Source organism: Lagenorhynchus albirostris, chromosome X (assembly GCF_949774975.1).
Source record: "Lagenorhynchus albirostris chromosome X, mLagAlb1.1, whole genome shotgun sequence".
NCBI classification, from domain to species: Eukaryota; Metazoa; Chordata; class Mammalia; order Artiodactyla; family Delphinidae; genus Lagenorhynchus; species Lagenorhynchus albirostris.
Window position 1 is genome coordinate 68,477,718 of NC_083116.1, and position 287,849 is coordinate 68,765,566.

Below are 287,849 nucleotides of genomic sequence, written 5' to 3' on the forward strand. Positions count from 1 at the left end.
CTTAATATTAAAAACTTTTAATCTTTGACATTCTGATAGGCAAAAAAGAGATATCACTGTTTTTATTTTTATTTCTGATTATGAGTGAGGTTGATTACTCTGATTAATATTATCATATGCTTATCAGCCAAATATTTTCTCCTTCTTTGAATTGTCTATTCATGCCCTTTGCACGTTTAATTGGGATATTTATCTTTAAAAAAAATTTATAATAGCACTTTTAGACTACAGATCTTCCTCAATTTACGATGGGGTTACGTCCCGAGAAATCCATCCTAAGTTGAAAATATCCTAAGTGGAAAATGCATTTAATACACATAACATATCAAACATCATAGTTTAGCCTAGCCTACCTTAAACATGCTCAGAAGACTTAAATTAGCCTACAGTTGAGCAAAAACATCTAACACAAAGCCTATTTTATAATAAAGTGATGAATATCTCATGTAATTTATTGAATACTGTACTGAAATACGGAATGGTTGTGTGGGTACAGAATTGCTATCAGTGTCTGGGTTGTTTACCCTCATGATGTGGCTGACTGGGAACTGCAGCTTGCTGCTGCTGCCCAGCATCACCAGAAAGTATCATACTGCATATCGCTAGCCCAGAGAAAGATCAAAATTCAAATCTGAAGTACAGTTTCTACTGAATGAGTATCTCTTTTGCACCATAGTAAAGTCAAAAAATCGTAAGTCGAACCACGTAAATTGGGGACTGTCTGTAGTGATACTAGCCATACATGCTTATCATATGTTTATCATATGTAGCATTTTTGCCAATTTCTCATTTCTCTTTTAATTTTATTATAAATCAGTACTACCCCTTAGCTGTCATATGAAAATTATTTTTCTCAGTTTGTCATTTAACTTTATTAACCTTGTGTTTTGACATTCAGAAGCTTTACTTTCATTTATGAAGTTGTATTTAACAGTAATTCCTTTTATGGACTTTTTGTCATGTTTAGAAAGTCCTTCCACCTCCCCAAGGCTATAGACATATTCACCTACATTTTCCACTTCTTTTGTGATTTTATATTTTACATTAAGCCACGTTTGCCTCAAGAATATGTCAAGGAGTGGCTAATGTTATTGCCATAATCTCAATATCTGGCTTAATAGCAATTGCAGGCCACTGAAGAACTCATTTTACACATTCTAGGTAAAAGTTCTAGTATATGACATGTAATATAAGACAAAAGCTGAGTAGAGACACAATACCAAACTCATATTCCCATACTGTCAAAAATGACAATATCAAGCCTGTTGGAAAGTTGAACAGGGAAGTATGAGGGATATTGTTGTAACTGCTTGGAGTGAAATATATTTCTGGCTGATGAAATGGCCGTCATGCCGAGGCCGGCACTCTATCAAAAAATATTTGAGGGCCTACTATGAGCTCGCTGCGGATATAACAGTGAACAAAACAAAAAGGTTTACTGTTCTTAAGGGGGTGGGGTAAACAAATAAATAATATATTTTCAGATGAAGTGCTCTAAAGAAAATTAAGCAGGTAAGGGGACGGGTAAGACGTTATTTCAGATAGGGTGGTTAGGGAAGTCTTCTCTGGGGAGGTGACAGTTGAGAAAAGGTAAAGTTGTAGAGGTGAGAACAAGTTTAGTTCGCTGGAATAATACTAAGAAAGCCAGTGTAGCTGGAGTGTTACCTGAAAACACAGAAAACAGAAAAATGGGGAAAAAAAAAAACAGGGACACACCCTAAAACCGTGGTTGTTTTTCTTTAACTGTGAAAACGGCAGTTGGATGCTGGGTAGCTCATTCTCTACCTTCCTTCACACATAACCATCTAAGAAAGGCCTTCCTTAACCGCCCTTAAATTCCAACCTTATCAGATTTTCCCACCGTTTTACAGTCACCGCCCTCTTCCAAGGATTTCAGAATTACCATCTCAGAGAGGCCGCCTCTGACCACTCTTTTTAAAACTGCAATTCCCGTTTGCCCCCACTGGGCGTTCTCCCGCCCACCTCCCCCCGCTTTATTTTTCTCCCTAGCATTTATCATCAACTATATATATGTTATACATATATATACACATATATATAGTAATTATTGTCCCTCCCCCAAGGAGAATATGAAGACCCACGAGAACTGGGATTTTGGTCCGCTTTAATTTCCGCTGTATCCCCAACATCTATAATAGTGCTTGACACTACAGCTGGCGCTCGATAGATGTCGAATAAAGGTAGGATGCTGTATTAACCGGTCCGGACTAACTGTGTGAATCGACGTCAGGTTAGACTAGTATCGCATTTCTCACTCTGAAAAGGGTTTCCAGCAGTCAGACGATGACATCCTCCAGCTTTCAAAACTGGAAAGCCAACTTTCCCACAATTCTCAGAACACGAAATTTCTCGCCACAATTCAAAATGGCGGAGGAGGGTGGGGCCTGTCACATGGTGGGCGTCACAGCGGTTTTCCTTTTCCAGGCCGCGGCCCGCCTTGCCGCGTCGTCAGCCGGCAGCCTTCTCCTCCCACTGAGCCTTTTCAAGCAATCGCCTGGGATTGGCTACTCGGCTGGGAGTCGGGCTGCGGGGCCCGGACGCGGCATCATCACTTCCTGTTGTGGGCAAGCGTTTCCTGTCGCTGCTTGGTAACAATGGGGAAGATAATGGCTGCCTGAGCAACGTCTCCGAGCAGGCGCTGGGCTAGAGGCGGGTCTCAACCAGCGACTCATCGGAGGCGGGCTTGAAGAGCGGCGGTAGGGGAGGCGCGCAGGAGCCCCGGCGGCGGCGGCGGCGGCGGCGGCGGCGGCGGCCGGACCGACCGAGTCGGATCCCGACACTAAAACCGAGTAAGTGAAGCCTTGGGAATCCTGAGAAATGGATGGAGAGCGAGAGGAAGACAGCGGAGCCGCGGTTACTGCGTTCTCTCAAAATGGCCTGAGTGGCGCATCGTGGCGGAGGCTCAGCGCCGCCTCCGGACCCCAGGCGCAGGTTGCTGCGGGGGGCTCCGTGGCGTAGTCGCCGCTGCCATTTTAGTTGGGTGTATGGCCGACAGGCTCTTTGAAGAAGGGGAAGGAGGTGGGAAGTACTTCCTCTTCGTGGCCGCTCGAGCCGCGGCCGGGGCCCTCCAGAACCTTAAGAATTTTGGGCAGGCGATTTTCGAGTGTTGGCTTCAGGCGTGAGAATCTTTGACCGTCTCAGGTTTTTCTCTCCTCGGTTCTCTGGAGACTTCCCTCGCGTCCTCCTCCCCCCCTCCCTTTTACATGGCGGGCTTGGGTTTAGGAAATGGGGGAAAAATCAGGCTGCTCTAAGTTAGATGCTGAGAACTTGCGGGCCTTTATATTTCCCAGGATTTGCAAAACCCCATTTTGAGCCCTTCTGCAGGGCACTATCAATTAGGCGCCCCCTGGGGCCACGATGACATCTTCCCTGAGGATCTGAGGCAAATGTGGTTTACTCCCTTGCTCGAATAACCCTGGCATATCCTTTGGCAGATATCACTGCAAGGATCCCCCCAAAAGGGAGGGAAAAGCTGTTGCGTGTTTGTTGTTTTTCCCTGGGTGAGGGTGGGAATTGGGCCAAATGATTTTGAAGTTAATTTCCGTTCAATCCGTGAGCAACCCAACCCCTCCCCCCTCAAAAAAATGCCTAAGGGTCTCGGCTTCTGCGGGCGGTACCTGCCACGTACGCCATAGCTTTAGTAACTAGTATTAACCGGTTGGGCTTCTGCTTCCTGAATACTCAGTCCCTTTTTCCCTTATGCTGATTAATTTCAAGATGGAGGAGACAGCCACGTTCCTTCCCTAGACAGTTTCACCATACTTATTCCACAGGTTAGTCCGGGATTCTGAGGACTAGGAGGCTTGTTATTTAGGTCATTCTTTAGTTTGGGGGCAAGAGGAAGCATTTATATCAGGTTGTCATCCACTGTTTGCAAGGTCCCAGAATAATTTTTTGCTGGAAATAAGGAGCCCGCATTTCCTGAATCAGAATTAACCGCAGTGGCTTTGGATGATTGAAGGAAGAAATAGACATACTATTACTAATCATTTTTTGATTCTTCTCCTTATTAAAGACAGAATACTTATATCACCCCATCAGGTACATTATGTCCGTCCTGGATGACTTGAGAGCAGGCAGGCACAGTTATCGCTCCCCCAAAATCGGTTTTCTAAGTTGTAAAAATAAAGTACCCAGGAAGACCAATCTAAATATCTTTTAGTTGGATTTTAGTATACTCTTACTGAAAAAATGTTTTTCTTTAGCCTAAGATGTCCTGATGATCTTTCATACTTTAATTACTGCCTTAGGCTAGTGTAATGTGCCAAATAAGTTTTTGGAAGTAACTGAGAATCTGAAAATAATTAATGGTCTCATGAGAAAAGGCCTATTTTAAGTAACTTTATATTAAAAGGTAGATTGGCTCTCGGCCTTTAAAGGCTATCTTATATATAACATATAAGATTCCTGGTTCCCTCTGACCTTCTCAGTCTCCCCAAATATCCTAATACTAATGTTGAGTTACGTTGGGTTGTGGTGAGTGTGTGTGTGTATGTATGTGTGTGTATCTGTATCTAAAATATATAGGATATGTATTTTTTTAGGATGTGTCTGTTTCAAAGAAAATGTCTATCTTATAAAAGAGGAAGAATAATGGATTCTTTTTTTTTCTAGAGCAGAGAGTGAAGAAAACTAAAATCCAGTTTATTGTATTACAATACTATGTCATATAACAGTCAGGTAATTTATTTTTTGTTGCGTCTCCTGATGATTTTTGTGTAGAATGCATGTTTAAAAATATTTATTCTGTTTTGCAGGCCCTGTAATTGGATGGGCTTATTTGATATATGTTAGTTGGTCTTGGGTATTCTTCATGATCAGAATGGGTGTTTTTCACTGGGAATTCAAAAGGTAGTGTTCCTGAGTAGCTGGAACCTCATTAGTGCTGTACCTGTCAATTTTTTTCCTTTAAAATAACGTTTGAAATTTACCAGTACCTGTATGGAACAGAAAAAACAATACAGAAATTTGCTGCCTTAAATTACTGTTGGAATGAGATGGGTATAAATAAATAGTGTTTAAATGTTTATTGAATAACAAAATGAATTATCAGTAGACTGTATTACAGGAATATAATCTCATTATTTTGTGTGACATTCGATTTTTTTCCTTCAAGGTCCAAAAAGTCATAAATGATATATAATACTCTAATTGGTTTTAACTCCTTTCACCATCATTGTTAAGGTAGCCACATAATTTATTGCCCTAGCCAGGATGCTTTTAAGAGCAAAAGGGACATTATTAATAATGCATCCAGGTGCAAACCTGCATTGTCCCAGGCAAACTGCGATGGGTAGTTAGCCTAAATTCATAACTAATTTGTATTGAATACTTATGTGCTAGGTCCTGTGCTTCACATGCATCATTTTGTACTCCTTACAGCAAAGCTTCATGAGGATGTTACCTATTTTACAGAGGTAACTGAGACTCAAAGGAGAGATTAGGTAATTTGTCCTCAATTACATAGCTAATAAGTGGTAGAGCCCCCATTTTAACTCAGGTCTGTCTGATGCCAAAGTCACTAAGGTTTTATGTCTTTAGACTTAATTGCTATCTAATTAGATTGGAAATGCAAAGAAAATGAAAGGTTGTAATTTTTAAAATCTGTAGGTTATTTGCATCAAAAACTTTTGTTAAAGGAAATTTGCTTTATGAAGCAGGTGAGACTTATTTAGCAATTACACCCTCTTTTTTGGTCTGTCAAGGTTCCTGTTTCAGCTGTTAACTGCTTGTGAAAAAGTTTGATAAACAATTTAAAATCAGAAGTGGCTTTAAGAAATAGCTTAATAATGAAGTCATCTAGAACTGTTAGGCTGATTGGATATATTCTTTCAGATTAGTGAACATGTAGTGGGGCCTTAAATAATACAGTAGATCAAATGCATTTATGGAATTATAATGTGTATATTACTTTTCCCAAAGCTCTAGCGGTTTGGGAAATAGAGCAAACCACTCACCAACCTCCTGTTCCCTTGATTTACTGTAAAGTAGATAACAAATTAGAAAGTAAAAAGTCCTCTGTCAAACCCAGACCAATCAGGTGCTAGAATTTTGGGCCACTGACTAGGGCTGGGACATTTTTTTCTTTTGTAAGTCTAATTCCTTAACATTTCTGTATAACACAGACATTTCCAAAACTTTATGGCCCATTGATTTTAAAAAGTATCCAACTTACGTGATCCTTTGACATTTTGATACCCAGTGTAAGAAAGCAGTAACACTTCTGTGTCTATTTTTCCTTCATTATTTTTTTTTCCAACCTGGAATATGGAAGTTTCCCAGATAATCAAGCAGTTCATTTTACATGTAAAAATCTTGACAATCTTGAACAATTTGGGAATATATTTGTGAACTTGTGGTTTTGCTCTTGAAATATATACTTGATATTTTTGCTGTAGATATTCTTGTATTTTAGTGCTTCAACCCAAGGTTTTAATTTCATTAGTCATAATATCACCAACATATGTGGGAGACAAATATCTGTAGACAGTGCATGGTATATGTATGTAGATTTGTGGACCTCTTGCAATAATTTCACTACTACAGGTTTGGCTGCTATTACAGCGTTTACATGGTGATGAACGTGATACTTTCTGTGGGGGAGAGGAGATATTTGTGTTCAGTGTTTTCAGTTTTTTCTGGAATGAAAAATGATCTCTTTCCTCTTGTTCTTCACTTGAGTGTATGAAGAAAGGATTTAACTCTAATTACAATTTTCATTTTTTATTGACCAAAGTTCCTGTTAGTGTCAGTTACATCTAAGATGACCATATAATTTATCCAAACTGGGACACTTAGGCGTGAAAGAGGGCCATATTAATAATTACTACAGGACAACAGTTGTAGACTGCTACTCTTCTGGACAGACCGTGGATATATGGTCAACTTTGTCACCATTTCTGTGTAGGAGCACTGGTTCAGGGATCACAGTTGTCAACGTGTTTGGTTCTGTAACACAGTATTGTTTTCCTCAAACAATATAGCAGTCATTTGTATTTGTGTAGATAATATTTTCTTTTTTGGTCAAGTGATTTTAATTTTAAAAATTGACTTCACTCTTTTAAATAGTTCACTTTGGTGGAAAACTTATTTCTTAAAAAGTAGTACTTTACCATGAGATATCATCTCACACCAGTCAGAATGGCCATCATCAAAAAATCTAGAAACAATAAATGCTGGAGAGGGTGTGGAGAAAAGGGAACACTTGCACTGCTGGTGGGAATATGAATTGGTTCAGCCACTATGGAGAACAGTATGGAGGTTCCTTCAAACACTACAAATAGAACTACCATATGACCCAGCAATCCCACTACTGGGCATATACCCTGAGAAAACCAAAATTCAAAAAGAGTCATGTACCAAAATGGTCATTGCAGCTCTATTTACAATAGCCCGGAGATGGAAACAACCTAAGTGCCCATCATCAGATGAATGGATAAAGAAGATGTGGCACATATATACAATGGAATATTACTCAGCCATAAAAAGAAACGAAATTGAGCTATTTGTAATGAGGTGGATAGACCTAGAGTCTGTCATACAGAGTAAAGTAAGTCAGAAAGAAAAAGACAAATACCATATGCTAACACATATATATGGAATTTAAGAAAAAAAAAAGTCATGAAGAACCTAGGGGTAAGACAGGAATAAAGACGCAGACCTACTGGAGAACGGAGTTGAGGATATGGGGAGGGGGAAGGGTGAGCTGTGACAGGACGAGAGAGAGTCATGGACATATACACACTACCAAACGTAAGGTAGATAGCTAGTGGGAAGCAGCCGCATGGCACAGGGATATTGGCTTGGTGCTTTGTGACCGCCTGGAGGGGTGGGATAGGGAGGGTGGGAGGGAGGGAGACGCAAGAGGGAAGACATATGGGAACATATGTATATGTATAACTGATTCACTTTGTTATAAAGCAGAAACTAACACACCATTGTAAAGCAATTATACCCCAATAAAGATGTTTAAAAAAAAAGTAGTACTTTACCAATTAACACCAAAATTGCCAGTAATCAGTGACTTTTACATTAATAACTTAAAAATAAACACATGAATCTTTTGGGTTTTTGAGTCATTTTTTGACTTCTTGAGAATAATGAGAAGTCAGAATTGAGTTAGTGTGAATCAGACCAAATTCTAATTTAGTGGCGTAGCTTGATAATAAAAGAGCATGAACTGGGTTGAACTGGGTAATTGAAGATTAAATTCACTGTCTAAAGTACTTGAGTGAATTGAAATGTCATTATAATGGTTTCTTTTTTTAACTAACTTGATCCTGTGAATTGGCAGCATTTGGCTTGGTCTCCATCCTTTGATTTGTTGACATTGTTAATATTCTTCGGTTTAACTGTTTTAGAGGGTTGTTGTAAATCAGAATTATTTGTGAGCTGCAGACTTCCTGCCAAGAGATTAGACACATGCTGAATCCTTTTTTTCCTGCTGTCCTTTTCAAGTGGTAGAGGTAGAAGAATATAAACCAGGCTAAGCTAACATTGCCATGCAGATATTTTATAATCCCATTTTGCTCTAGTAGTATCAGCAGTGGTGGAGGCCTTAGTAGCATCCTCTGATAGGCCAGTAATGGAAGTGATCAGCAAATTGTGTGGGTGGTGAGAGGTACCGTGCAATAAGTAAGGGCAGTGAAATATAAACCCTGCCCTGTTTTTTAAAGAGGAATGCTTTATATTTCTTTAAAAAAAAATAAGATAGTCATAAAAAGAGACAGAAGTGTATGAGTGAAATAGCAGTAAGAAAAGCACAGCTTCTAAGCTTACATCCTAGTTATGCATGTTTTTTCTTAAGCTTTATTTTTCTGACTTAGTATTGTAATGTGATGCAGGTTATATCTTATTCATAGTCACAGATTCATAGAATTGGAAAGGTATCTTGTAGATAGCTTAATCCAGTACTCTAATATTGATGGAGATCCTGAGACACAAAAGGTTAAATAAATTGGCCAAATTTACAGTTACTGTTACAGCCAAGAGTAGAATCTAGTATCCTGTCTTTTTCCATTTTCACAGAGCTAAATTCCACCCTGCTACTCATAGAATAAAAAAGCTATCTGGTAATCAACCTTTGATTTGCTACAAATGCTGTAAAATTTTAATGAAACATTCTATATAGGAACAATTCCCAACACTTTTGTATATAACTACATATACGATGGTATTTTATTTTCATGACCTCAGATTCAGCAGTTCTTTGTGATTTGACCTTTTTTTGTTTTTAACTATATTGAGTATTTTTCATTTTGGTGATGATATTATTGAGCTGACATTTTCATTATTCACAAGGCTTGCATGTCATTAATTCTCATCTACTCTGAGGTTCTTAATGAAGAAGCTCTGTTGCAAACACAATAATGTTTGCCCTTCTCTTTTCAGTATGACACATTTTTATGTTGGTACCTATGTTTTTTTTAATTGGCATGTTGTGCTTTAGAACACTATCGAGTTTTGGAGCTTGTATGAACACATCCAAAAGGTGACGATGCTCAAGGTATAATACTTTAGTAGTTGGTTGGTATTAGGTTACCTTGATTCCTCCCTCACACCATACCTTTTTGGTTTTTTGTTGTTGTTTTTGTTTTTCTTGTTTTTTTTGTTGTTGTTTGTTTGTTTGGGTTTTTTTTTGGCAGTACGCGGGCCTCTCACTGTTGTGGCCTCTCTCGTTGTGGAGCACAGGCTCCGGACACGCAGGTTCAGTGGCCATGGCTCACGGGCCTAGCCGCTCCACAGCATGTGGGATCTTCCCAGACCAGGGCATGAACCCGTGTCCCCTGCATCGGCAGGCAGACTCTCAACCACTGCGCCACCAGGGAAGCCCTACCTTTTTGTTTTTGTTTTTGTTTTTGTTTTTTTACCTTTTTGTTTTTAAAAAGAGGTTATTTCTTCCAGACTTAATAGATGTGGCTTATTTTAAAACTGATATTCACACAGGCATTTGAATTCCAGAATTCAGTTTTTTAAGTCTGTTGTTTTGTTAACCATATATTTTAGTGCCTTAAATCTTCTTAATTGATGCAGTATGTCCATTGAATATAGTATGCATGTACTTATACTTAGCACCAGGTCTTCTGACCCATTAGTACTGAGCAGTATGTTTTCTATGTTGTTTTTTGTTTTTTGTTTTTTGGTTTTTTTTGCGGTACAGGGGCCTCTCACTGTTGTGGCCTCTCCTGTTGCAGAGCACAGGCTCCGGACGCGCAGGCTCAGTGGCCATGGCTCACGGGCCCAGCCGCTCCGCGGCATGTGGAATCTTCCCGGACCGGGGCATGAACCCATGTCCCCTGCATTGGCAGGCGGACTCCCAACGACTGCGCCACCAGGGAAGCCCGCTTGCTGTTATTTTTGATATTATACATTCGTCCCTATTCTATAATATATAGTCAATTCTCATTATTCTTGTAGATATTTTCTATAAACTCACCATAAGCACTGAATTAATGAGTACTGAATCCCAGCCCCTAGGGGAAATATGCACACACACACACACACACACACACACACACACACACACAGTGGTAAGTAAACAGATATGTATGTATACAAATATCTCAGATTATGATCTTAAATTATAAAATCAATTCTTGGTAGTTTCCATTTTCTTTACAGTATTTTCTTTTTTTTTGCGGTACACGGGCCTCTCACTGTTGTGGCCTCTCCTGTTGTGGAGCACAGGCTCCGGATGCGCAGGCTCAGCGGCCATGGCTCACGGGCCCAGCTGCTCTGCGGCATGTGGGATCTTCCCGGACCGGGGCACGAACCCGTGTCCCCTGCATTGGCAGGCGGACTCTCAGCCACTGCGCCACCAGGGAAGCCCCTGAACAGTATGTTTTAAGTGACTTTTTGCCCTAACGTTATAACAAAATTACATTTTTTAAAGATTGGCGTACGTGGATTAGGAGAATTAAATGAAATACTTTTAGCAGTGGTTAGAAACATAGTAATCTGCATAATTTTTATTAATATATGATAATGACTGTAGGAGAATTGGAGATCACTAAAAATGCTTTAAAATTCTCAAGGTGAATAAAATCTGCTTTAAACTCCCTAGTTACAGAATAAATCTCAGGTTTGGTTTTCTTGCTGGCTTTTCCTCCCCGGAATTAAATTTACCTGACACAGTCATACATTTATTGACCAAATGAGTAGTTTTTGAAATGACTGGGCAAATTTTCTAATTTGACTGCTTGTGTTCCAGGAATGGATTTGGATATATTGGCACACAGTATTCTGAAAGAAATAAGGGTAATAAAACATATTATTTATCCGAGGGGCAACTCTATTTAAAACAAAAATACTAAAAGTTTACTTATTAAAAAATAAGCCCTGCTGGGTTCAGACTGCTTATAAAAGCTGTTTTGTCATTTTGGAAGTTTTCATACCGGAAATGAACATGGTCTGAAAAGCTCACAGTGAGGTTGAATACGTTGGACATGCCTATTGGGACTGAAGGAATGTATTTAGTTTATAGTCTTGTATACTACAAAGCTACAGTAATCAAGACAGTATGGTACTGGCACAAAAACAGAAAAATAGATCAATGGAGCAGGGTAGAAAGTCCAGAGATAAACCCAAACACATACGGTCAGCTTATCTTTGATAAAGGAGGCAGGAATGTACAGTGGAGAAAGGACAGCCTCTTCAATAAGTGGTGCTTGGAAAACTGGACAGGTACATGTAAAAGGATGAGATTAGATCACTCCCTAACACCATACACAAAAATAAGCTCAAAATGGATTAAAGACCTAAATGTAAGGCCAGAAACTATCAAACTCTTAGAGGAAAACATAGGCAGAACACTCTATGACATAAAACACAGCAAGATCCTTTTTGATCCACCTCCCAGAGAAATGGAAATAAAAACAAAAATAAATGGGACCTAATGAAACTTCAAAGCTTTTGCACAGCAAAGGAAACCATAAACAAGACCAAAAGACAACCCTCAGAATGGGAGAAGATATTTGCAAATGAAGCAACTGACAAAGGATTAATCTCCAAAATTTACAAGCAGCTCATGCAGCTCAATAACAAACAACCCAATCCAAAAATGGGCAGAAGACCCAAATTTCTCCAAAGAAGACATTTCTCCAAAGAAGATATACAGACTGCCAACAAACACATGAAAGAATGCTCAACATCATTAATCATTAGAGAAATGCAAATCAAAACTACAATGAGATATCATCTCACACCAGTCAGCATGGCCATCACCAAAAAATCTAGAAACAATAAATGCTGGAGAGGGTGTGGACAAAAGGGAACACTCTTGCACTGCTGGTGGGAATGTGAATTGGTACAGCCACTATGGAGAACAGTATGGAGGTTCCTTAAAAAACTACAAATAGAACTACCATATGACCCAGCAATCCCACTACTGGGCATATACCCTGAGAAAACCGTAATTCAAAAAGAGTCATGTACCAAAATGTTCATTGCAGCTCTATTTATAATAGCCAGGAGATGGAAACAACCTAAGTGTCCATCATCGGATGAATGGATAAAGAAGATGTGGCACATATATACAATGGAATATTACTCAGCCATAAAAAGAAATGAAATTGAGCTATTTGTAATGAGGTGGATAGACCTAGAGTCTGTCATACAGAGTGAAGTAAGTCAGAGAAAGACAAACACCGTATGCTAACAGATATATATGGAATTTAAGGGAAAAAATGTCATGAAGAACCTAGGGGTAAGACAGGAATAAAGACACAGAACTACTAGAGAACGTACTTGAGTATATGGGGAGGGGGAAGAGTAAGCTGTGACAAAGCGAGAGAGAGATATGGACATATATACACTACCAAATGTAAGGTAGAGAGCTAGTGGGAAGCAGCCGCATAGCACAGGGAGATCAGCTCCGTGCTTTGTGACCACTTGGAGGGGTGGGATAGGGAGGGTGGGAGGGAGGGGGACGCAAGAGGGAAGAGATAAGGGAGCATATGTATATGTATAACTGATTCACTTTGTTATAAAGCAGAAACTAACACACCATTGTAAAGCAATTATACTCTAATAAAGATGTAAAAATAAATAAATAAAATAAAAAAAATAAGCCCTGCTGGGTTAAGCCTGCTTATAAAAGGTGTTTTGTCATTTTGGAAGTTTTCATACGGGAAATGAACATGGTCTAAATAGCTCATAGTGAGGTTGAATACATTGGACATGCCTATTGGGACTGAAGGAATGTATTTATTTAAAGTTTATAATCTTGTACACTACAAAGCTACAGTAATCAAGACAGTATGGTACTGGCACAAAAACAGAAAGATAGATCAATGGAACAGGATAAAAAGCCCAGAGATAAACCCACACACATATGGTCACCTTATCTTTGATAAAGGAGGCAGGAATGTATAGTGGAGAAAGGACAGCCTCTTCATTAAGTTGTGCTGGGACAACTGGACAGGTACATGTAAAAGGATGAGATTAGATCACTCCCTAACACCATACACAAAAATAAGCTCAAAATGGATTAAAGACCTAAATGTAAGGCCAGAAACTATCAAACTCTTAGAGGAAAACATAGGCAAAACACTGACATAAATCACAGCAAGATCCTTTTTGACCCACCTCCTAGAGAAATGGAAATAAAAACAAAAATAAACAAATGGGACCTAATAAACTTCAAAGCTTTTGCACAGCAAAGGAAACCATAAACAAGACCAAAAGACAACCCTCAGAATGGGAGAAGATATTTGCAAATGAAGCAATTGACAAAGGATTAATCTCCAAAATTTACAAGCAGCTCATGCAGCTCAATAACAAACAACCCAATCCAAAAATGGGCAGAAGACCCAAATTTCTCCAAAGAAGATATACAGACTGCCAACAAACACATGAAAGAATGCTCAACATCATTAATCATTAGAGAAATGCAAATCAAAACTACAATGAGATATCATCTCACACCAGTCAGCATGGCCATCACCAAAAAATCTAGAAACAATAAATGCTGGAGAGGGTGTGGACAAAAGGGAACACTCTTGCACTGCTGGTGGGAATGTGAATTGGTACAGCCACTATGGAGAACAGTATGGAGGTTCCTTAAAAAAGTACAAATAGAACTACCATATGACCCAGCAATCCCACTACTGGGCATATACCCTGAGAAAACCATAATTCAAAAAGAGTCATGTATCAAAATGTCTATTGCAGCTCTGTTTACAGTAGCCAGGACATGGAAGCAACCTAAGTGTCCAACAACAGATGAATGGATAAAGAAGATGTGGCACATATATACAATGGAATATTACTCAGCCATAAAAAGAAACGAAATTGAGCTATTTGTAATGAGGTGGATAGACCTAGAGTCTGTCATACAGAGTGAAGTAAGTCAGAAAGAGAAAGACAAATACCGTATGCTAACACATATATATGGAATTTAAGGAAAAAAATGTCATGAAGAACCTAGGGGTAAGACAGGAATAAAGACACAGACCTACTGGAGAATGGAGTTGAGGATATGGGGAGGGGGAAGGGTGAGCTGTGACAAAGCAAGAGAGAGGCATGGACATACATACACTACCAAACTTAAGGTAGATAGCTAGTGGGAAGCAGCCGCATAGCACAGGGAGATCAGCTCCATGCTTTGTGACAGCCTGGAGGGGTGGGATAGGGAGGGTGGAGGGTGGGAGACACAGGAGGGAAGAGATGTGGGAGCATGTGTGTATGTGTAACTGATTCACTTTGTTGTAGAGCAGGAGCTAACACCATTGTAAAGCAACTGTACTCCAATAAAGATGTGGAAAAAAATAAAAGCAAACAAAATGAAAAAAAAAATAAAGTTTATAGTCTTGGCATATATTGGGAGGCAGTTGTCCATTTAGTGAAAAGTTGACTGGATTTGGAATCAGGAGGCCTGGCTTTAATTACTGGCTCTTTCCACTTAGTAAGCACATGGCCTTTGGTAAATCACTTTGTCTGTGCTTCTGTTTTTTATCTGTAAAATAGATTTGGTGGTTCCTACTTCATAGGATTGTTGTAAGGCTTCATTGAAATATAGGTGAAAGGGCTGTATGAATAGGATGGTAAGTATTGCTTATAACTAGGAAGAGACCTAAGTGATTTAAGAACAATTACACATTTGTTCTCTTGTTTTATTGGTAAGCTTTCCCAGAAATATTTAAGTTTAAAAATGGCTGATGCTAACCATATACTCAATCCAAAATTTCTGACTTGTGCACATGAATATTATAACTGAGTATAAGGTAACTAAATAAAAAGATTTAAAATCTTCTCTTTTATGATGATAGAAGGAGCCCAGGGGAGGGGGATGGTGGGGATTCTTTTTTTCTCTTACATAAGTTAAACTGGAAATGTACCACAATGTTTTTCACCACAGAGTAGAATCTACAGACCCATTTTATTAACATAATTCTTAACTGATCTTTTCACACCAAAATGGAGAGAGATCTGTATTTCATCATTTGGACTGCAGTCTCCTGACATCTTTGGCATACTTTAACCTTTAAAATGTTAGTTTTCACTTACCAAACAATAGTGACATTACATCTGTCGGGCTGAACTGAACTTGGCGGTTTAGAATTATTACATTTTTTTCATTTTTATACCACTTAGGTAGTGAAGGGACTGCCTAAAATGAGACCAGGTTCATTTGGGTGTATGTTAGTAAGATGATTTTACAAGGCATTTGAGGGTATTGCTTACATTCAGGATTTTCTTTTCTTTGAAGATGTATTGATAATTACTTCTAGTCCGGGGGACCTCGGCAGGTGTTACAGCCGTAACTCACCCCTTAAATGTCCATACAGGGTAGAGATGTCTTGCCAGTGCTGGAATCTCTTGACCACCACTCCCAACCTAGGGGAAGTGCAGAATGAGGCAGAAAGAATGAAGGCTTTGGGCAAAAGTAGGGGAGCAAATTGGCTTTTTCTCTCCCTGTGCCCTAATCAACTACAAGAAACAGACTGCATTTTAAATGGAAATCTATACCTTAGCAAAAACATTGTGTTCTGTTTAATGAAGCCTTGCCAGTTTGGTTGCAATTTTGAAATAAATGAGTGCGTTGCAGGGATGCCATGTGGGGAAAATATTTTCCTTTATTTTCTCTGGTGTAGGCAGGGGGAAAGGAGAGCGGCGTGTTATTATGGAAGTAATAGTAATTTGGATTTGTTCACATGTTGCTTTGTGAGTGTGTCTCGTTGCTAAAACTTTGAATTAAAAAGTAAAATTAAACCAAAATAAAAATCCTTCTTGAATAGAATAAAGCAACCTCTAAACTCATCAGGTGGGAGCTATTTAGGATTTAACAGTCTGTAAAATCACAGTGTTTGGGAGGGTTTTGAATGGAGGTATGACTTTTTTGTCTCTAGTTTCCATGTAGGAAATGTTAGAAATTCTAGAATGTCAAGAGTGAACTTGAAGATCGGTGAGTGTAGGAAAGAATCATCTATCCCGTGTGTTTTTGTAGAGTATTATTTTATTTTTGGAAAATATAAAGGAGATGCATAAATAGTGGGTTTATAGAGCATAAACTATACATTGAGAACACTTTAAAGCTTTTTCCATATGTGGGGTTGCTGTCTTACAAACAGATTCTTTAAAGCTGCACTGTCCAATATGGTAACCTCTAAGCACATGTGGCTACTGGACACTTGAAATGTCACTAATTAACTGGAACTGAACTTTTAAGTTTCTTTAATTTTAATTAAGCTAAATAAAAAACAAAGTGTAAATTTTTTCCATTAAACACCACTTTGTTGTTTCATTAGGACTACATTTCACTTTAATGAAGGTTTAGCATCCAACTTGAGATGTGCTGTAAGTGTAAATTACACACCAGATTTCTGAGACTTAGAATTTTTAAAAAATATAAAACATCTCGCTAATTTTTGTATTGATAACATGTTGAAATGATATTTTGGTTATGTTGGGTAAATAAGATATTAATAAAATTAATATTTCAAAAATATAAAAAGACCATGTAAGGCAGGAAGTGACACTAGTGGTACAGACAAATGCTGTGTGCAGAGATGGATGAAAAAATTGATAGCTGAGATAGTAATAGCTTCTTAGGTGATAAGATTTCATTAAACCTTGAGGCGTGAGGGAAATGGGGAAAGACTAAGCGGGGGCTGAAGGAACAGCATTAGTAGAAATGTGAAGGTAGTAAAGCGCAAAGTGTGTTGGAGGGAGGGGATGGGGCAATATAAGTGGACTGGTCTTACCAAGAAAACATTATAACAAAATTGTGCCACTGGGAATATGTGGCTTAGTATGACCCTAGGCCCAGAATAGAAAACCAAGGGGCTCTCCATCCTTAATGACATTTTAGTCCAAAGGGTCTTTTGAAATCAGTCTGTTCAAACTCCCACCTAATAAGGACAAACTCCCATCTAATATCTAGCCTCTGCTTGAATATTTCCAGAGATTGGTAATAGCTTGCTTCGAGAGACTGGTTACATCTCCACTTTTAGACAATCTTATTTGTTAGACTATTAAAAGACAGAATTATCTGCTTCCATGTTTCTTCAACTCTTGGCCCTAGTTTGACCCTATGGTTCTGCTCTCTTTCATGTTATAACTCCAAATATTTGAAGGTGGTAATCATGTCCATTTTTAGTCTTGTCTTCAGGCTAGACATCTCCAAGTAATTCAACCATTTCTTTTTTTTTTTTAAGTTATTTTCTTTGGCTGCGTCAGGTCTTAGTTGCAGCATGCAGGGTCTTCGTCACAGCATGCAGGATCTTCCTTGCGGTGAGGGCTCTTTGTTGTGGCACGCGGGTTCTAGAGCACGTGGGCTCTCTCGCTGAGGCGCATGAGCTCAGTAGTCGTGGCATGTGGCATTAGTTGCCCTGCGGCATGTGGGATCTTAGTTCCTTGGCCAGGGATCGAGCCCACTTTCCCTGCATTGGAAGGCGGATTCTTTACCACTGGATCACCGGGAAGTCCCTCAACCGTTTCTTTTATGGTATTCCCTGGCTTCTCACCATCTTGGTCACTCTAGATACTTTCTTGTGTTTGTCGATGTCTTTTTGGAGGTATTTTAAATGTTTCAAATACTCTGCATATAGTCTGAAGTGCAAGTTGCATTGGCACTTTTACCTACTTTTATCTGAACACTATGGCCTGGGAAAACAACATGTGACTCTTAGGTTTCTTAGCAGCCAGGTCAAACGGTCTTTTTATTGAGCTTTTGTTAACTAAAAACTTCAGGTCTTCATGTGAACTCACCAAGACAGGTTTTTTTCCCCTATTCTGTAATCTTTTTTTTTTAATTTATTTATTTTTGGCTGTGTTGGGTCTTCGTTGCTGCATGCAGTCTTTCTCTAGTTGTGGCAAACGGGGCAGGGGGCTACTCTTCATTGCGGTGCACGGGCTTCTCATTGCAGTGGCTTCTCTTGTTGTGGAGCACGGGCTCTAGGTGCAAGGGCTTCAGTAGTTGCGTCACGCGGGCTCAGTAGTTGTGGCACGCGGGCTTAGTTGCTCTGCGGCATGTGGGATCTTCCCGGACCAGGGATTGAACCTGTGTCCTCTGCATTGGCAGGTGGATTCTTAACCACTGCACCACAGGGAAGCCCCCCCTATTCTGTACTCTTACTATGGATTACTTCAGCTTGCTAACCCTTAAAGTGTTTAAGGTAGCACATTTATCATCATTTTGTTGATTTCAGCTCATCTTCATAGCCCAGAGAATTCAGAATATTTTTTGTCGTATACATCTTCATTACTAGCTCCCAGCTTTGAGTTGTCTGTAGATTTGTTTAGCATGTCTTTGACATGGTTCTTTTAAAAATGCTAAAGACAGGGCTGTTTGCAGGTTAACATTGCTCCATAATCTTTGAGAGTGTTATTTAACAACTGTGAATCTGTTAAATTGTATTGTCATCAAGCTCCTTGCTACTCAGACTGATCAGCAGCATCAGCATCACTTGGAGGCTTATTTAAAATGCATGCTCTCAGGCCTCACCCCCAACCTACTGAATCAGAATCTGTATTTTTACAAGATTTCCATATGATTCGTTTGTATGCTGAAGTTTGAGAAGCACTGATCTAGTCCACATTTCTCCATAACGATAGGATGCAAAACCTTTTCAGACTCTACAGAAACCAAGCTAGACTAGTCGGCAGTATTATCCTGATGCCCCTATCAAAGAGTTTCTCATCCCTGACTGCACAATGGAATTACCTGTGGAATTTTTAAAACATCACTGTCTAGTTCGCCCCAGAGAAAGCTCCCCCAGGTGATTTTAATGTGAGAATCTTGTAAAGCAAGTTGTATGTGAAAGAAAACTATGTAAAGCAAATGAGGTTAATTTGGCAGTGAATTCCACTTCTGGTAAACATATTTCTTCTACGTGTTTGCAATGTATCTGATAGTCTATTGCAGAATTTCCCCCTAGGTTTCTCATCAGATTTTGCTGTGCTATAGCTTATAGATGTCACTTTCTTTGAAGATTACATCATCTAGCATCTTTCCTGTTCTCTGTGATTTCTCAAAGATTATCATTGGAAATATTGCAGTTTTGGCTCTTGATTCTCTCTGAGAAATTTGGTTTTTTCCACTACTTCCAGTTGGAAGATGATTCTCCGTGTTGAATAAAACAGAAGTTGAGTGACTCTACCTACCATCTTCTGTTAATATACCAACGCCCCCACACACACATGTTTAGTACAAGACTCCATTCTTCTTTCAGATTTTGTTTTTCAAAGCCATTTTAAAAAATCTTTCCTGTACTTCTGAAAGTTTCTGTTTCTTGTGGGCTTTAATCTCCCTGGCACTATTCTTAAGACTTTGTGCCATACTTGTAACAGTCCTTGGTATGTGAGTTTTCTGTTATCTTTGGTTCATGTCCTGCAAATGTCAGAACTTATCAGATGTTTTTCCCTTCTTTGAAAGCTTTACATTTTTAAAGCCTTTCAGCCCTACTGAGTTGTATATTTTTTTTGAATTTTATTCATTTTTTTATACGGCAGGTTCTTATTAGTTATCCATTTTATACATATTACTGTATATATATCAATCCCAATCTCCCAGTTCATCACACCACCACCACTCCCCGCCACTTTCCCCCCTTGGTGTCCATACGTTTGTTCTCTGCATCTGTGTCTCTATTTCTGCCCTTGCAAACCGGTTCATCTGTACCATTTTTCTAGGTTCCACATATATGCATTAATATACGATATTTGTTTTTCTCTTTCTGATTTTGCTCTGTGTGACAGTCTCTAGATCCATCAACGTCTCTACAAATAACCCAATTTTATTCCTTTTTAGGGCTGAGTAATGTTGCATTGTATATATGTACCACATCTTTATGCATTTGTCTGTCGATGGGCATTTACGTTGCTTCCATGACCTGGCTATTGTAAATAGTGCTGCGGTGAACATTGGGGTGCATGTATCTTTTAGAATTATGGTTTTCTCTGGGTATATGCCCAGTAGTGGGATTGTTGGGTCATATGGTAATGCTATTTTTAGTTTTTTAAGGCACGTCCATACTGTTCTCCATAGTGGCTGTATCAATTTACATTCCCACCAACAGTGTAAGAGGGTTCCATTTCCTCCCCACCCTCTGCAGCATTTGTTGTTTGTAGATTTTCTCATCATGCCCATTCTAACTGGTGTGAGGTGATACCTCATTGTAGTTTTGACTTGCATTTCTCTAATTAGTGATGTTGAGCAGCTTTTCATGTGCTTCTTGGCCATCTGTATGTCTTCTTTGGAGAAATGTCTATTTAGGTCTTCTGCCCATATTTTGATTGGGTTGTTTGTTTTTTTAATATTGAGCTACATGAGCTGTTTATACGTTTCAGAGATTAATCCTTTGTCCATTGATTCATTTGCAAATATTTTCTCCCATTCCGAGGGTTGTCTTTTCATCTTGTTTGTAGCTTTCTTTGATGTGCAAAAACTTTTAAGTTTCATTAGGTCCCATTTGTTTATTTCTGTTTTTATTTCCATTAGGAGGTGGATCATAAATGACCTTGCTATGATTTATGTCAAAGAGTGTTCTATCCTGTGTTTTCCTCTAACATTTATGTCTCGAATCCATTTTGAGTTTATTTTTGTGTATGGTGTGTTAGGGAGTGTTCTAATTTCATTCTTTTACATGTAGCTGTCCAGTTTTCCCAGCACCACTTTTTGAAGAGACTGTCTTCTCCATTGTATATCCTTGCCTCCTTTGTCATAGCTTAGCTGGCCATAGGTGCATGGGTTTATCTCTGGGCTTTCTATCCTGTTCCATTGATCTATATTTCTGGTTTTGTGCCAGTACCATATTATCTTGATTACTGTAGCTTTGTAGTATAGTCTAAAGTCAGGGAGTCTGATTTCCCCAAGCTCTGTTTTTTTCCCTCAAGACTGCTTTGGCTCTTCGGGGTCTTCTGTGTCTCCATACAAATTTTAAGATTTTTTGTTCTAGTTCTGTCAAAAATGCCATTGGTAGTTTGATAGGGTTTACATTGAATCTGTAGATTGCTTTGGGTAGTATATTCATTTTCACAATATTGATTCTTCCAATCCAAGAACATGGTATATTTCTCCATCTGTTTGTATCATCTTTAATTTCTTGCATCAGTGTCTTATAGTTTTCTGCATACAGGTCTTTTGTCTCCCTAGGTAGGTTATTTCTAGATATTTTATTCTTTTTGTTGCAATGGTAAATGGGAGTGTTTCCTTAATTTCTCTTTCAGATTTTTCATCATTAGTGTATAGGAATGCAAGAGATTTCTGTGCATTAATTTTGTATCCTGCAACTTTACAAAATTCATTGATTAGCTCTAGTAGTTTCTGGTGGCATCTTTAGGATTCTCTATGTTTAGTATCACATCATCTTCAAACAGCGACAGCTTTACTTCTTCTTTTCCAATTTGGATTCCTTTTATTTCTTTTTCTTCACTGATTGCTGTGGCTAAAACTTCCAAAACTATGTTGAATAATAGTGGTGAGAGCGGACATCCTTGTCTTGTTCCTGATCTTAGAGGAAATGCTTTCAGTTTTTCAGCATTGAGAATGATGTTTGCTGTGGGTTTGTCATATATGGCCTTTATTATGTTGAGGTAGGTTCCCTCTTTGCCCACTTTCTGGAGCGTTTTTATCATAAATGGGTGTTAAGTTTTGTCAAAAGCTTTTTCTGCATCTATTGAGATGATCATATGGTTTTTCTCCTTCAATTTGTTAATATGGTGTATCACATTGATTGATTTATGTATATTGAAGAATCCTTGCCTCCCTGGGATAAATCCCACTTGATCATGGTGTATGATCCTTTTATTGTGTTGTTGTATTCTGTTTGCTCGTATTTTGTTGAGGATTTTTGCATCTATATTCATCAGTGATATTGGTCTGTAATTTTCCTTTTTTGTAGTATCTGTGTCTGGTTTTGCTAACAGGGTGACGGTGGCCTTATAGAATGAGTTTGGGAGTGTCCTTCCTCTGCAATTGTTTGGAAGAGTTTGAGACAGATGGGTGTTATCTCTCCTCTAAATGTTTGATAGAATTCACCTGTGAAGCCATCTGGTCCTGGACTTTTGTTTGTTGGAAGGTTTTTTGTTGTTGTTGTTGGAAGGTTTTTAATCAGTTTCAATTTCGTTACTTGTGATTGGTCTGTTCATTATTTCTGTTTCTTCCTGGTTCCGTCTTGGAAGGTTATATCTTTCTAAGAATTTGTTCATTTCTTCTAGGTTGTCCATTTTATTGGCATAGAGTTGCTTGTGGCAGTCTCTTAGGTTGCTTTGTATTTCTGCGGTGTCTGTTGTAACTTCTCCTTTTTCGTTTCTAATTTTATTGATTTGAGTCCTCTCTGTCTTTTTCTTGGTGAGTCTGGCTAATGGTTTATCAGTTTTGTTTATCTTCTCAAAGAACCAGCTTCAGTTTTATTGATCTTTGCTGTTTTCTTTGTTTCTGTTTCATTTATTTCTGCTCTGATCTTTATGATATCTTTTGTTCTGCTAACTTAGGGTTTTGTTTGTTCTTCTTCCTCTATTTCCTTTAGGTGTAAGGTTGGATTGTTTATTTGAGATTTTTCTTGTTTCTTGAGGTAGGCTTGTATTGCTATAAACTTTCCTCTTAGAATTGCTTTTGCTGCATCCCATAGGTTTTGGATCGTCGTGTTTTCATTGTCATTTGTCTCTAGGTATTTTTTGATTTCCTCTTTGGTAGCTTCAGTGAGCTCTTGGTTATTGAGTAACGTATTGTTTAGCCTCCATGTGTTTGTGTTTTTTACGTTTTTTTCCTGTAATTGATTTCTAATCTTATAGCGTTGTAGTCAGAAAAGATGCTTGATATGATTTCAGTTTTCTTAAATTTACTGAGGCTTGATGTGACCTTAGATGTGGTCTATTGTGGGGAATGTTCCATGCGCACTTGAGAAGAAAGTGTTGTAATCTCCTGTTTTTGGATGGAATGTCCTATAAATATCAATTTAATCTATCACGTCTGTTGTGTCATTTAGACCTTGTGTTTCCTTATTAATTTTCTGTTTGAATGATCTCTCTATTGGTGTGAGGTGTTAAAATCCTGTACTATTATTGTGTTACTGTCGATTTCCTCTTTTATAACTGTTAGCAGTTGCCTTATGTATTGAGATGCTCCTTTGTTGGGCACATATATATTTATAATTGTTATATCTTCTTCTTGGATTGATTTCTTGATCATTATGTAGTGTCCTTCCTTGTCTCTTGTAACATTCTTCATTTTATCTGATATGAGTGTTGCTACTCCAGCTTTCTTTTGATTTCCAGTTGCATGGGATATCTTTTTCCCTCCCCTCACTTTCATTCTGTATATGTCCCAGGTCTGAAGTGGGTCTCTTGTAGACAGCATGTGTATGGGTCTTGTTTTTGTGTCCATTCAGCAAGCCTGTGCCTTTTGGTTGGAGCATTTAATCCATTCACATTTAAGGTAATTATCGATATGTTATCCCTCCCTTCCCTCCCTCCTCTTTTTTCACTAACTTGAGTCTTTCCTTGACCTCCCAGGCGAAGCTTATAGCTTCTTTCTCTGTTTAGGAGGTTGGACTAGACCTCTAATGTCCCTTCCTACCCAGAGATGCTATCCTCTTTAGTGTCTTTTGTGTGTATGTGCTGAAAACAGCTTCATTGACTCAGGCATCCTTAATCACTGTGCTCCTTGGATCTGGCTCTATTTTCTTAATTGTTATGGGTTTGTTTTTTTGGGTACTTTTCTTCTCATGTGTTTCCCATTTAGAGAAGTTCCTTTAGCATTTGTTGTGGAGCTGGTTTGCTGGTGCTGAATTCACTTAGCTTTTGCTTGTCTGTAAAGGTTTTGATTTCTCTGTTGAATCTGAATGAGATCCTTGCCGGGTAGAGTAATCTTGGTTGAAGGTTCTTCCCTTTCATCACATAGCCACTCCCTTGTGGCTTGTAGAGTTTCTGCTGAGAAAGCAACTGTTAACCTTATGGAAGTTCCCTTGTATGTTTTTTGTCGTTTTTCCTTTGTTGCTTTTAATAATTTTTCTTTGTCTTTAATTTTTGTCAGCTTGATTACTATGTGTCTCGGCATGTTTCTCCTTCTGTTTATCCTGCCTGGGACTCTCTGTGGTTCCTGGACTTGGGTGGCTATTTCCTGTCCCATGTTAGGGAAGTTTTCAACTGTAATCTCTTTAAGTATTTTCTCGGGTCCTTTCTCTCTTCTCCTTCTGGGACCCCTATAATGCGAATGTTGTTGCGTTCAATGTTGTCCCAGAGGTCTGTTAGGCTGTCTTCATTTCTTTTCATTCTTTTTTCGTCATTCTGTTCCGCACCAGTGAATTACACCATTCTGTCTTCCAGGTCACTTATCCATTCTTTTGCCTCAGTTATTCTGCTATTGATTCCTTCTAGTGTATTTTTCATTTCAGTTATTGTATTGTTCATCTCTGTTTGTTTGTTCTTGAATTCTTCTAGGTGTTTGTTCTTTAATTCTTCTAGGTCTTTTTTAAGCATTTCTTGCGTCTTCTCGTTCTTTGCCTCCATTCTTTTTCCGAGGTCCTGGATCATCTTCACTATCATTATTCTGAATTCTTTTTCTGGAAGGTTATCTATGTCCACTTCTTTTAATTGTTTTTCTGGGGTTTTATCTTGTTCCTTCCTCTGGTACATAGCACTCTGCCTTTTCATCCTGTCTATCTGTGAATGTGGTTTTTGTTCCACAGGCTGCAGGATTATAGTTCTCCTTGCTTCTGCTCCTGAGTTGTATTTTTTATAAATTACTTTCAGGATTATTTATTGATCCTTCACAAGTGGACTTTGTCATGTTGTTAGTGTTCAGAATATTAACTGCTTAATGTTAGCCAAATGTGGTTTTCTTTGGTTTGAGAAATTATGGATGAACTTTTTCCTTTGTGCTTTTCTGTAGTTTTAAAAATTAGCTGTGTGCTATTACCAATACTAAGTTGTTACTTAGGTACATATGGGAAATTTTGTCTTCCTCTTGTTTGTTTCTTTGATTGCCTGACCCATATAACTTTTATGAGTGTTTTATTTAAGCTCTTGACTTGTAGTCTTCTTAAAGTTTCAGGTTATTATGAAAACAGTATATTTGAGAAATTTATATAGCTTACTCTTACCAAAAGTAAGGAATCTTGGTTATGAGGTTAGGAAACTCCAAAAATATTGCATCTCCCTCCCCTTCCTTGACATTTTTATCTTATTTGTTTAAACAATGATAGAGTAGTTCTAAAAACAATGATCTAAGAGAGACAATGGGGAGAGCTAGGTGTGCCCATGTACAGCCTGAAATTTGTTTAGACTCATCAGACAGGTAGAGAGGCTTCTTTATTTTTATATCTGAAAGACAGTTTGTTTTTATTTTTCTCTAGTACTGACTTGTAAACATCCAGGTACTTCATGTGTTGTGTGTGGGATTAAATCCTAGTACCAATATAGATTACCTCTTTTCTACAAATCGGATTTTCATATGTTTATGGAATTAGCTTTTATTTTGTCAATATGAAGTTCAATAAGGTCAATCTGAGGTTGGAAGGAAAAGAGTTAGAGAATGAAATTTTTTGTTTGGATTCTTCTCTTAGTTTAGATTGTTTACCACCATTGTTTATTCATTAGAGTGGTTAATGAGTGTGTGGAGGTCTGCCAATACAGTAATTATCTAATGCTGTACAAGTAGTGAATGACAATTAAGAGGTTTTGGCTAAACAGACACGTGAAAGGATGCTCAGTATCACTAATCATTAGAGAAATGCAAATCAAAACTACAATGAGGTATTACCTCACACCAGCCAGAATGGCCATCATCAAAAAATCTAGAAACAATAAATGCTGGAGAGGATGTGGAGAAAAGGCAACCCTCTTGCACTGTTGGTGGGAATGTAAATTGATACAGCCACTACGGAAAACAGTATGGAGGTTCCTTAGAAAACTAAAAATAGAACTACCATATGACTCAGCAATCCCACTACTGGGCATATACCCTGAGAAAACCATAATTCAAAAAGAGTCATGTACCATAATGTTCACTGCAGCTCTATTTACAGTAGCCAGGACATGGAAGCAACCTAAGTGTCCATCAGGAGATGAATGGATAAGGAAGATGTGGCACATATATACAGTGGAATATTACTCAGCCAGAAAAAGAAACGAAATTGAGTTATATGTAGTGAGGTGGATGGACCTAGAGTCTGTCATAACAGAGTGAAGTAAGTCAGAAAGAGAAAAACAAATACCGTATGCTAACACATATATATGGAATCATAAAAAAAATGGTTGTGAAGAACCTAGGGGCAGGACAGGAATAAAGACACAGACATAGAGAATGGACTTGAGGACACAGGGAGGGGGAAGGGTAAGCTGGGACTAAGTGAGAGAGTGGCATGGATATATATACACTACCAAATGTAAAATAGATAGCTAGTAGGAAGCAGCCGCATAGCACAGGCAGATCAGCTCTGTGCTTTGTGTCCGCCTAGAGGGGTGGGATAGGGAGGGTGGGAGGGAGACGCAAGAGGGAGGGGATATGGGGATATATGTATACGTATAGCTGATTCACTTTGTTATACAGCAGAAACTAACACACCATTGTAAAGCAATTATACTCTAATAAAGTTGTTTAAAAAAAAGAAAAAAGGAAGTTTTGGCTAGTTTCATGTCCTATCCCAGAGCAGGGGTTGGCAAACTTTCTGTAGAAGTCCAGATAGTAAATTTTTTTCACTTTTCTAATCAAAATTGAGCATATTACATAGTTATTTATTTAAAAACAAAGAAACCAAATTTCCACAAAGTTTTTCTTGATAAAACTCACAATGTAATAATAATTGAGTACAATATTTTGTAATATAGGTCTACTAACGAGAAGAATGGTATTCTTTTGCTGACGGAGGGGTAACATTTTGCTTAATTGGGGCTAAACATCCTCCTTATCAAAATCATTTGCAGATGTTCATTTAGTGTTTTCTGACTTGAAGTGAGATTTTACATATTTCATCTTTGAAAATGTCTATTCACACATATAGGTAGGTCTTGCTCTCTAATCAGTACACAAGCATATAATTTTAATGAAGTATATTCACCCCTTAGAAGGTGTTTATAGAATTTTTCATTAGATTCTTCTCTTGATATTTACCTTTTTAGCAGGCATATCATTAGACGGCAGAGTCATCACTTTCAATTGTAGGGTAGGTGGAAGCTCCTCAGTTACACAGTTAAGTGGATTTTGAAATAAGGAAATTTCCTTTGTACTTGCATTGAGGTCCAAAAAACACTTCTGGAATTGTAGTTTGTGCTTAGAAAATATATCTGCTACAATTTCTATAGGAATGGAGCTCTCATTTCTTTGATAGCACAAGAAGTGCATAAAGCAGCTTGACATTGTGATTCCAGTGTTAGTTATTGTTGAAATGACTTTACTGTAGTATAAGATTTACATATTATAAGCACTGTAATTTTAGGTTGAGTTCATTCAGAAACATTATGAAGTCTTCAGAAAAAGCTAATTTCCCAAGCCATTCCTTGTTTGGTAATAGTAATTGAGAGTAGTTCCTTTCATTCAGAAACAAATCTAATCTTGGACCTGGGTACAACAAATCACAGTAAAACTTTATCAGTGCTAAGCCATCAAAATGAGCACCTGGTAGAGCAAGTCAGGATATTCAGCTTCTATTTCTGACAAAAATTCATGGAACTCACTATGTTTAAGTCCACCATAGTGAAGTTCACCATTGACATCACTGGTTCAGTAATGATAGATACAAATATTTTCTACAGACTACCTATAACTACTATATAATGAATAACCATAGACTTTAAACACCTTACATATTCATAGGCATTGTAAATTTGTCCAAGTAGGTCTACACTTTTTTTTTAACCACTGTTTTAGTTGTAACACATCTTAGCAGATTCCACTTCATGTTGTGCTGAATTAGTGTTTCTCAGCTTCTTTGAAAATATTATCACCTGTAGTTAGTTGTTCCATGCAAACTCTTTATAGAGGTCACTTCTTTAGTTACTTCAAACTCCTCAAATAATCAATGTTTGCCTCCTTGAATAAACAGCTGAATAGTATCAGTTATATTTGTCAGCTCATCAAGAACCAAGGAAAACCACTCAAAATCATTTGCTCCCTTGTTTTTCACTTGATTATTGACATATCCCAATATCCTCAACTTTCTGAGCAACTGTTCTCATCAAAAGGCTAATAATCTTAAATTTATTTTCTGTGGACAAATTTCTTTAGCTTCTGCAGTCAAACACAGTTTAACTAACACATCATCAACAAATGGCTTTGCTTGCTTAGCCAACAAATGAGCCACTTGGAAACTTACTCTGGTTGAAGCCTCATTTTTTACTTTTGTGGGGAAATATTTTGTGATGAGATACTTTGTTTTAAATTTTTTAATTTTTCAGACTGTAGCTTTCCTGTGAATTGGGAATATCGTGATGAATGCTTATTTAGTCTGATAATATTAATGTATATTTTATTATTTTAGCACAGTTTTAGCGCTGTTGCATTATAAATATAACCTTTGCCATCTAATAACAAAATAATCCATACTCCACTGCACCTTTAGGCATTTGAAGTCCATTTTCTCTTCATTTAATATGATGAGTGTGCATTGGTAATTAAAAAAATATCACAGTTTGGTGATAAGCATGGCACTTGAAATGCTGTCAAGTTATAATTGCATCACTGCAACTTACAATGCACAGATCGCCAGTGCAAAGCAGTGAGAGTGCTACATACAGTCTTGGTCACAACTACTCAGCTCTGCCATTATAGCATGAAGCAGCCATAGAAAATAAGTGAATGTGTATGGCTGTATTCCAATAAAACTTAAACACTGAAATTTGGATTTCATATAATTTTCACACATCACAGAATATTCTCTTAAAAAAACATTTAAAGGTGTAAAAATCATTCTTAGATCTCAAGGAGAAAAAAATAGGCACCAGGGCTAAATTTGGCCCATGGGCCATAGTTTGCCAACCCCTGACCTAGTCTTTTCGTAGTATAACAGTGCTTTTCAGGAGTTTTTCTGTTAAGAAATTTCATTCATATGAGGTCTTAAAATCCACGTCTGGACCTGCATTCTGGATTTTCCCATAACTAAAACTGTTCTATAGAATACATACTGACTTCTGTTTTCAAGATTGATCTCCTTTCTCCTTTTAGATAATTTTCCACTTGTTCATCAAGATGGAAAGCTCAGATTCTAACGATAAAGGAAGCGGTGATCAGTCTGCAGCACAGCGCAGAAGTCAGATGGACCGATTGGATCGGGAAGAAGCTTTCTATCAATTTGTAAATAACCTCAGTGAAGAAGATTATAGGCTTATGAGGGATAACAATTTGCTAGGCACCCCAGGTATGCAATGTGTAGTTTAAGGATTTATATATGTAAATTGCTGGTCTTAAAAAAAAAGGAAACCTGTATTTTAAAAAAATGTTTCTTTAGCCATTATGAAGTATGATTTTAATACAAAGGATGTAGAGTGACATTAACTGCTGTACTTATTACATGATTTTGTTCACTCATATTTGGAATAATCCTATGTCAGGTTTTTTAGTTAGGAATTATATTATGAATTTATAATGAGCTAAATTCAAGAGAGTGGACCTGAAAAATCTTTTTGTTATTTATCTTTATATAACTTACTAGACATTAGTAGTCTTGAGGAGCTAATGGGAACTTCAGTTCTTAGGAGAGACTTACTCTGTCATAATCAATGAAAGCTAGCCTTGGGTAAAATAGTCAATTATTCAGAACTTTGTGCTTGGTTATTCTCCTTTGCCTGATTAGGGCCCATTTGAATCTAGTTAAAATTCATTATCTCCCTCCTCGTTTCTTGTTAATTCTATTAACTTTGAGTGATTCCTTAAATTTTAAAAGGTAAGGTGTTAGTTAGCATGGCTCTTATAAGAGAGAGTGCATTTTGAGGCAACAGTACCAGACTTGAGTAAGAATGCCAAAGTTGGCATTCTCGCCCTGCCATATATTAATTAACACATCAGTCTCTCACTCAGTCTGTTTCATTGTTTTAAAATGCAGATAATATCTACCTCCCAGAGTTGCAGTTTTAAACAATGAGATACTGTATGCAAAAGCATTTTGTAAACTGGAAAGAAATGTGAATAAATATAAGTTGTAATGTCATGCTCTCAAATAGGTGAATTTTACCCAGGTTTCCTACTCACTCTCTGGTTGTCATCTCAGATGGATAAGTCATTGTTTTTTATTCATAATTTGGCAAACATTTTAAACTATTTTAGGTGAAAGTACTGAGGAAGAGTTGCTGAGAAGACTACAACAAATTAAAGAGGGCCCACCACCACAAAACTCAGATGAAAATAGAGGTAAATTTTGCTTGGGGGTGGAGGATGGAATGGATAAGGAGCTTCCTAACGATAAATGTCAGCCAAAGATAATCTAGCAATGACACAAATTAATTTGGTGCTAAGTAACTGCTCATAAAAACAACTGGCATTTTCTTGATATTTGGTGAGAATGTTAACTTTTTTTTTCTGCTTCACCTTTGGGTTTTTTGTGTTAATTGGAGCATAGTGAGGAATGGCCTATTTTAAATGTGATTTTTTTTCTTGATTTTCCACCTCCATTGAAATTTCCCCCTACCTACTGTATTATTCCTTCCTTATAAACATGAGTTCCTCACCAGCAGAAAGACATGTTGCATTCTCTAATCTGATGGTTCTCAATGGGGTATAATTTTGCCCCCTAGGGGACATTGCCAATGCCTGGAGACATTTTTGGTTGTCATGACTGGGGGTTTGCTATTGGTATCTAGTGGGTGGAGGTCAGGGATGCTGCTAAACATCCTAAAATGCACAGCACAGCCCCCACAACAAAGAATTATCTGGCTCAAAATATAAATAGTCCCACTGTTGAGAAATCTTGCTCTTACCTGGGGTCTGGTGTTTCTCCCTCAATGTGAAATAGGGAATTTGACTAACATAAGAAACCATGATAACAGTTAGGTTCTCGAATGTGCCATTATATGTATTGTGCTAGGTTCAGACTGTTTACTTGGTCTGATCTCCAATTTCATGTTAATTTAAAATCTTGGTAATGTGAAGAAGTATTCAAATACTTTTAAACCTGTAAATCTCGTTTATATTTTTGCAGTGACTAAAGCAGTCTTGTATTTTTAAATGTCCCATATTATTAAAGGCACTTAAGTCAAGAGCCTAAAGAAATGTAGGCTAATGAAAATTGGACAAAAAAATGTAATTTGAACTAAAATATTAGCCCTGTACCTTAACTGGTGTTTACCTTGTTTGATTACATTAGTGTTGGCAGTGGACTGAAAAAATGTTGTCAGCCCACAGTGGTATGTTAGGCTCTGTATATGATGAAGTGCTAAAAATAGACTTCTTCCCAATTCCCTTTTTTTAAAAAAAAAATTCCCTAAATTTCTCTACGATTAGCTTGCTCTTTTAAAATGGAATTGAAACTTTCCTGCTTTTACTGCAAATCAATGCAGTATGGTTTACAAAAATCTGTAAATGTGAAATCTGTTCAGAATCTTTGTTCTTTTTTTCTAATATGAAGTTTCTGAGTACTCTTACATAATTTCCTAATTTTAATAGTTCCTTTTTCTCCCTCTCTCCCCTCCCTTTTTTAAAAACAGGTGGAGACTCTTCAGATGATGTGTCTAATGGTGACTCTATAATAGACTGGCTTAACTCCGTCAGACAAACTGGAAATACGACAAGAAGTGGGCAAAGAGGAAACCAATCTTGGAGAGCAGTGAGCCGGACTAATCCAAACAGTGGTGATTTCAGATTCAGTTTAGAGATCAATGTTAACCGTAATAATGGGAGCCAAAATCCAGAGAATGAAAATGAGCTATCTGCAAGACGTTCTAGTGGAGAAAGTATGGACAACAACAGCCAAAGGCAAGTGGAAAATCCACGATCTGAATCAACATCTGCAAGGCCACCCAGATCAGAACGAAATTCAACTGAATCATTAACAGGAGAAGCCCCACCTACCAGAGGTCAGAGAAGGGCAAGAAGTAGGAGCCCAGACCATCGGAGGACCCGAGCAAGAGCTGAAAGAAGTAGATCACCTCTGCATCCAATGAGTGAAATTCCACGAAGATCTCATCATAGTATCTCATCTCAGACTTTTGAGCATCCTTTGGTAAATGAGACTGAGGGAAGTTCTAGAACCCGGCACCACGTGACATTGAGACAGCAAATAAGTGGACCTGACTTGCTAAGTAGAGGTCTCTTTGCAGCTTCTGGAACCAGAAATGCCTCACAAGGAGCAGGGTCTTCAGATACAACTGGCAATGGTGAATCTACAGGATCAGGCCAGAGACCTCCAACCATAGTTCTTGATCTTCAAGTAAGAAGAGTTCGTCCTGGAGAATATCGGCAGAGAGATAGCATAGCTAGCAGAACTCGGTCAAGGTCTCAGACGCCAAACAACACTGTCACTTATGAAAGTGAACGAGGAGGTTTTAGGCGTACGTTTTCACGTTCTGAGCGAGCAGGTGTGAGAACCTATGTCAGTACCATCAGAATTCCGATTCGTAGAATCTTAAATACTGGTTTAAGTGAGACTACATCTGTTGCAATTCAGACCATGTTAAGGCAGATAATGACAGGTTTTGGTGAGTTAAGCTACTTTATGTACAGTGATAGTGATTCAGAGCCTAGTGGCTCAGTCTCAAGTCGAAATATGGAAAGGTCAGAGTCACGGAATGGAAGAGGGGGTTCTGGTGGTAGTAGCAGTTCTGGTTCGAGTTCCAGTTCAAGTTCCAGTTCTAGTTCCAGTTCTAGTTCCAGTTCCAGTCCTAGTTCCAGTTCCAGTGGTGAAAGTTCAGAGACTAGCTCAGAGGTATTTGAAGGCAGTAATGAAGGAAGCTCATCATCAGGCTCATCAGGTGCCAGGCGAGAGGGTCGACACAGGGCCCCAGTAACATTTGATGAAAGTGGTTCTTTGCCCTTCCTTAGTCTGGCTCAGTTTTTCCTCTTAAATGAGGATGATGATGACCAACCTAGAGGACTCACCAAAGAACAGATTGACAACTTGGCAATGAGAAGTTTTGGTGAAAACGATGCATTAAAAACCTGTAGTGTTTGCATTACAGAATACACAGAAGGCAACAAACTTCGTAAACTACCTTGTTCCCATGAGTACCATGTCCACTGCATCGATCGCTGGTTATCTGAGAATTCTACTTGTCCTATATGTCGCAGAGCAGTCTTAGCTTCTGGTAACAGAGAAAGCGTTGTGTGATTAAGGTCTGAACTCTCAGCTATGTAGCTGGTATAGTGATGGGCAAATAGGAATCACTTGCTTTATGTCCACTTTTTGAGTGGTGCTTAAATGTAAAGTAGCAACCTGAATTGAGTCATTGCTTTCTGAATGAATCATTGTCCTTCCTCTAATTTCTGTTCCAGAATAAAAGGAAATATTTAAAAAGCAACGTTTTAGGACATAAAAATCTGATTTCAGTATCAGTAATTGTTATTACTGATGATTTATCATATATAGTTGTCAGTTTCTCCTTTGTTATCTTAAAAGATCTGCCTTAGCAATGGCTCTTATCTGTTTCATGTTGATCTTTAAAGTTTCCTATGCCATAGGAAAGAGGGATGAAGGAAATTCCAAGTTTAGACTAAGTTACAGTACATGTTTCCTAAGTGATTGCTTAAAGCTATACTGTTCCCAGTTATTAGTTGGCACAAATTCACCTACATTCTGAATATCATTTGTTCACCTTTCAGACAAGGTGATATTATTGGACATGTCAGTGTAAATAACACTAAGGTTAGGATCTTCTAAGTGTATAACTGTCTCCTAAGCCCATCACTGTGGCACACTGTAGAGTGAGCTTATAGTTTAATTGAGATATTTATCTTGTGGAAATATTAAAAAAAAAGCCTATGCTTGTGTAAGTGAAAAAAAAATCACATTCATTTGTTTAAAAATGTAAAGCTATTTTGTAGAGGCTCAGTACTTTTCCAATGCACTGTTGTATTAATGCATTAAAAATTGTAAAGTACCATGCTTAGAAATGAAAAAACTGCTTTTTGTGAGCCAACATAGTAAAAAACACACCAAACAAAGTACAAAGCTGCTTTTGTAAGTGTGTAGATGTAAGAGCAGAACATATCTATGATATTTAATGTATGTGAACAGCTACTGTGACATGCAAAGAGGAAAGGACAGAGTGCAGAATTGAACTGCATTGAAGATCAGTGGAAAGTGTTTATTTTAACTTGGATTTAGGCAGGAAATGAAAGACAGGAGGAGTAAAGAAAACTGCTTGGAAGAACTTAAACTTTTCATGAAGACAGTAGTCATACAGATGTGAGTGAACTGGTTTCATATGGTGAGATCCTGGACACAGTATTCTACTTGAGCAGATGATGCAAATTTGGCAGAGCTTTGGTTTAAGGAAAACAAACCACTATCCCTTAGCACAAGTAACACTGCTGTTTTTTACAAGTCTGCTCCTCAAAAAAAAAAAACCCAAAAAGCAAAAGATGGAGGAAAGAGACTATAAACCACTTTTAGCATAGGAATTGAAGTTGGTGCAGATGTGTGTACTAATAGGAAAGTCTCAAATTTGCATCGTTTTCGAGATTTGTCATTCAAGGTACCAATGGCCACTTGTTTAATGTTTTGTTACTATCTCTCTAACACAGACCTAACATCTCACATTTAAAGACAAGGTGAAGAATTAAGGGATTTTTATTCTTTGTGGAAAGTGAGTCGTGTTGGGTTATTTGAAATTGAAATTTTTAAATGTGCTGCCCATATCTGAAGATGAGAATGCTGACTCACAAATCTATGGGATATGCACTTTATGTTGTTTCCTTAGTAAGCTTTGTGAAGAACCCCAGTACTCTTGCCAGCTTTCTCTTGAGGCTCATTGGGGTTAGGATTAGTCTGACTGTGGAGGACTGTCTTTGTTTTTCTGGGAAAAGATAATGGGCCCAAAGAGAGATTGAACACATCCTTGGTCTTTAACAAAGTGAGCTAATTACCCAGGCCTAGTCAGATACTCTACAAAATAAACAAGTCTGCTTTAGAAATTATCTGGCCACCTTAACTGTTATCAACTCAGCTGTAAAGATTATTTCAAAGCTCATTCTTTCGTATTTTCCTCTGGCTTTCAATCCTACCTAAGTATCAAGGAAATTAACTTGTAAATATGGTAGTTGTTTACTAAGGATATGTACTGCTCTTGCAAGGAAATAATGTCCAAACAAAGCTTCACTTATTTTTTTTTAATATAAGCAGATTTTACTGTTTATGGCGCTTATGTAATACATTTTATCTTTTTAAAAAAATTGTCCATGTAAAAGTCAGGATTCCTTTATATTTGTGAGCCATGTCTCCTTTCCTAAGGGTGTATTCTTTGGTTTTCAGATCTGCAGGGTAGTCCTGATTGGCTAAAAACAAACCCAGTTTCCTCTTGGTATAAAATGTCCCATTCTTATATAGGGGTGTTCATTTTAAATAGTTTAAAAACAACTGCATCACATTCTAAGCATAAAAGAAAGTTATTAACAGGTACCTTCCTAACCTCCCAAGATGTATTTTACTCATTTGTGAAGTATTAAAGAGGTAACTCATGCAGAATGCTGGTTATGAATGTAGATATTGAAGCTATTCATAAACACTGGAAATAGAATTTTAAGTTTTTAGCCTTCAGTAGGATGCACATATTGGACATGTGCATGTGGAAACCTTTTTCAGTAGCACTCATTAATTTCCATTGGATTGTGTAGAATGGATGCAAATATTTTAGTGGAATTTGCTACTTGATTTTTTTTTTTGCAAGGTCCATGACCAATATGTACTTACTAGTATGGACATTGAAGACAAGGTCATTTGTAGGTGTCAGATGTACATTGGAGAACAAAAATCTTTTTTCCCACCAGCATCCAAACACCTGTTCTCTTGAGGAAGCATTTTCTTGCAAAAGACTTTACATTTCATTTTGTATCTTTGCACTTTTTCTTTATTACAGAAAGGTTCTGTCTTGAGGACCTAGTTTGAACTTCATGCAGTAATAGGAACAAGAAAAACAATGTTGGAATTACATTGTTCAAGGCATAGGGAAAAGTACTAAAAACGGAATTTCCTTGAATATTTCAGATTATTTTTTAAAATTCACTTACTAGTCTGAAACGTTTGAGGTGTTATGTTTAACTCCAAGCAGTTGACATGATTGAGATTTATTAATACTAAACAAAATTGAACAAGTTAGCTTTAAAGTTTGCAGACTTTATCTGTAGCAACACTAGAAGATGAGCCATATTCTTAATTTGGAATATTTGCTCTAAAAAGAACACATTAGTTATACCTCAGTGGTGTTGATGGAGGTGGGGATTGAGAAAAGTGTTCACATTAGTGTTGGAGTATAGGTAATCAGTTGTACAGTTAACAACGACAAAAAACGTTTAGCACCAGGATTTTATATATATATGTATGTGTGTGTGTATATATATATATATGTATAAAATCTCTAAAAACATGATTGTTGGAGTTCATCCAAACTTTAAGATTAGGAAACTATTAGCTATAAGTGTTACCTCAAGTAATTTTTTTTCCCTGGGAAAACACGTTCATTCCGTGCCAAGTATTATCTCCTAGTGTCCGTGTCTCAAATTATATTTATGAAGGGTTATCACTTAATATACTTTGTATTTAATCACCTGCTTCCCAGATGTCCACGACATAAAACGGGTCAAGCATCAGCCATAATTTTTGGCAGTTCGCAAAATACCCATGTGATAGGGAGGTGAGTGGCCATTTTTACAGCTTGCTAGAATACAGTGGCACCTTGTGGTTGTTGTTGATACTTTTAAAGATGGAAGATATTTTTATTCCTCCCTTTACTCCACCCCATTTCTTTGTTCTTTTGTGAACGAAAAATACTTGTAATCTGCCTTATTTGAGTTTTTAAGTTTTACCTTACTGGCTTCCCTGTCAAATGTATTACCAATATTAAATACGTAGAAGCCACGTGTGCAGGGCACTTTTGTTGTCTTATAAGACTATGCTGATTGCTACTTTCTAAAGTATTCTGTACCTTAGTAATGCAAGAGACTGATAAGGCACATGTTAAAGTGTCAGGCGTTTTTTTCCCCTTAGTATAATTCTTCAGTATGTGTAATATTCAGTAACAGTGTTGTAATTCATTGAGTTAACGAGTAAATTGTGCGCTTTTGAAAAAACATTTGAAAATGTAAGTCAACTTATAACATGCTTCATTTGGAAAATTAAAGTGCAAGATCCAAGTAACTAGTATTTCAGTTATTTTTAAATCAGATTTTTAATAAGCAACTAAGAAATAGCTGTGAGTTACGTACCTGCCCTTTACAATTTTTAGCATTCTGAAATGAGTTCCTAACTGGAACATTTCTAAAATACTAATATTCCCAACAAGTAAGCAATCTCACTTGATTTAAGTAACTCCATTTTGTATCTAAAATACAGTATAGAATTGAGCTGTTACTGAGCTGTTGGACTCTCAAGGAATAACAAGTTTGTATCAGTTTTACGATTATTTTCATGTCTACATAGGTATTTTAATTCAAATTTGAAGAAAATAGGCACACCCTTCAACACTCAGAGATACTTATTTTTGATTAGGATTTGTTTACTCAAGACCCCCAAGCTGCTTTATAGTTACTTAGATTGAGTGATATCTTAAAGACATGCAGTGAAAGTGAACCCCGTCATACCACTGTGCCTAGTTATTTCAGGGTTCCTCTATCAGTTCCTCATCTTGCAGATTTATCCTAATACCAAGGTATGGCTGAACCAGCTGTCCAGCCTTAACTCCTTTGAGTGCCCCTTTGCTAACGTTCTTTTAACTGAGTGATTTGTGTTTTAACTGTCCAATGTTTGGATTTTACCTCTTGATGGCTCCGTTTGTCCCTGGTGCTGCTTTTAAGATGTAGGGCCATGTGATCAGGTATCAAGTTGAGTAGGTACGCAATTGGCCTGGTTATGTATCTGTGCCTGTTTTATCTTCTCCCAGGAAGAGCTGCTTTGGTATAGATGTTTACTTAGATTCAGATAAAGAACTGGGCAGCAATTTTGGAAAGCTTTCTGAAGCCTATAATAACCTGAGGGGATTTGGAGGGGGAACAATAACAAAGGCTGCCTTTATGTCTTTGAACATGAAGCACATAAATGTATGTTCTGTAAAGACTAAAGTGATTGTTATACCAGGGCTTCCTGACCTCTGGGAGAGACTTTCAAAAAAGCAGAAAGGAGCACAAAGTGAAGTGAATTTGGTTGGTTTGCTTTATCTGGTTTCTCATTTTCTTTCAATTTAAACCTGAACATAACACCCTTCTCCAATATCTATCCAGCAGACTCCTGGTTGGGAAGCCCTGTGTTAAATTTTGAGAATGTACCCAGTTTCCTTTTTCTTTTCTTTTTTTTTTTTTTGTACAGTGCTTTACACCTGCTAAAAGTTAACTTGTTTAATGCAAAACAAGACCTTGAAAGGTCAGTCATACTAAAGCTGGTTTGATTATTAATAGTTATCTTTTAGGAAGAAGCTTTTTCCCTATGTAAGATGTCATACTGCAGATTTAAAATATAGACTATCAATAAAATGCATGAAGTGATCATTTGTGCTTGATCATCTCTCCTTGGGTTTTTCTTTTAAAAGGGGGATCTGATAAAGGTTCTGTTGCTTCACACCAATGTCAGATGTGGTTTTTAGAGTCAAGTAGAATTACAGTGCAACCTTGATTTTGATTCCCCTCACTGAGTGTGGGCAGGTACTGGTTTATGGAATATAACTTCCGTATCATGTAATTTAATGGCTTAATCTTTCAGTGGTAAAATAAAAGATTAAACTCTTTCTATATAAGAATCCGGGAAAGATTTATGTAAACGACATTTTAAGTAGGTGCATCTTTGCTGTTTCTTGTATTCTCACCATTGCCCTGACCACTCCCTTGCTTGATCTCTGTAAATACAAAAACTTGTCTAGGTGTGCATGTGTGCTCACACAGCTTTTGTCTTCCATCCCTACTTCCAATCTCTTAAACATGTTGCCTAAGCCACTAAGAGTCTTTGTTTCTAAGTAGGTCATCACATTCTGATACCTGGATGTGAGTTCCCCTTGCTACTGGTATTCATTTAGCTGATGGTGAATTTTATTACCATTTCATTTCCTCTAGTGCCTACAGAGCCCTATCATTGGCATAGGAACACAGTTCCTCGGGATTTTTGGTGTGGTCAGCTCTTCTTTTCCCCATGACCTTCCCAGGGTTTTACTTTTAGTGTCGTTCATGATTCTATTCTTTGAAACTCAAGAACACCAACACCACTGAATAGTTCACATTCTAGACAACAAAGTAAGCCAATACACAGGCATCATGTTGAGGGAAATTTAGTGAAAAGGACCATTACCTAGAACAGAGGATTTGATAAATCAGAGTGGATTATAGCTATACTCTTAATGGTCATTTAAAAAACAGGAAATGAAAGCTAGGGTCCAGTTTCTTTGAATTCAGGCAATATTTAAGTTTAAGACCTTGCAAATGGATTACTAATGGCTATATTAAAAACAGCTAATTTTTTTCTCGTTGCTGTCAGGTGTTTTATTAAGTACTATAAGTTAATCCTCAGTTATTCTGAGGTTTATTATTACCACCCTGTTTTATAAATGATGTGACTGAGATACTGGCATTTGGTAATTTGCCCAAGGTCACATAATGAGTGGCAGAGTATTTCCAAGTCTGATCTCTGATTCCAGAGCTTATTTTCGTTGTGCTTTTAATCCTGCTGCCATAATATGGGCCCTAATTTGTTTTTTAAAATATTTATCTCAAGTCCTAGAGTAATTACTTATGAGGTATGATTTCTTAGAATAAACATTGGTTTTGGGTAGTTTGCCAAGGAAAACTCAAAGGGCAAGTCTGAGAAGGATGAAAGATCATATATTGTAAATTCTGTAAATCACTTTGGGCATTACTAAATACACATTAGCGCTATGTGTAGCAAGGTGTTTCACTTCCAAAAATTTGGAAGGAGGCTGGAATGTGTTGTAGAAATCTTTAATGTTAATGGTCATCTCAGCCTCATTAAATGTGCTCTTGGCCCCAGTTATGACTTGATTTGAAATATGAAATGACTAGAAAAAAATTGTAGCTTTTTTTCTTAGTATGCTAGCCAGTTTTATTGGCATCCAAGTTAATGCCCTTGAAAGTTGCCTTGGGCAACATAGGCATTCCAAGAATGTCATGCTTGCTCAGAAGATACTTGGAACTTGTGAGCAACTGAGAGAAGCAGCCCTCTTCAGTTTGTTCATGTTGTCATCCTTGAGATGAGTCTTGACTATTTCAAAGAATTATCTTTTTCTCAGTGGATGGAGATTGCCACCCTTAAGCATATTCAGAAAAATACTGTGTTCTGAAAGCAATCACAAACAAGGCAGTTCAAGTAATAGATTTAGGATAAGTAAATGGCTGCCTAGGTGAGTGCTTTGATTATCACGCCTCATTCAACATTTAAACACAGGGAGAAATAGAATCCCTACTCACAAGGAGCAGGCGTTCAGTGGGGAGACAAGTAAAGTATTACAAAAACCTTAAAAGATACACATAGCATAATTATCCATTCCCATGCAAATGATATTTGAGGGGAGCAGTGAGGAGTAACAGAGTGAACAAGGGCTCATCTGAATTTAGAGTTTGTTTCCTCAGCTAATAGGTAAATATGTATTGTGCTTGCACTATGTACTAGGCATTGTGGTGGTCCGAGGTTTCTCTTCCCCTTGTTTTTGGCAGGATGGGGACCCGAAGCCTCTGAAAATATTGCTGAATTTCTCAGTGGACAGTGTTGCTGACTGTGATGTACCTACTTTTAAAAAAATTCAGTTTCCCCTATCTGTACCAGATGTTCTAGAATAGTGCTGTCCAGTGGGAATATAATGCAAGTCACGTGTAATTTAAAAATCTCTAGCAGCTACATTACAAAAGGAATAAAGATAAGAGTTGCAATTAATTTTAATATGTTTATTTAACCCAATAAAGTAAAACTCTTTTAACATGTGATCAATATAAAAATTATTAGAGATATTTACATTGTTTTTTTTTCATATTGAGTCTTCAAAATCTGCTATTTTACACGTATACTATGTCTCATTTTGGACACCAAATGCTCAGCAACAAGTGGCTAGTGGCTACCATATTGAACAGTACAGTTCTAGAACAGTATGGGAGAGAGTGATTAAAGTGGGTGGGATGCAAATGGTGATATGTTTTAAAAGTTCACCTGTAGATATGCACACCCTATCTGCTCACACTACCCTAGAACTAAATAGGCATCACGCTTTTACTTGCATGTCAAAGCTGTGGCTTAGAGTGTCTATCCAAGCTTACAAAACTACCATCTTTCTCCTCCCCTTTAGAGGTTAAAAGAATACACTCCCTACCAAAGCTTGAAGTCTAACCATTAACAATAGCAAAAGACCTTACTTAGCTGGTTGAGGGCTTTTATGATTAAGGTTAGGGAAGCCCATCACAACTCCAGCATTATTTAGCAGCTAATAAATAGCAATTGTTACATTTACTTATTGCAGGAACCAGCACCCAAAGTTTAATGTGGATTCTCTTAGTTATGTTAAAATAATACAAATAATTTTCAAGCAGTCGCTCTATAATCTGAAAGCTGCGTTTGAATACTCCTGGCATAGGTTAGAAACTGCTAACCTGGATTTACAATCTGTTTCTACTTTGTGGTGATAATATATATGCTTAAATGAGTTTCTTGGAATGGAAGGGGGAAGTTAACATGAGAACAGAGGCTACCAGATCAAACTTCAGCCTCAGTGAAAGTATTTCCCTACACCAAGTCTCTCTGATGCCATTGCTGAAAGTTTGTTTTGTTTGGCAACATGAAGCGAAATATTAACTCCTGTGAAGAAAGAGCTTTTGGAGTTGAGGTTTTAAAAACTGATTCATTTGGCTTGGCTTTACTTACATTTTCTGTGTGAATATAATGTAATATTTTCTGTGGCCTTTTTATTTAAGAATCTGAAAACCCACTTAGTAGTACAGGATGGATGTTGGTTTCTAGCATGGGTGACAAACCTATCTCTAGCACGTGAGTCAGACTGCTTACTTGGAAGAAGCCAGAGGAGCACATCACCCAGCTTCTTTCAGAATCTTCGGTGTAGCCCCTCTAGATTAAAGGTGAAAATTACGGAAGAGTCATTCTGGTCATTCTGTTTTGTCTTGGCCCTGCCCTTTCCTGGGAGAAGGAAAAGAATGGAACAGTATCTGAGGCTCTGTTAACACGAAGGTACAGGATTGTTCCTAAGGAGAGCCCAACTTGGCAACTAAGCCCAAATTCTGCCCTATTGCTCAAATTAAAAAGAACACTTCCCTAATAATTAATACTATCTTCTCTGGCATCCAAGGTAATCCCTTTTCTCCACATGTGGGGACCAGTAACATCTACATTTTTAAATAGGAAAATCATTCAGCCTAAATCTACTAAATAGAAATATATTCCAAACTTCATTTTAGTGATGTTATCTAACAGCCCTTGTACAAATATGGGCACTGACTGGGCCCTTTCTCCGTTATTTATTTTTTTAAGTCTGAAGTCAAAATCACTTGGAAAAGAAAAAGCTGGAGAAGCCATTCTTCTTTTTTTTTTACCATCTTTATTGGAGTATAATTACTTTACAATGGCGTGTTAGTTTCTGCTGTATAACAAAGTGAATCAGTTATACATATGTCCCCATATCTCTTCCCTCTTGCATCTCCCTCCCACCCTCCCTATCCCACCCCTCTAGGTGGGCACAAAGCACAGAGCTGATCTGCCTGTGCTATGCAGCTGCTTCCCACTAGCTATCTATTTTATATTTGGTAGTGTATATATGTCCATGCCACTCTCTCACTTCGTCCCAACTTACCCTTCCCCCTCCCCGTGTCCTCAAGTCCATTCTCTATGTCTGTGTCTTTATTCCTGTCCTGCCCCTAGGTTCTTCACAACCATTTTTTTTTATGATTCCATATATATGTGTTAGCATACGGTATTTGTTTTTCTTTTTCTGACTTACTTCACTCTGTATGACAGATTCTAGGTCCATCCACCTCACTACAAATAGCTCAATTTCGTTTTTTTTTCTGGCTGAGTAATATTCCATTGTATATATGTGCCACATCTTCTTTATCCATTCATCTATCAACAGACACTTAGGTTGCTTCCAGGTCCTTGCTATTGTAAATAGAGCTGCAATGAACATTGTGGTACATGTCTCTTTTTGAAGTATGGTTTTCTCAGGGTGTATGCACAGTAGTGGGATTGCTGGGTCGTATGGTAGTTCTATTTGTAGTTTTTTAAGGAACCTCCAAACTGTTCTCCATAGTGACTGTATCAATTTACATTTCCACCAACAGTGCAAGAGGGTTCCCTTTTCTCCACACCCTCTCCAGCATGTATTGTTTGTAGATTTTTTGATGATGGCCATTCTGACCGGTGTGAGGTGATACGACATTGTATCACATTGTCTTAATTTGCATCTCTCTAATGATTAATGATGTTGAGCATCCTTTCATGTGTTTGTTGGCAATCTTCTTTGGAGAAATGTCTATTTAGGTCTTCTGCCCATTTTTGGATTGAGTTGTTTGTTTTTTTGATATTGAGCTTCATGAGCTGCTTGTGTATTTTGGAGATTAATCCTTTGTCAGTTACTTCATTTGCAAATATTTTCTCCCATTCTGAGGGTTGTCTTTCCGTCTTGTTTATGGTTTCCTTTGCTGTGCAAAAGCTTTGAAGTTTCATTCGGTCCCATTTGTTTATTTTTGTTTTTATTTCCATTTCTCTAGCGGGTGGGTCAGAAAGGATCTTGCTGTGATTTATGTCATAGAGTGTTCTGCCTATGTTTTCCTCTAAGAGTTTGATAGTTTCTGGCCTTACATTTAGGTCTTTAATCCATTTTGAGCTTATTTTTGTGTATGGTGTTAGGGAGTGTTCTAATTTCATTCTTTTACATGTAGCTGTCCAGTTTTCCCAGCACCACTTACTGAAGAGCCTGTCATTTGCAGAAGCCATTCTTGTTCTTTCCCCCACCCCACTCCAAAGTGTTCCCTTCAGTTCACGCTATTGGTGCATTTGATTTTGAATTCCTTATAAGTTAACTGTCCAGCATATATTAACTATGCCTGGCTTAGGCCTTACTTTCTCTTTAAAATGCCCGTTTATAAATCAGCCTAGAAACTCGAGTGGGCAAGATTCCTAACCCTGACATCTTTGTGGATGACTAAAATATCTACTTACAACTGTTTCAGAGAGGTACTGTGGGACCCAGTTGAAAGCACGCTGTGATTTACAGCATCCACCCTCCAATCACCAGTACTGTATACACACTTTGATTGCACTGAAAGGTTAATGTGAACTGTCAGCATGGCCCTGAAAGGAAAAGGGAAGGAGAGATGGCTATGGATTGATGAATAGACCAATAGGTGTCTTGAATATCTATCTGTTTATGGGTCACTGGACTAGGCTTTTTTTTCCCCACGTTTTTCTTCTTATTTGATACTCATAACAACTGGGGAGCAATTGGATATTTGAATTTTATCCCTGAAATAAAATCAGAAGTTAAATGATATGCTCCAGGTCCCACTGCTAGTACTGGTCATCAAAATATTTTTTCATTGGAATATATGTCCCAAGTACCATTCCAGGTGTAGAGGATACAATGGTGAACAAGACAAAGGCCCTTGCCTTCATGGAGCTTACATTCTAGTAGAGAGAGGCAGATACATTTGTAAATATAAATGAAGATGGTGACCAAATGCTGGGAAAAAAAATAAAATGGTGTGATGTGATTGTGACTGAGATGGAATAGGGTGGTTATAGAAGACCTTTCTGAGGAGGTGACACAAGCTGAGAACTGAATGAAGAGGAAGCAGAACATTCCAGTCCCAGAAAATGAGCTCTGCTTATTATTTAGAGGGAGGAAAAGGAGCAATGTTGGAGGGGGGAAGCTGTAAGAGATAAGTAAGGGCCAGTTCATGAGGGTTTTATAGTCCAGGGAAGGGAGATAGGATTTTATTCCAAGATGAGAAGCTGTTGGGGTCTTGATCATGGGAGTGAAGTGCTGACTTTAACTCCTAAGTGGCAAAATCAAAGACAGATATGACTCTAGGGTGGCTGCTGCAAGTTCCATGATACCAGAGAAGACTCTCTCTTCCCTGCCCCTCTCCTTCCAAGTGTAAGTGCTGGGAAGCTGAGTCCACAGTACCCTGGAGATGGCTCTGCAGTGCTCTAATCTTTTCACTTATCTTTTCTTGTTTTCCTAACAATTTGGCTCTTTGTGTTATTTTATTCTAATCTGATTCGAATGACCCTTTTCTGCCATCACTGAGAAATCCTCAGGTAATGGAACCCAATGTCACAAATGAAGTGGAACAAGCTCTTCTCACTGAAAACTGTGCCAGCATTGCTCTGTTTTTCGTTGCTAATACCTGTAGGGGGCAGTGTTGTCCATAAAATGAACCAAAGAGACAACCGGGTTAATTTTTTCAAGAGCTGACTGTTCAGATCCTTTTCATTGGATGCCTCTTGGTGACTTCTTTACTTGTCAGTGATTTTACTGATGTGTAGGCTAAATTCAGCAAACTCAGATGAATCTAGGAAAGTTAACATACATTTATGGATTAGCTATTATTCCCTGGCATTTTATGAGTGACAGTCACCCAGTTCAGCTGCCTGCATCTAGGCAGGTCTACATTCAAACCATCCCAAGAGCTGAAAAACTGGAGACTCTGGATTGAAAGAATCCATTTATTGATTGGATATAGGGCCCTAACCTAACCATGGGAAAAGGGGTCCCAACCTCAGTGTCCAAGTTACTAGTTCATCTTCTGGGTTTCAGATATAGAAGCAAAGGGCCAAAGGAAATAGGGTCAAAGGAAAGGCAGTTCTGGGCTACCGCATGGGAATTGGGCCAAGCTACATGGGAACTGGCTCCTTTTCTGCTTGTTATGGTGGCATACATTGCTTCCCTAGTCTAGTAGGTCCTACTACCTCATCTCTCTGCCATGCCACCACTAACTGTTGGGATGGGTCTAATGGTGACTTCGTAGCCACAATCCCCCTGGACCCAGCCAAGTCCAGAGATGTTCAGGGCTGTAGGTGAGTGCACATGGAGCCTGGCTCATTTGCAGAAGTATCTCCTCAGGCTAAGCAACAAGTTTTGGGAAAAGGCCCTAGTTCAATTGCTGATTCTAACCTTGCCCTAAGATGATGAGACAAAGTGTCCTGCAAATAGCATATTTGACGTGGACCCTAGTCCTGTGCAAGAAAGACACTTGCCTAGGAAGATTACCTCCTCACAGCTTTTCCCCCACTGAAACTTCCCTCTGTCTTTGTTCCTTCAGAAGAATCTATTCACCTGGAGATCCACCTGAATAGTTAGAATTGTGTCTGGATAAGGACACACAGCCCTAGGAACTTTAAGAGGCAGTATAAGGATAAATATATTCATGCATAAAAACAGGCAATATAAGCGTTCAGGATCTTACCAGTAATGAGCAGCAACGATCCTATTGAGCAAATGGCCCATGGGAGAGGTGATTTGGGGACCTAAAGGTGCAGTGAAAAGACTACAGGTTTAAGAGCCAGTTAGATTCATATGCGTCTTACAAGCTGTGTGGTTTTAGATGACACATCTTCTCTGAGTCTCAATTTTCCTTTCTGCAAAGCGGGACTAATGATGCCTACTTTGTTGGGAAGCTTAGCGATCACGTAGGGAAATTCCCTAGCACTTTATTGGGAGGGACATTCTATTGAGATATTAATAAGATAGGAAAGTAGCATTTCCTAGCGTGGGAGAGGTGGCTGAGCCAACCTCCAATGGCTGTGAAATCTGTACATCTAATTTTTAAAATTAATAAATTTTGAGCTGTGTTGGGTCTTTGTTGCTGCATGCAGGCTTTCTCTAGTTGCGGCAAGCGGGGGCTACTCTTCGTTGCGCTATGCGGGCTTCTCATTGCGGTGGCTTCTCTTGTTGCAGAGCACGGGCTCTAGGTGCGCGGGCTTCAGTAGTTGTGGCACGCGGGCTCAGTAGTTGTGGCTTGCAGGCTCTAGAGTGCAGGCTCAGTAGTTGTGACACACAGGCTTAGTTGCTCTGCGGCATATGAGATCTTCCCGGACCAGGGCTCGAACCCGTGTCCCCTGCATTGGCAGGCAGATTCTTAACCACTGCACCACCAGGGAAGTCCCTGTACGTCTAATTTTGAGATGTTTAAAAAGCATTGAGCTTGTGGTCTGGGAAACCAGCTTCAGTAAAGAGGAATGCATCTTCCCAATGTTCTTTGGATACTCAAAGAAGTCTACTAGGTGTATGAAGGAGACAGGCAGGGTACAGACACAGTTTTTCTAGAATAAGATGGGACCTGTCCATTATGAGACAGCAAGAAAACAAAAACCCAAAAAGCCCATGTAATAGGCACCTGCTTTACCAGGTAAACTAGGATTACACCTAATTGCCTGTGAAGCAACAAATCAATGGCTAAAGATTTGTTGCTATGGCAACTTTTTTTTTTTTTTTTGCTTATTCAGCATCTAGCCGCTATTTAGAGGCTACAGCAGGGCCTGGATAGGCAAGTAACTAGATATACCAGGTGCAAAACAAATGAAAAAAAACCCACAATCTAGAAAACAACCCTCCAGGGAATTCCCTGGTGGTCCAGTGGTTAAGACTCTGCACTTTCATTGCCATGGGCGTGGGTTCAATCCCTGGTCAGGGAACCAAGATTCTGCAAGTCGTGCAGAGCAGCCAAAACAAAAACAAAAACAAAACAAGAAAAACCCCAAAATCTGCTGGTAAAATAGGATAAGTGGCAAAACTTGCATGCTTCTTTTAAAACTTGCATGTGGCTCAACAAAGATTCCACATATGCTGAGTGACGCTTAAAAAAGAAATCTTTGCTACAGTTGAAAAAGTTTGAAAAAGAAAAGAAATGTGGAAAGTGTCAATTGCTAAGGGCCCAGCAAAAGCTTTTGTCAGAAACCAGTGACTCCCAAAATCTTACCTAGAATTTCTTCTGTTTCCGCTCTCCTATAATTTAGGGGTCCTCTTCACTAGGAGCAGCAGCCCTCAGGTATATTTTAGCAACATTTTAGACACTGTATTTAGCAGCTTTATGTTTGTAATCAGCATGCCCAGGTCTGAGATGAACTGCGATTTTCCTTTGTTCTTCTAAAAGGAGTGAAGGTACTTCTAGGTAAGAGACAACCAGCAAAAAAACAAAAACAGGGCTTCCCTGGTGGCACAGTGGTTGAGAGTCCACCTGCCGATGCAGAGGACGCGGGTTCGTACCTCGGTCTGGGAGGATCCCGCATGCTGTGGAGTGGCTGGGCCCATGAGCCATGGCTGCTGGGCCTGTGCATCCGGAGCCTGTGCTCCGCAACGGGAGGGGCCACAGCAGTGAGAGACCCGTGTACCGCAAAAAAAAAAACAAACAAAAAAAAACAAAAATACAAAAACAAACAAAACAAAACAAAAACAAAAAAATGCTGAAACAATTCATCCAGAGGGAACCCCTCCTCTCATTACCGCCCCATCACACAAAGGCCTGCTACTTTTCCTCAACGTGCTTGGGAACAGTTCAAGGCTTCAACCATCAGAGATCATAGTTCAAAGAAAAAAGCACTGTTAGACCCTTTGTTCTTCTCTAGTTAACACTGTTTGACTTTACTAACCCCCGTGGTATTTTTCCTTTATGTAAGAATTGTTTACCTTATTACAGAAGAAATTTCCCCATGGTTTTAACTATTCTCCATACCCTGATGACTCATCAACCTATATCTCTAAGGTCTGATCTCTCCTTAGAAATTTAGACACTCTTTCCCCCTCCCCCCACCCCAGTTGTTTGTGGGGCATCTCAGTCTGAATATTTTATAGGCACTTGTTTTACGTGGAATATCCTCCTTTATTTCTTTAGGTGGTACCATATAGTGATCAACAGTGGATTTGAACTACTAGGCCCAGTTAATGAGTGGGCCATTTCTCAACAGAGGAGATCGTAAAATAGGCAAGAAGCTTCTAAGAAATCTTGAACATGACTAAGCCAGATCCTAAGGCTTAGTGTGAAGAGTTAGGAGTAAGGGTTAAAAAATCCACCTTAGCAATAAATATTTAAGTATATGGCTGCTAAAAAAGGTTAAGCCATCTAGAGGGGGGAAAGCCAGTAAGGAGGAACACTCTTAAGGGAAATCTGACCTGCAAGAAAAACTAGAACTTTGATATAAGAGAATGCAATGGAACTGTGGGCGTTGGAAGTCAACGTTGGAAAGTACACTGGTGAAAGTTGAGTTTTGAGAGTCCCAAAGAAAGATAGATCTCAGGACAGTAATAAAGGTTGCAAGGTCTCACTGCTGCACCAACTAATTGTGAAACATTGGGCAGTCACCCGCCCTTTTGGCATCTTAGTTTCCCTATTTGTAAAACAAGGGATTTGGATAAGTTTTTTCCAGCTAACTCAAGTTTTAAATTTTTTACTTTTGAAATAATTATAAATTCACAGGAAATTGGAAAGATAGTAGAGAGAGGTAATATATGCCCTTCACCCAGTTTCCCTCATTAACTGCATCTTAGGTAACTGTAGCACAAAACCAGGTATCAGAACCAGGAAATTGATACTGGTACAATGTACATGTGTAATTTTAAGCCATTTTATCACATATGTAGATTCATATAACCAACACAACTATCAAGATATAGAACAATTCTATCACCCCAAAGATCTCCCTTGTACTACCAATTTATATTCAGAATCACACCTGCTTCCCACCACCACCTTTAAACCCCTGGCAATCACTAATCTCTTTTCCATCTCTATAATTTTGTCATTCCAAGAATGTTATATAAATGGAATCATACAGCATGTGACCTTTTAATTGGCTTTTTGTCATTCACCATAATACCCTTGAGATCCATCCAAGTTGTTGCATGTATCAGTAATTTGTTCCTTTTTATTACTGAGTAGTATTTCATTGTGTAGATGTACTACCCTTTAAATACTCATCTATTTTAGGACATTTTGGTTGTGTCCAGATTTTGGCTATTACAAATAATACTATGAACAATTGTGTAGAGGTTTTATGTGGACCTTTATAAGTTGTATGTAGAAACTTTATAAGTTTTCATTTCTCAGGAGTGCAATTGCTGAGTCTCATGGTAAATGTATAATTAGCTTTTTAAGAAAGTGCCAACTTATTTTCTAGAGTGGCTGTAACATTTTACATTCCCACAGCAATATGAGAGATTCAGTTTCTCCACATCCCAGCCAGCATTTGGTATTGTCACCATTTATTATTTTAGCTGTTCTAATAAATATATAATGGTATCTCATCATAATCTTAGTTTGTATTTCCCTAATGCAAGAAATGTTAAACATCTTTTCATGTGACTATTTACCAAACATATATCCACTTTGGTAAAATGTCTCTTCATATCTTTTGCCTATTTCCTAACAGAATTGTTTGTGGGGGTTTTTTTCTGTTGAGTTTTATTTATATATTCTGGATATGAGTCTTTGTTAGCTACGCAGTTTGTAAATATTTTCTCCCAGTGTGTAGCTTGTCTTTTCATCCTCTTAACAGAATCTTCTGCAGAGCAAGATTTTACTTTTCATGAAGTCCAATTTATCAATTTTTTTTCCTATGGATTGTACTCTCCTTTTTTGCTTTGTACCTGATATTTGTTTTTTTGGTTTTTTAAAAACATTTTTATTGGAGTATAATTGCTGTACAATGGTGTGTTAGTTTCTGCTTTATAACAAAGTGAATCAGTTATACATATACATATATCCCCATATCTCTTCCCTCTTGCGTCTCCTTCCCTCCCACCCTCCCTATCCCACCCTTTTAGCTGGTCACAAAGCACCGAGATGATCTCCCTGTGCTATGCGGCTGCTTCCCACTAGCTATCTATTTTACATTTGGTAGTGTATATATGTACAGATATACACTACGACTCTCACTTTGTCCCAGCTTACACTTCCCCCTCCCCGTGTCCTCAAGTCCATTCTCTAGTAGGTCTGCATCTTTATTCCCGTCTTGCCCTTAGGTTCTTCTGACCTTTTCTTTTCTTTTTTTCTTTTAGATTCCATATATATGTGTTAGCATACGGTATTTGTTTTTCTCTTTCTGACTTACTTCACGATGTATGACAGACTCTAGGTCCATCCACCTCACTACAAATAACTCAGTTTCATTCATTTTTATGGCTGAGTAATATTCCATTGTATATATGTGCCACATCTTCTTTATCCATTCATCTGTTGATAGAAACTTAGGTTGCTTCCATGTCCTGGCTATTGTAAATAGAGCTGCAATTAACATTTTGGTACATGACTCTTTTTGAATTACGGTTTTCTCAGGGTATATGCTCAGTAGGGGGATTGCTGAGTTGTATGGTAATGCTTTTGCACAGCAAAGGAAACCATAAACAAGATGAAAAGACAACCCTCGGAATGGATTGTACTTTTGATGTCATGTCTAAAACACTCCTCTCCAAGCCCTAGGTCCTGAAGATTTTCTCCTATGTTTTCTTCTAAAAGTGTTATAGTTTTGCATTTTACATTTAAATCTATGATCCATTTTGAGTTTATGTTTGTATAAGGCATGATATTTAGTAGGTTGAGATTCTTTTTGCCTATGGATATCCAATTGCTCTGGCATCATTTGTTAAAAAGGTTATAAATTTCTTTTGTACCTTTGTCAAAAATCAGTTGATCATACTTGTGTGGGGCTATGTCAAGGTTTTCTATTCTGTTGCATTGCTTTATTGGGTTGGCCAAAAATTTCGTTCTTTTATTCCCATAAGATCTTATCTGAACAAACTTTTTGGCCAACCCAATATATATCTAGCCCTCTACCAATACCACACAGTCATGATTACTATAGCTATATAATGTCTTGAAATCAGATGGAGTGATTCTTCTCACTTTATTATTGCTTTTCAAAGAAGTTATTCTATTCCTTTATCTTTCCATATAAATTTTAGAATAATCTTGTCCATTTTTACAAAAAAAAATCTTGCTAGGATTTTGAAAGGAATTGAGTTAAAACTATCAGTTTGGGGAAAATTGACATCTTTACTATGTTGAGTCTTCCAATCCATGAACAGAGTATGCCTTTTGATTTATTTAGCTCTTCTTTGACTTCTTTCATTAGCATTTTGAAATTTTTAGCATACAGATTCAGCACATGTTTTGTTAAGTGTATACCTAAGTATTTCATTTTCTCTCTAATGATTGTAAATATTACTGTGCTTTCAACTTCAGTGTCTGCATGTTCATTGATAGTATATAGAAATGTGATTGATTTTTGTATGTTGATCTTGTCTACTGTGATGTTGCTAAACTTATTAGTTCTGTAAGGTTTTTGTAGATTCCTTGGGATTTTCTATATAGACAATCCTGTTATCTGCAAATACAGTTTTATTTCTTCCTTTCCAATCTGTATACATTTTAGGTATTTTTCCTTGTCTTATTGCAGTGGCTAGAATTTCCAGTACTATGTTAAATAACAGTGGTGAGAACGGGCATCTTTGTCTTGTTCCTGGTATTAGCAGGAAAGGATAGAATATTTCCTAATAAGTATGATGTTGGCTGTAGATGCTCTTCATCAAATTGAAGTAGTTTCCTTCCATTCTCAACTTTCTGAGAGCTTGTAATCATAAATTAGTGTTGTATTTTGTCAAATGCTTTTTCTGCACCAATTGATAGTATCATATGATTTTTCATCTTTAATTTATTGATATGGTACATTATATTGATTGAATTTCAAATATGGAAACAGCATTATATACATGGAATAAATCCCATTTAGGCATGGTGCACAATTCTTTATATTATTGGATTTGGCTTGATAATATTTTGTGGAGGAATTTTGCATCTATATTCATAAGGGATATTGGTGTATAGTTTTCATTTTTTTGTATTGTCTGGTTTTAGTATCAGGGTAATGCTGTCCTCATAAAATCAGTTGGGAAGTTTTTTTTTTAATTTTTATTTATTTATTTATTTATTTTGGCTGCATTGGGTCTTCATTGCTGCATGCGGGATTTCTAGTTGCAGCGAGCAGGGGCTACTCTTCGTTGTGGTGTGCAGGCTTCTCATTAGGTGGCTTCTCTTTTGGCAGAGCATGGGCCCTAGTTGCGTGGGCTTCAGTAGTTGTGGCTCGTGGGCTCTAGAGTGCAGGCTCAGTAGTTGTGGTGCACGGGCTTAGTTTCTCCACGGCATGCGGCACCTTCCTGGCCCAGGGCTCGAACCCTTGTCCCCTGCATTGGCAGGCGGATTCTTAACCACTGTGCCGCCAGGGAAGCCCGGGAAGTGTTTTTTTGTCTTAAGTTTTCTAGAATAGAATGTGTAAAATTGCTGTTAATTCTTCTTCGGATGTTTGGTAAAATTTTCCAATGAATCCATATAGGCTTTTCTTTTAGAGGAGATTTTAAATTACAAATTCTATTTCTTTAATGGTTATAGGATTATTCAGGTAATCTATTTCCTTTTGGTTGAGTTCTTGTGGGGTTTGAGGAGTTTGTCCAATTTTCTAGTTATTGAAGTTTTAAGTGAAAAGTTGTTCATAGTATTCTCTTATTATCTTTTTAATAGCTACAGGATCTGTAATATAATCCTGTTTCATTTCAGATATTGGTGATTTGGATCTTCTCTCTGTATTCACTCTTACTAGAGGTTTATAAATATTATTGATTTTTTTCAAAGAGCTAAATTTTGTTTTATTGATTTCCTCTATTGCTTTCCTATTTTCAATTTTATTGATTTCTGCCTTTTATTTCCTTCCTTCTTCTTGCTTTGAGTTTATTTTGCACTTCTTTTTCTAGTTTCTTGAGGTAGGAACTTAGATTATTGATTTGAAACCATTCCTAATTTATACAATAAGCAATCAGTGCTATAAACTTCCCTCTCAGTACTGCTTTAGCTCTGTCCCATGTATTGTGATATGTTGTATTTTAATTTTCATTCAGTTGTCTATATTTTTAAAAATTTCCTTTGAGAGTTCCTCTTTGATCTATGCATTGTTAAGAAGTATATTGCTTAATATCTACTTGTTTAGAGATTTTCCTGTTGTCTTTCTGATTTTGATTTCTACTTTGATTCCATTATTCTGAGAAAACAGATTATGTATGATTTCAATTATTTTAAATTTGTTGAAGTTGGTTTTAGGCTCGGGATATGGTCTATTTTGGTATATGTTGCATGGGTGCTTGAAAAGAATGTGTATTCTGCTGTTGTGAGGCAGAGTGCTTCTTTTTTAAAATTAAATACATTGTTTATTTAGTTATCTATTTTTTTACATATTAGTGTATATATGTCAATCCCAGTCTCCCAATTCATCCCACCACCCCCTCCCCTGCTTCCCCACTTGGTGTCCATATGTTTGTTCTCTACATCTGTGTCTCTATTTCAGGCAGAATGCTTCTTAAATTTGGTTAGATCTCCCTGGTTGATAGTGTTTTTAGTTCTTCTATGTCCTTACTGATTTTTCTGTCTAGTTTTTCTATCAGTTTTTGAGACACAGTGTAGGAGTTACCAACTATATTATCTATTTCCCTTTTATTTTCTCAGTTTTTGCTTCAACTGTTTTGTAACACTGTTTAGGATTGCTATATCTTTTGGTAGTCTAACCCTTTTATCACTATGTTTTGTCTTTTTCTCTCTTGGTAATTTTATTTGCTCTGACATCTACTGGCATACCTTTTCCCATCCTTTTACTTTCAACCTACCTATCATTATATAATTGAGGTGAATTTCCTGCATACAACATATAGTTGTGTCATTTAAAAAATCCACTCTGGGGTTTTCAAGATGGTGGAGGAGTAGGAGGACATGGAGTTCATCTCTCTACACAAATGCATCTACAGATGGAACAATTCTCACAGAACACCAGCTGAACAATAGCAGAAGACCTTGGACACCGGAAAGGACAATAAAGGACCTTGCATAACCAGGTAGGACAAAAGAAAGAAGGGAGAAAGAAGAGGAGAGGAAGTGGGATGGGACGTGCACCCCTGGGGGGGGAACTGAAGCAGAGGAGAGGGTCCCACATCTGGGGAAACCCCTCACTGATGGGGAAATCGGTTGGGACAGAAAGGAAGCATCTGATGCTGTCAGAGGAGGGTGAAACAGCTGGTCTATGGCAGACAGGATAGAGTGAGAGCTACACAGATGGTCTGTGCCACGGCCCTGCATGCCCCGGACTGGGACATGTGTCCACTGGTGCACATGGGGGCTGGGAGCTGGAATGTGGGGATTGGAGAGCAAAACCCAGGGGGAGGACTGCTGTTGGCTGTGAGGAGACAACTTGAGGGGACAGGAGGGAGGAAATCCACAACTGGGAATGCCTGTGGAGGAAACCCAGACTGCCATGGAAGAAAGGCGCCACTGTTGAGTGATGCGCAGAGGGTGGAGCCACCATTGCAGCCTCTCTCTCCCATGTGCTGGCCCCTGCCCCACCCCCAGCACTAGGAAAGGGCCTTGCTAGTGCTGGCCCTCATGAGCCTGCCTCCAGGCACTAGAAAATGCTCCCACTAGGGCCGAATCTCTCTCACCCATGGCTGCCAGCTTCTGTGCACCTGTCGCCACTGGGGCTTCTATGACCCAGGCAGCTGTGTCACATCCGCGGCCTGTTCTCACCAAGGCGGACCCAAGTGCTCTAGGACAGCCTTGGGAGCAGACTCCTGTGGGTGGCCCACACCCAGAGGTAGGGCTAAAACCACGGCTGAGCCCCAGGGGAGGGACAACTAAGGAAGAGGAACAAAAATCTTTCTGTCACCCACACAAGCTGCAGATTAAATCCCCGTAATTGGCTTAGTAGACCCTGAGTCTGTGGAATATCTGAATGGATGAGTGTTCCCACAAATGAAACCAGTCTAACTCTGACAGCTCTGGACTCTGGGGGCAAGAACACGTGGGAGTTGGGCCAGATCACAATCTGAGCTGTCCCCAAAGAGCCCACAGCAGGTCCAGAGACCAACCTAGAGACATTGGAGGGCCTCCTGGGGAGGTGGAGGTGGGCTGTGGCTCACAGCAGGGGCAAGGACACTGACAGCTGAGACCCCATGAAAATGTTATTATTACTATTATTTTTCTTATGTTTTGATTAGTTCTGTTGTTTGGTTTTTTAAATTATTATTTTTATTCATTTTTATATATTTTGGGGGGGTTGTTTGTTTTTTTCTTTTTAATTTTTAAAATTCTTTTTAATATATTTTTTATTTTTATATTTCTATTTTTACTTTGCTTCTTCATTGTTCTGTGTTTTTTCCTTTTTTAAAATCGTTTTTGTCTGTTTACTTTTCTTTGCTTTATTCTTCAGTTTGCATTCTGCTTTGTTTTGGTTTGTGTTTTTGTTAGTTTTGTTTTTAATTGTTTGATTTCATTTTTGGTTCTTTTGTTTGGTTGTTCTCCTGTTTTCTTTGTTTTTGATTTTGTGTGTGTGTGTTTGTTTTTCTTTGGTTTTGCTTTTACCGTTAGTCTGTTTTTTTTTATTATTGCTGTTGTTGCTGTTTGTTTTTTGGTCTTTGCTATTTTCTTGGATTTTGTTTCTCTTTTTATTTTTGTTTGTTTTCTTCCCCCACTTCTTTTCCCTTTATTGCCATGACATGCGGCTTGCAGGGGTCGAGCCTGAGCCTCCAGGGTGGGCACGCTAAGTACAGGATGCTGGACCACCAGAGAATTCCCGGCCTCGGGGAATATTAATCAGCGAGAGCTCTCCCAGAGCTCTCCATCTCAAATCCAAGACCAGCTACACCCAACTGCCTGCAGGCTCCAGTGCTGGATGCCTCATGCCAGACAACAAGCAAGACAGGAACACAAACCCACCCATTAACAGACAGGCTGCCTAAAGTTGTACTAAGCTCACAGACATCCCCAAACACACCACCTGAAATGGCCCTGCCCATCAGAGGGACAAGGTCCAGCTCCACCCACCAGAACGCAGGCACCAGTCCCTCCCACCAGGAAGCCTACACAAGCCACTGGACCAACCTCACTCACCAGGGGCAGACAAAACCAAGAGGAACTATGACCCTGCAGCCTGTGGAAAGGAGACCTCAAACACAGTAAGTTAGACAACATGAGAAGATGGAGAAATATGTTGCAAATGAAGGAGCAAGGTAAAAACTCACAAGATCAAATAAATGGAGAGGAAATAGGCAGTCTACCTAAAAAAGAATTCAGAGTAATTATAGGAAAGATAATCCAAGATCTTGGAAGTAGAATGGAGGCACTGATCGAGAAGATAGAAGAAATGTTTAACAAGGACTTGGAAGAACTAAAGAACAAACAAACAGTGATGAACAACACAATAACTGAAATTAAAAATACTCTAGAAGGAATCAATAGCAGAATAACTGAGCCAGAAGAACGGATAAGTGACCTGGAAGATAGAATGGTGGAATTCACTGCTGTGGAGCAGAATAAAGAAAAAAGAATGAAAAGAAATGAAAATGGTCTCAGAGACCTCTGAGACAACATTAAATGCATCAACATATGAATTATAGTGGTCCCAGAAGAAGGAAAGAAAGAGAAAGGGTCTGAGAATATATCTGAAGAAATTATAGTTGAAAATTTCCCTAACATGGGAAAGGAAATAGTCAAACAAGTCCAGGAAGCACAGAGAGTCCCATACAGGATAAACCCAAGGAGAAACACAGTGAGACACATATTAATCAGACAAACAACAATTAAATACAAAGAAAAAATATTAAAAGCAGAAAGGGAAAAGCAACAAATAACATACAAGGGAATCCTCATAACATTATCAGCTGATTTTTCAGCAGAAATTCTGCAGGCCAGAAGGGAGTGGCAAAATATATTTAAAATGATGAAAGGGAAAAACCTACAATCAAGATTACTCTACCAAGCAAGGATCTCATTCAGATTCAACAGAGAAATGAAAAGCCTTAGAGACAAGCAAAAGCTAAGAGAATTCAGCACCACCAAACCAGCTTTGCCGCAAATGCTAAAGGAACTTCTCTAGGCAGGAAACACAAGAAAAGAAAGAGACCTACAAGAACAAACCCAAAACAGTTAAGAAAATGGTAATAGGAACCTTAAATGTAAATAGATTAAATGTTCCAACAAAAAGACTCAGACTGGCTGAATGGATACAAAAGCAAGACCCATATATACACTGTCGACAAGAGACCCACTTCAGACCTAGGGACACATACAGACTGAAAGTGAGGGGATGGAAAAAGAGATTCCATGCAAATGGAAATCAAGAGAAAGCTGGAGTAGCAATACTCATATCAGACAAAATAGACTTTAAAATAAAGACAGTTACAAGAGACAAGGAAGGCCACTACCTAATGATCAAAGGATCAATACAAGAAGAAGAAATAACAATAGTAAATATTTATGCACCCAGTATAGGAGCACTTCAGTACTTAAGGCAAATGCCAACAGACATAAAAGGGGAAATTGACAGTAACACAATAACAGTGGGGGACTTAAATATTCCACTTACACCAATGGATAGATCATCCAGACAGAAAATTAATAAGAAAACAAAAGTCTTAAATGACACATTAGATGAGATAGACTTAATTGATATTTATAGGACATTCCATCCCAAAGCAGAAGAATACACTTTCTTCTCAGGTGCACACGGAACATTCTCCAGCATAGATCACATCTTGGGTCACAAATCAAGCCTCAGTAAATTTAAGAAAGTCGAAATTGTATTGAGCATCTTTTCCAACTACAACACTATGCGATTAGAAATCAATTACAGGGGAAAAAAACCTGTAAAAACAAAAACACATGGAAGCTAAACAGTATGCTACTAAATAACCAAGAGATCACTGAAAAAAATCAAAGAGGAAATCGAAAAATACCTAGAAACAAATGACAACGAAAACACAACCCGGAACCTATGGGATGCAGCAAACAGTTCTAAAAGGGAAGTTTATAGCAATACAATCTTACGTCAAGAAACAAGAAAAATCTCAAATAAACAGCTTAACCTTACACCTAAAGCAACTAGAGAAAGAACAAACAAAACCCAAAGTTATTAGAAGGAAAGAAATCATAAAGACCAGAGCAGAAATAAATGTAATAGAGATGAAGAAAACAATTCAAAAGATCAATGACACTAAAAGTTGGTTCTCTGAGAAGATAAATAAAATTGATAAACCTTTAGCCAGACTCATCAAGAAAAAAAGGGAGAGGACTCAAATCAATAAAATTAGAAACAAAAAAGAAGAAGTTTCAACTGACACCACAGAAATACAAAGGATCATAAGAGACTCTTACAGGCAACTATATGCCAATAAAATGGACAACCTGGGAGAAATGGAGAAATTCTTAGAAAAGTACAACCTTCCAATACTGAACCAGGAATAAATAGAAAATATGAACAGACCAATCACAAGTACTGAAGTTGAAACTGTGATTAAAACTCTTCCAGCAAACAAAAGTCCAGGACCAGATGGCTTCACCAGCAGATTTTATCAAACGTTTAGAGAAGAGCTAACACCGATCCTTCTCAAGCTCTTCCAAAAAATTGCAGAGAGAGAAACACTCCCAAACTCATTCTATAAGGCCACCATCACCCTGATAACAAAAACAGACAAAGATATTGCAAAAAAAGAAAATTACAGGCCAATTTCACTGATGAATGTAGACGCAAAAATCCTCAACATAACACTACCCAAGAGAATCCAACAACACATTAAAAGGATCATACACCATGGTCAAGTAGTATTTATCCCAGGGATGCAAGAAATTTTCAATATTTTCAAATCAATCAGTGTGATACACCACATCAACAAATTGAAGAAAAAAAACCATATGATCATCTCAATAGATGCAGAAAAGGCTTTCGACAAAATTCAACACCCATTCATGATAAAAAAAAAAAAAAAAAAAAAAAACCTCTCCAGAAAGTGGGCATAGAGGGAACCTACCTCAACATAATAAAGGCCATATATGACAAACCCACAGCAAATATCATTCTCAATGGTGAAAAACTGAAAGCATTTCCTCTAAGATCTGGGAAAAGACAAGGGTGCCCACTCTCACCACTCTTATTCAACATAGTTTTGGAAGTCCTAGCCATGGCAATCAGAGAAAGAAAAGAAATAAAAGGAATCCAAATTGGAAAAGAAGTAAAACTGTCACTGTTTGCAGATGACATGATACTCTACATAGAAAATGCTAAAGATGCCACCAGAAAACAGCTAGAACTTATCAATGAATTTAGTCGAGTTGCAGGATACAAAATTAATGCACAGAAATCTCTTGCATTCCTATACACTAACAATGAAAGACCAGAAAGAGAAATTAAGGAAACAATCCCATTCACCATTGCAACAAAAAGAATAAGATACCTAGGAATAAATCTGCCTAAGGAGAAAAAGTCCTGTATGCAGAAAACTGTAAGACACTGATGAAGAATATCAAAAATGGCACAAACAGATGGAGAGATATACCATTTTCCTGGATTGGAAAAATCAATATTTTGAAAATGACTATACTACCCAAAGCAAGCTACAGATTCAATGCAATACCTATCAAATTACCAGTAGCATTTTTCACAGAACTAGAACAAAAAATTTTACAATTTGTATAGAAACTCAAAGGACCATGAATAGCCAAAGTGATCTTGAGAAAGAAAAATGGAGCTGGAGGAATCGGGCTCCCTGACTTCAGACTATACTACAAAGCTACAGTCATCAAACCAGTATGGTACTGGTACAAAAATAGAAATACAGATCAATGGAACAGGATAGAAAGCCCAGTGATAAACCCACTCACCTCTGGTCACCTAATCTATGACACAGGAGGCAAGAATATGCAATGGAGAAAAGACAGCCTATTTAATAAGTAGTGCTGGGAAAAGTGGACAACTACATGTAAAAGAATGAAATTAGAACACTCCCTAACACCATACACAAAAATACACTCAAAATGGATTAAAGACCTAAATGTAAAGCCAGATACAATAAAACTCTTAGAAGAAAACATAGGCAGAACACTCTTTGACATAAATTGCAGCAAGATCTTTTTTGACCTACCTCCTAGAATAATGAGATTAAAAACAAAAGTAAACAAATGGCACCTAATTAAACTTAAAAGCTTTTGCACAGCAAATGAAACCATAAACAAGATGAAAAGACAACCCTCAGAATGGGAGAAAATATTTGTAAACAAAGCAACTGACAAAGGATTAATCTCCAAAATATACAAGCAGCTCATGCAGCTCAATTGCAAAAAAAACAAACAACCCAATCCAAAAATGGGCTGAAGACCTAAATAGACATTTTTCCAAAGAGACATACAGATGGCCAAGAGGCTCATGAAAAGATGTTCAACATCACTAATTATTAGAGAAATGAAAATCAAAACTACAATGAGGTATCACCTCACACCAATCAGAATGGTCATCATCAAAAAATCTACAAACAATAAATGCTAGAGAGGGTATGGAGAAAAGGGAGCCTTCTTGCACTGTTGGCGGGAATGTAAGTTGATACAACCACTATGGAGAACAGTATGGAGGTTCCTTAAAATACTAAAATTAGAACTGCCATATGACCTGGCAATCCCACTACTGGGCATATACCCAACAAAAACCGTAATTCAAAAAGGTACATGCACCCCAATGTTCATTGCAGCGCTATTTACAATAGCCAGGATATGGAAGCAACCTAAATGTCCAACAACAGAGCAATGGATAAAGAAGATATGGTACATATATACAATGGAATATTACTCAGCCATAAAATGGAAAATAATTGAGTCATTTGTAGAGACGTGTATCGACCTATAAAGTGTCATACAGAGTGAAGTAAGTCAGAAAGAGAAAAACAAATATCATATATTAACGCATATATATGGAATCTAAAAAAATGGTATAGTTGATCTTATTTGCAAAACAGAAGTAGAGACACATATGTAGAAAACCAATGTATGGATTCCAAGGGGGAAGCAGGGGTGGGATGAATTGGGAGATGGGGATTGACATATATACACTATTGATACTATGTATAAAATAGATAACTAATGAGAACTTACTGTATAACACAGGGAACTCTACTCAGTGCTCTACGGTGATCTAGATGGGAAGGAAGTCCAAAAAAGTGGGGGTATATGTGTACGTATAGCTGATTCACGTTGCTGTACAGTAGAAACTAACACAACATTGCAAAGCAACTATACTCCAATAAAAATAAATTTTAAAAGGAATGTAGGATTAAGTAGATGACCAGGAAAGTTTAAGTATTTAGGGTTAATTATTAGGTTTATTAAATAACCATATTTCTTTCAAAAAAAGTCCACTCTGCAAATCTCTATAGTTAATGTATTTACACCATTTATACTTAATGTAATTATTGATATATTATGGTCTAGTTCTGACATTTATTGTTTGTTTTCTGTTTGTTCCCTCTGTCTTTCATTTATGAATTTTATTCCTGCCTTCCTGTGGGTTAGAATTCTATTTGATTTTCGAGGGTATCTATTTGCATGGCTTCTTTAGTGGTTGATCTAAGTATTACATTATATGTACATAACTTATCACAGTCTATCAGAGTCGGTATTTTACCAGTTTTAGTGAAGTGTAGAAACCTTACCTCCTTTTTTGTCTTTTCACCGTCCCCCATTTATAGTATTGTCTTAGTTTCTCTACATACATTGAGCGCTACATCAGATATTGTTATAGTTTTTGCTTCAATTGTTAAACATAATTTAGAAAGCTCAAGATGATAAGAAAAACCTGTTGTATTTTTGCTCTTTTCATTGTACTTTCTTCCTTCCTGACATTTCAAGATTTCTTCTTTTGTCACTTCTTTTCTGTTGGAAGAGCTTCCTTTAGCCATTCTTTTAGGGTAATTCTGCTGGTAACAAATTTTCTTAGTTCTCTGTCATCTGAGAATTTCTTGATTTCCTCTTAATTCCTCAAGGATTTTTTGCTGGATATACAATTCTGGGTTGATAGTTCTTTTCTTTTAGTACTTGAAAAACTTACGACTTCTTCTAGCTCCCGTCCATGGTTTCTGATGAGAAATCTACTGTCGTTCTAATTGTTTTTTCTCCTATAAATAAGGTGTCATTTTTCTCTCACTGCTTTCAAGATCTTTGTTTGTTTGTGTTTAGTTTTCACATTTGACATGATGATTTTTTGCATAGATTTCTTTGAGTTCCTCCTGTTTGGGTTTTGCTCAGTTTTTTGAACATACAAGAATATGTCTTTTACCCAGTTTGAGGAGTTTTCTGCCATTAAATAATGACTTTGAATACTTTTTCAGCCCAACTTACTTTCTCCTCTCTTTCTGGGACTCTGATGACATGAATATTAGATCTTTGTTGTAGTTTCAGCAGGCCTCCTCTAACAGTGTGCCACTGAGAGAAAGTGTGCACTACCTCATTACTGTCAAGTTGAGGTAGAAGTCTGGGATTCCCACTGGGCCTTCATTGACACCCAGGTGTTGAGGGGCTCCTCATTACTGCTTTGCAGGGGTTGGAGTTCAGGTACCCACTAGGCTTCCTCTGATACCCACAAGGATGCAAGGGACTGGGATGCCTCATTACTATTTCCTACATTTTTCTGCATGGCTGGGATGAAACTCTGGGCTCCATATTTGGCTTTCTGTGACACCACCATGGTGATGGCGGGGAAAGGTGCTTTGTTATAGCATGATGAAGGTGGAATCTAGGCTCTCCACTTTGCCTTTGCTGCTTGGGGTGGGGGTGGGGCCACAATTTGTCCATGGTGTTTGACTGGAGTAGAACTGTAATTGTGTAAAAGTTTTCTGTTTTTCTAGACTGTCCCTTTCCTGATTCTTTGACTAGAGAGAAAAAAATTTCCTTGGGCTTTTTACGTCAGTGCCCATTGCCATTTCTGGGTTTCTGGCTTCTCCATCACCAAGTCTGGGATATGTAAGGCAAAAAGGAAACCTACAGCACTCACCTCAAGTGAATCACTCCTCAGGTTCTGCCTCAGGTCTTCACTCCTACCTGGTCTGCCTTCTTCTCTCCAACTTTCAGAGTCATCTTAGGTTTGTTTTATATATAATATCCAGCATTAAACTGTTCTTCATTGGAGGAATAAGGAAAACCAGTCCCAGAAATTTTAGCCGTCTTTGAGGTACCTCTGTGAATCCCCCAAAGAGTCACAGAGTACAGTATGAAAATTACTGGATCTGAAGCTCTCCACCATTTCACCTCTGACCTCCTTTGGGTCTTTGATTTCCTCCTGGTAGAGAACAGCCCTTAACTGTGTTGACCAAGGATTGTGAAGAAAGTACTTAGTTAACCAGAAAAACTGAATTAAGGTAAGTTTCTTTGTAGCCCCTGTGTTCTATCATTATAATGTTTAAAGTGCTCCTGAAGTTCACTAGTTACAACTATGTACACAGCTACTGAACTGGAACTAGCTTTGCCTAGAACTTGACTTTTCTTGAAACTTGCCTCTTCCTGCTTTCCGGGCCCAGCCATTGTGGTTGACAGGTGAGTCCTAACCTTGGAGGGACCTGGCTTGGATGCTTGAAGCTATTTACCCTGAAGGAAAGGCTTAGGCTAGGATTTACTGGGATCTGGGAATTTAGAGCCCACCAAAAAAATGTGGTACTGAAGGGTGGGGGCTGCTAGATGACAACAAGCTCCCCTGCAGATATAGGGAATCTCTCAGCTGGGGGCAGGGTAGATGAGGAGGAGGGTAATGGCCACAGTTGCTGAGAGGCATATACAGGACAAGTCCACCTCAGTGAGGTGTGTGGTCAGGGGTTTAGGCATGTTCTCCACTTTTCCTTTCCCCAGGTGCTATCTTGGGCACTCCCCTACCCTTAATTGCATGATATTTGCTACTCCCCCCTCCCCACTGAATCCCCTCTCCATAGCTTGGCAAAGTGCTAGAAGTCTAGATGAGAGGGAGCCTCTGAGCTAGCTGTGTTGACCACTTAGACACACGAATCCTTTCCCAAGAAAGCAAGGCCTCCCAGGAACTGTTCCTCATGTCCTCTCCCCTCATAAATAGACCAGACAAAGTGTCCTTTGGGGGATCTATGGGCAGTTAGCAAGGCCCTGGAAATTAGCCCTCAGTGCTGATAGTTTTATTGAATAATAAGAGAAGGACTGAGGGAGTAAGGAATAGGAGAGCTCAGTTTGGAGTTTTATACCCATTTTGAGGCAGAGAGGAACCCAGAAAACAGTGTTGTATACCCCCAGGGAAAGGCAGATCAGAGACTCCTAATTCCTCTTCCACATTCCCCTCCCTGTCCCATTCCCTCCAAGAGAGAGGCTGGGGTGGGTGGGTAGGGGGTGCACAAGGACTCTGGCTCAGCTTTTTCTCCTTTCCATGCCTCCATCTTGGGGCTGTGGTGCCACTCACTACCCAGAGCCTTCCTTGGCTGGGCCTGGGGAACCACAGGTACTATCTCCAGGAGGAGCAAGCAGGCTTTCTGAGAAGTCAAGGGAAAAGAGAGATTTGCTTACTTCCCTACTTTCTGTGAGGTGGGGTGGAAACAGCCTTGGAGAAGGAGTTTGAAAACTGGCATTCAGTTCCCCTCTGGGGCTTACTTTCCCTATCTGTAAAATAGGCACAGGAACAGCTGCCTTCCAGGGTTGGGGAGAGGGTCAAGCATGACGAGAGATATGTGAGCACCTATGAACTGTAAATTGAGCGCCCCCCTCCCCCACAGATGAAGGTGTCCTGTTATCATTGAAGGGGGTCTCTGTGTCCAAATATGCTGGGGGAAGGCCCTTGTGTTCTTGGAGCTGAAGGATGATGGGAGCGTGTCTGTGCACATGTATGGGGGAGGGGAGACAAATGAGGAGGCAAGGTAGCTGGAAGGTCTTGGACTGACAGGAGGAAACTCTGGCCTTTGCAGGCTTTAAGGCAGAAGGATCTGCAAGGCTGGGATCCTCAGAAGACTCCACCTTGTGGGAGGAAGGATGTATGTGGATGAGTGTGGGAGGGCAGTGGAGGTGGTTACCCTGGCTCCCTCCCACACCACCACTTAGGCAAGTGGCTGAAGGAAGCAGTTTGATGGAGAGTAGGGTGGAAGAGTGTTCAGTAGGGAGCAAATTGAGGAGGGCAGGTCTTAGAGTTAATCTGGTCCATTCCTGGGGCTCTGTCCAGGTTTGGAGGAGGGTTCTCAAGCCTAGGAAATCCCACTAGTTCACCTCTGTGAACATAGGGCAGCTGGTGGGGGCTCACCTTCACCTTGGGTAGGATCTGGGGACCTTGTAGTGGGAGAGCAGGCCTGAGCTGAGAGCTCCCACCAGCAAGCATGGTTGCCCCCGGGAGTTCTGGGACAGATTTTATGGGGACAGCCGGCCCGGGGTTGGAGGATGGAGAGGAGGGTGAGGAGGATGGCTGCTCAGGACCAGAGCGGAGCGTTTCCTGGAGGCGGTTCTCGCTCCTAGCCCCCTCATCCTGGCAGGCCTCCTGCCTGGAATCACTTAGGTCCTTGGTAGTTGCAGGTCGACCCCGCCCTCGGGACCTCGGGGACAGATCTGGTAGGGGGCCGCTGGTGGGAGGGGGTTGTTGGACTGCGCAGCCCGAATCACCTCCAGGGCTCTGGACCCAACGCTCGATGGGGGCGGCGATGCTGCAATCCCTGGTGGCGGTGGCCCGGGCAGGGTAGTGGGGGTGGGGGAATTGAGGAGGAGCTGAGCTCAGGACACGCGCAGCTGCTGTCTATCCATCTGGCTCCCCAGACAGTTGGCAGGGCCCGAAGCTGCGCCCTCCCGCCTTCCTTCCCATTCACTTCCCCTGGGAGGGAAGGTTTGCTTGTTCTGGGTGGGCTTGATTCCCGTTCGAGCAGCAGGGGCAGATGAGTCTCAGTTGGCGCGTCTCCAGGGTTCTTACCCCTCCCAGGCGGGGAAATGGATGGAGAGCCACGGAGGGGCAGGAACCGCCCACCACTCTGCTTAAAGTGACCGGAAGCCAGCGGCAGGACCAGGAGAGCAGCCAGGGCCACTGGGGCCTCCCAGACCCATCTCCATCCCTAGGCATTCCCCAAGTGTGGGGTGGACATGGGGATACAGTGGGAAACGGTACCGGTTAGCAACCACATCCCCGGATCCCAGGACCCAGTAGTTGCGAGGGCTGTGTAGGGTGGGTGTGTGGTGGGAAAGGAGGGTAGCTGTAGCCCCGCCCCTTTCTAGTTTCCCATCCCTGGAGCGGGTAGAGCAGGGTGAACGAGTATGCCCTGGGCCGGGGGCGCTGTACCGGTGCTGTTAGTCCCCATGTTGACTGGCCCAGCAGGAGAGCCCATGGGTTACCTTCCCTCCCCCTAACTGGACACGGGTTGACACTTGTTAGTCGTGAGCAATGGGCTAATTTTATCTCGCTCCAGCTCAGCAGGAAACCAACGCTGAAGAGCGCGTAGTTCTTCCGGGAGGCTGTGGCCGGGGTAGGCCAGTCGCAGGGCGATGGGGAGGGGGGAAATGCTGAGGCCTCCATCCCGGAAGGGGCGTGGTGGCCCCTGTCCTGCCCCAAAGGCTTTAAGGTCCATAAGCTCCGGGCCGCTGGGGTCCAGAAGAAGAAAAGGTATCTTGGAAAGAAGACAGTTCAGATTCCTTCTTGTGTTTCTTCTCTTTGTCTTCTCCACCTCTGTTCCTTTCATTTCTGAAATCCCTGGGTTCTAGCAAAGTGCCTGACACAGAGCAGGTCCCTAGAAAATATTGCTGAAATGACTTGAAAACCAGGCATGGAACTTTGTTTCTGGTGACCACTAGAGAGAGCTGAAAGGCAGGATTTGAAAGACCTTCTAAAGTAAAGCCTCCTCAACCCCTGCAGGAGTTGCATATCTAATCCCTTTCCTTGTGCCTCTGGAGTCTCCTCTACATTTCAGCTTATTAGAATTCAGAACTTGCTTCAAAGGCTCTGGTTCAAACCAGCACCCACCCTATCTAAGCACCAGCTGTCAGATACCAGGGATTTACTGGGGGCACCTGTAATTCCCGTCAGCTGGCCTGCTCTGCTGCTGTGAAGTGGCAGGGAACTGCTGGCTGCCTCTTCAGACATGAAAAGGCCCTGGGGGAGAGCATATGCTCATAAAAATTATGGGATTCCACAGCTTTAAAATCTAATGATCCTGAGTGACCAAACACAGACTAGGGCCTTGGGGCTACTGGGGTAGTGACTGAGGGGGCAGCAGACCTTCGGTGGGAGAGCCTGGGGCCAGGCAGCAGGACAGAGTAATTAGTCTCAGTGGAAAGTGATGAGGAGGCTGGCAGCTTGAGGATGTCTGCACTGAGTCAGGGGAGAAACAATAGCCAAGAGCTGGGTGGTAAACCACCCTCTTGCAAAGGAAACCAGTCTCCTCCACTCCTCTCCTGTTCAGTGTATGGCCATAGGGAGATGGACTTTATTTGTACCTTTTGGGTTGCTGAGGGTGGAAGGGCAGTAGGTGGGACCAGCTGTCCATGGCCAAGGCCACGTGGTCTGGAGTGCTTGGGAAGAGAGAACCCCAGAAGTATGTGTTGGTTGGGAGTGAGAGTAATTGTGAAAAGATGGGCTATGCTAAAATTCAGACATGGCTCAGATTTCTTTTTGCTTGGAGCTGGTTCTGCCAACACCCTTTTGGAAATGGGTTCACTATATAGTTGTTGAATGAAGTGTGCAAGTCATGTTCCCCTGCTTGTGTTGGTTTCTTCATCTGCAAAATAAGGAGTTTGGACTGGACTGGAAGTCGACCTGAGTTCAAGGTTTCAGCCTGCTCTGTCACTGACAAACTGTGTGAGCCTGCTGCAGTGCCTTATATACAGGCCTCAGTGTCCTCACTTAAATTCAATGCAGAGTATGGACAAGGGAGACTCTAAGGTTACTCCCAGCTTTGTCATTGTTATAGGTCTCTCTTCTGTATCACCCTCAATTCCAGGCTGCTGCCTGGCTGTATAACCCAGCTATACTAGCCCATTCAAGTTCCCCCATCAATTACAAGGGAGAAGAAAAGGAGTACAGACCCTGGCATAAATTTGATTTGAAATGAGATTTCAGTTCTGAAACTAAACTTCCTGCTGTTAACCAGGTTAAGACTATTTCACCCATGTAGGCAACATAACACACCAAAGCTGGATTTTTAGATCTGTTTATTTTGTTCCAAACCTTCTGAGGATTTAAATGTCCCAGATCTCAAGCTCCCAAATTTTGTTCGTTCTCCTTGATTTAACTGTGGTGCATAAGAGGCTGCATCTTACCCTAAATATTAATACTGTGCTGCTTTCGCCAACCAACGTTCTCTCCAAAAGTGCACAAGCACGCACATGCACGTGTACATGTGTGGAAGAAGTAAACTGACACCCTGCCACGTTATGTGACACCTGATAGGGCAGATTTGGGACCTGTGAATGTCTTTCCTTCATCTGGAGAGAAGTGGGTAGCACCCTGATTCTTAAGAGCTATCCATACCATGAGCAACAAAGGAGGCCCCTGCAGAACTGCCCTCAGGTGACTTGGTGGGAGTGGGCAGGGAGCAATGGAAGCAGGGGCTTTGTTGCTCCAACATTTTCAATGGCCTCTTCTGGGACTTAAAGAGCTCCTGGGGCCCAGCTCCTCCTGTTCCACTGCTGTTTGGGATAACAGGATCATAATTAGGCAGGCCCCTTCCTATTCACAGAGCCAAGAACCAGTGGGTTTTCCTTTGGGGAATTGATAAGAGCTGGACTGGGACCAAGGGAGGGGGCTTCAGACTTTGGCCTTGAATGAAGCCATCAGAGGCCAACCATGCCCCAGCTGCCTGTTCGTAACGGAAAAACTCATGGGTGGGGACCACTGTCTTCTTTGGAGCTCCTCAGGGGAGATCTCATCCTCCTGGCCCTGGCTCGGGGTGGCAAGTCACTGTTAGCTCTAGGTGACAGCCAGGGATGCCTGGTAAGAAGATGATGAAAGGTTAGGGTAATAGGAACACAGCAGAAAAAGACACAGAATAGGGAGAAATACAAAGAGGCTGAGTGAGGGAGGCTGAGCTCCTAATACGGTGAGTTGTGATGGCCGGACACGGCGTGGCTGGAAATGATCTTCAGCAAGAGTGCTTCCCAGAGCTTAGGCATAGGGAAACATCTGGTACCTACTTCAGAGGGATGAAGATGGTCCAGAGTCTACCTTTCCTGGCACCTTTAATGCCCACTAAGTAGAGTGGTCCAGGATGCCCAGCATGAGGGACACATTAGGTAATAAAGGTTAGGATGGTTTCCTCTTCCTAGAAGTTTTCCAACCCTATGTGCAGCTGCTGCCTCTACCTTTGGGGGATCCAGGTTGGGAATGGGATTTTCCCTCAAACAGTTCCTTTTCTGGCCTGGCCCAGGTGGAAATGTTGACCCGTCATGAATAATGAGAGATGGAGTTGGTCCTTCCCCAGGTCCATAACTATTGCTCCTCCCCCCACCATGCCATTCCCCCTGTCATCAGTCTTCCTCTGCCTGCTGAGAATGAAAGGAATTTCTTCACATTTTGACAGGTGGATATAAGGATTGGGAGCTGGGACAGCCTGCAGGTTAGTGCATTGTCCTGGAAAATCTGTAAAAAATCAGTGAGTGGAATTTTACGGTGTTTAAGGTCCCTTTCCTATGTGATATTCTATTATTCCACTATAGGATTATAGCAGCTTGGGCCAAAATATGAGATGTGGCTCAGCCTGAGATGAGTGGAATTGATGCTAGTGTTAGGGGTGGGCTGGGCCAAGGTGAGGCTGATTGGCCCAAGCTCTGGGTCCCTCCTTTCTTCAAGCACCCACGAGTCTATATGACAGTCATAAAAAGAAATAGAGGGGGATGAGAAGGGAGAAGAGGCAGTAGAGGAAAAAAAGGAGGAAGGAAAGAAGAAAGCAGACTGTTAACCAACCATATGATGGGGAGACTCTCTGTACACTTGTAAAATGATGTCACCCATACCTCTTGGGAAGCCATAGCCCTCAGAGACTCTGAGGCTAAACAAGGCTCCTCATCTCATTTTACCTCTATGCCCTTTCCCTTGCACCCCCCGATGGTTCCTAAGGACAGATGGCAAGGAACTCCTCAGCACACAGGCTTGGATCTTCCCACCAGGCTCCTGGGGACACAGTAGCACCTTTGGCAGTTGCTTTTAGTGGGTGACTAACAAGCTGGGCCAGGAGTTCCCATCCTCCTCCTCCCCCAAGAGTTAGAAAGTATATGGAGAGGGTCCAAAGGCGAGGGGGTGATCCCAAGCTTTCCTAGATCCTGGGAGGAGAGGACCCTGGCAAGTTTAAAGGCATTCACAGGGAGAATTTGGTTAATGAGTTTGGAACACCTGGAGCTTTGGCTCCAGGGAGATGGTCAGGTGGCTGAAATGCTGCATGTGCAGGTTTGGGAACAAGTGTGCTGGTGGCAAAAATGTAAATGCTGAGCAGGGCAGGGTGAAGGGAAAGGTTTGGGGAGGAGCACACGATGGCAAATATGAGGCATTAGATTGGTTCCTCAGGGGTGGGGGAGCCTGGCAGCAGCTCTCCATTGGGGTCTGGGTCAGGGGTCAACATCTTATCCTTGCTGGAATCCCTTTGCTCTTTCTTGAACATCCTTTGATGCATCAGAGGGACAAACAAGAGGATTACAGCTCCGACGATCGGGGGCACACCGGCAAAGTAGAAGGCCACATGATAGTCCCCAAAACAGTTGCGGAGGAGGCCTGAAAAGTCAACAGAGACAAGTCAAGCCCAGCTTTGCCCTCTTGTACAAAGGTGCTCTCTGCCTCTTCTAGGGGCCATCACAATGCCTATCCAGAGACTCTTGGCCTGTACTGCCTTGACCCGAGAGCCCCCTCAGTTTAAACACTCCTAGATGGAAGAAACAAAACCTCTATTACAAAGACAGGCTGCTCCTCTCTGAGGCACTGGGGTTGCAGGCTCTTGAGGTTATGAAAGAAGCAAATGAAGCTTCTCAATTTCTCCATTTCTGACTTTCATGAAGCTACAGCTAACTTCTAGTCACTCCAAGGTATGGAGTTAGGAGGGAAGCTACTCTAAAAGAACTCCAGAGAAGATGACCAAGACTTGTTTTGGTTCACAGTGATATACCCTTCCACCCCCAGCTTGGTCTAGAGTGTTCTTGTGGAACAATTCAGCCAAGTTCCTATTTTCCCTTTCTTTGAAATGCCCATTTCCCCTAAGAGGAGGCTGTATGTGTATCCTTCCTTCTAGTTACAGATATGGTTGGCCCCTCTGGGTTCCTCTAGGTTGCCAATACGGTAAATGTGTTTGGCATGGGATACAGGGCCTTCCCTGCTCACCTCCAGAAGCTAATGTGGGACACCTCATGGGAGGATGAGCCCAGAAACACTACCGAAGAAAGGCAAGTAGGCCCTGAGGCTGCTTAGGAGGTAAGCAAAATGGAAAGAGATATGGATTCTGAGATCCACCTTTGGGATCAGGAGTTGGGTAGAGGCTCCCCTCCCCCAGTGGACAGTGTGGCTGTTGAACAAGGGCCTGAGTAGAAGGTTTTGTCACTGTAACACAGCATGACCAGTGCCCTCACAACACCTTGCACAGAATTGGTATTCAAGGAATACTTGTTGAGCTAGCCCAGTTGGCCAGCCTAGGAGACTCTAGCCTATGAATCAATATTTGCAATAAATCCTAAAGAAAGGAAATGATGTTCTCTTCTTATTAGTTTTCCTTGTTTCCTAAGTTCTCTGGGGTACCAACAATGTCCTTCTTGGAAGTGGACAGAGAAATTGGGAGTGCTGAAAGATGGCAAGCCAACACTTTGTCTGTTGCCTGCAGGAAGTGAGCCTCATTGGTCCAGTCCTGGGTTGTGTTCTTAATCAAATCTTTTCTACAGGCTCAGTTCAGAAGCTGGTAGAGGAGGAGGGGGTATCTCTAAGTCTTAATAAAACCAGGGCCCACTTTCTCTTCTCTTCCTGCTCAACTACCTTCCAAATAATTACTTGCCTGTAAAGAGAGAGAGAGAAGATTCTGGATCAATAGAATGGTCAGGAAGGCCAAACCCATTTCTCTCTCTACCGTCCCAGAATCAGCCATGCTGTCTACAATAAAACCCCACAGCAACAGATATACAGCCATGAAAAGCCCATCCCCCCCAAATGAATCCATGCACATATACTGTCCTTAGTCTCTTTCACCAGTGGTGGTAAGGGGTTTCATGCACTCTGACGAGGCTGCTTAAATAGAAAAGAAGGAGAAAAGGGACTTTAAGCAGAGGTGCTTAGGAGATCTAGGTCCCAAGGAAGACAGGACTCCCCCACTCATGCCCTCCCTGCAATATTAACCTCACCTGCAATGGGGGGTCCGGCAATCATCGGCAGGGCCATCATGCCCAGGAGGTAGCCAATGGCCTGTGAGGCCTGCATTGGGCCCACCAGCTCAAATGCGATGGGGGCCATGATGGTGATGAAGAAGCCATCACACAGGCCCAAGAAGAGGCAGACAACGATGAGGCCCCCGAAGCCCCGGCAGAGGGGAATCATCATGGACATCAGGCCCAGGAGCAGGAAGGAGATGACCTAAAGGAGCAACAGCCTGAGGTCATGTTGTGCTTGCCTGCCAAGACCACATAGTAAATCACATCTCCTTTCTCAGGGCCTCGTTTCTACGTCTGTAAAATGGGGCAAGGGGATATCAACAGAGAGCCCAGTGGACTAGTTACTTAGGCCCCTTCTAAGTCCTGCTTAGAAGGACTTAGGATTTAAAGATTTTAAGAGAGCCCCTATTTAACTTTGATTCTGTCAAGACTTTTAAAAGAGGAGGCATTGCTCCTGTCCTCAAAAAGTTGTCTTTTAATTGGATTCTGAGATAAAGGGAATTGCTGTTGCTGCTTTCTGATCCTGTGTTTGTCTGCCCCAGGCAACAGGGTCTGGGATCAGACCATGCTGGTATTTTCAGATCCATGTTAGATATGGGAAGAGGAAGGGGAGGAAGTGAGGATGACTTGAATAATTGAATAATGATTAGATGGGGGCATGAATGGAAGGCACAGCTTCCTGAAATGAGGAGGGAGCTAGTCCCCATTTTTGTGGGAGACTGATTTTAGAAAACACCTTGGTATGAAGGAGGCCATTGGGAGGTTCACCCAGGTTCCTTAGGCTTTAGGACATGGGACACACCACCCATCTCAGACACTCAGACGTTATGGCTCTGGGGGCTTCTGGGCTTGTCTGGGCACCCTGCGAAGGCAACAAAGGGGGCTCTAAGGAGAACCAAGACACTAGGAAGAGGTCTAGGGTGCCTGAAGCCAGTCCAGGGGGCACTGACTAGCCACTGGGCTTTCTTTGGGCTGAGCAAAATGACTCTGAAGTAAAGAAGCTGCCTTTCCAGAGGCTGGTTTTTCCCTCTCAATAGAGATAAGGGCCACTGGACACACAGCTGGCCTTTTGATGAAAGTCATCTGCAACCTGTGTCCGTGAGCCAGACTGAAGACCTGGGCTCCACCCACTGTAGCCAGCAGAGCCAGGTTGTCCCAGGGTCAGGGCTAAGGCCTGATCTGTTAACCAAGGCCTTGACAGGATCCAGGATTTTCTAATAGTTCACACAAGCAGGTTGACTTACCCAGGAAGCGTAAGTCACCACATGGTAAGGGTATGTCACCACATCACCACATGGAAGGCAGGTAGGAGGGTCAAGGCTGTTTCAAGCACTAAAGATTTTCTGTGTTGTTGCTGCCAATGGGTTTGTTAGGCTAATTGGTTGGATTTTGCAGAGGATAAGAAATGTCCTGGTCATGCCATCTGAGGAAATCTCTTTGTTGAGGGACTTTTGAAATTTGCCCAAGATGTTTTGGGATAGCTAGGCAGAATCTAGGAATAAGAACCCAGATATCCCAGTTTCTCCTCTAGGAGATTCATGTACAACTGTAAGATAAAACCAGACCCACTTATCAACCAAGTCATAATGGTATGGCAATTAAGGAGTTAATACCATTATATAATACAAAGGACCCCATTAACTGATTTCAATTGGCTGTAATTACTACCTACTGTATCTAACTGCCTCTTAACATCCTCCACAAGGCCTTGCCAAGGTTCAGAAATTAAAAATCCCTCTTGGAACTGAGAATCAGGCCTCAAGAACTGGCCCAAAGTGAGGTTGTCCTGCAGGTTGTCACCACTTCCTTACCAACAGACTGTCCAGGGCCTTGATACCAGACACGTGCCTGTCTTTGTCAATAGTAGGAACCACAAAGTCTAGTGGATGGCTCTTCAGAACCTGAAGCTGTGTACACTCCTTTTCTCTCCCAGACCAGTACTCCTGCATCTGACCCAGGGAGAAAGGGAGGCAAATTCTTGTGATGGAGTATCTTGAGTAGCTCAAGAGAGAGAAGTTCATTCATTGTTTTGTGCTTTCAGCCTGAGACACTTACCAGCACAATGAGTTTGAACAAATCACTTTCCCTCTCTGGGCCTCAGTTCCTCAGTTTGTAAAATGGAGAATTTGGACTACAAGTTGATGAAGATATGTTTCAGCTAAAAAGTTCCAAGATTATTTTATATTATTCTAAGTGGTAAAACTGGGTCAAGTAAGAGTGGAAAAGGGGAGAGATTGTTGGGTGGGTAGGGGAAATGTTCAGCAGAAGCACTGGGCGATAAGCCTAGTTCTTCTTCTGACTAGCTAATGCCTCTGCCTCTCTTGGAACTCCCTCTGCACAATACAAAGCAAAAACTGCTTGGGCCCTACCTTTCTCCTAGGGACTACAGTGAGAAATGAGCTATATGGCTAGGCAAGGGCTTCTGCCTTTCCTCAAGATAAAGCCCTGGCCCAATACTAGCTTACCCTGATCTCCAGCACTCTTTGGCATCTTGGAGTTGCTGATATTGACAGGGAAGACCCACAGGGGTGCCATGTGGAAGAGGCTGGGAAAGCCACACACAGTCCTATGCAAAAAGCCACCCAGGTAAGGTCTTGCTGATATTGGCACAGGAATTTAAAATTTTATAATTGGTTTATCTCAATCACAGCCTTTTGGTTTGGCCTTGGTCTAGTCACTTATGTCTGGGACTTGGTTCTGCCATCCATCGCTTAGTGTAAAGTGGAATATGAGAAGAGTGCTACATAGGAGTTCAGTTCTGCCATGACTGTCTGAGTCTTTCCCTCAGTTTCTCCATCAGTGTAATGAGAGGTTGGACTGGATGGACCATAATGGCACCCTGAGCTCTGACAAAGCAGATTCACTAGCTCTTGCAAATCTAACACAAAGTTAAACACAACAGGAAACCTTAATCATATCCTCATCCAAGACATACGAGGGTATTTAGGAAAACACTTGGGGCTATCAGAAGACAGAGAAATCCCTGCTGTGTGTATAGTCAGGGCCCCTTGGAAGTTCTTTTAGGACTTCTCCAGGATGGTCAGAACTCAACCACATTCCTGATGGACTGTGACCCACATGTTTTCTGGGGCTGCTGTTATCCCTTCACAGGGTTCCACACTTGGGCACCTTCTGGTAAACCCAACTGCTGTTGGCTCAAGCAAAAAGCATGAGCCAGGTCAGAAAGACAATATTGTTGCCCAGTAGACAAAGACAGACAGCTTGAGCAGTAGTCTGTATTAAAGCCAAACCAGAGCCCAGATCACACAAAAAGTGGCCTCTTGAGCATCCACATGGCTACTGCCCACAATATGAGGCTACCTGTGTCACTGTGAGAAGGATTAAAACTTCACATGGCTATAACACTTTTTACTTCTCAAAGCCTGGTCACACCTGTATTCCTTTTGATCCTCATCTGCAAGGTGAGATAGGAAAGGCAAGGATTATTCTCATTGCACGAAAGAGGAAAGTGAGGTGTAGAGAGGGCAAGTGAGGTCTGGCCTTTTCTGGCAATTATTTTGTGTCTGTCAAGAGGATGGCATTTGAGAGCCAGTGTTTGGTGCCAAGTAGCTCTGGAGGTATAAGAAGTGATGGGTCTGGGCCTAGAGGAGAGAGACACTGGGCCACAGAGTACTGCAGATGCTCAAGACCCTCCAAGAGAGTATAAGGTAGCAATGAGTTCAGTCTTCAATGGGGGCAGCATCTAACTCCTGGCTTCAGTTTCCCTCTTTCAGATGGGAGAGCCTTTATTAATAAACATTTTCTTTGAAAGTGTTCTTAGAGGTTCTATTTACACTGACAGCTTTCACTACATCCTCACTCCATTTTGATGAAGGAGGCAGAACAAGGATGATGATCTTCACTTGAAAGCAAGGGAAATGGAGGCTTAGAGAATTTGATTGACTTTCCCATGTCACATAGCAAGCTGGTGTCAGAGCTGGGGCCCAGGCCACAGCAGTTATACATCCTACCATTGTATCCCAAAGGCTGGATAACCTAGCATCTGTGGCAGGCTGTTTTCCCCACAGTAGACAGGGTGGTCACACTCACCTGCAAGTAGATCTTCTTAAGTCCAGGAATGGAGTCACTGACACGGCCTGACACAAGGCGCCCAAGGCCTGAGGTAGCTCCAATACACACCAAGAGCACCCAGGTCTGCTTGATTTCCAAGAATTCCTCTTCCACATACTTCATCTGAAAAGCATAGCATCAGGCCCACGGGATAAGAGGAAGAAGAAGAGCTGGCTGGTTAATTGTTGGCATACCCAGAACCCTCTACTGCTTACTTCCCTGGACCATGGCAAGAGTTCCTTCTCTTGCAGCTCCCTCCTTTATAGCCTTAGCTCCAGAACAAGCTCTCTGGCTGTTTCTAACAGTTTAAAAGGCTGCATATCCCTTGGCTCTCTGGATTCTGGGTTTCTGAGCAACAGCTGAGGGCAGTGGGTGTCTCTAAGCCCCTTCCAAGCCTTGGCAGGACAGAATACAGCCTTAACAACTGAAGAAAGTCCAAGAGTTCCCCTATTATCTCCTCATTCCCTGACCCAGAACTGACAGCCTAGGGTAACAGCAGGTCACCAAGGGAGAATGATCCACTAACTTCCAGGTAATATTCCAAAAGTGTGCTTTAAAAAACACAAGGTCTGTGGAAGATAACAGTTGGACCACAACCAACAAATCTTTGGTCATGTAAGTTGGGTGTATGGTGGTTAAACAAAGCTTAATTGATTTCTTTACAGCAGGATTTTTGGTACCTTTAAAAGATTGCTACACATTATGAAGCTAGAGAAATCTAGTATATGTTATTTCTTAAACAAAATTACTTGACCCCAAACACTAGCATTCCATAAGACACACTCTTAGAAAACTCTATCATTGAGGGACTTCCCTGGTGGTCAGTGGTTAAGACTCCATGCTCCCAATGCAGGGGCCTGGTGATCCCTGGCTGGGTAACTAAGATCCTACATACCACAACTAAGCCAGCGTGCTGCAACTACTGAGCCCGTATGCTCTAGAGCCTGCATGCTGCAACTAGAGAGCCCAAGCATTGCAACCACTGAGCCAACATGCTGCGACTACTGAGCCCATGTGCTGCAACTAGAGAAGCCCACACGCCACAACGAAGAGACAAGGCACTGCAACGAAGACCCAGCACTGCCAAATAAATATAAAAAAAAAAGAAAGAAAAGAAAACCCTATCATTGGGTCATCTGAGGCAGCCTCCTGTATCCCGGTGATGCTTATCTTCTCCTGAAAATCCATCTAGATTTATCAGTGGGGGAAACCATAGGCATGGGCCTCCCCGTGAGGAACTTCCCCCATTTCCCATTGAGGTCATCCCTCAGCCTGTGCTCTTTCCTACTCTGGGTCTCTCCAACCACTGTTTTGTCTTTCTCCAAAGGTTCCAGGTCTGCCCTTTCAATGTCTTCTGCTCCTACCCTCTGGACTTCAGGCAGGTTAAGGGCAACTTCTTGGGGTCAGGTAGGGTGGACCCACCCTGGTATTCCTCACCAAGTGTACATAGGGAACGAAGTAGCCAAGGGCAGCAGCAGCGATCCCGAAGGCCCAGATGCGGTAGGTACGTTGGCGGAACACTCGCATGTTGAAGTACTTCCTGAGCTGAGCCAGAAAGCGTTGGCACAGGGTGTGGACACCTCTCTTGCTTGGGGTGTCCTGCGAGCTGGGCAGGAGGGGTCGGTAGGTGAGTGAAAGCAGCGTAAGAATAAACATAAAGGTACTCAGCACCTGGAAGGTTTGGGCGAGCTTGATCTTAGCCCCCAGCGTTTTGATGAGGAGGGGGAAGGATATGGAGAAGATGCTACTCCCAGCAGACACCACACCATTGGCCAGACCCAGACGGCGTTGGAAGTAATGGCCCAGGATGACGAGAGATGGCTGAAAGGCGAAGGAACAGCCACAACCAAAGAGAATCCCGTAGGTGAAGTAACGCAGGCTTAGTGAGCTGTGGGAGAGACACCAAGAGCTATCCTCAGAAGCCTGACCAACAATCCACCTGCCCTTCCCCCCTCACCCTCCTGAGATCTGCATACCCCCACCCTTAACCCATGGCCCCAGTTACTACTGACCCTCAGAATAGACAAGGAATAGGACCTTCTGATCCCCATTTTGTAGATGGGGAGACAGAGGCTCAGAGAAGTAAAGTAATTTACCCAAGGTAGCATAACTGGGAATCAGCAAAGCTTGGACTTGAATCTAAGTCTGTGTGACTCTAGTTTGAATCATAGTACCCCATCAGAGAGTACTGTTCAAAAGAAAGCCAAAACTAGCCTATGCAAAGTCTGGATGAGGGGCTACAAAGAGTAAGTCAGTGCCTTAGAGAGAATAGTTACACCTACTGCTCACCTAGACACCATGGTTGGGCTGGTAACCAAAGCTTTATCCCAAGTAACAAGAAAGTTCTGCAAGGAGCCAAGATTCTAGAAGGTTGAGACCCTCCATAGGACTCTTCAGTGTCTTTCTTCATGCTCAGGGCCCTTAATATTTCACAGAATGGTTGATGGTATTCTGAGAGACGCCCCCTCTCCAACCATGCCCATGGTCTGGATGTCCCAAGACCCTTTACTCCAGGCCCTAGATAATTTCCATGGGGATCCTAAAGTAAGGAGTTTCTATAACTTCCAAAGCCTGGCTCCTGTTGCTGGACATGATATGGACTAGCTTCCCAGAGTAGCTTGGCTGCTTGATGGGAACTGGAAACTCAAAGAAGTTGTGGGCCTGGCCAAGTAAGAGAGGCTCTGGCTTAAAACCCTTAGGCCCTGCTTTGACTATAAACTTCTATAACAGAAGGCAAAGTATCAGAAGGGAAAAGGCCATGGGAAGGTCAGCTTGGCTGGCCATTTGCCCTCAGATGATATTGGCACAAACTAGTGAAAAACTTTGTTTTCTTTTTGATGCCTCCACATATTTTGCAATACTTCTTATCTGACCACGTAATAACCTAATACTTTCCATGGTTGGGCAGCTCCTCTCCATAGATAGATCCAGTCCTCATACTAAAGGACTGGACCTATGCTGCAGAGACGAAGTGGTGCTAGTACTCATGATTCCAAAACAGCTATCATCATCATTTCTTTCTATCTGCTTGCATTCATTGGATATGAGCAAGGGCTTTGGTTTCAAAAGGGTTGCCTCTACTTAGAACACATAGCTAAGCCAAGTGCTCCTCTTCTGCCAGATTCCTTGGGGCTTCCTCCCATTAGAATCTAAGTACATTTGGGATTGACCTGGGCTGGGGGCCTTGTCTAAGGGAGAGGAGTTATGAAGGTCTGAGGGAGACCCTCAGGGAGGGGGCCAGTGGGAGCAAAGCATGGGATTCAGTTCAGGGAGCTGTGTGGTGGATCTATTTCTAGCTGGGCCCAAAGGCAGGAGGCCCCTGAGCAGGCTTGCCAAGGCCTCCCCACCCCTGCCTGAACTTTGCCCCACCTCACACCATCCAAAGGAACTCAGAGCCCTGATTCAAGCAAAAGGAAAGATGACTTGGAGTTCTAGCCACAAGCAGAACCATTTTTCCATTGGATGTGAAGCCATCCAGAAAGTTTCTTGGCTTTGAAGATGTTCTTGCAGAAAGGGCAAAGGGGGTGGGGGAGGAGCTTAGGGGCTGGAGAACAGAACGCCTACTCCAATGTGCCTAAAGAAGAATGCCAGGAGAAAGCACATCTGAGCTCCTTCCCCTCCTGTAACTGAGCTCATGTGGATTGGAAGGAAAATGGGATCCGTATGTTGCTAATTTGTTTACACTTTGCTCTGCTTGGCCTTAAAAAACAGGCCTCTGATGTGTAGCTCTGAGACTGGAGCCGCTTCTGAGGCCTAGCTCCTTCCCACAAGGAGCCAGACACGAGCTTGCTGAGGGCAAATGAGGCCGACCACCAGAGGGGTCCTGAAAGGGTTTGGAGTTGCTGCCCTGGGAAGACTGAGCAGATTACGGACAGGATATGGTTTTCCCTGCCTCTGTCCCAGTTGGATGGGACCAAGCCAAGAAACCATTGCAGGCCACATCCAAGCTCTGTTGGAGGGTGGGCTGGGCAGCCGGAAATGCTCAAGTCATAAAGAAAGCTGGCTCAACCTCACAAGGCCCAGTTGTAGCAGAACACAATTATCATCCTCTGCTGTGAGTGGAACCTTAGGCCTGGAGAGCATAACCATGGTCCTTCTCTGGGGAGCCAAGCTCAGAAAGCAAGTCTCTGATAAGCTAGCCACGTCTCCAGGCTGGCATTCTCCTACACCAGCCCAGGCAGATTGGAAGTAGGAGGTACCATAACTCCCAAAGTGTCTTTGGCAGAAAGTCATTGGAGTTCTTTAGGAATCCCATATTCCTCAGGCTGTGGTGGAGGGTTTTTACTTCTCTCCTCCCCTACAGACATGCTTCTGGAGAGCTGGCAGAAAGAAAGCAGAAAATGAACTTGTAGCCTGCTCCTTGCCTGACACTACCAGTTTCTGCCAGTGGGACCTATGGGACCAGAGTTTGAGTTTACCTAGCTTAGGCCTAGTTGGGTAGCTGGGTGCTGGGTCTGTATCTCAGTGAGGGAGGCTGCTAAACATCCCTTCTCACACCCAAGACATGAATCTTTATCTGTTCCAAATCATCCATGCATTGCTATCCAGAAATGGAAAAGGACCAGAAATGCTAAACAGCCTTGGGCTCAGCTGACCTCTTTTTCAGCATAAGATTACCTTAGGAATCCTGTAATGGTAGGTGTTCACATGGGCTTACTCCAGAAGTTCATTTCCAGGAGGGCAGTTGAGGTCATGAGATGTGTGGCATATTGAAGGGAAATAGAATGGCAGAGCTGGAAGACACCTGAAAAGACCTGATCTAATCTCCTCATGTTACAGTATAAAAATTGAGGCCCAAAGAGGGGAATGGTACTCATGAATTGTTCCATTGCCATTCAGTGGCCAAAACTTGACTTGGGCCCAGCAGTATGAATGCCCAAGCTTTGGCTCCTCCCACCACTTTGGAACTCTTGGATCCTCTTTGGGTATATTCCCTACCAATGTGTCCTGGGGACCCTACCAAGATGAGTCCCATTGGACAATAATTCCTGGGAGCAGGGTCTTGAGGACCCTACATGGAAAGGGCCACAGGGGATTCTACAATGAGAAGAGTGTCTAGTTGAGGCCCAGAGAGAAGCCAACCCTCAGCCTTGGGCAAACGGTCGGCAACTCCTAGCCTTACCTGGTGAAGGAGCTGGTATGGAGGCCAATGAAAGCGACGGCAGCCCCTGCAGTTGCTGTGATTCGGCAGCCCAATCGATCAGTGAATATACTCACAATGGGAGAACAGAAGAAGATCATGCCCATTGAGAGGGCTCCTACCCATGCTGCAGAGAAAAGAAGCACAAAGACACCTTAGTTTAATGTGTTACCTGGTGGTGCGGCTGGTATCTCAGATCTTCTCTGGCCTTTCACTGGGGGCATTGCCTTGGTCTGCACTGCCAGCCTGCTAGTCCCTGATGGTCAGTGAGGTTAGGCAATTTTCAAAGTGCCTGTAACAAAGCAATGTGAGAACCAGGAGTCTAGTTCATAAGTATACCCAGAACTTCAAAGCTGGGGCAGGGAGCCTTTAGAGATCAAGTCTGTGATGGAGACTTCTAGCTAGCTACCACACAGCTACACTACATTTCTTAGCCTGTTCAGCTGTTTGGCTTGACCATGTGACTGAATTCTGACCAATAGCATGTGGGTAAAAAAGACTAATACCACTTCCAGGCCTGGACCATAAAAAGACTACCATGATGTTTTTGCTTACTTGGGAGCTATAACGGCAGAGTGACCTTGGAAGCCATGTATTAAGACTGGCAGAACTGCCATCAGTTCTGTCTGGGTCTGTGAATGGAGTGAAGTTTCCCCTCTCTCTCCAATCTGGAACCCCTGCCCTGAATGTTACATAAGAAGTAAAGAAATGTCTTGTCCTTTAAGCTACTGAATTTTCTAGGGCTATTTGTTATAGCAGTTAAACAAACTAACTAAAACAAAGAGATTCCTCTACAACCATTTTACTGATAAAGAAACAGCTCCAGAAATGTGAAGGGACTTGCCAAAGATCACACGGCAAGTTAAGTGGAAGAGCTGGGACTCAAACCTAACTGTCCTTATTTCTAGTCCAATGTTCATTGTATTATATCTCTTACTGGGATGAATGAAGCTTCCCATCATTGGAGGTGTATAAGCAGAGGTAGATATAAAACAGGAGATTTAAGCACTGTGGTCAGATTTGGACCAGCCAACAATTCAAGCTTCCTTCCAGGGATGCTAAGCCAGATTTATAGCCTTAGGCATTGGGCTACTTGGCTTCAGTGCCAAGGAACATGAGAATTAATTAAGCCTTCAGGAGCTTAGGTAAGACTTCTCTTGGTCATTGGAACAGTCCTGTGAAGATGCTAAGACTAAGGAGTAGGGAAGGCCACAGACAAAGGGCTCCTGGAATTGTACAGGGACACAGGGCAGGTTCAGGAGATACTCAAAGATTTATAAGGACACTATGCAAGAGGGTCATGTAACTCTCATGCTGAAATCCTTCATCAGAGCCAATGTTTGGCAAATCTCTGACTCCAAACTCAAATAAGAAGAGTTTATTCTGTTTATAAAGGCTCTTAAGTGTCTGTAACAATCCTCAACAGGGAGGAAGAAATTTTCCCTTTTCCTTGGATTCTTCCAGCCCATTTCCCCTTGCTCAGCCCTCAGAAAGAAAGCCCAAGCTTTTTTTGTTTGAAGGCTGTATCAAGTTTCATCATGGGCCTCTGTTTTCTAGGCTAAACAATTCTTAGTTTCATTAATATTTCTTCTTAGCTTTAATTTCTAAATCTGTATTACTTTGCGAGCTCTCCTGTTAACACGTTCCTAGCCTTCATCATCATCATCAAAAAGTATTCATTGAGTGTCACCTGAACAGGATGCCAGGCCAGCTTCTGGCTCTCTTCAATTGTGGAGCCCCAAATGGGCCAGAGGAGTGCAGTCTGAGGTTAGACTAGTCCACTGTCTGAGTCTCTTTCCTCAGTGCCTAATAGGTTGCTCAGATCTCCACTGGTAATCTTTGCTTTGCTGTGGGTGCCATCTTGAGTCTTAGCTGGCTGGCTCCAACAGTACTGGCCTGAGACCGCAGGAGACCCTAACTCTCATCACAATTTTACCTTATACCTTTCAATTTCACCTCTTATCAGCTATGGGACCTTGAGCAAATTACACAGCACTTCTCTAATCCTCCGACTTCTCATCTGTAAAATGGGGATTAAAATTCTCCATGTGCCTTCCCCAAAGTTTTTTTTAATCTAAAGATTATCAGATGTGATCATATGTATGAGAGCTTTATAAATACCAATAGTCACACCGTACATAAAAATTAATACAAATGGATCATAGACTCAAATGTAAAACTTAAAACTTCTAGAAGAAAGTATAGGAGAAAATCTTTTTGAACTTCAGTTAGGCAAAGATTTCATAGATAATTACCAAAAGTGTGATCCATTAAAAAATTGATACATTAGACTTCATCAAAGTGTAAAACTTCTGTTCTTTGAAAAATACTGTTATGAAAATGAAAGGGCAAACCACAGATTGGGAAAAGTATTTACAATACACACATTGATAAAAGACTGGTATCCAGAGTACAAGTGTGAGTTGACTCTCATAACTCAATAAGACAGCAAACAATCCAATTTAAAATACGGGCAAAAGATTTGAACAGACATTTTACAAACACAGGACGTGAATGGCAATTGAACACATGAAAAGATGCTCAATATCATTAATCATTCAAGAAATCCTTATTAAAACCACAATGAGATACCCCTATACAACCACTAAAAAGGCTTTTTTTTTAAAAAATGACAATACCTAGTACTGGTGAGGATATAGAGGAACTGGAAATCTCATACACTGTTGATGGGAATGTAAAATGGTATACCTGCTTTGGAAAACAGTTTGGCAGCTTCTTAAAAGTTAAACATACAGGGGGACTTCCCTGGTGGTCCAGTGGTAAAGAATCCATCTTACAATGCAGGAGACACAGGTTCTATCCCTGGTTAGGGAACTAAGATCCCACATGCCGAGGAGCAACTAAGCCTGCACGCCACAACTACTGAGCTCACACGCCTCAACTAGAGCCTGTGTGCCGCAAACTACAGAGCCCACATGCTCTGGAACCTGTGCGCCACAACTACAGAGCCCATGCACCCTGGAGTCTGAGCGCCACAACTAGAGAAGAGAAAACCCGCACGCCACAACTAGAGAGAAGCCCACACGCCACAATGAAGAGCCCGTCTGCCTCAACGAAGATCCCACGTGCCAGAACTAAGACCCAATGCAGCCAAAAATAAATTAAAAAAAAAAAGTTAAACATACAATTACCATATGACCCTAAAATCATTCTCCTGGGTATTTACCCAAGATAAATGAAAAATTATATTCATACAAAAACCTGTGCCTAGATGTTTTTACAGATTTTTCATAACTGCCAAAACGTGGCAATAACTCAAATTGTACTTCAACTGGTGAATGGATAAATACGTGGATATACATTAAGACAATGGGATACAACTCTGCAATAAACAGGAATGAACTATTGATACAGGCAACAACTTGGACAATTCTCAAAGGCATTATGCTAAGTGAAAAGAAGCCAGACACAAATGATTACATTTATATGTAATTCTGGAAAGGCAAAACTGTAGGGTCAAACAGATCAGTGCATGCCAAGAGGAAGGGTGAGGGGAAATGACTCATTGTAGATGATCATGAGGGAACTTTTTGGAGTAATGAAATGTTATATATTTTGACTGTAAGTGGTGATATTCTTTTGTCAAAATTCATAGAACTGAGCATATAAAAAGGGTGAATATTACCATATGTAAATTATACCTCAATAAATCTGTTATAAAAAAAGAAGAGGGGGCAGGGAAGAAGGAAGTGCCAGTGTGAGATCTCATTTATGATGTATGTATTTTTATTCTGGCTGGATTTTCAAAAAAACTAGTTCAAGAGTATTATCAAAAATGAAAAAATACTTAAATTCAGTAAATTATCTTACTGTCATGTTATCAACTACAACTCACCATTATTTGGCCCTTCTGAATTTCTAAAATACAATGAAAGCTGATGATTGGGCTTGAAAGTATCTTTTGCACAGTCAAAGAAAAATTAAATTATATTGGATATAGCTTTTTATGTTAATGACATGTATTCATCATTATGGTATTATACAGAACATTTTCACTGCCTTAAAAATACCATGCTCCACCTATTCATTCCTCCTCCCCTCCCAACCTCTGGCAACCACTGATCTTTTTACTGTCTCCATAGTTTTGCCTTTTCCACAATGTTATATAGTTGGAATCATACAGTATGTAGTCTTTTCAGATTAGCTTCTTTCACTTAGTAATATGCATTTAAGCTTCCCCCATGTATTTTCATGACTTGAAAGCTCTTATTTTTCAGCACTGAAAAATATTCCATTGTCTGGATGTACAACAGTTTATTTACTAACTCACCTACTGATGGACATCTTGTTTGCTTCCACATTTTGGCAATTATGAATAAAGCTGCTATAAATATCTGTGTGCAAATTTTTGTGTGGACGTAAGTTCTTGATTCATTTGGTTAAACACTAAGGAGCATGATTGCTAAATTGTATGTTTAGTTTTGTAAGAAATTGCCAAACTTTCTTCCAATGTGGCTGTACCATTTTGCATTCCCAACAGTAGTGAGTGAGAGTTCTTGTTGCTCTACGTCCTTGCCAGCATTTGGTGGTGTTGGTGTTCCAGATTTTGGTCATTCTAATAAGTATGTAGTGGTATCTCACTGTTGTTTTCATTTGTATTTCCCTGATGGCATATGGTGTTGTGTATCTTTTCATATGCTTATTTGTCATCTGTATATTTTCTTTGATGAGGTCTCTGTTAAGGTCTTTGGCCCATTTTTCAACTGGGTTGTTCATTTTCTCATTGTTGAGTTTAAGGAATTCTTTGTACATTTTGGATAACAGTCCTTTATCAGATATGTCTTTTGTGAATATTTTCTCCCAGTCTGTGGCTTATCTTCTCATTCTCTTGATATTGTCTTCTGCAGAGCAGAAGTTTTTAATTTTAATGAAATCCAACTTATCAATTAGTTCTTTCTTGGATCGTGACTTTGGTCTTGTACCTAAAATGTCATAATCATACCCAAGTTTTCCTAAGTTATTTTCTAGGAGTTTTAGAGTTTCATGTTTTATATTTAGGTCTGTGATCCATTCTGAGTTAATTTTTGATAAGGATGTAAGGTCTGTGTCTAGATTAATTTTTTTTGCATGTGGATGTCCAGTCGTTCCAGCACCATTTGTTGAAAAGATTATCTTTGTTCCATTGTATGGTCTTTGCTTCTTGTCAAAGATCAGTTGGCTATATTTATGTGGATCTATTTCTGGGCTTTCTATTCTGTTCCCTTGATCTATTTGTCTATTCTTTCACCAATACCACACTGTCTTGAATATTGTAGCTTCATGGTAAGTCTTGAGGTCAAGTAGTGACAGTTCTCCAACTTTGTTCATCTCTTCCAATACTGTGTTGGCTATTTGGGGTCTTTTGCTTCTCCATGTAAACTTTAGAATCAGTTTATCGATATCCACAAAATAAATTGCTGAGATTTTGATTGGGATTGCATTGAATCTATACATCAAGTTGGGAAGAACTGACATCCTGACAATATTGAGTCTTCCTGTGCATGAACATAGAATATCTCCATTTATTTAGTTCTTTGAATTTTAGTTCATCAAAATTTTGTAGTTTTCCTCATATAAATTTGTACATATTTTGTTAGGTTTATACATAAGTATTTCATTTTTGGGTGTGCTAATGTAAATGGCATTCATTTTTAAAGTTTCAAATTCCTCTTGTTCATTGCTGGTTTATAGGAAAGCGATTCACTTTTGTATATTAACCTTGTATCCTGCAACTTTGCTGTAATTGCTTTTAAGTTCCAGAGTTTTTTGTCATTTTTTTCAGATTGTCTACATAGATGATCATGTCATCTGTGAACACAGACAGTTTTATGTCTTCCTTCCCAGCCTGTATACTTATTTCTTTTTCTTGTATTATTATATTAGCTAGAACTTCCACTACAGTGTTGAAAAGGAGTGGTGAGAAGGGACAGCCTTGTCTTGAACCTGATCTTAGTGGGAAAGCTGCAATTTTCTCACCATTTAGTATGATATTATTAGTAGTTTTTAAAATATGATTTTAAAATATTAATCTGAGTTTTTTTCAACTTTTGAAACAATTATAGATTTATAGGAAATAGCTAAGATAATCCAGAGAAGTCCCATGAACACTTCACCCAATTTCCCCCAATGGTTACATCATATATAACTATACTATAATATCAAAACCAGAAAATTGACATTGGTACAATATGTGTGTATAGTTCTATATCATTTTATCACATGTGTAGATTTGTGTAACCACCACTGCAATCAAGATACAGGATTATTCCATCACCATAAAGATCTCCTTTGTGCTACTCTTTCATAATCACACCCAGTCCACTCCCCCACTGTCCCTAACTCTTGGCAACCACTAATTTTTTTTCCATCTCTATAATATTATTTTAAGAAAGTTATAGAAATTGAGTCATATAGTGTGTGACTTGTTGAAATTGGCTTTTTTTCACCCAGCATAATTCCCTGAAGATATATATTTGAAGTAAGTTTCTTGTAGACAGCTTATAGTTGGGGTATTTTTTTTTTCCTGCCAATCTCTGTCTTTTAATCGATGTATTTAGATCATTTGCAAGGAAGTAATCATTGACATGTTAGGGTCATTTTATTTTTGTTTTCTGTTTGTTCCCTCTGTTTTTCCTTTCTCTACTTTCTTTTTCTCTGCTTGCCTGTAGGCTCCCTTAACAATTTTTAGAATTCCAATTTGATTTATTTATAGCGCTTTGAGTGTATCCCTTTGTATACCTTTTTAAGTAGTTGCTCTAGCTATTACATCATAGTTTACTGATGTTGACATTTCACTAGTTTGAGTGGAGTGTAAAAACCTAAACTCCCTCATGTCCTTTCACTATCCTCCATTTATAATATAATTTTCTTAAATATTTCCTCTATATACATTGAAACCACATCAGGAATCATTATAATTTTTGCTTCAACTGTTAAACATAATTTAGAAAATCCAAGAGAAGAAGGAAACTCTATTCTATTTACCCATAATTTTACTCTTTTAATTGTTCTTCCTTCTTGATGATCCAATATTCCTTTTTCTATTGTTTCCTTTTTGTTTAGAGAATTCCTTTGGCCACTCTTTTAGGGTAGGTCTGCTGGTGACAGATTCTCCTATTTTTCCTTCATTTGAAAATGCCTTGATTTCCCCCTTTGTTCCTGAAGGATATTTTCACCAGATATGCAATTCTGGATTGACAGTTTATTCTTTCAGCACTTGAAGAATGTTTTGTGACTTCTTCCTTCTACCCTCCATGGTTTTTGATGAGAAATCCACTATCATTTGAATGTTTTTCCCCTTAATTAAGGCGTCATTTCTCTCAATTTTTTCAAGATGTGTGTGTGTGTGTGTTTATATTTCAGAAGTCTGTGATGTGTTTTGGTATAGATTTCTTTGAGTTCACCCTCTTTGGGATTCACTCAGCTTCTTAATACTGTAGATTTTTCTTTTGCCAAATTTGGGAATTTTTCAACCGTTATTTCTCTGAGTAATTTTTCAGCCCCACCTTCTTTCTCCTCTCCATTCAGGACTCCTCTGATGACAGGAATATTACCTCTTCCATTATAGCACCACAGTTCTCTGAGGCTCTGTTCATTTTTTAAAAATTTATTTTCCCCCTGTTGTTCAGATTGTATAATTTCTATTGTTCTGTCTTCAAGCTTACTACTTCTTTCCTCTGCCCTCTCCATTATTTAATGGAACCCATCCAGTGAGGTTTTAAAAATTATTATTATTTCAGTTTTTGTATTTTTCAGTTCTAAAATTTCCATTGTTTCTTCTTTGTATTTTCTATTTATTTGTTGAGACTCTATTTTTTCATTTGTCTCAAGTATGATTGTAATTGCTCATTGAAGCATTTTTATAGTGGCTGCTTTAAAATCCTTGTCAAATAATTTCAATATCTGTGTCATCTTGGTGTTTTCTCATTGAAAACAACATGTAGTCTTTTCTCGTTGAAGTTGAGATTTTCCTAGTCTTTGGTGTGACAAGTGGTTTTTCTATTTTACCTGGGAAATGTTGGATATTATGTTATGAGACTCGGTATCGTATTTAAATCTTGTGTTTTAGTAGGCCTACTATGACACTGTGCCAGCAAGGTACCACCACATTATTTCTCGATGGGGTGGAAGAGATGGGGATGGAAGTCCAGGTTCCCTGCTTAGCCTCCATGGACACCCTGGGGAGGATCGGTGCCTTGTTATGCTGAGCAGGGGTTGGTGTTCAAGATCCCCACTGGTCTTCCTCTGATCCTTAACTGGTTGGGAGAGGTCTTCCTCTGATACTTAACTGGTTGGGAGAGGTAAGAGTCTCTCGTTACTATTCTCCACGTTGCTTCAACTGATACTGTACTGAATGATGCTAAAAGTCCTAGTTTCCTACTTGGCCTTCACTGACACCACCTTGGCACCTCTTCAGGAATGGGAGGAGAGCCAGAAGTTACAGACTGGCAAGGGTGAACGTCCAGGTTCCCTGCATGGTCTCCACTGAAACAATGGACGGAGAATAGGCCTTGCTACAACTGAGAGGATGACATTCCTGGCTCCCTACTCAGTTTTCTCTACTACTACCTTGGAATGGTAGGCGGACAGATTGGCGCACCTTGTTATAACTGGGTGAGTATATAAGTCAAGGTTCCTTATTAGGCCTTTGTTGGTAAAGGTCAGAAGGTATGCATTTTTCCCCATGGTGTTTGGCTGGAGTAGAGTGGTTATTGTCTAAAAGTTTTCTGTCTTGATAGGCTCCTCCTTTCTTGGTCTTTTGGTTAGAGAAATCAGGCTTTTCTCAATGCTTATTTTATTTGTTTCTGTTGGCATTTCTGGGTTGCAAGCTTCTTCAGCTCCAGGTGTAAGATATATGAGGCAAAAAGAAAACCCAGGTAATTCACCACTGTGTTGTTCCTTGAGTCCTGAGATACCTAGTCCATCAACTTTCTTCTCTCTACCTTTTAGTCTTCTTATATTTGCTTTACATAATGGCCAGTGTTTTTAGCCATACTTCATGGGAGGAATAGGGAAAAGTACCTTGATATAGTTTTTGACGCTAAATGTACATTTAAAAAAAATGAAGCCATCTATATATGATATTCATTTATTTAAAAGTTATTTAACATCCTTTCTGGCCCAAATACACAGCTATCCCACAGGTACTGAGGATGCTAAATGAGTGACATATGGTCTTTGCCTTCAAAGATCTCACAGTAGAATAAGGAACACTTTTTTGAACAGGACAGTAAAATGTATAAATCCCATGGTTCAAGACCACAGTAAAATTTTCTATTTAAAGATTTTCAGAGAGGAAAGACATTCCAAGGGAAAGAAAATTTGCTACGTTAAGGAAAAGAAAGGTAATTTAATAGCTAGATCAATGACTGAAGAAGAATAGAACAATTGTTAGCAGGAAAGGTTATCAGAGGAAATTTTGTAAGAGAAAAATAATCAGCTATAACTATATTTAAAAAAGAAGAACTAATAGTGATAATAATAATGATAATTATAACCATGTTGATGGTAGAATGAGTGTTGTTGGTTATTCTTTATCTTTCTTGCACTCAATTTCCTTTTTTGGAAAATACAAGGCATGGGTAGAGGTTTTCTAGAACTCTTGACAGTCCTTGGACTCACAGCTGGGGAGTTTTTGTTGTTCCCCATATTACCCTTGCTCTCATATGAGGAAGACAAAGTGATTTTTTTTTAATTCCCTACTGCTGATGACAAAGTGATTTTGATGAAACAGCTGAATGTGGGAGAGTTCAAAGGGTGAAAAGTAGACTTTAACAGGAGGTATAGAAGGCTACCTTTATAAACAGTCTTGGCAAAATCAGAGATGGCACCCCACAGTGCCATCAGGCAGAGAGCATTATTTTCAATGCACAACTGTGCTAAGTGCCAAGCGTCTAATTTCTGACTAATAAACTTTCTGTCCAGCAGAGCCCTAGGACTTTAAGGATTAACTATGTATAAACCCACCATCCACAACTTTCATCCAATGATACCCAGAATTCTCTTCAGCCTCAACCACTACCCTCAGGTGAGTTAAGTACTCCCAAAGAGTTGGCCCCCAAATACCTGTGCCTGAAGTGAACACAATGTCTATATTCACTGGACACCACCTCCTTTCCTCCTCTAAGCACCCATAGCCAGCTGGGCTTCTGTTGAGCCTGAGCAGTGCAAAAGCAGAACCCCAGCCTTTCCAGCTCCATCCTGGACCTATTGGCCCTCAAATTTCCTTATATTCAAAGTCTTTTCACTCAAGTGCCCAATTAGTGCCCTGGCTCCTTACCCAGGCTCACAGTCTAATGTCTTTGAAGTACAGGGAGTCTGCTCAGAAAAGAACTCAAATGCGAGACCAGATTCCCCATTCCTTGGTTTCCAAAAGCCAACTTCTCTGAGCTCTCCCTCTGAGTTGGAAAGTGGGGAGAGAGTACTCTAAGAGCCAAACTCTCTAAATAAATTATAGGCTTTCACAAATTCCTGTTGTTGTGGGGAACTAACAAAAGCTCAAATGAGGGAACGATGGAGCAAAGCCAAAGAAAGGGCAAAGCTGGGAAGGGTAAAGGAGAGAGAGAGGTGAAAGGGGGAGACACGAGGGCAGAGATATCTCTATTCAGGAGCCCCTGCTTCATGACAAGGTGAACAGTATGATGAAAGACTAGCAAATAGGATTAGGAGCCATGTTCTGAAGCTTGCTATGCAACGCTAAGTGGAGGAAATGTCACTATTAACCAGAGTCCCTGTTGCCAGAAATATTCCCATTTCTGCCCCATCTCCACCCTTCTTCAGAGTCCCCAGAACACAGTAAAGAGACTAAACCTAGATGGGATAAGTGAGCATGGTCAGAATGGCATAGGTAGGGCATGGGGACCATGTGGAGTTGGTGGCAGGTAGCTCAGGACTGTGCTGATGGTATGCTGGCACATCTAGCCAGTTGATCAGCACACATTAGTAAGATGACTGAAAGCATTGGTGGAATACATTTAAAAGGAGGCAAGTAAAAGCACTTCAGGGGTCAGCTGGGGCACTCCAGAGGAGAAAAATGCAACACTCTGGTCTTCCTTGGGGACTGAGATGGCAGGAGCCCTGCCTTTCATTCTCTCTGTGGCTGACTGGAGAGTGACCTCCAGCTGAGTTTCATTTATTAACTATTTCTCTAGCCTTGTGCTAGGAGTTAAGTGCTAGGTAGTTATTTTTCTGGTGAATAAATGTAACAATCTTGTTCAGGGAAGCTGATTCCAAAACTTTTTCTATGGTTTGATAAACATTATGTTGAGAAGCTCTTTCTTCCAGCTCTCAGCCTATCGAAGTCCATTTACTTTGGTAGCTACTCACAACCACCGTGTCTAGAACACTACTCCAGATCTGTAGCAAGCCTTTATTTTAAAATTCCAAAAGTGTTTTCATATTTGTCCTGGCAGTGTTTTATTTTTTCTCTTCATTAGAATGTGGTGGCGTTTTTCTGGGTTGGCACAGAAATACTGGAAAACATTCTTTTCCAAGCATTCAACATCTAAACAAACCCCATTTTTAACCTTCTACACTTTGTCTCAAAACATGCCAACTTTAATGGGCTACCTACTTTTGAGTGTCAAAACTTGTAAAGTCAAATAATCACTGAAAACATAATTTGTCTTATTACCCCCCTTATTATTTTATTTGACCTCATTCTCTGTGCTGCTATTGTTTATTTACTTCCAGTTTTTGGAGTTGGAAGATCTAGACATCCAGTTCCTAATTTTACAGATAGTCAGACTGAGGCCCAGAGAGACTCACTTAGAAGTACCCATGTCAAGTCTGAAAATGCAGTCCTTCTAACTCCTGCCTCAGTCCTTCAGGGATGATAGGCTTTACTTAATGTCTTATGGCCACTGATTTGGCAACCACTGGTTTAGGACAATGGTCAGTTATCTATTCTAATGGCTAAGGTATATTAGAGGTGGTTCTTGAACCCAAACCATCAGTGCTTTGGAAGAACTACGACTTGAAACAGTTTCCTCAGTTTTCTCTGAGGGGGCTGGCTAGCACCTAGAGACTCTGATTGTCAGACACTCACCTGATAAAGAGTATGGAAAAGAGGCAGGAGACAGAGACAGAAAAGAAATAAGGAGACAGAGAGAGAGATGCATATATCTAAAATAGAAAGATTGATGATGAGCATATTATTAGAACTGCAAAGTGTTAAAAATGAAAGGGTCCTCAAGAATCATAGAGGGGGTAACCAAGATGGCTTCACTGGTGAATTACAAACATTTAAGGAAGAAATAATAACAAGGTTACACAAACTGTTGCAAAAAATAAAATAGGAGGCAATACTTTCCAACTCATTCTACGAGTCCAGTGTTACCTTAATACCATAACCACCATAAAGACAGCACAAGAAAAGAAAATTACAAATGAATGTCCCTCATAAACACAGTTGCAAAACGCTTAACAACATTTTAGCAAATTGAATCAAACAATATGTAAAAAGGATAAAACATCATGACCGAGTAATATTTATCCCAGAAATACAAGGTTAGTTCAACATCCAAAAATCAACCAATGCAGTATGTGATTATTAACGACTACAAAATTTTAAAATCCCATATAATTACCTCAGTAGATACAGAAAAACACTTGACAAAATTCAATACCCATTCAAGATAAAAACTCTCAGAAAACCAGTAATAGGTGGGGACTTTCTCAACCTGATAAAGGGCAACTAGTGAAAACCTATAGCTAACATCATACTTAATAATGAAAGACTAAAATCTTTCATCCTAAGACTAAGAACAAGGCAAGGATGTCTGTACTTGCTATTTCTATTTAATATTGCATTGGAGGTTCTCACCAGTGCAATAAGACAAGAAGAAGAAATAGAAGACATACAGATTATAAATAAGAGTTACTTATAGTTTTACAACTATCTCTGTTTACAGACAACATGATTGTCTATCTAGAAAACATTAAAGACTACAAAAAAGCAACTAGAAGTAATAAGTGAGTTAAATAAGCTCACAAGGTACAAATCAACATACAAAAACCAAATGTATTTCTATATATTAGCAATGAATAATTAAAAACTGAGATAAAAATACCATTTACAATACCATCCGAAATCTGAAATATTTATGGATAAATTTGATGAAAATATGTACAAGATCTCTACATTGAAAATTACAAAATGTTGATGAGATAAATTAAAGAAGACCTAAATAGGGCTTCCCTGGTGGCACAGTGGTTGAGAGTCCACCTGCCGATGCAGGGGACACGGGTTCGTGCCCCGGTCTGGGAAGATCCCACATGCCGTGGAAAGGCTAGGCCCGTGAGCCATGGCCACTGAGCCTGCGCGTCCGGAGCCTGTGCTCCGCAACGGGAGAGGAGAGGCCACAACAGTGAGAAGCCCACCTACCACAAAAAAAAAAAAAAAAAAAAAGACCTAAATAAATGAAGGATATATCTTGTTCACAGGTCAGAAGACTCAATATTGTTAACATATCAATTCTCCCCCAAGTTGTTTTACACATACAATGCAATCCCAATCAAAACCCCAGCAAGGTTTTTTTTTTTGATAAAATTTGGCAAACCGATTCTCAAATTTATGTGTAAATGTACAGGATATAGAATACAAAAATAATTTTTACAATGAAGAACAAAGTTGGAAGGCTTATAATGACTTGATTTTAAGACTTACTATAAAATTACACCAATCAAGACATTATGGTATTGGGGCTTCTCTGGTGGTACAGAGGTTAAGAATCCGCCTGCCAATACAGGGGACACAGGTTTGATCCCTGATCCAGGAAGATCCCACATGACGTGGAACAACTAAGCCTGTGTGCCACAACTACTGAGCCTGCGCTCTAGAGCCTGCGAGCCACAACTACTGAGCCCACGTGCCACAACTACTGAAGCTCGCGTGTCTAGAGCCCATGCTCAGCAACAAGAGAAGACACCGCAATGAGAAGCCCGCACACCACAATGAAGAGTAGCCCCCACTCGCCACAACTAGAGAACGCCTGCACTCAGCAACGAAGACCCAATGCAACCAAAAATAAAATAAATAAAATAAACAACAACGAAAAAAGGTATTATGGCATTGGCATAAAGATAGACATATAGATCAATGGAACATAACATAGTCCAGAAATGGGCCCACACATATATGGCTAGTTGATTTTCAATTTAAAAAATGTTAAAAAATTCAATAGGGAAGGATAATATTTTTCAACAAATGGTGCCGGGTCAACTGGATATCCACATAAAAAAGAATGAAGTTGAACTAATATCTCACACTATACTCAAAAATTAACTCAAAATGGATGGTAGACCTAAATGTAAGAGCTACAACTATAAAACTTCTAGAAAACATAGGATAAAATCATAGTGAACCTGGGTTAGGCAAAGATTTCTTAAATAGAGCACAAAGAGCACAAAGTATAAAAATACATAAAATTAACTTCATCAAAATTTTAAAATTTATTCTTCAAATATACTTTTAAGAGAATTAAAAGACAAGCTACAGACTGGGAGAAAATATTTGCCAATTATATATCTGATAAAGGAGGACTCATATCCAGAGTGTTTAAGAATAATTTCTTATTTACAAAAACAAGAAAATAAAGAACCCAACTGAAAACAGGCAAAAGATTTGAACTGATACTTTACCAAAGATATATGAGTGGTAACCAAATACATGAAAGAATACTCAACATCATTAGCCATTAGGGAAATGAAAGTTAAAACCTAATGAGATGCCAATACACACCCATTAAAACATCTAGTATTTTTAAAACTGACCATACCAAGTGTTAGTGAGGATTTGGAACAACTGAAACTCTGAATTGCAGTTGCATAGTTGCTGGGACTGTAAAATGGTGTAATCACTTTGGAAAACAGTTTGGAAGTTCCTCAACTGGTTACATATAAAGTTACAATGACCCAGCAACCCCCCAAAATTAAAGCATATGTCCACATCAAGACCTGTACATGAATATTTATAGCAACTATATTTGTAGTAGTAAAAAACTAGAAACAACCCATGTCCATCAATATGTAAATGGACAAACACATTGTGGTATATCCATACCAAGAAATGGTACTCAGCAACAAAAAGGAATGAACTATTGATATATGCAACAACTTGGATGAATCTCAAAACAATTGCAGTAAGTAAAAGAAGTCAAATTTTTTAAATACCTACTTTTTATTCCATTTATATAAAAAGTCTAGAAAATACAAACTAATCTGTAGTGACAGAAAGAAGAGCAAGGGTTGCCTGTGGATAGGAAGAGGACTTTGGAGGATGATAGATATGCTCATTATCCTGAATATGGTAATGGCTTCATGATGTATACATACGTATATCAAAACTTCTTGTACTGTGCAATTTAAATATGAGCGTGTTTATCGTATGTCAATTATAGCTCAATAAAGCTGTTTAAAAATAAAGTAACATTTTCCTACTTTTAAAAAGAGCTGTATATTTTCACAATTGAAAAATTAGAAAAACAAAGAAGCAAGGCAAAAAAAAATCTCCACAATTCCAATCACTTGGAGACAAGTATTTTTACCTTGATATGTATCCCTCCAGATTTTTCTATACATTTATATCTATATAGTTTTTTCAAATACAGTATATATAGTATACATCACTTATAAGCTGCTTTTAAAATTTTCTCATGTTTTAGAGACCTTTCCATGTTAATAAAATTCAACACCATCTCCCCAAAAGAAATACTGGAAGAATGGAAAGAAGGTAGAAAGGGAGGGGAACGAACAATTGATACATGTAACAACATGGATGAATCTCAAAATAATTATGTTGAGTGAAAGAAGCCAGAGCCTACCAAAAAATACATACCCTATGACTCCAGCTATATAAAACTCAAGAAAAATACAGATTAATCTATAGTGAGAGAAAGCATATTAGTGGTTGCCTGGGAGTGGGGAGGGGCCAGAAGTGGGCTGGGAGAGAAGAATTATAAAAAGACATAAGAAACCTTTTGGAGGTGATGGACATGTCCATTACTTTGATCACAGTGATGGTGTCATGAGTGTGCACATATGTCAAAACTTGTCAAATTGTATACTTGAAATATATGCAGTTTATTGTATGTTAATTATTCCTTTTAAAACTTTAAAAAACCATAGATGGGGAAATCGAGGCTCAGAGAGGACACAAACTACTCAGGGAGACACAGCAGGTCCATTGCTGAGCCAGAACTAAAACCCCATCTTTGGACTCCTAATCTAGTGCTCCTTCCACTGTACCACAATGCCTGACAGGCCTCCAATGATCTGCCCAACCACCAGGGAAGAGCAGCAGGGTCAGATGGCTGATTTTCTAAGCTCTGCTTTCAGCAGAACAAGAACAGAAAACAAATGCTGAAATGATGAGCCCCTTCCTTCCCTGAGACTGAAACTAGATAGGGCTCTGCCCTCAGCTTTGAGAACACTCCTGAGCTAAGGAGGAAGCCAGTTTGGGTAGTTCCTTCAAGTAGGCAGGTAACAGCTCTGTCTCCAGAAATAGCTCTCTCCACACTTGCAGTCCAGCAATTAGGAAGGAAACCTTGGATGGTCAGCCTGAGACAGATGACAAGGTAATCAATCCAGGGAAGACTGGCTGCCAGGATCAATAGGGCTTTGATTCTCAGAGCTGAGATAAACACTAATGTTAGCTACACAGTTAGGGACCTCCTGCTATGGCTTCAGGATGTATCAAAGCCAGAGGAAATCTCACTTCTGATATTAGGCCATGTTCCTGCCTCTGAGCAGGAATCTGCTGACAATCCCTAGCACCATTGGATTCCTTATTAGAGCTGAGGGATGGAGGTAGGGAAAAGATGGCAGAGGGAAGGACTGGGGAAACATGGGCAGAACCCATTTTTTCAATGTAAAGTGCTTTTTCTAGGGATACTGACCCTTTCTGTTGAGTGTTTTATGAGAGAGATGGGGAAAATGAGGAAAAGAACAGAGGAAGAAAATCAAATCCCTGCAGACCAGAGAATATTACAGTGGTTGGCAACCTGCTTCCCAACAGAGAAATTTCCTTGAGCCTCAGCTTGGCTATCTTGGAACCAGGCTGTTGGGACCCGTACCACTACAAGGAAGGTTCTGGGATGGATTAGTCTTTCTATAATGTATAGATTAAGAGCACAGTCTCTGAAGTCAGAGAGACATGGGTTTAAGAAAAGATCTACTTACCTGCTGTTTGACTTTGAGCAAATTACTTCATATCTCTAAGTCTCAGTTTCCTCATCTGAAAAATGGATATTATAAAAGTGCCACTAAGTGTTTGTTTTGTGAAGATTAAGTGAGGTAATATAAGAGACCTGGCATGTAGAAATTAAATAATGTCCTGGAGAGAGCAGATGAAGACAGTCACTTCTCTCAGCTGTTACTGAAGGGAATCCCACACCCAGACACATACACCCCTCATTTAACTAGCCCAGATTTGTTGGATGGTCATTATGTAACTGTGTCTTTGTGTGCAGAAGTCAATGACTGTTCAGAGCAGTAAGTCTTCATGGCACCCCATGGGTTCCAGCACACCCCCAAACTTGAAAAGCAGCAACAGCAGCAACTAAGAGCCAGACCCTCGGCAGAGCAAACGCAAAGTGCAGTCTGGGCGGGCGGGGCACAGGCTACTTATCTGAGAGGTGACTCTGCAGTAAGGGTGGGAGTGGAAGTTGGCAGAGGGATGGAGGTCAAGATTTCAAATCTCTTCTTCCAATTCAATCTGCCAGGAGGAGTAAATCATCATGATGGCAAGGATAGGTAGGTGGACAGGGAAGGAAATAGCCAGCACTGAGCAAGTCAGAGATCATAGACTCAAGATAAACCTCTTGGCAGCAAGGAGGAAGGTCCCAACACCTTTATGTTTTAATTTCAATACCATCTCACGTTTGAAAAGTGCTTTTATCTTCCAAATGCTTTTCCAGGACTTACCTCATTACATCCTCATGGCAACTGTATAATAACCTAACATAGATAGGCCAGCAAATGTCCTCCTGCATGTCTTCCTTTTCTTCATAGTGGTAGTAGTAATAGCTGAGACTTGTATAGTACTTACTATGTGGCAGGCACTATGTTAAATTCCTTATGCATATTAGCTATGTCATCTCATTTAATCCTCATAACAACCTGATAAAGTAAATACTGTAAGTGACCCCACTTACTTTCCGTCAACTAAGTAAACAGACTAAGAGGGATTTGGTGACTAGACTAGGGCACATGGCTAGTAAGCAGTAGAGCTGAGACACCAGCCCAGGTCTGTCTGATTTTAAAGCCCTTGCTCTTAGCTACTATGCTAAGGTATATAACCCTATTTTGCAAAGGAAGAAAATGGAGCCAGAGAGCTTGAATGGCTTGCCCAAGGACACAAAGCAAGCTAGTACCAGAAGGAGGCCTAACTTTGGGCCTTCTGACCCTCAGCCTAGTGTTTACTCCCTTATTCACTTCCCAGCCATTGGTACTACACTCCAGGTGCCCTGTGGTCAACATGCACTTGGAATGCCAGAGATCAGGTAAACATGCCATCTACCAACAAGGTCACAGTTTAATCTTTCATTATTTTATGATACCTGCTCTATAGATGAAGTAACCAAGGTGCAAAGGAGGCAAACAGCTTACCCCAGATTTTCCACTGTACCAGGAGCAGAGGAATTCCTCAAAGTTCTTAACTTTCAAGTCTGGGCTTGTTTCACTCGAATACCTCTGTGTGCCCACAAGGCAGCAAAGAAAGCAGTGTGGATCAAAAGACAATCAGACAAAAGAAACCCAGTATACTCCCTGTCTCCTTTTAATTGGATCTGTGGAGCCCTTAGGGCTGGGACAAAGAGAGCTGACACAGAAGTGAGGTAGCTGAAGAGAATGTCAGGGGTCTGCAGGGATAGGACAAGAGAGGTTTGAAAAAGCATATAATTTGGGTAGAGGTAGAGGGTAATGTTAGGGTCTTGAAGCCTTGGAGTACCTTTTTGTAGAGGCTCTGTGGTATCCCTTAAGAGGGTATGGAGAAGGCAGGAACACAAGCAGAGCTGTAAACCCATTTCTATCCTGGTCTTCAGCCATGAAAACAACACTGACTAAGAACCTGCCAGGATTTTGGCCTGGTACCAGAGACTGAGGTGGCTATGGTGCATTGCAAGCCAAAGGTCTAGCCAGTCCAAGCAGGAAGCTAACATACATGTAAAGGGAACTTGTCCAGTGATCCCAAATGCCAGGCTTGGGACCATACTTACCTGGTTGCATCTGCACTACCTAGGTAATTCAAGGGCATTGTCAAGTTTGGGAAGCTCTGTATTGGCTCAACTAGTATTTTTCAGTGTCAGTGACCATTGTGGGGAGTGGTCAGAAGGACCATTTGGTTGGAGCTCTCATTCAGAAAAGGTCTCCAATGTAGACCTTATTAATCTTGTAATTATCTTGTGAATGACATATACATATATATATTTTAACATCTTTATTGGAGTATAATTGCTTTACAATGGTGTGTTAGTTTCTGCTTTATAACAAAGTGAATCAGCTATACATATACATATATTCCCATATCTCCTCCCTCTTGCATCTCCCTCCCACCCTCTTGTGAATGACATATATTAATTACCTTGTATTTATGTGATGTGTGTTAAAAGCATATTTTGGCAATTCCTTGTTTAAAAGTACCCAGAGAGCCTCACAAAATGGATGTGTCTTGAGCCTTTCCCCTGCTCTGCATGTGGAGAGCTATGAATGACAGGGTCAGGGAAAGGACCTGGATCTTTACATACTGGAGACCACACACACACACACACACACACACACACACACACACACACACACACGGTTCAAGTGGAATGTTAAAAAGATAACTGTGGTCATTGTGTCCATAAAGGTATGGAGGCAGGATTGGAAACCACCACTGAGGAGGCCAGTGTCAGAATTTTTTAGGGATGGTAGGAAGAAGCCTGGACTGGAGACCTGCCAATGAGAACAGGCTTAAGACTGAACCACATAAACAAGAGTTTGGAAGAACAACTTTTAGTGTTTATCTAAACCCACCTCCTCACTTTATGCATGGACAAACTGTGGCCCAGAGAGATTAAACATATCACCCAAAGTCACTAATTTGTTACAGCCTAAAGTAACATGTTACATATTTCTAGTACACAAATACTTAAGATATTAAAAAGGGACAGGACTCTTTCTGGAGAGGAGGGAGGAGAGAGCTGAGGAGGACTCCAAGGTTTCAAGTATGTACCTGCATCCCAGATAGTGCCAGAACCCAGGACCCTCCCACCCTGTGGAAGATGAACAGGATTTCAGGGAACACCTCAAAGAAAGTTACTGAGGGCCTACCTCCAGGGGCTCTTTCCATGCAGTGGGCCAGGGGTTGGTCGGGTCCCTGGGTAAGGCTCCCCACCTGATGGGTTTTGGTGGAGAATCAGGTATCAGTAAAAGCCAGGCTACCCAGCTCCCATTGCAGCCTGTTCTACTCTTCTATGTGGGTGGCATTCCCCAAGGGCCAGGGTGGGGGCAGGGTGAACAAGCTAGCAAACACCAAGGTGAAGAGGAGCAGGAGCTATTTGTTAAGACATGTGCTCTTTGGAGGGGGTGGCCTCCATGCCAAGACAAACTCTTTCAGAAATAAATATGGCACATAAAAGACTAATTATGGGTTTGGTCTTTGGGATTTAGTAGGAGAGAACTGGCTCTCTTCAGGATAAAGTTTTGCAGTCTGCAGTACCAGTCTGCAGCAGGGGAACATGAAAGGGCAGGGTGGGAAGGGGTGTCTCCAGTACCCCTCAGCAGGCTCCTCTGGCTAGGAAGTGATGTTTACCTAGGGGGAGACAGTTTTACAAAGTTGGTTTTACTAGGAACTGAAACAAAAGGGAGCCAGAGCAGAGATGCAGCCCACCATAAATGGCAGCAGCTGCATTGGATTCTTCCCTCTTGTGCTACTTGCCCAAGGGGCTTCAACTATACCCTCTCCAATCTTCCTCCTCAACTGGCTTATGCTGTTATCATCAGTTGCCACGAAAAAGCCTCTTCACCACCAGGCCTGGGGATAATAGCACTCTATCCCCTCCCACCCCGAGTTGCTTGCATTCTGTCTTGTCTGCCCAGCCAGGTAAATACTGTGTCCAACATGGCACAAGTGGAAGCCAGGCAGCTGTTCTGTACGCAGCCCAGGCCACGTTGGTGAGAGACACTAAAGAATACTTTGACAATTGAAGGCCCAGCTCTAGCTTCATCCTTTACCTTCTATATAACTTCAGACAATTAACACCTTCAAATTAATTTTCCTACTCTGTAACATGAGGGTAATAGTAGTCATCTTATAAGGTTAGTATAAGGACTATATAAAATAATGCATATGACTCTCAACCTGTCTCTTGTAATGAAGATAGAAGAAAATTTATTTAAGGGAAAGCAGAATTGCAACCTTTTTCTTTGGATGTAAAGTACCTTGAAAAGCTGTTGCCAGTCCTCTGGACCCAACAGGACCCTATAACTCTTACCTGAATTGGATTGAGCTGAAATAAAGAGGTAAAATCCTAAATCATCCATTGAAATCTTCTTGAAAGGGTTCCTGGACACAAGATGGCAGAGCAGAAGGACATGAACTCACCTTTTCTTATGGAAACCCCAAAATCACAACTAACACTGAACAACCACCAACAAAAAATGCTGGAACCTACCAAATAAGATACTCTATATTGAAAGACAAAGAAGAAGCCACAAAGAGATGGTAGGAGAGGCACAATTGTGATAAAATCAAATCCCATACACACTGGGTGGGCGAGTCACAAAAAGGAAAATAATTATACCACAGAAGTACTCCCACAGGAGTGAAAGTTCTGAACCCACGTCAGGCTCCCCAGTCTGAGGGTCTGGCAATGGGAGGAGGAGACCCCAGAGAATCTAGCTTTGAAATCCAGTGGGGTTTGATTGCGGGAATTCCAAAAGACTGGAGGAAACAGAAACTCCACTCTCAGAGGTCACACAGAGGGTCCCATGCACAGCAGGACACAGGGAAAAAAAGCAGTGACCTCATAAGAGACTGGGCCAGACTTACATGCTAGTATTGGAGGGTAACCTGTGGAGGCAAGGGGCAGCTGTGGCTCACTGTGGGGACAAGGACACTGGTGACTGTAGTTCTGGGGAGTACTCATTGGTATAAGCCCCCTTGAAGGTCGTCATTTTCTGACCAAGACATGGCCCCACACAACAGCCTATAGGATCCAGTGCTGGGATGCCTCAGGTAAAAAAACCCAACAGGGCAGGAACACAGCTCCACACATCAGCAGAGGGGCTGCTTAACGACTTCCTGAGCACATATCTGCCAAATAAACACACCCCCTAACACGGCTCTGCCCACCAGAGAGACAAGACCCAGCTCCACCCACCAGAGGGCAGGCACCATTCCCTCCCACCAGGAAACCTACACAAGCCCCTGGTGCAACCTCACCCACCAGGGTGCAGGAACCAGAAGCAAGAGGAACTACAAGCCTGCAGCTTGTAGAAAGAGGACCACAAACATAGAAAGTTAGACAAACTGAGACAACAAAGAAATATGTTGCAGGTAAAGGAACAAGATAAAAACCCACAAGAAAACTAAATGAATAGGAGATAGGCAATCTACCTGAAAAACAATTCAGAGTAATGAATCCTATGCATCCTATGGGATGCAGTGAAAACAGTTCTAAGAGGGAAGTTTATAGCAATACAATCTCACCTCAAGAAATAAGAAAACCTGTAGGAACCAAGATGGCGGTGTAGAAGGACGTGCTCTGACTCCCTCTTGTGAAAACACCAGAATCACAACTAGCTGCTGGACAATCATCAACAGCAAGACACTGGAACTCACCAAAAAAAAAATACCCCACATCCAAAGACAAAGGAGAAGCCACAATGAGACAGTAGGAGGGGTGCAATCACAGGAAAATCAAATCCCATAACTTCTGGGTGGGTGACTCACAGACTGGAGAACACTTATACCACAGAAGTCTACCCACTGGAGTGAAGGTTCTGAGCCCCACGTCAGGCTTCCCATCCTGGGGTCCTGGCAACTGGAGGAGGAATTCCTAGAGAATCAGACTTTGAAGACTAGTGGGATTTGATTGCAGGACTTTGACAGGACTGGGGGAAACAGAGACTCCACTCTTGGAGGGCACACACAAAGTAGTGTGCGCATCGGGACCCAGAGGAAGGAGCAGTGACCCTAGGGGAGATTGAACCAGACCTACCTGCTAGTGTTGCAGGGTCTCCTGCAGAGGCGGGGAGTGGGGGGCTGTGGCTCACCGTGGGGATAAGGACACTGGCAGCAGAAGTTCTGGGAAGTACTCCCTGGCATGAGCCCTCCCAGAGTCTGCCATTAGCCCCACCACAGAGCCCAGATAGGCTCCACTGTTGGGTTGCTTCAGGCCAAACAACCAGCAGGGAGGGAACCCAGCCCCACCCATCAGCAGTCAAGCAGATTAAAGTTTTACTGAGCTCTGCCCACCAGAGCAACAGTCAGCTCTACCCACCACCAGTCCCTCCCATCAGGAAATTTACACAAGCCTCTTAGATAGCCTCATCCACCAGAGGGCAGACAGTAGAAGCAACAAGAACTACAGTCCTGCAGCCTGTGGAACAGAAACCACATTCACAGAAAGATAGACAAGATGAAAAGGCAGAGGGTTATGTACAAGATGAAGGAACAAGATAAAACCTCAGAAAAACAACTAAATGAAGTGGAGAGAGGCAACCTTCCAGAAAAAGAATTCAGAATAATGATAGTGAAGATGATACAGGACCTAGGGAAAAAAACGGAGGCAAAGATTGAGAAGATGCAAGAAATGTTTAACAAAGACCTAGAAGAATTAAAGAACAAACAGAGATGAACAATACAATAACTGAAATGAAAACTACACTAGAAGGAATCAGTAGCAGAATAACTGAGGCAGAAGAACGGATAAGTGACCTGGAAGACAGAATGGTGGAATTCACTGCTGCGGAACAGAATAAAGAAAAAAGAATGAAAAGAAATGAAGACAGCCTGACAGACCTCTGGGACAACATTAAACGCAACAACATTTGCATTATAGGGGTCCCAGAAGAAGAAGAGAGAGAGAAAGGACCTGAGAAAATATTTGAAGAGATTATAGTCGAAAACTTCCCTAACATGGGAAAGGAAATAGCCACTCAAGTCCAGGAAGCGCAGCGAGTCCCATACAGGATAAACCCAAGGAGAAACATGCTGAGACACATAGTAATCAATTGGCAAAAATTAAAGACAAAGAAAAATTATTGAAAGCAGCAAGGGAAAAATGACAAATAACATACAAGGGAACTCCCATAAGGTTAACAGCTGATTTCTCAGCAGGAACTCTACAAGCCAGAAGGGAGTGTCATAATATACTTAAAGTGATGAAAGGGAAGAACCTACAACCAAGATTACTCTACCCGGCAAGAATCTCATAAAGATTCGAAGGAGAAATCAAAAGCTTTACAGACAAGTAAAACCTAAGAGAATTCAGAACCACCAAAATGGCTCTACAACAAATGCTAAAGAAACTTCTCTAAGTGGGAAACACAAGAGAAGAAAAGGACCTACAAAAACATACCCAAAACAATTAACAAAATGGTCACAGAAACATACATATTGATAATTACCTTAAACGTGAATGGATTAAATGCTCCAACCAAAAGACACAGGCTTGCTGAATGGATACAAAAACAAGACCCGTCTATATGCTGTCTACAAGAGACCCACTTCAGACCTAGGGACACATACAGACTGAAAGTGAGGGGATGGAAAAAGATATTCCATAAAACTGGAAATCAAAAGAAAGCTGGGGTAGCAATACTCATATCAGATAAAATAGACTTTAAAACACAGAATGCTGGGCTTCCCTGGGGGCGCAGTGGTTGAGAGTCTGCCTGCCAATGCAGGGGACATGGGTTCGTGCCCCGGTCCAGGAAGATCCCACATGCCGCAAAGCGGCTAGGCCTGTGAGCCATAGCTGCTAAGCCTGCGCATCCGGAGCCTGTGCTCCACTACGGGAGAGGCCACAACAGTGAGAGGCCCGCGTACTGCAAAAAAAAAAAAAAAAAAAATACAGAATGTTACAAAAGACAAGAAAGGAAAATACATAATGATAAAGGTATCAATCCAATAAAAAGATATAACAATTAGAAATTTATATGCACCCAACGTAGGAGCACCTCAATACATAAGGCAACTGCTAACAGCTATAAAAGAGGAAATTGACAGTAACACAATAACAGTAGAGGAATTTATCACCCCACTTACACCAATGGGCAGATCATCCAAACAGAAAATAAATAAGGAAACAGAAGCTTTAAATGAAACAACAGATCAGACAGATTTAATTGATATTTATAGGACATTCCATCTAAAAACAGCAGAATACACGTTCTTCTCAAGTGCGCATGGAACATTCTCCAGGATAGATCACATCTTGGATCACAAATCAAGCCTCAGTAAATTTAAGAAAATTGAAATCATATCAAGCATCTTTTCTGACCACAATGCTATGAGATTAGAAATGAATTACAGGGAAAAAAACTTAAAAAACACAAACACATGGAGGCTAAACAATACATTACAAAATAACCAAGGGATCACTGAAGAAATCAAAGAGGAAATCAAAAATACCTAGAGACAAATGACAATGGAAACACGACGATCCAAAACCTATGGGATGCAGCAAAAGCAGTTCTAAGAGGGAAGTTTATAGCTATACAAGCCTACCTCAAGAAACAAGAAAATCTCAAATAAACAATCTAACCCTATACCTAAAGGACCTAGAGAAAGAAGAAGAAACAAAACCGAAAGTTAGCAGAAGGAAAGAAATCATAAAGGTCACAGCAGAAATAAATGAAATAGAAACAAAGAAAACAATACCAAAGATCAATAAAACTAAAAGCTGGTTCTTTGAGAAGATAAACAAAATTAATAAACCATTAGCCAGACTCATCAAGAAAAAGGGGGAGAGGACTCAAATCAATAAAATTAGAAATGAAAAAGAAGTTACAACAGACACTGCAGAAATACAAAGCATCCTAAGAGACTACTACAAGAAACTCTATGCCAATAAAATGGACAACCTAGAAGAAATGTACAAATTCTTAGAAAAGTATAACCTTCCAAGACTGAACCAGGAAGCAATAGAAAATATGAACAGACCAATCACAAGCACTGAAATTGAAACTGTGATTAAAAATCTTCCAACAAACAGAAGTCCAGGACCAGATGGCTTCACAGGTAAATTCTATAAAACGCTTAGAGAAGAACTAACACCTATCCTTCTCAAACTCTTCCAAAAAGTTGCACAGGAAGAAACACTCCCAAACGCATTCTATGAGGCCACCATCACCCTGATATGAAAACCAGACAAGGATACTACAAAAAAAAGAAAATTACAGACCAATATCACTGATGAATATAGATGCAAAAATCCTCAACAAAATACTAGCAAACAGAATCCAACAACACATTAAAAGGATCATACACCATGATCAAGTGGGATTTATTCCAGGGATGCAAGAATTCTTCAATATATGCAAATCAATCAATGTGACACACCATATTAACAAATTGAAGAATAAAAACCATATGATCATCTCAATAGATGCAGAAAAAGCTTTTTACAAAATTCAACACCAATTTATGATAAAAACTCTCCAGAAAGTGGGCATAGAGGGAACCTACCTCAACATAATAAAGGCCATATATGACAAACCACAGCAAACATCATTCTCAATGGTGAAAACTGAAAGCATTTCCTCTAAGATCAGGAACAAGACAAGGATGTCCACTCTCACCACTATTATTCAACATAGTTTTGGAAGTCCTACCCATGGCAATCAGAGAAGAAAAAGAAATAAAAGGAATCCAAACAGGAAAAGAAGAAGTAAAACTGTCACTGTTTGCAGATGCAATGATACTATACATAGAAAATCCTAAAAATGCCACCAGAAAACTGCTAGAGCTAATCAATGAATTTGGTAAAGTTGCAGGATACAAAATTAATGCACATAAATCTCTTGCATTCCTAATAATAATGATGAAAAATCTGAAAGAGAAATTAAGGAAACACTTCCATTTACCATTACAACAAAAAGAATAAAATACCTAGGAAGAAACCTACCTAGGGAGACAAAAGACCTGTATGCAGAAAACTATAAGACACTGATGAAAGAAATTAAAGATGATACCAACAGCTGGAGAGATATACCATGCTCCTGGATTGGAAGAATCAATATTGTGAAAATGACTATACTACACAAAGCAATCTACAGATTCAGTGCAATCCCTATCAAGTTACCAATGGCATTTTTTACGGAACTAGAACAAAAATCTTAAAATTTGTATGGAGACACAAAAGATCCCGAATAGCCAAAGCAGTCTTGAGGGAAAAAAACGGAGCTGGAGGAATCAGACTCCCTGACTTTAGACTATACTACAAAGGTGCAGTAATCCAAACAATATGGTACTGGCACAAAGACAGAAACATAGATCAATGGAACAAGATAGAAAACCCAAAGATAAACCCACACACCTATGTTCAACTAATCTATGACAAAGGAGGCAAGGATATACAATGGAGAAAAGACAGTCTCTTCAATAAGTGGTGCTGGGAAAACTGGACAGCTATATGTAAAAGAATGAAATTAGAACAATCCCTAATACCATACACAAAAATAAACTCAAAATGAATTAGAGACCTAAATGTAAGACCAGACACTATAAACTTCTTAGAGGAAAACATAGGAAGAACACTCTTTGACATAAATCACAGCAAGATCCTTTTTGACCCACCTCGTAGAGTGATGGAGATAAAAACAAAAATAAACAAATGGGACCTAATGAAACTTAAAACCTTTTGCAAAACAAAGGAAACCATAAACAAGACGAAAAGACAACCCTCAGAATGGGAGAAAATATTTGCAAACGAATCAACGGACAAAGGATTAATCTCCAAAATATATAAACAGCGCATACAGCTCAATATTAGAGAAACAAACAACCCACTCCAAAAATGGGTAGAAGACCTAAATAGACATTTCTCCAAAGAAGGCCTACAGATGGCCAAGAAGCACATGAAAAGCTGCTCAACATCACTAATTATTGGAGAAACGCAAATCAAAACTACAATGAGGTATCACCTCACACCAGTTAGAATGGGCATCATCATAAAATCTACAAACAACAAAGGCTGGAGAGGGTGTGGAGAAATGGGAACCCTCCTGAACTGTTGGTGGGAATGTAAACTGATACAGCCACTATGAAGAACAGTATGGAGGTTCCTTAAAAATCTAAAAGTAGAATTACCACATGATCCAGCAATCCAACTACTGGGTATATACCCAGAGAAAACCATAATTCAAAAAGACACATGCACCCCCATGTTCATTGCAGCACTATTTACAATAGCCCGGTCATGGAAGCAACCTAAATGCCCATCGACAGATGAATGGATAAAGTAGTTGTGATACATATATACAATGGAATATTACTCAGCCATGAAAAGGAACGAAATTGAGTCATTTATTGAGACGTGGATGGATCTAGAGTCTGTCATACAGAGTGAAGTATGTCAGAAAGAGGAAAACAAATATCGTATATTAACGCATGTATGTGGAACCGAGAAAAATGGTACAGATGAACCGGTTTGCAGGGCAGAAGGTGAGACACAGATGTAGAGAACAAATGTATGGGCACAAAGGGGGAAAGCTGCGGGGCGGTGGGGATGATGGTGTGATGAATTCGGTGATTGGGATTGACATGTATACACTTGATGTGTATAAAATTGATGACTAATAAGAACCTGCTGTATAAAAAAATAAATTAAATTTAAAAATTAAAAAAGGAAAAACCTCAAATAAAGAACGTAACCTTACATCTAAAGCAACTAGAGAAAGAATAACAAACAAAACCCCAAGTTACTAGAAGGAAAGAAACCATAAAGATCAGAGATGAAATAGAAATGAAGAAAACAATTCAAAAGATCAATGAAACTAAAAGCTGGTTCTTTGAGAGGATAAACAAAATTGATAAACCATTAGCCAGACTCATCCAGAAAAAAAGGGAGAGGATTCAAATCAATAAAATTAGAAATGAAAAAGGAAAAGTTACAACTGACACCGCAGAAATACAAAGGATCATAAGAGACTACTACAAGCAACTATATGCCAAAAAAATCGACAACCTGTAAGAAATGGACAAATTCTTAGAAAGGTACAACCTTCCAAGACTGAACAAGGGAGAAACAGAAAACATGAATAGACCGATCACAAGTAATGAAATTGAAACTGTGATTAAAAACCTTCCAACAGACAAAAATCCAGGAGCAGATGGCTTCACAGGCAAATTCTGTCAAACATTTAGAGAAGTGCTAACAGCTATCCTTCTCAAAATCGTCCAAAAAATTGCAGAGGGAGGAACACTCTCAAACTCATTCTACGAGGCCACCATCACCCTGATACCAAAACGAGACAAAGACATCACAAAAAAAGAAAACTACAGGCCAATTTCACTGATGAACATAGATGCAAAAATCCTCAACATAATGCTAGCAAACAGAACCCAACAACACATTAAAAGGATCATAGCGCATGATCAAGAGGGATTTATCCCAGGGATGCAAGGATTCTTCAATAATAGCAAATCAATCAATGTGATACACCATATTAACAAATTGAAGAATAAGACCATATGATCATACCAACAGGTGCAGAAAAACCTTTCGACAAAATTCGACACCCATTTATGATAAAAATAACTCTCCAGAAAGTGGTCTTAGTGGGAACCTACCTCAACATACTAAAGGCCACATATGACAAACTCACAGCAAATATCATTTTCAATGGTGAAAAACTGAAAGCATTTCCTCTAAGATGAGAAATGAGACAAAGATGTCCACACTTGCCACTTTTATTCAACACAATTTTGGAAGTCCTAGCCATGGCAATCAGAGAAGAAAAAGAAATAAAAGGAATCCAAACTGGAAAAAAAAAAGTAAAACTGTCACTGTTTGCAGATGACATGATACTATACATAGAAAATCCTAAAGATGCCACCAGGAAACTACTAAAGCTCTTCAATGAATGTAGTGAAGTTGCAGGATACAAAATTAATGCACAGAAATCTCTTGCATTCCTATACACTAACAATGAAAGATCAGAAACAGAAATTAAGAAAACAATCTCAGACTTCCCTGGTGGCACAGTTGTTAAGAATCTGCCTGCCAGTGCAGGGGACATGGGTTCAAGACCTGGTCCTGGAAGATCCCACATGCCGTGGAGCAACTGAGCCTGTGTGCCACAACTACTGAGCCTGCACTCTAGAGTCCGTGAGCCACAACTGTTGAGCCTGCATGCTGCAACTACTGAAGCCCGTGCACCTAGAGTCTGTGCTCCACAACAAGAGAAGCCACTGTAATGAGAAACACGTGCACCGCAATGAAGAGTAGCCCCCGTCGCCGCAACTAGAGAAAGCCAGCGTGCAGCAATGAAGATGCAATGCAGCCAAAAATAAATAAATAAATAATTTTTTTAAAAAAAGAAAACAATCTCATTTACTATCACATCAAAAAGAATAAAATACCTAGGAATAAACCTACCTAAGGAGGCAAAAGACCTGTACTCTGAAAAATATAAGACGCTGATGAAAGAAATCGAAGATGACACAAACAGATGGAAAGATATACCATGTTCTTGGGTTGGAAGAATCAATACTGTCAAAACGACTATACTACCCATGGCAATCTACAGACTCAATGCAATCCCTATCAAATTACCAATGGCATTTTTCACAGAACCACAACAAAAAAATCTTAAAATTTGTATGGAGACACAAAAGGTCCCAAACAGCCAAAGCAATCTTGAGAAAGAAAAAGGGAGCTGGGAGAATCAGACTCCCTGACAGAAGACTATCCTACAAAGCTACAGTCATCAAAACAGTATGGTACTGGCACAAGAACAGAAATATAGCACAGTGGAACAGGATAGAAAGCCCAGAAATAAACCCATGCACCTATGGTCAGTTAATATATGACAAAGGAGGCAAGACTATACAATGGAGAAGAGACATCTCTTCAATAAATGGTGCTGTGAAAGCTGGACAACTACATGTAAAAAAATGAAATTAGAACATTCTTTAACATCATACACAAAAATAAGCTCAAAATGGATTAAAAACCTAAATGTAAGACTGAATACTATAAAACTCTTAGAGGAAAACATAGGCAGAACACTCTTTGACATAAACCACAGCAATATCTTCTTCAATCCATCTCCTAGAGTAATGGAAATACAAACAAAAATAAACAAATGGGACCTAATTAAACTTAAAAGCTTTAGCATAGCAAAGGAAATCATAAGCAAAACAAAAAGACAACCCACAGAATGGGAGAAAATATTTGCAAACAATGTGACTGAAAAGGGATTAGACTCCAAAATTTACAAACAGCTCATGTGGCTCAATATTGAAAAAACAAACAACCCAATCAAAAAATGGGCAGAAGACCTAAATACACATTTCTCCAAAGAAGACATACACATGGCCAAGAGGCCCATGAAAAGATGATCAACGTCACTAATTATTAGAGAACTGCAAATCAAAACTACAATGAGATCTCACCTCACACCAGTCAGGATGGCCATCATGAAAAAGTCTACAAACAGTAGATGCTGGAGAGGGTGTGGAGTAAAGGGGACCCTTCTACACTGTTGGTGGGAATGTAAATTGGTGCAGCCACTATGGAGAACGGTATGGAGGTTACTTAAAAAAACTAAAAATAGAGCAACCATATGATCCAGCAATCCCACTCCTGGGCCTATATCTGGAGAAAACCATACTTTGAAAGATACATACACCACAATGTTCACTGCAGCACTATTTACAATAGCAAAGACGTGGAAGCAATCTAAATGTCCATCAACAGAGGAATGGATAAAGAAGATGTGTTTTTTACATATATACAATGGAATATTACTCAGCCATAAAAAAGAAGGAAATAGTGTCAGTTGCAGCAACATGGATGGACCTGGAGATTGTCATACTAAGTGAAGTAAGTCAGCCAGAGAAAGACAAATATCATATGATATCACATATATGCAGAATCTTAAAAAATGATACAAAAGATCTTACAAAACAGAAACAGACTCACAGAAATAGAGAATGCACTTATGGTTACCAGGGGGGAAGGTTGGGGTGGAGGGATAGATTGGGAATTTGGGATTGACATGTACACACGGCTAAAAAAAAAGAGATAAAAAATTTCAAATTTAAACAACAAAATAAAATACTGCATATGAATTAAAATGAATGGTATGTAAAGAAGGGGAGCACTTAATTTATCATGCAAATCATGCCAATTTTGAGAGGAAGTTTTAATTTCAATAATTAGAATGTGACAATATACATAAACGGGGACATCCAGTTATTCTATTTATAGAGGTTGCCTATTATTAAGAAACCTGACTTTCATTTCTGCAAATGATCGCTGTGGAACATTGAGCAAATGACCTTCATTATCTGGAACTCAGACTGTCTATACGTGAAATAGAGTAAACAGGGTACAGTGGTAGTCTCAGAATTACACTGACGTTTATAATTGTTTCTTTGAGACCAGTCAGGATTGTGCATTTTACTTCAGAAATTTAAAGCACTGCTTTAAATTGCTAACAACTGAGTGAAATAGAGATTTTCAGCTTTCTGACCACTGTAATAAGTGTAAGAGCCCTGTGTTCCCTGGGTCTCAGTTCCCAGCTCCGAGAAAGAAGGGGCTGAACGCCACTACACCTATGCTTCCTCTCTCATCCAAAGTCTGACAGGGGTGGGTATGGCATGGGGGCGAGAAGGGAAGTGTGTCCCCCAAAGGACTGGAGGCCCACTGGGATCATTGTTTTTCATGGGCACAGGCCCCACCCCCCAGGGCCAGTGGCAAAGAGAGACCATATGGACAGAGTCTGTGGGTGGGGGCCCCAGGGACCAGAGGGCCCTTCACTTTCTGTTCCAAGGACACATACAGCTTCTCAATGCGTCAGTACTTATGAAACAGCCTGGAAACCAGAAGTCTCAGAAGCCAAACAACAGGAGTGACCAGGCGGGTAAAATAAGGCATTTCCTTATTTTTTCCCTGAAAGTTTCACTTAAACATCCCTGTGTGTCACTGAGCTCAGTAAGTAAAGGATCCACAGGACATTGTCCCATGCTTTTCCCCCCTTCTTTCCTGTGTCACTCCTCCACCCCCACCCCCACATACATAGGAGAAGAGTAGCAGGGATGGAGAAAAGGGGCAGCCTTGCTCCCTGCCCTTTATGTTAATTGTCAAGGTCAATGGAAGCTAAATCACAAACACAGGTTTGAAGAAGGCAATATCTTGGCCCTCTGCATGAGTGGGGGAAAAAGAAAACGGTTTCTCAGAACAATTGAACTGTTGCCATTTTTGGAGGCCTTGCAACCCACACTTTGCATCACAAGAGCCAGCAAGAGAAAGGGCACCCAGTTCATATTCAACTTCTGCTCAGAACAGCCACTGAAGACTCAACAGTGAGCTTTGGGGTCCCTAACCACTACTTTGAGAACCCCTGGTGTGATGAAGGGGAGCCTCACCTCTTCTCCAAGCCCCAGAAGTTGCCCAGTTATCAGTGACGTGACAAAAAGTTCCGGAGGGTAATCCGCACCCTTGACCACGTCTGCCTGGCCTGAAGAGGGGAGACCGATGGCTCCCCAAGGATACCTTCCCAACCAGCTAGAACCGACTCCTCCAGAAATGGGCACGGACAGCCAGGAAAGTGCCTGCAGCACAGGATGGTTCCTGAGCCCCTGAGACGGGCTCCGCTGGGTTCCCACAGCCCCTGGCTTCCTTTAGCCTGGGGGTAGCTCCCTGGGTTGGACTCACCTCTGGAGCGCTTGCCTGCCTAGCTAGGCTGCAAGCTCTGAGAGGGCAGGGACCACGTCCCACTTGTTCACTGTTCGGTTCCCAGTCACTCGGTCACTAGTTGTTGAATAAAAGAAGTAGCTAGGATACTCAGTGGCTCGTGGTGGGTGGTCAAGTTAAGCGTCCCAGCTCAGGCACTTGGTAGTCAGACATGCTTGTGACCTTTCTCCCTGTGGCGTGCATGCATGTGTGCCTGTGTGCCTGTGTGTGTGTGCATGTGTGTGCGTGTGTCCTGTATTTGCCCAGGAGAACCCAGGAGCTCCCTGAGGGTGGGTTTCATAAACTGGTTTTAGTTCATGCCACAACTCTGCTCCTTAGGGGACTGGCTCTCCACTTCACCATCACCCGCCCTGCCCAGGCAAGATCCCTCCTGAGGAGGTCTCCAGCTCTTTCCTACCCCAAGCTCCTCCCTGTCCCAGCTCTGTGTAACCTTGGACAAGTCCCTGTTTCCTTGTCTGGAAAGTGAGGATGTTGGGCTACATGGAGGGCAAGGAGCCAATCGGTGCCACAGTTGCTCATCTGCATGATGTCTCAACACTGCTGCCTCCTGAACGCCTCGGGGATTGGGAGCAGGGACTTGAGGGCTCTAGAGCCCACTCTGCCACCATTGTGACTTGAGTTGTGGTGATGAAAATGGCTGTCACCCACCCAGGCACTTCTGGGTCAGCCAAGAAGCTTAGACAGACCCAGGCCTCGGCCAGAGGAAATGAGGCTCAGAGACAGTGGGACACAGGCAGGAAGACCCTCCTGACTGTAAAGGTAAATAAAACCAGCAATCATTTACCAAGGAATGTTGTGGGTCTCCCTTTCCTGGAGATCACAGAAACGTGGAAGCTAACGGGCCCCTGGAGATCGACTGGTGCAGCCCCCTCATTGTATAGATGAGGAAACCGAGACCCACAGGGAGGAAGTAGCCCACCCAGGGTCACAGAGCAGCGTAATGAAAGAGCAGAGACCCAGACCTGCCACCAGGGCTCTCGGGCCAGAGCTGATTCCATTACTCCAAGCTGAGAGGCCTCCTTCAACCACAGGGCAGCCCAGGCGATCCTCTGGAGTGTCTTCGCTGCACGGATGAAGACTCCCTGAGGCTCTCAGAGGGTAAATGACCTATGGGAGGGAGGGCTGAGGCCAGAGGCCAGAGGCCCCTGTCCTCAGGATGCCCAAGCCCAGGCTGCTCCCTGGGCAATCCCTTGCCTTCTCTGGGGGCAAGAGAGACCCCTATCACTCTGGAGTGTCTGATGGCTGTTCCTGCCTGGGGTCCGGGATCTCTCCTCAAAGCCTTGCCCGTACATTGAGCCCACTCACCCTCCAGAAGGCCCCTCACTCGGGCAGTCAGTCAGTTAGTCAGCTGCCCTTTGGGGAGTACCTTCCAAGTGACTCTGGGTGAGGCTCAGCTGGGGCAGGTCACAGATATCCAGAAATAAGTTCCCCGCACTTGGGGTGCTTCTGGGTGAGGGAGAGACTGAGGTACATGCACCCAAGGGCAGACACTTGGGAATAGAGAGAAATGGGCCAGGGTGGTCAGAGGAGGTGGGAACGCGTGGGTCTTTGACAAGATGCTAGGCAGGACCTGGACTAGGAGGTGGGGACAGAGTGGAGGCCTTCCCTGCCTCCTTCCTAAAGCCTTCCCCCGCCTTTCTGGAGGCAGGACAGGTGGAGGTGGCAGAGTGTGCTTATTAGGAGTTTAGGCTCCTGACATGAGTTCCCGGCCTGCCCCCCCCCCGCCCCGTGCCTCAGTAGCTGGGTGACCTTGAGCTCTTCATTTCATTGCTCTGAATCTCAGTCTCCTCATCCCAAGAGTTGGGAATTAATAATGCCTCACATAACTCAAGGCAGGGCTCACAGGAGGCCTCAGGAAGAGCCCGGGGGTTAGTGGTTTGCAGGGTAATTTCGGTTTCTTGGGATTTCAGTATATTGTAGGGACATACTCGGGACCCAGAGTTGGTATAAAGATTGTTTTAGCTGAAGACATTTGAGCTTTGATAGACAACAGGGAAAAAAAGCCTTTTCTGTAGCTTCCCTTATCTGACTAAAAACAGCAACTTCTAGGAAATGAGGCTGCCAAAAATTCCTTCTCAGGGCGGATCTACTCCCGGAAGGTAGACTGTGAATAAAAAGTCTACGCCAAATCTTTTCCCCAAGTGAGTTTTGTGGCCCTGAAAAGATAGAAAGGCCACTCACACCTGTATAGACAAACATGACAGCCTCTCTTATCAAGTGTTGGTTCTCCTGAAAATCCGTGTATCTTTCCAAAAAGTCATTTATACTCCTGGCAAGTGCCTTTCTCCCCCACTTCATCTATTAAGATGGTATGTAAGACCCAAATTCCAACCACTCCTTTGAGTTATCATCACTGAGTTCTTCTGTGTATATGGAAGTTGCACATGTAAATACACTCTGTTTCTTTCTCCTGTTAGTCTGTCTTTTATCAGTTTCATTCGCAGGCCCTAGGTACTGAACCTAAGAGAGTAGGAGAAAAGTTTTTTCTCCCCCAAAGTGTTCAGAAAGGGGAACCTCTAGATTACCGTGTGGCCTTTATTTAGACCTTGACTCAAATAAACTGTGAAATCAGAACAAAAAATGAAAAACAATCAGTACTTCATGATATTGATGAGGCATTTGAAGTTTGAACACTGCCTGGATATTTGATGAGATTATGGAATTATTGATAATTACTTTAGGTGCTCTAATGACACTGTAGTTCTGTTAGAAAGAGAGTTCTCATGTTTCAAAGCTAGATACTGAAATGCAGTTACAATGATGTGATATCTGGCCAGGGGTTGATAATTGTTGATGCTGGGTGATGTCCACGGAGCCTCATTATGCTATTCTCCTTGTATATAGGCTTGAAATTTTCCACAACAAAAAGTTTTTAATATGAAATAGAAAAGGGTGGATCAAGGAGATGTTTACCCAAATGTGGCTTAGCTGTCTGCCTTTGGAAGACTTTTCATTATAGAGAACAACAATCGCAAATTTAAGAAAAGCCTGGTATCTGTTTTGTGAGCAACAGCGACATATGACTAGAGACAGTGATTTCGCCCCCTCATTTCAGCCCCCTCATTAGGCAGCATCTGTGCTGCTCCTCTCAGCCTGTGGCAGCCCAGTTTGGTTGCCAGGCAATGGAAGCCAGAAGCCAGAAGCCCTTTACTTGGGAGGGAGAAAGGGGGAAAGGGAGGGAGAAAAGCAAGGAGTGGGGAAGGCAGAAAGAAGCTGCCCAGAGGAAGGCTTGTCCCTGCCTAGCGGCCTGGCCCAGGGGGGATAGATGGGGTGGTGGGGTCCCTTGTTGGACTCTGGTTTCCTACAGCCCCCACTTTCCATGGTTTATTCCTGGGGGCAGCCTCACTGTCAGAGCTTGAGGCCCCACAGAAGGAGTGGGGTGGGGGTACACACATGTACACCTCCTGCGAAGACCAGTGAGGTCTGCGGTTAAGTAAGATACCAACTAGCACCCACTCAGAGTCAGAATTTCGGACAGGCCTCCCCTGGGGGATGCTCCTGAGCTCTTATTGAGTTAAAAACAATTCTGGGAAAGCAGCTCGTCAAATGGAAATTCTCCACTGGTGATCACCCTTTGCTGGGGCCATTCCAGAAGGCAGGAGGGCAGGAGGCTTCCCCCTCGGGGTGGAGAATTCTGTCCTCGCTGTCTTTTGGGGAGGGAAGGCAGAAGCCTCTGGTGCTGTGCAGTGGCCTGGCAGTCTCATGGACGCTGACTGTGTTGGGGAGCCCTGTGTTCTGGCATTGGTTCAGACCCAGCTCTAACTGTGTGGGCCTGAGCCCATGTCTGACTCTCAATTTCCTGATCTCTAGAAGCCCAGGGAGTATGGTACCTTGCCTCCCTTCAGTCTCAGATGGGCTGGGGTTACAGTGCACACCCCACCCCACCCCCGACCCTGGGCAGGAATTGCTCTCATCCAGGGTAAAAGGAGCCTGGCCCACGCTGAGGCAGGAGGTAGATGGGCCCCAGGCTGAGCAGCTGGAGTTGGTCCCCTGTGGACAGATACTCCAAGATGAAGAGGAGGAGGAGCTGAGCCCTGCCCAGGTAAGAGACAGAGACCACATACTTCTCATTCTCGAGGTCAAGGAGACCTTCCCAACTATACATGTGCAGAAAGGCTCCTTGGAGGTCAAAAAGGGATTGATGTCAACCTACCCATAGGCCTCTTCACTAGAATCCATCTTGGCTAAGAGATGCGTGTGCACACATGGGAGGACCCAGAGATAAACCAAATACGGACTCAGAACCAGGCAAAGCAAGATGATTGGCCAAATTAAACCCGGAAGAAATGCCCCATATAAGTGATTCAAACTACCACAAGGGCGTGACTCTCTCTGAGCCCACCCGTGTGTGTGTGTGTGTGTGTGTGTGTGTGTGTGTGTGTGTGTGTGTGTGTGCCTATTCACACATACTCTTTTTCCTCCTAATAGACACTTGTTTCACTACTTTCTGACTCTCTGTGGAAATTCATTTCTACACAGCTGATGGGCCAGGGCCTTGTTACTGGCCACTGGTCCCTGGTGGTCTAGTGGCAAGGATTCAGCGCTCTCACTGCTGCGGCCTGACTTCAGTCTCTGGCTGGGAACCGAAACCCTGCTTCAAGCCTCTGCAGGCCGAGGCCACCCGAGATCAACTCTACTTCCACCCACCAGGCCAGGCTGGAAGAACCAACACAGTCAGCGACCTCTGAGAGACAGAGTGAGGGCCCTTCCTAGAGCCACCCTGCTATGATCATGAACTACCTCCTGCTGTCCTGGGAGGTGGGATTCAAAGAAGCTCTAGGCAGGCAGGATAGGGGGTGAGGTCAGGCAACTGCCCCAGAGATCAGCCTTTCAAGACCCAGCATCTGAGAGAGGAAGGCTGGCTGTACTCAGTGAGAAAAAAACATCAGGGAGGCAGTAGTCAGGAGCTGAGCAGGAGCAGGGCCCAGACAGCCCCCTTTCTCTGCAGCATCTTTGTGGCTCCTGGTTGTTAGGAGCAGGCTCTTCCGTTGCTAAGCAACTGGAGCCTGGTGGATTAAAACCAATTTCCTGAGCTCACTGAAAGGGGGAGGGAGAGGAGGTACAATGCAGATGCCCTGGGGAAGCTCATCCCTGCCTCCAACCTTTGTCGGTGCACGCGGGTGGAGGTGAAGGGAAGGTGAGGTGCAGCTGGGAGCTGATCTCTAGGGAGAAGGTTGGGGGTGGGGTGGCTGGGGGAGGGCTATGCACCAGATATCCATTATAAAGACCAAAAGACCAGAGCGAAACTGGCAATTAAGATGCCAATTAGAGAATCTAATGAATGCTAATGCTGCTCCTTTTTGAAACCCCAGAAAAGGCCTGCAGTCCCTGGGGTGTTTCTGAGCCACCTGACCAGGCCAGAAAGGATTGGGCAAGGTTTGTCCTCCAAAGATGGGAGGATCAGAGCATTTTAGGGTCCACGGGCCCCCAACAGTCCTGGGGTCCTACCTCTTGTTGAATGACAGAGGCCCCTCGACACGCTGCCCTCCGCCTAGATAATAACCTCCAGATGACAGGGAGCTCACTTCCTCCTGCAACAGCCCTTTCTGTATCTTTCCCATAGAGAGTGCTTTGCCCCACATGGCCCAAGTCTGTCTTCCTGTGGCTCTTTCCCGCAGGAGCCAAGGGAGTCATCCCAATCTGCCCTGCTGTAGGGACATGTAGCCTCTTTCTTCTGTGAGGCCCACCTCCTACCTCTTGCCACTACTCAAGGGACAGAATGGGTGGGGCCTCACCATCACTTGGTGCCCTCTGATCCCCCACCCCCAGCCTGGTCTTTAGCCTCCTTAAGGAAGAAGCCACTAGGATGGACAAATTTACAAAGAGGTCCTGGATCCAATTCCTGCCCCAGAGTCCAGGCTTCTCCCACTACCCTGCTCAGATGAGATCTTGGGTCAGAAAGAAGAGTCTGTGTCTGTGTTGGGGACTGTGGTGGGGTGTTTACAAACTTAACAGAGAGGGTTCCGGTTCTAGAATAGGGATGTAATAAGCCTTGTGGACCCATTTTCTAGCGAAAAAACCATAATTGGTATAATCTCTTAAACTTATTAAGAAGTTGTTCTAATATCATATAGCAAATGGAGCAGCATTTATTCAAAATACTCTAATAAATCTTGATAGGAACAAGAGTCCATGGCATTTGAGCCATGACTTGCTCCCATCTCTGCCCTCTCTTGCTCAATGTAATATAAGCTCTATTGTAGGTGAGTGTGGCCAATAATAGGGAGCTCTGTCTTCCTCCAGGTCCCAGTACTGGGCTACAGTTTTATTCCTGGAAGGATGGGATACAGGCATCTCTCATCCTTCCTTCAGCTCTGTGTTGCAAAAGCTTTGTTCCAGACAGGCAGGGCCAAGAGGATTGATAAGCCTTTCTACCACTCAGCTCCTATTGGTATGGTGAGAGCTCTACTCCAGACATGGCACCTAGAATATTGTCTCTGATAATCTCTGCCCTAATTCACTCATAGGGTAGAGGTTACATGTTAGGAAAGACAAGTCAAAAAAAGCAGTAGCTACCATCTTGCCTAGCACCCTGCTCATAGAGTTGGGGTGTCACTCTGGGAGATGTGAGATGCTCTCCCCACCTCCAGTTCAAGTACAGTGAAGCAGAAGTTTCCATCCAGAGGAAAGACAGACTTTTAAGATGTGAGAGCCCCTTTAGCTCTCCCTAATGGGACTAACTTTATGTGGAAAAGAGAGCAGAGAAGTTCTTGCCAAAGGGTATTGTCAGAAACAATGAAGTTCTTGATGTTGAGCAATTAAGAGGGGACTTGGAGCTTCAGAATTTTAGTAGCAACTGTAAAATGTTAGACCAGTTAGAAGTTTAACAGAGAGAACCAGGGAAAGAACTAAGAAGAACTATTCTAGGGTCTGAGCAAGCCTCAAGGACTGATAACACCCTGCCCCTGCAATGGAGCAGAAACTTTAATTGGATCAGATTGTGGAATAATTTATGCCCACAGGCATGATTAAAAAAAATAGTGGAATTAAGAAGAAATTAGTAGAGGCTAATAGCTGGGTGTGATACCACTAGAGATAGATCAGTTAGAAGCTAAATGGGAATCTCAATGAAAGAAACAGAGATTCCATTTGAAAGCACAGTAATCACTTGTAGTAGTGATGCTGTGTACATATCCATGGCTGCGACTTTTGAGGAGGTCGTATACTGCAGGAAATAGACCTCACAAACCTAGTCCAGAAAAGCCAGTAACAGTAGCTCGAGTTTTACGGTATATTTTTCAACAAAAAAATTATGAAACATGCAAGAAACAGGAAAGTGTAACCCGTAAACAGGAAAAAAATCAGGCACTAGAAGCTGTCTTGAGGGGGCTAAATGGTGGACTTAGAAGACAAAGCTGCTATTATAAATATTTGCAAAGAACTGAATGAAATCATGTTTAAAGAATTAAAAGAATGCATGATGACAATTTCTAATCACAAAGAGAATATCAATAAAGAGACAGAAAATTTTTAAAAGAACCAAATGGAAATTCTGGAGTTGAAAAGTACTGTATGTGAAATGAAAAATTCAACAAGGAGCTCAACAGTAGATTTAAGGCGGCAGAAGAATAAAATCAGCAGACTTGAAGGTAGATCAAAACATATTATGCAAATTGAAAAACATTGAGAACATAGAATTAAGAAAAATGAACAGAGCCTCAGAGAAATGTAGGGCACCAATAAGCCCACTAATATACATGCAGTGAGATTTCAGAAAGAAAGAATACTCAAAAATAATGAAAACTCCTCAAATTTGAAGAAAACATTAATCTACACATATAAGAAGCTCTACAAATAACAAGAGGATAATAAACACGAGGAGAGACATCCCAGAGACCCCATAATCAAAATGTTGAAAGCCAAAAACAAAGGGAAATCTTGAAAGTGGCAAGAGAAAAATGACTCATCATGGACAAGAGAAACTCCATAAGATTAATGGCTGACTTCTACCAAATAGAATAGAGGTCAGAAGGCAGTGGGATGACATATTCAAAGTGATGAAAGGAAAAAACTCTCAATCAAAAATATTTGCTATGGAATGTCCAAAATAGGCAAATCCATAGAGACAGAAAGTAGACTATTGGTCACCAGGGGCTGGGGAATGGGGAGGTTGAGAAGAGATAGCTACTAGGAAGAATCTTCTTGGGATGATGAAAACGTTCAGAAATTATAGAGTGGTATTGGTTGGAAAAAATTGGAAATATACTAAAAACACCAAATTATACACTTTAAAAGGGCAAATGTTATGGTATGTGAATTTTATCTCGACAAAAAATTTTAAAAAGTAAAGAGCTCAAATCATGAACCTAACTTTCCAGCTAAAGAAACTAGAAAAAGAAGAGCCAACTAAACCCATAGCATGCAGAAGAAAGGCAAAAATTAAGACTAGAACAGAAATAACTCAAATAGAGAATAAAAAGTGGAGAAAATCAATAAAACCACAAGTTGGTTCTTTGCAAATATCTATAAAATTGGCAAACCTTTAACCAGATGGACCAAGACAATAAAAGAGAGAAGACTCAAATTAGTAAAATTAAGTACAAAGAGGGGATATCACTGCAACCTTACAGAAATAAAGGAGCATAAGTGAATACTGTGAACAGTTGTATGATATAGACAAATTCATACAAAACCTCTACTCATAGGGTAGAGGTTACATGTTAGGAAAGACAAGTCAAAAAAAGCAGATAACATGATATAGACAAATTCATACATTAGATAACAGATGATATAGACAAATTCATACAAAACCACAAACTACCAAAACTGATGCAAGAAGAAACAGAAAACCTGAATAGAGATATAACAAAAGATTGAATAAGTAATTGAAATACTTCTCCCATCCTCAAAAATAAAAAACCTAAGCCAAATACTTTTACTAGTGAATGGTACCAAACATTAGAGAATTAATACCAAACTTCACAAACTCTCCACAAATAGCGGGGAACATTTCTCAACTCATGAGGCCAGTATTACCCTGATACCAAAGCTAGCCAAAGACATCACAAGGGAAGAAAACTACAGACCAATATCTCTTATGAATATTGATGTAAAAGCCCTCAACAAAACACTAGCAAATTGATTACACTAATATATAAAAAACGATTATACATCATGACCAAGTGAGGTTTATCTCAGGAATGCAAGATTGACTTAAAATCTGAAAATCAACCAATGCAATACACTGTATCAATAGAATGAAAGAAAAAAAACACATGATTATCTCAAGAGATACAGAAAATGCATTTGAAAAATCACAACATTCCTTCAAGATAAAACATTCAACAAATGAGGAATAGAAGGGAACTTCCTTGACCTGATAAAGGTGATTTATGAAAAACCCAAGGTCAATATCATATATGTTGGTGAAAGACTGATTACTTTCCCTCTAAGATCAGAAACAAGACAAGGATGTCTGCTGTCATCATGTCTGTTCAACATTGAACTCAAGGTTTCAGCTAGGCCAATTAGGCTAGAAAAATAAATAAAAGGCATCCAGATTGAAAAGGAAAAAATAAAACTATCTCTGTTTGCAGATAACATGATCTTGTATATAGAAAATCCTGAGGAATCTACCGAAAAAAAGAAAAAACTTCAAATAACCTAGCTCAGCAAGGTTGCAGGATACAAGATCAATATACAAAGATCAGTAGTACTTCTGTACAATAACAAACAATTTGAAAATGAAATTAAGAAAAAATTCCATTAACAATAGCATCAAAACATAAATTACTTAGAAATAAATTTAACAAAAGAAGTATAAAACTTACACTCTGAAAACTATAAAATATTGTTGAAAGAAGTTAAAGAAAACCTAAATACATGAAAATACATCCCATCTTCATAGGTAAAAAGATGTAATATTGTTAAGATGGCAATCTCTCCAAGTTGATCTACGGGTTCCATATCAAAATCCCAGCTGCATTGTTTTTTGCAAAGATTGACAGGTTGACCCTAAAATTTGCATGGAAATACAAGAGACCCAGATAGCCAAAAAAAACTTGAAAAAGAAAAAGTTGAGGACCCACACTTTCTGATTTAAAATTTGCTACAAATCTATAATAATCAAGGCAGTGTAGTACTGGCATAAGGATAGATACATCTATTAATGGAATAAAATGGAAAGTCCACAAAAATTACATTTATTGTGAATTTACTGCTTGCAAGAGTGCCAAAATAATTCAGTGTAGAAAAAGTAGACTGTTCAATGAAAGGTGATGAGTCAATTAGATATTCACATGCAAAAGAATGAAGACCCCTACATCACACCATATACAAACATTACCTCAAAATGAAGCATAGTCCTAAATGTAAGAACTAAAACTATAAAACTCTTAAAAGAAAGCATAGAAGTAAATCTTCACGACCTTAGATTAGGCAATGGTTTCTTAGATATAACAATAAAAGCACAAGCAACAAAAGAAAACTGTAGATAAACTGGACTTCATGAAAATTAAGAACAGTTTTGGGGTTATATACCCAAAATAATTGAAAACAGGGACTTAAACAGATATTTGTACACTCATATTCATAGCAGCATTGTTCACAACAGCCAAAATGTGGAAACACCCAAATGTCCATCAATGGATGAATGGATAAACAAAATGTTGTATATACAAACAATGGAATATTATTCAACATTAAAAAGAAAAGAAATTCTGACACATGCTACAACATGGATGAACCTTGAAGACATTATGCTAAGTGAAACAAACCAGTTACAAAAGGACAAATATTGTATGATTTCACTTATAATGAAGTACATAGAGTAATCAAATGCATAGACACAGAAAGTAGAATGTTGGTTGCCAAGGGGTCAGAGGAGGAGAAAATGGGGAGTTATTATTTAAAGGGCATAGAGTTTCAGTTTGGGAAGATAAAAAATGTTCTGGATATGGGTGGTGGTGGTGCTTGTACAACAACGTGAATGTACTTAATACCACTGAAACATATGCTTAAAAATGGTAAATTTTGTTATGTATATTTTAGCACAATAAAATATTAAAAACTTTTGTGCTTCAAAGGACACCAGCAAGAAAGTGAAAAGACACCAACACAATAGGATAAAATATTTGCATATCATTTATCTGAAAAGTGCTTGTAAGGCCAACTGGCTCGAGGCAGGGGAACACAATCAGACTCACAGGTTGCATCAGACCAAAACTTTCCAGACCACCCAGTTCCAGAAACTGACCTGGAGACTTTCCGGACCACCCAGTTCCAGGAACTGACCAGGGGACTTTCCACCCGGCCCAGTCTTCCCACCTTTCGAGGGGCGGGACTAACGGTCCCAAGACTGACGCAACCGGCACCGGATATTGCCACGATACCCGAAGAGACCACGAAATAAGGAATAACCTGCGCCCTCCCGGATTCACCACACCCCTTTCCCTTCTTCCCCTATAAATTCTGCCCAAACCCTCGCCCGGGCATGACTTCTCTGGCCCCTTTCTCTCGGACCAGTGAACCTCGCCCAGGAGCGTTCCCAAATAAAGCTTGTTTAAGCTCTCCTCCGTTTCTTGGTGCCGTTCCTTACAGTGCTGAGTATCCAGAATATATAAAGAACACTTACAATTCAACAATAAAAAGACAACTCCATTTTTTTTTGCCACGCCATGCGTGGCCTGTGGGATCTTAGTTCCCCAACCAGGGATTGAACCCACGCTCCCAGCATTGGAAGCATGGAGTCTTAACCACTGGACCACCAGGGAAGTCCCAGCAACTCCATTTTAAATAGGCAAAGATTTTATGGTCTGGCATGTAAGGAGCTTGGAAGTCATCACTCCATCCTAACAACAAATAAAAAGCTGAACAAACTAAAAAATCAACAACTCTTCTTAGATTCATTAGAGAAGTGAGGTCACAGGGCAAATTACTATACTAAAAATTATAGAGACATACAGCTGAATACAGAGAATCACAGCTTACCAGAGCAGAAACCCATGAGCAGAAAGTTCCGTGAAACAAGCATCAGGGTAAGAAAACCTAAATTGTAACTGACAAATTGCTGGAGGCTCAGTGTGGACAAGTGTGAGTCTTAAAAACTCCACGGGAGCCTATCATGGTGGGGGTTGGGGGGCAACCCTTTTGTGAATTTTACCTCAGAAGCTCTACCAGGTTCTCACAGTGAAGACTGGAGAAAAATTCTTTCATGTTTCTAGCAAGGGGAGGGGGAAATGTAGCTATTTTGAAATATATCAGAGCATTCTGTTCTTAACAAGGTCTGTCCACAAGAGAAACTGTTTTACCAGAGCCTAAACTGTTGAGGTTTTATCAGAGTCTAACTGATCTGGGGGAAGAGAAATACCCAATCAACCCCTTTTAGCCATCCTGTCCCACCTAAAGGGGAAAAAGAACTGTGACATACTTTTGAAGTTCACAGCCCAGAAGCACAGGCTCACTAAGAGACTGAGACTTAATGATAGGACTATAAAATACTTTCTCTCCCTCCCCACCACACCATACGACCACATCACTAAAGGCCTATTTACCAGAGTTCATTTTACCTAGTACATCATGTCTGACTTTCAACGAAAAATTACAAGCATACTAAAAAGCTAAAAACAGAGTGTAAAGAGACAGAGTGAGCATCAGAACCAGACAAGATATGGCTGGGTTGTTGGAATTATCAGACAAAAACTATGATTAAAAACTATGATTAATAATATGGTAAGGGGTTCTAAAAACTATGATTAAATAATATGGTAAGGGGTTCTAATGGACAAAGTAGACAACATACAAGAACAGATGGACAATGTAAGCAGAGAGAAGGAAATTCTAAGAAAGAATCAAAAAGAAATGCTAGAGGGACTTCCCTAGTGGTGCAGTGGTTAAGAATCCGCTTGCCAATGCAGGGGACATGGGTTCGAGCCCTGGTCCGGGAAGATCCCACATGCCACGGAGCAACTAAGCCTGTGCGCCACAACTACTGAGTCTGCGCTCTAGAGCCTGTGTGCCACAACTACTGAGCCTGAGTGCCACAACTACTGAAGCCCGCACACCCAGAGCCTTTGCTCCACAACAAGAGAAGCCACGGCAGTGAGAAACCTGCACACCGCAACAAAGAGTACGCCCCGCTCACCGCAACTAGAGAAAGCCCGCGTGCAGCAACGAAGACTCAACACAGCCAAATAAATAAATAATTTTTTTAAAAAAAGAAATGCTAGAGATATAAAAACAGTGTAACCGAAATGAAGAATGCCTTTAATAGGCTCATTAGTATTAGTAGATTGGACATGGTTGAGGAAAGTCAGTGAGACTGAGGATATGTCAATAGAAACTTCCAAAATGGAAAAGCAAAGAAAAAGAGACTGGAAAAAATGGAACAGAATATCCAAGAACTGAGGGACAAGTACAAAAGATGTAACATATGCACAATGGGAGTACCAGAAGGAGACAAAAGAGAGAAAGGAGCAGAAAAAATATTTGAAGCAATAAGGACTGAGAATTTCCCCAATTAATGTCAGACACAAAATCACAGATCCAGGAAATTCAGAGAACACCAAGCAGAATAAATGTCCCAAAACAACACCTAGGCATATTATATTCAAACTGCAGAGAATGAAAGATAAAGAAAAAAAAATCTTGAAAGAAATTATCTTACCTAAAGAAAAGATAAGAATTACATCTGACTTCTCCTCAGAAATCATGTAAGCAAGAAGAGAGTGGGGTGAAATATTTAAAATGTTGAGAGAAAAATAGCACCAACCTGGAATTCTGTACCATGGGAAATTAACCTCCAAAAGTAAAGGAGAAATACTTTCTCAGAAAAATAACAATTGAGGGAATTTGTTGCCAGTGAACCTGCCATGCAAAAAAATCTTAGAAGAAGTTCTTCAGTGAGAAGGAAAATAGTGGGTGGGCCAAAAGGTTCATTTGGTTTTTTCCTTAAGATGGCTCTAGTAGCACCTAGCTGTCTTTCGGCTCTGTGCTTTGTGACCAGCTAGAAGGGTGGGATAGGGAGGGTGGGTGGGACGGAGGCTCAAGAGGGAAGAGATATGGAGATATATGTATAACTGATTCACTTTGTTATAAAGCAGAAACTAACACACCATTGTAAAGCAATTATACTCCAATAAAGATGTTAAAAAAATAAATAAATTTTAAAAATATATTAAAAAAATAAAGTTGGTGAATTTTTGTGTAGCCATTTTAATATTGAAGACAAAAGAAAAAAAGCAACATTTTCAGCATATTATGCTTTATTATTTCAAGAAAGGTAAATATGCAACTGAAACACACAAAAAGATTTGTGCAGTGTATGGAGAAGGTGCTGTGACTGATCAAACATGTCAAAAGCGGTTTGCAAAGTTTCGTGCTGGAGATTTCTTGCTGGATGATGCTCCATGGTCAGGTAGACCAGCTGAAGTTGACAGCGATCAAACCGAAACAATAATTGAAAACAATGAACGTTATACTATGCAGGAGCTAGCCAACATACTCAAAATATCCAAATAAAGCACTGAAAATCATTTGCACCAGCTTGGGTATGTTCATTACTTTGATGTTTGGGTTCCACATAAGTTAAGTGAAAAAAACCTTCTTGACCATTATTTCTGCATGCAATTCTCTACTAAAACTTAATGAAAATGTTCCTTTTTTTTTTTTTTTTTTTTTGCGGTACGCGGGCCTCTCACTGTTGTGGCCTCTCCCGTTGTGGAGCACAGGCTCTGGACGCGCAGCTCAGCGGGTCCAGCCGCTCTGCGGCATGTGGGATTTTCCCGGACCGGGGCACGAACCCGTGTCCCCTGCATCGGCAGGCGGACTCTCAACCACTGCGCCACCAGGGAAGCCCGAAAATGTTCCATTTTTAAAACCAATTGTGACGGGCGATGAGAAGTAGATACTGTACAACAACGTGGAATGGAAGAGATCGTTGGGCAAGCAAAAGGAACCACTACCAACCACACCAAAGGCCAGTCTTCATCCAAAGAAGGTGATGTTGTGTATATGGTGGAATTGGAAGGGAGTCCTCTATTATGACCTCCTTCTGGAAAACCAAACGATTAATTCCAACAAGTACTGCTCCCAATTAGACCAGCTGAAAGCGGCACTCGACAAAAAGCGTCCAGAATTAGTCAACAGAAAATGCATAATCTTCTATCAGGATAACACAAGACCACATGTTTCTTTGATGACCAGGCAAAAACTGTTACAGCTTGGCTGGGAAGTTCTGATTCATCCGCCATATTTACCAGACATTACACCTTCGGATTTCCATTTATTTCAGTCTTTACAAAATTCTCTTAATGGAAAAAATTTCAGTTCCCTGGAAGACTGTAAAAGGCACCTGGAACAGTTCTTTGCTCAAAAAGATAAAAAGTTTTGGGAAGATGGAATTATGAAGTTGCCTGAAAAATGGCAGAAGGTAGTGGAACAAAAGGGTGAATACACTGTTCAATAAAGTTCTTGGTGAAAATGAAAAATGTGTCTTCTATTTTTACTTAAAAAACCGAAGGCACTTTTTGGCCCACCCAACAATATAGGTCATAACTTTTGATCTACATAAAGAAAGGAAGAGCATTGGAGAACAGATGAGCGAAAGTAAAATAAAAACTTTATTTTTAATTGATCTAAGAGATCAATTTTTTGCTCAAAATAATAATAGCAACAGCATTCAATTACGTATACTTACATATAAGTGAAATAAATGACAGCAATGATAGAAGGGACAGCAAGGAAGAATTAGGATTATTTTGTTTTTATAAGATACTTGCACTACTCATGAGGCAGTATAGTGTTATATAAAAGTGGTCTTGGATTAGTTGGTTATGACTTTTTAGATATGATCCATAAAAGGAAGAATTGATAAGCTGTATTTCATTAAAATGTAAAACTTTTGCTCTGCAAAAGACACTGTCAAGAAATGAGAAAATAAGCCACAGACTGGGAGAAAATATCTGCAGAGGATATATTTGATAAAGGACTGTTTGTTATCCAAAATATACAAAGAACTCAAAATTCAACAATAAGAAAATAACAACCCGATTAAAAAATGCGCAAAACATCTGAACAGACACCTCACTAAAGAAGATATATAGAGGGCAAATAAGCATATGAAAAGACGTTCCACATCATGTGTCATTAGGGAATTGCAAATGAAAACAACGAGATCCACTACATACCTATAAGAATGGACAAAATCCAAAACACTGACAACACAAAATGCTGGCCAAAATGTGCAGCAACAGAAACTGTTATTCGTTGCTGGTGAGAATGCAAAATGGTACAGCCACTTTGGAAGATAGTTTGGCAGTTTCCTACAAAACTAAACATACTCTTACCATATGATCTAGTGATTGTGCTCCTTGGTATTTAAGGAAATGAATCAAAAAACCTATGTCCACACAAAAACTTGCACATGATTATTTATATCAGCTATATTCATAACTGCCTAAACTTGGAAACAATCAAGATGTCTTCAGCAGGTGAATGGATAAATAAACTGTGGTTCATCCAGAAAATGGAATATTATTCAGTGCTAAAAAGAAATGAAGTATCAAGACATGAAAAGACATGGAGGAAATTTAAATGCATGTTACTAAGTGAAAGAAGCCAACCTGAAAAGGCTACATACCATATAATTTCAACTATATGACAGCCTGAAAAAGGCAAAACTATGGAGACAGTAAAAGAATCAGTGGTTGCCAGGGGTTCAGGGGGAAGGAGAGAGGAATAGGTAGAGCATAGAGGATTTTTATGGCTGTGAAACTATTCTGTATGATACTTAATGGTGGAGTTCGACGCTTGTCAGAGTTCATAGAATGTACTGATACAAAGAGTGAACGCAATGTAAACTATGGACTTTGGGCACTGATGATGTACCAATGTAGGTTCACTCATTGTAATAAATGTATCACTCTGGTTTGGGATGTTAATATTAGGGGAGGCTCTGTGTGTGTTGGGGCAGGGGGTATATGAGAAATCTCTGTACCTTCCACTCAATTTTGCTGTGAGCCTAAAACTGCTCTAAAAAATATAGTCTTTTAAAACAGGCAAAAATAACTATTTAGATAGACATTTCTCCAAAGAAGAAATATGAATGTCCAATAAGCATACGATAACATGTCCAACATCATTAGAGAACTGTAAATCAAAAGAAAAAAAGAGATACCACTTGATACTCACTACGATGGTTACAATAATAATAATTAAAAAGGAAAATAAATATTGGTAAGGATGTGGAGAAATTGAAATCGTCATTCACTGCTGGTGGGGATGGAAAATGACTCAGTTGCTTTAGAAAATATTTTGGCAGTTCCTTAAAATGTTAAACATAGGGCTTCCCTGGTGGCGCAGTGGTTGAGAGTCCGCCTGCCGATGCAGGGGACACGGGTTCGTGCCCTGGTCCGGGAAGATCCCACATACCGCGGAGCGGCTGGGCCCGTGAGCCATGGCCGCTGAGCCTGCGCGTCCGGAGCCTGTGCACTGCACTGGGAGACCCCACAACAGTGAGAGGCCCGCATACCCAAAAAAAAAAAAAATGTTAAACATAGAGTTATCATATAATCTAATAATTCTACTCTTAGGTATATATCCAAGACAAATGAAAATATATGCCTACAAAAAAAAACTTGACACAAATGTTCATAGCAGCATTATTTATAATAGCCAAAAAATGGAAACAACCCAACTGTGCATGAATTGATGAATGGATAAACAAAATGTGATATATCCATACAATAGAATATTATTCAGCCATAAAAATGAATAAATTAATGATACATGCCACAACATAGGAGAACCCTGAAAACATTATGCTACGTGAAAGAAGCCAGTCAAAAAGACCGCATATTGTATAATTCCATTTACATGAAATGTCCAGAACATGCAAAGACATGTGGACAGAAAGTAGATTAGTGTTTGCTGAGATGATTGTATGGCATATGAATTTTGTCTCGATAAAGCTGTTATTTAAAAAAAAAAGCTTAATAGAACAGAAAGTGATCTTTGAGTTGAGTCCTGAAGGATAATCAAATAATTACAAATGGTTTGGAGGCTTGAAATATGAATGATACAGTGTGAATGGAAAAGGTATGTGTGGGTGGTTTAGGTAGGTGCTGGGCGGAAAAATATAAGCCTGGAAAAGCAGCCTGGGAACTTGAATGGCATGCTCAGGAGTCTGGATCAAATCTCACCAAGTCAATGGAGATTCATGAGTTGTTTCTGGGCTGGGAACTGACAAAGTCAGATTTTCATTTTTATGGAGCATGTCCTGACAACGGTCAGTCTGCAGAATATATGGGAGGAGGCAAGAATACTAGTTAGGCTTTTGTAAACTGTGTAGTCTGCAAAGGCTGTCACTGGGGGCTTTCTCAATTATCTTCTCTGAGCTGCCTCCCTCAGGGCCTGCCCTGATCCTCGTTCCCACAGGGTCTCGTCTATACTAAGATTTTATTTTTGGAAAATTAAATATGCACAATTTTCAAGCTCCAAAAGAATTACTCAGAGGTGGCATCTCTGTTTCTGAGAGATACTTTGGTGACAGTGCCAGGAGCCTACCAGGTCAAAAGCAAACCAACCCTAGAGGTGGCCACAAAGTCCAGAGTAAGGGTCTTAATCTGCTTTCTGCACGCCACCCACACACTTAACTTAGGATACTCTCTGTTTTAGAAGCTTCCCTTCAACCCATAGCCCTAGACTCCAGTTCTCAGCTCTACCACTAATCTGCTATGAGGCCTAAGTCAAGTCCCTTACTCTTCTAGATCTTTGTTTCTCTGCCTATATCATGAAGGATTCTGAAAATATTTGCTCTAAGGGTCCTTGTCACTTTCCAGCTGAGCTTTCTTTAAATAGAGCTAAGGCTGAGTGGGCAGAGGAGGAACAGAGACAGAGACAGGAAAATAGAGAAGAGGGGTAAGCCCTTAGACCTCTCTCTCTGGCTGAGAGCTACCTGGGTATATGGTAATCTGGTTCAGCCTGGGAAGGGTGGGGACTGTCCCTAAGCCAAACATGCTCCCCTCAACCTGGCATCTGCCCTTCGGGAGTGTTCCACTTTCAAATTCAAAATGTACTTCATATTTTCCAATGTTCTCTGGTTCTCCAAATCTCAGGAGAACATATTGTTTTGGGTAAGATCGGAACCTATAAGAAGCATACCCTTCATTAACAATCTGAACAGTCCACTGAACAATGGCAAGCAGACCAAAAGAAACTTGGAGATCAGGCTTGGCTTAACTGTGGTGAGGATCCTTGCCCTCATCCCTCTAGCCTGTCTGGGTTCCTGCCCATACTTCACAGAGGCCTTATAACTGAGGAGAGACAACCCAGAGAAGAAGGCCTACCACTCTACAAAGCAGCCACAGTTTGAAAGGCTAGTATGGCAGTGTCACAGAAACTGGGGAGCCAGGTTTGAAGGCAGCAAGTTGAGAGCAGGGACTCATTCTCTGGGGCACCTAAAGGGCTGATGGGAGCTTAGTGACCGTCTATTCCAGCAGTTTTTTTTTTTTTTTTTTGCGATACACGGGCCTCTCACTGTTGTGGCCTCTCCCGTTGCGGAGCACAGGCTCCGGACGCACAGGCTCAGCGGCCATGGCTCACGGGCCCAGCCGCTCCGCGGCATGTGGGATCTTCCCGGACCGGGGCACGAACCCGTGTCCTCTGCATCGGCAGGTGGACTCTCAACCACTGCACCACCAGGGAAGCCCTCCAGCAGCTTTTAACTGAAAATGGTAGAAGGTAGTAAAGAGGGAATGGAGGGAAGGAGAGACGTCTTTGAATGAATCTGAAACCCTCAAAGAAATTCTAGGTTGACCCAGGATAAGGTGACATACAGCACATGCTCACTAAAGTGTGAAGTTTCTTTCTTTTTGGCTATAACAGTCCTTATCTTTACTGGTCAGAAGTTCTGATTGGCAGTTATGACTTAGGCTAATAAGATGAGGAAATAAATTATAACATAATCAATATATTTATTAGTAAAAAAAAAAAAATCTCACAAAATACATGGCCCAGGAGGGGAAATATTTTTAAGGGTGAAAAATTTGGGAACTGCTAATGGAATCCAAATATTTAATTTTACTCATGAGGAAACTGGGACCCAAGGAAGAGAAGTAACTTCTCTGAAGTCACATAGTGAGTGGACCTGTCAGTTATGGAGCCCAGATCTCTTAACTACCAGCCAGAACCCTGTTTCTTCTACTCCACTCCAGGACTGCCTGTTCCTCCACAATAAAGCAGGTGCTCAGAAAAGGTTTGTTGAATTGAACAAAACCCATCCATTTTGCCAGGAAAAATGTCTGGCTAGATTGGTTCCATGGTCATAAAGTGATCTGGGTTGGCAGAATTGGGCCAAGAAACTAGAACCCAGGCTAAAATGTATAACACCTCTCTAAGGCCACATCACTAAGTATTGGGTACTGTTGCAAAGCCATGGACTTCTGAACCATGCTAGATCTATGGCAACCTTAACTTAGATCAGGACATCATAGTCTCAATCCAAACCACAAGTTCCAGAACTCCCAGACCCCTCCTACTAGGTGAGTGTTTTATTGTGTCCCCAGTGTCACTGAACTGGTGCTCAGAATGGCTGTGACTGGGTTGGAGCTTGGTAAAATAACTCAGGGAAAGGCAACTTTGTTTTCACCAGGCACAATGGGTCAATTTCTTTGTGTGGAGGAGAGGCACAGAGAATGAGAGTCCTAGAAGAAGCATGGGTCTGCAGAAGATCCCAGATAAAATATATTCAGGTGAGAGGAATGGTGAGTAGGGAGTCAGAGAAGTGGATGGAAAAATGCTGTCGCCTGAGCAGCTGTTTGGCATTTGTAGCTTTTTAGGAGCCAGGTCTAGAAGAAGCTCATAAAGACAATGAAAGTAAAAAATTCACACCAGCCCCAAGCACCATGGCTTTGAAGCATTGGTGAGAGAGTACGCAGTCTGAATCCACCGCCCATCCGGACTCCTGGAACCCTGGGGCCTTGGATGGAGCCTGTATCCTTCTTCCTAGGCTTCCCCCAATGGCGTTGCCTGCTGGGTTTGCAGTTCTCCGGGTTCCCTTCTCATTTCTCCTTGGAGGTGGTATTGACCAGCCCTCTCCCACCAGATAAGGACATCGTGTTCTTCCTGATCTGGGAGAGCAAAGCAGTCCACATTCCCTGGGGTCTGGGAGGGCCGGAGAGGGAAGTTCTAATGTTTGTAAGCAGATCCGTCAGTCTCCTGGGCAGCCCCAGGGGCTCCTGGTCTAGATATCCTCCACCACCTCCCTTTTAGTCCCCTCCTCATCTTTTTCCCCTCGCACAGCTTCTGGACTGCTTTGTTCACTGCCCAGAAACTTGCAGCTAGCCAAGAACAATGCATCCCACCTCCCTGGAATTGTCTCTTCAGTATGGGGGTTGGCTGAGGAAGAAAACTGCCGTGTGCTCCTCACTAGGCCTCTCTCCAACTCTCTCCAGCCCTTTCCTGCCTGCCAGTGGGGACTGTTCTGGTGAACAAACACTGTCTCCAATCTACAGGATGGGCTTAGCACTACCTCCAGCCTCCCTGGCAGCCTAGCATAGCAAATAAAATACTATTTAAGCTGGTCCGAGTGGCCTCAAGGCCCAGGGGAAGTATCTGAAGAGTGAGCAAGGGCAGCAAGAACCTGGAGGGCTGCAGTAACTGATGAGTCAGTGCTTTGTAAAGGGTTCTGCTCCTGCCTTTCTCTGTAGTAATTCATTCTCAGGGACACATGCAGGGACTCCAGAGTCCAGGGCAAAGTTTTTGTGCTTGGATTCCCCATTCTAGGCTGCCCCTTCTCACACTGTGACAAAATCTTCTCAAGCCACACTCTCTCCTGGACTGACAGTCATCCTTGGTTTCCAAATAGTCCCATAAGGCCATTTTAAATTTTGTTAAGGAAATATCAACCAAAATAAAATAAGAATGAAATAAAAGTATGGCCATTTCCTTGGGGAGTCCTGGAAGGAAGACATGAGATAGATATCATATCCCGTGCACAGATGCATGGATGCACACCATGCAATCTCTCTCTGAACCCCTTTCCTGAAACAACAGCTGTTTGCTGGCCATGGGCCAGCCCAAACCTAAAGGCCAGATCCCTCCATGTTGCCATAGTCTCTGGCTCAATGGCAGAGCAATAGGTCTGAAACTGACTATCTTAGGATTGTGTTCCCTGTTCCACTCATGGACTTGTAGTCTCTCCTATCTGAAGACCCTAGCCTTTATCTAGGCCAGTGGCTTTAAAAAGAAACTAATTCTGTCCTTTTTTGGTATTATATTTATTGGTTTGTTTTAGTAAATATATAATATTTACAAGGGCTTTGGCTCTTATTTCCCCACCAAGACAACTTTTTATACAAAACGTCTTAAGTTTTTCAACTGAAATTCTTCCTACATAGGTTTTCAGAAACCCATTCTTCACACTTGGGGAAGTGCTACTGCAGGGTCAACAATGTGTAATAACATCAAAAGGATGTAAAATATCAACAACAACAAAAACTGCCAAAAATAGCATTGAGAACAAAAGGGAAACACAAATGCAACATTCGCCAAGTCAGTTTCTGCTAAACACATTTTGAAAATGGAAGTCATCCGTTGAATTAAAAAGCACTTGTAAATGACTTACACAGAAATGTTCATAACAGCTTTATTTTTAATAGTCCCAAACTGGAAACAACCAAAATATCTATCAACAAGTGAATGGATAACTGTGTTATATCCATACAGTGGAATACTACTTAGCAATAAAAAGGAACAAAATGGTGATACACACATTATTTTGAATCTCAAAATAATTATGCTGAGTGAAAGGATTTCTAAGACAGAGCACATACTGTATGAGTCCATTTATACAGAATTCTAAAAAATGCCAACTAATATATAGTGACAGAAGACAGACCAGTGGTTGCCTGGGGATGGTGGTGGAACAAAAGATATACTGTGCAAGGGCATGAAGAAATTTCTGGGGGTGATATGCTCATTATCTAGATTACTGCAATGATTTCATGGGTGCATACATTTGCCAAAATTTACCAAATTATAAAATTTAAATGTATGCAGTTTGTTGTATATCAATTATACTTTTATAACCTGTAAAAAAAAGTAATTAGATATAGAGTAAAAAAGTTAATTGTAGCAGATGCTGTTGGGCTCACTCAATATCTATTTCAATTCTCTATTTCTGTCACCATTACAGAAGCTACAAAAGCTAAAAGCTTACCTTTCCAGACTCCCAGCTAAAAGTTAGAAAGTTTAAAAATCTTTCTAAATCCATGGAATCTCTTTTCCTTTCCAATTGCAATCTTACACTGAAGCACATTGTGTAAATTATATAAAAGCAGGGCTGCACTAGTGTGATGAGAGTTCTTGTCGGGATAGTGGAAACTCCACTCAATTTTTTCTCATTTGCTTTCTCCTCATCAATTCTCTCCCTCTGCTGTAGTCCCTGAGGGGTTCTGAATAATCTCTGGAGTCATACAGATCTCGTCTTTCCCAAGCTAGCTACTATCTCACTATCTGTCCTAAAAGAGATGGAGTCCAGTCTCCTCATTTGATAGGTGGAGAAACTGAGCCACAAAGAAGTGAAGGGACCTGCACATGGTCTCACAAGGCAGAAGCAGAAGTTGCTGGCCCAAATGTTTTCGGAGTCCCAGGCCAGATCCCCGTGTTGAGCCTGTGGGCTTTCATTTTGATGGGATTTTCTCTTTAGTTTCTTCACAGGTGTCTTGAACCCCTAATTAATTCCTGCTACACTAGTCCTAAGCACAACTATTTCTCTGCCCCCTGCTCAGTCTTATTTCTCTTTGGTCATGGTCTTCCAGACCTGTGAACCCTCCCCGTCCTTTCTAGAGAAGCCCATTCTCCCTGGATCTGCAGCAGGCTTGACAGCAAAGTTGTGACATGCTGGGACAAGAACACTAAACTGGGACCAAAAGCTCTGGGTGAAACACTAGCAGTCAGAAGTCTCCCCAGGAAACAAGTACCTCAGTACAAGTACCACTTTAAATGAAGAGAACCTCAAGCCCCAAAGAAGCCTGGGAACCAGAAAACACAAACAACCTTGATTCCCAATCGTTCTCTGGATGCCTGCGAGGGGCTCCACCCAAACCCAGAGGGGCAGCTCCGGACCCTCTTCAAAGACACTGGGTCAACAGAGGTGGGGTTTCCGCCACTAGGGCGAAGAAGAGACAGGAAGAGGGAGTCCAGAGAGAGGGGCAGCTATGAAACGAGCTGGTCTGGCCTGGGCTGAAGGGCTCAGAAAGACACACTCCACTGAGGGTAGGAGAGTGAAGGCCACTGCAGGGCAAAGGGTTAGATTTAGAGAAATCAGGAGCTTGGAGCCTTTGCTGCTGGCCTCTCCATATGGGGCTGGAGATGGGATTAAGGCTGAATCTCTCCTAGGAGGAGTTGGAAGTGATTAAGTTTCAAATGTCTGGGGTGGTTTCCGGCAACATAAAGCTAAGAGCTAGAATGTCTTTCAACTTTGTAATTTCTTTAATTTGGTAATGATACCAGAGCTGCAGACCCTCTGTTCCATATATCTGGATCTGTCTTTTAGTAGCAGATCCAACCCAGGCCAAGGAGCAAGGTAAAGAAGATTGTAACTCCGAAAAGAGCATTCATTCTTACAAAAGTAGGTCACCATGTGTGTTGCCTAGCACTGCGTGTGAGGGAACCGCCAAGCGAAGCTGGAAACAAGCTGCATAGAGGGGATGTCTCTGTCTTTGTCTCTGTCTCTCTCTTTCTGTCTCTCTCACACACACACATACACACACACACTGCACACACTCCTTTTCCAACACATTGCTGTCCTTTAGAAGAACTTGAACACCACAATTTGGTTAAGAAAAGACTGAGAAAACAGAGAAAAAGTGGTAGTCACAAAAAATAAGAGCTGAGGCCCAGAAAGGGAAGGTCATAGAGAGTGTAAGGACTTGTTCAAGGTGACATGGTTTGTTAGTGGCAAACCTGGAGATAGATTTCCCTGACTCACAATCCAAAATGGAGATTAAGATGAAATGAATGCTTCTTAGGCAATACTATAGCTAGACTAAAGAAAGAGCTTCTTTGAAATCTTGCCATTTGTGACAACATGGATGGACCTTGAGGGCATTCCACTAAGTGAAATAAGTCAGATGGAAAAACATAAATACTGTATAATCTCATTTATATGTGGAATATAAAAACAAAACAAAAACAAAAACCCAACCAAACAAAAAACCCCAGAGCTCATGGATATAGAGAACAGATTGGTGGTTGGCTGAGGGTTGAGGTGGGTGAAGGGGGTCAAAAGGTACAAATTTCCAATTATAAAATGAATAAGTCATGGGGATGTAATGTACAGCACGGTAACAATAGTTAATAATACTGTATTGCATACTTGAAAGCAGCTAGGAGAGTGAATCTTGAAATTTCCCATCATAAAAAAAATTGTAACGTTTGGTGATGGATGTTAACTGGACTTATTGTGGTGATCATTTTGCATATATACAAATATCAAATCATTACACTGTACACCTGAAACTAATTTAATGTTATGTCAATTATACCTCAATAAAAAAGAAACATCTTCCTCCATAAGAAGTCATATAAGACACTGAGTTAGAACACTGAAAAAAAAAGAAAAGAAACTTATTCATACAAGATTCTGATTTGGAGTAAAGCAAGACAATAAATTTGGATCACTCACAAAGTCTCTCTAAACCCTAGGGATTTTCTCCCAATGTTTAGAAACTTGATGACTGTTTTCTAAGGGTGGCTCACGGCTTCTCATCACATATGACCCTGGATATAGATCCAGACTCCAGGCCAATCCATTTGATTTCACATTGCTCAGAACTTGTGTTAGTCTGGGGCTTCCTAGAATCGGACAGTAAAATGGAAATAAATATTCGAGGATTTACTAAGGGAAATGAGAGCATGGGGAGGGGGTCCTGGGAAGGCTAGGAGAGCCATGAGACTGCAGTGTAAGCCTGGCCCTGAACAAAAGAGAGAGGAAGAGAAGATAGGGTAGAGGTGTCCCAGTCTGCCCTACACTCTAAGGAAGGTTTGGCAAAGCCATCAGAGATTCATGTGACCAATTTCAGCAGTCAGAGGAGTTCTGTGCCTCCCGGGAATAGGCCTACTACCTTGGTATCTCTGCCATGTAGTAGGTGCCTCAGTGCAAATGCTGGGATGGATTTCAGATCACAGCAGCCAAGGCCCTTGGTGGCTTAAGCTCCTTGTAGTTAGAGGTCATCAAGGCACATTCTCTTGAGTACCACAGAACTCCACCTTTATCTTCTACTGTACCCCTTCTTTGCCCAAATGCATCTGCTTTCCCCAAACCCACAGGCCCAGCTGGAACCTTGAGTCTCTAGAGAGAAGGAACAGAAGAGAACAGGGACCAGAGAGCCTCTACCTGAAGCACTGAAGTCAGACCCACCTTGAGCCGTGGTTCTTTTCTTCCATAGCTCTGCCTTCTGTCATGGGCTAACATGTTCATACCACCCATGCTAGTTGTCCATCGAAGCCATTCAATTCCAGCAGCCTTTCCAAGTACCCTGAATGTACACACTCTTTCTTGCTCCAGGCATATTCTTATCCTTCCTTTCTCTAGCCTCCTAATCACCTGGGTCTGGAGAACACAAAGCAAAGAATGGCCAAGGAGGTGGGGTGAGAGTTGGAGAGAGTGTCACATACAACTGTTTTCTTCCAACAGTGGGTATGACTATTAGGACCAGGCCAACATTTTGTTGACCCCCCTCCAATATACCTAACCTGCATTACTCTATACATCTGTACTGATAGGTATTAGAATACTTGTTTAGTGGATGAGAAAACTGAGGATACAGGTAAGCCACTTGCCTACAGTCACACAACTCTAAGTGGCAGAGGCACTAAAGTTACAATGAACCAAAACCTTGGGGGAAGGGGACCCAAACTTTGCCGTTCAGTGAGTTTTTCCTCTTTCAGAACCCCAGGGATTGACAGGGGTACAGCTGTCTCTGCAAGCTGCCTTCACTGGAGGCCATCACTAATCTACATTTCTTTCTGATAACTTCCATGTCTTCAACTCAGCTCCAGGCACTAGGGTGGCCACTGCCTCAGTGTCTGTTTCCCAGCATACCTCTCAGCTTCTGGCCTTGATAGGAGGCAGGAAAAGCCCTGGATTAAGATCAGGGTCAGGGCTCAGTTACAGATAGAGGCCAGAGCAGATGTCTGGAACTGGCTTGAGGGGATCCAGGCAAGGTTCTGGTTAGACAGGGATTGGAGCTTATCTGGGCTTTCTAGGCACTCCAGTCCATGCACCACTTAATGAAGTGAACAGGATAAGCTATTCTCCCACAATACTGGCCCAGAGGGATTTCTTTATTGCTGTAGCTTTGATTTTACATTTAAAAGTCCACAGAACACCAGTCCAGGAGATTTAACAATCACATTCTTGGGCACTAAGCCATAGGTGGTAGGAGGTAGAAGAAGGAGCAGAAATCTGACTAAAGGAGGACATCAAAAGACAACAACATAGCAAAGTGCCTATGTTGCCAAAAAATTATTGATAATCCCTTCCAGCCTGATTATGTAAAGATAGGTGTATATAGTATGTTGAAGAGGATGTTCTGTTTTATATACTGTTTTAATACTGTTTTAATCAGTATTACTAATGTTTTGTTTACTAGAATATTTCAATAAATCTTACTTTTCTAAAAACAAAGAAAGCCTATTTGGTGGTGTGGGAAAAGATACACATATCTACCCCCTCATCCCTGGGTAAGTCAAGCTTACACACAACTATGGGCCCAGAGCCAGCAAGACAGCAGGCAGAGATGAACAGGCATCCCAGGAGTCCCAGTGACCAGTGTCTCTCTTCTCCCTCCTCTGTGCTAACTCTTCCTAAGGCTCTGGTGCATAGGAAGCATGCTCTATGTGTGAGAACTGTAAGTATTGATAGATGGGGTAGAAGCTGAAGGATATTCTAGATAGCCTGAGTCCCTTGGAGGGAGCCAGAGAAGAAACATGCCTTGTGTGGGAGGCTTCCAAGAAAAGTCAGAAACTGGGTAAAATTGTTTGTGGGCTTCTCACTAGAGGCAGACAGTCTCTTCATAAGCCTTTGTGATAGGTAAAGAAAGAGTAAGAAGGCTGGAACTAAAATAGTTCTGATATAGCACAAGAGGAAAGTTGATGACAAAAGGGTCAGTGGGGCTCAGGACAGTATCACTGATCCTGAAACTCAGACTTTCAGACTTCTAGGCCCTCCACACACCCGGGTTCAGGGTCTTGTTGAGGTGCAGGGTGACCGAGAGTCAATTGAGCAGAGGCTGGGAAGCCTGATTTGTTGGGAGTCTGTCCTTCAAGTCTCACAGATGTAAGGTTCGTTTTCTGTAGAGCAAGTTCTTAAAAAAATCTTGACTGTACATTAGAATCATCTAGAGAGCTTTTAAAAATGCTGCCCCAGCCCCCAGAGATGCTGATTCAATTGGTCTGGGGTAGGGCCAGCCCATCAGCATTTTTTAAAGCTCCCCAAGGGATTTTGATGAGAACCACTGCTCTGGAAGAAGCCCATAGTCTCAGTCTGATGCCAGCTTAGGTAACAGGTCAAGTGACTGGGAGTTGGTGGAGAGAGAGAGAGGAAGTAGCAAGAGATGGATGCTGTGGAAAGCACACACTGGCCTATGTGAGCCAGGAGATCTAGGTCAAGGCCCTGTTTCTGCCACTGCTTTACTGTGTGCCCCTGGTCAAGTCCATGCCTTTCTCTGTGCTCCCATATCTCCACCAGTATAAAAAAAGAGTTGGATTTCTAAGTGTCCTTCCAACTTCTTCAACATTCTAGGAATTTACCAGGCAGGAGAAGGGAGTGGGGGATGCTTTGCTGCTGCTGTGTGGTCAAGGCTTGGCCCGCAGGGGATGCAAAAAAGCACTGCTAACCCAGCCCACTGGGAAGGGCTGGTCTCAGGGACCTGCCTATCCAGAGCTCAAATTGGAAGGCATGCAAACTGTCCTCAGGTCCTCCTCAATTGTGAACCCACTAGGTAGAGGCAGTGCCTAAGTGCAGGCTCCCGTTGATAGCATCACATACAAGTTTATTAATATTATTTGCAGTAGTAGTAGTAGTGATAATGATCTTAATTGGCATCTAGATTTCCCATCTCATAATAATAACAGCTCAAATGTGTCTGCAGTAACATCCTAAGGAGCTTAAGCCACTTCAACTGCATTCTCTTCTTCATTCTTATTATCTCCCCACTGGGAAGACAAAGGCCCAGGGAACCGAGGTAGAAGTGTACATGGTAATTCATATTTCAAGTCACTGTTTTCCAAGCTTGAGCCTGGCCAAGATTCTCAGCCCACACATTGGACTCTAAGAATGGCTTGCTGCCCAGTTGGGAAGGGAGCAAAGTGTCTTCTTCCACCTGCAATCTATACCTCCTTTCCCAGCCAGTGTCCTCATACCTCCTGGCAGTTTCTTCATCCATTTCCTGCCTCTCCCCATAGCCCTACTCATGAACCACAACTACAGAACACAATCCATTCAATAACAATTTCACCATGCAACAACCACAACTCACAAGTAAGTCAATTACATAGACTGAAAGCTTCTTGGGAAAGAGATCTTGCTTCCTCTTTCTCCTCAGTCCCCTACAGCTTAACAAGGAACTGATCAGTTCAGTGCATATCTTTCACAAGAGGCCAGTTGGCTCATCTGATAAAGTTGCCAGGGCTAATCAATCAAGGATTGTAAGAGCCCAGTGCAGTAGCCAGATATTCATGGATTTTGTGAGCAGATATTTTGGAATACAGATCCAGAGCCTTGGCTTGCCACTGCAGGCTCTCCTTGTTCCTCTCCCACACAGTACACTCCAACCCGTGCCATAGAACTACTGTCTGCTCCCCACATGGCTGCCATGACCTGATGTCTCCTCTTCAGGTTCATTCTCCTCCTGATCCAGGTCTCCTCTACCAGCAATATAATGTAGGAGGAGCAACACTCCACCTCCTCCACTACCCCCCACCCCACTTGGGACCCCTCTGCCTGGAATGGGCTGACAGACTCTTATCAAGGCCAATACTACCCTATCCCTTCCTCATTGCTTCCTCATCACCACCAGCAAGCCTTCCCTACTCCCCCAGCCAGAAGAACTTTTAAATTCCCTGAGGCCTTTTGCTCCCCTCTCTCATGGCCCTTAGCATTTTCTATTCTACTTTTATAATTAATCCCCCAATAACCCTAAGACAGCTCATTTGCTGTATGACCTTCAACAAGTCACTTAACCTCTCAAGCTTTAGTTACTCATCTGTAAAATGGAGATGACAATTCTCGCTCTAACCTCCTCCCAGATCACAAGATAACATATGTGAAAACATATAGTACATAATGATAGTTAATAAATATTTATTAACTAATATTTACTAACTAATATTTAGTAACTATCATTATATGTGCCAGACACTGTTCTAAGTACTTCATATAGACTAATTCACTTAAACCACCAAGCAACCCTATGCAAAGCATACATTTATTATCCTGATTTTGAGGAAACTGAGATACAGAGAGAGATTAAGTAATTTGCACAAGGATATACAACTAGTAAATTGTAAAACTGGATTTGAACCTAGGCATTCTAGTTTTTGAGTGCTCACTTGTATGACTTAGTAATACAACTCCAGTGCAGGCAACAAGATATTAATTTACATATACACATATACATATACACACACATATACATACATATATATTCTTATATAATAAGTGTGATGCAATAGACAGGAAATGCAATAGAAATTTAGAAATCCAGAGTATAGATCGATGTGATTTAAAGCTGTTGAATAAAGTGTCATGGAAGATATAGTGACTTAAGCTAGGGCATGAAAGATGAATTGGAGTAAGGAGGGTATCAGAAGATGAGGGTTTAGTGTAGTCAAAAACCCAGAGTCAGAAGTATGTTTGAGGTACAGGGAGGAAAACAGTGAGGACACCGAGTTGGCTGGAGTTGGGGCATCATGGTAGCCAGAGAGAGAAAGGATAGATGAACAGTAAAAGGAATGGTCTGGAAAAAAATAAACATGATCTGCTGAGCAAGAGCTATGTGGGGTTTAAATGTAATTCTCTCCAGGCCAATGAAACCAAATTTATATGCATGAAGATGGTCACGGATGAGATATGTAAGTGGATTCAAAAAAAGTGAGTCAAGGTGAAAGGTATACTGTAACAGAGATAAATGACAGTTAATATACTTGGAGTAAGAAGAAACCTGCACAATTACAGAATGAAGGAGCTATGGCTTAGTAGAAACATATGTGAGAGATACCTAGGAGTTTTAGACAACAATAAGTTTAATAGGTATCAAAGTTGTGATGTGCTGCCTTATTGGAAATCTTGAACTGAGTTGTCCAAAATGTACTGATCAGAACGAAGGAGGAGATAGTTGTGCTTTCTTCTGCTCTGAGCAGACTATGCCTGGAGGGATGCTGTGATTCCAGGGCCCCACACTCAAAGACCAACTGGAATGTGTCTAGAGGAGAGTAGAGTGAGGACAATTGAAATTATACCATATGAGCATCAATGAAAGAAGACCTATATATATTTATATGTGCAAAATATATATGTATTACACATACCTATATATGTATATGTCACATTTGTGTCATGATGTAAAATGTATATGTGTATATATATATATAATCTATATTTTAAAATATACATGATATTTACATATACCTTGAACAAATTTCATAAAACAGTAATTACTCCTACTCTGTGTGACAAACTGACATTTTCTAATGCACTGTATTTTTTTAAAATGCAGAATATGAACTTACTAAATTAATTTCATGACCCACTAATGGGGTATAATGCACACTTTGAAAAACACTGTGCTACATAAATCTAGAGGTCTCCACATGCTCTAGGCCTCTACCCTTCTGTATTGCTCATTGCTTGCTCCCTGGTCCAAAATGGTACCTGAATTATGGGCATGTCCCTGCTCTTCTTTCCTAGAGCAGGAGCTATAAGACTGCCCTCAGCGGGACAAAAGAGAAGGCCTGCCCCCTCCAGGCTAGTTCTCAAATCCACTCTGCTGAGAGTAGTGGTGGTAATGCTTCAGGGAAGAGAGCTGAAGTTGGAAAGGTGGTGGGAACTGGCTGGCCCAGCTTCAATGCACGTCCAGTGTGGGGGTTGCCTAGGGGGCTTGCCAATTCCATTCTGGTCATTTTACCATGATCCAAGGGGGTCAAGGACCAACCTGCTGCTAGTCATTTAGCTCAAATTGTGCTCTTAACAGTGGACAAAGACATTGACTTTTCCCTTCTTCAAATAGAGGGCCTCCTTTGGCCCTTTTCCCAACTATGGGCTCCTCCAAGCCCCTTACTAATGGTAATGCATCCCTCCTCTTTCTGACAGAGCATGACATACTTGAATTCAGGCTCATTCTCTCCTATTTATAACACCAGGGAGGCTCAAGTACATGAAAAGCATTTGATCAGTGTGGCACATTTAAGTGTCACATTCTCCATTTGTCCCATGACAGGTGTGCGGGACCCCCAGGGGGATGACATTTCAATGCAAATAGGCATATCACTATGAGAAACTCCCCCTCATACACATTCATACACTTCCTTTATAATCCCTTCTTGAGCTACTGGGCCCTGAGGATCCAGAGTTCTCCTTGCCTCATAGCTTATCCCCCCATCACTAACCATTTACTTTCCATGTCAATTTATAGCCAAGCCTACCAAAGTCTAGCCATGTGACATGGTCATTTGTTCCTTGCCTGGAATAAAACATTGAAAATAACAGGTGTCATTGGCAAAGTGCATTGCAAGTCTGAATAATCTCATAGAGTCATAGAATGAACAGCAGAACTGGAAGTTACCTCAGATATTATGCAGCCTAAATCTGATCTTTGATCATGGAGCCTAACTGTATATACGAGGGAAGGTGGGAGGTATGGGTGCTCAACTTTTCAATTTATTGATTACACTTTTTAGGCTGCATACATTCTTTGTCCAATGAACATGTTTTGCCTCTCCTCAGAAAACTGCCTCTACCTCCCCTCTGAAACTCACCACATACCCACTGCCTAACCCCAACTCCAACCTGACTCATCACACTCAAAGCATATGCACAAAACAAACTGCCTTTCTACTGGTTACATATTTGGAATCAGAATCATAGATGTCAGGGATTGGAAGGTTTCTTAAAGGTTATCCTTAATAAACAGCATCTTTAAAGTGCATGTGCTTCATCCACAGAGCTCTATGGAAACCCAATCCAGAGGGACAAGAAAGGAAAGACTAACTAAGAGAGATTCTACCCTTTCCAGTTTTCTGCCTGGTTTCCTTTAACCCCAGGCAGGGATATATTTTATGGCTGTATATATTTTATGGCTGAATGAGACTTTCAAAACCAAGACAAGGATTTGTTCTGTCATGACCAAGACTCCCAGGTCTTCAGGAACCTGTCCACCCCAACCACCACTAGGCCCAGGGGATACCATTTGTGCAACTTACTTTTCGTGGGCCATCAAAGACAGTGTAGGAGGGGCAAAAAGTGGGGGACCTTGAATGTTGTGACTTTCACTCATAGAAGTGAGATCTAATCAGTAATCCCTATTGTCAGGGAGGGAGGCAGTGCCTTCTCTGAAATTGGCTTTGTCCAAAATCCAGAGTTTAGTTCTTTTTTCCCATCAGCATGAGCCAAATACTCTCTGATAACTAGATGGAGGTTTCTTTCACTTCTTGAAGCAGAGGTGGGGGGAGGGATTTGGTATTAGAATCCAGATCACAGAGCCTTAAACTGCCAGAAATGGAAGATTCCTTAAGGAACCATTGAGTTCAGCATCCAATTCTATAGAGGGAGAGACTTAAGACCCAGAGAGAGGAAGGAATATGCCCAAGGTTAAAAGATGGGTTAGCGGCTGATCCAGGTCTCCTGACTCAGCTAGCACTACTTCCTTTGGTTTTTCGGTCTGTTTAGTCTTCATTTGTTCAGTCATTATTCATTCAACAAATATTTATTTAGTATTTATTATATGCCAGGCAGACCTTGTGTTAGACCCTGAGGCATGCAATGGGGTGTCCATAATTTCTCAATAGGAAGGGCATAAGGAAAGCAATTTGGCTGGAAGGAGGTGACTAAAGGACTTGTCTTGATGCTTGCTTGCATAGCAAGTGCATGAGTTTTACTTAGATTATCGATTTATTAATTATGGCTTTTGGAGATGCTAAAGCTTCCCAAGGTAGCCCTTGTTACTGTAACTGGTGGTAAAGGGAGTGTGGGCCTTCCTGGTAGACCATAGCGCCCTGTTCCGAGACAAAGACCATCCTATTATCCCTAGAGGATTAAGGCAGAAGGTGGGGAGGAGGAGGGAGGGAGGGTTATTGGGAGGAGAAGGGTTAGGCAGAGGAGAAATCCCCAGAGTAAAACTGCCAAAAAGAAGAGTTCCCCACAACAGGATGAATCAAGTCCTTTCCAGTCAGAGAAACCACAAGCTGCTGGCACTGAGCCAGTGCCAGCAGGTGACCTAGTGAGAGGGGTGTATGGCTAAGGGAGTCAATGTGCTAAGATTACGCAAAAGAGAGCCAGGGAGGGGATCCTGAAAAGCGAAGTTAGCTGTGTCCTCAGGCTCTCACATCCAGTGGGAAAAGCAGTTTTCTGTTGCACCTGGCTGCCTTCAAGAAGCTGAAACATCCAGAGTGCAGTGGAGCCAGGCTGCACTGAGATATCACCCAGCTGAGGCCCACTGAAGCCAGCACAGTAGGGCATGAACATGTTATGCAAATTGCTCTGGAGGTTAGATCTTGAACCTGGGGTAAAAACACATCTTCTCCAAGAATGAACTCAAGATGTGGGATGAATAGGGCACCACGGGGTCAGGGAATGGGCATCACCCATTAGGTGCCCTCTCCCTTGACCCTACAGCGTGGCTCTTAAGTTAGCAGCATTCAATAAAAAGTGAAAGGCTCTGAGTCCAACCTCCTCATTGTGTGGTTGGGAAAACTGAGGCTTAGAGGGGTGAGGGCCTACTCCCCAGTCATATCAAGTAAACATAGCAGTGGTGAGGCTAGAACCCAGGTCTAATGACAGTCAATGCTCCTTCTACCATACTCCCCTACCTAGATTGACACTGAGCTCATCTCAGTGAACAAAAATGAGAACTACAAGTCAGCCCTGCCTTGCCCTCCACCAGCCATCTTTCCATTCTACTTCTTACCCTGGCCCTGAAGAACAGCAGGCCAAAGATGTGGGCAGCCCTGTAGATTTAGAAAGGGTGAAACAGTGCTGTGAGAGTGATAAGCATAGCTTAAGATGTGGACATGAAGGAACACCTCCCAGGGTTTGCCTCAATGCTGGGTAATTGACATTTGAGGCATTTTTCAAAGCATGTCATTACCCTTGCACTTAAGGCTGCCCCAGGCGATAGTGTGATGGGAATAAGGCCAAAATTCCCTGAGATAAACAAACAGACACTTAGCTCCAGCCCGAGCTTTAGGTAACCTGCTGCCACTAGACATTCCGGCTCCCTCAGCACAAGAACTGGGCTCCCAGCTCCCACACAGCTCTGGACAGATTTCTGGCAGCACACACACTTGAAACTTTGCAGCTGTCCCTGCTTTCTGAAGGAAGGGGTCACTGTGGCTCCTGCCCCAACCTTTTATTCCTGGAAAAATGAAGGTGCAGAGGCTAAGAATGTGCAGCAATTTGAGAGTCTGGCTTCAAGGATAAAACTCAAGGACTTGGAGCCTCAGAGATGGGTCTGACTTGGCCCCAGAGTCAAAGTATGCATAATTCCAGAGACACAGAAAGATAAGTAATGGCAGGATGCAGAAGAGTAATATGTGTGTTCTATGCAAAGAGGGGATGGTAAGAACCAAGGCAGAAGGGCTCTGCCCTTATTTTCCTGTCTGGCCACTTTGCCGTAAGCCACTGACCCTCTGAGCCTCAATTTCAGCATCTAAAAACAAAAATCAAAGGATTCAACCAAGCAATTCCCAAACCTGGCCTATTATCAGAATCACCTGATGAGATTATTTAAAATACAATACACACTTTGGGGCCCCACCTCAGAAACCCTGATTCAGTAGATTTATCATGGGCCCCAGAGAAGCTGTATTTTTAACACATTCCCTAGATAATTTTGATGGTCAGCCAGGGTTAGGAACCACTGGACTAGATGACTGCTGTGGATCTTCTAGCCTTGACCTTCTATGAATATAAGTCAAGTTTGGACCAAGTACTTTATCATGATTATCAGTGTCACCATCCAAAAAGCCTTTATCATGCAACTACCTTCACATGACTCAGGTCTGGGCATTTCACATGGGGAGTTTGTGGGCCTCTCTGAAAACTCACAAAGATTGAAATTGACCACGTGTTCAGACCTAAAGGACATACCTATGGTCTCTTGAACATTGAAACTTTTATTTGAATAACTAAGTCAATAACTTAATAAACTTATTTAGGATGAGAAGGACAAAAGCTTATTGAGGGGTGGCAAAGGGAGAGGTATTCAATTACATGTTGGGGCAGGACCGGGTGGGGAGGAATGCATTCTCTATTGCAGTTAGGTAACTCTGTCATTCTGTCATCCTCATCTTCATCCGGGCCTCAGGCCAAAATCTGAACTTCAGACACTAAGAAAATAGACAGAGACCTTCATCTCTCTGTCATGACTGGAGGCAGGAGGCTGAATCCAAGGCATTAGGGAGAACTGTATCTGTAACAATGTCTTAGAATTCTCAAAGTTGAGAGGTTCTTTCTTCTAGATTAATTTTTTCTGCTGCAGGTTTACCTCACCAGTAATCTGGTCTTTGTATGAGAGGTAGGCAAGCTTAAAATACCAATCCCTAGATAATTATATGTCAGAATCCACTTGAACCTGGGATGCAATCTGCTTGCTCCATCCAAAGGTGTCACTGAGCTGACAAGAGAGAAGCCTGTCCCCCCTGTCAACTTTTCTCACAAAGGGGAAAGAAAGCAGAGAATTGACTTAGGTTGAGTCTGGAAACTGGGGGTGGGGAGGCCAGGCTGCCCAAGGAAAGACAGGGAAGATGCCTAGGAAATTTACCCTGTCCAGCTGCCCCTGGAGTGCAGACAAGGCAAACCATGTTTGGGAATTCCAGACTCGGCTGGCCAGAGGATGGGTGAGAGTGTACCTCTACTCTGGAATTGAGAAACCTGATTGGTCCCAGGGGAAGAAGGCAGGGGGTGTGTAGAATCTTGGCCTCCACAACTAAAATCAGAGTCCATAGATAGGGCAAGGAAATGGGAAAGACATTTGCCAGCTGTCCAAGAGCAAAGTGAAGCTCAGGGGTTTCCTGTGGGATTTCTTAGGCAGAGGGGCATGGTCAGCAGTCAAAGGAAAAGCCAAAAACTCCGATGACCGTGGCTGTTAAGAACAATGATTTGGAAAACAAATCCAAATACATCACACCTTTAAAGTAGCCTTGCAAATAAGACCCGAGAAGTCAGCGGTGGATACTGAAGTGACAGGCGTGAAACATGCCCACAATGCATTAACCTTTCCCCCAAACATGCCCATGGTCTCCTACCTTTGGCCCTCATTTCTTTCAATACACATTTATCACACACTTACTATATATAGTGCATTGTATTAGGTGCCGGGATCATTACATCATTCTTTATAAATCACTGTACTCAATTTTATGTCTGTTCATACAGACATGAAACATGAGACTTCGTTCTCTAGCTCCCCTTGATCATAGCACCTAGCAAATGTGATATATATAGTGAAATAAAATAAGTCTTCTTGTAAGAACCCAAGCCAAATAGAGAAAGAGACGAAAAGGTAGTGCACAGTCAGTATCTTTTTGGTGCACTGCTTAACCTTTTTTAGGATTGCTGCCTGGTTTTATTTGATTCCTGGAGACTGATGGCTATCTTAATAGCTAATCCAGACTTCTCACCTCTCATATGCTTCCAGATGAACTTCCTACCCACCTCAACACACACACACACACACACACACACACACACACACACACACACACAACTTAGAACCTGCCAATTATCATCTACGTGCCCTTTACTTCACTCCTCTGAGCTTTGGTTTCCTCATCTGCAGTAACGGGCTAACAACATCCTGAGACAAGCCGCATCTTCCCAGATAGATTTCTCCTACTGGTTTGCATTGACTTGAGATTGCCACTGCTCTTATGGGTGAGATGAGAAAGCATTTTGGTGCAGAAAAGCCCAGCTAAGTTTGTCCCTGGGAGAAGAAAGAGGACCCTGTGGGAACATTGTGATTCTCCGCCAAAGACATAGAGATTCCAGGAACAGATGACTACCTAGTCTTCAGAGCAAACATTGGAGGGGGACAGGACATTAGCCAAGCTGGGCAACTTTGAATGTATGTGTATGGCAAGGCAGTCAGGGAATAGAGGGTATTAACGATAACAACTCTTCTTGTGCAAATAGCACTTTAGAGCTCTCCAAATATTTCCAGTTTATTCTCTCATTCTATCCTCAAAATAAGCAACAGAAATGTCCTAGATGTTTTTGCATACATATTTTTTCATTTAAAACCTGAGTCAAACCTTGAAAAACAGTTTGTTTTTTTCCTATTCTACAAATGACAGAACTGAGGTTCAGGGCAATAAAGTACGTTGTTCAAAGTCAACAGGGAGATAGTGGTGAAATTTGCGGATAGTAGTAGAACCCATGTTTTCTGATTCCTTTCAGAGTGCTCCTTTCCCTGTAACAAATAACAAGGGTGAAGGAGTGAGGGGCAGGATATGGTGTCAGGAAAGCAAGGTTTGAAGAAGGAGGCAGTATAGAGAAGGAAGAGAGAGAGCATCAAGATGAAAGAAGGGGAATGGGAAGGTATCTGAACCACAGCCCCTCCACCCATAATAATTTCCCAAGTGCTGCTCAGGGCCCTCCTAGGGAAACTCCCCTCCCCAGATGTTGCCTCCACAGTCAACTTGGCTCATGCCAGACCCTGGCCACCAGGCACATCCAGGTAGTCTCTGATTGTGTAGATCAGTACCACCTCCACCAGACCTTGACTAATATCACTCTGTAAGCCAAACTGCCTTCTTCTGCTCAAGGTTGAGAAAAGGATAGAAAATTCATCATCACCTTCCAAGAGGAAAAGGTCTGATGGAGTAGTGGGGAAGGAAATATTCATCTCAGCCTACCAAGGGCTGTGGACAATGTAGAATCAAGGTTGATCTCTGTGTGGGTTAATATCCAAAATATAAAAACAGTTTATATAACTAAACATCAAAAAAACAAACAATCTGATTAAAAGATGGGCAGAAGACCTGAATGGACATTTTTCCAAAGAAGATATACAGATGGCCAACAGGCACATGAAAAGATGCTCAACATCATTAATCATGAGAGAAATGCAAATTAAAACCACAATGAGGGCTTCCCTGGTGGCGCAGTGGTTGAGAGTCCGCCTGCCGATGCAGGGGACACAGGTTCGTGCCCCGGTCCGAGAAGATCCCACATGCCACGAAGCAGGTAGGCCCATGAGCCATGGCCACTGAGCCTGTGCGTCCGGAGCCTGTGCTCCGCAATGGGAGAGACCACAACAGTGAGAGGCCCGCATACCGCCAAAAACAAACAAACAAACAAAAAACACAATGAGATATAACCTCACACCTGTCAGAATGGCTATCATCAAAAAGAACCCAAATAACAAATGTTGGTGAGGACGTGGAGAAAAATGAACCCTTGTACACTGTTGGTGGGAATGTAAATTGGTACAGCCACTGTGGAAAACAGTATGGAGGTTTCTCAAAAAACTAAAAATAGAACTACTATGTGATCCATCATTCCACTCCTGGATATATATCTGAAGAAAATGAAAACACTAAATTGAAAAGATACATGCACCTCAATGTTCACTGCAGCATTATTTACAATAGCCAAGATATAGAAGCAAGCTAAGTGTCCATCAACAGATGAATGGAAAAAGATGTGGTATACACACACACACACACGTGTGTGTGTGTGCGCACACACAATGGAATACTACTCAGCCATAAAAAAGAATGAAATTTTGCCATTTGCAACAATGTGGATGGAATTAGAGGGTATTATGTTTAGTGAAATAAGTCAGAGAAAGACAAGTACTGTATGATATCACTTATATGTGGAATCTAAAAAATACAACGAACTAGTGAATATAACAAAAAAGAAACTCACAGATGTAGAGAACGAACTAGTGTTTACCAGTGGATGGAAGGAAGGGGGAGGGGCAAGAGAGGGGTAAGGATTTAAGAGGTAAAAATGACTATGTATAAAAATAAGTAAATAAATAAAAATAAGCTACAGGGATGTATTGTACAACACAGGGAATATAGCCAATATTTTACAATAACTGTAAACGTAGTATAGCCTTTAAAAATTGAGTCACTATGTTGTACACCTGAAACTTATATAATATTATACATCAACTATGTGTCACTAAAAAAAGTTTTTTTAAAAGGTTGACCTCTGTCTGCAACTCTTAACTATACCATAAACCCAGAGAAATGTGCACACAGACACGGACACAGTCACATAAGGCATGGAGGGAGCTTCTCTGGGCCCATTTTGCAGGATTTTCTCATTTGCCAATTTAAGGAGATATTTCCTGTTTTTCACAGAGGGAAAGAATTACAGGGCCCAGGCCTAGAGCCCAGAGCAGCTTCTAGAGGTTGATACAGAAAGCACCTCACTTGGTACTTGGGGTCAGCAGTGCGGTAGCTAAGTCAGAGCTCCAGGCCAACAGACTAAGCTGATTGGGGGCCACTTGCTCACTCTTCCCTAGAGGGAAGGGGAGCATGACAGGGGAACACAGCAAAGTGACTCAAGGCTGCTTGAGTTTGTGAGGAAGGGTTACCATAGAGTTGCTGACCTCTAGAATGTCAAAGCTGGAAGGAGCTTTAAGAATCATGTAGATGGGGAATCTGATATCCACAGTGGATCAGGGAAAACATCCTAGGCTTGGGAGTCAATAGGCTATACTAGTGCTATACTAGCACTAGACCTTGGATGAGTTACCTAGCATTTCTATTCCTCAATACCCTTATCTGTAAAAAAAGGGAGGAGTATACTCCCCATAGGGCTATTTTGAGAATTAAGTGAGATAATGCACGGAAAAAATATTAGCATAGTGCCTGGTGTGTAGTGGGGTCTCAATAATTTATTTTAAATGTAAATGGATTTCATACCATTAGTCAAGCAGAGTTGTGTTTGAATTCTGTTTCCCCTTTTACTAGCTGTTTTACTTTAAGCAAGCTACTTTACCTCTTGGAGTTTCTTACTGAGATGAATCCTACTTCACAGGGCTCTTGTGAAGGTTCAAGGAGATAATTAATACATGTAAAAGTTTAGCATCGTACTAGGCGTATAGTAAATGCTCAATAAATATTGACTGAGTCTGAACTAGCATATCACAACATGAGACCTGGGTTGTTTTATCAGTTGTGCTGCAGCACCCCATACTCTTTTGCTTCATCCTTTGTTTGAATGGTCAGGCAAATGTATGCAGCCTGAACAGAGGTTCAAGAAAGCTGGATTTGTCCATGTGAGGACTGAATCACGGTTTGGGGTTTGGCTTCATCAGCACTGGGCTAATGCACAGCTTGCACTTGCTAACTTGCACAGCTAACTCCTCAGCCACAGATAGAACAGGCTAGAGCTCATGAGAGAGTCACCCACCCTTCTCCTGGGGGCACAAATCCCCATTTCAACAGCCGACCCTAACACTCCTGGGGCCTCTCCAGCCATTTCCTTTGCCCAGAGCCTAAAGTGATGAGGGCAGGAGCTGAAAGGTCAGAGATTAGAAGGGGAGAGGCTTTCCTGTCTTATTGCTCGGGCTGGGGATACTTTCAGCCTATGTCTGGCCCACATCCTGTGAAGGCCTCTAGTGGGTCTTTACTATCCAGGTTTGTCTCCAAGGCAAACCTCATCTGTAGGTTGTATGTTTGGAGCTGGGAGGCTTTGTGTGATGTTCAAAACACTGGAAAGTTTCTATTACTTGAAAAGTTCCTTCAGGGAGGCAGGCTTAGAGAACTGGCCATCTGTCAAATCTTCCCCTTGCACTCAAATCTAGGCTTACAGGCACCTCAAGCTTACTCTCAAGCAGCTTCTTCCCACACTTGCCAAGCGCCTGTTGTTTTCAGAAACCTTAAAGAAATAGCTAGGCTTTTACTCCAATGCATGGATTGGCAGTTGGCTCCCAATCAGGATTTTGTGACTGTCGCTAATCTACCCCTAACCACTGACAAGAAAATAGTAAATCTCATTACACATGCCTCAGTTTCCTCACGTGTAAAATGAGATGGTGGTCTATGTGATTGCTCTCTGGAAGTTAAAAAGTTCACAACTTAATGAATCAGGGGGTCAGGCCTGGTGCTCATGTACACACACACACACACACATGCACACACACACTCATTTATCCTCACCACACCCATGTTCATACACTCACATGTCCATACACATGTACATGCCCATAGTTACACACAGTTACATATACTCATATTCCCACTCCCACTCGTACATACTTTAAAAACGTTGATACAAATACATACACACAGTACACAAAATTGCACACACACACACAAACATACAATTTCTCCTCTTCTGAAGCTGACCAGGAAATAACATACTTGGGAAAGAGTTCCATTATATATTTATGGACGACAGCAAGAAAAGGAGTTCATGTTCAGAATAAATAATCCTTAGTCTCAAGGCTGAATCTCCCTGCCTTGCTCCCTACTACCCAACCGCCCCCCTCACACACATTTTTCAAGTCATACTTGTGAGGAGCCCTTACAGTTTGCCCTTTCCTGGAAAACTAGAGCGATATGGCCTAAACTTAGAATGAAAATACATTTTGGTCTGCCTGGGACAATCCTAGTTTATGCCTGTTGTCCCACCAGGCTATTGAAATGGGAACTATTATTATTAATAATAATTAATATTATAAATGGTGTCTGCTTTCATTCTTAAAAGTATCCCAGTTTGGAAAATAAATTATCTGATAGCCCTGCCTAAAGCTCTCCTCACCCTGGGCCATGGCTAGGCCACCTGGAATGAGGCCCATCACATCTGGCCTGGGCCTGCTCTCTTTCTGGGAAACCATCTTGCTCTTTAACCAAGCTTAACTTTTCAATTCTATCACTAGGAATACTTCTTGGTGTTCCCACCCTGCACACAAACAAAACAGTTTACTAGATCACATCCAGGTGATTAAGGGGAGGCTGAGGTGCTTTGCCTTTCTAGTTGGCCTCAAAGTGGGCATTAATCCATCTCCTTTTGGTGTCATCCCATTTAATTCCGCAGCTATGTTCTTCCTGCTTATAATCCCCAAAACCCTAACTTTTTTTCTCCTTTCCTTTCTCTTCCTTCCTCCCAAAGAGGAGAGCCTGATGAACCCAGGATCTCTCTGAATCCAATAAACTCCATGTGAACACCATCCTCTACCCTACTACTGAGACAGAGAGAGAGAGAGAGGGAGGGAGAGAGAGAGAAGGACCCAGGGAAGGGAGAGAGAGAGCGAAGAAGGAGGAGGAGGGGAAGGGGAAGAAGAGGAGGAGGAGGGGAAAGGAGAGGACAGGAGAGGGGCGATTGATTGATTCAACCTCATTTACGCTCTGTGACTAAGTTTCATTAGGCTTTTTGCCTAATTTCTTTTAGCTTCAAGGCATGTGAGCCAGTGACTATTTTCATGGCTAGATTAACTGTGTTTTGAAATAAATATGAAAAAACTGTCAAACATGGATACCAATATATTGTTCAGAATAGAGTGCTATTCACAGAGCATACTCTGGATACCACATACTACAGCTTGAATTGTGGCAGTAGCTGTGCTAATCTGCAAACAAAATGGAAGCAAGGAAGAGGCCCCAGCAAGGGCAAAAGGGACATTATCAGTATGAAATGGGGGGATTAACAAACAGGACCTTTCTCAGACCCTTAGAAAACTGAATGGTCTGGGGGGAAGCTGAAGGGTATGGTATGCTCACCTGTACAGCTATGGGGCTGTACATATATGTACATATGCATGTAAAAACATACATAGATACATATACATCTGCCTGTGTGTGGATATATATGTGAGAGAAAGAGAAAGAGGCTATCAGTATAGATAAATGTGTATCTGTGTGCCTATGGGTATGTGCTTTTAGTTGCCTATGTCATGATTATGTGTATAGTTTTGTACACACAAGTGGTTGCTTATACATATGTGCATCTTTGGTGATGCCTCAGTCCAGCTCTACATACATGAGTACATGTGCAAATCTACAGATAAACTTATGTACCTGGCAGCCATGATGATAATTCATATGTAAGGCTCAAATCAGTATTCAAAGAACTGTCACATCCATCCTCTCATTTGAACCTCATCGCAAGACTGAGAGATTATTACTCTCCCCCCCACCCGCCATTTTGCAGATAGGTAAAGTGAGGCTCAGAGAGGCCAAATGACTTGGCCATGGGTTGCAGATTAGGTAAATGGCAAAGTCAGGACTCTAATATTGGTCTATCTGATGTCAGATCCTGTTCCTTACCTATACCACACAGCACAAGGAGAAATGACGCAAAAGGGACTTGAACTTCAGGGTCTTCTTTATGACCTCCCATTGTAAAGCAATCTTTTCTGTTAGTGCTGAAACAAATTCCATGAAAAGGAAGAGGGCTCCAGGACCTGTGCTAGTCTCTGTTGAGCCATGGTCTGGAGACTGGCCTGCAAGTTGCTGGTCCTGCCTGGAGATGTGGCCAAATCCATTCATGGGACACAGATAAGCCATGGTCCTCTTGAGCAGGTATTCACTGGTGACACCCTGGAGCCCAAGGGGAGGCTTCCAGGGGTTAGGAGTCAGGACAATAGGTTTGTTCCTTCCCTATTCTCTCCTCTGGCTGTCTGTCTTTCTCTTCCTAAGAGCCACAGGCTCTCAACATCTGGTCTGACCAGTTCCACTGAGCCTTCCATGTTTGAGATATACTGTGAGGAGGGCAGGGAGCACAGGCTTGGCTAAGCCTGAATGTGAGTGGTGCCATCCCAGGGCAAAGCAGCAAATGAACCTGTTTGGGGTCCTGCTAACTTCCTGTACCCTGGCCACCAGGTCCCTCCAGCTGGTTGACCCGAAGATTTAAGGAAAACTTGCTTTTGGCTAGTCTTTCCATAGGCAAAATCTAGGTCAAAGCAAAAAACCACTGTGGCTCTTGGAACACACACAACTTTCTTGTTGTTCACCATTTGGATGATTAGAACCTGGTCAAGAGTAATAGAGATAATGATAGTAATTCCAAATCTTCAGGATCACTAATTTGAAATCCTTGGAGAAGTCAGGGCTCAGGGAAAGGGGGATGGTCTCCTAGTCATCTGCAGGCAGGAGATCCTCACCATTCCCCATCTCTACTATGACTGTACTCAGTCATCCCAACTGGTCACCAGAATTTTAACTTGCTAATATTTAGAGCCTCCCATAGGGGGCCCTTACTGGGACTTCCTGGCATTTGTCCTCCCCTCTCCCACCCGAGAAGATGAACCCTCCTTCCAGGTAACAGGATGGGAGGTCCCAATGGGCAAGGAGGTCAAGGGGCTTGGCAGGATAAGCTCTTAGGAGGCAGGACACAGAGCACCATGTTGTAGATAGAGCTGTTTGGGTTCAAAATTGTTGTATGTGTATGTGTAGACCACTCACAGTCATTGGTCCCCTCCAGAATTTAGGGAGGAGCTTATAGGCTGATGTGGCCAGTGCAGGATTACCCAACAGGGACTAAGTATGAATTTAAGGAATCAATGAAGCAAGGGCACCCCAAAATGAAAAAGTTATAAATTTAATGAATTGTTTCGGAATTCAGCAGTTGGAAAAACAGTGCTGCAAGCCTCTAAAGGTATTAATTCTGGCCCTGGGAATGACCAACATCAGAGAAGCCTAGATGGTATCTTGAGAAGGCACCTTTACCTCCAAAATTCCTGAATGAGTAATGCTAAACTCCCTTGGGCTCACTTGGGGTTACATTAGCTTACTAGACAGATAACAAGAACAGCAAATGCTTATATGTGCCAGTAAAAGCACTTACTATGTGCCAGACACTGTTCTGAGATATATATAACTCACTTAACAACCCTACTGGTAAGTACTCTTGTTATCCTCCCTTATGCATGACGAACTAGTGGCACAAAGAGGTTAAGTGCCTTGCCTAAGGACACACAGCTGGTAAATGGTGGAGCCAGGACTTACCCAGGCAGTTTGGCTCCAGGGTCAGTCAGTGCTCACTCAAGAGGGCTCCAAGAAAGGAGGACTCTCAGTGGTACTTTTCCCATAAGACACGAACTCCCTTTTAAAAAAACAAAGCTAAGATCTTAAAAAAGTGATATTAAAGTAGAGAATATTCAGGAAAGATGTCCAGGAATGTTGACTCAGCATATCATAATCTGTCCCACCAAATCTCAGTTTCACATTGAGGTACTTGCTCACTTGTGCACACATGCTCTCTCTTTGCCTCTCTTGGGTGGAATTCTTCAAGGAGATAGGATAGAGACCATGGGATAGCTATCATTTCCAAAACTCATCTTTCCTCAAATCAGGGAGGATCAGTTTTCAATTTTCATCAGAGAAGTTGTTCTCTTACACTCACTGTCTCACCATTCTTTATAACCTCTGACCCCTTGCCAGGAAGCACCCAAGACCTCTTTGGTTTATAGAAACCACTGGTTCTAAGCACTACTAAGTTTCTAGGAGGTCTAGCTTTTTCATTGCTCAAGTGGAGAAATCAAGGCCCAGAAATGGGAAGGGACTTGTCAAGGTCACAAAGACAGTAGCTGAGCCAGAAGCAGAAATTGGCTCTCCTGACTCCCAGTCCAGTGCTCTTTCTTGATCCCAGCCAGCAGGCCTTAGCTATGCCCAGATCCTTCCTTCCATGACACTTATTTCTGTCCCCCTTAGCTTTCTGACTCCCAATTTGTTTCAGGCTGCTATCAAGTTTAGGAAAAACTGTTCCAGGTTTCAGGGAGCTCCTACATCTCTGCCCCCATGGAACATGGAATTGGGAGACCTGGTTTCTAGTCTCAGCTCTGCTAAATATTAAGTATATGAGACGTTGGGCCACTCACTTGCCCTCAATCTGCTCTCCATTTTCTGCAACTGTAAAATGGGAATATGGTTCTCTACACAGCCCTTCCCTGCCATGAATTTTTCCTGAACTAACACAAACCACATTGACTTTTCATTTTCCAGAACCCCTCAACACACCACTTGCTGTGATCAAAGAAGTTGGCACATAATGAGATTCAACTGAGTATTTTATGTCATAACTGTCTCGGTTGCAAGGATAAACATCAATTAAGATGTGAACTACAAATGTACCACACACAGAAGGGATTATTATCGCTCAGTTGTCTCCCCCTCTTCTGGGGCTCATAGCATCAGACCCGTTTGGAACTCAGGGTGAGGGGCTGAGAGCTGCTGCCACTTCTGCTCTCAGGCCCTTTATCCCTCTTCTTGGACCTCTTAGAAAAAGTACCTGGCTGCTGACATGGAAGAGCAGGTGGTGTAGGCTGGGTGGGCTATGCCACAAGCAACTTGTAGGCACCTCATTCTGTGGCCCAATGTCCAGACATCCCCCTGTCCCATACCCTTTGCTCTAAATGTCCTCAGTATTTTCCTCTCCTCCTTCCCTTCCACTCCACTCCACCTGCTGGGTCAGGGACTTCCAGAGGGCAAAGACCCAGACATTGAGTAACAACCAAACTGTCCAATTCACAACCTTCAGCCGACCACTGCCCAATTCATAGGCTCCTCTCCACTTAGCTAAGTCCCTTTTCAAGTTACAATTCTACCAGCAAAACTTCATTGATTCCTCTGGCCCTCACATTCGTCTCTCCTTTTCCACATCACCACACCAAAATTGCATTCAATTTTATATATACATATTTTTGCTACCTAGCAGTGATCTGTGGTTGTTTGGTATGTTATGTCTTCTCAAAGAAATTATAAACTTCTTGAGGAACACCTGTCCTTCTCTTGTTCATCCAAGGTCCAGCCTCCTAACATATAATAAACACCTATTGACTTGAATTGAACCAACATCAATTGAATTGAAGATGGAGAGTATGGGGAAGGCTTGTAAGCAAGGAGTGAACTATTTACTGAATACTTAGTGTGTGTTAGGCTGTATGCTAGATGCTTTATATGCCTCCTCTCATTTACTCTCGACACCAATAATGACAGATGTTATTATTATCCCTATTTTACACATGAGAAAACTCAGACTTCAAGAAGTTAAAACCTTTGTCAAGGCCAGCCATATGGTGAGTATTTGAATCTAGTGCTGTTTGATTCCAAAGCCTATATTCAAAGATTGGTTACAGCTTGAATGCTTATTAGCAAAGTGCTGAATGAATAAATTATGACATACCCATATAATGGAATACTGTGCAGTTATAAAAAAAAGAGTGAGGATTTTATGCACTTAATGTGTAATAATACCCAAGATATATTTTGAAGTATAAAAGGCAAGGTGGAGGATAATGTGAATTAAAGGCTACCATTGTGTTTTTAAAATAGGATGTATACACACATACACAAATGCTTATACATATACAGAATATCTCTGGAAGGACACCCCAGATAACACTGGTGGCCTCTAGGGAGGGGAACAAGGCAGGCACAAGATAGTGTAGGAGAGACACTTTTTTACCATCATACCTCTTGAATTCTGTCTCAGATTAAATAAATAAAATTACATTTATTACAACACAATACAATCTCTTTCTGCAAAGTAATGCCTGGGGATTAACTATAGAAAAGTTCAGGGAAAGATGAAGGGGGCAGGATGCCAGTTATTGAACTGGGGAACCCCCAAGGTGCCAGAAGTCCCACCCCTTACACCCATTCCCCAACTCCTCTTATAAACCAACCTTCACTACAATCATCTACCTATAATACTGATTGAGGTTACATCTTTCCAGATCTCAGTTCTCTCCCTGTAAAATGGGAACCAAATGGTTAGGAATAGGTAGTCTCTAAAACGCCTTCCAGTTCACACATTTAAATAACTGAAAGTCAAGATGGTATGTCCTAGTATATTTGAAATATTAGTCTCAAAGAAGGACTTGGGGATTTTGTTTTGTTGTTTACAAGAAAGAAAAACATTTTCATCGTGAAATGGTATAAACATTTGTCTACTAAATGGTATTAATGGAGGCTCCATAAGTGTTCACTGAAATGCTGCTCAAAATTGTTATTGCAAAGAAACCAAGATGGAGGAGGAGTAGGAGGACATGAAGGTCATCTTAACACAAATGCATCAAGAATACATCTACAGATGGAACAATTCTCACAGAACACCGGCTGAACACTAGCAGAAGACCTTGGACAATGGAAAGGACAATAAAGATTCTCGCATAACCAGGCAGGACAAAAGAAAGAAGGAAGAAAGAAGAAGAGAGGAAGCAGTAAGGGATCTGCACCCCTTGGGGGGAGCTGAAACAGAGGAGAGGTTCCCACATCTGGGGAAGCCCCCTCACCAACGGGGAAATCAGTCGGGACAGAAGGGGAGCATCTGAGGCTGTAAGAGGAGGATGAAATGGCCAGTCTGTGGCAGACAGGACAGAGTAAGACCTACACAGACAGTCCATGCCACAGCCCTGTGCACCCCAGACTGGAACGTGTGTCCACCAGTGCACACAGGGGCTGAGAGCTGGAACATGGGAATTGGAGAGCAAACCCGGGGGGAGGACTGCAGTTGGCTGTGAGGAGACAGCCTGAGTGGACCAGAGGGAGGAAATCCATAACTAGGAATGCTTGTGGAGGAAACCCAGACTGCCACAGAAGCAAGGCGCCACTGTTGAGTGATACGCAGGGGGTGGAGCCGCCATTGCAACCTCTCTCTCCCCACGTGCCAGCCTCCAGCCCTGCCAGGTGCTAGGAAAAGCCCCCACCAGGGCTAACTTTCTCACGCCTGCCACCAGGCACTGAGAAAAGTCCCCACCAGGGCTGACCTTCTCACACCTGATGTCAGGCGCTAGGAAAGTCTCCCACTAAGGCCAGATCTCTCATGCCCATGGTCACCGGCTTCCCCACACACCTGTTGCTGCCAGGGCCCCCACGACCCAGGCATTTCATGCCACCTCTGTGCCCTGTCCTCACCAGGGCAGATCCGAGTGCTCCAGGACAGCCTCAGGAGCAGAGTCCAGTGGGTGGCCCACACGCAGAGGTGGAGCCATAGCTGAGCCCCAGGGTGGGGCGACTAGGAAGAGGAACAAAAAACTTTCCATGCAGTAGCACAAGCTGCAGATTAAATCCCCACAATTGGCTTGGTAATATCTTGCATCTATGGAATATCTGAATGGACAACGAGTGGTTGCAAAACTGAAACCAGTCTAGCTCTAGCAGCTATGGACTTTGGGGACTAGTACATGCAGGAGTTATGCCAGGTCAGAGTCTGAGCTGCCCCCACAGGGCCCACAAAGGGACCAGAGACCTACCTAAAGGTTTTGGAGGGCTTCCTGGGGAGGTGGAGGTTGACTGTGACTCACAGTGTGGGGCAAGGACATTGACAGCTGAAACCGCAGGAAAATATAATTATTACTATTTCGTCTTGTTCTGTTGTTGTTTTTTATTATTTTTTTAAGTTTCATTTAGTTTTTTAAATTTTTATATATTTTATATTTTTTTATATTTCTATGCCTATGTTGCTTCTTTTGTTCTTCTGTGTTTTTTCCTTGTTTTTTTAAATTTCCTTTGTTCTATTTTGTTTTTACCTTTTTCTCCTTTGTTCTATCTGTTCTTACCTTTTTAAAATATTTTTTAAATATTTTTTTGTGTTTGTACTGTTTTCTTTGCTGTTTCCTTCAGTTGCCATTGTGCTTTTGTTTTTTATTTTTTGTTTTTGTTAGTTTTGTTTTTAATTGTTTGATTTCATTTTGGGATTCTTTTGTTTATCTGGTTATTCTCTTGTTTTTTGTTTTCTCTGTTTTTGTTTCTTATCTTGTGTGTGTGTGTGTGTTTGTTTTTTCGTTTGTCTGTTTCTGTTTGTTAGGTTTTGCTTTTACCTTTGTCTGGGGTTCTGTTTGTCTGTTCATTTGATTGTCTATTTTTAATTGTTGTTGTCACTGTTTGCTTGATTTTGTCTTTGCTATTGTGTTGGGTTTCGTATGTCTGTTTGTTTTACATCGTGCCCTTTTTTCGCTTTTCTTTTTTTTGCCGTTTCTGCCAAGCGGTGTGGCTTGTGGGGTTTTGGTTCCCAGGCCAGAGGTTGGGCTTGAGCCTCTGGGGTAGGAGTGCCGAGTCCAGGATACTGGAACACCAGAGAATTCCTGACTCCAGGACTTGTTAATCAGTGAGAACTCTCCCAGAGGTCTCCATCTCAACCCCAAGACCCAGTTCCACTCAACTGCCTGCAGGCTTCAGTGCTGAATGACACACGCCAAATAACAAGCAAGACAAGAACACAAACCCAACAATCAGCAGACAGGCTGCCTAACATCATATTAAGCCCACAGACACCCCAAGACACACAACCTGATGCAGCTCTGACCATAAGAGGCCAAAGGTCCAGCACCACACACCAAACTGTAGGCACCAGTCCCTCCCACCAGGAAGCCTACACAAGCCACTGGAACAACCTAATCCAAGGAGGGCAGATACCAGAAGCAAGAGGAATTATGACCTACAGCCTGCAGAGAGGAGACCTCAAACACAGAAAGTTAGACAAAATGAGAAGACAGAGAAATATGTTGCAGACGAAGGAGCGAGGTAAAAACCCATAAGACCAAATAAATAAAGAGGAAATACACAGTCGACCTAAAAAAGAATTCAGAGTAATGACAGTACAGATGATCCAAAATCTTGGAAATAGAATGGAGAAAACAGAAGAAACGTTTAATGAGGACCTAGAAGAACTAAAGAACAAACTGTGATGAACAACACAATAAATAAAATTAAAAATACACCAAAGGGCTTCCCTGGTGGTACAGTGGTTAAGAATCCACCTGTCAATGCAGGGGACACGGGTTCGATCTCTGGCCCAGGAAGATCCCACATGCCGCGGAGCAACTAACCTCGTGTGCCACAACTACTGAGCCTGTGCTCTAGAGCTTGTGAGCCACAACTACTGAGCCCATGTGCCACAACTACTGAAGCGCACGCGCCTAGAGCTCGTGATCCACAATGAGGGAAGCCACTGCAATGAGAAGCCCATGCACCGCAACGAAGAGTAGCCCCCGCTCGCTGCAACTAGAGAAAGCCCGCGTGCAGCAACGAACACCCAACACAGTCAAAAATAAATTAATTAATTAATTTAATTAAAAAAAAATTAGAGACTAAAAAAAAAACACACCAAAAGCACTGTCTTAAGGTTTCCTTTGCTGTGCAAAAGCTTTGAAGTTTCATTAGGTCCCATTTGTTTATTTTTGTTTTTATTTCCATTTCTCTAGGAGGTGGGTCAAAAAGGATCTTGCTGTGGTTTATGTCATAGAGTGTTCTTCCTATGTTTTCCTCTAAGAGTTTGACAGTTTCTGTCCTTACATTTAGATCTTTAATCCATTTTGAGCTTATTTTTGTGTATGGTGTTAGGGAGTGCTCTAATTTCATTCTTTTACATGTAGCTGTCCAGTTTTCCCAACACCACTTGTTGAACAAACTATTCTTTCTCCATTGTATATTGTTGCCTCCTTTATAAAAGATAAGGTGACCATATGTGAATGGATTTATCTCTGGGTTTCTATCCTATTCCACTGATCTATGTTTCAGTTTTTGTGTCAGTACCATACTGTCTTAATTACTGTAGCTTTGTAGTATAGTATGAACTCAGGGATCCTGATTCCTCCAGCTCCATTTTTCTTTCTCAAGATTCCTTTGTCTATTTGGGGTCTTTTGTGTTTCCATACAAATTGTGAAATTTTTTGCTCTACTTCTGTGAAAAATGCCATTGATAGTTTGATTGGGATTGCACTGAGTGTGTAGATTTCTTTAAGTACTATAGTCATTTTCACAATGTTGATTCTTCCAATCCAAAAACATGGTATGTCTCTCCAAATGTTTGTATCATCTTTAATTTCCTTCATCAGTATCTTATAGTTTTCTGCATACAGGTCTTTTGTCTCCTTAGGTAGGTTTATTCCTTGGTATTTTATTCTTTTTGTTGCAAAGGTAAATGGGAATGTTTCCTTAATTTCTCTTTCAGACTTTTCATCCTTAGTGTACAGGACTGCAAGAGATTTCTCTGCATTAATTTTGTATCCTGCTACTTTACCAAATTCATTGATTAGCTCTAGTAGTTTTCTGGTAGCATGTTTAGGATTCTCTATGTATAGAATCATGTCATCTGCAAACAGTGACAGTTTTATTTCTTCCTTTCTAATTTGGATTTCTTTTATTTCCTTCTATTCTCTGATTGCTGAGGCTAAAACTTCCAAAACTAAGTTGAGTAAGAGTGGTGAGAGTGGGCAACCTTGTCTTGTTCCTGATCTTAGAGGAAATGGTTTCAGTTTTCCACCATTGAGAACGATGTTGGCTGTGGGTCTGTCATATATGGCCTTTATTATGTTGAGGTAGGTTCCCTCTATGCTCACTTTCTGGAGAGTTTTTATCATAAATGGGTGTTGAATTTTGTCAGCAGCTTTTTCTGCATTTATTGAGATGATCATACGGTTTTTCTCCTTCAATTTGTTAATATGGTGTATCACATTGATTGATTTGTGTAGATTGAAGAATCCTTGCATTCCTGGGATAAACCCCACTTGATCATGGTGTATGATCCTTTTAATGTGTTGTTGGATTCTGTTTGGTAATATTTTGCTGAGGATATTCACATCTATGTTCATCAGTGATATTGGCCTGTAGTTTTCTTTTTTGTGACATCTTTGTCTGGTTTTGGTATCAGGGTGATGGTGGCCTCATAGAATGAGTTTGGGAGTGTTCCTCCCTCTGCTATATTTTGGAAGAGTTTGAGAAGGACAGGTGTTAGCTCTTCTCTAAATGTTTGATAGAATTGACCTGTGAAGCCATCTGGTCCTGGGCTTTTGTTTGTTGGAAGATTTTTAATCACAGTTTCAATATCAGTACTTGTGATTGGTCTGTTAATATTTTCTATTTCTTTCTGGTTCAGTCTTGGAAGGTTGTGATTTTCTAAGAATTTGTCCATTTCTTCCAGGTTGTCCATTATATTGGCATATAGTTGCTTGCAGTAATCTCTCACGATCCTTTGTACTTCTGCAGTGTCAGCTGTTATTTCTCCTTTTTCATAACTAATTCTGTTGATTTGAGTCTTCGCCCTTTCTTTCTTGATGAGTCTGGCTAATGGTTTATGAATTTTGTTTATCTTCTCAAGGAAACAGTCTTTTAGTTTTATTAATCTTTGCTATTGTTTCATTTGTTTTTCATTTATTTCTGATCTGATCTATGATTTCTTTCCTTCTGCTAACTTTGGATTTTTTGTTTGGTTGCTTCTTTTTCTGTCTCTAATTGCTTTAGGTGTAAGGTTAGGTTGTTTATTTGAGATTTTTCTTATTTCTTGAGGTAGGATTGTATTGTTATAGACTTCCCTCTGAGAACTGCTTTTGTTGCATCCATAGGTTTTGGGTCGTCGTGTTTTCCTTGTCATTTGTTTCTAGGCATTTTTTCATTTCCGTATTGATTTCTTCAGTGATCTCTTGGTTATTTAGTAGCATATTGTTTAGCCTCCATGTGTTTGTATTTTTTAGTTTTTTCCTGCAATTGATATCTATTCTCATAGTGTTGTGGTCAGAAAAGGTACTTGATACAATTTCAATTTCCTTAAATTTACCATGGCTTCATTTGTGACACAAGATATTTGCAAATGAAACAACTGAAAAAGGATTAATCTCCAAAATATACAAGCAGCTCATGCAGCCCAATATCAAAAAAACAAACAACCCAATCCAAATATGGGCAGAAGACCTAAATAGACATTTCTCCAAAGAAGATATACAGGTTGCCAACAAACACATGAAAGGATGCTCAACATCACTAATCATTACAGAAATGCAAGTCAAAACTATAATGAGGTATCACCTCACACTGGTCAGAATGGCTATCATCAAAAAATCTACAAACAATAAATGCTGGAGAGGGTGTGCAGAATTGGGAACTCACTTGCACCGGTGGTGGGAATGAAAATTGATACAGCCACTATGCAGAACAGTACGGAGGTTCTTAAAAAGCTAAAAATAGAACTACCATATGACCTGCAATCCCAGTCCTGGGCAAATACCCTGAGAAAACCATAATTCAAAAAGAGTCATGTACCACCACAATGTTCATTGCAGCTCTATTTACAATACTCAGGACATAGAAGCAACCTAAGTGTCCACTGACAGATGAATGGATAAAGAAGATGTGGCACATATATATAATGGAATATTACTCAGCCATAAAAAGAAACGAAATTGAGTTATTTGTAGTGAGTTGGATGGACCTAGAGTCTGTCATACAGAGTGAAGTAAGTCAGAAAGAGAAAAACGAATACCATATGCTAACACATATATATGGAATCTAAAGAAAAAAACAAGGTTATGAAGAATCTAGGGGCAGGACAGGAATAAAGACGCAGACCTACTAGAGCATGGACTTGAGGACACAGGGAGGGGGAAGGGTAAGCTGGGACGAAGTGAGAGAGTGGCATGTACATATATACACTACCAAATGTAAAATAGATAACTAGTGGGAAGCAGCTGCATAGCACAGGGAGATCAGCTCGGTGCCTTATGACCACCTAGAGGGGTGGGATAGGGAGGATGGGAGGGAGACACAAGAGGGAGGTTATATGGGGATATATGTATACATGTAGCTGATTCACTTTTTTATACAGCAGAAACTAATGCAATATTGGAAAGCAATTAAAATCCAATAAAGATGTTTAAAAAATACACTAGAAGAAATCAATAGCAGAATAACTGAGTCAGAAGAACAGATAAGTGAGTTGGAAGATAGAATGGTGGAAATCACTGCCACAGAGCAGAATAAAAAATGCAGAATGAAAAGAATTGAGGACAGTCTCAGAGACCTCTGGGACAACATTAAACACACCAACATTGAAATTATAGGGGTTCCAGAAAAAAAAGAAAAATAGAAAGGGTCTGACAAAATACTTGAAGAGATTATACTTGAAAACTTCCCTAACATGGGAAAAGAAAGAGTAAGTCAAGTCCAGGAAGTGCAGAGAGTCCCGTACAAGATAAACCCAAGGAGAAACATGCTGAGACACAATTTTTTTTTTTTTTTTTTTTTTTTTGCGGTATGCGGGCCTCTCACTGCCGCGGCCTCTCCCGTTGTGGAGCACAGGCTCCAGATGCGCAGGCCCAGCAGCCACGGCTCATGGGCCCAGCCGCTCCACGGCACGCGAGATCCTCCCGGACCGGGGCACGAACCCGCGCCCCCCGCATCGGCAGGCAGGCTCCCAATCACTGCACCACCGGGGAAGCCCACTGAGACACATATTAATCAAACTATCAAAGATTAAATACAAAGAAAAAATATTAAAAGAAGCAAGGGAAACCAACATATAACATACAAGGGAACACCCAGAACGTTATCAGCTGATCTTTCAGCAGAAACTCTTCAGGCCAGAGGAAGGGCAGGATATATTTAAAGTGATGGAAAGGAAAAATCTACAACCAAGATTACTCTACCAGCAAGGATCTCATTCAGATTCAATGGAGAAATCAAAAATTTTACAAACAAGCAAAAGCTAAGAGAATACAGCACCACCAGACCAGCTTTGCAACAAATGCTTAAAGAACTTCTCTAGTCAGGAAACACAAGTGAAAAAAAGACCTACAAAAAGAAACCCAAAACAATTAAGAAAATGGTAATAGGAACAAACATATCAATAATTACCTTAAATGTAAATGGATTAAAGGCTCCAACCAAAAGGCACAGACTGGCTTAATGGATACAAAAACAAGACCTGTATATATGTTGTATATAAGAGACCCACTTCAGACCTGGGAACACATATAGACTGAAAGTGAGGGGATGGAAAAAGATATTCCATGCAAGTGGAAATCAAAAGAGAGTTGGAGTAGCAATACTCATATCAGACAAAATAGACTTCAAAATAAAGAGACAAGGAAGGACATTACATAATGAACAAGGGATCAATCCAAGAAGAAGATATAAAAATGGTAAATATTTATGCACCCAACATAGGTGCACCTCAATACATAAGGCAAATGCTAATAGCCATAAAAGGAGAATTTGACAGTATCACAATAATAGTGGGGGACTTTAACTCTCCAGTTACACCAATGGATAGATCATGCAGACAGAAAATTAATAAGGAAACACAAGCCTTAAATGACACATTAGACAAGATAGACTTAATTGATATTTCTGGGACATTCTATCCCAAAGCAGCAGAATACAGTTTCTTCTCAAGTGCGCATGGAACATTCTACAGGGTAGATCACATCTTGGGTCTCAAAGCAAGCATCAGTAATTTAAGAAAATTGAAATCATATCAAGCATCTTTTCCAACCACAATGTTATGAGACTAGAAATCAATTACAGGAAAAAAAACTGTAGAAAACACAAACACATGGAGGCTAAACAATAAATTACTAAATAATGAAGAGCTCACTGAAGCTATCAAAGAGGAAATCAAAAAATACCTAGAAACAAATGACAATGAAAACATGAAAACCTGAAACCTACAGGATGCAGTAAAAGCAGTCCTAAGAAGGAAGTTTAAACCAATACAATCCTACCTCAAGAAACAAGAAAAATCTCAAAAAAAATAACCTAACCTTAAACCTAAAGCAACTAGAGAAAGAAGACCAAACAAAACCCAAAGTTGTTAGAAGGAAAGAAATCATAAAGATCATAGCAGAAATAAATGAAATAGAAGCAAAGATCAATAAAACTAAAAGCTGGGTCTTTGAGAAGATACACAAAATTGATAAACCTTTAGCTAGACTCATCAAGACAAAAAGGGAGATTTTAATTTCAATAAAATTAGAAATGAAACTAAATGAAATTAGAAACGAAATTAGAAACGAAAAAGAAGTTACAACTGACTACAAAGGATCATAAGAGACTCTTACAGGTGACTATATGCCAATAAAATGGACAACCTGGGAGAAATGGACAAATTCTTAGAAAATCACAACCTTCAAATACTGAACCAGGAAGAAATAGAAAATATGAACAGACCAATCACAAGTAATGAAATTGAAACTGTGATTAGAAACCTTCCAACAAACAGAAGTCCAGGACCAGAGGGCTTCACCAGCGAATTTTATCAAATGTTTAGAGAAGAGCTAACACCTATCCTTCTCAATCTCTTCCAAAAATTGCAGAGGGAGGAACATTCCCAAACTCATTCTACAAGGCCACCATCACCCTGATACTAGAACCAGACAAAGATATCCGCAAAAAAGAAAATTACAGGCCAATTGCACTGATGAACATAGATGCAAAAACTCTCAACATAACACTAGCAAAGAGAATCCAACAACACATTAAAAGGATCATACACCATGATCAAATGGTATTTATCTCAGGGATGCAAGGAATTTTTAATATTTGCAAATAAATCAGTGTGATACACCATACTAACAAATTGAAGAACAAAAACCATATGATCATCTCAATAGACGCAGAAAAAGCTTTTGACAACATTCAACACCAATTTATGATAAAAACTCTCCAGAAAGTGGGCATACAGGAAACCTACCTCAACATAATAAAGGCTATATATGACAAACCCACAGCAAACATTATTCTCAATGGTGAAAAACTGAAAGCATTTCCTCTAAAATCGGGAACAAGACAAGGGTCCCTACTTTTGCCACTATTATTCAACATAGTTTAGGAAGTCCTAGACATGGTAATTAGAGAAGAAAAAGAAAGAAAAGGAATCCAAATTGGCAAAGAAGAAGTACAATTGTCACTGTTTGGAGATGACATGATACTATACATAGAAAATCCTAAAGATGCCACCAGAAAATTACTAAAGCTCATCAATGAATCTGGTAAAGTTGCAGGATACAAAATTAATACACAGAATCTCTTGCAATCCTATACACTAAAAACAAAAGATCAGAAACATAAATTAAGGAAACAATCCCATTTACCATTGCAATGAAAAGAATAAACTGCCTAAGAATAAACCTACCTAAGGAGGCAAAAGACCTGTATGCAGAAAAATATAAGATACTGATGAAAGAAATCAAAGACGACACAAACAGATGGAAAGTTATACAATGTTCTTGGATTGGAAAAATCAATATTGTGAAAATGACTATATTAACCAAAGCAATCTACAGATTCAATGCAATCCCTATCAAATTGCCAATGGCATTTTTCACAGAAATAGAAAAAAATTTTACAATTTGTATGGAAACACAAAAGACCTCGTATAGCAAAAGCAATCGAGAATAAAAAGAAAAAGAGCTGGAGGAATCAGCCTTCCTGACCTCAGACTATACTGCAGAACTAGAGTAATCAAGACACTATGGTACTGACACAAAAACAGAAATACAGATCAATGCAAGAGGATAGAAAGTCCAGAGATAAACCCATGCATGTATGGTCACCTAATCTATGACACGGGAGGCAAGAATACATAATGGAGCAAAGACAACCTCTTCAATAAGTGGTGCTATTCAATGCAATCCCTATCAAACTACCACTGGCATTTTTCACAGAACTAGAACAAAAAATTTTACAATTTGTATGGAAACACAAAAGACCCCGAATAGCCAAAGCAATCTTGAGAACAAAAAACGGAGCTGGAGGAATCAGACTCCTTAACTTCAGACTATACTACAAAGCTACAGTAATCAAGACAGTATGGTACTAGCACAAAAACAGAAACATAGATCAATGGAACAGGATAGAAAGCCCAGAGATAAACCCACGCACATATGGTCACCTTATCTTTGATAAAGGAGGCAGGAATGTACAGTGGAGAAAGGACAGCCTCTTCAATAGGTGGTGCTGGGAAAACTGGACAGGTATATGTAAAAGTATGAGATTAGATCACTCCCTAACACCATACACAAAAATAAGCTCAAAATGGATTAAAGACCTAAATGTAAGGCCAGAAACTATCAAACTCTTCAAGGAAAACATAGGCAGAACACTCTATGACATAAATCACAGCAAGATCCTTTTTGACCCACCTCCTAGAGAAATGGAAATAAAAACAAAAATAAACAAATGGGATCTAATGAAACTTCAAAGCTTTTGCACAGCAAAGAAGACCATAAACAACATGAAAAGACAGCCCTCAGTATGGGAGAAATATTTGCAAAAGAAACAACTGACAAAGATTAATCTCCAAAATGTGCAAACAGCTCATGCAGCTCAATAACAAAAAAACAAACAACCCAATCCAAAAATGGGCAGAAGACCTAAATAGACATTTCTCCAAAGAAGATATACAGACTGCCAACAAACACATGAAAGAATGCTCAACATCATTAATCATTAGAGAAATGCAAATCAAAGCTACAATGAGGGGGCTTCCCTGGTGGCGCAGTGGTTGAGAGTCCGCCTGCCGATGCAGGGGACATGGGTTCATGCCCCAGTCTGGGAGGATCCCACATGCCGTGGAGCGGCTGGGCCCGTGAGCCATGGCCGCTGAGCCTGCACGTCCAGAGCCTGAGCTCCGCAGCGGGAGAGGCCACAGCAGTGAGAGGCCTGCGTACCGGGAAAAAAAAAAAAAAAAAACTACAATGAGATATCATCTCACACCAGTCCAAATGGCCATCATCAAAAAATCTAGAAACAATAAATGTGGAGAGGGTGTGGGGAAAAGGGAACACTCTTGCACTGCTGGTGGGAATGTGAATTGGTACAGCCACTATGGAGAACAGTATGGAGATTTCTTAAAAAAACTACAAACAGAACTACCATATGATCCAGCAATCCCTCTACTGGGCATATACCCTGAGAAAACCATAATTCAAAAAGAGTCATGTACCAAAATGTTCATTGCAGCTCTATTTACAATAGCCAGGAGATGGAAACAACCTAAGTGCCCATCATTGGATGAATGGATAAAGAAGATGTGGCACATATATACAATGGACTATTACTCAGCCTTAAAAAGAAATGAAATTGAGCTATTTGTAATGAGGTGGATGAACCTAGAGTCTGTCATACAAAGTGAAGTAAGTCAGAAAGAGAAAGACAAATACCATATGCTAACACATATATATGGAACTTAACAAAAAAAAAATGTCATGAAGAACCTAGGGGTAAGACAGGAATAAAGACACAGACCTACTAGAGAATGGACTCGAGGAAATGGGGAGGAGGAAGGGTAAGTTGTGGCAAAGCAAGAGAGTGGCATGGATATATATACACTACCAAACGTAAAATAGATAGCTAGTGGGAAGCAGCCGCATAGCACAGGGAGATCAGCTCGGTGCTTTGTGACCACCTAGAGGGGTGGGATTGGGAGGGTGGGAGGGAGGGAGATGCAAGAGGGAAGAGGTATGGGAACATATGTATATGTATAACTGATTCACTTTGTTATAAAGCAGAAACTAACACACCATTGTAAACCAATTATACTCCAATAAAGATGTAAAAAAAAAAAAAGTGGTGCTGGGAAAACTGGGCAGCTACATGTAAAAGAATGAAATTAGAACACTCCCTAATACTATACACAAAAATAAACTCAAAATGGATTAAAGACCTAAATGTAAGTCCAGACACTATAAAACTCTTAGAGCAAAACATAGGCAGAACACTCTTTGATGTAAATTGCAGCAAGATTTTTTTTGACCCACCTCCTAGAGTAATGAGAATAAAAACAAAAATAAAGAAATGGGACCTAATTAAACTTAAAGCTTTTTCACAGCAAAGGAAACCATGAAAAAGACAAAATGACAACCCTCAGGATGGGAGAAAATATTTGCAAACGAAGCAACTGAAAAAGGATTAATCTCCCAAATATACAAACAGCTCATGCAGCTCAATATCAAAAATACAAACAACCCAATCCAAGAATGGGTGGACGACCTAAATAGACATTTCTCTAAGGAAGACATACAGGTGGCCAACGAACAGATGAAGAAATGCTCAATATCACTAATTATTAGAGAAATGCAAATCAAAACCACAATGAGATATCACCTCACCCCAGTCAGAATGGCCATCATCACAAAATCTACAAACAACAAATGCTGGAGAGGGTGTGCAGAAAAGGGAACCCTCTTGCACTCTTGGTGGGAATGTAAATTGATAGAGCTACTATGGAAAGCAGTATGGAGGTTCCTTAAAAAGCTAAAAATATAACTACCATGTGACCCAGCAATCCCACTACTGGGCATATACCCTTAGAAAAACATAATTCAAGAAGATACATGCAGCCAGTGTTCATTGCAGCACTATTTACAATAACCGGGACATGGGAGAAAACTAAATGTCCATCAACAGAGAAATGGATAAAGAAGATGTGGTATACATATATACAATGGAATATTCCTCAGCCATAAAAAGGAATGAAATTGGGTCATTTGTAGAGACATGAATGGACCTAGAGGCTGTCATACAGAGTGAAGTAAGTCAGAAAGAGAAAAACAAATACCATATATTAACGCATATATGTGAAATCTGAAAAAATTGGTATAGACAATCTTATTTACAAAGCAGAAATAGATACAAAGTGGGGGGGGTGAATTGGAAGATTGTGACCGACACATATATACTATTGATACTATGTATAAAATAGATAAATGATAACCTAGTGTATAGCACAGGGAACTCTACCTAGTGCTCTCTGCTGATCTAAATGGGAAGGAAATCCAAAAAAGAGGGGATGTATGTATACATATAGCTGATTCACTTTGCTGTACAGCAGAAACTAACAGTTTTAAAGCAACTATACGCCCATAAAAATTAAAAAAACAAAACCAAAAAACCTGCTGTTGCAGTCCTCCTCCAGGCCTCTGGCTTTCTGTGGCCTCTGTTCTCGGGGGCTATCCTGTTTAGAACATAAGGAAATTGGCCCACTCCGAAACTGAATACAAAGGAGCAAGGCCCCTTCTTTGCTTAATGTCCCCTGGCCCAGACCTTCTGACCCTAAATATCCCTTTCCTTCTTTTCACTACCTGCAGGAGAACAGAGGCCCTGTGAGAGACCCTCGGGAGGAAGTGACACCCTAACTCCACCCACCATCTGCCCCCAATGTGCAGCAATTCCTATTTAAAAACTCAGTCCTTGACTCAAAGGGAGGTTTGTGAGCTCCTGCCAAGAGCTGTAAATATTTCAACATGCCTTGTTTCCTTGAATGTATATGACCTGGGACCTGGCCCCTCCTCTCCCTGGGCTCCTAGAGAATTGAGGAACAAAGAAAACATGGCCAGTCCTTAGCTACAGGATACCCGGGTAAAACTGCAGAAGAATACAGAGGAGAGATGGGGAAGAGATGGCGTGGGGAGGTGGAAGGTGGGGAGGAGAGGTTGATTCCTCTTCCAGAAATATTTAGAGAAAGGTATAGCAACTCACTTTCTAGGAGCTGGAAAAGGTTATTGGATGATGATGATGATGATGTTGATGATAATAATAATACCAACCCCTTCACAATTTACAAATGTCTTTCACATACAGAATCTCATGTGACCCTTCATAGTCCTATAAAAGTAAATACTGTCAATCTCACCATGAAGATGAGAACACTGAAGGCTTGAAAGGTTATATGACTTATTCAGGCTAACCAACTAAAAAGAGATGGTTTCTCTGGCCCTGTTTTGGACCCAAGGACCATGACTTTGGGTAGAGTAAGACAGGTGGTTAGAAGAGTATGTCATGTATCACAAGACTGTGAGACTTTTGTTTACTAAACCCTTTCTTGGTCCTCTCTTTTTATCCCTTAGTCATAAGGATGCCCTGAGGCTACAGGAATGGAAAAGTCTGCAGCAGACTTCCTTGGTAGCTGTGCTCCTCCCATCTTTAGTATGTATTAGGTGATATCTAAAGGCAGGAGTTCTGGTCTCATACTCTCTGGGTTCAAATCTTGGCTCTGCTATTATTTGCTATATGAGCTAAGCAAGCTACTTAACTTCTGTGCATCTTTCTCTTTATCTGTGAAATGGAGGAAATAATAGTACCTACCTCATAGAGTTGTTCAGAATTTAAATGGGTTGGTACATGTAAAGTGCTTAACATAATGCCTAGCACAGAATTAATTGCTAAATGCTAAATAAATGTTAGCAATTTCTATTGTTATTATTACTATTATTATTACTATTAGGGTGCTTGATGGAAGTAAGAAGCTAAATGTCAAAGAAATAACACTGTGGAAGAGCAGCTATCACTAGGCTGTATGCTTTGTGTCTTTTCCCCATAATAGGGAAAGCTTATAGGGGGTCATCTCCCTACTTTTACCCAGTCCTCTTGGGATCAGTGGCAACCCCACATGAGGGGCATGGGTGATGAACAGAAGAAGAGTTCTTTTCTTTGTGAGAAGCTCAGTTACCTAAACAAGTGACTGAACTTGTGACCTGAGTCTCATAGGCACCATGTTTTAAGCAACTGTGCTAATTGGCCCAGACAGACATCACACACCCAGCTATACACACGTACACACAGGTCTGGACACATGGGTGTATGCACATACCCTTCCAGCCTGGGTAAGAAGGTGGGTGGACAGATCCACAGAATAAATTAGACAAGGAGACTGTGTGGGGACTGCTAGTTTAGTGACATTTCCTTTCCTTTTTTCCCTTTAGCTGCATGGAAGCAGGGAAGCAACTAACCTGGGAGTTTCACTTCCTCCCTCTCCATCCTCACTGAAAGCACTTTTGACTCTAGTTAGGACATGGGTGTCTGTCTCCTCCCCCCTTCGACTCCTCTACAATCAATTCTGCAGTATTTTTTGGCAAGAAGAGAGATGATAGGGGCTCAAAAAAGAATGAAGAGTTCTATTCTATCGAGAACTGTTGAAGCTACTGAAAACCCATCTGAAGTCTCTGGAAGTTCAGTTGGCTGAGGAATTGAGGGACAACAATAGTGAGAATTTGAAGAGGAAGGGTGCAACTGACCAGGACATTTGTTGAATACTATTGAGTAAGACCTGCTACAATGCTATCTCTTTGACTGGGGTCCTGGGGCTGTGAAAAAAGGAGGTGTGGAAATGATGAAAAGGTTTCACAGCAGCTATCTTACTGCAAAAATCCAGAGGTGATAGCTTCTACACTCTTGAGTGCTTCACAGGAAGTCACCCTTCCCCAAGAAAGTGGAGAATAAGACAGGAGAAAGGGGAAAAGGGAAAAGATACTTCCACAGGATGTGTGGGAATGGGCCTGAGATCCAGTCTGGAGTGAGGCCTGTACAACATCCAAACCTCAGTTGTTCCTCTAATTGAATGAGGGAAAGAAGAGAGAACAATGCTGGGAGCAAAGGGATGGCGTATGAGCAGAGGTATTACAAATGCACTGTGAAAATAGGAGGAGCCAAGAAAATGTGTGGTTGGGACAGCCAGTTTTAGCCCTTCTTCTACCAACCCCAGAAACAAGCAAACAAGAGAACAGAGAAAGACAAGACTTCCAGGGTGAAGAAGCATGTACTTCCTCAAACCACCCAAGCAGGCCACATTCCCTACCCACAAAATAAGTGCCAAGTGATTTCACACTAGTAATCATTAGTACCTTGACTTCAAGGCAAATGATTAGACATCCCTAGGCTTAGTCCTCTGTCACCCTTAAACCAGGAGAGGGCTGGAGTATTCTAAACCCTCTTCCCAATAACCTTTGAATACCAAGAGGGATGCAGGATAAGGAGAGGATGGAAGCAGAAAGAAACTTACAATAAATGTTTCCAAGCCCCACTGTTGGGGAGTTGCAAAGAGTCCATGCCAAGAGGTACAATCCAGGCTGGCCATATTCCCTCCATCACTCTTACCTAACAAGTTTCCCAATCTGGGCCCTTTGCACTAGTCCGCCACAACCCCTACAGAAGCTTCTGTTACATTAAACCTAATTCTGTAAACAGATGAGAAAAGATGTTTTTCAGATAGAATACTCATAATCCATGGCTTGAGGTGTAGAGTGTGTATATATGTGTGTGTGTGTGTGTGTGTGTGTGTGTGTGTGTTTTATGAATAAAGCTTTTTCTCTAAGGTTTACTCATTCAATTCCAGGTGAAATAATTCCTTTCAAAACAGGAAATCCCACTCCATCTTTCACACAATCTGAAAAGAATAAATGATTCTTTCAAAATGTAATAAAACAAAAAGATGTTGATGGGAAAGGCAGTATACCCTCCTGGGAAACTGGTCTGCTCAAAAGGTCCAGATGACATCCTTTATATATTTCTGTAAATGTTGATAGTCCATCTGTTTGTTTACTCTTCATGGCACTGCAGGAAATATTTCCAAAGCAAGTATAAATTCAGGGAAAAGGAGAGAGAGCTCTGTGCCTGCTACTTCAGTAGCCACACTCTCAGCTAAGCCCTGAGTGAAGCTGAAGTTGCCCAGAAATTGTGGATACTCAATATGGCCTTCTCTAGGATGGCAAGCAGCAGCCCTCTCATACCCACTACAAGGCAGCAGCCCTTAGCCAGCTATAAAGATGCCCTGTCTGAAGCCCCCTGAAGGAAAACACCGTATTGCACTTAGGAATCTTGGTTTACTCTTCTATCCTGAAGTAACAGAAAACCAAGATCATACTAATCATTTCTGAGAAATGAGAATGAGCTGTGGAAAATTAAGTTTCAGGAGAGGGGTCCAAACTGAGGCTTAAGGGAATGCTTGCAGTTTAATGCTTTTTAGAAGCAGGCTCAAATGCTGGGAAACAGCAGCATACAGAACTACTCTGCTAGCCTGCAGAAGGCCAAGTTGAGGGAATTCTCTTGGAGGCCCAATTCTATGCTAAGCAGGACATTCTGGGAGAAGCATTGTGGATCTGAAGTTGCCTTTACACACTGGGTTAAAAAAAAGTGGGTCTTTTCAACCACATCAGTACATATGAGTTAGCCCCATAGTCTTTTAATACACATGGAGAAATGATGTCTACATGGTTTTTCATTGCTTTCCCAATCTCCTCCCAACCCATCCACACCCTCATTCAGGCAGATTAACATGTTTCCATTTGTCTGAATGAGTCAAAATTTATGCCAAGTGAATAGTAAAGAATAAAATATCACATAATTTTAGAAGGATAGAACAGCAGAGCTAAGAAGTTTATCTAGTCAAACCCTTTCACTTTACAGATAGATAAACTGAGGTACAGAGAGGTAAAGTGCCTGCTCAAAGTCACAGAGTAAGTCAGGGGCACAAGTTTTCTAGCTCCTAGTCACTGCCTAGTTAGTATTACTGAGATCACCAGCCCATTGGGATCCATATTTAGACTTAGAATGAGCACTCGAGGCTACTGGACAGTGAGCTAGGGATCCAACTTCAATTGGCTACTCCAGCTCAAACAAGCATCCCCCTGGTTGGCTTCCAAGTACCCCAACCTCTCCTCCTCATCCCCTCCGGTATGAGTCAAGGTCTCAGTTTGGGACCCAGCTTGGTTGGAGAGGAGTCAGAGGAGTGACTTGAAAGATGCCTGGCCAATGGCCCTGTGACCCAAAGCGCCATAGCAGGCTCCGAGCCAACCTTCTCTGGACAGTAAGCAAAAGCCTTCAGCCAAAGGCAAGACATTGGCAGATTTGCTCAAAAGACGCCTGGCTCTCAAAGTCAGCAATTTAGTTGTCAGCCCAGTGAGACACTGAACTAAGCAATGAAAGCCCCTAAAATGGGGAAGAGAAAGATAGCTTAAACTGTCCCTGGCCCCATCTATCTTTGGGACTCTGCCCAAAGGCAGATTGTATCATTTATCCCATGCCTAGAAAATTATGTCTCCATCAGAGTGGCCCATGAGCCTGAACTATCTTGTGCCCAATAATGAACCTTCCTGACCATTATTACCCCTTTCCCCAGGTGGTGAGAGACACAGCTCCACCCTCCTCACCTGGGAGCCTACAAGGGTCATGCTTATAAACTGCCCAGGAAAAGATGCCTCCCATCATATATTATGGCTCAGTGCTAGACTGGCAGTCAAGGTGGAAAGTGCAGGGTACTGGGTTTACTCTGGAGCACGTTCAAAAAGACCTAAGCTTGGAGACAATGTTAAAAACTCTGACTTGTTCCGCCTTGTCTTCTGGACCCCCAACCCTAACCTTGCCCCAGCTCCAACTCATTTAGGGTTCCAGTAATGACCTGAGGCCTGCAATCAATGCTACCTTGCTCTTTCTTTCCTCCAAAATGCTTCCCTCTCATGCCAGGAAGCCATGATATACTTTCCACCAAATTGTTGGGTTGCCCATGTCCTGTTTGCTGCTTGGCCTGGGTTGGGGGAATTCCCAAATTTCCCACAAGCTCTACAAAAGTATAGGCTCATTTCTCTCTTGATTTTTTCCATTTTTCCCTAAATCGGACCTTGGTCACTTGCCTCCATCTCAAGAACCTTTTGTCTGCCAGTCATCCCAGGCCTAAGGCCCAGGGAAAGTTGGTTTCCTTTTCAAAATGGGTGAAGAGAAAGGACAAGATACATTGCCACCATAGAATTGTATGCACCACAGATTTCACAAAGACTGAACATTGCATGCTCTAGAATGGCCTGCATTCCACTTCCCTTCTACTCTCCATGGCTTTTTCACATGACCAGAGACCCCTCTGATGTGGAGTTAGCCCCCAGACATCAAAACAACCTTTCTCTGGGGCACACTCATAATAGTCCCAGTCATCTGCAGAGCCTTATACCCATTAAGCCAATCAGCACAGCTTTAGGACTGTGGAGATATTAGGCCTAGCCAAAGAGAATTTGGGTTGTGGGGTGCCTCCAAATATTAAATTCATAGCTTTCTAGAGATGCAAGCCATGTCAGACGTTAATAGAAATGGACAATGCACCAACCTCCTTGACTGTGGGAGTGTATATTCTATGTTCCTCAGAATGGCTATTGGGCAAACACTGGCTGACAAACATCTTAGCAAGCTTCTACTGGCTTATTCTATCCCTTTGAGACACCAGTGCTGTGGCATAGGTAGCTGAGAAATTTTGAGTAAACTGCAGAAAGTGTGTGGAGACAGAGGCACATTTGGAATCTCAGGACCTGAATGGTTGCTTGGCAAAGCTGAGGGGCTCAAGAAAGGTAGTGGTGAGGATGAGATTTTCTAGGAAGTCAGGAGTGTAGTGGGGTGTTCTTGACTTTTTTAAAATAAAAACTGAGGTGTTTCCCAGAGTCTCCAGTATCAAAAATAACTTTCATGAATTCAAGACACATACAGTAAGGACCCAAGCCAAAGTAGTCTGTGACCCTGGGGACATACCAAATTCCTCTCTGTCCTTTCCTGACCTATACTCACCATAACTTAAACTGGTAACCCCAGCCCCTCAATGGATCTAGTCTGTGTCAGAACACACACCAGCCACACCTCTGCACAGCTCACTGCTACCCCCGCTTCCCAGCTGCACTGTGAGGTCTTGACCGGAAAGTCTCAGCCAGCCCTCCCCCTGAGTCCCCTATGATCACCTACTTTGAAGTTTGTTCCCCAGCAGTGAACCTCTTCCTGGTAAAATAGTGGTTTTTCCAAGTTTTATTACACACTCCTAAGGCCCCAGCTCTAGGCCTGCTCACATCACATGAAAGCCAGGGCCTAGCTTCAGCCCATCCCCCATTACCTCCCATGAAGTTTTACCCAGACTTTGCCACTGACCCCGAAGGCCAACAGCCTGCCTTTAACCACAAGGCAATGCTCAGCAGGTGCCCTCCAAGGTAACCTAGGCAACAGCCAGAGGCCCTACACTGGCTTCCTTCCCAAGAGCCCCTGAACTGCATCAAAGCAGGGAAAATGTAGTCCCGGGGTGAGTGTGACAGTGACCTTCCGCCCAAATGTTGTTCCACACAGTCAGGGACCCTCTCCACTCAAGCGTCAACGCAGCCTGGGCAGTCCTGAGATTGCCTTGGACAGCCATTGCCGCACACTTGAACTTTCAAGTGGGGCCCGCACACTAGAACGCCGATGGATCACAAGGTCAGAGGCATCAAGAGTCCCAAAACCTCTTAAAGGGCAGCCTAGCAAACTAAAAAAAGAAAAAAGAGAGTCCTTGGTTGAGAGCCTAGGAGAGGCCCTCTAAGGGCTCAGGGAATCCACAGGTGGATGCCCCCAGAATTCAAGGTTTCTATTCACTAAATGATCCCCAGCCTCCCTCAAAGAGCAGCAGAAGTACGTGTTTGGGGGTGGAGAGAGGAGGGAACCCTTCAGTCCCAGGGCAACACTTATTCTGAGCTGCGTTTTAAAAAGCCACGTATTCTAAGCTGCAAACTTGCGGCGGGTCTCCAGTGGAGCTGTCCTGAGGAACCACAAGAGGGAGTGAGCCTTGAGGAAGACGGCATCCCAAGCCCCTCGGCTCGCTCCCGAGACTCCTCATGAGAACGGCTGAGGGGCTTCGCCGGCGGCTTGCTGAGAAAGCGGGATGGCTACTTTGACTTCTCCAAGTCCACAGGCAGGCTCAGGCTCAACGGGAGGAGCGCACAAGCCTGTGGTCCTGTGGCCGCTGAAGAGCGAGAGCTATGCCCCCAGCCCTGCTTGTCTTAGGGAAGAAGACCAAGTCAGCACCACACGAAGGCAGGAGGGGTGGAGGCCGGCATTCCGGCTAAAGACTAACGAGGCACCCAGCGGATAGCGGAGAGGCGCGGGGCGCCAGGCAGGGCAAGGCTGAGATTGGGGGCGGTGCGAAGTGAGCCTCAGGGCCCAGTCTGCCAGCCGCCTCACGCCTCCCTGGCAGGAGACCGCGGAGACTGCCTCCCTGCCTGCTTTGGGGTTCAGCTCAGAGGGCACAGAGATCCGCTCGCTCCCTCAGAGTGGCAGAGGGCGGCCGGGCCCGGTTGGGCCGTAACCACGGCGGGCAAATAGACGCGCGCACACCCCCCACTCGCACTCCTTCCCTCCCTTCCTCTCTCTCCTGCAGATACACACGCCTGCCATGTGTTAGAGTCTTCGCTCAGTCACCAAGATTCCTAAAGTGTTTTTGACAGAAAACACCTCCGCTCCCCGTACAGGAACAGGGGCTGCTGCGGAGATCTGCGGTACAGTGTTTCTCTCAAAGTCCTCCCAACCTCCAAACTCTCTCCTCTCCCCATGTCTTCGCACTCCCCCCCCCAAAAAAAACAAAAAAACCACAACATTCTGCAAATATTTTCCCCCAGTACACACGCTCAGAGTACTTTAAATAAACCCGAAAGGTGCGTCTGGATATGTCCCAGAGCAAAAAATTCATTCCTTGCGTATGATCAACGAAGGTCCCAGGTCCCACCCCCGGGACTTCTTGCGCCTAGTCTCCACAGCCGAGGCTGCCCAGAGCCCGGCAACCGGCGCTCTAGCAGCGCCACGGGCAAGGGGCAAGGGGGAGGAGTCCAAGCGGCGCGCTAGAGGGGTGCCTCGGACCAGGAGGTATAGGATCGGCGGCAGCCGGAGCGGACACCCTTGCCTAGAATGCCAGGTGGGGCGCGCGGAGCCGCTCACCTGCTTGGAACTCCACTTGGCGATTTTTCTCTCTTTCCTCCTGCAGCAACATGGAGTAGAGAATCCCGAAGGAGTTCTGGATGCCAAAGATGGAGCCGTTGCACCAGGTGGCAGCGAAGACCACCATCCAGCCGAAGCCACCTTCGGGGGGCTGGAAGCCGCGCGCGGTGCCGCGGGTCTCCACGGTGGGCGTGGGCTCGGGTTCGCGCACCGGCTCAGGCTCAAACTCCAGCTCCGGCAGTGGTGCAGGGTCCGGTAAGGGCTGGGGCTCCGGCTGGGGCTCTGGCTGGGGTTCGGGTGGGGGTACTGGCACGGGCTCGGGCTCGGGCTCCGGCTCCGGCTCCGGCTCGGGGCTACCCACCCGCTCCTGCTGTTCCTGGTCTGCCTCCCGCCAGGGCCCCTTAGCTTCCTCGCTCGCCGGGCTTTGCAGCGCCATCGCGGCCGGGGGACTGTGGCTTCTCGGGCCGGAGGAGCCGCTGTGTGGCTGGTACTTGTTTCTGCTGCTGCTTCTCCAAGCGCTGCTACTGCTGCCTCCTCCTCCCGGCTCCGCGCCCCAGCTGGCCAGCCTGTCCCGAGACAGACAGTCCCTCGAGCCCTCTCCTCCTCCTCCCCCATCCCCCCTCCTCCTCTCCCCATGTCATCTCTCTCCTCCCCCTCCTCCTCCTCTCCCTTCCCCCCAACCTCTTCCTCCCTCAACAGGCAGCCGCTACAGCCTCTCTCTTCTCCCCAGCCCTTCCTCCTCCTCATACTCGCCTACCTACTCAATCCGCAGCTGTCTCCCTCAACTCCCTTTCCAAACTACTGAATTCTTTTCTCCTTGTCCAGAAGACCAGTAGAGGGATAGTTAAAATGGAAAAACGAGAGCATAAACTATCCTGTTCCTCTGCCCTCTCCTCCCTGCAGGCTCCAAACGAGCATTGATCAACCCAGAACCCCCAGGGAAGACCCCGCCTGTCCTTTGCTCCCACTCTCTCCTTTCTCACAAGTAGCCTGGAAGTGGGGTGGCCCCCGGGACCCCAGGACGAGAGGTGGCCCTTGAGAGACCCCACCCCGCCCTCAGTAGTGCCTATGCCCCCCCTTGGGTTTGAGGGGGACTTGGAAGGGACACCCAAGCTCGGACAGAGGGTGGGCACAGTCTTCTCGAGCCCGGGGGCTCAGCCCCCCACAGTCCTGCGCAACAGCCCCCCCATCCCCGTCTCTCCCCCTCCACCCCCGCCCTTCCCAGCAAATCCCTGGCGGGGCACGGATGGGAGGAGACGGCCCGGCAGCGAGGCCCGCCTCTCCGGGCAGTCAATCAGGGCTTTGTTTGCGCCAACCTGGAGCCCAGAGGAGCCGTAGAGGGCCGGGTCTGGGCCGGGGGCCGGGCCAGGTAGGGAGGGAGGTGCAGTGGCACCGGAGGGAGCCGGGCCCGGGCGGGGCGGGAGCTAGAGCTCAGCTCAGGCTCCTCCCGGCTCTCTGTCCCGCATTGGGGAACTGGGAGTCAGGGCCATGTCGAGCCGCCAGTTCGGGCAAGGGCCGCTCAGCCCGCAACATCCCAGCTGGGTTGGTCCCCCGGGCCTCCGCCGCGGCTTTTCGGGCGCTCGGGAACTCGGCCGAGGCGCTAGCGGAGGGATGTCTTCCCAGCACCCACCGCGCCCTTCCGCCCACCTCGGGCATAGAGACACAAGAATCCCGGTGAATGTCCCAGACTAAGGCCCTAACCCCGCGAGGGTAAGGGAGAGTTTGCTCCCTACGGAGTGCGCGGCTCTCGGGAGACGGGAGGGGTGATCTGCCCTGCGGGCGGCTGGGCTCCCTGACGCAGTGCACGGCTGTTTCCAGCCTCAGCCCTCGGGGCCGGCCCCAGCGATCCCGGGAAGCTCTGCCTCCCCTAAGGGCCCGCGCGTCTAATGCACTAATCATGAGTTCGTGGTGTGGTTACCAAGCTACTTCGCTCCCCACCAGCGGGCGGGCAAGCGCCAAGCCCTTTCTACCCAGCATCTCATTAACCTTCTTGCTGGGTGAAAAGACTGCATGGCAGGTGAAAATGCAGCTCAGGGCTGTGACATGCCCAGGAACACAGTCATTAAGCACCTGAACGCGGGCTGAGCTGAGCGGGAGGGTAGAGGTGTCCCAAGTAGCTTGCCATGCCGTGAAAGGAATCGGCCATAATTCACAAATCACGGGGGCCATGCCAGTCAGCAAAGCAGGCATTGCTAGAGGAATAGAGCATTCCCTTATTGCCCGGAGGTGAGTATTTTTATCACCTGCTTTTTCCAAGCAGGAAGGCAGAGGCTCAACGAAATCAAGGCGTTTATTAGCCGAAGGTCCTGGGAAAAGTCAAGTACAAGGTGGAATTCAAGGCAAAGCCTCGTGCTCCCTGAGCTTCACCACAGGCGGCTGGGGCTTGGTGCTCCCCGGAAGAGGGACAGAGGAAGGAAAGGCAGGATGTGGCTGAGTTATCACAGTAGGCTTCCGGAGCACATAGTGGCCTAGATGGGCCTTGAATCTTGAGAAGGATTTTAACAGGCTGGGGGTGGAGGTTGGGTGTCCCTACCTAAGAAGGACAAAACAAAGAGGCATGGAAGGACTCTACTCATAGAAAGAGGTAAGTGAAAGCTAATCAGGCCAAAAAGTTAATATGTATGCTGCCTCTCCCAGGAAACGTTTGCATTTTAATAAAAATCCACAATGCTTCAGTCATGAGGAGTGACAAATCATGGACAGTATGGGCACTGGGGCTTAAGATTTGCTTTTTAGTCAGCGGTTTCACAGGACCAACTGTTGCCCTAGGGGAGCACTAGCCTTGGCTTCCATTTTCAGGGAACCTGATTAAGACCCTGAAAAGGGCTATTTCCAACCCCAGAACCAAGAATAGACCCTGAAGTCTTGAAGCCCATCTCGGACTCCTACTGTCTAAATTCTGTTCTAGTTTGAATGTCTTTTTTAGAGCACTGGAGTGGGGGGTGTGATGACACTCACTGAGAAACTCTTGTGAGCCTAGTTGTTTAAGTTGTTTAAGTTGTTTAAGTCTACAAAGCCATCAAGAGGCAGAACAGGAATCTTTGCTCATTTGTGTGAGCTTCAAATTATATGCTCCATCCAGGAAACAAGACTGCATAATTACCATCCCGCCATTCCAGAAACACATGCAGTACCTACCATTTTTTCCCTTTTTAAAAGGCATTTTATAATGGCTAGAGCACTGGCATCAAGAGACCTGGATTCTAATCATGGTTCTACCATTGCATACCTGGGTGATCCTAAGAAAGTTGTTTACCCTTTCTGAGGTTCAGTTTCTTTATCTGCAAGATGGAGTTAATACCCACTTCACAGTTATTAAATAGCATACTGAGAAGTATAGGCTTTATTTTGGAAATACAAGAGAGCCACTGAAGATTTTTGAGTAGCTAACTAATATCAGATCTGCATTTTAGAAGAAAAACAAAACAAAACTGTGGTGACAGTATACTGTGGCTTGGAAAGATAAGAGGTAAGGAAACCAAACAATGAACCGGGTAAAAGAAAATTTCATGATCTGGAATAGGGCACTGACTGGGGATGAAGAAAAAGGGTTGGCTCTGTGAACCATTGTTACGGTAGAGCTGACAAAAACAGATTTGGGTAGTGAGAGAAAAAGAAGAAGCAAAGATGATGCTGACATCTCTTGCTCAAGTGAAGGAAAGGATGGTCGTAGTGTTAGTGAGGATTGGGAATTAGGAGCCAAATCAGGTCTGAAGGTGCCTGTGGCTGTCTCTTCTTCCAAACAATCCTGTCAATTACAACTTTAAAATACAGTTTTAATCATGACACTTCTCTGCTTTAAAAACTTTCAGTGATTCTCCATTTGACTGTTAAGTTTAAATTCTGCAACCAGGCATAAAAGGTCCTTTATGGTTTGGGACCAGCCTCATTTACTAAGAACCTTTATGTGCCAGGCTCTGTACTAAATACCAAGGACACAAAAAGACCTGGTACCTGTCTCTGAGGTACTCATATTCAACCTGTCTAGTTCCATTCTTTGACATTTTCTCCTTTCCCCTTTCTCCCATTCATGCCAGGCTCCAAACACTGGATTATCCACCATTCCATGATGTATGGACACCTGCTGTTCTCTCATCCCTCACCACCCATTCTCCTCATTGTCTTCCAGTTGAGATTCTAATGCCTTTCCTGAATCTCCAGAGTGGGTTCAACAAAGCATATAGGAGGGTTAGTCTTGAACTGGGGAGATATGCCTCTTGCCTTTGTCATACCATTCAGTCATTCATTTTACAAATAGTTATTGAGCAACTACTGTGTGCCAGTCACCATGTCAAGCACTGGGAACATACAATTGTCCTTGTCCTCATGGAGTTTACATTCTAGTGGAAAATATTAATAATTATAACTACCATTTGTTGAATTTGACTCCACTAGACTGGGTGAAGACATTTTGAGATTGAGGAAAAGGGAAGAGAAGGATGTAAAGGATGAGACAACATTGAGAGTGAGGTGATAGAAGTAGGGCTAGGGTCTTGAGATGAATGAAGTTTTCTCTACAAATTTCTAGATCAGACTTGGTTGACAAACATCATCAGTAGTAACAAATCATTAGAGAGCACCTAGTATGTGTAGACTCATTCAGTTTGGCTCATGCTCACAAGTAAGTGATGTGTGGCCCCTGTAAACTCTTTAAATTATTGTACTTATCTGACTGTGGATCTTAGAAAACCCCAGTGAGGTCCTGGTTTACACTGCAAGTGAAAGAATGTGCTTTATTTCTGTCCCAAACAGAATAAGCACACAATGGAACCATTCTAATTGCTTATGTTCTTGATTAATCATACAAGTGGTGAAGCAGAGCAGTGGTTCCTTAACCTGGTTACACATTAGAATCACCTAGAGACTTTTGTACAAGTTCTGCCTCCTGGGTCCCACTCCACACTTGCTGAATCAAAATATCTGGGGGTGGGAGCCAGGAATACATAGTTTTAACAAGGCTCCCAGTAATATTGATGCACTGCCAGGTTCTGAAACCACTAGACCAAAATAATAATAACCAAAAATTTAGATCTCAAAGACTCGTACAATTTCTCTAAAATTTCTCCCCAAACTTTGAGAACCAACATAAGGATGTTAACTTTTAATGTTGCCATGTAAGGGCATGTATCATCACTATCATATCATTAATGAAATGATGTTTTAACACTGAAATATAGAAAATGTAGAAAGGACATAGTCTTTTACTGAGGAAAGTCTTTCTCAAGAAAGGTCAGTTGGCAACAATTTTTCTCAACATTTCTCTGATGAAAATGTCACAGACTGCCATGGGTCTGCAGGTTAGTGCTTGGGACTCACTGGTCCAGATGACCTCTGAAAGCCTTTTATCCCTGATGTTCTCTATTTAGGTCAAATGTACTTCCTTGCTTTGGGCCTCTCCTATTTTTCGATAGAAGTCTCAAGCTAGAGTGGAACTTAATAGGTCATTCTCATCATCCCCCTGTCCTGCACCTAAATCATCCTAACTACTTGAGAATGGATGACATATTGAGAACTTTCTCAAGAAGGTGGGTACATAATCTTTCCCTCATTTGCTCACTTTTCTTTATTAATGTCTATGAGGGTAACTAAGGAGTTCTGATGACACAGCAACACCTTAGATTGATTGTGAGAGCCAAGTGGGATTGATTGTGAAAAGGAGCCAGGATGCTTGTAGTGGCAAAAGAAATAGTGATGGCAAAAGAAGTCCAAAGGCAAAGAAGACTGAGGTTTTATTGTCCATAATCAGGAAAGAGTACTGATTTGGGGAAAGGAATTTGAATGTTGACACCTCCTGGTAGCCAAAGTGGAGGCATGGAAGGGAAAAGATATTGGATGTAGCCTGATTTCAATTTGAGCCAGGTGCATTAAAAACAAATCAATTGGCCATATGCATGGAGCCTGCTTCCTGACTGCCAAGGAAGCAATTCTGCTCAATCACTGGTCTATTATTAGAGCAGGCATAGAGGAGAAAAGATGACAGAAGCAACAGGAGCTTTATAGAACAAAATGAGATAGGACTTAACCCTCTGAGGGCTAGTACAGAACAGCAAAGCTTGAAGTGAGAGAAAGGGTGAAATGGATTGGTTTCCTGATCATATCCAATGGAGAAATAGAATGGGCTTTTTAAAGCCTTTTATTAATTAATTAATTTTTTCATTTATTCAAGAGGTATTTATTGAGAGGCTACCATGTGCTAAACATTGTGCTAAACCTTGGCTAAAAGTTTCCTATCCTGAGAAGTGACACCTTTGTAGGGCTGGAACAGAGGTGTCTCAGGTATATGTTACAATGCAGTGTAAGGATGAACTTTGCCCTTTATATCTTTGTTTCTTGTCCTACACTGTGACCTCCTTGAGCATAGGGTCAGCATTATTTATTTTTATATCCTTAGCATTTAACACTGCCTGATGCAAAGAAGGTACTATAAATAAATTTAACCACTTAGTGTAACAAAGCCCATAAACAATAGAGAAGAGGCTCATCTTTCAGATTTGTTGTGAGGATGGGAAATAAAATATGGAAAGCACCTGGCATAGCACCTGGCATGTAGTAGGTACTCAATAAATATTAACATGTAGTAAATGCTCAATAAATGTTAACAAGATGGTTTGCAGATTGCTTTCACTGGAAAAAGAAAACAACCTAGTATGTTCTTTGGCATTGGTTCAATTCCAAAATCTAGAGCACAGATGTCAGAGCTGGAAGGGACCTTCCACAAAATCCAATCTCATTACACAGATGGGAACACTGAAGCCTAAAGAGGGAATAGGACTTACTTAAGGTGATATATAAATTATCTAAGCTTTTCCTTCGAATTACCTCAAATACTTGTGAACAGCAATATGACATACATACATATAAGATAGGGATATCATTTTACAATCAACACAGGGAAAGGTTAAATCATTTACTCAAGGACCTATGATTCACACTGTGGCAGTCTGGCTCCAGGGTCTGTGATTTTTAACCACTAACACTTCTCTATCACAGCACTTATGAAATTATATTAAAATTACCCATTTAACATGTCTCCTCACTAGAACCTAAGCTCCTTGGGGATAAGAACAGTGTCTGACTTCCACTGTGTATAGGTATTCATTCACAAATATTTATTGAGCAACTATTATACAATCAGGAATTGCTAGCCTTAAGAGCAGGCCATATCTTTGAAGCCAGATTATCTAGCTCTGTGGGGCTGCTGGTTTTTATTTCCTTCCCTTTTCTAGTGTCTTGTTGAACATTTCAGCTTAGTCTCATCTGTTCTGTGGGGCATAAAGTTCTGGGCCAGGCTTGGGTCAGACTGTTAAAGGAGAATAATCAGAAACTTCAGGGGGAAAGTGAAGTGCCAGAGATATGATGAGATCTGGGAGTTCCTCTTCACATCAAGAGGCTTCTTCCATATGTTGATACATGCAGAAAGATAACTCCCCTAGCACGAGGTCAGTGGTAGAGACACTAACTGCTGAAGAGAGTATAGGTGAGCCAAGTGAGGGAGACCTGGGGATGGGATGGGTTGGGGTTCAGGTTAGCAGCGGGAAGGCTGGGAGTAGACATAGTGTGTCTGCATCCTCAGACATTTCCTGGTCCACCTCTTTGGGGTGACTTCTCAGACTCCAAGATAGCCACAGACCTAAGGCCTTTAGGAACCCCAAGGCCCTTACACAGGAAATTTCTAGAGAGCAAGAGACAGAAGGATGAAACAGTGGTGAGTCTTAAGGCCAGAAGCAGGTATCAGCAGCTGAGTTAGAGGAGAGTGACTGGTATGCTCTGGTCCAGGGGCCAAGTTTCAAGTCTAACTTGCTGACCCTGCAGATAAAGAAAGCCAGTTAAAGAGGAGGGAAAAAATCATTCAGATGGAGCAAGGGCAAGAGTGCAAGGGGCTGGGGCAAGGGAGTTGGCTGGAAGGGAAGGACAAACAAGAAGCAGTTTTTTTCTCCTTCAGTACATATATACACAGTTTCTTCTGTGCCTGATTAAACTCAGTTTTCTGAGGGCCTCTTCTTGGGTGGAAGAGGGGTCAAAGAAGGAGGAGTATATTTTGTTGAAACTTTCTGAGACCTGGAGGTACTGATCCACTTGCCCAAGGTCATGCTGTAAGTGGGACCAGAACCCTTCTCTCTTAACTCCTAATCACAGAACATTTTTCCATGCCACACTACCTCTTATCATGTCATTCAACTCCTTAAAAATCTGAGATGATTCCTCACTGCCTAAAAGGTAAAGTCCAGACTCCTGAGCTGCCACATGAGGCCCCTTCTTATCTGGGCTCTGTTCAACTCTCTGATTGGTTCCTGGGCCACTTCCCACAATGACATTTAAGCCCAAGCAGCACAGAGCTCTTTCCTTTCCCCCAAATGCCCTAGTTTCCTTTTTCTCAACTCACCCCCACCAAATTGAAATAATTTTACCATGAACACCTGTATACTCACCACTGGATTCTACAATTAACAATTTACTATATTTGCTTTATCACATATCTGTCCATCTATTCAGCTCTGTTGATCTATCAATCTATGTTATTTTTAATGCATTTCAAAGTAAATTGAAGACATTAGTATACATCTTTCCCTCAATATTTCTGCATGTATATTATTAATTAGAGTTCAGTTTTCTTGCAGTTTTTTCCTTTTGAGGTAAAACTTACATATAGTGAAATACATAAATTTTAAGGAAACATTTGCTGAGTTTTGACAAATGTTAACCCAAACCCCTATCAAAATATAGAACATTACCATCACCCCACAGATTTCCCTCATGCCCCTTCCCAGTCAGACCCACCCCTACCTCATACTTGAGAGAACCACCATGGATTAGTTGTGTCTTTTCTAGAGATTCATATAAAAGGAATAATACAGTTTGTAGCCTTTTGAGCATGGCATCTTTCACAGCATAATGCTTTTGAGATTCAGCTGTGTTGTGCTGGGTAGTATTCCACGGTATTTGTATTGTATTTATATTGTATTCACCAGTTAATGGGCATCTGGGTTGTTTCTAGCTTGGGGCTGTTATGAATAAGGCTGCTATGAATATTTGTATACAAGTTTTTTCATGGACATATTTTAAGTTCTTTTGGGTACATACCTAGAAGTGGAAATGTCAGGTCATAGGGTAAGGTGTATGTTCAACTATATAAGATACAGCCAAAACTGTGTCAGAATAAGTTGTTCCATTTTACACTGCTGCCAGCAGTATATAAGAGTTCCACATCCTCACCAATATTTGGTATTTTCATTTAAAATTTTTTACTTTAGTCATTCTAGTGGATGTGTAGTGGTTTTAACTTGCAGTTCCCCGATGACTAATGACATTGAGTATATATTTTTTCATGTTCTTATAGGCCTTCTTTTGTGAAGTGTCTTTCAAATATTTTGTGCATTTTTTTAATGCCATGTTTATTTATTTATTTATTTATTATCATTATTATTTTTTTTATTTGCCACACCGCGTGGCTTGCAGAATCGTAGTTCCCCGACCAGGGATTGAACCTGGGCCACTGCAGTGAAAGCGCCAAGTCCTAACCCCTGGACTGCCAGGGAATTCCCTGTGCATTTTTAAATTAGGTTGTTCATTTTTTATTATTATTGAGTTGTAGGAGCTCTTTACATATCCTGAATACCAGTCCTTTGTCAGATATACGTTTTGCAAATTTTTAATTTGCAAAATTAATTAAAATTTTAATTTCAATACAGTCTAATTTAGCCACTTTTTTTCTTGTTTGGGTATTGCTTTCTGTGACTTAAATATGTGCCTACCTGCAAGTCATATTCTCCTATGTTTTCCTCTAAAAATTTTATGATTTCAGATATTACATTTAGACTTATAATCCATATCAAAGTAATTTTTGTGTGTGATGTAAAGTAAGAGTTGAGGTTTGTACTTTTCATATGGATATACAATTATTCTTATGCCATTTGAAAAGACTTCCATTTCCTCCATTGGATAGCTTTGGTTTCTTCTCTTTTTATTGTTAGCTCTTCTATCTAGAAAAGTGAATGTGTGCATATCATTGGATTTTCACAAATGGGACACTCCCATTAAACCAGCCCCCATATCCCAGCAATCTTGTCATTACCAGCATCCCAGATGCCCCCTTTGTGCCTACTTCGAGTTAAAACCTGTCCTTCTGCTGCGGTGGTAACCACTATCCTGATGTCTAATAGCATAGATTACTTTTGCCTATTTTTTATACTTTATATAAATGGAATTGTGTGCTCTTTTGTGTCTGGCTTCTTTCCCTTAATTTTATGCTTCTGAGAGTCATCCATTTTGTGTACAGCAATAGTTCATTCATTTTCATTGCTGCATATTATTTTATTGAATGAATACACTACATGGACATGGACATTTGGGTTGTTTCCAGTGTTTGACTATAATGAATGGTGTTGCACATATGTATGCAATTCCATTAGATGTATACTTAGGAAGTGGAACTACTAGCTCATAAGGCATGCATGTCTTTACATTTTAGTAGATGCTGCCAAACAGTTTCTGAAGTGATTATTTCTATATATATTCTCACTAGTAGTTGCTCCACATCCTTGACAACACTTGGTATTGTTAATCTTTGTCATTTTATTTATTCTGGTGTAAATGACATTGTGGTTTTTATTTTATTTCCCTGATTAAATGAGTACCTTTTAATACATGTATCAAACATTTATTTGTCCTCTTGGAATTGTCATCTTTTTACTTGTGACCATTCTGGTGGGTGATTTACTTCCCTTTATACTTACTAAGAATATATTCTACCTTTAAGATCCAGCTCAAATGTCACCTTTTTGATGAAGCTTTCCCCATATTATAGGCCTTATAAATGTTCCCTCAGAATTCTCATAGCATTTTGCACTCAATTATAATATTTCACTTTTATTGTGTATCTATTTTCACCCTTTACTGGGTTAAACTGGGGCAACTCCAGATTTGCATCATGGGCCTATTTTTTTGTAATTACCTCCGTTACTAAGCTAGGAGCTCTTCAAGGACAGAAACTCCACCTTGTTTAATTCTGTACACCCCCTTTCATTCACCGTCCCCACACTTACAGAGTGACAAGCACATAGTAGGTACTCAATAAACATTTGTTGAATTAAATGCATGTTATGGAATATATGACACATTACTTTGGATCTACACACGGCCTCAACAAATGGCTGATATTGTTGAGTTAATGCTAAAATAGATTTTATATGGAAAGCATTATATCTAGTGATTGAAAGCTCTTCCATAGCCCTGAGACTCAGAACTAAACCTTGGATTCAGTTTCCTAGGCCAGAGGGACAGGGGCTATTTTTCTTAGGTCCCTGCCATGCTCCTAGAATGTCAGTTCCTTGGGAGCAGCGACTTTTATCTCCAGTATCTAGAAGAATGCCTAGACATAGTAGATGTTTAATAATTGGTTGTCACGTGAATAATAAAGTCAACAAAGTGGCCTGAGCCTCCACCCTCTATCCCATCCTGCCCTGATGTTTAAAATACTGTATTAGTGGCAGCTTCCTTCAAGTTATGCTCTTTCAAAATACCAATCCCCAAAGAGAGATGACTCATTCAACCTTTCACTTGTACATTGTGATTGACTGTTCACAAAGCAACTTGATGTTCAGTATCCCTTTTGATCTGTACAGTAATTTTCTGAGAGGTAAGCGGGTCAGGGATTATCATGCCTGTTTTGCAAAGAGGAAACTGAGGTAAAACAGAGAGGTGAAATTATTTTGTTCCAAGTAACACAACTAGTAAGTGAAAAAGCCAAGACTTGAACCCATGTTTTCTTATCTCCATCCAGAAATTTTCCCACCACAAATGAATTTATTGGATTGGTGAAAACTGGGGTACTTGAGATCCCTGGGGATGTGAATGGAGTGAGAAGGAGCCAGGGAGAAAACTACAAACAGAGACAAGGATCCTGAAGGGAGAAGTGGGCAGAGACAGTTGAAGATGAGTCTGGTGCTATGGCTGGTCTGTCCTCTCCCTATGCATTGCCTCAGGAGCCCCAGTTTTAGCAGGGCGGCTAAGCCTGATACCTATATCAGTAGAGCTCCCTCAAGGTGAACACTTTCCTGGTTGTGAGGAATCCAATCCAGCGGGCAGTTATGAAAGAAACAGTATTTTGGGCCCTCTTCCTATTAGAAGATTTCATTTTAAGGGTTTGGAGCTTTTGGGGGTATTTGGGGGAGCAGAGATGATAGTAAAAGTGGCCTTCAAGGCCCTGCCAGCCAATCAGCAACAAAATCCCTATGTCCAGGTTTCTGGGGAAGCAGCGCATGTGTGAAGGGGGTGGGAGTGGGTCCCCAGCTTCTCATCCAACTACGGAAACCAAATAGAGGTACCAGAATAAGATACTACTAATCAGTTACAGACCTATTTCCAACACTTCCTTTTTGAAGTGCTCCATTAACAAGTCTGGGCAGGGGAGGAGATTGGGAGGAGCCACAGCCCAGCACTCACTACTTTTGGAGTTGAGTTTTCTGGTCACATTCAATTTGTTCATTCCCGTTTGGAGGGTGGGTTCTGTGTTTGCAAAGGCTATGAAGGAGTAGGCAAAAGGAAGGGACATTGGTGACAAATGTCAGTGGTTAAAAAAAAAAGCAAAAGACTGTATGGCCATGGCCTTGCAACTCCATACTTTGAAGGGTATTTAATACCTATCAGTCCCCATGGTTGAGAGAAGAGAAGATCGAACCTTTGGACTAGGGCTGCTGAACTTGGGTAGGCCAGGGCTTGTGCCCACTCTCCTCCCCCTCCCCACTTTCATCAAGCCTTTCTCTGTGCTCTTGTAGCACCCTGTGCTCCCTGACCCAGCAGTCTAATCAGCTGTTTACTGAGATGTTTCACCCACTGGAATATAAGCTTTTTGTATTCTCAGGCACATGATAGGTGCTCTATAATTTCATGTTGTGTGTATGAGCAAATGAGACCAGGCTTTGGAAGATGGGGCCTCACAGGCACTTGACCCAGAGAGACATGGGAAATCATTGTACCCCACACCTGCCTTGGCCCTCCTGAGTCATAGATTCTGTACCAGTCCCAATTCAGTATGCAAATAGTATTTCTTCTCCTTCCTTTCCATCCTTCTTCCCTTCCTTCCTATGGGAGAGTCTGGATAGTGGAAGGGCTTCCTAATACCCTTGGAATATGGTACAGTGAAAGGAGAAAAGGCCTGGAAGTCAGTAGACTTGGGTTTAAGTCCCAGCTCTGTCACTGTCACTGAGTGACCTTGGATAAGTCCCTTGCCCTTTCTGGGTCTTTTACTGTCTTTACCTGACAATAGAATGGACTAGGATAAGTACTTTCCCAGCTGTGCTCTTTGGTGCCATAAGGTCATTTCCTGAAGTGTAATACAAGGACATGAGACAATTTTAAGTGCTACCAGAAATAAATCTTAAATTTCAATAGTCATGGATGTATTTTAACATGAATTAGAAAAAATATGCTTAGGACATTAAATTTATGATATTACATAGGATGAGGCTGAATTTATTTAAGAAAACAGTGTGTCAATTTAAAGAAACATATTAAATAAATATTATCACACTGGCTGGTAGATAAGGTAAAATTATATAGGTGCTCTGAGTAGGATGGAAAGTTGGACCACGCTGCCCTAGAATTCTGAGGTATCTCTTCAGGCCATGATTGAGCCCAGGGCCTCCCACTGTCAACCATCACCACTACCCTTTAACCAAAAGAGTTGCATCTTTAAGTTGAAGAAAAAACAAAAACAAATCTCCAAACCCCCAAACCCTGGCCTAGGTAATCCCCAAGGGTCCCCCAGTGCTGACATTCTAACACTCTAAATCACAACAGCCACACTTGGACATTCTCCTGGCCCGAGGAGTAACTTGATGACTATGTCTGAATCACGTGATTTGAAAAGCTGCCTACTTTCCTGCAGTGCACTTCAGGCTCCAGGGCAAAGTTATGGGAAGAAAGTTGGAAGCTGCCATTCAAAATTAGCTTTGGGGGGTGGGGCATGGTGGTTGTGGTAATAGTCTCCAAAACCCAGCTGCCCCCTGGTGGCCATAGGATAAGCATCAATGTGTATGGATAAAGAGTTCCTTTTGGCCTGGATTGGCATCCATTCAGAGCAGATAGTTCCAGAGCACAGTGATTTTCAATAAGCCTCAGAGACTGTGGAGGATGGTGGAGTAGGGGTGGGAGTGGAGTAAGAATGAACCTGAGAAGTCTTTATAGCTCTGGCCATTACACCTGAGTTGGCTATATACCTTCTTCAGCCCAAGAGCAGAATGATAGAAAAAGGCTCACTAAACCCTGGACCTAACCCAACATTCAGACCAGTTTGCTTGACTCCCAAGTCCATCTCAAGAAGGGACTATTGGTGGTTGACCAGGCTCATCTTCCCATCCTGACATGTAATCTCAGAAGCAGCTTCCCTATCAAAGAACCACTTGCTACTTCCACAGCACCAAGAGAGGCCTGGGAAGGATTTAATACTTTGCCCCATAATTTCCATCAGTTCTCGTGTGTCCATGATATTAACAACTGGTGTTTTCGCAAATTTATGCAATGTGCTTTGCAAACACAGCCTAAGAAAAGTTCTCTATTTCTCTAGTCTGCTTCTCTAACCAGTTCCCTCTGCCACCCTTAAAAACTGCCTGTTGGAAATTCTAGAGCCACTTCAGCCTTTGGACTGCATGTAGCACTCATGACTAGCAGAGCACAGTGTTTTAAGAATTAGGATAGATCAGTCAGTGAAAATTACAGAATAGGGAACTCCAGGTATACAACCCTCCTGAAAAGCAGCTAATGAGCTAGAAAAACTGTCAGAATTAGCTATGGAAAAACTCTGGAATCTAGTCAAGAACTTACAACAAGGGTACTTATAACACCAAGATTTATTAAAGAAAGAAGATGTTGCTTTATGGTAAGAGAGTGCTTTGGTGTTTTAAATCATCCACTTACCATCCCCCACACTCCAGATCAGCAGCAGCTGTGAGGACAGTAGCAGGCACAACTGGTGCAAGTTGCCAGTGCCAAAAGGAGCAATATGGACCTTACCCTTAAAGAATTGTGTTATGGGTCTCAACCTGCCTGGAGCCTCCCTCAAGAACTGGTACAAAGGTTTCTTTTTATTTTGCTTGACTCAAAGTGTCCACTGGAGTCAGGTGGCTTCCAGGGAGGCTATTGCCAAAAGCATTTAAATATATAGGTATTGGCCACAGCACCCTGAGGCAAAGGACAACACTTGAGACAAGCAATAGACACATCTAGAAGCCTGGGAAGGAAGAGAATGGGCAGGAGATATGTGAGAATAAGGACTATCAAAAGCTTTTATGTATACTGGGGAATCAAAAACCCATATACATAACAAGGACAGGACACATGCTTGAAGAGGCCTGAGAAGACCCTAAGTTTTCATCTCTGGCTGGTCTTCAGGATTGACACATGTAGGAAGTGGAAGCTAAGGCAGAGTCGTAAGTGACCCAGCTAAGCATTGAAGGAGTGCCCCAGCACTGAACCAATAGGCAGAGGTTGGGAGAGTATTTTTATCCTTCTTTTTTTCCTTCTATTTTGCATTTCTTGGCTCCAGGCCTTTAGGCTAAGTCTGTCAAAACAACAGCTGACCATTATGCTAACAGAACACAGACTTCAGTGGGCACACTAAACAAAGGATATAGACTTCATACAGATAGTTTAGAAAAGTCACAATACAACCAAACGACAACCCACTATAGTCAGCAGAAACAAACCCTGAAGAGGAGGCAGAATCTGGTTTCCAGAGTTGTCACATTATAATATTCAAAATGTCCAATTTTCAATTAAAAATAGAGACATGCAAAGAAACAGGAAAATATGGTCCATTCACAGGAAAAAAGAAATGAGTAGAAATTGTCCATAAAGAAGCTCAGGGATTCAACTTACTATACAAAGACTTTAAATGTATGGGTATAATATGCTCAAAGAAATAAAGGAAACCATAAACAAAGAACTAAAGGAAACCAGGAGAGTGATATCAAACCAAATAAGGAATACCAATGAAGAGGGAGAAATTATAAAAAGGAATAAAATACAATTTCCAGAGCTGAGAAGTACAATCATTGAGAGGAGTTCAACAGCAGATTTAAGCAGTTAGAAGAAAGAATCAATCAGTGTGATTATAGTCAACTGAGATTATATAGTCTTGTGAGTAGAAAGAGAAAAGAATGAAGAAAAAAGAGTAGAGCCTAAGACACCTATGGGATAACATCAAAAGTACTATGTGCATAATGGGATTCCCAGAAGGAGAGAACAGAGAGAAAGGACAGAAAGCACATTTGAAAACATAATGACCATGAACTTCCAAAATTTGAGAAAAGAAATGACTCTATACATCCAAGCTCAATCAACTCCAAGAAGTGTAAAATTAAAGAGATCCACACTGAAACACATATTCAAAGTGATCAAAGACAAAAAAAAAAGGCAGCAAGAGAGAAGTGACTGAACATGTCCAAGGGATCCCCAATAAGATTAACAGCTAAATTCTTTGTTTTACATCTTTATTGCAGTATAATTGTTTAAAATTGTGTGCTAGTTTCTGCTTTATAAAAAGTGAATCAGTTATGCATATACATATGTTCCCATATCTCTTACCTCTTGCGTCTCCCTCCCTCCCACCCTCCCTATCCCACCCCTCTAGGTGGTCACAAAGCACCGAGCTGATCTCCCTGTGCTATGCGGCTGCTTCCCACTAGCTATCTATTATGCGTTTGGTAATGTATATATGTCCATGCCACTCTCTTGCTTTGTCACAGCTTACCCTTCCCCCTCCCCATGTCCTCAAGTCCATTGTCTAGTAGGTCTGTGTCTTTATTCCTGTCTTACCCCTAGGTTCTTCATGACATTTTTTTTCTGAAATTTCATATATATGTGTTAGGAATGGTATTTGTTTTTCTCTTTCTGACTTACTTCACTCTGTATGACAGACGCTAGGTCCATTCACCACATTACAAATAGCTCAATTTCGTTTCTTTTTATGGCTGGGTAATATTCCATTGTATATATGTGCCACATCTTCTTTATCCATTCATCCGATGATGGACACTTACATTGTTTCCATCTCCTGGCTATTGTAAATAGAGCTGCGATGAACATTTTGGTACATGACTCTTTTTGAATTATGGTTTTCTCAGGGTATATGCCCAGTAGTGGGATTGCTGGGTCATATGGTAGTTCTATTTGTAGTTTTTTGTTTTTTTGTTTTTTGGGGTTTTTTTTCCAGTACACGGGCCTCTCACTGCTGTGGCCTCTCCTGTTGCGGAGCACAGGCTCCGGACGCGCATGCTCAGCAGCCATGGCTCACGGGCCCAGCCACTCCGCAGCATGTGGGATCTTCCCAGACCGGGGAACAAACCTGTGTCCCCTGCATCGGCAGGCGGACTCTCAACCACTGCACCACCAGGGAAGCCCTATTTGTAGTCTTTTAAGGAACCTCCATACTGTTCTCCATAGTGGCTGTACCAATTCACAGTCCCACCAGAAGTGCAAGAGTGTTCCCTTTTCTCCACACCCTCTCCAGCATTTATTGTTTCTAGATTTTTTGATGATGGCCATTCTGACTGGTTTGAGATGATATCTCTTTGTAGTTTTGATTTGCATTTCTCTAACGATTAATGACGTTGAGCATTCTTTCATCTGTTTGTTGGCAGTCTATATATCTTTTTTTTTTAACATCTTTATTGGGGTATAACTGCTTTACAATGGTGTGTTAGTTTCTCCTTTATAACAAAGTGAATCAGTAATACATATACATATGTTCCCATATGTCTTCCCTGTTGCATCTCGCTCCCTCCCACCCTCCCTATCCCACCCCTCCAGGCTGTCACAAAGCACCGAGCCAATATCCCTGTGCCATGCGGCTGCTCCCCCCACTAGCTATCTACCTTACTACGTTTGTTAGTGTGTATATGTCCATGACTCTCTCTCGCCCTGTCACAGCTCACCCTTCCCCCTCCCCATATCCTCAAGTCCGTTCTCCAGTAGGTCTGCGTCTTTATTACTGTCTTACCCCTAGGTTCTTCATGGCATTTTTTTCCTTAAATTCCATATATATGTGTTAGCATACGGTATTTGTCTTTTTCTTTCTGACTTCACTCTGTATGACAGACTCTAGGTCTATCCACCTCATTACAAATAGCTCAATTTCGTTTCTTTTTATAGCTGAGTAATATTCCATTGTATATATGTGCCACATCTTCTTTATCCATTCATCTGATGACGGGCACTTAGGTTGTTTCCATCTCCGGGCTATTGTAAATAGAGCGGCAATGAACATTTTGGTACATGACTCTTTTTGAATTTTGGTTTTCTCAGGGTATATGCCCAGTAGTGGGATTGCTGGGTCATATGGTAGTTCTATTTGTAGTTTTTTAAGGAACCTCCATACTGTTCTCCATAGTGGCTGTACCAATTAACAGTCCCAACAGAAGTGTAAGAGTGTTCCCTTTTCTCCACACCCTCTCCAGCATTTATTGTTTCTAGATTTTTTGATGATGGCCATTCTGACTGGTTTGAGATGATATCTCATTGTAGTTTTGATTTGCATTTCTCTAACGATCAATGACGTTGAGCATTCTTTCATCTGTTTGTTGGCAGTCCATATATCTTCTTTGGAGAAATGTCTATTTAGGTCTTCTGCCCATTTCTTGATTGGGCTGTTTGTTTTCTTCTTATTGAGCTGCATGAGCTGCTTATAAATTTTGGCGGTTAATCCTTTGTCGGTTGCTCCATTTGCAAATATTTTCTCCCATTTTCAGGGTTTTCTTTTGGTCTTCTTTATGGTTTTCTTTGCTGTGCAAAAGCTTTGAAGTTTCATTAGGTCCCATTTGTTTATATTTGTTTTTATTTCCATTTCTCTGGAAGGTGGGTCAAAAAGGATCTTGCTGTGATTTATGTAATAGAGTATTCTGCCTATGTTTTCCTCTAAGAATTGGATAGTTTCTGGCCTTACATTTAGGTCTTTAATCCATTTTGAGCTTATTTTTGTGTATGGTGTTAGGGAGTGATCTAATCTCATACTTTTACATGTACCTGTCCAGTTTTCCCAGCACCACTTATTGAAGAGGCTGTCCTTTCTCCACTGTACTTTCCTGCCTCCTTTATCAAAGATAAGGTGACCATATGTGCATGGGTTATCTCTGGGCTTTCTATCCTGTTCCATTGATCTATCTTTCTGTTTTTGTGCCAGTACCATACTGTCTTGATTACTGTAGCTTTGTAGTATAGTCTGAAGTCAGGGAACCTGATTCCTCCAGCCCCATTTTTTGTTCTGAAGATTGCTTTGGCTATTCGGGGTCTTTTGTGTTTCCATACAAATTGTGAAATTTTTTGTTCTACTTCTGTGAAAAATGCCAGTGGTAGTTTGACAGGGATTGCATTGAATCTGTAGATTGCTTTGGGTAGTAGAGTCATTTTCACAATGTTGATTCTTCCAATCCAAGAACATAGTATATCTCTCCATCTATTTGTATCATCTTTAATTCTTTCATCAGTGTCTTATAATTTTCTGCATACAGGTCTTTTGTCTCCTTAGGTAGGTTTATTCCTAGATATTTTATTCTTTTTGTTGCAGTGGTAAATGGGAGTGTTTTCTTGATTTCACTTTCAGATTTTTCATCATTAGTATATAGGAATGCCAGAGATTTCTGTGCATTAATTTTATATCCTGCTACTTTACCAAATTCATTGATTAGCTCTAGTAGTTTTCTGGTAGCATCTTTAGGATTCTCTTTGTAGAGTATCATGTTATCTGCAAACAGTGACAGCTTTACTTCTTCTTTTCCGATTTGGATTCCTTTTATTTCCTTTTCCTCTCTAATTGCTGTGGCTAAAACTTCCAAAACTATGTTGAATAAGAGTGGTGAGAGTGGGCAACTTTGTCTTGTTCCTGATCTTAGTGGAAATGCTTTCAGTTTTTCACCATTGAGGATGATGTTGGCTGTGGGGTGGTAATATATGGCCTTTATTATGTTGAGGAAAGTTCTCTCTATGCCTATTTTCTGCAGGGTTTTTATCATAAATGGGTGTTGAATTTTGTTGAAAGCTTTCTCTGCATCTATTGAGATGATCGTACGGTTTTTCTCCTACAATTTGTTAATATGTTGTATCACGTTCATTTATTTGCATATATTGAAGACTTCTTGCAATCCTGGAATAAACCCCTCTTGATCATGGTGTATGATCCTTTTAATGTGCTGTTGGATTCTGTTTGCTAGTATTTTGTTGAGGATTTTTGCATCTATGTTCCTCAGTGATATTGGCCTGTAATTTTGTTTCTTTGTGACATACTTGTCTGGTTTTGGTATCAGGGTGATGGTGGCCTTGTTGAATGAGTTTGGGAGTGTTCCTCCCTCTGCTATATTTTGGAAGAGTTTGAGAAGGATAGGTGTTAGCTCTTCTCTAAATGTTTGATAGAATTCGCCTGTGAAGCCATCTAGTCCTGGGCTTTTGTCTGTTGGAAGATTTTTAATCACAGTTTCAATTTCAGTGCTTGTGATTGGTCTGTTCATATTTTTCTATTTCTTCCTGATTCAGTCTTGGCAGGTTGTGCGTTTCTAAGAATTTTTCCATTTCTTCCAGGTTGTCCATTTTATTGGCATAGAGTTGCTTGTAGTAATCTCTCATGATCTTTTGTATTTCTGCAGTGTCAGTTGTTACTTCTCCTTTTTCATTTCTAATTCTATTGATTTGAGTTTTCTCCCGTTTTCTCTTGATGAGTCTGGCTAATGGTTTATCAAGTTTGTTTATCTTCTCAAAGAAACAGCTTTTAGTTTTATTCATCTTTCCTATTGTTTCCTTCATTTCTTTTTCATTTATTTCTGATCTGATCTTTATTATTTCTTTCCTTCTGCTAACTTTGGGGTTTTTTTGTTCATCACTCTCTAATTGCTTTAGGTACAAGGTTAGGTTGTTTATTAGAGATGTTTCCTGTTTCTTAAGGTAGGATTTTATTGCTATAAACTTCCTTCTTAGAACTGCTTTTGCTGCATCCCATAGGTTTTGGGTCATCGTGTCTCCATGGTCATTTGTTTCTAGGTATTTTTTGATTTCTTCAGTGATCACTTCATTATTAAGTAGTGTATTGTTTAGCCTCCATGTGTTTGTATTTTTTACAGATCATTTCCTGTAATTGATATCTAGTCTCATAGCATTGTGGTCAGAAAAGTTACTTGATACCATTTCAATTTTCTTAAATTTACTGAGGCTTGATTTGTGACACAAGATATGATCTATCCTGGAGAATGTTCCATGAGCACTTGAGAAAATTGTGTATTCTGTTGTTTTTGGATGGAATGTCCTGTAAATATCAATTAAGTCCATCTTGTTTAATGTATCATTTAAAGCTTGTGTTTCCTTATTTATTTTCATTTTGGATGATCTGTCCATTGGTGAAAGTGGGGTGTTAAAATCCCCTAATATGAATGTGTTACTGTTGATTTCCCCTTTTCTGGCTGTTAGTGTTTACCTTATGTATTGAGGTTGTCCTATGTTGGGTGCATAAATATTTACAATTGTTATATCTTCTTCTTGGATCGATCCCTTGATCATTATGTAGTGTCCTTCTTTGTCTCTTCTAATAGTCTTTATTTGAAAGTCTATTTTCTCTGATATCAGAATTGCTACTCCAGCTTTCTTTTGGTTTGCATTTGTATGGAATATCTTTTTCCATCCCCTCACTTTCAGTCTGTATGTGTCTCTAGGTCTGAAGTGTGTCTCTTGTAGACAGCACATATATGGGTCTTCTTTTTGTATCCATTCAGCCAGTCTGTTTTTTTGGTTGGAGCATTTAATTCATTTACATTTAAGGTAATTATTGATATGTATGTTCCTATTCCCATTTTCTTAATTGTTTTTGGTTTGTTTTTGTAGGTCTTTTCCTTCTCTTGTGTTTCTTGCCTAGAGAAGGTCCTTTAGCATTTGTTGTACAGCTGGTTTGGTGGTGCTGAACTCTCTCAGCTTTTGCTTGTCTGTAAAGGTTTTAATTTCTCCATCAAATCTGAATGCGATCCTTGCTGGGTAGAGTAATCTTGGTTGTAGGTTGTTCTGCTTCATCACTTTAAATATGTCCTGCCAGTCACTTCTGGCTTGCACAGTTTCTGCTGGAAGATCAGCTGTTAACCTTATGGGGATTCCCTTGTGTGTTATTTGTTGTTTTTCCCTTGCTGCTTTTAATATGTTTTCTTTGTATTTAATTTTTGACAGTTTGATTAATATGTGTCTTGGTGTGTTTCTCCTTGGATTTATCCAGAATGGGACTCTCTGTGCTTCCTGGACTTGATTAACTATTTCCTTTCCCATATTAGGGAAGTTTTCAGCTATAATCTCTTGAAATATTTTCTCAGTCACTTTCTTTTTCTCTTCTTCTTCTGGAACCCCTATAATTCGAATGTTGGTGCGTTTAATCTTGTCTCAGAGGTCTCTGAGACTGTCCTCAGTTCTTTTCATTCTTTTTTCTTTATTCTGCTCTGCAGTAGTTATTTCCACTATTTTATCTTCCAGGTCACTTATCCGTTTTTCTCTCTCAGTTATTCTGCTATTGATCCCATCTAGAGTATTTTTAATTTCATTTATTGTTTTGTTCATTGTTGCTTGTTTCATCTTTAGTTCTCCTAGGTCCTTGTTAAATGTTTCTTGCATTTTCTCTATTCTATTTCCAAGATTTTGGATCATCTTTACTATCATTATTCTGAATTCTTTTTCAGGTAGACTGCCTATTTCCACTTCATGTGTTAGGTCTGGTGGGTTTTTATCTTGTTCCTTCATCTGCTGTGAGTTTTTCTGTCTTCTCATTTTGCTTATATTACTGTGTCTCCATTTTGCAGGCTGCAGGTTTGTAGTTCCCATTGTTTTTTGTGTCTGTCCCCAGTGGCTAAAGTTGTTTCAGTGGGTTGTGATGGCTTCCTCGTGGAGGGGACTAGTGCCTGTGTTCTAGTGGACGAGGCTGGATCTTGTCTTTCTGGTGGGCAGGTCCATGTCTGGTGGTGTGTTTTGGGGTGTCTGTGGACTTATTATGATTTTAGGCAGCCTCTCTGCTAATGGGTGGTGTTGTGTTCCTGTCTTGCTAGTTGTTTGGCATAGGGTGTCCAGCACTGTAGCTTGCTGGTCATTGAGTGAAGCTGAGTGCTGGTGTTGAGATGGAGATCTCTGGGAGATTTTTGCCATTTGGTATTATGTGGAGCTGGTAGGTCTCTTGTGGACCAGTGTCCTGAAGTTGGCTCTCCCACCTCAGAGGCACAGCACTGACTCCTGGCTGCAGCACCAAGAGCCTTTCATCCACACAGCTTAGAATAAAAGGGAGAACAGTAGAAAGAAGAAAGAATGAAAGAAAGAAAGAAAGGAAGGAAGGAAGGAAAGAAAGAAAGAGGAAGGAGGATAAAATAAAGTTAAGTAAGATAAAATAAAATAAAGTTATTAAAATAAAAAATAATTATTAAGAAAAACAGTTTTTTAAGAAAAAAAAAAGGGTAGAACCCTAGGACAAATGGTGACAGCAAAGCTGTATAGACAAAACCTGAAACAGAAGCATACACATACACACTCACAAAAAGAGGAAAAGGGGAAAAAATCATAAATCTTGCTCTCAAAGTCCACCTCCTCAATTTGGGATGATTCATTGTCTATTCATGTATTGCACAGATGCAGGGTACATCAAGTTGATTGTGGAGTTTTGTTTTTTGTTTTTTGTTTTGGTGGTACGCAGGCCTCTCACTGTTGTGGCCTCTCCCGTTGTGGAGCACAGGCTCCGGACGCACAGGCTCAGTGGCCATGGCTCACGGGCCCAGTCGCTCCGCGGCATGTGGGATCTTCCCAGACTGGGGCACGAACCCATGTCCCCTGCATCGGCAGGCGGACTCTCAACCACTGTGCCACCAGGGAAGCCCCTGATTGTGCAGATTTGATCCGCTGCTCCTGAGGCTGCTGGGAGAGATTTCCCTTTCTCTTCTTTGTTCGCACAGCTCCGGGAGCTCAGCTTTGGATTTGGCTCTGCCTCTACGTGTAGGTCGCCAGAGGGCGTCTGTTCTTCGCTCAGACAGGATGTGGTTAAAGGAGCAGCTGCTTCGGGGGCTCTGGCTCACTCAGGACGGGGGCAGGGAGGGGTGCGGATGCAGGGCGAGCCTGCAGCAGTAGAGGCCTGCAGGACGTTGCATCAGCCTGAGGCGTGCCGTGCGTTCTCCCGGGGAAGTTGTCCCTGGATCCCGGGACCCTGGCAGTGGCCGTCTGGACAGGCTCCCCGGAAGGGAGGTGTGGATAGTGACCTGTGCTCGCACACAGGCTTCTTGGTGGCAGCAGCAACAGCCTTAGCGTCTCATGCCCGTCTCTGGAGTCTGCGCTGTTAGCTGCGGCTCACGCCCATCTCTGGAGCTCCTTTAAGCAGTGCTCTTAATCACCTCTCCTCGCGCACCAGGAAACAAACAGGGAAGAAAAAGTCTCTTGCCTCTTCAGCAGGTGCAGACTTTTCCCCGGACTCCCTCCCGGCTAGCCGTGGTGCACTAACCCCCTGCAGGCTGTGTTCACACCGCCATACTCAGTTCTCTCCCTGCGCTCAGATGGAAGCCCGAGCCTCAGCTCCCAGCCCTGCCCGCCCTGGCGGGTGATCAGACAAGCCTCTCGGGCTGGTGAGTGCCGGTCGGCACCGATCCTCTGTGCGGGAATCTCTCCGCTTTGCCCTCTGCACCCCTGTTGTTGTGCTCTCCTCCACGGCTCCGAAGCTTTCCCCCTCCACCACCCGCAGTCTCTGCCCGCGAAGGGGTTCTTAGTGTGTGGAAACGTTTCCTCCTTCACAGCTCCCTCCCACTGGTGCAGGTCCCATCCCTATTCTTTTGTCTCTGTTTATTCCTTTTTCTTTTACCCTACCCAGGTACGTGGGGAGTTTCTTGCCTTTTGGGAGGTCTGAGGTCTTCTGCCAGCGTTCAGTACGTGTTCTGTAGGAGTTGTTACACGTGTAGATGTATTTCTGGTGTATCTGTGGGGAGGAAGGTGATCTCCGCGTCTTACTCTCCCGCCATCTTCCCGGTTCCCCCCCAACAGCTAATTTCTTACCAGAAACCGTGGAAGCCAGAAGGCAGTGAGATGACATATTTAAAGTGCTGGGGGAAGAATCAAGCAAGAATTCTATATCCAGAAAAAACAACCTTCTAAAATGAAAGAAAGGTATCCACTTTCCAGTACAGCATGTATGGAGCTTGGAAATCATCACTCCATCCTAAAAACAACTAAAAAACTGAACAAGTTAAAAATTAACAACTCTTCGTAGACCTGTCGGAGAATTGAGGATGCAAGGCAAACTGATGTGCCCCAAATTGGACAGACAGACAGGCAGATACAGAGAATTACATTTACCAGAACAGAAACCCAAAGTGGAAACATCCATGGGAACCAGTACTGGGGTAGGAAAACCTAAACTATAACTGATGAATTGCTGGCAGCTCAGTGTGGACAAGTTTGAGAATTAAAAATTCCAGAGGGTCTAGTCATAGAGGTGCCCTGACACTTTTGTGATTTTTACCTCCAGGAGCCCTACCAGGTTCCCACAATGAAGATCAGAGAAAAATATCCTTGTGCTTCTAATCAAAGAATGGGAAAAGGAGCCATTTGGAAATATGCCCAGAGCATTCTGTTCTTCACAGTGAGGCCCTGCCTTCCAAACTATTTTATCAGGGTGTAACCTACTGGGCTTTTATCAGTGCCTGCCCAACCTGGGGAAAGGGAAATACCCAACTCTAGCACACTCTGACCTTCCTGACCCACATAAGGAGAAGAAAAAACTGAGAAGCCCTTGTGAAAGTCACTACCCAAGAGCACAAGCTCACTAAAAGGCTGAGACCTAATCGTAGGTCTGAAGAATGCTTCTCTCCCACACCTTATCACCACATTGATAAAAGCCACTTTACACCAGTTCCTTTTACCCAGTACATCACGTATGGTTTTCAACAACAAATTACAAGGCATACTAAAAGGTAAAAAACACACTTTGAAAAGAAGCCAGACAAAGAAAACATCAGAACCGGACTCATATGGCAAGGATGTTGGAATTATCACACCAGGAATTTAAAATAAAATATGCTAAAGGCACTAATGGATACAGTAGACAGCATGAAAGAACAGATGGGTAATTTAAGCAAAGAGATGGAAAATCTAAGAAAGAATCAAAAGAAGTGCTTGAAATAAAAAATACACTGTAATGGAAAAGAAGAAAGCATTTGAGAAAACAATCCAAATATCCATAAACAAGTGAATGGATAAAGAAACATTATACACACACATGCACGCACATGCACACAAGCACAATGGACTATTATTCAGCTTTTAAAAAGAAGGAAATCCTGCCATTTGCAATAACATAAATGAACTTGGAGGACAATATACTAAGTGAAATAAGCCAGTCAGAAATACAAATACCACATGATTTCACTTATATGAGGTATGTAAAATAGTCAAACTCATAGAAACAGATAATAGAATAGTGGTTTCTAGGGGCTGAAGGAGAGGTAAATAGAGAGCTGTTGTTAAATGGATATCAAGTTTCAGTTACACAAGATGAATAAGTTTTAGAGATCTGCTATGCAACTAGAGTTAACAGTACTGTATTGTGCATTTAAAAATTTAAGTGGATAAATCTCATTTTAAATGTTCTTACCACAAACAAAACAAAGAGGCATAAGAAATGTTTGGAGATGATGGATATGTCTATTAATTGATTATGGTGATGGTTTCATGGATGTGTGCATATATCCAAATCCATCAAATTGAATACATAATATATGTGCAATTTTCTGTATATCAGTTATATCTCAATGAAACTGTTTTTTTTCTTCTTTTTTTAACATCTTTACTGGAGTATAATTGCTTTACAATGGTGTGTTAGTTTCTGCTTTATAACAAAGTGAATCAGTTATACATATACATATATCCCCATATCTCTTCCCTCTTGCGTCTCCCTCCCTCCCACCCTCCCTATCCCAACCCCTAGGTGGTCACAAAGCACTGAGCTGATCTCCCTGTGCTATGCGGCTGCTTCCCACTTAAAAGAAAAAAACAATATATTTCATGAGCTCAGTAGTAGACTGGACATGGCTGAGGAAATAATCAATGAGTATGAGGATATGTCAATAGAAATTTCTAAAACTGAAAACAAAATTAAAAAGAAAGAACAGATATCCAAAAACTGTTCAGCAGCAGCTATGAAAGGTGTAACATATGCATAATGGAAATACCAGGAGAAGAGAGAAAGGAACAGAAAAAATATCTGAAGCAATGATGACTGAAAATTTCATGAAATTAATGTTAGACATCAAACCAAAAATCCAGAAATCTCAGGGAACAGCAAGCAAGATAAATGCCAAAAAATCCACACATAGGCACATCACTTTCAGACTGCACAAAATAAAAGATAAAGAAAAAATCTTGAAAGAAACCAAAGGAAAAAAATTACTTTACCTATAGAGGGGTAAGTATAAGAATGACATCAGACTTCTCTTCAGAAACTATGCAAGCAGGAAGAGAGTGTGGTGAAATATTTGAAGTATTGACAGAGAGAGAGGGAAAAAGCACCAGCCCAGAAATCTGTATCCAGTGAAATTGTCCCTCAAAAGTGAAAGAGAAAGAAAGACTTTCTCAGACAAACAAAACTTGAAGGAATTCGTTGCCAGTAGGCCATTTGTGGAATAAATGTTAAAAAAAAAAAGGGCTACCTTGGTGGCACAGTGGTTAAGAATCCACCTGCCAATGCAGGGTACACAGGTTTGAGCCCTGGTCCAAGAAGATCCCACATGTCATGGAGAAACTAAGCCCATGCACCACAACTACTGAGCCTGCGCTCTGGAGCCTGCGAGCCACAACTACTGAGCCTGCGAGCCACAACTACTGAGCCCACGCTCCTAGAGCCCATGCTCTGCAATAAGAAAAGCCACCACAATGAGAAACCTGCGCACTGCAATGAGGAGTAGCCCCTGCTCACCACAACTAGAGAAAGCCCGTGCCCAGCAACAAAGACCCAATGCAGCCAAAATAAATAAATAAATAAAATAAATTAATTTTTAGAAAAAGCTAATGAAGTTCATATAGTTTTAAAGCTGGAGGTGAATGCATTGTATTCCCCAAGTCCCACCCCACCCCTTCCTTAAGTAAATGCACCAGCAAGATAACAGTACAATTAAGAGTCCTGAGAAAAAGAAAAAAAAAAAAGTCCTGAGCCAAATCTGGGGATAAAATAGGAGGCCCCCAGCCTTATGACAAGTTTTTTAAAGTTTTTTTATTATAAAAACTTGTATTTTTCTTATTCTTAATTGATAGAATACATAAAAGTTTGTTCAAAATAATAATAGCAACAATGCATTCAATGATTATACCTTATGCATAAGTGAAATAAATGACAACAATGACACAAGGGAAGGGAGGAGGAATTAGGACTACTTTGTTATAAGATACTTGCCTTACTCAAAAAGTGGTATAGCATTATTTGAATGTGAACTTAGATTAGCTGTAAATGTATACTGTAAAATAAAGGAGAGAGATCAAGATGGCAGAATAGGAAGATCTGGAACTCACCTTCTCCCATGGACACACCAAAACTACAACTACATATAAAACAACTATCTCTGAGGATGACCTGAAGACTAGCAGAACAGATTCTCTACAACTAAGGATATAAAGTAAAGGTCACATTGAGATGGGTAGGAAGGGCAGAGATGCAATCTAGTCAGAACCCACACCCCTGATGCAGTGACCCACAAGCGAGAGGAATATCACAACTGCAGAGGTCGCCCTTGAGGAGCAACTTATTCAAGCCACATGTTGGGCTCCCCAGTTCAGGGGACCTGCACTAGGAAGACACCCCCCCGTAACATCTGGTTTTGAAAACAGTGGGGCTTACATCTTGGAGAGCCCAAAGGGGCTGTGGGAAACCAAGACTCCACTCCAGAAGGGCTCATGCACAAATTCATTTGCTCCAAGTTCCAGCAGAGAGGCAGCAGCTTGAAAAGTATGTGGGTCATGCAAAAAGGAGAGCCACTGACTAATTTTAGGTCCTGTGCCAAAGTGGGCAGGGATCTTATGAAACTTTCTCCAACTATAGAAGTGCTATTGGGCACTATGTTTTTTTTACTCTCCTTCCACCTAGCTGGCCCAGCACTGGAAGGTGCCATTTTACTCACTCTCCATCAACCTAGCTAACATTGTGTGCCTTGCCCTGGAGTTCCCTTGGGGACCAGCCTTGTTCAAGCTGCTAGCCCCAGCCAGCTCCTCCAAAGTGTCTCCTGGCCCACCCCACCTGCTGGGTAGCCTCAGCCAGCACCAGTACCTATACAAAGAAACTCCTGTCTCACCCCATCCAGCAGGCAGCCCCAGCCAGTACTGGTGCTTCTCTAAAGTGTCTCCCACCCTAAGGGTGCAGCCCTGCCCACCAATGCACATGCAGCAATCTCAGGCCAACCACAACAAGAGGGTTCATGCAGCCCACACAGGGGATATCCCTGGAGCACCAGGCTCTGGTGACCAGAGGGGATTGCACCACTAGAGGGAATCAACAGCAGATTAAAGGATGCAGAATGGATTAGCAACCTGGAAGACAAGGTAGTGGAAATCACCCAACCAAAACAGCAAAAAGAAAAAGAATTTTAGAAATGAAAATAGTTTAATGGAGCTTTGGGACAACATCAAGCATACTAACATTCACATTATAAGAATCTCAGAAGGAGAAGAGCAAGAGAAAGGGACAGAAAGCCTATTTGAAGAGATAATGGCTGAAAACTTCCCTTACATGAAGGAGAAAACAGAGTCCAGCTACAGGAAGCACAGAGTCCCAAAAAAGATGAACCCAAAGAGATCCACACCAAGACATGTTATAATTAAAATGGCAAAAGTTAAAGATAAAGGGAAAATCTTAAAGGTAAGAGAAAAACAACTAATCATATAAAAGGGAAACCCCATAAAACTGTTAGCTGATTTCCCAGCAGAAACTTTACAAGCCATAAGAGTGTGGTGGGATATATTTAAAGTGCTGAAAGGAAAAAACTTCATATAACCTAGAATACTCTATACAACAAGGATATTATTCAGAATTGAAGGACAGATAGTTTCCCAGACAAGCAAAAACTAATGGAGTGGACTTACAAGAAATGTTAAAGAGTCATCTTTAAGCAGAAAAAAAAAAAGGTCACAACTAGAAATAAGAAAATATGTGAAAGAAAAAAATCTCATTTGTAAAGGCATATATATAGTAAAGGCAGTGGCTCAGCCACTTAAAAAGCTAGAATGAAAGTTAAAAGACAAAAGTAGTACAATCAACTCTAACTACAATAAGTATTTGAGATATGCAAAATAAAAAGATGTAAGATATGAGTTCAAAAACATAAAATGTGGGGAAGGGGGAGTAAAAATGTAAAGCTTTTAGAATGCACTTGAACTTAAGCAACGATCAACTTAAAATAGACTGATATATACATCAATTTTCATATATGTATCTCATAGTAACCACAAATCAAAAACCTATAATAGATACACAAAAAAGTAAAGAGAAAGGAACACAAAAATAACACTAAAGTCATCAAATCACAAGGGCAGAGAACAAGAGAAGAAAGGAACAGAGAAGAACTACAAATACACCCAAAAAACAATTAACAAAATGTGAATAAGTCAACATATCTATCAATAATTACTTTAAATGCAAATAGACTAGATGCTTTAATCAAAAAACATAGGGTGGCTAAATGCATTAAAAAAAAAACAAGACCCATATACATGCTGCCTACTAAGGCTCATTTTGGATCTAAAGCCATTGATAGATTAATGGATAAAAAAAGATATGGTGGGCTTCCCTGGTGGCACAGTGGTTGAGAGTCCGCCTGCCAATGCAGGGGACACGGGTTCGTGCCCTGGTCTGGGAAGATCCCACATGCCGTGGAGCAGCTGGGCCCGTGAGCCATGGCCACTGAGCCTGGGTGTCTGGAGCCTGTGCTCTGCAACAGGAGAGGCCACAACAGTGAGAGGCCCACGTACCGCAAAAAAAAAAAAAAGATGTGGTATGTATACGCAATGGAATATTACACAGCCATAAAAAATAATGAAATCTTACTATTTGCAGCAACATTGGTGGACCTAGAGAGTATTATACTAAGTGAAATAAGTCAGACAGAAAGACAAATGCCATATGATTTCACTTGTATGTGGAATATAAAAAAAAAACCAAATAGAAACAGACTGATAGATACAGAGAACAAACTGGTAGTCACCAAAGGGGAGGGGACTGGTGGGTTGTGTGAAGTAGATTAAGAGGTACAAACTTTCAGTTACAAACTAAGTTAGTTCACTGGGATGTAATGTACAGCATAGAGGACATTGTCAATAATGCTGCAATATCTTTGTAAGGTGACAGACGGTCACTAGACTTATGGTGATCAATTTGCAATGTATATAAATGTTGAATCATTATGTTGTGTACCTGAAACAAATACAATATTGTATGTCAACTATACTTCAATTAAAAAAAAAGAAAAAGACAAAAATAAAAACCACTAAAAATTTTTTAAAAAGAATAATTGACATGCTAAGAAAATAGAGAAAACAGAATCACATAAAATGCTCAATTAAAACCACTCAGAGAAGGATGTGTGCTCACTCCCTCTTGTGAGAGCACCGGAATCACAACTAACTGCTGAACAATCATTGACAGGAAGACACTGGAACTCACCAAAATGATACCCCACATCCAAAGACAAAGGAGAAGCCACAATGAGACAGTAGGAGGGGCGGAATCACAAAAAAATCAAATCCCATAACTTCTGGGTGGGTGACTCACAAACTGGAGACCAGTTATACCACAGAAGTCCAAACACTGGAGTGAAGGTTCTGAGCCCCACATCAGGCTTCCCAACCTGGGGGGTCTGGCAAAGGGAGGAGGAATTCCCAGAGAATCCAACTTTGAAAGTTAGTGGGATTTGATTGCAAGACTTGGACAGGACTGGGGGAAACAGAGACTCCACTCCTGGAGGGAACATGGAAAGTAGTGTGTGCATCAGGACCCAGGGGGAAGGAGTAGTGACCCCATAAGAGAATGAACCAGACCTACCTGTTAGTGTTGGAGGGTAACCTGGGGAGGCAAGGGGCAGCTGTGGCTCACTATGGGGACAAGGACACTGGCAGCAGAAGTACTGGGAAGTACTCCTTGGCATGAGCCCTCCCAGAGCCTGCCATTAGCCCCAACAAAGACCCATTCCTTGGTTGCCTCAGGCCAAATAACCAACAGGGAGGGAACTCAGCTGACCCATCAGCAGACAAGTGGATCAAAGTTTTACTGAGCTCTGCCTACAAGAGAAACACCCAGCTCTACCCACCACCAGTCCCTCCCATCAGGAAGCTTGCACAAGCCTCTTAGATAGCCTCATCCACCAGACGGCAGACAGCAGAAGCAAGAAGAACTACAATCCTGCAACCTGTGGAATGAAAACCACATTCACAGAGAGACAAAATGAAAAAGCAGAGGACTACGTACCAGATAAAGGAACAAGATAAAATCCCAGAAAAACAACTAAATGAAGTGGAGATAGGTAACCTTCTAGAAAAATAATTCAGAATAATGATAGTGAAGATGATCCAAGACCTCGGAAAAAGAATGGAGGCAAATTTCAAGAAGATGCAAGAAATGTTTAACAAAGACCTAGAAGAATTAAAAACAGACATATAGAAGAATTAAAAAACAAACAGAGATGAACAATACAATAACTGAAATGAAAAATACACTAGAAGGAATCAATAGTAGAATAACTGAGGCAGAAGAATGGATAAGTGACCTGGAAGACAGAATGGTATAATTCACTGCCACAGAAGAGAAGAAAAAAGACAGCCTAAGAGACCTCTGGGACAACATTAAACACAACAACATTTATATTGTAGGGGTCCCCAGAAGGAGAAGAGAGAGAGAAAGGACCAGAGAAAATATTTGAAGAGATTATAGTCAAAAACTTCCTTAACATGGGAAAGGAAATAGCCACCCAAGTCCAGGAAGCACAGGGAGTCCCAGGCAGGATAAACGCAGGGAGAAACACACCAAGACACATAAAATCAAATTGACAAAAATTAAAGACAAAGAAAAATTATTAAAAGCAACAAGGGGAAAATGACAAATAACATACAAGGGAACTCCCATAAGGTTAACAGCTGATTTCTCAGCAGAAACTCTACAGGCCAGAAGGGAGTGGCATGATATATTTAAAGTGATGACAGGGAAGAACCTACAACCAAGATTACTCTACCCAGCAAAGATCTCATTCAGATTGAACAGAGAAATCAAAAGTTTCACAGACAAGAAAAAGCTAAGAGAATTCAGCGCCACCAAACCATCTCTACAACAAATGCTAAAGGAACTTCTCTAAGTGGAAAACACAAGAGAAGAAAAAGACGAACAAAAACTAACCCAAAACAAGAAAATGGTAATAAGAACATACATATTGATAATTACCTTAAATGTGAATGGATTAATTGTTCCAAGCAAAAGACACAGGCTCACTGAATGGAAACAAAAACAAGACCCATATATATGTGGTCTACAAGAGACCCGCTTCAGACCTAGGGACACATACAGACTGAAAGTGAGGGAATGAAAAAAGAGATCTCATGCAAATGAAAATCAAAAGAAAGCTGGAGTAGAAATACTCATATCAGATAAAACAGACTTTAAAATAAAGAATGTTACAAGAGACAGGGAAGGACACTACATAATGATCAAGGGCTCAGTCCAAGAAAAAGATATAGCAATTATAAACATATATGCACCCCACATAGGAGTACTTCAATACATAAGGCAAATGCTAACAGCTATAAAAGAGGAAATTGACAATAACACAATAATAGTGAGGGACTTTAACACCTCACTAACACCAATGGATATATCATCCAGACAGAAAATTAATAAGGAAACACGAGCTTTATATGACACAATAGACAAAATAGATTTAGTTGATATTTTTAGGACATTCCATCCAAAATCAGCAGATTACACTTTCTTCTCAAGTGCACACGGAACATTCTCCAGGATAGATCACATCTTGGGTCACAAATCAAGCCTCAGTAAATTTCATAAAATTGAAATCATATAAGCCATCTTTTCTGACCAAATGCTATGAGATTAGAAATAAATTACAGGGGCAAAAAATGTAAAAAACACAAACACATGGAGGCTAAACAATACGTTACTAAATACCAGGAGATCACTGGAAAAATCCAAGAGGAAATCAAAAAATACCCAGAGAAAAATGAAAATGAAAACACGACGATCCAAAACCTAAGGGATGCAGCAAAAGCAGTCTGAAGAGGGAAGTTTACAGCAATACAATCCTACCACAAGAAACAAGAAAAACCTCAAATAAATAATCTAACCTTACACCTAAAGGAAAGAGAGAAAAAAGAACAAACAAGACCCAAAGTTAGTAGAAGGAAAGAACTCATAAAGATCAGAACAGAAAGAAATGAATTAGAAACAAAGAAAACAGTAGCAAAGATCAATAAAACTAAAAGCTGTTTCTTTGAGAAGATAAACAAAATTGATAAACCATTAGCCAGACTCATCAAGAAAAAATGGGAGAAGACTCAAATCAATAGAATTAGAAATGAAAAAGGAGAAGTAACAACTGACACTGCAGAAATACAAAAGATCATGAGAGATTACTACAAGCAACTCTATGCCAATAAAATGGACAACCTGGAAGAAATGGAAAAATTCTTAGAAACGCACAACCTGCCAAGACTGAATCAGGAAGAAATAGAAAATATGAACAGACCAATCACAAGCATTGAAATTGAAACTGTGATTAAAAATCTTCCAACAGACAAAAGCCCAGGACTAGATGGCTTCACAGGCGAATTCTATCAAACATTTAGAGAAGAGCTAACACCTATCCTTCTCAAACTCTTCCAAAATATAGCAGAAGGAGGAACACTCCCAAACTCATTCTATGAGGCCTCCATCACCTTGATACCAAAACCAGACAAGTATGTCACAAAGAAACAAAACTACAGGCCAATATCACTGATGAACATAGATGCAAAAATCCTCAACAAAATACTAGCAAACAGAATCCAACAGCACATTAAAAGGATCATACACCATGATCAAGTGGGGTTTATTCCAGTAATGCAAGGATTCTTCAATATACGCAAATCAATCAACATGATACACCATATTAAAAACTTGAACGAGAAAAACCATATGGTCATCTCAATAGATGTAGAGAAAGCTTTCAACAAAATTCAACACCCATTTATGATTTAAAAAACCCTGCAGAAAGTAGGCATAGAGTGAACTTTCCTCAACATAATAAAGGCCATATATGACAAACCAACAGCCAACATCATCCTCAATGGTGAAAAACTGAAAGCATTTCCACTAAGATCAGGAACAAGAAAAGGTTGCCCACTCTCACCACTCTTATTCAACATAGGTTTGGAAGTTTTAGCCACAGCAATCAGAGAAGAGAAGGAAATAAAAGGAATCCAAATTGGAAAAGAAGAAGTAAAGCTGTCACCATTTGCAGATGACATGATACTATATAGAGAGAATCCTAAAGATGCTACCAGAAAACTACTAGAGCTAATCAATTAATTTGGTAAAGTAGCAGGATACAAAATTAATGGACAGAAATCTCTGGCATTCCTATATACTAATGATGAAAAATCTGAAAGTGAAATCAAGAAAACACTCCCATTTACCATTGCAACAAAAAGAATAAAATATCTAGGAATAAACCTACCTAAGGAGACAAAAGACCTGTATGCAGAAAATTATAAGACACTGATGAAAGAAATTAAAGATGATATAAATAGATGGAGAGATATACCATGTTCTTGGATTGGAAGAATCAACATTGTGAAAATGACTCTACTATCCAAAGCAATCTACAGATTGAATGCAATCCCTATCAAACTACCACTGGCATTTTTCACAGAAGTAGAACAAAAAATTTCACAATTTGTATGGAAACACAAAAGACCCCGAATAGCCAAAGCAATCTTGAGAACGAAAGAAGGAACTGGAGGAATCAGGCTCCCTGACTTCAGACTATACTACAAAGCTACAGTCATCAAGACGGTATGGTACTGGCACAAAAACAGAAAGATAGATCAATGGAACAGGATAGAAAGCCCAGAGATAAACCCATGCACATATGGACACCTTATCTTTGATAAAGGTGGCAGTAATGTACAATGGAGAAAGGACAGCCTCTTCAATAAGTGGTGCTGGGAAAACTGGACAGGTACATGTAAAAGTATGAGATTAGATCACTCCCTAACACCATACACAAAAATAAGCTCAAAATGGATTAAAGACCTAAATGTAAGGCCAGAAACTATCAAACTCTTAGAGGAAAACATAGGCAGAACACTCTATGACATAAATCAAAGCAAGATCCTTTCTGACCCACCTCCTAGAGTAATGGAAATAAAAACAAAAATAAACAAATGGGACCTAATGAAACTTCAAAGCTTTTGCACAGCAAAGGAAACCATAAACAAGACCAAAAGACAACCCTCAGAATGGGAGAAAATATTTGCAAATGAAGCAATCGACAAAGGATTAATCTCCAAAATTTACAAGCAGCTCATGCAGCTCAATAAAAAGAAAACAAACAACCCAATCCAAAAATGGGCAGAAGACCTAAATAGACATTTCTCCAAAGAAGATATACAGACTGCCAACAAACACATGAAAGAATGCTCAACATCATTAATCATTAGAGAAATGCAAATCAAAACTACAATGAGATATCATCTCACACCAGTCAGAATGGCCATCATCAAAAAATCTAGAAACAATAAATGCTGGAGAGGGTGTGGACAAAAGGGAACACTCTTGCACTGCTGGTGGGAATGTGAATTGGTTCAGCCACTATGGAGAACAGTATGGAGGTTCCTTAAAAAACTACAAATAGAACTACCATATGACCCAGCAATCCCACTACTGGGCATATACCCTGAGAAAACCAAAATTCAAAAAGAGTCATGTACCAAAATGTTCATTGCAGCTCTATTTACAATAGCCCGGAGATGGAAACAACCTAAGTGCCCGTCATCGGATGAATGGATAAAGAAGATGTGGCACATATATACAATGGAATATTACACAGCCATAAAAAGAAACGAAATTGAGCTATTTGTAATGAGGTGGATAGACCTAGAGTCTGTCATACAGAGTGAAGTAAGTCAGAAAAAAAAGACAAATACCGTATGCTAACACATATATATGGAATTTAAGAAAAAAATGTCATGAAGAACCTAGGGGTAAAGCAGGAATAAAGACGCAGACCTCTTAGAGAACGGACTTGAGGTTATGGGGAGGGGGAAGGGTGAGCTGTGACAGGGCGAGAGAGAGTCATGGACATATACACACTAACAAACGTAGTAAGGTAGATAGCTAGTGGGAAGCAGCCGCATGGCACAGGGATATTGGCTCGGTGCTTTGTGACAGCCTGGAGGGGTGGGATGGGGAGGGTGGGAGGGAGGGAGACACAACAGGGAAGACATATGGGAACATATGTTTATGTATGACTGATTCACTTTGTTATAAAGCAGAAACTAACACACCATTGTAAAGCAATTATACCCCAATAAAGATGTTAAAAAAAGAAAAAAAAATATCTAGGAATAAACCTACCTAAGGAGACAAAAGACCTGTATGCAGAAAATTATAAGACACTGATGAAAGAAATTAAAGATGATACAAATAGATGGAGAGATATACCATGTTCTTGGATTGGAAGAATCAACATTGTGAAAATGACTCTACTACCCAAAGCAATCTACAGATTGAATGCAATCCCTATCAAACTACCACTGGCATTTTTCACAGAAGTAGAACAAAAAATTTCACAATTTGTATGGAAACACAAAAGACCCCGAATAGCCAAAGCAATCATGAGAACGAGAAATGGAGCTAGAGGAATCAGGCTCCCTGACTTCAGACTATACTACAAAGCTACAGTAATCAAGACAGTATGGTACTGGCACAAAAACAGAAACATAGATCAATGGAACAGGATAGAAAGCCCAGAGATAAACCCACGCACATATGGTCACCTTATCTTTGACAAAGGAGGCAGAAATGTACAGTGGAGAAAGGACAGCCTCTTCAATAAGTGGTGCTGGGAAAACTGGAGAGGTACATGTAAAAGTATGAGATGAGATCACTCCCTAACACCATACACAAAAATAAGCTCAAAATGGATTAAAGACCTAAATGTAAAGCCAGAAACTATCAAACTCTTAGAGGAAAACATAGGCAGAACACTCTATGACATAAATCACAGCAAGATCCTTTTTGACCCACCTCCTAGAGAAATGGAAATAAAAACAAAAATAAACAAATGGGACCTAATGAAACTTCAAAGCTTTTGCACAGCAAAGGAAACCATAAAGAAGACCAAAAGACAACCCTGAGAATGGGAGAAAATATTTGCACATGAAGCAACTGACAAAGGATTAATCTCCAAAATTTATAAGCAGCTCATACAGCTCAATAACAAAAAAACAAACAACCCAATCCAAAAATGGGCAGAAGACCTAAATAGACATTTCTCCAAAGAAGTTATATAGACTGCCAACAAACACATGAACGAATGCTCAACACCATTAATCATTAGAGAAATGCAAATCAAAACTACAATGAGATATCATCTCATACCAGTCAGAATGGCCATCATCAAAAAATCTAGAAACAATAAATGCTGGAGAGGGTGTGGAGAAAAGGGAACAGTCTTGCACTGTTGGTGGGACTGTGAATTGGTACAGCCACTATTGAGAACAGTATGGAGGTTCCTTAAAAAACTACAATAAAACTACCATAAGACCCAGCAATCCCACTACTGGGCATATACCCTGAGAAAACCATAATTCAAAAAGTGTCATGTACCAAAATGTTCATTGCAGCTCTATTTACAATAGCCAGGAGATGGAAGCAACCTAAGTGTCCATCATCGGATGAATGGATTAAGAAGATGTGGCACATATATACAATGGGATATTACTCAGCCTTAAAAAGAAATGAAATTGAGCTATTTGTAATGAGGTGGATAGACCTAGCGTCTGTCATACAGAGTGAAGTAAGTCAGAAGTAGAAAGACAAATACCGTATGTTAACACATATATATGGAATTTAAGGGAAAAAAATGTCATGAAGAACCTTGGGGTAAGACAGGAAGAAAGACACAGACCTACTAGAGAATGGACTTGAGGACATGGGGAGGGGGAAGGGTAAGCTGTGACAAAGCGTGAGAGAGGCATGGACAATATACACTACCAAACGTAAAATAGATAGCTATTGGCAAGCAGTCACATAGCACAGGGAGATCAGCCTGGTGCTTTTTGACCACCTAGAGGGGTGGGATAGGGAGGGTGGGAGGGAGGGAGACGAAGAGGGAAGAGATATGGGAACATGTGTATATGTATGCCTGATTTGCTTTGTTATGGAGCAGAAACTAACTCACCATTGTCAAGCAATTATACTCCAATAAAGATGTAAAAAAAAAAAAAGCTGGGCACATAAAGGAAAAGATTGATCTATAGGACTACATTAAAATCACAAGTGTCTGTTTATTCAAAAGGAGTGATTAAGACTGTGAAAAGGCAACCCACTGATTCAGAGAAGATATTCACAATAAACATATTTGACCCAGGATTAATATCCAGAATATAAAAAGAACCCTTACAAATCTATATGAAAAAGACAGACAGAACAATAGAAAAACGGGCAAAAGAATTGAAAATACATTTCATAACAGATGATATCCATTGGGATTGACATATTCAGACTTCTATATGTAAAATAGATAAGTAATAAGGACCTACTGTATAACACAGGGAACTCTACTCAATACTTTGTAATGACCTATATGGGCAAAGAATCTTAAAAAAGAGTTGAGATATATATATAGATATATAGATATATAGATATGTACAACTGATTCACTTTGCTGTACAGGAGAAGCCAACACAACATTGTAAATCAGCTATACACCAAAAAAAATTTTTTTAAAAAACAAAGATGATATCCAGGGACTTCCCTGGTGGTTCAGTGGTTAGGACTCTGTGCTTTCACTGCCATGAGCCTGGGTTCAATCCTTCGTCAGGGAACTAAGATCCCACAAGCCATACGGCATGGTTAAAAAAAATGATATCCAAATGGCCAGTGAGCATACAGAAAAGTGTTTGACTTCATAAATCACCAGGGAAATATAAATTAAAACCAAAGGGAGATACCAGTACACCCCCATAAGAATGGATTTTTTTAAACTCAAAATATCAAGTGTTATCAAGAACCTGGAGCAACTGGAGAATGCACTCATTTCTCATAGTGATGTAAACTGGTATAACCAGTTTGGAAAACTGGCAATAGCTATTAAAGTTGGAAGTAAAAGAATACCATAAAACCCAGCATTTGGGAATTCCCTGGCAATCCATTGGTTAAGACTCTGCACTCTCACTGCTGAGAGCCCACGTTCAATTCCCTGGTCAGGGAACTAAAATCCCACAAGCCGTGCAGTGCGGCCAAAAAACCTCCCAAAAACCAACCAACCAAACAAACAAAAAAATCCCCCAGCATATCCATTCCTAGGTATATATCAAACAAAAGTGTGTAATTAGGTACAAGAATGTTTATGGCAGCTTCATTCATAATAACCAAAAACAAGAAACAACCCAAATGTCATCAATAGTAGAATGGATGAATAAACTGTAATATATATAATAAACTATAATATATAATGGAATTTTTTATGGCAATGAGGAAAAAAAGAACTATTGCTATATGACATGAATGAACTTAAAAAATATAACCTCAAGGAAAAGAATATAGACAAACAATTATACATACTTATGATTCAGTTTATAAAAAGCAAAAGTAACCTGTGTTTTTAGAAGTCAGAGTAGTGGTTACCCTTGAAGGGTGGAGTATGACTAGAAGTATCCACCGGGGACTGCTGGTGTACAAGTAATGTCATGTGTGATCTGGATACTGGGTATAGGGGTGACTTAATAAAACATCATTGAAAAAAAACATCATTGAGCTGTACATTTATGATTTGTGTGTTTCTCTGTATGTATGATATACTTCAAAAAATTATTTCCTTAATAAAATGCAAGTGCAGGATGTAGAATAGTGTATCTATTTTGAAAAACACACATCAAATGTTATTAGAGGTTATTGCTGGGACTTGAGGACATTTTTAACTTATTTCTTATACATTGATATATTGTTTTCATTTCCTACAATGAGTTTACATCCTTTTTTTTCTTTTTTTTTGGCTGTGTCTGGTCTTAATTGCAGCACACAGGATTGTCGTTGCAGCATGCAGGATATTTTATTGAGGCACGGGCTCTTCATTGTGGTGTGTGGGCTTCTCTCTAGTTGTGGCATGAGGATTTTCTCTCTCTAGTTGTGGCACATGGGCTCCAAGGCACGTAGGCTCTGTAGTTGTGGCACACAAGCTCCAGAGTGTGTGGGCTCTGTAGTTTGCAGCACACAGGATCTGTAGTTGAGACTCACGAGCTCAGTAGTTGTGGCGCACAGGCTTAGTTGCCCCACGGCATGTGGGACCTTAGTTTCCTGACCAAAGATCGAACCCATGTCCGCTGCACTGGGTGGGTAAAGGTGGACTCTGTACCACTGGATCACCAGGGAAGTCCCGAGTCTACATCCTTTTAATGTAAATTCATAAATGTGGTCATATACATATGTCTTTTAAATGTTTTTTTTCCTTTCCACCTTTTTCCTACCCTCTCTCTTCTATGTCAGCATGACCCCCACCTTACCATAGGTAACATTTTTAATATTTGCATATCCTTCCAAATTTTCTCTATATTCCCAAAATCATATATAGATATACACACATATATTGGGGATGCTTTTGGTTATTGTTTTACATAAAAAGCAGAGGTGGGGGAGATAGCACCCACACTTTTCACATATTTCTATTTTCATTAAATAATACAGACATCCAGGTCCAGGAAGCACAGGGAATCACAAATAAGATCAATGCAAAAAGGTCCACATGAAGACACATTATAATTAAAATGGCAAAAATGAAAGATAAAGAGAGGCTATTAAAAGCAGCAAAGGAAAAGCAGCTAGTTACATACAAGGGAACTCCCATAAGACTGTCAGCTGACTTTTCAGCAGAAACTTTGAAGACCAGAAGGGAGTGGCAGGATATACTTAAAATGCTGAAAGGAAAAAAGCCTAAAAGCAAGAAAACTCTACCCAACAAGGCTGTCATTCATATTTGAAGGAGAGGATAGTTTTATAGACCAGCAAAAGCTAAAAGAGTTCAGCACCACTAATCTGGCTCTATAAAGAACGTTAAAGGGACTTCTCTAAGTGGAAAAGAAAAGACCACAACTAGAAATATGAAAATAACAGAAGGAAAAGTCTCATTGGTAAAGGCAAATATACAGCAAAGGTAGATCAACCATTTATAAAGCTAGTAGGAAGGTGGAAAGACAAAAGTAGTACAATCATCTATGGCCACAATAAGTAATTAAGGGATACACAAAACAAAAAATGTAGAATGTGATGTCAAAAACATTAAACGTGGGGGAGGAAAAATGCAGGGTTATTAGGGTGCATTTGAACCTAAGAGATCATCAACTCAAAATAATCACATACATATATATAGGCTGCTATATGTAAACCTCATGGTAACCACAAACCAAAAAATCTGCAATAGATACACATACAAAAAAGAGAAAGGAAACCAAACAAAACACTAAAGAGATAGTCGTCAAATCACAAGGGAAGATAGCAAAAGAAACTACAAAAATAGCCCTAAAATAATTAACAAAATGGCAATAAGTACCTACCTATCAATATTTACTTTAAATGTAAATAGACTAATTGTGCTAATCAAAAGTCATAGAATGTCAGGATGGATAATAAAACAAGCTCCATATATATTCTGCCTACAAGAAACTCACCTCAGATCTAAAGGCACACATAGACTGAAAGTGAGGGGATGGGAAAAGATATTCTATGCAAATAGAAATGAAAAGAAAGCTGGGATAGCAATACTTGTATCAGACAAAATAGACTTTAAAACAAAGACTGTAACAAGACACAAAGAAGGACATTACATAATGATAAAGGGATTGATCTAACAAGAAGATATAACAATTGTAAATATATATATATACAACCAACATAGGAGCACCTAATACATAAAGCAAATATTAACAAACATAAAAGTAGAAATTGACAGTAACACAATAATAGTTGGGGGACTTTTAACACCCTGCTTACATCAATGGACAGATCATCCAGACAGAAAATCAATAAGGAAACACTGGCCTTAAATGATGCACTAGATGAGAGGAGCTTAATAAATATATATAGAACATTCCAACCAAAAGCAGCAGAATACATTCTTTTCAAGTGCACACGGAACATTCTCCAGGATAGATCACATGATAGGGCACAAAATAAGCCTCAATAAATTTAAGAAGACTGAACTCATATCAAGCATCTTTTGCTACTACAATGGTATGAGACTAGAAATCAACAATAAGAAAAAAACTCCAAAAAAACACAAATACAGGCTTCCCTGGTGGCGCAGTGGTTGAGAGTCCGCCTGCCGATGCAGGGGACACGGGTTCATGCCCTGGTCTGGGAAGATCCCACATGCCGCGGAGCGGCTGGGCCCGTGAGCCATGGCCGCTGAGCCTGCGCATCGGAGCCTGTGCTCTGCAATGGGAGAGGCCACAGCAGTGAGAGGGCCGCGTACCGCAAAAAAAAAACAAAACACAAATACATGGAAGCTAAACAATATGCTACTAAACAACCAATGGGTCACTGAATAAATCAAAGAATATGTGGAATAGATCCTGGGATTCCTACACTTATATCTTTTCTCTGTCATTTATTTGTTCATAAATTTAGGTAGTTACCCTTTGGGCTTCAGTTTCTTCATCTGTACAATTAGGTTAATAATAACTATTCTTCAGGGATAATATGAGACCAGAAAAATGAGTTAATGAATATAAACTACTTTGTCCAAAGTAGTTGTTAAAGAAATGTCCCTATAAGGGTGTCCCATCACAACCTTTCTACTCTTTGGGTCTAAGGCCCTTTGTCAAACTTAGATTGAGAAATTAATCAGTGCCTCAGCCATTTTCCTTCCTCCCACGTTATGGCATATTCCACTCTCTTACGCTCTTGTGGATTTTTATAATTTTCCTCCATGGATATGTTAATTAAGGTACTAGCATTACCCACACCTTATTCTCAGTGAAATAGCCTTGCCCACAGCTGGTATTGGCCAAGTAGCCACATTTTCTAGCATATGACTCCACCTGCTCTTCTTCCCCATGCCACAGCTAAATTTTTTTGGCAAGGGAGGGAGAAAGACCTTTTACAAGGGCATAAGTTGGCCTGTATAGATTGGCTTGAAAAAATTAGCTGGGCTAATCAGATACTTTATCTCTTAAATATAAAATATGAAACAGAAAACAACAATAATAAAAACAAACTGAATTATTACAGCTAAAAGATCATGAGGTATAGTTGGGTCTGGAGAAGCCATGATAGGCCATGTACAGGGAGATTTATGAGTAATAAATAATTAGAGGCAGTCAAGTGGCAGTGGGATGGAAAGAAGCAGTCACTTGGTCACTAGAATGTAGACTCTAAGCTCTTACTGAAATTCTTTAGTGTTACCTTGAAGCCAAAACTATCCCCCAACCTAATCTTGGTGAGGTCCATTCCTGTTACAGTGTTTATTCTTGGATTTATGTACTACTTCTACACCATTACTTTACTTATAACCTTAGAATAAACTTAACTTTACATGAGTTAACTTTAGTGGGTTTCTTGTAACCAACTGAGCCTGAGTAAACCATCTATTCTTTCTTTAATTTCTCATGGATTATAATGGGACATTTTACCCTGGATAAAATTACCAAATACAAAGATGGATTTCATTTACACGAAACTTGCACCAAATAATGATACATATTAGTTGCAAGCACAATTGTGATGTCTCTGTAAATATTCTGCCTGGAAACCAGAGTGGAAAGAAATGGAGCTTTCTGATAGAATGCATGATCATTTAATATAGGCTGAAGGGTTGCAGTGGCAATTAGAAAGGAGCTCATTCAAATCATGTTGATATAAGTATGGGGGTGGAAGTGTGGTCTTGCAGAAATAATCAGGAAAGCCCAAGTCACTGCCTTCAAAGCTCTTGGCTCTGCTAGCTATATCAACACAACATGGGCTACCCTGTCTGGTTTGGCTTACCTCCAGATGAGTCAACAGGTTCTTAACTTGATGCTTTTAGAATGTTCTGGTTTGTCTCTAGGGTATTCTACCTCATTTTTCTTCCATCCTGTCACCATATCCCTTCAAATTTGCCCCTCCCTTTTCCCTGCCTTGGGCTTCCTGTCTTGTCTGGTTGCTTACTCTTTAGCTTTTTGTTACATTTCTGCCCTGCCTGCCTCAGAAGCAAACCTATGCACCATATAGCAGTTTCCTTATATGACAACTTGATTTTTGGAGAATTGACCAAGAGTTCTCTGTTCTATCCTTTCTGAGATCCCTGGTCGAGATCCTACAAATAGTCTGATAAATGTGTTTTATTCCTCTACCAATTTGGTGTCTATGTTCACTCTGGAACTCTCCATTCTTCAACTTCCTCCATAACAACCTCCCAACCCATTTTAAATTCATATATAAATCATCTACTGCTATAGGCTGGAAATAAATGCAACTACTTTGCTGGCATTGATGTGTGGCTTGGCTCTGGCTCAACTACTTGGGTACTGGCAAAAGTAACTAACTGGAGACTTCCCTGGTGGCGCAGTGGTTAAGAATCCGCCTGCCAATGCAGGGGACATGGGTTCGATCCCCGGTCTGGGAAGATCCCACATGCTATGGAGCAATGAAGCCCGTATGCCACAACTACTGAAGCCCGCGCACCTAGAGCCCCTGCTCTGCAACAAGAGAAGCCACCACAATGATAGAAGTCCGCACACCGCAACGAAGAGTAGCCACTGCTCACTGCAACTAGAGAAAGCCTGCGCGCAGCAACGAAGACCCAACGCAGCCAAAAATAAATAAATTTTTTTAAAAGGCTCAGCAGGGAATGGATGGGCAGGCTAATTAAAAAAAAAAAAAGTAACTAACTGAACTGCAGCATGTTAGCCAGTGAAAAGAAAGGGCCTGAAGAATGGACTGAAGCAGAGAAGGTAGAGGACATTCTTGGACATTGCTTCGACAGGTGCTAATAGACAAATTAAAGGAAATTGGTCCAGGGACTTAGGTATGATGATACTTTAGGTGTCTACGCTAAGATTCTTCAGTTACAAGTAACAGAAAACAATGAAACTACTTCAGGAAAAAATAGATACATTTACTATAAGGACTTAAGGGTGTCTCACAAAACCCAAGGTAAGAACATTACAGATCTCAGGAATGGACTAGAACAGGCAACTACAAAGTCTTCAGAAAATCAGACAGTAGACAATATCATTTTTTTAAATTTATTGTATGTATTTATTTTTGGCTGTGTTGGGTCTTCGTTGCTATGCGTGGGCTTCCTCTAGTTGCGGCAAGTGGGGGCTACTCTTCGTTGCAGTGCGTGTGCTTCTCATTGCGGTGGCTTCTCTTGTTGCAGAGCACAGGCTCTAGGCACGTGGACTTCAGTAGTTGCGGCACGCGGGCTTGGTAGTTGTGGCGCACGGGCTTAGTTGCTCTGCGGCATGTGGGATCCTCCTAGACCAGGGCTCAAACCCATGTCCCCTGCATTGGCAGGCGGATTCTTAACCACTGTGCCACCAGGGAAGTCCCTATCCTTCTTTTTATAATGTTTCCTTTTGCTTCACTCTCTCTGATGAGCAGCTCCTCTGCTCCTCAGAAAGCATGGGGAAACATAGCTTCCCTTCAGGGCCATGGCATTATTGTTTACTTTCTAAGGTCCAGCCACAGACAAAAATCTCTCTCTCTCTCTCTCCCCCCACTGTAATTTCAAGCTTCTGGAAAGAGCTTCTAAATAATCAGGTGCTCATCCTTAGGCCAATCAACTTAGGCCTAGGATTGGAACAACAGTTATAAACCATATTCACTGCCATGATATCACCCCTATAAGGAAGAGAGTGGAAAATGGGGAATAATTTAAGGAATCATGTGAAGTGCACAGATGCTCCAAAAGGGATTCATCACTGTGGCCAAGCAGTTTTCTTTCAGTACCAAAGTGCATACATATGAGAACAAGCCCTAAAGGCCTCTGCTTCCTTTCAATCCCCTAACAGTGAAGTGAAGAAGACAGATATTTAAACACAAAAGAAAGTTAAAGTAGTGAAATAAAGTGACTAGTAGCCTCCTTAGTGTGTTGAGTCAAACCAAAATGTAATTAGGCCTGTCACATAATAAGCACTCAAAAAATAAGTTAGCTATTATTATGGAAATCAAAAGAGGCTGGGTATAGTTGGACTCTGAGCAAAAAGAATTGGCTAATCTTTACAGATAGTTCCTGCAGAACGCAAAGGAACCTGGGAAATGTTTCTACTCCTTAGTAGGATATACCTCCATAAGAACCAAGATTTAGGTCTGCCACATACAACTCTCTCTTCCTTGCACAGAGCTGATCAACACTGACAAATTCTTGGGTTTAGGTGCTACTTTTTCAAGATTCTGTGCAAACTTTCCTTTTGTTATGACAACACAACAATTACCTCATCTTTCTTACAGTTGAACCCAAGACAACTCCCCTCAATGAATTCCATTCCAGTCACATCTACTTCAGAATCAGCCTGATTGAACTTGGAAGGCTCCTGGTATCCTTGATTATGTTTAGAAAACATGTAGTGTACTTTATTGAAATGTGGGAAACACTCAAATAACAATATTATAAGCATATACTATCTCTCCAGGTTGGCTAAATTTTGTTAATCTCCCATTCCTACTGATTCTTAATAATTTCAGTTTGAGAGGCAGTTTCTGACTTTGTCTCCAAGTGCACCCTTTTGGGGATGTGTGAATTCCTCTGGATAGTAGTCACATTGTACACACATATGAGAAATAAGAATATAAATAATGGGGATGAATCCACCTACCATTCCACTTGGTAAGTCTATGTCTTAGAGTGAGGGTTGGGAGACTTGAATCTGTCCTTCGCTTCGGCGATCTCAGGTCCTGTGTGCTTCTCATAGTGTAAGTATGTCACCACCTTTAGTGTGTTTCTAGTGTTTAAACATACATAGATTTCATGCAACAGGGACCCCAAACCCAAGCCTCCTACTTAATCTGGTGTTCAATTGAAGAAACAGGGATCTGTTCCAATGTTGGCCCTATTGATAGACATTGTATACATTTTTCACAAGTGATTTTCAAGGATTATTTTGACTATAGGTTATTCTCCCTTAAAAGTTTAATCCCCTTTAGAATCTGGCCTCAGCATAAAAAGCAATTTCACTGTACTAACTATAGTCTACAGGTTGAGAAAATGGCTTTTGTCCCCCACCAGCTTACTGAGAGTGTGTGTTTTGGACAAGCTACTAAAAAGGAAGTATATCATAGACAGGACAGGAAAAGATTTGGCCATGGACACCAATCCTCTGAGCACTTGGCAAGTGGTAGTGAAATTCCTCAGATGTACTCAGAGATAGGGATTGGAAATGGACGTTGTATCCTCATATTCCACTTTACAACCCAAGATTCCATTCTGTCAGTAGAGCAAAAGTTTATGGAAAAATCATGAATGGGGTAGTACATCTTCAAATCAGGACCCAGGAAAAAGGCATGGGTAAAAAATGTGCAGGATGAGGAATGGGGAGTAAGATGAAGTTCTGTTCAAATGAGGGCATTGATTGGGAAAGAATAAAATCCTGGAAATGGGAGTGGGGACCAATGGAAAGATTCCAATGAAGCTGGAAATGTATATCCCTAAATTCTACTGAGTCTTCTTTACCAGCCTTTCCACCTCTGCCTGTGAAGGTTAACTCTGCTTTGTCCAAAAAATCTGTAATGGCCTCCCTTAAGGTAGTTTCTTTGCAAAGCACTGCTGACTCTCCTCAGTACCTACTTCACACCCCCCTTTTGCTTTTAGACATACACCTAGACTCAAGTCCCAGAAGCCCTTGAAGGGTGACCCACTAAAATGTGTGCTACGCACCAAAGCAAGTGCATGATTTTTCCAATTTATACAGACAGAAATCTAGAGAATATGGTGGGAATGTATATTAAGAGGGTGGGATAATGATGGAAGGAAAATGAAGTTGAATCAGGCCAAATCTATTGATATGAACTCAGTAAGCAGAAATTATGGATTCAGTGTTTAACTCAAGGTGTTAGAAATGGCTCTAACAATTTGGTTGGTTGGCTGAAAATGGATCAAAAAGTTACCTACACTAAATGAAGTTGAAACGCCAGAACTGCCTTGGTACTATAAAGGAAGGGATCCAAAGGCTTAGAGAGACTGGAATGTTAGAGCGGATTTATCATTTAAGATCTACTTACCCACCCTGGAGGACACACCTTTCACCATGACTGTGAGAAATAAATTTGTGAGGGAAATTCCAGCTTCCTTGAAGAACTCTATGGTCACTCTTCTCCGTAGGGCAGAAATTACAGTGGAAACTGCTGCCACTGAAATGGAATCTTTAAATACAATGAGGATAATTGGAGCCTAGGGTTGCAGGGGCCAAATGGTGAAACTTAATCACCAAAGAGAAGATGGGTTTTGTTGCTGTAACTGACAATGAAATCAAAGTAGTAATCAGAATAGTGTAACCTGCAGAGACCTTTGGAGTTGCCTAGTTGATCAACATGTCCCTAGAAAGGAAATAGATGGGCAATCTCCTAAATTCTTAGTTGATCTGTGTAACTGGGAGAGTCCTAGTTTGAGTGAACAACATAGGACAACATATTTCTCATTTGAGTGTACTACTCTGACCCACTTATTAAATAACCTAAAAAGTTGCTAGTTTTGAGTGGGGCTTAGAATAAGAGAAGGCTCTACAACAGACAGGCTGCCATGCAAGCTGCTTTGTTACTTGGACGATATGATTCATCTAATCCGATGGTGTTTGAAGTGGCAGTGGCAAGTAGAGATGCTATTTGGAGCCTTGGCAGGCCCTTGAAGGTGAATTGCAGTGCAGGCACTTAGGGTTTGGGATCAATACTCTGCCTTCCTCTGTGGATAACTACTTTCATTTTGAGAAACAGCTTTTGGTTTCCTACCGGGCCTTAGTAGAGACTGAATACTTTACCATGGATCACCAAGTTACCATGCAACCTGAACTGCCCATTGTGAACTAGGTGTTATCTGTACCACGAAGCCATAAATTTTGCCATGTTCAGCAGCACTCTATTATCAGAAGGAAGTGGTAGATACAAGATTGGGCTTGACTGTACTCTGAAAGCCTAAGAAAGTTACATGAGGAAGTGGCCCAAATGCCACAAATCTATATATTTGTGGACTATGACCAATGATTTAGCTAGATGGTAGGGAACTTAGAAGAAACATGATTGGAAAATTGGTGACAAGGAGGTCTGCGGAACTGTTACATGGATAGACGTCTCTGAATGGGTAAAGAATGTGAAGATACCTATATCCCATCTAATTCTCAACAAAGCATGACCTCAACAGAGGATGATTTTAATAATCAAGTGGATAGAATGGCCCTTTTTGTGGATATCTCATAGAGTGTTTCTTAGTATTACCATGTCCTGGGATTAAATGTTCCAAGGATGTGGAGAAAAGGGAACCCTTGTACACTGTGGGTGGGAATATAAATTGATGCAGCCAGTGTGGAAAACAGTACAGAGGTTTCTCAAAAAACTGAAAACAGAACTACCATATGACCCAGAAATTCCACTCCTGAGTATATACCTGAAAAAAATGGAAACACTAATTCGAAAGGAGAGCACATGTACCCCAATGTTCATAGCAGCATTATTTACAATAGCAAAGACACGGAAGCAAACTAAGTGCACATCAATAGAAGAATGGATAAAGAAGATGTGGTATATATATATATATATATATATATATATATATATACATACACACACACACACACACACACATACATACAATGGAATGTTACTCAGCCATTAAAAAGAATGAAATTAAAAATGAAATAATGCCATTTGCAGCAACATGGATGGAATTGGAGGGCATTATGCTAAGTGAATTAAGTCAAGCAGAGAAAGACAAATACTATATGATATCACTTATATGTGGAATCTAAAAACTACAACAAATTAGTGAATATAAAATAAAAGAAGCAAACTCAAAGATATAGAGAATAAACTAGTGGTTACCAGTGGGGAGAGGGAAGGGGGAGGGGCAAGATAGGGGTAGGAGATTAAGAGGTACAGACTATTGGTATAAAATAAGCTACAAGGATATATTGTACAACACACAGGATATAGCCAATATTATATAATAACTATAAATGGAGTACAACCTTTAAAAATTATGAATTGTTTTATTGTACACCTGTAACATATAATATTATACAGCAACTATACTTCAGTAAAAACTTTTCATAATTTTTTTTAAATTGTTAAAAATAAAGTTTATGGAAAACTACGACCACCCAATTCAGGCCCAAACCCTCCATGAGTGAATGTTTGGGACATCCCACCAGGCAAAGAATTATAATCAACAGAGGAAAAAGGAACTATGGAATGTGTAGTAGAAGAAGTTAGTTATAAATACCAGCTATGAGCATGTGACCAGTTACAGAAATGAGGACTACTACAGTTAGGAGTATTTTTCCTTGATAACCTCCCAGGTTAGCTTCACTATGAGGCTTCTCATTATTGTCTCTATATGCTGCGAGAGTAGGTGCTTACCTTTTTAAAGGAGTGGTCAGAAAAGTGGCACTGCATGGCAATTTCTCTCAAATTTCTCTCCCAAGTCCTTGCTAATGGTGGTCTTTGTGGGTCTGGCAAATTGTGTAATAGCTATAACCAAGTAGTTGTCAATTTGGGTGGAGAAAGTCCCATGCAAAAAGAGGTTAGATTTCTCCATAAGATCAAATGTGTTTTTTATATGAATTGTCTTTGCTTTAACACTCAAGAGCTATGACTGTTTATTGTGAGCAACCAGTGTTGTAACTGTTGTAGAGCCCACTTCCACTAAATGTTATATGAAGTTTGCAGTTGGTATTGTGAGAGGTTAGGTTAGGGAAGAACTTGCAAGCTGGCTGCAGTCCTGATTTTTTAGACATGTCTTGGCACAGGAAACATCATGTAGTATACATTGCCTTCCTTATATATATTGGTGGCCAGGGAGGGCGTATTAGCCAGGGTTCTCCAGAGAAACAGAACCAACAGGAGATAGATAGAGATACAGAAGAGAGAGAGAGAGAGAATTATTTTAAGATATTGGCTCACTTAATTATGGAGGCTTGGCAAATCCAAAACCTAATGGAATAGGATGGAAGGCTGGAGACTCAGGGAATAGTTGTAGCTCTACTCCAGTCTGCTGGCAGAATTCTTCCTTGCCCAAGGGAAGATCAGTCTTTGTTGTGTTAAGGTCTTCAACTGATTGGATGTGACTCAAATTATGGAGGGTAATCTACTTTACTTGAAGTTCACTGTTAAATGTCAATGTCATCCCCCAAAATACACCTTCACAGAAACACCTAAAATGTTTGAGAAAATATCTGGGTGCTGTGGCTCAGTCAAGTTGACACATAAAATTAACCATCACAGAGGAGGTTCGTGGTAAGGTGCCAATTTCTTTCCACCTCAGTAAGTGGGGCTTGTATTAGAGGAGGAAAGAGATCATTATAATTAAAAGGAAAAGAGACCAATAGCTGCAAGAGTATACATTGTTAGCAGAGTTTATACTTATCATTATCCCAGAGATTACTAGAAGCTCTAATTTCATCTCTGTAATCCCATAGGGTGTGTTAGTGTTGGTTCTTGATTACAACATCTTTAACTTAATTGTACAATCATGAATATCCTAGTTGTAATATTGGGTACATACTGTCTCTGTGCATTCTTTAAATAAGACTTGATAGATAGTGGCCTATTGCTCTACTTACTTGATGGCATTAGTTAATAATAGTGGATTTCATTTCGTTTGAGGTAAAAATTGGCCCATAGGGCTTAGAAGGAACCTGGAGTCACCAACAGTATTATAGAGTCTGGCTTAGCAAGGAGAGGTGTTGCTAGTAGTAGTAGAGATAGGAGGAAGAGTACTAGTCTCAGTGTTGACGCCTGTGGTCATGTTAGTCGGATTGACCAATCTGAATAACCAACAAAGTGATTCCCATTGTCCTCAATCTGACCAGTGTGATATGAATGTGGCATGCTAAGGTGATCCATCAATGGGCATGTAGTCTACACTGGTGAATGCAGGAACATTTCAAGTAAGGAAAGGCCACAGCAATAGAGTAGGCGTTAAACTCAGAGGTCATCTTCAGCCAGCAGTAGTGGATCTAATTGTCCACTGTATATCTCTCAGGGACAATTAATTCAACCTCTTGGGTGCCAGAATCTGATCCAGATTTGTTCCACAGTGCCTTTAGTAGAGCAAACGATGTGATGGCATATGGATGCCTCTCTCTCCACATAGTGGCGAGTGGTTTGCTCTGCTTATGCTGGAAGATGAACAGACACAGGCTGAGGATGGTTCCAGAGCCAATAGTCTGCATCAGGTCCTCATCAGGATGGAGGAGGAAATAGCTAGGATCTAGATTTGCTATGAGGGAGAAAGGAAAAGTTAAAGTATCAGGTGGTTATTCCTCTGCTGTGAGCAATAATGTCAGGGTTACCATGTTCGTGAAAACTAATAATTGTGTTGTATGCAGTGTGGGTATATACAACAGCAGTGGTTGCAGCATCTCTATTGGTGGTCTCCTTATTTTCTGTGGATTTAAACATGGCATAGTTATGCCATGGTAGGGGAGACAGTGAGAATTTAATGTAATTGGGACTATCGACGGTATCAACCACTTGGGGGACCATTGTCTTCCAAATTCTCTCCATAGTCCTTGTTTTGTTTTGTTGTTTTACATTTTTATTGGAGTATAATTGCTTTACAATGGTGTGTTAGTTTCTGCTTTATAACAAAGTGAATCAGTTATACATATACATATGTTCCCATATCTCTTCCCTCCGAGTTGATCTCCCTGTGCTATGCGGCTGCTTCCCACTAGCTATCTATTTTACGTTTGGCAGTGTATATATGCCCATGCCACTCTCTCACTTTGTCACAGCTTACCCTACCCCCTTCCAATATCCTCAAGTCCATTCTCTAGTAGGTCTGTGTCTTTATTCCTGTCTTACCTCTAGGTTCTTCATGACATTTTTTTTTAAGTTCCAAAAATATGTGTTAGCATACGGTATTTGTCTTTCTCTTTCTGACTTACTTCACTCTGTATGACAGACTCTAGGTCCATCCACCTCACTGCAAATAGCTCAATTTTGTTTCTTTTTATGGCTGAGTAATATTCCATTGTATATATGTGCCACATCTTCTTTATCCATTCATCCGATGATGCACACTTAGGTTGTTTCCATCTTCTGGCTTTTGTAAATAGAGCTACAATGAACATTTTGGTACATGACTCTTTTTGAATTATGGTTTTCTCAGGGTATATGCCCAGTAGTGGTATTGCTGAGTCATATGGTAATTTTTTTTTTTTTACATCTTTATTGGAGTATAATTGGTTTACAATGGTGTTAGTTTCTGCTTTATAACAAAGTGAATCAATTACACATATACATATATTCCCATATCTCTTCCTTCTTGCGTCTCCCTCCCTCCCACCCTCCCAATCCCACCCCTCTAGGTGGTCACAAAGTACGGAGCTGATCTCCCTATGCTATGCGGCTGCTTCCCACTAGCTATCTATTTTACGTTTGGTAGTGTATATATGCCCATGCCACTCTCTCACTTTGTCACAGCTTACCCTTCCCCCTCGCCATTTCCTCAAGACCATTCTCTAGTAGGTCTGTATCTTTATTCCTGTCTTATCCCTAGGTTCTTCATGACATTTTTTTTCCTAAATTCCATATATAAGTGTTAGCATATGGTATTTGTCTTTCTACTTCTGACTTACTTCACTCTGTATGACAGACTCTAGGTCCATCCACCTCACTACAAATAGCTCAATTTCGTTTCTTTTTATGGCTGAGTAATATTCCATTATATATATGTGCCACATCTTCTTTATCCATTCATCCGATGATGGACACTTAGGTTGTTTCCATCTCCGGACTATTGTAAATAGAGCTGCAAATAACATTTTGGTACATGACACTTTTTGAATTACGGTTTTCTCAGGGTATATGCCCAGTAGTGGGATTGCTTGGTCATATGGTAGTTCTATTTGTAGTTTTTAAAGGAACCTCCATATTGATCTCCATAGTGGCTGTACCAATTCACATTCCCACCAGCAGTTCAAGAGTGTTCCCTTTTCTCCACACCCTCTCTCCAGCATTTATTGTTTCTAGATTTTTTGATGATGGCCATTCTGACTGGTGTGAGGTGATATCTCATTGTACTTTTGATTTGCATTTCTCTAATGATTAATGATGTTGAGCATTCGTTCATGTGTTTGTTGGCAGTCTGTATATCTTCTTTGGAGAAATGTCTATTTAGGTCTTCTGCCCATTTTTGGATTGGGTTGTTTGTTTTTTTGTTATTGAGCTGCATGAGCTGCTTGTAAATTTTGGAGATTAATCCTTTGTCAGTTGCTTCATGTGCAAATATTTTCTCCCATTCTGAGGGTTGGCTTTTGGTCTTCTTTATGGTTTCCTTTGCTGTGCAAAAGCTTTGAAGTTTCATTAGGTCCCATTTATTTATTTTTGTTTTTATTTCCATTTCTCTAGGAGGTGGGTCAAAAAGGATCTTGCTGTGACTTATGTCATAGAGTGTTCTGCCTATGTTTTCCTCTAAGAGTTTGATAGTTTCTGGCCTTACATTTAGGTCTTTAATCCATTTAGAGCGTATTTTTGTGTATGGTGTTAGGGAGTGTTCTCATCTCATACTTTCACATGTACCTGTCCAGTTTTCCCAGCACCACTTATTGAAGAGGCTGTCCTTTTTCCACTGTACATTCCTGCCTCCTTTATCAAAGATAAGGTGACCATATGTGCGTGGGTTTATCTCTGGGGTTTCTATCCTGTTCCATTGATCTATCTTTCTTTTTTTGTGCCAGTACCATACTGTCTTGATTACTGTAGCTTTGTAGTATAATCTGAAGTCAGGGAGCCTGATTCCTCTAGCTCCATTTCTCATTCTTATGATTGCTTTGGCTATTCGGGGTATTTTGTGTTTCCAGACAAATTGTGAAATTTTTTGTTCTACTTCTGTGAAAAATGCCAGTGGTAGTTTGACAGGGATTGCATTGAATCTGTAGATTGCTTTGGATAGTAGAGTCATTTTCACAATGTTGATTCTTCCAATCCAAGAACATGGTATATCTCTCCATCTATTTGCATCATCTTTAATTTCTTTCATCAGTGTCATAATTTTCTGCATACAGGTCTTTTGTCTCCTTAGGTAGGTTTATTCCTAGATATTTTATTCTTTTTTTTGCAGTGATAAATGGGAGTGTTTTCTTGATTTCAGTTTCAGATTTTTCATCATTAGTATATAGGAATGCCAGAGATTTCTGTGCATTCCTTTTCTATCCTGCTACTTTACCAAATTCATTGATCAGCTCTGGTAGTTTCCTGGTAGAATCTTTAGGATTCTCTATGTATAGTATCATGTCATCTGCAAACAGTGAGAGCTTTACTTCTTCTTTTCCGATTTGGATTCCTTTTATTTCCTTTTCTTCTCTGATTGCTGTGGCTAAAACTTCCAAGACTATGTTGAATAAGAGTGGTGAGAGTGGGCAACCTTGTCTTGTTCCTGATCTTAGTGGAAATCCTTTCAGTTTTTCACCATTGAGGATGATGTTGGCTGTGGGTTTGTCATATATGGCCTTTATTATGTTGAGGAAAGTTCCCTCTATGCTACTATCTGCAGGGTTTTTATCATAAATGGGTGTTGAATTTTTTAGAAAGCTTTCTCTGCATCTATTGAGGTGACCATATTGTTTTTCTCCTTCAATTAGTTAATATGCTGTATCACGTTGATTGATTTACATATATTGAAGACTTCTTGCATTCCTGGAATAAACCCCACCTGATCATGGTGTATGATCCTCTTAATGTGCTGTTGGATCCTGTTTGCTAGTATTTTGTTGAGGATTTTTGCATCTATGTTCATCAGTGATATTGGCCTGTAGTTTTCTTTCTTTGTGACATCCTTGTCTGGTTTTGGTATCAAGGTGATGGTGGCCTCGTAGAAGGAGTTTGGGAGTGTTCCTCCCTCTGCTATATTTTGGAAGAGTTTGAGAAGGATAGGTGTTAGCTCTTCTCTAAATGTTTGATAGAATTCGCCTGTGAAGCCATCTGGTCCTGGGCTTTTCTTTGTTGGAAGATTTTTAATCACAGTTTCAATTTCAGTGCTTGTGATTGGTCTGTTCATATTTTCTATTTCTTCCTGATTCAGTCTTGGCAGGTTGTGCATTTCCAAGAATTTGTCCATTTCTTCCAGGTTGTCCATTTTGTTGCCATAGAGTTGCTTGTAGTAATTTCTCATGATCTTTTGTGTTTCTGCAGTGTCAGTTGTTACTTCTCCTTTTTCATTTCTAATTGTTTTAAAAGCCTGTTTTTTCTTTGCATGGTATCTGCTCATGTAGGATGATAGGGTAGGTGAAAAACACAAGCAATGTTATTTTGTAATGCCCATTGTTGCATATGCTCTTCAGTGAAGTTGGAGCTTTGATCTGAGTGTGTAACACTCCCAAAGGCTGTAAAAGCTGTTTTGTTAACCTCTCAGTAATATTAGGAAAGACTGGTGCCTTACACAATAAGCCAGTAGAAGGTCTGTGTGGGTATTTACCATTGTTAAGGCATATTTAATGACTCTTGCTGCTGCTGGAAGAGGCCCAGTGAAGTTGATTTGCCAGTTCTGTTGTGGCTGTTCTCCTCTAAAAATTTCTCCAGTGTTTAGATTTTGGGCACTTGGTACAGTCTCTAATGGCCCTGTGTAAATGTCTTTCCAGTAGGTCAACTCTTCTATTAGCAATCCATTTTCATAACCCCATAATACTCAAATACCCTGGCCTCTTGGGTGCATACCAGTAGAAGGTGTAGGGCGACTAGTCCCAAAGTTCTGGAGACTCTCTGTCCTTCAAGAAGCTTATCTGTTTCAGTGGTCTGGTTAGTTAATCGGCTTTGGTATTGTATCATCCCTCCTCCATGCCTTGTTTGGTATGAGGTGAGATATGGTATACCAAGATGGGCAGAGTAGGAACCAATGTGGCAATTTTTTCCCATATCGCTTTACCCCCAAATGTCTCAACCTTGTATTTTCCAGCTGTGATCTTGTTGAAGTCCTGATGAAGTTAGTTGTTAGCCCATTAGCCATCACCCAAGAGTTGGTAAACATAGAGCCTTAGGAAAATGTTTGTCAAAGGCATGATTTAGTGTTAGTGGTATTACATGCAGCTCAGGCTATTGGGCACTTTATCTAACCCCCTTATGGAAATTGGAGTGTTTGGATCGGGATGATAAGCTGTGGTTGTCCATTGTCTGACTCCCTTATACACCATGCTCACTTCATTGGTAAAGACAGACCATTGTTTTTCTCATTTTGAGAGTACTGACCATCCTCCTACCAGTCCCCATTGAGCAAGAAGTGGGGACATTTCTTGGGACTTTGGCAAGTTATCCTCAATGGCAGAGTATATGGCTATTTCCTCTTGGAGTTGTGAAACTCCTATGAGGCTAGGTTTCTCTTGATCCTTACTTGGCTGTGCCCCAGTAAGGCCTTAAGTTTCAATAAGTGCCCAGTATGTCATCAGGAGTTGTTTCTCTACTGGTGAATACCTTTGACCCGAGTCTGGGGGCTTCTTATACCAAAAGCTTATGCATAGTTATTTACATGTCCTTTTGGTCCAGAGGCTCCGGAAAGCAATTTTTGGATTGGCCCAAACTTCTAATTATAAGTTGTGTCCTCAAGGTACTAGTGCGACTGCCAAAGTAATAGCCTCCTTTAGTTTATTAGCCTCCTTAGTGCCTGTTTTTGCTCAGGTCTTCACTGAAAGGTGAAAGATTTGTAGGTTTCTTGATAAACAAAGACCAACATTGGAGGGGAGGAACGTGTTGGCACCAAAGTCCAAATATTCTTTCCAAATCTTGGGCCTCCTTTACCAATGTGGGAGGTTTGAGTGCTAGGTTCTTATCTTTTATCAAATTGGGAATAGCTCCCCTTCTAAGTTCCAAATATAGCCCCCAAATTTAGCAGAGAGGGGCCTTGTATCTTATGTGGGGCAACTGTCCATTCCTTCTCACTGAGGTGCTTGCTCACAGTTTTAATGACCTGTGAGACAGTCTTAGGTCCGATGAGAAGGGTGTCATTGATATAATGCCAAAGTTGGGTTTCTAGTGCAAGTGGGTCAGGCATTTAGGTTGTGCCTACGAAGATGGTGCAGGACTATTTAAATACCCCATAGGCAACTGGAAAAAAAGTGTACAGCTGACCTACAAAGGTGAAGGTAAGTTATGGTTGACTCCTGTGAAATGTTTGTAGAATAGAACATGTTAGCTAAGTCTATAACTGTAAACCATTTTACCCACATTGTTTTAAATGTCATCCATTAAGATGACAATATCTAGTAGAGGTGCTCTAATAAAGGGAATATCTTTGTTAACTCTCTATAGTCTATAGTTATCCTCTACTCATTAGTTGTGGCTTTAAGCACAGGCGACACTAAAGAATTCAAACGTAGTAAGAATCAGTGTCCCTTCTTTAACTAAGTCAGCTATGAGAAGCTGTAATCTTTCCGTGCCTCGCCTTAGCTGGTACTGTGGCAACTTCACCACCCATACCAGTAGAAGAAGGTTAACTGGTTCTTACTCGGTGGTGCCCAACAACAGTGTAAAAGCCTTAGGCTTGTTCCACGAGGTTAACTGCTGACTAAAAAGGTCCATTCCCATAGTGGAGAAATAAAGATGGTGGCGGTGGGATGGGGAATAACTAGGAGAGAAGCATCTTTTAGCAATAACAGAACCAATTTTAATATTTAATCAGGTAACTTCCCTTTTAATTAATATTCTTCCCAAGCTGGTCACCTCCTGGGGAGAGGAGATCCCTTTAAAACATGACTGCTTCCTGGGGTTAGGGAGATATGGGTACTCATGTCCAACAGAGCCAGCCCAGCCAGTATTGATTATATTTTGGAACTGAAACCACAGTTAATGTGGTAAAAGGGTAATTTTCTGCCAGAAGGGGGTACTTCCATGACCACTAGATCCCTGTGTAGCAGGTCCCTGTCACTGGCAGAGATTAGGAGCAAGTATGGAGGTAAAGCTACCCCCAACGGGGAAGCCAGTTATCGGTTGTAATCTAACTCTAGTAAGTATTGTAATTGTTGCACCTATTTACCAGAGGTTATTCAATTTGGGACCCTCCTGTCCCTTGGGTTGCAGTATAACCTCTCTTATTTATCTCAAAGCTCATGCTCAAACAAAGGCCTAGCTGTAGATGGTCTGTTTGGCCTAGGAGGAAGGTGATCTCACTGCTGACAGTAATTTTGATTTGGACCCAATGGGGTGTGTTTTGTAACAGGCAACACTTGATTCTGAGTTAGTCTTTCTTGAGTTTCTATTAAATCCAGGGAGGCACTTCCCTGGTGGTCCAGGGGTTAAGAATCCATCTTGCAATGCAGGGGACGCCTGTTCGATCCCTGGTAGGGGAACTAAGATCCCTCATGCTTCGAGACAACTAAGCCTGCATGCCTCAACTACTGAGCCCATGCACCACAACAAGAGAGCCCACTTGCCACAACTACAGAGCCCACATGCTCTGGAGCCCGTACGCCACAACTAGAGAGAAGCCTGTGCGCCACAACAAAGAGCCACAAAAGATCCTGTGTGGCGCAACTAAGACCTGACACAGCCAAAAATAAATAAATAATAAAACCTGGTCTTTTAAATAAATAAATAATCAATGAATGAATGAATCAATCAATCCAGGGCACCTATGTCCTCTTTAATGCTTTAGCATTAGTCATTGCCACTAAAGAAGACTTATATTTGTCAAGAGTCTTCCTGTGAAACAACTGGGTGGATTTAGGACTCAATTCAGCCTCCTCTGGACTTGCCATGTCATCGTGTGACACACCATGTATTGCCTGATAAGGCCACTCCAACCTCCCCAACTGGTGGAGGAGAGGGTTAACCTTGGCTAACATTTTCCACTGATAGTTGGCCCAGGCCACTATAGGCCTAACATAGAGTGCGAAGCCTTCCAAGCCATAAAAATTCACATCCACAAAGTATAAATTTGAACCAGGGTTCAAAGTTTCCCCTGGGACCATTACAACCTTCCACACTAATTGTGCAGGATCCTTTAACAAGGATACCATTTTTTTCATCTCATACTACAGCAGCCAGTTGTTTAGTTCAGCTCCCATTAGGTGGAAATTGCTCCTTACCAGAAACATCCCATGTACCCAGGCAGCACTTTTTCATCTGGTTCCTGAGCTAGGTCATTAAGAAGAGACTAGGCCTCAGGGTGAGAGAGAGAATGTATCTCCTACACCAAGTGAAAACCAATTTCTGGTTTTTGGCCCTCCCATTTTGTCTCTCTTGTTTTTATTACTTTGTGAGTTGTCACCAGTAAAGCAGAGGGCAAATTATCCCAGTCACTATTATGGTGACATCATGCTGCCTTTTCTTCTAGAGAGCACTAGTCCTCCTCCCCAGGGTCTTCCCCTCCATCTAGTCTCTCTAGAAAGTTTGGGCTTCTACCTCCTTTTCAGGTGGCATGCTGGTGAGAAGCTGCCTAGAGCAAGGCTTAGCATGAGACTTGTGGTTTAGAACACCTGTTCAGCAGGACAATGACCTTTTTCAGAGTCCTGGAAGGGGCAGGATTATATATTTCCTTGTCTTTAGTCATTTTCAGAAATGCTTTAGCCAGCTCACTCCAAGAGTTGGGATCCCCATATCCCTCTGGGGAAGGACTAGAATGACAACACCTGCAACAGCATAATTGAGTGTCACAACAGCAGAGGCATGCTAGTTATTTGCAAAAGCTCTCCCCTAACTGTGCTTAATAGAACAACCTTGGCCTAATGTCTGCCTTATCCTCCTTTGCTTGCCATAACAGTCCCCGTGACAAGGACATCCTCTCAATTCAGAGTACCCCAAATCACCAGCCTGGCTAAGGAGAGCTCTTATGATAGCCTGTTAAGGGGACACAGGCAGCTCACCCTTAGTCTAGAAGCATGAACTTCTCCCCTTTTCCTATTCAGGCCCACAGGTCTTACAACTTCCAGCACCTGCCTAGTGAGGGACCCAGGTGTGTGGGTTGATATCCTCTGGCTGATTGACACCTCTGACCACAAAAGTCAGTTTTAATGTTATGCATTCACTCAACTCCTGGTGCTACTGCTTGGCCAAGCTCATGAGATAAAAGGGAAAATCACAAAAAAAATATAGAGTGAAGTACAACAAAGAGCAATGCCATGCCAAAAAGACTTAGAGTTATTCCAATTTTGAGTCCCAATTACTTAAGGCTTTCAATGAACTATTTGATAATTGACTGTCTTACTGATAGGCTAGGGCCCATGTCAATTCCTTGATCATCATGGGAATCCTGTCCTTATCACCACATATAGTGAGCTCAAGGATTTTGAGATAAGACCATGAGGTGATGGTAGCACATAACAAGCTTAATTTGTGTGGCAATTGAACAGGTTGTATGAGAGAAGTCCTTCACAGCACATGACCTTCCAGAGAGAGCCATACCAGTCCACTACCCAGAAAGGGAAGAACGCAAGGGAACACTCAGGGGAGAGCAGAATCAAATAAGGGGTTAGGTACCTAGGCAATATCACTCAGCAGTAAGATGGGGAGTCTCTGGTTCAGAAAACTTCAATAGGTAGCATCAGCTTGAGTTCTTTTATAGCTATAGGGTTAGTTTTTGTCTACATCTAACAGACGTTTGATGCAGTTTTGTGAGGTATATGAAGTAGGAAGTCTCCTAATGGCTAAAAATCTGCTTAGTTGCTCTATATTTTTAAAAATTGGAAGTGGTGGAGTGAAGATGGTGGAGTAGAAGGACTTGAGCTCACCTCCTCACAAAAACATAAAAATCACAACTAACTGCTGAACAACCATCAACAAAAAAGACTGGAATCTACCAAAAAAGATATTCTACATTCAAAGACAAAGAAGTCACAATGAGATGGTAGGAGGGGAGCATGTGTGATACAATCAAATCTCATATCTGCTAAGTGGGCCACCCACAAACTGGAAAATAATTACATCACAGAGGTTCTCCCACAGGAGTGAGAGTTCTGAGCCCCAGGTAAGGCTCCCCAGCATGGGGGTCTGGCATCAGGATGAGGAGCCCCCAGAGCATTTGGCTTTGAAGGCCAGTGGAATCTTAACGCAGGAGCTCCACAAGACTGGGGGGAAAGAGAGACTGCTCTCTTGGAGGGTGCACACAATGTTTCACATGCACTGGGACCCAGGGCAAAGCAGTGACTCCATAGGAGTTTGGGCCAGACCTACCTGTGGGTCTTAGAGAGTCTCCTGGGGAGGTGGGGGTCAGCTGTGGCTTACTGTGGGGACAAGGACACTGGTGGCAGGAAATATTCACTGGAGTGAGCTCTCCCAGAGGTGGCCACATTGACACCAGACTTGGCCCCACCCAGCAGCCTGCAGGCTCCAGTCCTGGGACGCCTCAGGCCAAACAACCAACAGGGTGGGAACACAGCCACACCCATCAGCAGACAGGCTGCCTAAAGTCATCCTGAGGCCACTGCCACTTCTAAACACCCTCCTTGATACAGCCCTGCCCACCAGAGGGACAAGACCGAGCTCCACCCACTAATGGGCAGACCCCAGTCCTTCCCACCAGGAAGCCTGCACAAACCTCAACCTCACCTACCAGGGGACAAACATCAGAATCAACAGGAACTACAAACCTGCAGCCTGTGGAACAAAGACCACAAACACAGAAAGTTAGAAAAAAATGAGATGGCAGAGAAATATGTTCCAGACGAAGGAACAAGACAAAACTGCAGAAGAACTACTAAGTGAAGTGCAGATAGGTAACCTACCTGAAAAAGAATTCAGAGTAATGATAGTAAAGATGATACAAGATCTCGGAAAAAGAACAGAGGCACAGACTGAAAAGATACAAGAAATATTTAACAAAGACCTAGAAGAAATAAAGAACAGAGATGAACAATGCAATACCTGAAATGAAAAATACACTAGAAGAAAAAAAAAATACACTAGAAGGAATCAATAGCAGTAAAAATGAAGCAGAAGAATGAATAAGAGAGCAGGAAGACAAATTGGTGGAAATCACTGCAGCGGAACAGAATAAAGAAAAAAGAATGAAAAGAAATGAGGACAGTCTCAGAGACCTCTGGGAAAACATTAAAGGCACCAACTTTTGCATTATAGGGGTCCCAGAAGGATAAGAGAGAGAGAGAGGGCCTGAGAAAATATTTGAAGAGATAATAGCCAAAAACTTCCCTAACATGGGAAAGGAAACACTCAAGTCCAGGAAGCACTGAGAGTCCCATACCGGACAACCCAAGGAGGAACACGCCAAGACACATATTGGTAAAATTGACAAAAATTAAAGACAAATAGAAAATATTAAAAGCAACAGGGGGGAATTCCCTGGTCGTCCAGTGGTTAGGACTTGGTGCTATCAGTGCCAGGGCCCGGATTCAATCCCTGGTCAGGTAACTAAGATCCCACAAGCCACATAGTGCAGCCAAAAAAAAATAAATAAATAAAAAATAAAATAAAATAAAAGCAACAAGGGAAAAGCAACAAATAACATGCAAGGTAATCCCCATAAGGTTATCAGCTGATTTTTCAGCAGAAATTCTGCAGGAAAGAAGGGAGTGGCATGATATATTTAAAGGGATAAAAGGGAAAAACCTACAACCAAGAATATTCTACCCAGCAAGGCTCTCATTCAGATTCAACGGAGAAATCAAAAGCTTTACAGACAAGCAAAATCTAAGAGAATTTAGCATCACCAAAACAGCTTTAGAACAAATGCTAAAGGAACTACTGTAGGCAGAAAGAAAAGGCCACAATTAGAAACAAGAAGTTATGAATGGGAAAGCTCACTGGTAAAAGCAAATGTACAGTAAAGATACGAAATCATCCACACACAGATATGATGTCAAAACCAGCAATTCTAAGCAGAGAGTACAAAAGTAGGGTATGGGAAATGCATGTGAAATTAAGAGACCAGAAACTTTAAAAAATCTTGTATATATGGATATATATATATATATATATATATATGCACACTGCTATATCAAAAGCTCATGGTAACCACAAACCAAAACTCTACAATAGATACACACAAAAAAAGGAAGAACAATCCAAACACAACACAAAAGATATTCATCAAATCACAAGAGGAGAGAACAAAAGAGGAAGGGAAGAAAAAGACTTATAAAAACAAATCTGAAACAATTAACAAAATGCCAATAGGAACGTGCATATCAGTAATTACCTTAAATGTAAATGGATTAAATTGCTCCAACCAAAAGACATAGACTGGCTGAATGGGTACAAAAACAAGACCTGTATATATGCTATCTACAAGAGGCCCATTTCAGATCTATGAACACATACAGACTGAAAGTGAGGGGATGGAAAAAGGTATTCTATGCAAAAGGAAATCAAAAGAAAGCTGGAGTAACAATACTCATATCAGACAAAATAGACTTTAAAATGAAGACTGCTACAGGAGACAAAAAAAGGACACTACATAATGATCAAAGGATCAATCCAAGAAGATATAAGAATTGTAAATATATATATGCACCCAACATAGGAGCACCTCAATATATAAGGCAAATGTTAACAGTCATAAAAGGAGAAATTAACAGGAACACAATAATAATGGGATACTTTAACACCCCACTTACCCAAATGGACAGGTCATCCAGACAGAAAATCAATAAGGAAACACAGATCTTAAATCACACATTAGACCAGATGGACTTAATTGATATTTATAGAGCATTCCATCCAAAAGCAGCAGAATACATATTCTTCTCAAGTGCACATGGAACATTCTCCAGGATTGACCACATGCTGGGCCACAAAGCAAGCCTCGGTTAATTTAAGAAAATTGGAAATCATATCAAGCATCTTTTCCAACCACAACTCTATGAGATTAGAAATCAACTAAAAGGGGCTTCCCTGGTGGTGCAGTGGTTAAGAATCCGCTTACCAATGCAGCGGACATGGGTTCGAGTCCTGGTCCAGGAAGATCCCACATGCCACGGAGCAACTAAGCCCATGTGCCACAACTACTGAACCTGCGCTCTAGAGCCCATGAGCCACAACTACTGAAGCCCGTGTGCCTAGAGCCTGTGCTCTGCAACAAGAAAATCCACCACAATGAGAAGCCTGCACCGTGCAACAAAGTGTAGCCCCCGCTCACTGCAACTAGAGAAAGCCCGTGTGCAGCAGCAAAGACCCAATGCAGCCAAAAATTAAATAAATGAATAAATAAATAAATTTATTAAAAAAAAGAAATCAACTAAAAGAAAAAAGCTTTAAAAAACACAAACATGTGGAAGCTAAACAATATGCTACTAAACAAACAATGGATCACTGAAGAAATCAGCAAGGAAGTCAAAAAAATACCTAGAGACAAATGAAAATGAAAAAGTGATGATCCAAAACCTATGGAACCCAGCAAAAGCAGTTCTAAGAGGGAAGTTTATAGTAATACAATCTTACTTCAGGAAACAAGAAAAATCTCAAATAAATAACCCAACCTTACACTTAAAGCAACTAAAGAAAAAAGAATGGATAAAACCCAAAGTTTTTAGAAAGAAATTTCAAAGATCAGAGCAGAAATAAATGAAATAGAGATGAAGAAAACAATACAAAAGGTCAATGAAACTAAAAGCTGGTTCTTTGAAAAGATAAACAAAATTGATAAACCTTTAGCCAGACTCATCAAGAAAAAGAGGAAGAGGGCTCAACTCAATAAAATTAGAAATAGAGAATCCCCGGTGGTCCAGTGGTTAGAACTCTGTGCTCTTACTGCTGAGGGCCCGGGTTGGATCCCTGGTCAGGAAACCAAGCTCCCCCAAGCCATGCAGCATGGCATAAAAAAATAAAACTAAAATAAAATAAATAAGATAAAATATAATAAAACAAAATGAAAAAGGAGAAACTGAAACCACAGAAATACAAAGGATCATAAGAGACTACTACAAGCAACTATATGCCAAGAAAATGGACAACCTAACAGAAATGGACAAATTCTTAGAAAGGTAGAATCTTCCAAGACTGAAGAGGAAGAAATAGAAATTATAAACAGACCAATCACAAGTACTGAAACTGAAACTGTGATTTAAAAACTCCAAACAATAAAAAAAAAAAAAAAAAAAAAAAAAACTCCAAACAAACTAAAGTCCAGGACCAGATTGCTTCACAGGCAATTTCTATCATACATTTAGAGAAGAGTTAACACCTATCCTTCTGAAACTATTCCCAAAAAAATGCAGAGGAAGGAACACTCCCAAACTCATTCTATGAGGCCACCATAATTAAACCTGATACCAAAACCAGACAAAGATACTACAAAAAAAGAAAACCTGATGATCATAAATGCAAAAATCCTTAACAAAATACTAGTAAACTAAATCCAACAATACATTAAGAGGGTCATACACCATGATCGAGTGGGATTTATCTCAGGTATGCAAGGATTTTTCAATATCTGCAAATTAATCAGTGTGATACACCACATTAACAAATTGAAGAATAAAAATCATATGATCATCTCAATAGATGCAGAATAAGCTTTTGACAAAATTCAACACCCATTTACAATAAAAACTCTCTAGAAAGTGGGCGTAGAGGGAACATACCTCAACAAAATAAAGGCCATATATGACAAACCCACAACTAACATCACACTCAATGGTGAAAAGCTAAAAGCATTTCCTCTAAGATCAAGAACAAGACAAGGATGTCCACTCTCACCACTTTTATTCAACATAGCTTTGGAAGTCCTAGCAACAGCAATCAGAGAAGAAAAAGAAATAAAAGGAATCCTAATTGGAGAAGAAGTAAAACTGTCACTGTTTGCAGTTGACATGATACTATACATAGAAAATCCTAAAGATGCTACCAGAAAACTACTAGAGCTCATCAATGAATCTGGTAAAGTTGTAGGATACAAAAGTAATACACAGAAATCTCTTGCATTCCTATATACTAACAATGAAATATCAGAAAGGTAAATTAAAGAAACAATCCCATTTACCATGGCATCAAAAAGAATAAAATACATAGGAATAAATCTACCTAAGGCGGCAAAAGACCTGTATTCAGAAAAATATAAGATACTGATGAAACAAATCAAAGATGAAACAAACAGATGGAAAGATACACCATGTTCTTGGATTGGAAGAATCAATATTGTCAAAATGACTATACTACCCAGGCAATCTACAGATTCAATGCAATCGCCATCAAATTACCAATGGCATTTTTCACAGAACTAGAGCAAAAAATTTTTAAATTTGTTTGTACACACAAAAGATCCCAGATAGCTGAAGCAATCCTGAGAAAGAAGAATAGAGCTGGAGCAATCAGGCTCCCTGACTTCAGACGATACTACAAAGCTACAGTCATCAAACCGGTATGGTGCTGATACAAAAACAGAAATATAGATCAATGGAACAGGATAGAAAGTCCAAAGATAAACCCATGCACCTATGGTCACCTAATCTGTGACAAAGGAGGCCAGAATATACAATGGAGAAAAGACAGTCTTTTCAATAAGTGGTGCTGGGAAAACTGGACAGCTACATGTAAAAGAATGAAATTAGAACATTCTATAACACCATACACAAAAATAAACTCAAAATGGATTAAACCTAAATGTAAGACCACATCCTATAAAACCCTTAGAGGAAAACATAGGCAGAACACTTTCTGACATAAATCACAGCAATATCTTTTTGGATCCACCTCCTAGAGTAATGAAAATAAAAATAAACAAAATGGACCTAATTAAACTTAAAAACTTTTGCACAGCAAAGGCAACCATATACAAAACCAAAAGACAACCCACAGGATGGGAGAAATTATTTGCAAGTGAAGCAACAGACAAGGGATTGATCTCCAATATATACAAACAGCTCATGTGGCTCAGTATGAAAAACAAACAACCCAATCAAAAAATGGGCAGAAGACCTAAACAGACATTTCTCCAAAGAAGACATACACAATATAGGGGTGGGGGAGTGGGAGGTACAAACTACTGGGTGTAAGATAGGCTACAAGGATGTATTGTACAATACAGGGAATATAGCCAATATATTATAATAACTAAATGGAGTGCAACCTTTAAACATTGTATAAATTTTTTTTAAATTAATTTTAGAGTCATTGTTTAACATTCTTAGCAATACAGTGTAACATCAGATTTTATATTTATTCAAATAAAATGGATGAGATATCTCAAAGAAAAAGTTTTTAAAGGCATACAGATGGCCAAAAGTCACATGAATAGATGCTCAAGTTCGCTAATTATTAGAGAAATGCAAATCAAAACTACAATGAGGTTATCACCTCACACCAGTCAGAATGGCCATCATCAAAAAGTCTAGAAACAATAAATGCTGGAGAGGGTGTGGAGAAAAGGGAACCCTCCTACACTGTTGGCAGGAATGTAAATTGGTGCAGCCACTATGGAAAACAGTATGGAGGTTCCTTAAAAAACTAAAAATAGAGCTACCATATGATCCAGCAATCTCATTCCTGGGCATATATCTGGAGAAAACCATACTTCAAAAAGATACATGCACCCCAATGTTCACTGCAGCACTATTTACAATAGCCAAGACATTGGAAGCAACCTAAATGTCCATCTACAGAAGAATGGATAAAGAAGATATGGTATAGGGACTTCCCTGGTGGTCCAGTGGTTAAGACTCCACGTTTCCCATGCAGGGGGCACAGGTTCCATTACTGGTCAGGGAACTAAGATCCCCTCATGCCACAAGTTGTGGCCAAAAAAATAAAATAAAATTGGGCAGCTCGATGCTTTATGACGACCTAGAGGGGTGGGATAGGGAGGGTGGGAGGGAGGCTCAAGAGGGAGGGTATATGGGGATATATGTATACATATAGCTGATTCACTTTGTTGTACAGCAGAAACTAACACAACATTATAAAGCAATTATACTCCAATAAAGATTAAAAAATATATCTTTAAAAAAAACCATAGGGGACACATATAAAATGGAAGGTTACTCAGCCATTAAAAAGAATGAAATAATGCCATTTGCAGTAACATGGATGGACCTAGAAAGAAGTACATCAGACAGAGATAGATATCATATGATATCACTCATATGTGGAATCTTCAAAATGATACAAATGAACTTATTTACAAAACAGAAACAGACTCACAGACTTAGAAAATAAACTTATGGTTACCAAAGGGAAAAGGTGAGTGGGAAGAATAAATTAGGAGTTTGGGATTAACATAGACACACTACTATATATAAAATAGATAACCAACAAGAATCTACTGCATAGCACAGGGAACTTTACTCAAAATTCCGTAATAACCTATATGGGAAAGGAATTTGATAAAGAATGGATATATGTATACATATAACTGAACTAATTTGCTGTACACCTGAACATAACACAACCTTATAAAACAACTATATTCCAGCATAAAATAAAAATTAAATTAAAAAAGTCCCAACACTCTGAATAAAATGAAATAAAACTTGGATGTGTAAAATTTGAGTTTGGTACTGTTAGGCTTTTGAGCTTATGGTCCAAGCCTGTTGTGAATAAGTAAATATAGGGGCCATCTTTAGCTTATTTACATAACAGTTGTGACAATCCTTTTTCTGATATAGACTTTATTTCCTGGTCGATATCAATGGCACACCTCTTCAGGGGAATTTTTCCAGCATCTGGCCACACACACTAGTGTAATGTGGCCAGAAAAACAGCAAACCCTCTAAGTTTTATATTTGATCATGAGTTTTTTCCATTATATCAGATAAGGGATTATACTTAAACTCTAAGTTCATAAATCTTCCAAACAATAACTCAAAGGGAGAAATATCATGCCTGCCAGAGGAAGTTGACCTTATTTTTAATAAAACCAAAGGTGAAGCTCTGGGCCATTGTAAGCTGATGGCTTGATATTATTTAGTCAAAGAATTCTTTATAGTTCATTTGTTCTTCTTGTCCAAAAGACTGAGTATGATAAAGAGTATAGGAAATTATTGGTTTAGTGTTTACAGAGCTCCTACATAACCATAGAAATGAAATGACTTTCCCTATCAGACTCCAGATATTCAGAAATTCCAAAGGTTGGGATGTTATAATTCAGTAAGTCCTTGAAACACTGAGCATCTGCTTTAGCTGCTAGGAACACTTCTGGCAATCCAGACATCATATACAACATTACTGATCAATCTCTTCTGCCTTCTGAAGGTGAAAGCTCTATGCTATCAACAGAATGTGTTCTCCCCAAATTCTTATGTTGAAACCTAATCACCAATGTGATGGTATTTGGAAGAGGGTCTTTGGGAGATAATTAGGGCATGAGGGTGGAGACATCATGAATGAAATTAGTGTCCTTATAAAAGAAACCCCATAGAGCTCTCTCGCCCCTTATGCCACGTGAGGACACAGCAAGAAGAAAGCCGTTTATGAAAAAAGAAGTGGACCATCACCTGACATTGAATCTGCCAGCACCTTAATCTTGGACTTCCCAGACTCCAGACCCATGAGAAATAAGTTTATGTTGTTTATAAGCCACCCAGTCTGTGCAGTATTCTCTTATAGCAGCCCAAATGGATTAGGACACTCTATAAAGTCTATTTGCCACCAGATCCCAGGTAACAATGTCCTCAGTAGACTTATTTGCCTTACCTTAAGTGTTTCCTGTAAATAATTTTTCTGACAAGCAGCACACCTTTGTATTATTTCTTGAATTATTTGACCCTTATTCCAAATGTGGTACAATTCCAAGGTTTTCAGTATACTCCTTTTGTTTGAATAAGGTTGCTGGTGTCATGTAAAAGCCATCCAAGCATATAATAAGTGAGATACAAAAATACTCCTAGAGTGTAATTCCCATATTCCTATGATATTCTTCATAGCTCTCCTTGGTTTCCAATTTTCTAAATCTTGTGGAGTTGTGTATTTCTGAAATTGTAAATAAGAGTTCTTGGATAGAAGTAATGGGGCTTCAATTTCCCCAGTCAAGACCTAAGTAGCCCTTTCTGTGGCTTGATGTGCAAATTAATTTCCTTTAGATATGTCATGTTGTTGTCTGTTATGAGTTCTACAATGAATTTCAGAAATCTGTTGGAGAAGCGGGGGTGACTAATAAATCAGCAATTACGTTTCTAGTGTGATATTTCAGTTACTACTGCTATGAGAAAGTTCCCTCTATTCCTCCACATTTGTTCCATAGCATGACAGATACCAAATGCATATTTACTATCAGTATAGATATTCACCTTAAGATTGGTGGCTAATTTAAAAGTTTGTATAAGAGCTAGTAGTTCCGGTGAAAGTTCACAGCGCAGCGGCGGGTCTGGCTGGCGGCGGCGGCGGGCGGGAGGCGAGTGCCCCGTGTGCGCTTGTGGAGATAGAGGCGCGCTCGACTCTCGAGGCCTCCGTCACCAACTCAGCTCCCTGCCCTAGGCGAGGAGGGCGGCTTGTGGGGGGTTGAGTGGCCCGAGCTGAGGGTGCGGAGAGCTCAGGGCGGCGACAACAACGGTGTTGATATTGGTGGTAACAACGGCCTCAGCAAGCCGGGAAGATGGAAGGGCGGATCGAGCTGGGAGATGTGACACCACACAATATTAAACAGTTGTAGAGATTAAACCAGGTCATCTTTTCAGTCAGCTACAATGACAAGTTCTATAAGGATGTGCTGGAGGTTGGCGAGCTAGCAAAATTTGCCTATTTCAATGATATTGCTGCAGGCACAGTATGTTGTAGGGTGAATCATTCACAGAATCAGAAGAGACTCTACGTCATGACACTAGGGTGTCTGGTACCATACCGAAGGCTAGGAATAGGAACTAAAATGTTAAATCATGTCTTAAACATCTGTGAAAAAGTTGGCACTTTTGACAACATCTATCTGCATGTCCAGATCAGCAATGAGTCTGCAATTGACCTCTACAGAAAGTTTGGCTTTGAGATTATTGAGACAAAGAAGAATTACTATAAGTGGATAGAGCCCGCAGATGCAGGAAAACCTCAAAGTCCCTTCTGGCCAGAACGCACATGTGCAAAAGACAGACAACTGAACAAATTACAGATGAACTTTCTTGCACTTGCTTGTCGCCAAATAAAAGAGATGCCCATTGATTCCCCACCCCCCTCTTTCTTTTAAAGCTTTCCCCCTTCCTTGTTCTTGTTTTTCCTCCTTTCAAAACTCCTTCCCTTTCCTCTAAAGGTTTTAAACTTTTAAGGACTTATTAATCATGTTTGGATTGTTTTAGTTTTCTTATTTTTGTGAGGTGGTTTGACTGTAGGAAGGAGAAGGTATAAATAGATCTGTCTAGTTTCACAGATAAGATATATGGTCCCAAAAACTTGTGTCAATTTCATTTCTTTTAATGTCCTGCTTTCACATTGAAGGGCAGAGTCTACAAAATACTGTATAATTCAAAGGACAAAAAGCAGCAGCAGCAATATCTTGTTCTCTAACTCATAGACAAGTTTAGTGTGTTTGTGGTACTTTGGATTTTTCAAGATTTTGTGGGATACCAATCCCTATACATTGCCTTCACTCCACCTTTTGTCCTTCTGAGTATTATCTCAGAAGTTGGACCATTGTTATCCTTGTAAGAAATACTAAGCTTATTTTGTTCTGTTAAGCAGTTATTTCTTCCTTCCTCGCTGGCGGCTGAGGGTAGGTGGGACAGTTTGAGTAGGTAGTATTATACTTTTGTCTCAGCATTTGAGTTAAACTGATTTTTGCTAATGAGTGGGCTGGTTGTTATCAGGTTTATTTTTCTTGCTGTTGATTGTTAGAAGTGGCATTAACTTTTAGAGTGTGGGCTGGTGAGATTAATTTTTAATATCCCAGCTAGAGATATGGCCTTTAACTGACCTAAAGAGGTTTGTTGTGATTTGCTTTTTTTTCTCCTGTCCTCTTTCTTCAGTAAACCCACAATAGGTAGTCAGACCTTAAAAATGGAGTTGATGTCCTCATAGGTGAGTACCCCTAAATAAACCCGAAGCAGGCATTGTCTCTTGGACATACTAAAAAATACCTAAAAGGAAGCTTAGATGGACTTATGGCACAACAAATGAATTTAATATCAGCTAATGCAGACTGTTAGAAGTGTGGCCACTGAGCATTTGATTTTAGAGGAAAGAATATCTAGACAGTATTTTTGAGAATAACATAGCTGTGCTATTGCTTATCTGTTGGAGAACATCCCAGATTTGCTTACATTCTGTGCCTGTGATATTGAGTTTAAGAATTTGGGGGTGGGGGAATTGTTAAACATATTGCTTCTATTCTTGGAAAAAAGTAGAAGTCTAGAAGCATTAATAACGTAAATGTCACTGTGACCTCCTCTACTGACAAGACTGGTTTATGCCAGATCGTTTTCTGGCACATAATGAGTGGCTTTGATGGGTCGATAACTTCTTGTAAGATAGAAGACATCTGAAATTTTCATGTTTTCCTCCATAATCCCATCTCCAATATTTAAAATTTTCTACATTGCCAATACTGGTGGCCCAAGAAGTGTTTTCATTAGACTTTAAAACAATGCACAGGGCTTGCATTTTCTGTCATTTGACTTTAAAAGGAATGTTGATTCATAATATTTATCCTCTTATGTAAATTCTGGCATAAAAGTTTCATCTCTTCATATATGTTGTTGAATGACAAAATTATTTTACACAATGTTCATGCACATTTTATAATCTTAAGTTCTTATTTGAGAATGTAAAAATACAAGGTACAGGGCTTCCCTGGTGGTGCAGCGGTTGAGAATCTGCCTGCTAATGCAGGGGACACGGGTTCGAGCCCTGGTCTCGGGGGATCCCGCATGCCACGGAGCAACTAGGCCCGTGAGCCACAACTACTGAGCCTGCGCATCTGGAGCCTGTGCTCCACGACAAGAGAGGCCGCAATAGTGGGAGGCCCGTGCACCGCAATGAAGAGTGGCCCCTGCTTGCCACAACTAGAGAAAGCCCTCGCACAGAAATGAAGACCCAACACAGCCAAAAATAAATAAATAAATAAATAAAAAGCCAAGCATTTGAAGCCCTTTTAAAAAAAAAAAACACAAGGTACAGTAGACTTCAACAGTCTTAGCTGAGTGTGAAGAATAATATAGAAAAGGAAGATAGTTGATAAATGAGTTTATAGGGTTATAATCTCAAGATAGTAAAAATGTAGAAAGACCATGCTGGTTTCTTGGGTATCAGTTTCTTAAGCAGTCCAAATCTAAGCTTAGAAGAAAAGTTTAGCATTAAGCACCTTTACCTTCACGGATAAACTTCAGCTTGCTCTTGCTAAGAGAAGAGTGCCTGAGTTACAGAAGGTATAATTAGTTTGAAAATTCAGCCTTTTTGTAAACTTCAGATATCAAAATAGATTTTGATATATAAATGAGTTTTGTGAAATGACACTGCCTCTATTTCTATAACCATTTCACCTAGACTATCTAATCAGTCCTATGAATGTATCCCTAAATGTATTTAATGAAAACCAAATAGCTGCCTCATGACAATTAAGTACATATTATTTATGGAGGAAAAAATATTAAATTTTGAACTGTGTAGGCTCCCTATCATTTTAGTGTTTCTTTTTCCACACTAGTCACTGGCTTTAACCTAAATTGTGTTTGTAAAGGGTGAATTGTCCTACATCAAACTTACATGAAATAATTCCATCCACTTATGGAAGAGGAGGATGTAGAAGAGGTAGAAGCTGGGCACTAGTTCGTGTGCCTATGAGTCGGTAAAGACTGAAATAATGTCCCATGTTCAGTTGGTTATTTTGATAAAAATTATCATTGAGGTAAAACAATTCTATTAACTGGAAGATCACAGGATATATCCATTATATTTTTCACGGCAGATAGATTTTCTGTGGGGCAAATAGGTAAAAATTATATTGTATGGTAATGGCATTAGGTTCTAAAGAAAAGAATCTGCAGAGAAATCTATGCAATATATAATTGGTCCAGATTAGTTTTTATTTGGAGAAAGAAGTTCAGAAATATCCCCAAAGCAGTTTACTCATCAACTGAAAGTCCTCCAAAAATAGAACTATTGGGAAACCATGGTATATGGGGTGGAAAAGAAAAACTCCCTCAGTTTTTTGGAGGGAATAACTTTAAAAATACTTAAATAGCTGAGTTTACTTGGTGCAGTTAAGATTTAAACTTGTTGATTTTAACATTGCTATTACATCTGAAATAAACTTACCTGATGTTCTGGTTAAAAAAAAAAAAAAGAAAGAAAGAGAGAGAGAGCTAGGAATTCTACTTCCTGGGCTGACTTTATATTTGGGAGAGGATAAGCCTCTAAAACCTCATGAGGACTGACTACTGTATATGATGCTTTTCTATTTCCCTGTGTGTCTCTCACTCAAATTCTATCCGTGAACAATATTAAATCAAGATTAGGAATAGGAATATCAGATAAGTCAGGCAAACTTTGAATATCTTCTGCTATAACTGTGAGGGAATCATTGTCTGCTATTTGGTCAGGATTTGGCAACAGAGTAGCTGGGTTCAAAAGGTTACACCTTCTTAGAATAACATTAGGATTAGACAATAAGACTTGTTCATACCTAGTCCAGTGGCACAGTGACAATGTTGTATCTTATGAATTTATAAAATAGCAGTAACAGCATGAGGTGCATATAAGTAAGTTAAATGTTCCAGAGTCAAAGCCTGAGACTTTTCAACTAGAATACCAACTGCTGCTAAGGCTTATAAACATCCTGGCATCTCTAGAACAAAAGAATCCAACAACACATAAAAGTAAGCAATAAGCCTATAATCAGAGCCTAACTTTTAAGAAAGTACACCACTTTCTTAAGTGCTCCCTTATTATCATTACAAAAAAGGTGGAATATTTTGTCAAAGTTAGGAACTCCTAATACCTTTGGGCTAAGTGTTTAAAAGGCTTCTCTAGCTTCTTTGGACTACTGTAAAGGTTCTGGTGATGCATGATGTGACATCTCAAAGAGATGGTTAGTATTTTCAGAAAATGCAGAGATACATTGCGTGCAATACCCAACCAACCCCCCAAATTGGTGGAGTGTTTTTTTTTTCATAGTAGTTTACTTCATTTATAAATAGGCTGACTTTGTAATGGAACTACCTTTTGTCTATTGACTAATATGAAATGTCCCAAATATTTGACTTCAATTTAACGATACTAAAATTTATCTAGGAAGGTTTTATGTTCTTCAGCAGCTAAAAATATTATGAAAGCCAAAGCATTTTCTTTATAGGCATTTAAAGTCTTAACAATTATCAATAAATCATTCACGTATTGAACTAGCATGGGCCACGAAGGAACTTCTTCAAGTTCTTTTATAAATATCTAGAGAATATATAATAGGCAAATCTCTGAGAGATTCATTGCCACAAATATTGAAAGCCTCCATAGGTAAACACAAAGAAGAACCGTGATTCCTCAGCTAAAGATGAGAAAAGAAAGCTAAAAATAAGTCCCCTACAGAAAAATATTTAGGAGATGCAGGTATAGAGGTTAAGATAGTAGCAGGGGGACTTCCCTGGTGGCTCAGTGGTTAAGAATCTGCTTGCCAATGCAGGGGACACAGGTTCAAACCCTGGTCTGGGAAGATCCCACATGCCACGGAGCAACTAAGCCCATGAGCCACAACTACTGAGCCTGCGTGCCACACTACTGAAGCCCACGCGCCTAGAGCCCGTGCTCTGCAACAACAGAAGCCACCCCAATGAGAAGCCTGTGCACCGCCTGTGCACACAACAAAGACCCAACGCAACCAAATAAATAAATAAATAAATTTATTTTTAAAAAAAGATAGCAGGGATGGATATAAAAGATGTCAGAGAGGGCTCCCCTGGTGGCGCAGTGGTTGAGAGTCTGCCTGCTGATGCAGGGGACACGGGTTCGTGCCCTGGTCTGGGAAGGTCCCACATGCCGCGGAGCGGCTAGGCCCATGAGCCATGGCCGCTGAGCCTGCGTGTCCGGAGACTGTGCTCCACAACCGGAAAAAAGATGTCAGAGAAATGACTAACTTCTTGTACAAATTTATAAGTTGAAATTTCATGTCAAATTTTCCTTCCTCTTTATAGGTACATGGCAAATGCCCCCCCCTTTTTTATTATGTCCCATCTTTCTAGTTATGTAATTGCAGGTTCTAGTTCTTGTATTGGAGCTAAAGAGAGAGGATATTGTGACCATGGCCATGGTTTTCATTTGTTGTAAGCTATAACATTAGTATTAATCCTTTTTATTAAAGGTGTCATTTGTTCATAGGACCTAAATCCTAATTCCTAAAGATGAATCTATTTCCTATAATTCAGAGTGCTTTTCCAGCACTTTTTTAGGTGAGACTGTCACTCTATCCTGTCCTTCTTTTGTTTCAGAAGCACATATTTACCAAAATCTCCATCTAGAGTATAGAATATGATAGCCCTTAGTTTACAGATCAGGTCCCGTCCCATCAGATTAAGAGGCACAACAAGAGACAAAAGAAAAGCATGTTCCTCTAACAGATGACTTATTTGCACAGGAAACTTAGAGGAGAAGAACAGGTAAAATGTAGTGCAGAGGTACCCACAACTTGAATATTTTTATAGGTAAAGGAAAAATGAGAAAGATCATTAGAAAATACAGAACATGTGCCTCCAGTATCCATAAGAACAGCCAGGGAAAGATTAAGGCAGGGAAAAGAAACAGACATATAAGTATTTCCCATTCTCAGCTCCAAGTTTCCCCCATTATGCCAATTTTGCTCATTAGTTTGCACCACTTGCCAGTTATTTCCTGTGTGATTTCCTGGGGGGTAGTCTCTTTGATGCAGTTGTAAAGCTTCAGAGTTGGTTTCCATCCCTTGCATATTCTTCAATCTCTTCTGGCATCCATTTCTCTAGGGCCCCATCTTCTTATAATAGTGACATATTGACTTTACATTAGGGGACTCCCTCTTATGAGTTGATGACTTCAGATAAGGGTCTCTTTCCTTTGTGAATAATTTTAACTGAAAAGCTAACACTGAGGTCTTAAATTTCTTTTTGCCTTCTTTATCTTTCTCCATATTTTCCCAAAACTGAGTTGCTGTTACTGCCAATATCTGAGAAACTGTCCTTGCCATCCACCTACTTTTTCTCTTACTTGTGCTTGATTTCTAGGCAAAAAGGCTGCCACAAAAGTAGAGACGACAAAGGGCTTTTACTAATCTGCCCCTGGATCCATCCTTGTAAATTTAGATAATGCCCAGTAAACTATTGGTGAAAATCAGAGAGGATTTATCCAGCTTCTTGAGTGCAGCATTGTAGTTTCTTCCAGCTCACCTTCTGCAGAAAGACTTCGAGGATTGCCAACATCAATCCCTTGTGCTGAGTTTCCAAGGTATGAAAAGCAACCTGAGTTGTTGGAGGGGGCAAACTGTAGACTTCCTGAGGCATGGTATTCCCTGATAATAGGAGTTATTATTTGGTCTCTGTTATGAGTTATATTGTATCCTCCAAAAAGATATGTTGAAGTCCTAACACCAAGTAACCTGTAAATGCGACCTTATTAGGAATTAGGGTCTTTGCAAATGTCAACAAGCAACGGGCGGGCTCTTATACAATGTAACTGGTGTCCTTTTAAGAAGATGAAAACACTGTGCGATGACAGAGACACACAGGGAGAATGCCATGTGAGGACAGAGGCAGAAATTAAAATGATGCAGCTGCAAGCCAAGAGTACCAAGGATTGGCAGTCACCAGCAGAAGCTAGGAAGAGGCAAAGAAGGATTCTATTCAGTCTCAGAGAGATGACCCTGCCAACACCTTTATTTCAGACTTCTAGCCTCCAGAACTGTGAAAGAATAAATTTCTGTTGTTTTAAGTCACCCAGTTTGTGGCACTTTGTTATAGCATCCCTAGGAACCTAATAGAGCCTCATCACGCTTGTTCCTTTAGTCGAGCAAGACAGCCAATAGCAATAGTTCATGCAGCCAGTATACATCCCATGCATAGGGCTGCAGGTTGAAAACACTCCATGGAGCACCTCAGAAAAAAGTTACAGATCTTCCTGGAGCACTGGAAAAGAGCTCTTAAAATAGTAATAGCTGGCAAAAGGGTATATGGACTCTTACCATTTCTGGTGTTCCCAGGAGTCCTGGATAACCTCTAAAGAAGCATTTGAGCTTTGGAGCTCCAGAAGGGTAGGATAGATTTTCTTCATGCAGAGATTAAAAAATAGGGAGGTTTCAAAGCCATTCTAGTTTCCATTCTCATTTTGCCATTTATACTGCTTTTTAAAATTATTTTTCTTGCAAGTTACCAGGGCAACCAGATACTGTAAGGAACGGCACCAAAAACGGAGGAGAGCTTAAACAAGCTTTATTTGGGAACGCTCCCGGGCGAGGTTCACTGGTCCGAGAGAAAGGGGCCAGAGAAGTCGCGCCCGGCTGCGGGTGTGAACAAAATTTATAGGGGTGGACACAGGGGAGGCGCTTGCTGTGTGAAGCAGCCCCCTTTTTTGGTAATCTTTCGGGTGTTGTGGCAATGTCAGGTGTCGGTTGCATCAGCCTCAGAGCCGTTGGTTCCGCCCCTCGGGGAGCGGGAAGACCGGGGCCGAGTGGAAAGTCCTGGGTCTGTTTCCTGAGCAGGTGGAAAGTCCCGGGCTGATGCCACTCGTGGGTCCGGCTGCATCAACCACCCTGGCGGGGGTTCCGTCTGACTCCCTGGGCCCTTCCCCGGACCTGCTGGCCTTACAGTTACCAATCCAATGCCTTTATTCTAAGGCACAGTCTCTTATTCAAATTCTAAATGACTCCTTGCTCTTTCCTTTAATCATTTTTGCTTCCCTATGTTTTGCATGTTTGGTTTTTTGAGAATCTCAGAGGTGAAATTGAGACTTGGGCAACCCATATCAGGACATTTGAGTAAGGCTGGCAATTCTCCCTCTTCTAAAAGGAAGTCATCTCTGGGTCTCAGACCCACTAGGCACCATCCATCCAAGAGGTCATTACCCACCTTCTCCCAGGTCCAAGATTGAAACAAGGAATGGTGAAAGGAAACAGAAGGAGCAGAAGGGGCAAAAGTAGGGAAGAATTGTGAACTTGGAGAAAGAGAAGGAGTTTTCCGTTTCTTAATATCTTCCTCCAATATATTAATTAATTGTTTATGGCTACCCAATTCATTCTTGCATTTACTTCCTGAGAAATATTCATCTCAGAGATTTTTCAATAATCCATTGGTTGGGTTGGGTTTTTCTAAAGATTCCTGTAAGTAGACCAATTTGTCTACCCCAGAAAAGCCTTCCTCTGGCCATTGAAATACAGTAAGTCCTCTACATACGAACATTCAAGTTGCGAACTTTCAAAGATGCGAACGTGCGTTTGCATGTCCAACCAAGTAAGTTAGTTCACGTGTCTGGCTTCCATTGTCACATGCATGCATCCTCTACAAATGGCTGAGCTTTTGTGTACTTTACTGTACAGTACTGTATAGAGTACAGTAGTACAGTATCTTTATTTCAAGCCCAGGATGTCCGGAAGCAAGTGTAAAAGCAGCGGTGATGTAGCTGGTACTGCTAAGAAGCGCCAGGAATTGGAGGCCCAGAGAAAGAACGAAGAGAGACCAGGGAAAGAAGAAGTAACTGAAGAACCAAAGAGATTCACGATGCAGGAAATGGCAAGGGGATTTTCTTTATTTGAGGAGGCACTGTTAGCTTTTGAGGCACAGGACTCTAACATAGAATGGTACACGAAGGTTGCAGCAGCCGTTCACAATGCAATCCAGTGCTACCGTGTCATCTATGATGAGAAAAAAAGAGCTACTACCCAGACATCACTGGATCGTTTTTTCAAGAGGGTAGATAGAATTGAATCCAGCAAGGAACCAGAACCTGTGCCATCAATGTCAGGCATGAGTGAAATTGCAGCTTGCCCTCTATCTCCTATTGCTGATGATCCTTCAGCTCTACCATCTCCCACCTCCTCTCCCTCCTCCAGTCAGTAACTCTTCTTGCCTGTTCACTCAATGCCAGCCCTTGTATGCCAGCTGTTGTACTGGACTACTGTATTTTTCAAGGTACTGTACTGTGAGATTAAAAATGTTTATTTTTGTGTTTGTTTTTTATGTATTATTTGTGTGAAAAGTATTATAAACCTATTACAGTACAGTACTATATAGCTGACTGTGTTAGCTGCATACCTAGGCTAACCTTGTTGGATTTATGAACAAATTGGACTTATGAACTCATTCGTATGTAGGGGACTTACTGTATAGGGTTTTAATAAGTATCCCCATCACAAACATGATAGAGTGAAATCAGTCTTTTAAGAGAGAGACCTACGAGCAACATTCTGGGCTTCCCATATTTTTCTACCATTGAAGCTAATGGTGAACCAAATGGATTCTTAGAACCTGTATTACCTATTTTGCTCAGTACTTTTGGTAAACAGTCAGCCCATATTCACTTTATATCAGTTGCTACACTGAACTTATTTGGAAGTCCTATATTTCATAATTCTTCTTCAGGCTTAGTCTGGCATTCTGCTCTCTCATAATTGTTTATCAGGTTTATTCTGCCATTTTGTTTTCCATAATTCCCATGGTTGCCCCTGACAGTATATCTTGTATGTATAATTCATCGCATCCTTCAACATTCTTCCATAAAGTTAAATTCAGTTTCCCAAAAAGCATGATTTTTTTAATGGTTGCATGATATTCTATCACATGGCCATGCCATAATTTATTTTAATACCATTTTCCTCTTGTTGGAAATTCATATGATTTCAAATACTTTCCCATTATAAACAATGTCATGACAAAGATCCTTATGCATAAAACATGATGCATATTTCTAATATTTTCTTTATGCTATCCAGAAGTGGATGCTCATGAGGATGAATACTTTTAAGCTTTAGTACATATTGATACACCACTTTTGGGAAAAACCATAATAATTTATGCTCCCATGGGCAGTGAATGAGAGAGAACTTATCTTGTCAAAGATATACATAGCCTCATGTTGCAGAAATGAAAAGACTGGTAATCTTGATAGGAGAGAATGAAAGAATGAGATCTTGCTGATTGCGACTAAGGCAGATGAAAATGTTTGGCATATAGTATGGACTTGTCTGTTTCAACATAACTTGACATGGGCAAGTTATGTTATCTGTGATAATTAAATATAGACTGCCTAAAAGAATGGCAGTTAGGAGATCACATGGCATAGGCCTATATAACTAGGGTCAAGTTGACAAACAGTAGTACCTGAGGTTGTTGGAGATGGTTCAGTAAGTTGGCTTTTATTTTTGAAGTTTAAAAATTGTCTTTAGGGCTTCCCTGGTGGTGCAGTGGTTGAGAGTCCGCCTGCCGATGCAGGGGACACGGGTTCGTGCCCCGGTCCGGGAAGATCCCACATGCCGCGGAGCCGCTGGGCCCGTGAGCCATGGCCACTGAGCCTGCGCGTCTGGAGCCTGTGCTCCGCAACGGGAGAGGCCACAACAGTGAGAGGCCCGTGTACCGCAAAAAAAAAAAAAAATGTCTTTAAGCTTTAAATTTTTAATAAAAACATTTAAGTAATACATGTTAATGGTACAAAATTCAAAAGGCACAAAAGGGTACATCATGAGAAATATGTATCCTATGCCTGTTCTTTCAGTGACCCAACTCTCCTGCCCATGGTTACCAAATCTCTTGTTTATCTTCTCAATGACAACCTGAGAATTTACAAAATAAAATTCTTTTTTATACACTTTTGCTCTTCCACACAAAGGGTACCATATGATACATACTGTTCTGTACCTTGCTTTGTTTTTTTAAAATTTTGTTTTAATTTTTTGCCTGCACAGCACGGCATGCGGGATCTTAATTCCCTGACCAGGGATTGAACCCATGCCCCCTGGAGTGGAAGCATGGAGTCTTAACCACTGGACCACCAGGGAAGTCCCCTCCTTGCTTCTTTTAGTCAGCAATTTAGCTTGGATATCATGCCATATGAATACATAAAGAGCTTATCTATATGTGTAAGCATATATTGATTATTTAGCATATATTTGTTGAGGACCTACAAGGTGTCAGGCCTATTCTACACACTGAGATATGGAAAATAAAACACAGAATCTCAACCCTCATGGAACTTATATCAAAATGGGGAGAAACAGAAAAACAAAATAATAAGTAACATATGTTATATGATGGAAAGTGTTATAAAGAAAATGTTTGTTGAGCACCAACTGAATGTGCCCTTGATTGCTGAGGGGACACCGGCATGGGGAGGTGGTCTGCCAGTCAGATTGAAATAACACAGCCCAGGCAGGCCCAAGGCCAGGAAGCAGCCCTGCTTAGGAAGCAGCAGCTGAGGCCTAAAGATATTCAGGATCAGGGCACAGATAACCAAGCAGGGAGAAGACACACTGCTCTCCTCCTCTGACCAGAGCCAGTTATTCCTAAAACAGAAACCCTAGCAGAGAGAGAAAAACCTGAGCACTGACTGATGAAGTCCTGGGACAGGAGGTCTCTGCCTGAGCAGAGTAGTGGGAGAAGCCTGGACTCTGGGGCAGGAATTGGATCCAGGACCTCTTTGTAAATTTGTCCATCCTAGTGGCTTCTTCCTTAAGGAGGCTAAAGACCAGGCTGGGGGTGGGGGATCAGAGGGCACCAAGTGATGGTGAGGCCCCACCCATTCTGTCCCTTGAGTAGTGGCAAGAGGTAGGAGGTGGGCCTCACAGAAGAAAGAGGCTACATGTCCCTACAGCAGGGCAGATTGGGATGACTCCCTTGGCTCCTGCGGGAAAGAGCCACAGGAAGACAGACTTGGGCCATGTGGGGCAAAGCACTCTCTATGGGAAAGATACAGAAAGGGCTGTTGCAGGAGGAAGTGAGCTCCCTGTCATCTGGAGGTTATTATCTAGGCGGAGGGCAGCGTGTCGAGGGGCCTCTGTCATTCAACAAGAGGTAGGACCCCAGGACTGTTGGGGGCCCGTGGACCCTAAAATGCTCTGATCCTCCCATCTTTGGAGGACAAACCTTGCCCAATCCTTTCTGGCCTGGTCAGGTGGCTCAGAAACACCCCAGGGACTGCAGGCCTTTTCTGGGGTTTCAAAAAGGAGCAGCATTAGCATTCATTAGATTCTCTAATTGGCATCTTAATTGCCAGTTTCGCTCTGGTCTTTTGGTCTTTATAATGGATATCTGGTGCATAGCCCTCCCCCAGCCACCCCACCCCCAACCTTCTCCCTAGAGATCAGCTCCCAGCTGCACCTCACCTTCCCTTCACCTCCACCCGCGTGCACCGACAAAGGTTGGAGGCAGGGATGAGCTTCCCCAGGGCATCTGCATTGTACCTCCTCTCCCTCCCCCTTTCAGTGAGCTCAGGAAATTGGTTTTAATCCACCAGGCTCCAGTTGCTTAGCAACGGAAGAGCCTGCTCCTAACAACCAGGAGCCACAAAGATGCTGCAGAGAAAGGGGGCTGTCTGGGCCCTGCTCCTGCTCAGCTCCTGACTACTGCCTCCCTGATGTTTTTTTCTCACTGAGTACAGCCAGCCTTCCTCTCTCAGATGCTGGGTCTTGAAAGGCTGATCTCTGGGGCAGTTGCCTGACCTCACCCCCTATCCTGCCTGCCTAGAGCTTCTTTGAATCCCACCTCCCAGGACAGCAGGAGGTAGTTCATGATCATAGCAGGGTGGCTCTAGGAAGGGCCCTCACTCTGTCTCTCAGAGGTCGCTGACTGTGTTGGTTCTTCCAGCCTGGCCTGGTGGGTGGAAGTAGAGTTGATCTCGGGTGGCCTCGGCCTGCAGAGGCTTGAAGCAGGGTTTCGGTTCCCAGCCAGAGACTGAAGTCAGGCCGCAGCAGTGAGAGCGCTGAATCCTTGCCACTAGACCACCAGGGACCAGTGGCCAGTAACAAGGCCCTGGCCCATCAGCTGTGTAGAAATGAATTTCCACAGAGAGTCAGAAAGTAGTGAAACAAGTGTCTATTAGGAGGAAAAAGAGTATGTGTGAATAGGCACACACACACACACACACACACACACACACACACACACACACACGGGTGGGCTCAGAGAGAGTCACGCCCTTGTGGTAGTTTGAATCACTTATATGGGGCATTTCTTCCGGGTTTAATTTGGCCAATCATCTTGCTTTGCCTGGTTCTGAGTCCGTATTTGGTTTATCTCTGGGTCCTCCCATGTGTGCACACGCATCTCTTAGCCAAGATGGATTCTAGTGAAGAGGCCTATGGGTAGGTTGACATCAATCCCTTTTTGACCTCCAAGGAGCCTTTCTGCACATGTATAGTTGGGAAGGTCTCCTTGACCTCGAGAATGAGAAGTATGTGGTCTCTGTCTCTTACCTGGGCAGGGCTCAGCTCCTCCTCCTCTTCATCTTGGAGTATCTGTCCACAGGGGACCAACTCCAGCTGCTCAGCCTGGGGCCCATCTACCTCCTGCCTCAGCGTGGGCCAGGCTCCTTTTACCCTGGATGAGAGCAATTCCTGCCCAGGGTCGGGGGTGGGGTGGGGTGTGCACTGTAACCCCAGCCCATCTGAGACTGAAGGGAGGCAAGGTACCATACTCCCTGGGCTTCTAGAGATCAGGAAATTGAGAGTCAGACATGGGCTCAGGCCCACACAGTTAGAGCTGGGTCTGAACCAATGCCAGAACACAGGGCTCCCCAACACAGTCAGCGTCCATGAGACTGCCAGGCCACTGCACAGCACCAGAGGCTTCTGCCTTCCCTCCCCAAAAGACAGCGAGGACAGAATTCTCCACCCCGAGGGGGAAGCCTCCTGCCCTCCTGCCTTCTGGAATGGCCCCAGCAAAGGGTGATCACCAGTGGAGAATTTCCATTTGACGAGCTGCTTTCCCAGAATTGTTTTTAACTCAATAAGAGCTCAGGAGCATCCCCCAGGGGAGGCCTGTCCGAAATTCTGACTCTGAGTGGGTGCTAGTTGGTATCTTACTTAACCGCAGACCTCACTGGTCTTCGCAGGAGGTGTACATGTGTGTACCCCCACCCCACTCCTTCTGTGGGGCCTCAAGCTCTGACAGTGAGGCTGCCCCCAGGAATAGACCATGGAAAGTGGGGGCTGTAGGAAACCAGAGTCCAACAAGGGACCCCACCACCCCATCTATCCCCCCTGGGCCAGGCCGCTAGGCAGGGACAAGCCTTCCTCTGGGCAGCTTCTTTCTGCCTTCCCCACTCCTTGCTTTTCTCCCTCCCTTTCCCCCTTTCTCCCTCCCAAGTAAAGGGCTTCTGGCTTCTGGCTTCCATTGCCTGGCAACCAAACTGGGCTGCCACAGGCTGAGAGGAGCAGCACAGATGCTGCCTAATGAGGGGGCTGAAATGAGGGGGCGAAATCACTGTCTCTAGTCATATGTCGCTGTTGCTCACAAAACAGATACCAGGCTTTTCTTAAATTTGCGATTGTTGTTCTCTATAATGAAAAGTCTTCCAAAGGCAGACAGCTAAGCCACATTTGGGTAAACATCTCCTTGATCCACCCTTTTCTATTTCATATTAAAAACTTTTTGTTGTGGAAAATTTCAAGCCTATATACAAGGAGAATAGCATAATGAGGCTCCGTGGACATCACCCAGCATCAACAATTATCAACCCCTGGCCAGATATCACATCATTGTAACTGCATTTCAGTATCTAGCTTTGAAACATGAGAACTCTCTTTCTAACAGAACTACAGTGTCATTAGAGCACCTAAAGTAATTATCAATAATTCCATAATCTCATCAAATATCCAGGCAGTGTTCAAACTTCAAATGCCTCATCAATATCATGAAGTACTGATTGTTTTTCATTTTTTGTTCTGATTTCACAGTTTATTTGAGTCAAGGTCTAAATAAAGGCCACACGGTAATCTAGAGGTTCCCCTTTCTGAACACTTTGGGGGAGAAAAAACTTTTCTCCTACTCTCTTAGGTTCAGTACCTAGGGCCTGCGAATGAAACTGATAAAAGACAGACTAACAGGAGAAAGAAACAGAGTGTATTTACATGTGCAACTTCCATATACACAGAAGAACTCAGTGATGATAACTCAAAGGAGTGGTTGGAATTTGGGTCTTACATACCATCTTAATAGATGAAGTGGGGGAGAAAGGCACTTGCCAGGAGTATAAATGACTTTTTGGAAAGATACACGGATTTTCAGGAGAACCAACACTTGATAAGAGAGGCTGTCATGTTTGTCTATACAGGTGTGAGTGGCCTTTCTATCTTTTCAGGGCCACAAAACTCACTTGGGGAAAAGATTTGGCGTAGACTTTTTATTCACAGTCTACCTTCCGGGAGTAGATCCGCCCTGAGAAGGAATTTTTGGCAGCCTCATTTCCTAGAAGTTGCTGTTTTTAGTCAGATAAGGGAAGCTACAGAAAAGGCTTTTTTTCCCTGTTGTCTATCAAAGCTCAAATGTCTTCAGCTAAAACAATCTTTATACCAACTCTGGGTCCCGAGTATGTCCCTACAATATACTGAAATCCCAAGAAACCGAAATTACCCTGCAAACCACTAACCCCCGGGCTCTTCCTGAGGCCTCCTGTGAGCCCTGCCTTGAGTTATGTGAGGCATTATTAATTCCCAACTCTTGGGATGAGGAGACTGAGATTCAGAGCAATGAAATGAAGAGCTCAAGGTCACCCAGCTACTGAGGCACGGGGCGGGGGGGGGCAGGCCGGGAACTCATGTCAGGAGCCTAAACTCCTAATAAGCACACTCTGCCACCTCCACCTGTCCTGCCTCCAGAAAGGCGGGGGAAGGCTTTAGGAAGGAGGCAGGGAAGGCCTCCACTCTGTCCCCACCTCCTAGTCCAGGTCCTGCCTAGCATCTTGTCAAAGACCCACGCGTTCCCACCTCCTCTGACCACCCTGGCCCATTTCTCTCTATTCCCAAGTGTCTGCCCTTGGGTGCATGTACCTCAGTCTCTCCCTCACCCAGAAGCACCCCAAGTGCGGGGAACTTATTTCTGGATATCTGTGACCTGCCCCAGCTGAGCCTCACCCAGAGTCACTTGGAAGGTACTCCCCAAAGGGCAGCTGACTAACTGACTGACTGCCCGAGTGAGGGGCCTTCTGGAGGGTGAGTGGGCTCAATGTACGGGCAAGGCTTTGAGGAGAGATCCCGGACCCCAGGCAGGAACAGCCATCAGACACTCCAGAGTGATAGGGGTCTCTCTTGCCCCCAGAGAAGGCAAGGGATTGCCCAGGGAGCAGCCTGGGCTTGGGCATCCTGAGGACAGGGGCCTCTGGCCTCTGGCCTCAGCCCTCCCTCCCATAGGTCATTTACCCTCTGAGAGCCTCAGGGAGTCTTCATCCGTGCAGCGAAGACACTCCAGAGGATCGCCTGGGCTGCCCTGTGGTTGAAGGAGGCCTCTCAGCTTGGAGTAATGGAATCAGCTCTGGCCCGAGAGCCCTGGTGGCAGGTCTGGGTCTCTGCTCTTTCATTACGCTGCTCTGTGACCCTGGGTGGGCTACTTCCTCCCTGTGGGTCTCGGTTTCCTCATCTATACAATGAGGGGGCTGCACCAGTCGATCTCCAGGGGCCCGTTAGCTTCCACGTTTCTGTGATCTCCAGGAAAGGGAGACCCACAACATTCCTTGGTAAATGATTGCTGGTTTTATTTACCTTTACAGTCAGGAGGGTCTTCCTGCCTGTGTCCCACTGTCTCTGAGCCTCATTTCCTCTGGCCGAGGCCTGGGTCTGTCTAAGCTTCTTGGCTGACCCAGAAGTGCCTGGGTGGGTGACAGCCATTTTCATCACCACAACTCAAGTCACAATGGTGGCAGAGTGGGCTCTAGAGCCCTCAAGTCCCTGCTCCCAATCCCCGAGGCGTTCAGGAGGCAGCAGTGTTGAGACATCATGCAGATGAGCAACTGTGGCACCGATTGGCTCCTTGCCCTCCATGTAGCCCAACATCCTCACTTTCCAGACAAGGAAACAGGGACTTGTCCAAGGTTACACAGAGCTGGGACAGGGAGGAGCTTGGGGTAGGAAAGAGCTGGAGACCTCCTCAGGAGGGATCTTGCCTGGGCAGGGCGGGTGATGGTGAAGTGGAGAGCCAGTCCCCTAAGGAGCAGAGTTGTGGCATGAACTAAAACCAGTTTATGAAACCCACCCTCAGGGAGCTCCTGGGTTCTCCTGGGCAAATACAGGACACACGCACACACATGCACACACACACAGGCACACAGGCACACATGCATGCACGCCACAGGGAGAAAGGTCACAAGCATGTCTGACTACCAAGTGCCTGAGCTGGGACGCTTAACTTGACCACCCACCACGAGCCACTGAGTATCCTAGCTACTTCTTTTATTCAACAACTAGTGACCGAGTGACTGGGAACCGAACAGTGAACAAGTGGGACGTGGTCCCTGCCCTCTCAGAGCTTGCAGCCTAGCTAGGCAGGCAAGCGCTCCAGAGGTGAGTCCAACCCAGGGAGCTACCCCCAGGCTAAAGGAAGCCAGGGGCTGTGGGAACCCAGCGGAGCCCGTCTCAGGGGCTCAGGAACCATCCTGTGCTGCAGGCACTTTCCTGGCTGTCCGTGCCCATTTCTGGAGGAGTCGGTTCTAGCTGGTTGGGAAGGTATCCTTGGGGAGCCATCGGTCTCCCCTCTTCAGGCCAGGCAGACGTGGTCAAGGGTGCGGATTACCCTCCGGAACTTTTTGTCACGTCACTGATAACTGGGCAACTTCTGGGGCTTGGAGAAGAGGTGAGGCTCCCCTTCATCACACCAGGGGTTCTCAAAGTAGTGGTTAGGGACCCCAAAGCTCACTGTTGAGTCTTCAGTGGCTGTTCTGAGCAGAAGTTGAATATGAACTGGGTGCCCTTTCTCTTGCTGGCTCTTGTGATGCAAAGTGTGGGTTGCAAGGCCTCCAAAAATGGCAACAGTTCAATTGTTCTGAGAAACCGTTTTCTTTTTCCCCCACTCATGCAGAGGGCCAAGATATTGCCTTCTTCAAACCTGTGTTTGTGATTTAGCTTCCATTGACCTTGACAATTAACATAAAGGGCAGGGAGCAAGGCTGCCCCTTTTCTCCATCCCTGCTACTCTTCTCCTATGTATGTGGGGGTGGGGGTGGAGGAGTGACACAGGAAAGAAGGGGGGAAAAGCATGGGACAATGTCCTGTGGATCCTTTACTTACTGAGCTCAGTGACACACAGGGATGTTTAAGTGAAACTTTCAGGGAAAAAATAAGGAAATGCCTTATTTTACCCGCCTGGTCACTCCTGTTGTTTGGCTTCTGAGACTTCTGGTTTCCAGGCTGTTTCATAAGTACTGACGCATTGAGAAGCTGTATGTGTCCTTGGAACAGAAAGTGAAGGGCCCTCTGGTCCCTGGGGCCCCCACCCACAGACTCTGTCCATATGGTCTCTCTTTGCCACTGGCCCTGGGGGGTGGGGCCTGTGCCCATGAAAAACAATGATCCCAGTGGGCCTCCAGTCCTTTGGGGGACACACTTCCCTTCTCGCCCCCATGCCATACCCACCCCTGTCAGACTTTGGATGAGAGAGGTAGCATAGGTGTAGTGGCGTTCAGCCCCTTCTTTCTCAGAGCTGGGAACTGAGACCCAGGGAACACAGGGCTCTTGCCCTTGTTCCAAGCAACACAGGTAACTCCTAATGAATTTAACGATAAGCTTGGATATTTTGGAAAGAGATAACGTAATGCTAATCTTCCATTCCATTTATTCACTGAAAATATTTCAGCTGAATGATTGCTATGTGCCAGATACTGTTCCAGGTACTAGAGTACAACAGTAAACAACAATAGGCAAAATCTTCTGCCCACATGGATCTTGCATTGAAATGGACATAAACGCTAAAAACCTTAATAGGAATATATAATATGTTGCAGTATATATAGTATGGACATTTATCTTTTATAGGGCCATAAAGAGCGGCCTCCTTGAGGAAGTGACATTTGAGAAAGGACTTAATGTAGGGAACATGCCATGTGATTATCTGGCGGAAAATATTCAGGTAGGAGGAATAAGAAGTATAAGTCCCTGAGATATGTTTGAAGAACAGCAAGAAGACTAGTTTGCCTGTAATGAGAGTGAGGTAGTTCCTGTGTTGGGAGATGATGGCAAAGAATTGAAGTGAGAGAGTCAGATTATATACAGCCTTGCAGGCTGTGATAAGAACTTTGGTTTTTATTCACAGTGAGGTGGGAAGGCATTATATTATCAGGAGAGGAGCAAAATTATCAATACATCCTCTAGTCATTAACTGGGTCACTGTGGTAATTGTGCCAAAATGGACTGTTTGCAGGCAAGATCAAAGTAATGAGACAACCTAGACCCCTTGTTGATGTTCCCCTGCCATTAGAGATATACTTGGCAACTTCCATTTCAGGATAATTTAGCCCTCTTCATTAGTGTTGGCATCAAGGGCAGTACTGGAACTTGGATTAGGCTCCAAGCCCTGTGGTGTTTCTATTGCCCTACATAGCCTTTCGTTGACATTGCCAATAAGGTGAGAAAAAATGATGGAATAGGGAACATTGAAGGACTAGCTCTGGGGATTGTAGGAATAATACTTTAAAAAAAGGAAGAGGGTAAATGGCATGAAATAGCCTGTAAAAAATAGTGGTGATTTTTATTACTGTTTGCTGAGAGATATTAGAGTTGTTGATCAGTAACCATTTCTGGAAAACTATTATGGATAAATGATAGTGTTAAAAGATTTTGCGAATACGTCTTTAGGGATTTGGACGTTCTGGTCAGGAAATAAAAGGATTCCTTGACACCTGATTTCTTACAATTGAAAGTTAGAAATGGGGAAGAGAAAAATGTTACACATAGATTTTGACCTAATGTTGGAGGTTAGTGTGTATTCTTTGCTTATATAAAGAAAGCAGAATTTGTCAATTTTTAGTGACAAAAACTCTGACCAAACTTTAGTCAGTCTCCTCTGAGCACTCTTCTCAACTAGGCCTCGAACTTTGGACTTTTGTGTCCATCTTTGCATTGCCCAGTTTTAGCAGAAATCCTGCTAAAATGAATTAGCAAGGATCCCCCACACTCAATATATGATCATCCTTGATATCTGATTAAATTCTTCATCCCTCACCCTTGGTATCTGTTCACCCAGGCCTGCCTTCAGCAAGAATCCTGTCAAGTCAGAATCCCCCCCTCACCCCTGATGTTTCCCCTTAGTAATTTTCTGCCCACTGACTCCCACCCTGCTCCTTGGCAAAAATCCCTACTTGTCCTTGGTGTATTCAGAGTTGAACTCAATCTCTCCCTCCAGCTGCAAACCCCCTTTGCAGTAGTCCCTTGAGTAAAGTCTTCATTACTATTCCTTAACAAGTGTCAGAATAATTTTTCTTTGACAGTAATGTGAAAGACAAAATGCACTGGACATTAAGAAGATGCTTTCATTCATGCTATTGCAATAGGGAGAATGTTAATTTCTGTGGGAGAATGTTTCGGAGAAATGGAAGGGGGCCTAAATTTACAGAGGCAGATAAACAAGGGAGCCATGAGGAAAGGTGAACATCAAATTTTATCTAACTTATGAAGAAGAGTGGAAGGGAATACAGGAGGACAGGGGTGCCCTTTGTAGTTAGCCATTTCTTAGAACACAAAAAGGTGAGGGGATTTCTCAACCATCTCTGCTCTTCCAAAGCACAAGGCTCAAATATAGTTAAACACTGTTACTAGCTTTCTCCTATCATCTTGATTTAGGAAAATAACTTTCAGGCTGCATTATTGTCTGGAGTTTTTGAGATGATACTATAGAGTACACACATGCTAGCATATTCATAAACATGTTTCTGGAAGAATACACAAGAAACTGTTATTAGTTCCTTTACCTTTGAGGAGGAAAACTGGGGAGCACGATGATGAAGGTAAACATTTCTTTTTATACTCTTCTATTTTGTGTGAATTTTCTGGCCTTATGTATACATTCATTGTATTATTAAAAATACTGTCATTGGGAGTTTCTCTGGACAGTGAATCATAGGTTTTTTGTTTCTTCTTTATATTTTTCTGCTTTTCAAACCTAATAATCCTTTTTTTTTTTTTTTTTTTTGCGGTACACGGGCCTCTCACTGTTGTGGCCTCTCCTGTTGCGGGGCACAGGCTCCGGACGCGCAGGCTCAGCGGCCATGGCTCACAGGCCTAGACGCTCCGCGGCATGTGGTATCTTCCCGGACAGGGGCACAAACCCGTGTCCCCTGCATCGGCAGGCGGACTCTCAACCACTGCGCCACCAGGGAAGCCCAAAACCTAATAATCTTTTAAAGAGTGATATGGGGAAATTTTTACTGCAAGCTTGGTTATTAAAAGCAGCCCCAAGGGGGAAAGAGACTGCCTGGAGAAATTATTTGGATTGTCCTAAGGACTGGTCCCTGGATGTGTTTTTTCCTATTGCCTAAGTGAAAGGGCAAAAAATTAATAAGGTGTGAACGTTCTCAATCTATTCTCTCTCCCCCAAGGAAGTAAAGAGATGCAGTCTTTCCAGTTTAGCAGCCCCAACCAGGAGACCAATTCCCTACCTGGTGAGTTCTTGGACCTTTTGTGATGCAGAAATGGAAAATGAACTGAGGAAAACAATATCTCAAAGGTGAGCAAAGAAAAGGAAGTATGTAAAGAGAGGAAGCTAAACTCATCTACATAATAAAGAAACAAAAGATATTGGGGCGAAAGAGAGGGGAAAAAGAGTATTTGAAGGCATTTTTGCAGATGAGAGGCTCCAAAGATATTAGGGTGGGAGGTGTAAGAAAATTGAAAGATAAGAGAGGATATAAAAAGTATTGCTAAAAGCAGATGAGAAAAATGCAGCCCCTTAAAAAGCATGAAGGTAGTGGAATGGATATTTTTCTTGTTACAAAGAAAAATATTTTATTATAAAACTTTGGAAAATATGAATACGGGTAAGTAAAAATTTAACATGAAAAGCTTAAAACCAAACAAAATGCCCCCACATAGAGATAATGGCTGTTAATGCATGGGTGTATGTCTTTCCAAGAGTTTTATAATCTACTCTTTCTATATAAAGTATATTTTCAAAAAAAAAAGTATTGCTGGTGTAAATTGGATTCTATGTCATATTCTGAAAGGGACATAAGATAAAAATGGAAAAATTTATGTATATCTATACCTATGTATCAATATGTACCTAAGACAAATTAAAGTGTCAAGTATTTAGCTCAAAAGATAAAAGAACAGAGTAAAAAAATAAAAAAAAAAAGGAAAACATTTTTTGATTATTTAAGCTGTTCTGAACATATGTCTTTGAATATAACTCCTTGCAGTAATTGGACCATATGGGTCCAGTATTCATATTGGTTACTTTTGGGGGCTTTTCCATGATAATGGAACTATGAAGTCATGTTCAACTCTATCCAAATCTAAACATGCCTTAGGCCTGAGCCAAGAAATGTCCATTTCTGGCATCCAGATTGTTAGAAAAATCATGCAAAGACATTTAGATAAACTCAGCATAAGCAGTAATGGTGTTTGAAATATTCTCTCAAGTGGAGAGGGATATGAGAGAGAGCTGAATTCTTTCCTTTAGAGTTACTGGGTGAAGTGACCTTCAAGAGGCAGTGCTTCAAGTGGAAATTTGGAACTGTGCTTGCTGAACAGTTTCTAAATAAGATCCCAAAAGGAGGTGGGCCACATTGGGCTGTGTGTACACATGTGTTGTCTAACACAATATATTTTACCTTTCGTCTATATTTTGTAAAGCTTGTAAGTTTTCTTGTAAATGTAAATGGTAATGTAATGTAAATACAAAACATTTAAGTTTTCTGTAGAAAAGTTGCAATAAAAGTACAGGGAGGGCTTTTCTGGTGGCACAGTGGTTGAGAGTCCGCCTGCTGATGCAGGGGACACAGGTTCGTGCCCCGGTCCGGGAGGATCCCACATGCCGCGGAGCGGCTAGGCCCGTGAGCCATGGCCGCCGAGCCTGCACGTCCGGAGCCTGTGCTCCAAAACGGGAGAGGCCACAACAGTGAGAGGCCCGCATACCGCAAAAAAACACAACAAAACAGCAAAACTTATGAGATTTAGTGAAAGTAGTGCTCGGGAAATTTTACAGCTGTGACTGCCTATGTTAAAAAAGAAGAAAGGTCTCAAATTCATTACTTGATTTTAAGGAACTAGAATAAGAATAGAAAACTAAATCCAAAGACAGCAGAAGGAAGGTAATAATAAAGATTAGAGTAGAGATAAATGAAAGAGAGAATGGAGAAAATCAACAGACATTGAAGTTGGTTTTTTGAAAAAAAATCAATAAAATTGACAAAATATTAGCTAGACTGACTATGAAAAATGAAAGCATACTCAAATTACTAAAACATCAGAAATGAAAGTGGAGGCATTAGTATTGACATTACAGAAATAAAAAGAATTATAAGGGAATACTATGAACAATTGTATGCCAACAAAATAGATAACTTAGATGAGATAGACAAATTCCTAGAAACACACAAACTATAGATACTGACTCAAGAAGCATGGAATATCTGAACAGTCCTATAACAATAAAGAGACAGAATTTGTAATAAAAACCTCCCAACAGAAAAAAGGTCAGGACCAGATGGCTGCACTAGTGAATCCTACCAAACATTTAAAGCAGAATTAACTCCAGTCCTTTTCAAATCCTTCAAAATAGAAGAGGAAGGAACATTTTGGAACTCATTCTATGAGGCTAGCATTATCCCAATACCAAAGCCAGACAAAAATATCACAAGAAACAAAAACAACAGATCAACATCCCATACAAATATAGATCCAAAAATCCTCAGCAAAATAACAGCAAACTAATCCAGTAGTGTATTAAAATGATTATACCTATGACCAAGTAGGAAATATCCCAGAAATGCAAGAGTGGTTCAACACACAAAAACAAATTAATATAATTTATATTAAGATAATTAAAGGGGAATAAACCACATGATTATCTCAATTGATGCGTAAAACCATTTGACAAAGTCCAACACCATTTAACGTTAAAAACACTGAGCAAAAATTTCCTCCTAGTTGTTTTTCTTTTTCAGAGATTTTCTGTGTCTTTTTACATGTATATTTTCCCATATGAACTAAGGAATCAGGTTGTCTACTTCAAAAAACAATCAAATAAAGAAACCATGTAGTTATATTTGTTGGGATCCTGTTAAATTTATAAATTAGGGAAAATTGGCATCTTTATAAGTTATTAGTTTTCTGAAAATTGTTATCATAACATGTTATCATACATACAACATATTTTTAATATGTATAGTTTAAGTAATAATAACAAATCAATATTAACTCACTACTAGAGATAAAACTAGAATTATTACTTTTATTATTATTATTATTTATTTTTAAGTGTGGTAGTATGCATATAAAATAATATTTACTAAACCATTTTTCCTGGCTTTATTGAGGTATAATGGACAAATAAAATTATATATATTTAAAGTATACAACTTGGTGATTTAATATATACACACATTGTGAAATGATTACCACAATCAAGTTATTAACACATCACCTCACAGTTACCTTTTTTGTGTGTAAGAATGCTTAAGATCTACTCTCAGCAAATTCAAGTATACAATGCAATAGTATTAACTATAGTTACCATGCTGTATGTTAGATCCTCAGAACTTACCCATCTTATGATCAAATATTTGTATACTTTGTCCATCTTCCCCTATCCCCCACCTCCTAGCCCCTGGTAACAGATATTCCACTCTCTATTTCTATTAGCTCAGCTTTTCTTTTCTTTTTTTTAGATTTCACATATGGGTGATACCATCCAGTATTTGTCTTTCTCTATCTGGCTTTTCTCACTTAGCATAATGCCTTCCAGTTTCATCCTTGTTGACCCAAACAGCAGGATTTCCTTCTTTTTCATGGCTGAATAATATTCCATTATATATATAGATATCATAACACTTAGGTTGTTTCCATAAATTGGCTATTGTGAATAATGCTGCAATGGACATGGGGGTGCAGATATCTCTTTGAGATCCTGTTTTTATTTCCCTTGGATATATATCCAGAAGTGGGATTTCTGGATTATATAGTAGTTCTATTTTTAATTTTTTAAGGAAACTCCACAGTGTATCTATAACGGCTGTACCAATTTACATTTCCAACAGTGTACAAGGGTTCCATTCTCTCACCAACACTCGATTTATTTTGTCTTTTTTTTTTTTTTTTTTTGTGGTACGCGGGCCTCTCACTGTTGTGGCCGCTCCTGTTGCGGAGCACAGGCTCCGGACGCGCAGGCTCAGCGGCCATGGCTCACGGGCCCAGCCGCTCCACGGCATGTGGGATCCTCCCAGATGGGGGCATGAATCCATGTCCCCTGCATCGGCAGGCAGACTCTCAACCACTGTGCCACCAGGAAAGCCCCTCTTTTGTCTTTTTTATATTGGCCATTCTAACAGATGTGAGGTGATATCTCACTGTGGTTTTGATTTGCATTTCTCTGATGATTAGTGATGTTGAGCACCTTTTCATGTACTTGTTAGCCATTTGTATATCTTCTTTGGAAAAATGTCTATTCAAGTCTTTTGCCCATTTTTTAATCTATTGAATTAATTGTATAAGTACCCCTTATCAGATATAAGGGGTACTTATACTTTTGCTATTGAATTAATTGTATAAGTACCCCTTATCAGATATACAGTTTACAAATTGAATTTTGCTATTTGAATTAATTGTATAAGTACCCCTTATCAGATATACAGTTTACAAATATTTTCTCCCATTCTGTAGGTTGCCTTTTCATACTGTGGAATCATACAATATTTGTCCTTACGTGTCTGGCTTATTTACTGAGCATAATATCTTTAAGTTTCATTCATGTTATAGCATCAGAATTTCCTTCCTTTTTATGGCTGAATAATATTTCATAGCATGTATATGCCACATTTTGTTTATCCATTCATCTGCCAATGGACACTTTGGTTGCTTCTACCTCTTGGCTAATGTGAATAATCCAGCTATGAATTATATATGCTATGTACAAATATGTCTTCAGGACCCAACTTTCAATTCTTTTAGATATATACACAAAAGTGGAATTGCTGGATCATATGGTAATATTTTTAATTTTTTGAGGAGGTGCCATACGATACTTTTACCTTTATTTTGGCATTGAAAAGTTTTCATCTTCATCCTAAAAGCCTGGGCAATCACAACCTTTAGAGCACAAAGATTTTTCATCACCAGCATATGTAGAGAACTTTCTTCATCTTAGGCATTCATTGAATTAAAAACTGGATCATTTCTACCCTTAAATAATACATTATGCTCATCTCTAGTATCAGTGACATTATTATTTCCACAACCGCATACATCATTTACACTGCTCTTCATTACTTCCTGTATAGTTGACCTATTATCTG

General features: G+C 41.2%; 2 protein-coding genes and 1 pseudogene across 3 annotated transcripts; 2 read left to right on the plus strand and 1 right to left on the minus strand.

The window, feature by feature from the left end:
* The first annotated feature begins 2,625 nt into the window (after nt 1-2,625).
* Nucleotides 2,626-39,077, plus strand: RLIM (ring finger protein, LIM domain interacting). 2 transcript variants are annotated; one of them, XM_060138027.1, is made up of 4 exons: nt 2,626-2,810; nt 29,621-29,813; nt 30,719-30,802; nt 32,095-39,077. In XM_060138027.1, exons 2-4 carry the CDS (start codon nt 29,645-29,647, stop codon nt 33,711-33,713), a joined length of 1,872 nt encoding a protein of 623 aa, XP_059994010.1. In that variant the 5' UTR covers nt 2,626-2,810; nt 29,621-29,644; the 3' UTR covers nt 33,714-39,077. The 2 variants fall into 2 exon arrangements, with proteins under 2 accessions (XP_059994010.1, XP_059994011.1); XM_060138028.1 differs by lacking the exon at nt 2,626-2,810 and adding an exon at nt 3,776-3,794.
* Nucleotides 39,078-69,536: 30,459 nt separating this feature from the next.
* SLC16A2 (solute carrier family 16 member 2) lies at nt 69,537-188,779 on the minus strand. The gene is made up of 6 exons (XM_060138533.1): nt 188,228-188,779; nt 82,929-83,073; nt 79,244-79,694; nt 77,786-77,929; nt 73,709-73,937; nt 69,537-72,104 (listed from the first exon to the last, which is right to left on the minus strand). Exons 1-6 carry the CDS (start codon nt 188,661-188,663, stop codon nt 71,884-71,886), a joined length of 1,626 nt encoding a protein of 541 aa, XP_059994516.1. The 5' UTR covers nt 188,664-188,779; the 3' UTR covers nt 69,537-71,883.
* A 72,311-nt stretch (nt 188,780-261,090) lies between these two features.
* On the plus strand, nt 261,091-261,586 carry LOC132513838 (N-alpha-acetyltransferase 50-like; annotated as a pseudogene).
* Nucleotides 261,587-287,849: the final 26,263 nt, after the last annotated feature.

Excerpts from the sequence above, each read along its gene's own strand:
- RLIM (XM_060138027.1), top strand. The coding sequence starts at position 29,645 with ATGGAAAGCTCAGATTCTAACGATAAAGGAAGCGGTGATCAGTCTGCA. Across the intron at positions 29,814-30,718 it reads CAATTTGCTAGGCACCCCAG|GTGAAAGTACTGAGGAAGAG; the intron begins GTATGCAATGTG and ends AAACTATTTTAG. Across the intron at positions 30,803-32,094 it reads AAACTCAGATGAAAATAGAG|GTGGAGACTCTTCAGATGAT; the intron begins GTAAATTTTGCT and ends TTTTAAAAACAG.
- SLC16A2 (XM_060138533.1), bottom strand. The coding sequence starts at position 188,663 with ATGGCGCTGCAAAGCCCGGCGAGCGAGGAAGCTAAGGGGCCCTGGCGG. Across the intron at positions 79,695-82,928 it reads CATACCAGCTCCTTCACCAG|CTCACTAAGCCTGCGTTACT; the intron begins GTAAGGCTAGGA and ends TCTCTCCCACAG. Across the intron at positions 72,105-73,708 it reads TGCCGGACCCCCCATTGCAG|GCCTCCTCCGCAACTGTTTT; the intron begins GTGAGGTTAATA and ends TTGACTTTTCAG.